The sequence below is a fragment of the Poecilia reticulata genome, chromosome 1 (assembly GCF_904066995.2).
Source record: "Poecilia reticulata chromosome 1, P_reticulata-male-v2, whole genome shotgun sequence".
Classification (NCBI taxonomy): domain Eukaryota; kingdom Metazoa; phylum Chordata; class Actinopteri; order Cyprinodontiformes; family Poeciliidae; genus Poecilia; species Poecilia reticulata.
In genome coordinates, this window is record NC_088830.1 from 29,052,680 (window position 1) to 29,306,354 (window position 253,675).

Consider the following 253,675-nt stretch of genomic DNA (forward strand, 5'->3'; position numbering starts at 1 on the left):
CATTATTTGAGGTCTGAAAGCTCTGCAGCACAACACAGGGGTCGCTCACTCCCGATTAACTTGCCATACAAGCGACCACAAGCTGTTACTAGCGCACACCAGAAAATATGGCAAATTGGCTTGCCATAGCTATGAATCACACGTGCTCCGTACTTTACACGTGCGGAAAGTTCACGTAAACAGCTGTTTACTACTTGAAGGAACCCGTTTGCTACTTTTCAAATAAAACTTGCAGTAACAACAGAACCCAGTGAAATATGTTTTTAAAATAATTTAAAAGTGATAACCGTAACTTAACAGTAAATAAGAAGAATACATTATTACTAAGTATTGCAGTTAAATTTATGTTTGAGTTTTGCAGTTTGTTAAAAATAAATGTAGAGACTATCTTCTAAATGTAATCTTATCAACAGAGTTCTGTTATATTTGTATATATTCCTCACTACTTTACATCACGTCTATCTTTTTAAAAAGAACTGAAATTATCTAAACGTTTTAGCGCTTCTTTAAGTTAAATTCCCCCCACGCCGTGCAACAGACACCCGTGACAAAGACAACCTAATAACAAGCAGTTGTATCTTTTTTTTAGTTTTACCCAGTTCTTTATGTTTTCATTGTATTTTCTTCCAACATGTGTTTATCTTTAGGGTTTTTTTTTTAAATCAATCATTCAGTTTTATTTTGAAAGTGAGTACAGGAAGTTGTATGAGTGATTTTCCAAACCTGTGCGCGTGTTCTCAACGTGGACGTAACTTCTCCTCAGACAGGTATTATACAGAAAGGTTTTATTGTAAACAGAGCCGGTGTTACAGTGTTAGCTCTGTGTTTATCGCGTTAACGAGAGCTTTTTTGAGCTCGTGCTGGTTCAATGAACGCGCGCGAGTTTAAAAACAACACGATTAGCATTAGCCTGTTAGCTCACGGAGCTAAGTTTGGATGCTGGTATATTAACACGCTGACATTTTATTAACGGCAGTTATTTTATTTTCACTCGAAATAGTTTTGCTCTGAACTTATCGTGTAAATGTAAACTAGCATTTGACGTAGTCTATATGTTCAAAAATGTTTGCCTTGTTCATAGTTTATATTTTTATTTTTAATAATAACCGTACAGAAAAAACGGCTATTTTTAATAACGTTTTAGTATTATTATGTTTTTAATCTTATCTTTTAAAGTTGCCCTGTCTGTACAATATTTTACCCTTATTTTCATATTTGGCCAATAAATTATATTTTTGTTTTCTTATACAGTTTCAAATATATATATATATATATATATATATATATATATATATATATATATATATATATGTGATGCCTCAGACCATAAGAAGTTCATATTTCATTCGTATAAAGAGTTTTATGTTACAGCCACTTTATGTCATATTCTGTCATGCAGAGTGACGTAATCTCCTTGGAAACACTTTAATTGGCTTCTCAGATGGACAGAAGCTCTCCAGATGATGATAAACAGAACCTGCCACCGATGGAGGATGCAGAAGAGATGGAGGTCACCATGACAACTCAGCTAGAAAATCTCCTTGTGACCAGAGAGGATGGCATCCCAACACAGGCAGAGGAAACAGATGGGCTCCCTTTGGGGTCTGGGTGTGAGAATGAGGACTCAAACAAGTCTGCCCACACAGACACTTCAACATCACATCTGCCAGAGATGAACGATCACAACCTGCCATCAGAAAACCAGGGGAAGGAGGTGAAGGTCGCCATGGTAACGCACGCAGAGGATGTTTCTGTGACCCGAGACGATACCACACCAGCGAACACGCACACGAAGGCAGACGGAGCTGTCCAGACAGCCGCATCAGCAGCAACGCTCCCTGTGAGCTTTGTATGTGAGGCTGGCTGTGTGGTTGAGGACTCTGAAGATTCAGACAGGTGTTTACACTCAAACACACACAATGCACTGCAAAAACACAAAATATTAAGTATTTCTGGTTTAGAGTCTAGTGAATGTATCTTGCTACAATCTAAATAAGACAGAACTAACTTAAAAGTGACTTTTCAGCAAGCTATAGGAGCTTGTTTTAAGTAAATAATTCCATATTGATGAAAACGTTCCAGTTCCATTGGCAGATTATTTCACTTCTAACATGGGAAAATGTCTTGTTAAATAATCTGCCAATGGAGCTGGTACTTTTTCATTAATATTGACTTAAAACAAACCCCTGTATCTTGCTTAAAGGTTACTTATAAGTTTTTTTTACTTGATAAGAGTTTGTGTTTTTGCAGTGTATTGCTGATCATTTGCACTGACAGTTTTTGGATTCGACACTAGAAACTGCAAAGAAAACCAATTCTAATATTTTGTCTCTTCCCTTTACTAGTGACAGTTCTTCATCTTCTTCCTCATCCTCCTCTTCTTCGTCATCCTCCTCTTCCTCCCCTGCCCCGGTGTTTGAGGATGTTGATGAAGGCTTCAGCCAACCAGCCCCTATCAAAGCTAGAGATGAAGTCTTACTTGAGGTCAGTTTGTGTTTTATAAAGTTGAGAAGTTTTTGTGTTTGATTTTAACGGTCGTTAATAGTTACCACAGTGTGTATATAAGTACCTGATATAACGATGACATGGTTATTTGTAAGTTAGCTTTCATGTTTCAAGTTTGCTAAGACATTTGCACTAAAAACTAAACCTAAAATACTTGGTAGAATTTTATTCTTTTGCTGTGTTAATATTGTGTCACATCAATTTTAAGGGAATATTGTTGGAAAACTTAAGCCGGTGTGTTATTAGCTATATTAGATCATTTGTTAGACGTTCCCGTTTGTGTGCAGGAGCTTCCAGCTGTGGAGGAAGTCAGTGTGAGCTTACCGGAGGAAGCCGAGCTGCAGCCGGTGGGAACAGTCTCCAGTATCGTCCAGCAGCTCGGTGAGTGGACTCCCTGCTGATCAACGCATCCTCAGAACCGCTCCGTTGTTTAACTCTGAGTTTGTCCTCTCAGTTATTATCCAGTCCCTGAAGAACATGCCCGCTCTGAACGAGGACAGCATCCTGTTCAGGTCCGACAGGGTGGCTGTGGGAAAGGTGAGAACATGAAGTCAGACTGAATTTAAATCTGATGCTTCCAGCGTGCTGATAACGGTCTGCTGGTGTGTTTTAGGTGTTTGAGGTGTTCGGCCCTGTGTGCAGTCCTTTGTACGTTCTGCGCTTTAACTCTTCAGATCAGATCAGCAGCAAAGGCCTGACGGAGGGATCGACTGTTTATTTTGCTCCAGCACTTAAAGAGTACACAGAGTACATCCTGATGCAGCAGCTCAAACTGTAAGGACACCCCTCCACCTTCTGTCCAGCAAATGATTACCTATGTAGAAAACTCTGTGTGTTACAAAATAATGTTGCTTTCCACAGTTTAAAAGGATCTGATGCTTCCTGGAAGAATGATGATGAGCCACCAGAAGAGGTAATCACAGCTCATGTTAGGATCAGTTTCTGTGGCTTTCTGGGTTTAGAAAAGCTGCTTTACCTGGCAGTAACCAAACCTTTGAATCTCTGTTTATATTTATAAATATCTAAATTAGATTTTGGTTTTTTTTTGCAAAGATGATATAATGTAACTGTGAATGTAGAAAAATAAACAATGAGGTACACATGTTAGCAGAGCCTTCAGTAGTTTCTCTTCTTTTTCTTCGTCTCCTCCAGGCTTTGGATTACAGCGATGATGAGAAGGAGCAGGAGGCAAAAAGAAAAATAAGGAGCAGCAAAAGGAAGGAAAATGGCTGCGCAGGTACTCCCACAAACTTATGAAAAACTTTTATATATCATATGAACTCTGTCATATGATGTCGGAGAAACTTATCTCCTCATTTTTCACTTTGACAGTTTTGGTGTCGTCGTTCGTTTAACTTTTATATGTTTTCATAAAACCAGGAGTTTTATTTAAAAAAAATGTTTCCAAGCCGTGTTTTTCTATTCTAATGTTTCACATACTGATATTGCAGTGATGATTGCAGATATTAAAAAACAAAACTATTTATAAAATATGCAGCAAAGATGCATATTTCATGCCAGTTCGCATCTAAATCACATTTACTTTGCAAAAGGAGGAACTGTTTTTGTGCTCTTATGCAAAAATTTAAAAAAAAGAAAACATATATGAGTTGGACTGTCACAATTTTGCTAGAAATTATTGCGATAAATTATAGCATTGTCATTTTGAGACTATTTGCTGTAATATGTGATAATGCTTCCTGGAAGAATGATGCAGGTTTGCCCTCTCTAAAACTAATAAACTTCAATTTTAAATATTCAAAATAAAACACAACAACCAAAAGCAATAAATAAAAACCACACACAAACAAAACTATGTATAAAATATGTTATGATTTCTGTAAACGGAATCACCCTTCAAAAAACATGAATCATCAGAATGGAAGTTAATTTGTCATGTGATTAATTGCTTATTGTGCCAGGCTTATAAATGAGGTACTTTATTTTGAAAAGTAAAACTATTCCACTTGATTTTATAAATATTTACATTTAGATAAATACCCAAAAGATGGGAAAAGGTGACAAACCTTACATAAATCTATTTTTAAAAAGGCCTAAAAGTGAAAACTTTTTACATTTCTTCCTCTCGTTCAGATAAATCCAGTCAGCAGCAGAACCACGACCGCCGGGCTCCCCAGCCCCGACATGCCAGAACCCGAGTCCGACATCAGCACCCGAGAAACGCGCTGCCGCCATCCGCCCACTCCTACCCTCCACCTGGACACACGGACATTCCTCCTGCATACTTTGCTTCCCACTCCTCTTATCTTCCTCCTCCTCATCATCATCATCACCACCCTTTCGCTCCACCCAGCTTCCCCCTCTACCCTCCTCCTCATCTTCCTCCTCCAGCGTTTTTCAACCCATCTTTCTCCCCGTCTTTCTGGCATCCAAACTCTGTCCCCTATGTTGACTTCCCTCCTCCTCCGCCTCCACCACCGCCACCTCATCCCCCCTCGCCACCTCACTAACAAACACACACACACACACACACTTACCTAAGTTGTTAGGGTGATTTTTGTTCAATATAAGGAATATATGATTTACTTTCAGCAGCCTGTCTGTGTAGTGGCTGGTAGGCTGTAAATTTTTGATGTGTAAAATGATTTTTTAAAACATCAGTAACTCACTTGTAACGGCTAATGAAGCTGTGAGCAGCTATTTGTTTTGATATTTTACATTTTTGTTCTTTTCTGATATGAACATTTTTTAATTAAGCAAAACATTTTCTGTTAGGGGTGCACCGATTTATCAGCCAGCCAGTTTATCTTTGCTGATTTCTTTCATTTTGAGAGATAAGTGATCGACCGATACTTATATGTGAAGCCGATTTTATCCACTGATCTTATGTAACTTTACAAAGGTCAATAATCAACGACTTCCCTCTTCTGCTCTGCAGTGAGAGAGGTTTGACAGTCACCCCACTGTCAACTTAGCAGCTTTCTTGCTGTTTTTCGCAGCAGTTGAGAAAAAAAAATTGGCATTGGAAAAAATTGGAATTGGCAGGTCAGATGTTTCAAAGATCGGTGATCAGCCAGAGAACTCCTATTGGTGCACCCTAATTATTTCTTTTATCTGCCACTTTCACCTCATCTGCTCATGTAATGTGGGCTTTTGGGAATTGATCACCTGCAGACTGTGATGGCACCTCTCACTGTGACTGAAAGCTTAGAGACGCATCCACCAGCTCTAAAACGACTTTATTTGAGCTCTTTTTGTCTCTTCACACCTAGAAAAAAATCTATTTCAGCTGTACTGTACCTAGAGTTTTGTTTAGTCTTTTAGTTTGGAGATTCATTCATTATGCAGGTAAATACTCACAAAAATGTTCTCGTTTAATTGTACATTTTTTGCTGATGTTTAAACTCTATTTTTATTATACCCATCAAATCAGTTATACAATCACATTTTCTTACTGGAAACTATTGAAAATGATTTAAAATCATTCATAGTGAGCACGAAACAACCAAACTACAGCAATATGAAATAAAGCAGAGGCTTAAAGGGACAGCACCCCTTTAAGCCACATTCACCACCTCCAAAGTCCTGCGAAACAAAACAGAAATACGCTAAAGGGAGCTGTTTAGTCTCATTCAGGTATTGTTTATTAAGGTTGGTAATAGGAGTTGCATCTGAAAACAACTGGAACAGTGGCGACCCTCAGAGGTGGACCGGGGGGGCCATGGCCCCCTCTTGAAAAATACTGGCCTCCTCAAAGAGTCATGTTTATGTCTTAAAAAGACATCTTCTTTAATGAAGACATAATTGTTAAACTTAATAAATAAATAATGTTCTTTTATTTCATTAGGTGGGCCCCTGTAACATTTTCCCTTTGAAAAATTTCTGGAGGAGCCACTAACTGCAGAATTACAATGACAAACAATTAGTAGGCGAATTCTCCGTATTTAGCATTGCTGTTCATTTTAGATGCTTCTTGTTGAGCATTTCAGATTAATGAACAGACCAAAGCGTGGGCACTGTAATATTTTTCAAAAGCAAATCAGACTTTGTGAAACGAGTGAACTCAGTATTTGTTGATCGTCTGGAATCCTGAAAACTTCAGTCACAGATTACAATGAAAGATTACAATCATCCATTGTAATCTTTTACACTCAACTCGTAAACAGGACTTTTTTTTAAGTGTGTAACACTGTGTTTTTGTAAGTAAACTAATCCATTCATGCCATCCTTAAACCTCAGGAGACTTTTTGAGTTAGTTCAACTTTTTGTTCCCCATCAGGGCAGCAGCATGCCTTCATTCACATTTTTTCTACTGATTTCAATCTAGTTATTGTCTTTGTTGTTCTGTGCCTGTGGCTGTGATATAAGAATGTATTAAAATGTTAAACTTCTCTTTTCCACAAGCCCTGCAGTTTGTCTGCTGCAACCGTAATTAATCAAATAAAATGATGGAAAACTGGACTTTCTGTTGGATCTAGTTGTAGTTTAATCTGTTCAGACTTAACATGTTGCATCAGATGTCTAAAATATAATTTCTTGGTTGAGATTTTTGTTTGTTTGTTTGTTTTGTTTTGTTTTTGAAATCTGAAAGTGGGTTTGAAGGAGATAGTTCTGCTTATTTGGTGAAACGAATGACATAAATTATCTGCTTTTATTTCTTTAAACTAACACAGTGCAGCTTTAACTTCTGTCAGTGTTGGTTATGTTGAACATTGTTGGTAAAGATCAAATCTAATTTTGTAGGTTAAGAACTCGTATTGTTGACCAAAACAGTTAAGACAGATAATCTGTGAAAAAAATGCTCCCAGTACTAACTACTGAAATACACCACCCAGTCAGAAACAACCAATCAGAGCCAGGAGGCTGGTCTTAGCGCTGTCAATCACTTGTTTGTTATTCTACAGCTGGTTCACCACAACACAGCCTGCCACCAATGCTAAGGCTAGTTAGCAGAGCCACCAATGACGGCAGATAAACAGTTTTCCTGGAACGATAAGTTGTTTCTCCATCCTTAGCACATTCAGTAGCATTGATTGACAGCACTAAGACCCGCCTCCTGGCTCTGATTGGTTGTTTCTGTCCAGGAGTGGTACATTTCTTCAGGTGGTAATAGTAGCACAGGAAGGAGGTGGAGGAAATAAATTTTTTTTTACAGATTATCTGTCTCATACCGTCACAACATGACAGTTTTAACAAATATGTACAAAACATATTTTTTAAAGTTACATCCTGCAGCTTTAAAGGGTTGATGATGTTCAAGTTGAAGCCATTGAATAACAGTCTTGGGAACCAACCAGCACAGTACACAGGGCCGTCTGCATGCACCATGTTGTCCTAAACCCTGATGTGAAATTCACACCTAGCAAGATGTCTAGTGTCAAACTCAGCAACACCCAAATTATGACGTCGTTTTAAACCACAAGTCTAACCTGAACTATCTAGTGCATCTAGACGGTGCCCTTCCCTCGCTGTGACTGAAGGTTGGCTCTTTCTACAGCTACCTCTGATATTATCACTAGTCGGCACCACTTGTTCCCTCTGGCTATGCTAAGGATGTGCCAGCTCCTCGTAAATCAATCCTGTTGCAGCTCTTCACATGGTTCCTTTCTGTCATCTGTCTTTGTCATTTGATGACATTTTTTCCCCGTGTTTTCAATCACCAACATCAGAACGGTTCCACATGGAAATGCTCCAGTTGTTACCCGGCAAATACACAGCAAAAACACACAATATTACAAAGTTTTTTTCTGTCTAGTTTCTATTGAAAATATGTTGGTACAGTTCAATTACTAATTGAAGTAACTCATCAGCAAGATACAGAAGCTTGTTTTCAGTAAATTACTCCTTGATATTGATGGAAAAGTATTAGTTCCACTTGCGCTGTTACCTAGCAACGCCAACAAAGCCCAGCCCGTAACCTAGCAACCCAGTTCTAGTTCCACTAGCAGATAAATTTTATTTTAACATGGAAAAAACGTCTTTATTTACTTATAAATTTACTTAATTTATAAGTAAATTTATCTGCCAATAAAGACTGAAGTTTTTCATCAATATTAAGGAATTATTTACTGAAAACAAGCTCATATTTCTTGCTGAAAAGATACTTATAAGCTAGTTCTGTCTTATTTGAAGTAGATATTTGCATTAGAAACTAGGCCAAAAATAGTTGGTAAGATTTTGGGTCTTTGCAGTGTGCCACCTGTATATTTTGCCACTGGTATTATTTTATTTACAAATCCATCTTGGGTTTATTCCTCCCAAATCTCCAGTTCATAATTGTTTTTATGAGATAATTTTCTGTAATTTTCAGATCCTCCCTCCAACTGGAATCAACTGCAGAACGACTGAAAATTGAAGGAAGTTTTTTTCTTTTAATGTATTTAAGGCCTCTTTTAATCAGTTTGTAAATTAGGTATGTTTTTGTAAATGCTTTGACTGCTTAATTCACTCAATAATAAATATAAGTACATGTAACAACTAAAATAAATCTTGAATGAAAATGAGCAGAACAAAGTATAAACTTATACCATAAAAATACATTAAAACAAAACTAGTTATTCAGCTCAGATTACATATTTCAACAAAACAACTTCATATCACTTCATCATGAAGAGCAAAAACACATTTATATTGTTTAATCTCACTGCCAAACCGACATCTTTAATTGAATGCATCTTTCTATTGTTCTGAATCTAAATGTTTTTGAAAATATCAGTTCCTTCTGTTTTCTCTTTTTACAAATGTTTTAGATACTTTTCCTTTGTTATCCAAATTGTTGCTGATGTGTGTATCTTTGATTTGTAGTGCTGCTGCCATGCCTGATCAGGTCTCTCTTGAAAAACGGCTTTTTAATCTCATGGAGACATATCTGGTTAAATAAATGTTAAATGCAAACAGCTGCTGAAAAGACTGTAAAAACATGACCTAATAATATATCAACGCGTGCTTTTAAAGCTCAGCAGGAGACGGGAAGTGGAGAAGTTAGACATGGCAGCGTTGAAACTAAACACTGGAGTTCTCAAATTAACACTTTTCTCACACAATATCAAACATGCTTGCAATGAGCTGCTATGATGCTGTGAGACTCGGCGGACGCAGCAGCATGTTCACAGGTTCAGGTCATGATTAACACGTTCTGCAGGTTTTCTGCAGCAGCATTCATCAGCACCAGGGGTTAAAATCAGACTGTTGTCCTCAGAAAACAGCTTCAGAAAAGACTGATGTAATAAAATACATGTCCGGAATCAAACCCAGAACCTTCTTGCTGCAAGGTAACAGCTCTACCAACTGCACCACTGTGCAGCCGTTTATACTATTCATGTTTTAGTAGATAAAGTTTCTTTTTATACCCACAAGAAAAATTTTGAAATTATGAAATTATTCTCAAAAATTGTCTCTAAAGAAACCTAGACATTTCTGAGATTCAAAAGCAAAAATATATGCTAGAAAAAAACTCTGAATGTTTTGGATTTATCTCTTAACTTGGAAATTTCTGAGTTTGAAAAATGAAAAGTTTTCACCTTTTGTAACTTAAAAATGTCTAAGATTTTTCAAGAAATTTTCTGAGATTCATCTCAAAATTTCTGAGTTTTTTAAGCAAATTTTGGAATTTTCAAACTCAGAAATTTATAAGTTTCTTTCTAGAAAATTTTGGGAATGAATCTAAAAAAAAAAAAATCACTTTCTTTTTTTCCAGAAATCTCATTGTTTCTTCTAGAAAAATTCTAAAATTAAGTTAAAAATTTCTGAGTTTTTTGCCAGACATACTTTTCCTTTTTTTTTCTATCTCTAACGGCCCTAATTCAACACCATGCTTTAGTCTGATATCTTCAAAGAATATATGAACTTTTGGAAGTATGAATCTACCTTCAACTGCATCTAGTTTTATAATTAGTAGTAAAAACAAGTTAGAATATATAATCTTTGACTGTTCTGAACTTATCATGTTTATTGTGAGTAATATTTTAAAAATAAACCTGGATTCAACCAGGACAATCTAATTAGGTTAGCAGCGCCTCAACCTGGAGTCTACTCTAAGAAGAACCGATGCCCTTTGACCCCTCCTCTCACGTGTCGCTCCATCTATCGCCTTACATCATTCCAGGCCGTCTTCCCTATCATGTGCCTCCGTTTAGACTCATTTGCCCCCTGAATTAGCGCTTTGCTGCAACCGGAGACCCTGAACCTGTGGCTCGTTTGTAAAAAGAGGGGCTACCCTTGATGTTTCCTGACTCACTGACTAAAACAGATGATCTTAAGAGTAAACTGCAACACAAAAAATGTAAAGTATATGCAACATGTGTTGGCGACTTTTTCTAATAAATCACAACCAAACAAATCTCAGTTTCACGTGGAGTGAAACTGTCTTCGGTGTGCATTTCTCTCACTTTTGGGGGGGTCGTAAAAAGTGCTGTCATAAAATCAGAAAGGGTAAAAGTGAGAATATGTGAAATGCCAGAGAGAGGAGGGAGAGAGGAGGAAGCAGCCAGTGAGGTCAAATCATTTCACACTGGATTCGCTGCCCACAGAGGAGCAACACGCTCAGCTAACATGGTTTTTTCTTTGACCAGGTTTCCAAAAGCTTTGTTTTAATTTTTTTAAATCTTTTTTTGTTTCTGCACTCAGCTTTCTGTGCTGTAAAACAGAACCAGTGCAAATTTAAAGGATTATGACTGAAGTTTCCAGAGTCGTTTGGAGATGCAGAAGATGCAAAAAAAGAAGCCGCCTCTTAAAAAAGCAACTCATCGGTGAGTAATGGAGCAATAATATTTAGAAAGAATGTGTCATTAAAATTATCATCATGTCGTTGACATCAGGGACTTTTTCTTTTAAAAATATACTATATCTTATCAAATACAAAAATGTGTTTTAAAAACTAATGCAGTGCGGACATATGACAAAGACGGTGTAATAATGATGAAGCTAGGTGTAATTATGATGAAGTTATTTGTAATAATGATGAATTTAGGTGTAATAATGATTAAGTTATTTGTAGTAATGATTAAGTTAGGTGTAATAATGAAGTTATTTGTGATAATGATGAAGTTATTTGTAATAATGATGAATTTAGGTGTAATAATGATGAAGTTATTTGTAGTAATGATGAAGTTAGGTGTAATAATGAAGTTATTTGTAATAATGATGAAGTTATTTGTAATAATGATGAAGTTAGGTGTAATAATGAAGTTATTTGTAATAATGATGAAGTTAGGTGTAATAATGATGAAGTTATTTGTAGTAATGATGAAATTAGGTGTAATAATGAAGTTATTTGTAATAATGATGAAGTTAGGTGTAATAATGATGAAGTTAGGTGTAATAATGAAGTTAGTTGTAATAATAATGAAGTTAGGTGTAATAATGATGAAGTTAGGTGTAATAATGATGAAGTTATTTGTAGTAATGATGACGTTAGGTGTAATAATGATGACGTTATTTGTAATAATGATGAAGTTAGGTGTAATAATGATGAAGATATGTGTAATAATGATGAAGTTAGGTGTAATAATGATGAAGTTAGGTGTAATTATGTTGTTTCAAAGTCAGAAAACAGAAATGAAAACAATGAATGAGTAAGGTTTTTACAGAGATACTAAATATTAATTAATAAATCAGATTTTCGTATATCTGGTCTTTTTAAATCAAGCAGTTACGAAGTTACTTTACAAAGGTTGAGAAGTTGTGTGTTGCTTTTTAATCCCACAGCGCAGTTACTTAATTATGATGATTTTGATGACATTTAACGTCAAAATATCCTAAAAAATTAATGGATACCAAAATGTTTTCTGAATATTTAGTACCTGCTTAAAGGTTTTCCTTTTTAAAAGGTAAAGAAAAAGACCTAATCTGATGCTGCTCTATGCAGATAGGTGAAGGTTGACCCACCTCGGCATAATGAATGCTTCCTTACTTTCTGCTAAAATGATTTCACCACTTGGTGGCGCTGAAAGGCTGTGTAGAGGTTTTATGCCAAGGTGATCTGCTATGCAGATCATTTAAAAATGTAAAGAAAAAACAAAAATGACATAATGTTCAATAGTTACTTCATGACCAACAGATGTAAAAAAAAAAAAAAACTTGTTTAACCCCATTTAAAACGTGCTTTATGACTGAGATTGTGGTCAGACATTTCAACAACCAGAAAGGAATAAAACTCTTTCTATACCTGAAATTAAACACCCAATAATGACCAAGTTCAGCATAAAAAGATCATTAGACCCATTAATAAAATGTTATTTTTCTTATCTGTCTTGAATCTACCAAGTTTATGTCAACTGCAGCATAATGGCATCTCTGAAGAATTTGAATCAATATTTGCCTTTGGGATCAATAAAATATTTTCAAATTAGTTTTATTTTATTTTTTCTTAAAGGCTAAATAATGCAATCACACCCGCTGAAAAATCAATACGTTTTAATTCATAGTGAACTTTAGAATAAGTTGGAACTGGAAGACAGCTTAAATATCCAAAATAAATAAACAAAACAACTAAAGCAACAAATAAAATTGAAACTGAAGTCTCTGCCACACTGAAACCTTTTATCATCCAGATTTTAGTAGAAACAGAGAAAGAAAAGAGGAAAAACAATTATTGAAGTCATTTTAACGTATAATGTGGTTAATTGATTAATTGCTTACTGTGACATGGCAGCTAGTTTCTCCTGAACATCATTAAACCGTTTGGCAGCAGTTCAGCATTTTTCAGTAAGTTAATTGCTTTCAGTCCAGTTGTTCATAAGTTTCTGTCAACACAGCGCAAACCAAGTCAACAGTGACTGTCAACAGAGGTTTAAAGCGTTTGTCACCTGAGGAAGCTGTTATCTGTAATGCCGCTCCTTAATCTCAGCATAGTGACAGAAGATTTCTGCCGCTGGTAAACGCAGTGGATCAACTTTGACGACCTTTGAAGGAGCAGCAGGAATCAGATCCTGTTCACAAGGCAGCAATTAAATATTATGGATGGAGACTAAGTGTGCATGCAAAACACACGATGTGATTATTATTGTACCGTCAAACATGAAATCAGATATCTGGAGAGGTTTGGACACTGTAAAACATTTGAGCCGCATTTAGTTGTGCCTACTATCTTCTTCTCTTGAAGTTAAATAAATTTAGTGAGTTTTAGATTTTGAACATAAATGTGTGAGTTTGTGAAAGATAAAGTTACAGTAGTAAGTTGTGTTAACTTTTTATTAATTTTGTCAAACCTCCCAGAGTTGAATAGATGAGTTTTTAGGTTAGCATTTAAAAAACCTGAAAGAACAAAAAGACAGAAGTGGGAACTATTTCCCAGAATGCTTAGCGGCATGTTTTTGTATCCTGAGATGGACGTGCATTACGTTGATCTGATTCTGGTGTTTTATTAAGGAAAATGTTTGTTTTTATGTCCTGTTCACACTAAATGTTTCTGAGCTGAATTTATTGTGACGTTTAATAAAATTCGTTATCAGATCATAATTTTTTTCATTCAATTTGAAAAAAGAATTTAAATTATTCTTGAGTAAAATACGCAGTTATTTTAAGTTGATAATGTGAGTGAAATAACAGAGAAATGGGACCTTTAACCAGGTGAAGGCAGTTTTTTTTCTTGAATATTGTGAAATAATTATTTGGTTTAAATTGCAGCATTAAGTTAAAACTCACAATTCAAGATTAATTAACTTAAAAAACAATGTTTAGACAACTTGTCTCTTGTTGTTAAATCAACTTCATGGACTTTAACTTCTGAGTTAAAACCAAAACACTTTTCTTGTTGACTTAAATTGCATTTTCATAGCAGCAGCTGGACTTTCATTTTCAAATTAAACCACCTTCAAATGTTTTACAGTGTACAGATACTGATTTTATTTAGCTGTGCATGTAGATGTGGCTTTATTTGACACCATGATAACTTGATTAAATGACCATTTTAAAGAATGCGTGTGCATGAAGCACAACTAATTATAGGCAGACATGTGGGAAGCAGTCTGTCTGATCTATCGCCCTTTTCTGGCTCCCGGTCACGACACGATCCGCTCTGCAGACCGGCTTCAACTCTGCCATCATTTCTATTCCTGAAGGAGCAAGGTGTGTGTTTTTGTGTGTGATTTGTGTCTCTCCAGACAAGTTTATGATTAAAGTCATTAATATTACCAACATATGTTGACCTTCAGGAGTGGCCCAGTCAGTAATTTGTTTTCCATAGAAAGCAGTATAGTTGATGTTCTTTTTACATACTTTGCTGTCTTTTGACAGACTCCATTTTTTGTTGAATAAAAGTCATTTTACAGTTTTTTAGGAACTCTGTTGATATCGTTAAATTTCATCACTTGAAGTTAAAAGGTAGCGATCAGCAGAAAAGTAAAATCCCAAATCTGATGTTAGCTTCCATCTGCTGAGATCTGAAGGTAAAACGATGCAGGAAACACTGAATATTTCACCCTGTTCTAACATGCATACGCATTACTTACTATAGTAGTTTACTAAGTATTAAGTATTACTACTTTTTGCTTAAGTTAAAAAAAAATCTGAATTAGTAATAGTTTTCCTTGAGCGTAATTTTTGGATTCTCTACCAGAGCAGACAGATCTATTATAAAGTAATCCTGGTGTGAAAGGTTTTCTACTCCATTTTATCAGATATGTTTGCTGATTTTATAAGAAAATTAATGGCTAAATTCCAGCATGTCATGCTAGTGCACATGACCTAAAATATTTTAAAGGTTTTAATAAACAAACAGGTAACAGTGACGCTCCTGCCATGACAGCCTGATGCTCCAGCATGTGAGTGCTCTGTCATGTTCTTGTAGCATTAATAAACACATGTGCAGCTCTCCACGTTTTCAAGATGGCCTCTTTGGCAGCAGCAAGCCGTGTGGCATTACCACAACCTTCGATGACTGCTGGATAATGTCTCAAGTCAAATATACATCGACTCCAGAGGAATGGCGGTGGTAAATCACGTCCCCTGGAGAGCGCTCACCATGATGCAACCGCCACAAATCAAAGACAGCTTTATGACAAGGGGTGTCCGTCTGGGAAAATCTTAGATGTCATAAGACACAAATCATGATCTTACATGCAGAAAGGATTGGAGTGTTTACCAGAAGGATTTCTGTCAAGGTCACAAAACGCAGCCAAACTCTCAAAACTGCACGTGTGTCGTATTCACTGTGTGTCCACATGAATTTCACAGTAGTAAAAATCAAACTGCTCTTATGGAAGCAGAATAAAATGCCTGTAGAGAAAGACAACAGAAAGTTGGTCATCAGATTTTGCTCTTGGAAAAAGCCACATCAGTGTTTGAATTTATTTATTTTTCACCGTAAAGAGGCAGTAATATGCAAATGTGACTTTTTTGAGTTTTACATAAAGTAATGTTATTCCATCATCAAAAACATACCTGGAGTTTTGCATTAATTCCTTTATGAATGTTTGAAAAATACTTTAATCTCCATGGCAACCATTTAGCTGTGCAAAACGCCTGGGTGGACCTAGCTCCGCCTTCGAGACTCAGCTCCTCCTCTGAGCTTCCTAGCTTCTGCCTCACAGAGCAGAAAGCCCTCACAACTACCCGACTGAGCTCCTTCAGACTAGCCAGAAGCAATTAGCAAACCCCTCTTGGAACTGCACATCAGCTGAACTCATAAATATTAACTACTTCTCAGTGTAACGCTGGTAAAAATCTATGATAAAGGGTAAAAAGAGGAGAAATGTTATGATGTCTTCCTGAAGGTGGAGTTTTTAAAGAGAAAGAAGCCCAATTTCAAGGTGTTGAAACTTGGAGGGAACTTTTTCTTTTAAATCATATTTGATATTTATACTATTTTCATAACAAATTAACTTACCATAATTACTTGATTATTCCATAAAATGGCACTATGTGCCTGGAAAACATAATAATGTCCCTGATTAGAGACAGAAATTGGGTTTGTGTAATTCATGAATATATGCTCCTTGGTGTTACTGACATAATCCTGCCATGTATGATGTGAAGCTCTTTTTAGAAAATTTGTTGTATATTTATTTACAACAAACATATGTTTATGTAATATTTTCTGCTTATGCGTCAGCAGTAAATATGATGTTGTTTTGTCAGGTTTCTTCCTTTTTGATAGAAACTACTTTTAGATTCATTTATACCACAGCTTATGGTGATGATAAAAATACATTTCTTGTCATTTATGTTTTCAGGTTCTAAAATTATTTCATTATAATTTAATCTTTAGTAAATAATGATAAAGTGCAGAACTCCCTGAATTTGTACTTTTAGAACCACCTTAATTTGCAATTTTATTCTTACTTTGATTCATGTGGTAAGGAAAATATCGAAAACACCGACTTTGACTCTTTGGTGAGTCTTCAAAATATATTTACTGCATATTATTGAGCAACAGTCTGTGCTACGTTCAATCTAAAATACAAATTTAGCTCTTTTTGACATAAAATGCTTTGCTAATGTTTTAATAACAAGCATATAAGACTAACTGGGTTGGACTTGCTCAGTCAATATAGTTGTATGTATCTCCTGAGTCAAATGCCAGTAAGATCAAAACTACCCAAGTTTATAAAAAAACATTCTCCTCAGTTCACTTCCTTAAAAATAACCCAGTAACAAAACAAGGAATCACTACAAGTTCAAGCGCAGACAGATGAGAAACCAACCTTGACCCCATTGCCTTGACCCTTCAGAAACATCCCAGCAGTAAAATATTTAATAAATCATGAAGGCATAGCTGGACAACACAGGCTTAGACAATGTGACCTTAACTGTTGGAAGAATCTGGTAGCTATTTTAAGCGGATAATCATAATTTTGGTATCTGGAGCTCGTGAGAATTTGTTTTATTGTTTATGATGTTGAAAGTGGATGTGCCAGAATAGCCCAATGCCATAAGGTACAGTAGATGCACTGTCCTGTAAAACAAGGCAAATTCTTGTTTTAACAAATAAATAAATTGCAACATGATTTCCAATCTCAGATTTTTCAAAACTGCACCACAGAGCCACAGTTAGTTGACATGAATGCTTTATAAAGCTGTTTTGTTAAAGATATAAATGGTCTGCTGTGCTTGAACACTGTGACATTGTATTGTACTCTATATTTAGAGGAAAATATTCTAGGTTTAACCTACAATTTCACTCAGAATATTAAACACCCTTGTCATAAGCATTATTGTCACATTTATTTTTGTTTTTATGTATTTTATTTGCTGGCATTTGAGCAGAAAGGAATTTAGTGTTCAATGAATCTGCATGATTAAGTCACATTTTAAATACATTTAAAACTAAATGTATTTAAGTTTGGTAATAGGGAAGTTAACCCACCACAATTCTTCTTTAAATTCCTGATCATTTTTTATTTTAATGTGCTCACTGACACACACACAATATACATAAAAATAGTGCCAATCATTTAGTGCATAAATGTTTTACGCAGTGAATGATGTGAAACAAAATTACAATGCTTGGATATTTAAAAATGTGTGTGGGGGGAATCTATGGTTTGTAAAGATGAAACCTCGTCTCTGATTTGTGTTAAACTTGATCCCTGCTCCTGTGCTCCTGCACCCAGACAGATAGTTGACCTGATAGTAATCTTACTTTGATTCCAGGGGGATTTTAAAAGATTCTGCGTGGAATACTGGACTCATTAGCAGATTATAGGAAAAGGGGCGATATGGAAGTAAAATCAAAGAAAGACTTGGTTGACTTTTATTCTGAAAAACTCAGACGGAAGCTAATTCAGTGGGCGTTTATGGCGGAACACAGAAGATTCGTTCTCATGGCTAACGACTCAAAAACAGTCAAGAAATTCCCGTATTAACAAAGATTGAGGTCAACACATTGGTGAAGGTATTTATTTCATATCTAGAGCACGTACTGAAGGCAGTATTGTGTAGTAGCGAACTACGTTGTGGCTAGCATTAGCCCGCTAGCCATGGGAGCCCTACAAAATGGCTGGTGGGATGTGTGGGGCTGCGCAGGTTGGCCCGCTACAGTTAACTCTTTCTGTAAATAATATTTTCTTGCTATGTATCATGCCATTTGTTAAAGAATATTGCATAAACTTTAATTGAAAAAGTGGCTGTATTTTAAGTCTGCGGAAAGCACACATAATGACTGACCGCTCCCTGCTGAACTATTCCCTCTTCTCGCGAGATTTGAGTCACTCCGCCATGCAGTGATGTTTCTTTTGGGATGAGAATATATACATGAGTGGTACCCGAAGTCGGTCCTGGAGGGCCGGCATCCTGCATGTTGTAGTTTTCTCCCGGGTCGTAGTAAGAACATTTCCAGCATGTCGATGTTCTTCTTAGGCCTCTAATGAGCCATCATTTGATCAAGGTGAGCTAAACCAGGGAGAGAACTAAAACATGCAGGATGCCAGCCTTCGAGGACAGACTTGGGGACCACTGATATACATCGATGTGGATGAGCTCCTAACTCTACAGACATTTAGAGACAGAAGACTCTGATATTGAGGAAATAGTAAAGACAGAACAATGGCCAAATGCTTTAATAATAAATTAGTTAGGAGTATTACAGGACTTTATTTGTCCAATTCAAGCAAACTCCCTCCCTCTTTCTCAATACCTGTGTGCTCTGAGTGACCGGGTTATTTATGGTGCACATTGCATTTTCTTTTCTTTTAGACAATTAACTTACCAGCGAGCTGATATCGTTACTTCCTTTCTTTTCTGCTGTCTGTGAGGGGGATCCAACGGCCCTGCAGCAATTCTGGGAGATTAATTTGTGTCAAATAATGTGAATTTAGTGTTTTTTGGATAACTAGTAGAGAAATTAAACTATTTACTCATTAATCCTTTTCTTCTAGAAAACTTGATTCCAGTTAACACAGGGTGAATGCTCTGAAAACAGCTGAAGTACCAATCAGTGACTTTTTTTCTGCACGTTTGTGCAGGTTGCTCCTTGTTCATCTATTGCGGTTCCTCTTGAAAATAGGAATACTCCAATCAGGATTTGTATTCTGATACAGAATCAGTCAGTAGTCAGTCTTACATTCTCATTTTTTTTGCTTCACACAGTTGCAAATGGCACACCGTAAGAGCATTAAGATCCTGAACAGTAAAGTTACTGCCTACAGATACTGAGCAGATTGGCATCTCAAAATAATGATGATTGAATTATTTATTTCTATCCTCATCCTCAGTTACTACTTTATTTATTGCAGTGTGGCTCCCTGAAATGTAGGGCATTCCTGTCAGAAAACAAGATTTGAGTATCACTGACTTGTAGCTGAAACAATGTGTATTTTGACACACAGCTTATGACCTGATACTTTAACGACACATAAGCGCCAAACAAATTTAGTCCAGTCCTGTACATTTTGATACAAGAAATTAGAATTTGATCTGACTTAGTGCATTATGACTAAGCATTTCAGCTGAATAATAACATATTTACTGACCTGAAATATCAAGAAAAAAACCTACCTTGCTCATAAGTCTTTCAGTTTTATGATTACTATTTTTAGATTTTTAGATTATGGTATTTTAAATGTTTACAGCACAGTCTTATTGGTGATTATTAACTTAAAAGTGTTTCTAAAGTACTCGCATAGAGCAGTATCAGTTTGGTATACTGAAAATATCAAAAAGCAAAAAATAATGGCACATCAAAATGATGCACGTAAAATGTTACATTGGCTAGTCTCTCATTCACTGCCAAGAGCCGGTGTCCTGAATGCACAATACCTGCTCCAAGCAAGCCCAGTCAAAAGGTTGCATTTTATTCTCAGTGTATTAATAAGTTCTTCAGAGGCCCTGAAATGTCTCAATTATTTGACTGAGTAGATTGGAGCAAGGGAAGTATCTCTCTAAGCATGCAAAACGCTGGTTTATGACACTTGGCTGATGAACTGACCATGGTGCACCATGCAGCATGAGGAACGTTTCTCAGAGTATTGTGATGAAATCTTAACCAAGGAATAAGTAGATATTCCGTCATGCATCAGTGTATTACCAGATAGTGGTTTTGGTGGTGGAAAAGAACCAAGAAGCATCTAAAAACTGGCATTGGTAAGTTTCTAGAGCCAAGGTCTCTAGAACTCTGGTGTCCCTGCTCCAGGACACCAGAGCCAAAATAAATCCTTCAGCACATCAGCAAGTTTCACAAAGGCTCAGTGGTTAAAAGTGTATTTGATTCAGGTGTGTTGGAGCAGAAAATGCATCCAAAAGTTGGCATTTGAGGACTGGAGTTGCAGTAATTTAGGATTTAGAAGTTGATATTGATAAGTTAGAGACAACGGTACATTTAGACAATGTAGGTTTGCAGAAGATGCATATTAAATGAGGTCTGTAAAACAAAAATAAGCTGGCTATCATCATCGTCTGACTACAGTCTTAAATCTGTCAGTGGACTCTGCATGTCTTACAAGCTGTGTTAAGGCCAAGCAAGCTGACATATAAAAGTTTTTTTTTATTGAAACTTACTGTATTATTTTAGGTGATTAGTGTTATTAATGTACAATTTGTTCTTTTAATCCCAAATTATCAGATTTGTTTGTAACAGCCATTTTTGATTTGCTTATCATTATTTTCAGTTTGAATTTTGAATTCACTATTGTTTCTTCATAATTTGATCTAAGTTGTGTTTAGACAGTTTGAACAAGCACTGTTTTATCTATTGCCTGGTCATGTATGCATAAGGAGCGTTTGGAATCATTAATAAAATTAAACATTTGAGGCAAGTTATTGATTGGCTCATTAATGTGCAGACATTAATAGGATAGATATCACTTTAAGAAAGTAGGATGATATTTCTTTTTGTTGGAGACACTGCTTTAATTTTAAATAGGTTTAATGGGGGAAAAAGAAGACTTGGCATGATGGCTGCTCTTGATATGAATAATTATAATAGTATATTTCTGCTTTCCACCTCAGCCTCGCTGTGCACAAAGACGGTAACGGTTTACTCCTTGCTCCAACCCTGTGTTCGGAGCGCAGTGCTACCCTCTCCATCGGCTGCCCCACCAGAGAGCCCCATTTCATTTTTGGACCTGCGATTGCTGCTCTTCGACTTGCTCAGATACAGACTCAAACACAGATTGCTCTCCGGCAGATTGCTGTTCTAGCGTCTATTGTTTTGGGCCACCAGTGTGATCTCACAGCAGTATTACCTCCTCACCTTGCCCTCCTGAGTCTTTTGACTCGGCAGCAAGTGTCGACGTTTGGCCTAGAGGGAACCACAAACAGACGGATTTCTGCAAATCGGTCTGCTGCAATGTATCACCAGCAATCTCAACAACAGGGCTCCCAGCCTTTTCTAAATGCATCGAGGCCGACTCATCATCAGCCATCTGCAAGTCAGCATCCAAATCACCCCAACATGCAAGGAATGGGGTTCCAGTTTCCTCGTCCCAACCAACTCCCCGATGAGCTAGAGTCTGCCCTTTCCATCAGGGGCACCAGGGATATGGATCACCGGCAGATGGATCTAATGAATCAATCGAACCAACATCAGAACCAAGGTACAGGGATTGGTCAACATGGAAGCTATGGTTCCAACCCAATGTTGCTTCCAGCAGATAATCAGTCTGGACACCAGCAAGGAGTCGACTGGTCAAACTACCAACCTCCAGCCAAACTCTTTGCGGGAACACAGCAGCAGCCTCAGGGCAGCCAATCAGGAGCCGGAATACTAAACTGGAATCCCCCCATAAGTGACTCACCAGCTCCGCAAACTCGACAACCTCGTGGTGATGGAGGTAGGATTGAAGGTCAGGGTTTGTACACGCCAGAGAGCGCGGGAAGCATCTTGGCTAGCTTTGGACTTTCAAACGACGACTTGGAGGTGCTGAGTCATTACCCGGACGATCAGTTAACGCCAGATACTTTACCGTTCATACTCCGTGACATCCAACTCAAAAAATCAGGGAAGCAAAAATCTGTGAGCTCTACCTCCTCTTCTTCATATTCTCACAATGTTACTCCTACTGGCTCTTCACATTCAGCGGAAGTACCCAGCCTTCTTACTGTTACGCAGACAGCCGGGAAGGTCATTGACTATGGACATGCCAGTCGTGGGACGGAAGAGAGTGGCACCCGAGAGACTTTTAAAAGGGAGCAACTTTCTAGTGAAAGGACTGTTAAAATGCTTCCAACTGCAACTTCATCGTCAGTGTCGAAGGTGGATAAAACTGAAAGACGTCAAGTTCGTGTAGAGCACAAGGAGCCAATCAAACACGGAGACAGGGACTATCGTAAGACGAGCTGCGAAAAGCGCAAGAACAGCCGATCACCAGTGAGAGAATTTGCACCATTGCCTAAAACTCGTAATTTAGACAGAGACTACCGACAAGTGGAATCTAAACAGCGACCGCCATCTGAAACCAGGAGTGAGGATTCGTCAAGACGTTCTCCCTCTTCTTCATCTGCTTCAAGACATGGCAGTAGCAAGAAGTTGCCTACGCCTACCATGATAAGCGATTTCACAGCGGTGTCTCCAAAGGTGTTTCCCCATACCTGCTCCCTGTGTCACATTCAGTGTGACCAGGAAAAGGTGAGTGCTAACATGTCATCATACTAATGTCCAGAATATTCCTTTAAAATCAGTTTGACTTTTTTTTTTGAGTCGTTTCATGAAGACATTTTGCAATACCTTAGATGTGCTCTTCTTAAGCTTCCTTCTTTAGTTTCCTTAAATAATTTGGAGCTAGATTGAGGATTGATTAATAACAGCCATTCACATTGACCAAAACATCTCGTAAGATACGTTTTTGGCTCGTTAAGTCATAATGAGCCAGACATAAAACTGAATAACGGGAGGTAATTGACTGGCACGGCCTTAACGGACCAGTTTGTGAATTTAACAGCCCATTAAATGACCTCAGCAGCCCTAGAGGTGTGACTGTTCTACGATTTATAAACCCGTTACTCCCAACTATGTTCAGAACTGAAGAAGTAATTTGGACGCGTGGAGGTGAAACGTCTCTAAGAAAATAGTCGTTCTATTACCTTGGCATACCGGAAACTTGGACTTGTGATGCATTTTCTCTTTCTAGGCCTTAAAATAAATGTTGGCAGATAGGATGAGGTATCCTTGAATAATAAAATAGACTTTGATGAGTCTGCTACGACACATCTGCAGAACGATGGGATGGTTTCAGCTACTAAACCTCTTTCTCTCCTTGCAGTTTCTTTTCTTTTTGTAATGCTCACCTTTTTTTTTTAAACACCAATAATTAGATGACCTAAAACGGCAAAACAAGGCAGATAAATGGTCCTTGAATGGTAGAATGTTTTCCGTTTCCCCAGGATTGCTTTTGTTGATTTCTGTTTTTAAATGAAGCAAACCAGGCTTCCCCATGGTCAGTATGATGAATATGACGATGTAGCGGTCTGAAGCTCCCTTGAGGCAAACAGTAATGACTGTTTTAGTGCTAGAAAGGATATCTGTTGACCGCATTTGTACTAAAAAGGTAAGGAAAAATGCAACCTATTCCAGAGTTTGACAGTTCTGGTGTGCTGCAATTTTCCACTGTTACTATTTATAAACTGGGAATTCAGTTCTTGTTGGCATTTTAAGGGTGAAGCATTTTAGACGCATTTTCTTTGGTAAAGACGTTCTTAATACATTATGTAAAAGTGGCCAGGACAGATGGTGATTAAGAAAAGAAAAAAGATGAAGTTTTATGTTCTAAAATTATGTTTTCAGGTGGTGTGTAAACCACATGTGTTTTATGTGGCTTTGTGTGTCTTTAATATGATCATACATGTAGAAAATTACAAAATAGTTAATGTTTGGTTTTCCTTTTTCATAGGGTGGAACAAGGTATTCATGAAAAAACGTCTGTTAAACTGTTGCATGTCATAATTTTGGAGAATCGCTTTGCTGTCTTACAGAAACTAAATGGGAATTTATAGAGGAATTGTCAGTGGCCAACTTAATTATCTGAATTATTCGAAAACATTTTAAAAAATATATATTTTGTATACATAACTGGGTTGTGTTGAATGATTATGAGTAGTCAGTATCTTACCTTCAGTAGACAGCAGTGAGGGCAACGTACGTTTAGAGAATCATGGGAGATTTCTAATGGAGTCATAAGGCTACTAATAAGAGTAGATTTTAAACATCTAAAAGGAGTCCAACCAAGACTTTACAACTTTTAACTACCACGTTTTTTGAGCGTTTTTATCTAATGCAGTCACTTGGTATTGTAATTACACCTGATTACCAGCACTGTGTCTGCAGAATGGCAGTTGTGTTGTTTATTTTTTCCTGAAATAACTTCAGATATTGCAGTGAAAGTGAAAAGCACTTATCTTTTCTTCGGGAATAGGCTAATATTTTCAGCCAGGTAATGGTAATATAAGTTAGATTCTAGTTAATGAAAAGAAACGCTGTTTAGTTTAAAAAATGGCACAATGCAAAATGTTTTGAAAAAAATCAGAAATAGATTCATTCAAACTGCTATTAAAGCTCATCTTTGGTCATTTTAGATTAATTAAAAGGTTGCCCTGGTTACCCAGCAGGAAATCACTGTGACCGCCGTCTACAGCAGATAAAACTGCTGCTCATGGATACCCAACACAAACCCAGCTCCAAAACTTTAGAGTTTTTCAAATGTGATTAATGCATTTTGGTTTGGTTAGTGATTTATACACTCTACATTTTTATATACTGTATCATATAAACATTGACCAAAGAATAGGTAGCTTGCAATGTTGCCTTAATTATTGCCAATATGAGAAGAGAATATTTTTGTAAGATGCGCTACTCACAGAGAGTCGGGCATATTTGACTTTTGGTGGAGGTTTCAAAGAACCATAAACGGTTCATGCCAGAGTGATGTTACATCATGAAAGCAAATGATTCATTTAGACATTTAGTGTAATTGTAGTTTCTTCATCGCAAAAGTTATAAATATCTCTAACTTGTGTTTTTGAGGATAAATCACTTTTTGACAGTGACTCGTCTTGTTGACGAGTCGACTTATTTTATGCTGAAGCTTTCGATTTTTCTTAAAGTTTAATCATCATTAACTATTCCTGTTTGCATCTACTTCAACAAATGACTTCAAAATGTGTAAGAACAGGAATGCTTTAACTACGACCAGAAGGTTCAGTGGGTAATTCAGGGTCAGTCACTTAATGGAACAGCATGTAATATAATAACTAAAGAAAGATCAGACATTCAGTCCAAAGTAAGGCCTACTTGAGTTGAGGTGTAAAGGTTATCAATCTGATGTCTGATCAGGAAGTCAGACATTCCTAACTTTTTGTGAGTAGTGTATATGTTCACCCCAGCCAACCGGACCTTCATCTGTGAGAGCAGAGGAAAAACTAAATGCTCAGAAATCTGACTTATTTGTTCTTCAATCAGATTGATTGATTTATGTGATTCTTGTCGATCGCAGGCCTGAAATGTTGCACACAAATAATTGTTTTTCACCTTGATGACAAATCACACTCATTCTAAGCTGAGGTGGAAAACGGACTGTTAAACATTGCTGATAAGTGGACATGGACATGATCAAAGTTAAGTTTGTCTGTCTGTGGACGGGATCTCCTGTTAGAACCCGGCAGAGATGTGCCGGAAACATGTCGGGTTCGGTAAAGATGATGATGTAACATCGACCTTCGTTCATGTGACTGTTCTGTTTTCTTTTTTCCCCTCTGTTTCTGTGACGGTCATGTTCTTATCTGCCTTGTTTTTTCAACTCCAGGACTGGGTTGACCATATTAACACTGTTGATCACACAGCCGCCTGCAGAGACCTGCGCAACAAGTGAGGACATTTCAGCTGATCGCTTTGTACCTGTAGCACATCTTCAGTATCAGCACACAGTAGCAACAAGCATTAGATCAGGCCTGACAGTATTTGTGATTATTATTCAAGTAACTTTAAAGTGTTTTTTATTCATCCTCAATCTGCACCTTTGTTTGAATTTATTCCACAACCTCCTGAGTAACACATCCTGTGTGTGTTTGTTTGAAGGTACCCTGACTGGAAACCAAATCTACCAAGGTTAGTTGAACTTCTTGGGGTCACTTTGTCACTTATCTAGACCAAAACTGGTAGAATAAAGGTAAAAAGGAAGGCCAGCCTGGTTTTACTTATCAGGATAGGATAAATAATCCACAACAGAACATAAATCATGATGATACAACCTTATATGAACAATTCAATGGCATATTATGCCAGGCTAGTAAACTAAAGATGCAGATTAAAAAGAAAAACAAATGTTATTGCCGATAAGACATGTAAAATAGGTTTGGGAAAATATTGGTGTAAGATTTTATCTTGATGTTTTGAGGAATTTATTATAAGATTAAAAGTGACAAAGTATTTTCAACTCTTCAGTTGTGACGTCAAAGGCCCTCAAACCTAAAATATCGCCCTTATAAACATCAGCACTTTAAAAAGTGTAATTCTTATTAGCAACTGCATTTAATAATTTTTGTTACGTTGTTTTTTACCCTCTTATGGACCCAGCAGTAGAGAAAAGTGTAAAAATAACACTCCTGATGATACAACCGTCTTTGCAATAAATCTAAACTCTTAACACGAAACTACATTTTTCACAATAAAAGTACAGTAAATACCTATTCCTGATCTAAACACATTTTTAAAATGACAACCAAGAAAAATCACCACAATGTCAAGACTTCACTGCTAAGAGACGTTACAAAGAACGCATTAACTTTACCTTAAAGTTTATCTTAGACAGGCCCCAGTTAGGATGTTAAACATGAAAGTTCTTGACAAGATAATTAGAAGAAAACTGACTTAAATTAAGTTTTTACTCGCGCTTGTCCTAATGCCAAACTTTTAAGTTAGCAGATTCTTTGCTGTGATTGAACCTCCTCAGATTTTACTGTGGTGCTCAGATCCATAAACAAACATGCTGGCTGTTCCTCACTCAGTGTTCAAGTAACAGCAACTCCAGTCTGCATAATCAGGTGGAATATCAGAAAACTTAATTGAATTTAGGGAATTTTTCTGAGTTTCCGTCGTCTTGAGTTTCTATGTAAAAATGGTTGTATAACTTCCCAGATGTTGAGTCGGTTTATCTTGTATTGAGTCTGCCTGACTCTAGCCCCAATATGTGAGGCCTTGACGTTTTTAAGCTTTAAGTTTGCTCTTTTATCAGTGAAGTTTCTGGTGTTTTTTTCCAGTCGGAGCTGGCGATATGGCAGCCGTTCCCCGTTCCGTTCTGCACCTCGGTCCCGCTCTCGCTCTCCAACTTCCCCTCATGGCAAATACCGCAGGGAACCCTTCATGCACCGGCCCCACGGGAGGCCTTACTCTCCCCCCCGGCATCCACGGCCCCACTACCACACAGGTAGCCCTCATTTCAGGTTTAGCACGCCAATAAAACCTCCCTGTGTTTTAAATGTGAAGCTGTTTGCTGTTTATTTTCTAAGCTGACCTAGAAAATCCTCATTGACCTGACAAAGATGCAGTGAACTCGTGTGTATTGTTGTTGCTAATCCCAACTTCCTGTTTCTGCCATTTTAAGACCACGGTCATTGGAATAAATATCCCTACTCTGGCTCACACGGCCCGCATTATTCCCACCGAGAGCCCTGGCCTGACAGGAGACACAGAGAGTCATCAGGTTAGTCTCCGTGTTTTACTGGAGCTTCTGCTCTGTTCATTGTAGAACTGCTTACTGTTCTTCAGAATAACGTTTCTCACTTTAAATCACTTTAGAACTGCTTATTAAGCATTTTTGACTTAAGCATATTTTGATTATCCATCTGTGTAAAGATCGAAATTTCAGGTTATGCACTTGAATTTCATTGAAGGAAGTTTTTGCATCCAGTTGAGGTTGAAGGACCAATAGTATATACAACTCTGGGAAAAATTAAAAGACCACTTAAAATGATCAGTTGCTCTTATTTTGCTTTTTTTAGTTACATGTTAGAGTAAAATGAACATTGTTCTTTTATCCTATGGACTACTGACAACATGTCTCCGAAATTCCAAGCAAAGATTTATTTGCAGAAAATGAGAAATGGTTAAAATGAGGAAAAAGATGCAGTGCTTTCAAATCTCTAATAATGCAATAATTTAGAAACAACAATACTGACGTTTTAACTCAGAAGTCAATATTTGGTGGAGTAACCGTGAGGTTTTCAGTGGGGCTCAGTGCATTGGGCTCTTTGTTGTTTCCAGAGGTGATTTTAGACTTTCTGCAAATTAAAATTGTACTAAATTGGAAACATTATATGTTTAAAATGAGCAAATATGTCATGTTCTTTATTTCGATGGGAATCAGTTGATATAAATTGAAATAACTGGATACGTTTTGCATTATGTCAACAATCTATTTTAAAAATATATATATCTTAGAGCCGAATTCTGTCCCATCCATTCAACCCAAGTTTTTGCACAGTTTGATCCAAATGAAAATGTTTTCCATTCAGGAAACTGGCAGGTTGGACTGAATCAGTGATTTAATAGTTTTACTTCTCATCATTGATGTGTGTTTTTGTTATTTTTGCTGTTTTTCTGCAGGAGGTTACCACCACCATGGTGTGAGGCGTCCTCATGATGATGCTTTAACCAAAAGCTCGGCCGACAGAAGCAGAAACCTTTCCTCCTCTGCAGCGGGTCACGGATCCAAACATGCGGCCACAAAACCCTCCACTAAAACCACCAAGCCGGCACTAAAACCTGCAACGAAAACAACCAAGGTGGCAAGTTTGCCTGTTTTATCTGTGCAAAAGAAACACTAAAGCCTAAATGTTCTTTGTTGTGAGGGAAATAAATCATTTGTTTTAAATGAACTGTTTAAAATGACTGTAATCTGGTTAGCTGATGATGTTTAAAGGAAGATTTCTCTGTTTCCAGGCTGCTAAAAATGTACCAGTGAAGAAGAAGAAGAAGGTGGCGGGTCCAGCCTCTCAGGGCGCGCCGCTGGCCGACCGCCTCGTTTATCTGACTGGCATTCCAATCGATGCAACCGAACAGGAAGTGACTGACTTGGTCAGTTCTTTTGGGAAGATCAACAACGTGATTCTGCTGCCTTGCTCTGAGGAGGAAAGCGAGAAGGGCCAAGGGCAAAAGGTCTGCTCACGTGTTGGGAGGGAGGGGAAAAAAAGCAGCAAATGCGTCATACCTCCTGTGGCTAAGGCGTCACGACTGACACTCTGATCTGCTGCAGGCGTCTGTGTGCATGATGAAGACTGAGGACGCTCAGGCTCTGGCGTCTGCATCAGAGCTCTGCATCAGAGAACAGCCGATCATCGCTTTAGTCGCCAAGGTACAAGGAGCAAAGCTCAGCTGCTGAAACAAAAATGTCTGAGAAAACTTTTGTTTTAACTCCTTAGATTCCAGTTATGATTTCCACATCCTCTACAACTGTCCAGGCCTGTCACATTAACAAATCATCCCAGTGATTATTGCGATAAAACGATTATATTGTTGTATTGACACCATTTTCAAGTGATATATTGGTAATGGTATGTTAATGGACGACTAATACATGCTAATACTTAATGTCAATGTTTTACTTCCTCCTGTTAGTGGCGTATTGTTCTCAGTCTAAAGAAGAGGAGCCTGATTTATTTATTTTATATCCCTTCTTGTTTTTCTTCTGACAGAAACCTGAAGATGCTCAGCTCTCTGAAGCCAACAGGTTGGTTATGGTTTTAGTTTTTAACTTTTCAAACTGAACAGTCGACATTCACTGAACTGTTTTTTTTCTCTTCACAGCAAAGCTGAAGCAGAAAAAGACAAAGAGTCAGCTGGGAACACCTCAGGTAGGAAATACCTGTGAATTTTGACACCCATTAAAGACTGAAACTGTCAGGAAAAAGTGTCCACATTTCAACGTCACTACAACAATTTAGTAACTTATTTACCGTCACTAGTGCAGATTGCCATTTTTTCTTCACCTCCTGCTTTTCTGACTCCTTTCAGCAGGTGGTGAAACTGACCAGAAGACGTCCAATCAGGTACTTTTACCAAATATTGTCATCTGTCCTAATGTTTCGTTATAATGTATTGGTATAATTTCTTTATAACCTGCAGAGTAAAGTTATCTTCTGATGGTTCTTATCTACACTGTAATCTAGTCTTTTGCCGCTGTGGCTTGATAACGTATGAGTTGGATTAAATGCAGTCCTGAAATGATTAATCGGATTAATCGTAACAAATCGATTACTGAAATAATTGTCAACTAATTTTATAGTCAATTAATTGTTAATTAGAATATATAGACTGTAATAAAAGCCACTTGGTGAAATAACAACTCAGTCGTTCAAGTGTTCACTAAAGGAATGCTGTCATTTTTTCTTATTTAAAAAACGAATTGAATTTATTAGCATTTTTTAAAATGTATTTATAATATTGTATAAAATGAACTAAAGTGGTTCAATGAAATGTCTGCAGAATGTGCCGGTTTTTAAATCCGATTATTCGTCAGAACAATTGATAGAACAATCGATAACTGAAGTGATCTTTAGCTGCAGCCCGAGAGAAGAGACAAAGCTAAAACACAGCAGACATCTTGTGGTCTTGGCCTCCGTTTTCCCCAGCAGAAGTGGAACGTGTTGGTCACAGGACTTCCTGACAGCGGCTGGTCAGACGCCGACATCGCTGAGCTTGTGCAGTCCGTTGGAGCGCCATCTGACATCATCCTGGCTAAACACGTCGGAAAGGTTAGCATGCTGCGCCCTCATGCATTTTAAAAACAGAAGTTCTGTCCTTAATTGTGACATTTTTATTTTATTTCTTTTACATACTGAAAGACCTCCTGAATTTCCTGATCAAGCAGGGAAGATCTTAAAAATAATTTTTATTTGATTCTAACGTCCTGAGCATCTGATGTAGCTGGATGCTTTCGTCATTTTTTTCTTTTTCAGAATGATCAGTATGAAAACTGCTGTTTGGTTCTTCAATCTGACACAAAAGCAACATTTGTTTCAGGCATAACTGAACAACCAGTTTTGCTAATTGTTCAGTTAGCAAAACCGAACAATAAAACTAAAACGAGTAAAAGAATCACTTCCTGAAGCAAAACCAAACATCTAGGGGTGCAGAAACAAATTTGATCCTGTGGAGGGCGATAAACTGTCTGGGTGTAAACCTGGTTGAATTTGGAGCTTTAGCATTAGCTTCCACTAAAGTTATATTCTGCTAAAGCTATATAGCGTGTTAGCTGAACTAATGTTTATGTTTTAGGGTTAGAGCAGCTAACTTTTTAGTTTGTGGTCCAACACTGGCGCAGCGGTTTCAGGTTTCTTTCTCAGGCCATGGGAAGATGACGTTCACCATCCTGTGTTTTCCTGTCAGGCTCTTGTGTCATTTCCTGACCTTGAAGTTGCTGAGGAGCTCGTGAAGGTCCACAGCTTCAAGCCTGCCATGTTTAAGGACACGGAGGTGAAAATGACACTGGTCAAAAAGCAGATCGGACTCGGCACTCCGGTAGGAAATCCGTTACTTTCTGTTAGATTTTGTTTTCATTTCACACAGATTTTTGAGTTTAGCAGCGAACCAAAACTCATCGAATCCTCTCCTCCACAGGTGGCTCTTTATAATCTCTTCACAGGATCACTGGATCCATTGGTGCGTATTCTACGGCTGTAACTCCTTTTATTTTCCCATTAGAGACTGCCTGGCTTGTTCGTTTATGTTCCACCTGCTCTCTGTTTCACAGGACGGTTCTGCTCCGGTTGGGTGGAACAGTTTAGTGGTGATCAAAAACGTTCCAGACTCGCCCGGTAGCTCCACCGAGGTCCTGAAACTGATGCGCCGCTTTGGGACGGTCATCAAGTTTCTTGTGGTCAACAGCATGGTTAGAAGTCGAGATTACTTATTTCCTAAACTCAAGGGTTCATGAATTTTTTGTTTTTGTTTTGAAAATGTGACTAAATGTTGTGTTTTGTTGTTCTGATTAGATCATTTGTGAGATGGCCACCACAGCCATGGCCTTGTCTGTGTACAAACGCTTCCTGATGTTTCCCTGCATCATCCAAAACAACCCTCTGATCTTCTACCGCAAAGCAGACCCCAAAGCTCAGCCACCGACCAAAATCATCCCTGCATGCTGTGAGACGGCTGAGGTCAGTAGCTAGAAACCTTCCGGGTGAAAAGATGTAGAAATGCCTGTTTGATGGTGTTTCCTTTGTGCGCTGCAGGATACACCTCCAGAAGACACCCAAGCGGCAGCAGAACCTTCTGAACAAGACCCAGAATCGCAACCAGATCATTGTGAAGATTCGCCAGAGAAAGATGAAAACGAAAACACAAAAACAGAAGAGAAAACGGAGGAAGAAAATCTGACGGAAATGGAGGGTAAAGATGATTGTGTGGAGGAGGAAGAGGAGGACCTCGGCGTTTCTGTGTCTTCCCCTCCATCGGACGCTAAACCCGATGAAGATGCTGGTGATGCTGAAAACACAGAAGTTCACGAAGACGCCGGTGAATCAGAAGTGGAGGATGTTGAAGAGACACAAGCTCCCAGCCCCGATGCTGGATCAGTTTCCCCAGAGATGGCCATGCCTGAGCTGCCCAAGGTAAAACAACCTGAAGCTGCAGCTGCTCTACTGACGAACAAGGTTTAACATCAGGATGCTAAAAATGTATCAACTGCCAGTCAATTAATGGTTTATTAGATTAAAATTAGTTCCAATTAACCAACAAGATTTGCTTGGACTTTTTAGTGTTGTAATTTGGCTGCCATCCAGCAGGTGCTGCTGTTCATCAAGTGGAGGTCTAAATGGTCATCCCGACGCAGTCTTTCTCTTCTCAGTGCGTCAGCGCTCGCTATGAAGCCATGTAGCGATAGCTAGCAAAACTACTACTAACCCTGCACACACTACGAACTCTAACTAACACACTTATAATCTAAAAAACCCATCGAAACAGTCGTAGTAAAATCCACAGCATCGCTGCACCCTAGTCTCTTGCCGTATCCAAATTTCCCCCTGCCCCCCTTATCTTTCTGCGTGTCTCCGTTCTACCTAGCAACAGACCGTCAACACATTTTCATTGGTTGTTACGAAATGTGGTACATTTAGACCCCACAAAATAAGGCGGAAATGATCGATCTTATTTCTGGCTTTATTTTGAAGTAAATAACCACAAAACCAATATAAAAACACCACTTTTATAAAGTTTGAAGTCCGTGCTGTCCAACAGAGTTGAAATAAAAACTCGGTATGCGTCCGTTATTACGAAGCCTTATAAATGCGTCACATGCTTGTACGCTGCACGGCGGGCAGCGACTCCTAGTTAATACATAAATAAAGATGGCAGAATGAGTCCGTGGTGGGATGACAAAGAGCGTCAACTTCTCAACAAAAAAATTATTAATGTGCTGCTGAGGCGATGATGGAGTGATGACAGAAAAACAGGGGGGGGGGGAGGTTGATTTTTGAGGGCTGTCTTGAGTTAATGCACTTTGTAGAGCTAAGTTTTAGCGAAAAACAGACGGCACTTCTGTATCTCTATTCTTTTAATTTTTTATGTGTATTCAGCAACATAGGAAGTTTCTGTTTTGTTCTATTTTAGAAATGTCTTAATAATATGAGAAAACCTAATTGTTTTGTTTATTCACTCAGTATTTAATACAACTGGCACAAAATAAGGTTAAAATTTAATGACTTGGTTTTTTAAAATTCAAAATATTATGAAATGGAAAGACGACCTGCTCTGTAGATACAAGAGAATCATTAATCGATAAGTTCGGTGAACTAGAAGTCATTAATAGATAACTTTGCAGCCCCAGTTTAACGTTTTCTTTTTGTTTCAGATGACTCAAGCTATGGTTAACGCTCTGCTGGAGGAGTGCAGAACAAGAACGGCTAACAAGATGGCGGCGCCTCCCAGTGAAGACCAGGGACAAACGAAACGGGAGCAGGAGGATCAGGAGAAAACGGCAGAGGACGCGGTAGACACCGCAGAAGGAAAAGATGAGGAGGCGAAAAAACTGGACAGGGAGAGAAAGGAGAGGGAGATGAAGAAAGAGAAGGAGAGGAAGGAAAGAGAGAGGAGGGAGAGAGATAGGGAGATGGAGAGGAGAGAAAGAAGGGAGTGGGAGAAGAAGGAGTGGGAGAGGAGGAGACTGGAGAGGAGAGAGAGGAGGAGAAGTTACGAGAGGTCATTTGGGTCAAGGTCGTCCTACAGGCCGGAGAGTTACAGGCAGAGGGACGAACGCTACAGAGAAGCTGAAAGACGAAAGGTGAGAGGTCAAAGGTCAGATCCTGGATCATCTGCTGCAGAAAGTTTATCTGGAAAACTCTGCTCTGTTTCCTGTCAGGAGGAGCCGGAGGAGGACGAGTTCCCCTTCAACATGAGCGACTTTGTCACCGTCGACGAGCTTGGAGACGTGACAGAACTTCCTGATGCTGCGGTTTCCATGGAAACGTCAGATGAAGGCGAAGCGGCGCCTCCAACCGAACAGGAGGAGGAACACATGGTAGAGCTGAACGTTTCTGTTTCACACTTTGATTCATTTGCTTGCTAAGAAGTTTTCAGGTAATGATTTTGTTTTTAATAGCTTAAGTAAAAATATTATATTGTTACATAAAATGGTAAAATACCTCAAAATTTAATAAGCTTAGACTTTCACCTACACTTTTTTAGGTTTACACTTTGAGTTATTGTCATTAACAGGAATTTAAATATTTATTTATCTTTTTTATTATTTTATTTGTTTTGGGAGATGTGCAAAACTCTAATTTCCTCTTAACAACTTGGGCTGAAACAATCGAATTTATTGTGAGATTCGATTATTGAAATAATCATCAGCTAATTTACTAATCGATTAATCGTTAATGCGAATACACAGACTCAAAAAAGGCATTTTATTGAAAGAAAAACACACTTAGAGCAGTATTTAAACAAAAAAATGTTCAAGAAATATTTACATTTGGCACATGAGATAAACAAGACCTTAAATATCTTCTACCCAAAACTGAAGAAGTTTCCTTTCCTCCAAATAATTAAGCATACACTGAATGAATGCTGTTATTGTATTTTGGGCAATAAAGTGATTATTTTCATATCTTGAAAATGAATTGTTTATTTGCATATTTTAAATGCATTTCTATTGTATTAAAAAAAATCTAAAATATAAATATGCAACATGTGCCACTGTTCTTATCCAATTAATCATCAAAATTATCTGTAGATTTATTAATAACTAAACTAATCTTTCATTCCAGCCCAAATAATGAAACGATTCTCCTTCCTCCAGGAGATTTCTGCGGAGGCCACAGAGACCCAGCAGAAAGAATCTGACGAGAAACAACCAGAACATGTGGAAAGTCCAACAGCTGAGGCTGTGAGCAGTTTGGAGTCCGGTCAAGACCCGGATGATGGAGACGCCCCTCCAGAAGATTCACACGTCCACACAGATCCCAGTGAGACAGCGGACCGACCATCAGATGACGGCATGAAACCTGACCCAGGTACAACTAAAGAAACCGTCGTTACACTGCTGGTGAACGACTTGGTATCGTTCTGTCTAACTGTCAATTAATCAGTAACTAAAATAATCATTTCCTGACCTCTGGTGTTTCTCCCCAGATGCCGCGCTGCCTTCAAGCCTCGACATTGAGCCTGTTTCCACCTCCTCAGCCCCCTCGGGTCCAGCTCCGTCCACCTGCAGCAGCACAGCAGAGGCTGAAGGAGAGAGCAGCAGGAGGAGCAGCCCAGCTGACAACAACGAGGCGCAGAATGAGCAGAACGAGGAGCATGAGGTGCAGAACGAGAAGAATGAGCAGAACGAGGAGCATGAGGCGCAGAACAAAGCACAGAACGAGAAGAATGAGGACAAGAATGACGAGAACAAGGCACAGAATGAAAAGCATGAGGGGCAGAACGAGGAGTCAAACAAACTGCAGCAGAGCCAGGATGAGGAGAACGTGAATGAAGCTTCAGGTAAGGAAATTAAGCACAAACAAGTTCAGCGTCGTAGACCTGTCGAAATAAACAATTAATCAATTAATCACAGGATAAATTAAAACGAGCACAATAATTTACATTTGCATGATTTATCATTTTTCTCTGGATGACAAAAGTCCGGTGGTTTGGTATCAACTAGACCCTTTTTTGAGGACAATTTTGCTTCTTAATTCATTTTATTGTTTTGTTTACTTTGGGTATTTAAAATGTCTCCCACTGTTAAATTATCATCAGAATTTAAAGTTCATTTTACAAAGTGTTCTTGCATTACTATTATTATTATTATACCATTTACATTATATTGCTTGATTATTGTCTCAAAAACAATATTATCGTTTATCGTAATAACAAGGCCTAGCGTTGTGTAACTTATAAATAAAAATGTTTTTTTTTCCATATTTGTTAAAATTGTCACCATGTCATAACAGTGTAATATGAAACTGATGGTCTGTGAAAAGAAATCAACCAACCCGGACCAAAAGCAACCAGTTAGTGAGGAGGAGGATCTTAGCGCTGACAATCAACTTTGTGTACACGCTGCTCAGTGTGCTAATAGTGGAGGAACAACTTACCGTTCTGGGAAAAACGTTTATCAGGGGCTATGCTCCGCATTTGTGGCAGGCAGGCTATGTTATTATGAACAGCTGCAGCTTAGCAAAGAGCAAGCAATAAAATGAGGGGGTGAGCAGGAGTGATTGACAGCGCTAAGACCCTCCTCCTGGCTCTGATTGGTTGTCTCTGACCAAATGGCGTATGAATGTGGTTTGTACACGCTTATCTGAAACAAAGATGGCGATAATAACAAAGATAATGTTATTATCTTTGAGTCCAGATGGCTTATTTTGTGTCTTAAGACAGATAATTTTATCTGTCTTAAAATTATATGAGACAGATCATTTTAAATAGATTGTCTTGTTTTATACTGTCACAGCAAAGTACAAAAATGTTAAAAAAAACTTTTTTTATAAAAGTCGCATGCATTTAACATGTTTGTACATATTATTTTTCACTTTGTGCTTTACTTGTTTCTCTTTGAGATTTCCTTGACAAATTTAAAGTGTTTTCTAGATAAATTTAGTATTACTTTGCAAACTATTTTATGGTTCTATGATATCTAAAAGAAATTCCTTCATATTTTATAATTGTCTGGATAAAATATGTTAAGAAAAAATTATTTTTTTAATTAAATACCTTCATGTTTCTTGGTTTCCTCCTCAGTTTAAATCAGTAGCTCCCTCCTCGTTTTGCACGGCAGACTTTCTGAACATGGCTGACATCAAAATGGTTGTTTCTTTATTTTTCTCTTCAGCAGAACCAGAAACTCAGGCTGTGACCAGCGGAGCGGCAGAACAGCTGCCAGATGTCCTGCAGAAAGGTGAAAACACTCGGCGTTGGTTTCAGCTGCAGTTTTTTTTCACCACCACTTTTTGTTCCACATGTTAAAATGTTTTATTTCTCACACAGGAAAGACAAAAAAAGCCGAAGACGCCAGAGAGGAGAGCGTGAAGAAGCCGCTGCCTCCGTATGACCCGAGTGCAGCAGTTGGTATGAAACCTTCCATGATAAACCAGTGTTTTTGATCAGACGTGTTCAGAAATGACACTGTGGGTTTTTGGTTCTGAACAGGTATGGAGTATTTGGTCCCAAAGACGGGATTCTTCTGCAAGGTGTGCAGTCGGTTCTTCACTGGAGCCAAGGCAGCCGAAATCAGCCACTGCAAAACTCTGAAGCATTACGAGAACCTTCAGGTGTGTGTGTGTGTGTGTTCAGTTTAATACCGGATCAATGAAGGCGATCAGATAGAAACACTCATCTTTAGAGTCCAGATGGCTTACTTTGTGTCAGTCATCTGTGAATTACAATCCACAACAAACATCTATTTCACTGCAAAAACAAAATCTCACCAAGTATTTTTGGATTAGTTTCTAGTGTAAATACATAAATACACTTGAAATGAGACAAAAGAACTTAAAATTAAAGACCAGAAAAAGCAATACAAGTATTAATAGAAAACCTAATCAACTAAAAGTTCACATATTTTGCTTTGAAGAATCTCAATTTAATCTGGGATGGTTTTTTCCACACCTGGTCTTAAAATGGAGGTGATCTGTAGTCGTCCAGCTGATACATAAACGGTGAAATAACTCCGTACTTTCAAAATAAAAGGCACATTTAGCTTTGAGACCAGACTGCTGTTCAGGTTGTAAAGGTCAATACTTTTCTCTCAAATGCAGAATTTCTTTGTGATTGTGAATTGGAAACAGATTCAGATAGAAACTTGCATCTTCATCTCTTGTTCGACTTCTTTCCTCTTTTTCAGAAATTCCTGCAGAGTCCAGAATCGTCGGTGAAGTCTGTGAAGACGAACTCCAGCTGAGCAGAAAATCTGCCTTTTCATTTCATTTCGTTTGTCTCCTCGTGTGATTTCATTTCACGTCTAGGGTCCAGAGTTACATTCTGTCACGGAGTAGTTCCAGATTATTTCTCCCTGGAAATGTGTTGTTCTTTTATGAAGAGTGGAGAACAGGAAGGAAAATGTGCCGATTCTTCCTTCCAGAGGAAACTGTTTGCAAATAAATGTGTTTTTTTTTTTTACTAAACTGTTTACAGCTTCAGTTATTTCAAGTTGTCAGATAATTAATTATTTGTGATCAGAAACCTAACATGTTTGCAGAGCATTGAGCCTCGGTTCAAACATACAGGTTATATTTACATTATTGAGGACGAGTGCTTAGTCTTTGCAGGATATAGAATCACAGTAAAAAAAGTAAGAACAAGTCAAAACCAGCTCTGACGGGTTAATTAGATGTTTATGTGATACACCATAAAGTGGGAGAATTTAATCATCACTTGTTAGTCCAGAAAATGAATATAAGCCACCCGTAAATGAATAGTATTGCAATTTATTATATATGTAGGGTTTTTTTAACACTTAAATTGACCAAAATAAAACAAATATTAAAATTTTATATTTTATATATATGACTTGTATATGACTTTAATAATTTAAACTTGAATTTAAAAAAAAGTAACCAAGGTTCGGGTGACGTCTCACCAGGAAACCGGAAGTGAGGAGCCCCGCTCCTTGCTCTTCAGACAGTTAGGGGAGGAAGATGGCGGTCGTCCTTTTTTTTTCCTTTCACTGACGCTGTTCATCGCTACAGGTTAGTGATGTGAAGCTGGTGAGGGCTGTCCCCCCTCTAAAAATGTGGAATAACAAGTTAATTTGGATCTGATTTCATAATTTCATACATAGAGGTGCTTAAACATTCAAAAATAAAAAGTGATTCGTTAGGATCGCAGTTAGCTACATTTTGGCTACAACGGTCACATAACGGCCGTTTTGACCGTTATGTCAAAACGGCCGTTGTGTTTGTAGGGTATCAAACATTGATACCCTAACATGCGTTGTGTTGCATTATCTGTTCAAACGGAATTATTATTACTATTATAGACGTCACTATTTCTCCCCTACTGTGAAATCAATTGAACTTTACGGACAGTTATATAGTTATTCAATACCCATTAGAGCTTAAATTATATTTGTTCATTATAACGTGTCCATGTTAAATTATTTAACATAATTAATCCTCTCATAATTATTACAACTCAAAGAAATTGGTGCCCTTGAAATTTAGCTACATTTGAGAAATGTTTTTTTTTATGTACATCTGTGAGCTCTAAATTAATTGGCTTAATTTGGTTAAGCCAATTAATTTAGGTTTAATTTGGTTTAATTTGGCTATTTGATACTGTCACAGTTGGTGGGAGTTGATACTATTTACCGAAGTGTCAAACAACTATGTGGTTGTTTGATAACAGAAGGACAGAAGAATATTATTGAACTAAGAAATTTTTATGATTTCATAATTTCAAGAATTTGTAATAGAGTTTGGGGAAGAAGACGGCGGACAGATCGTCCTTTTTTCTTTCACTGACGATGTTCATCGTTGCAGTTTCTCCACCAAGATCAAAGGGGAAGCAGAGACACATCAGAAGAAGAAAAAAAACAATATTTGTTACAATTGTCCACTATCTGAGACGTGTAACATTTAGCAGTTTTCACTTTGAATTATAAATTGTTTTTAAAGAATATTTTTTGCAGCAAAATTGGAAAATCCTCATTACATTGTTAGTCAGTAATTCCTAAAATCTTTAAAAGTTTTAAATGCTTCAATTTTTTTCATTAAAGTTCTTAAATTAATTGAAATCGCTTATTAAATTTTGGTATATTTTATTGCCTTTTCCTTTCTTTCCTTTTTTTATACTTTATTTTTTTAATTGGCACAAAGGAATTTCTCAAAGAAATAATTCATTTGGCATGTTTATTTATCCACTGGCAAAAAAAAGTCAAATTCCTCCATGCTAGATTTCTGCTCCAGTTGCTGACTTTGTTTAAGGAATTAATAAGAGGTCTTGCTATCCAACATCCCGTACATGTTATTAACTAAGTTATTTACTGTAATTCTTGTAGGTTTTAAAAATTAAAAACTGACGCTGCATGTCTTAAATTCACTCAATAAATCGGACGCACAAGCTACCTCTGCAAACAGCGATGGAGGACAAAGGCTCTTCTCTCGGTACACTGGGGTTAATTTCTGCTCCTAAAAATGATCTGATTGGTCGTTGGAAAAAAACTATCATTGTGTTCAAGTTGTGCTGAAACGAGTTAGCCTATCAGCAAAGCTGTTCAAAACTAAAGTAGCATCTCAATGCTAAAACTGTAGCAGCTAATGCTAATGTCAGCGTCCAAGGTCCACATTTCCAAAAAGGTTCCTGAAACTCTGGAATAAAACTTTATTAACTTTATAACACATTAAAAACTACAAATATTTTTATTTTTGAGTTCTAATGTTTATTCATAATTTAGCAGGAAAAAGTTTTTTGAATGGAAAATGTTGCTTAATTTGTCAATATATGGTTTTCATTTAAAATATGATAAACTAATGACAGACCCTTCAGTAAACATAAACTTTTTTATCTAGTTTTCAAATATATTTAATGGTAAATTTGGTGGGAAAAGTTTTATATTAGTTAAAGATGTTTTCAGATATCAGATTATTTCAGTAAATATTCATCAGTAATCTGCATTATTTGTCCTTCTGCATTGGCTGAATCCACAGTTATAGATTATCATTCTCGGTTCATCTCCAAGTTAATAGTTAATACTTTTCCAACATTTTCTTTTCTCTATCGCTTTTGAAAATAAAACCTCAGGAACATCAATCTGCTCAATTTTTCCCACCAAATTTAAAATATATTTGAAAGCCAGATTAAAATGTTTATGTTTACTGAAGGGTCTGTTATTAGTTTATCATCTTTAAATTGAAAACCATATATTGACAAAATAAGCTACATTTTCCATTCTTGCTGCTAAATCATTTAATGTACTCAAATATAAAAATATTTATAACTTTTAATCTGTTATTTATGTTTTTCAACCATCAGATTGAAGCAAAGTTTTATTCTATCCATCCAGAGTTTCAGGAACTGCATGTGGACTGTGAACGCTGACATTAGCATTAGCTGCTACAGTTTTAGCATCAAGATGCTATTTGGCTCAAAGACGCCCATTTTTTTTTGTCCGGCTCTACTTTTTAGTTAAAAAGAGGTTTAAACTCATAAAAAGAAATCATGAATATGTAATATATCTCCCCCATTAACACTTTCTTTAACCTTTCAAAAGCTGTTCTTTTTTGGCCATTTTTGGGGTCTTTGAAGAGTCAAAATGTCATGCAGTGCGACTGTCCAAACTCAATTACTGTTGCAAAAATGTCTTTAAAATTACATTAAATTTGTTCAAATACATTTTATTTCCTGTTTGGCATGAATTTCAAAGTCTTTTCTTCATCCTGTACAAATTTTCAAAGCATTTTTAGTTATAATTCCATTATAACATTTAAACAAACTTTGTCCGAAAATGTCATTTTACAAAATGTCATGTGGTGCGACCAACAAAAAATTCAGATTTTTGGACTTAAATTTTGAAATCCAGTAAAAAACAGGAGGTTGAATCATCCAACAGTCTGACAAGAATCACTGGATACAGCAAACAGGTTTGTTTATTTTTCTTAAATTTCAGAAAAGGTGTCACTTTTAGCAGTAGGTATGTAGTTGCCATATTTGGGTGTCATTTGGTGCAACCACCAAAAAACTATTAATATTTAAATATACCTACTATTTACTGTTTTGATTATAAATATTATATTTGCCTTGTGTTTGAAGCTAGGTTGTTTTTTTAAGGAAGCAAATTATTTGCATTTTGATAATGACCGAACAAGAAAATATAATTTGGTGCGACCAAATATCATTTGGTGCGACCGTTGTAATGATACATTTATGTGTTTGAAAAGGAGTTTCTGTGCTTTTATTTTTGATTTCAAGACTCAAATGCAAAAGCAATACTTTGTATTATTATTTCCAGAATATGTTTTTGTACAGTTTTATTATTGTTTTGCATTGTATTGTATGATAAAAATATAATGGAACATTTAACATTACGGAAATAATTATAGCATATATTTTGTCATTTATTGTTTTTATCTATTTTACTAGATCCCACTGTCATCAAACTGAGCTATGATGAAGTACCATATGTGACCCAGGTACTTCAAGATGTGAGAGAAGAAGTCCAAGTCAGCACCATGCGACAGTCTGATGACAAGAAGTTGGTCACATGGTCACCAGAACCTGAACCAGCAAAACCTCATAGAGTTCCAAATTGAACAGCCAAGACTGGGCAAAGTTCACAAATGCCTGGTTCTAAAAATTGCTTGAAAATAAGCATTTTCCTTTGTTCACTTGGGCATTTAAGTACCCAGGAGTAGAGGTGTGCTGATCAATCGGCCACCGATGGTCCCACCGGTCAGATTGATCTGGCAAAATGGTTCCATTTTGCCAGATCACATGGTGTCATTTATACCTAAAGCGAAAAATTAACAGTCAATCCACGAGATCAGTTTTGGCGATTGGCAGTGATCGGCCCTCACTGATCAGAATCAGAAGGAAAAAACTTAATCGGAGCGTCTCTACCCAGGAGTAGCATGATGGTTTTTAAGTTAATTACATTTTTCCATTTTGAAACCATTACTTATTATATGGTTCTGTTTAAAATAGTTAAACTGAATTATTATATTTTCATTAATGCACTTACATTTGGGACATTGAAAATTGTCTTTCCAGTTTTTTAAATAAAATTATGAAATTAAAGCAATCTCCCGTACATTCTGATTTTATGAGGGATATGTTTGAAATGTTTACTACAAAGTTGATTACTGCATTAATTTTTAGGCAAATTAAATTGGTGTGTTCTATTTGTGTTGTTATTTTTGTAATGTACTGTAACTAAATGCAATTCTATTTTCATGTATTAAAAGGATTTTAACCTGTTTCCTGGCCTACATTTATTTAATAAATCATTTGGTGCGACCATAAATCATTTGGTGCGACCGATTAAAAATGTACATTTATTGAATTCAAAATAGAATATCTAGTATCTGGAGCATAAATATTAACCATTAATACAGTGTCCTTAAGTGACTGGTATTTATTTATTATTTTAACACATTTTGATAAAATGGTGAAGAAAAATAGCGGTCAAATCAATTATAAATGGAATTTCACAGGTTTTTTGAGGGGAAAACTGTCATAATTGCCAGAAATATAAAAATAAATTTTAAAAATATGTTTCTAAACACCTTAAATGAATGGAAACTTATAAAACAAATGTTTAATACATCATGAAAAATACCATATTTTTAGATAAATCACGGTCGCATCAAATGACATTTTTTAGGACCACAGCCAAATCATATTGATAAAAAACCCTTGAAAAGGTCTAATTTGAATGTGAAAATATGATTTCTGTATGCACAACATTTCAAATATTCTAGTAATTGCAATGGATATAAATATTTTTGACATTTTTAATTTAGCTTGGTGGAAATCCTTATACAACAATGACCAATTTTCATCACACAGTTCTTCATAGTAACCATATGTAATTATACTATTTGTCCAAAAAAACTCAAAAACTTAAGACTTAAAGGTGATCAAAGTAAAAGTGAATTCAATTCAAACAGTCTCTTGATGCTCTGTGGTTTCTGGCTTACGGAGTTCCAACAGATCAAAAGTCAAACATGCAGTTCTTTGTTGCTTTATTCACAGTTACAGGTAAAACACCATGTGACGGCCCACGTGCATAAAGAACTCCATAATGTCGACGCATTTATACGTGAAACACCCATGTTCCAAACTGACATTAATTAACCCCTTCAGTGAATTACTAGCCAAAAACTATATTCTAAATAACTAAAATTAAACAAAAGTTCTAGTTACACATCAACCAGAAAATAAGCAAATAAAAATAAACTAATCTAAATTCTAAGATTTAACTGAAAATAGAGAAACAGCTCCTACAATATGAAATGTCCAGTCGCATGTTGTGTTTAAGACGCTTTTTAGTCGGTTTTTAATATTTCTCTGATTTTCTGAACAAAAGAGTATTTTAGTTATTTTAGCATAACTGTAATTTCAGATTCTTCTTCTCTGGTGTTTATTGGCAGCTGGCAAACAAATTGGAGTGTTAACGATTATTCAGATGTTTCTGAATACGTGGTGGATAAATCTTTATTAGAGCAATCTACACCTTTCTATAGTTGCTGCACATATCTCTGCATGTTTTCTCTTGTTTTAGAATAAATTGTAACAAATTGCAGCTGCAGCTCTGACTTCCTCCTGAAACCTCAAAGTTTTACAGATTCAGATCAGAGGAGTTTGGACCGTCTCTAAGCACGCTGGTTCTACTGATAATGGATCGCTGTCCGAACCCACAAATTGAACGGATTAAAATGAACTTTTAGCTTCATGGGAATTTGGTTGATATGAACAACATATCAACATATCAACATATCAACATAAAACATTCTGGGTAGAAGAAGAAATAAAGTTTCTGTGTTTCCTGACATTTTGTTGATTCCTGCTTTCAGCAGCAGATACAATCTGACAGATAATACAGTAAAAGTTTTTATCATCTCCATCAGACGGATCCCACAGATCGGTCAGAAACACGCAGAACTTCATGTCAGATTCTATCTGCATTGCATGTTAGACGTAGAAAAAAATAGTCAGCAATGTCATAGAATCAGTTGATGTTGGCATTAACTATGAAGCTGTTTTAAGTGTGGACTTAAGGAGGCAAACTACCTTAAGATCTTTCCATCCATGATCTGAACACACTGATCCTTGCAGGGTGGTGAGGGGGCTGGTGGTGCCCATCTCCAGCAGCCATCACATGAGAGGCAGGGTTCACCCTGGACAGGTCACCAGTCCATCACAGGGCCCTGAAAGCCAACAACAAATAAAATTAATGAAGGAGAAATGTTAGATTAACAAGGGGACAAATTCTGTCCAGCTACCTTTAAATCAAATCATGTTTATTAAGCACTTAGTGTTGGTAACACACCAGTTTTTGTTGTTGAAAATGTAGCTAGCTCCTCATTGAAAAAACAAACTTACATCATGAAGACGATGTGAAGGTTCATCCTCAGAGCTTCACTTTGTTGATCTGGTGGAGTCAGAGCTTCTTCTGAGACAGAAAGTCTTTAGGTTTTCTAACACCTGATTTCTCTGGCTTCCTCTTTCATCTTCATTTGCTTAGTTAGACTGCAAACATATGTTGAAGATAAAATAATTGATGAACAACCTCACAATATCAAAGTCTCTCTGTCTTATGGAGCTTAATTAAAACCAGGTTAGTTTATGAATTAAAGTATAAGTCGCAACAAACAGCCTCCATGCAGTTATAACATGAAGCTGAATGATTCCTATAGTAATAATCATACCATCACAATAAAATTGATAAAATAATTATTTAAGAAACCAACGTAAGTCTAAAATGTAAATCTTTACTGCACTGTTTATAATTAAATGAAGATAATTAATAAGCAAACTTACCACCAGTTAGCAACACTTAGCAGCCTTCATCCCCCCGGGCTCCTTTTGTGACACACATTTCATTTCCATCGGTTGTTGTCCCGTTGTGTTGTTGTCTAACTCGGATTAGGACGTCACCAGCTTGAATTTACCAAAATTAGTAACTATTGTCAAGGTCCTCTCTACTTTTAAGGCATTATGCGAGTAAAAATGGCGAATTTGAACAGCGTATGTTCCCTGCGTCCAAGTTTTTTCTTCTCTTTATGGGATTTTAAAAAATAAATAAATAGAAAGTGTGAAATACCGCCACCATCTTGTCTGGAGTGTGAACTGGAGCTAATGCCGGTGACTTATAGGTTTTACATCACACGTCTGAAAATGGATTGGGTACTTTCTTAAAAATTACATCATGATAATAATTTTTTTATTCTTTGCAATTTTAACAAAAATAGTAAAAGATTATTAAGGCACCTAAAAAAAACATACTTTTTAGATGCTTAAAAAGTATGCCTAAAATTACATGAAAAGTTCTTTAAAGATGCCTAAAAGACATACTTCTGCATATGTATTAATTAGTTTTATTTTGTAATCAGGTTGCTGCGTGTTGCAGACTTCTGCCAAGGTCCCTCTTGAAAATGAAATTTGGATCTCAACTGGGTTCACCTGGTTAAATAAAGAAGTAACAAAAGGCATACTCTATTAGCCTAAAATTTACACTGAGATGTAATTTAAAACATACAAAAATTAATAATTTAAAGTAGTGTTAAGTGAATTTTAAAAAATTATATTTTGAGCATATATTTTAAAAATATACACAAAATATATTTTAAATATACTTGAGCAAATATATATTTACACTTGGGCAAATATATATTTAGTTCACTTAAAGTAAATTTTTAAAAAAAATTTATTAAAAGTGTATTTTGGTACAATTATGTTTAAGTGTGTTTAAAGTTCTAATTTTGAAATTGGTACAAGTATACTTTTAGTATACTTCAGATATATTTAAAGGTAGTACACTTAATATTTAGTATACTTTCACAAATGTAAGTATGTTTGGAGTAAACTAAAGTATACTTTTTTTTCAAATGGGCATTATCAGTAGAACCAGCGTGCTTAGAGACGGTCCAAACTCCTCTGATCTGAATCTGTAAAACTTTGAGGTTTCAGGAGGAAGTCAGAGCTGCAGCTGCAATTTGTTACAATTTATTCTAAAACAAGAGAAAACATGCAGAGATATGTGCAGCAACTATAGAAAGGTGTAGATTGCTCTAATAAATATTTATCCACCACGTATTCAGAAACATCTGAATAATCTTTAACGCTCCAATTAGTTTGCCAGCTGCCAATAAACACCAGAGAAGAAGAATCTGAAGCGTGAAGATGGAGAACAAACAGCGTCCATGTTTATGAATGGATGGCAACGTGACTGAGGGGAAAAGTGGCTGTGATGTGATATTTTTCTGACTTGCTAACTTTTAGCAGTTTGTCTGTGAAAGTGTCATTGTGTGAGGATCAGGCTCAGGCGGTGCTCATTTATTACATCTACAGATGTTTTTCTAACATGTTCAGGAAATGCCAAACTCTCTGAGTCTCACATTCAGCTTGTTTCAAAGTGCAGGTTATAAATTACACACCGGTTTTTAAATTACATAAACGAATAAAATTGCAGTTATTGTAAAATAAATAAAATTTTCTTTTGTTCAGAAAATCAGAGCAATATTAAAAACTGACTAAAAAGCGGCTTAAAACACAACATGCGACTGGACATTTCATATTGTAGGAGCTGTTTCTCTATTTTCAGTTAAATCTTAGAATTTAGATTAGTTTATTTTTATTTGCTTATTTTCTGGTTGATGTGTAACTAGAACTTTTGTTTAATTTTAGTTATTTAAAATATAGTTTTTGGCTAGTAATTCACTGAAGGGGTTAATTAATGTCAGTTTGGAACATGGGTGTTTCACGTATAAATGCGTCGACATTATGGAGTTCTTTATGTACGTGGGCCGTCACATGGTGTTTGCACCATGTTTTACCTGTAACTGTGAATAAAGCAACAAAGAACTGCATGTTTGACTTTTGATCTTTTGGAACTCCGTAAGCCAGTTACTATGAAGAACTATGTGCTGCATTTTGTTTCTTCAGAAACTTTGTGTTGTGTTTCTGGTACGCTCCTAAATCTGATGCAGCAGCATCTGATATTCAAGCCTAAAATATCTAATTCTAATGTCAGCGTTATGATAAACTAGTAACAGACCCTTCAGTAAACATAAACATTTTAATCTGGTTTTCAAATATATTTTAAATTTGATGGAAAAAAATGAGCAGATTGATGTTCATGAGGTTTTATTTTCAAAAGTGATAGAGAAAAGAAAATGTTGGAAAAGTATTAACTATTAACTTGGAGATGAACCGAGAATGATAATCTATAACTGTGGATTCAGCCAATGCAGAAGGACAAATAATGCAGATTACTGATTGTTATGGCCAGCGGCCTTTTCTGTGTTTATTTGATTTTTTTGCAGTGGCTAATCAGACTGACTTCACCTGGAAGTGGTTGCTGGCCTGTTGTCCTGTGCCACACCCTGAGGCCTACCGTGATTGGGTCATCAATTGCCGGCTCCACCAATCATTGTTGAGGCCTCCCTTTTAAAAACCAAGGACTTCCTGGGAGAAGGTGTGGCTGATTCTTTGTTCAGACAGCTTGCCACTTTGTTGGGTGTTTGTTTTTGACAGCTGTAAACTTGCTTTGTTTGCTCTGACAGCTTTTGATAGCTTGTGTACCTCACTTTGTCCCTGTGGAGCAGTGGTCCTCAAGCTACGGCCCGCGGGCCAGATCCAGCCCAGCCCCCTGAACAATACCAGAGAGCATTCAGGTGCATTTTTGTTGGACTTAACTGCTTAACTTTTATGTTATTTATTTAATCAGTATGGTTGTTTGCTAGCGGTAGAGCAGAAGCGATCGCTGTAAGTACTTCAAAACGAGCCTTTATGTTAACATATGACATATTATACATATATTATATTACATATAACATATTCATATGTTAAAGTTACTTTCCCTCAATGAAATATATACTAGTCAGTCCTAGTGACCGTTTCACTAACGGTTTTTGCCCATGTGCTTTCTGGGTAAAAGTGAATCGAGTAACGCACAACCCCCCACCCCCAACAATTTCCGGCAGGCAGGTGATAAACGTGTAACACTTTTTCTGTTACAAACTGACTCCGGCCCCCCACCAGAGAAGGGAAAAGTTATGTGGCCCTCACAGGAAGAAGTTTGGGGACCCCTGATGTGGAGGATCTTTGTATCTCGGCTAGAGATTTGTAGTTTGTTTTTGTTTATCCTGGACTTGAAGTCCATTTTTGTTTGGTTAAGATCTTTGGTTTACAACTCTATTTTGTGGATTTTGTTTTATTTAGTACATTTTTGTTGTAAGTCCCTACATTTTGATTATTGTTCATTTTTACCTTTTTATTTTTGTAAAAACAGAACAATAAACCTCTAAATTGTTAAACCTTACCATCTAGGTTTCTTTAATGTTACTTCCCTTTCCCCTGGCTGAGCCGGGTCGTAACACTGATGAATATTTACTGAAATAATCTGACATCTGTAAACTCATCATCTCTAACTGATCTAAAACTATTTCTTCCTCCTCTGGCGGTTTTATCATGAAAGCTGATCAGAACATTTAGCAGAACAAACTTCCTCCTTACAACCAGAAGAAACTCTTAGATAAATGAAGCTACATGTCATCAGAGTTATTCTGGATTAACAACATTTTCTAGGAATAATTTAAATTCCTAATAAAACTGAGGAGCAGGATCTATTTGTAGTTCAGCGTTTTAACAGCTAATAATTTGCTTCTTCAGAGTTTTGCAGTAAATAGGTGATAATTAGGAGTAAAATGATCAGAACCATAAGCTTCTTGTTTTTTGTACTTTTACCTTTTGTGTGGGTTGATGCTGAAGGTGAGTGAAAACATTTATTGCTGCTTTTATTTTATTATTCAGATGTCAACAGTAGATTACTGCTTTCAAAGTGAGGATGAAACAGGAAATTAAGTGAAAATATTAATAAGATTTTGAAACATGATTAAAAGTTACAGTCATGGCCAAAAGTTTTGAGAATGATTCAAATGTTAATTTTTTACAAAGTCTACTGCTTCAGTTTTTATAATGGCAATTTGCATAAACTCCAGAATGTTATAAAGAGTGATCAGCTTAACAGCAATTAATTGCAAAGTCAATATTTGCCTAGAAAATGAACTTTATCCCCCAAAACACATTTCAACTTTATTGCAGCCTTAAAAGGACCAGCTAACATCGTTTCAGTGATTGCTCCATTAACACAGGTGTGGGTGTTGATGAGAACAGGGCTGGAGATCAATCTGTCATGATTAAGTAAGAATGAAAACACTGGACACTCTAAAAAGAGGCTGGTGCTTGGCATCATTGTTTCTCTTCTGTGAACCATGGTTATCTCTAAAGAAACGCGTGCAGTCATCATTGCACTGCACAAAAATGGCCTAACAGGGAAGCTAGAAAGATTGCACCTCAGTCAACAATCTATCGCAGCATCAAGAACTTCAAGGTTCCATTGTTGCCAAAAAGGCTCCAGGGCTCGCAAGAAAGACCAGCAAGCGCCAGGACCGTCTCTTAAAAGTGTTTCAACTGCGGGAAAAGGGCTACCAGCAGTGCAGAGCTTGCTCAGGAATGGCAGCAGGCAGGTGTGAGTGCATCTGCACGCACTGTGAGGCGGAGACTCTTGGAGCAAGGCCTGGTCTCAAGGAGGGCAGCAAAGAAGCCACTTCTCTCCAGGAAAAACATCAGGGACAGACTGATATTCTGCAAAAGGTACAGGGAGTGGACAGCTGAGGACTGGGGTAAAGTCATTTTCTCTGATGAATCCCCTTTCCGATTGTTTGGGACATCTGGAAAACAGCTTGTTGGGAGAAGACGAGGTGAGCGCTACCACCGGTCTTGTCTCATGCCAACTGTAAAGCCTCCTGAAACCATTCATGTGTGGGGTTGCTTCTCAGCCAAGGGAGTCGGCTCTCTCACAGTCTGGCCTAAAAACACAGCCATGAATAAAGAATGGTACCAGAATGTCCTCCAGAGCAACTTCTCCCAACCGTCCAACAGCAGTTTGGTGATGAACAATGCCTTTTCCAGCATGATGGAGCACCTTGCCATAAAGCAAAGGTGATAACCAACTGGCTCAGGGAACAAAACATAGAGATTTTGGGTCCATGGCCTGGAAACTCCCCAGATCTTAATCCCATTGAAAACTTGTGGTCAATCATCAAGAGACGGGGGGACAAACAAAAACCTAGGAATTCTGACAAAATGCAAGCATTGATTGTGCAAGAATGGACTGCTATTAGTCAGGATTTGGTCCAGAAGTTGATTGAGAGCATGCCAGGGAGAATTGCAGACATCCTGAAGAAGAGGGGTCAACACTGCAAATATTGACTTGCTGCATTAACTCATTCTGTCAATAAAAACTTTTGTTACTCATAATATGATTGCAATTGTATTTCTGTATGTGATGAAAACATCTGACATACACACATGAAAACCAGAGGGCAGCAGATCATGTGAAAATATAATATTTGTGTCATTCTCAAAACTTTTGGCCATGACTGTATAATAATAACCCTGTGATCTCTGGTCTCATATTTTTGTGATAATTTACTCACCAAAATGTCTCACTAATAATCATAAAATTCAGATTTTGTTTGTGAGAAGATTTAGAAAACTAAAACACATCTATGTTGGTAAAAACATTATTTTAATATATATTTTTTATTTGCCATCTTCAAGAAATGTGACTTTTTTTATTTGGTGCTTTTACAGATAATCCAAAAATATTTTATTCATACAAACAAGTTTTTTTCCATCTCACAGTAATATTTATATTTTAAAGCAGAGCAGCAATAGTCCAGACTTGAAGGTGGTAAAGATTAGGGTGATGGCAAAGAGTCTCCAAGGTTTGGATTTCAGAAAAATAATCAAAATACCATCAGGAGCAAACAGGAAGCTGATCAGTCATAATAAGAATTTTACTGTGGAATGTCAAGAATTATGTTTTCATTAATCATTATAAATGCCGGGTGGTATTTTTACATTCTACTTTTGAGAAGAAACATAAATAAACTAGATTCTGTTTAATAATTCTCCTTCCACATCAGAGCGATTCCTTCCTGTTTTCCTATCAGAACCAGAACTTTTGGTTCAGTGAACATCATCTGGATCATGGAGACTATTTGCTGAGAACTTGTTTCCAGGCAGGTTTTTCTAAGATCCTTCAGAGGATCTGGGTTTCCTCCTCAACACCATTCAACTGAACTTTCACCTGTTTTTATTTCTTATTGCAGAGTCTGAAACCAGCATGTCCTGTGTTCTCAATGAAAACTGCCTTTTACCATGTCGGTTCAAGGACAGGATGACCAACATTGAATGGAAACTACATAAAACATCAGTTGTGATTGTATCATATGACCATCGTGGCTCCAGATACTCTGAGAGCTTCAGATCCAGAGCATCACTGTTTGAGGATCAGATCTCCAGAGGAAACGGCGATCTGCTGCTGAGAGGAGTGAAGGTTGATGATGAGGGAACATATCGGTGCTCTTCATCGATAAAAGGCTCGAAGTATTTTCATTCCGTTGACCTTACAGTAGAAGGTAGGACACTTTCATTTGAAAACATTTTATTGAAATCACATTTAGAGAGTTTTTACTTTGTGGTTCTAGAATATTTCTAACAGTTCTTCATTTCCTCATTTTGTTTGCAGCTCCTGTCTCTACAGTCAGAATTTATCAGGATGGAAACGGGATCACCTGCAGCTCAGAGGGGATCTACCCTGAGCCTGAACTCACCTGGTCCACTGAGCCTCCATCCAACACGACTCTGCAGAACAGAACCACAGTCCATCAGACTGAGGAGAAGCTTTATGACATCAGCAGCTCTCTGACGGTTCCAGACGGTCCAGATCTGATCTACAGCTGCAGCATCAGAACCAGGATGAACTGGTGGAGAGCAACTTCAACTAGAGCAGGTCAGCAGATGTACAGAAAGTTCTGATTTCATTTAATTAACTGATATTTCTGTTTCTAGCTTTCTTTTAATTTGTCTTTAATGTAAGCATTGTATTACATTAAATGTTTACATTAATGTCCTGCAAGCATTTAACGTAATGCTTACATTACATTAAGTATTACTGTAAACCATAAACATTACAAAAATTAAACATGCAGAGGTTTCTTGATATTTGATCAAATTGAGAGAGTTAGTGATGGGTCCAGCAACACCGACGCGCCGGCGCATGCATCAAGCCCATAGACCAGTGGTCCCCAAACCACGGCCCGCGGGCCGGATCCGGCCCGCCTCCATATTTGGTCCGGCCCCCTGAACAATACCAGAGAGCATTCAGATTTTTTTTTCATATATTGTATTTTCCGGTTTATATGTAGATTTTTCTTCAACCACCAGGGGGCTCTTTAGAAGGACGTGTGTCCTGTAAACTGAGGGTGTTTTGTTTTGCATGACGCATTGCTGCCATCTGTTGGACTTTTAGGGAACTGCTGGACTTTTATGTTATGTAATCAGTACGGTTGGTAGCGGTAGAGCAGATGAACACGTGTCTGTTATGAACGCTGCATTCCGGTCGAGTTCTTCGAAGCAATGCCTGTAAGTAGCAGCTTATACTTCAAAACGAGCCTTTATGTTAACATATGATAAAATAAGTAACTTGTTTATTGAATTAGTTTTGGAAATACCTGCGGGCGATTTGATTATGTGCTACGTCATTGCTAGCAGGCTGCTAAGATTTCTTAGGTCGTTATGTAGCATTGCAGCTCATAGCATTCTGATGTAGCTGTTATATCAGTTGTACTTCTAATGTATGTAACTGAATGTAAAACACTTAATCTGTAAGCTGCTCTGAGCTCATCCTGAGTTGTTTGTGTTTTGACAGTTTCACTCCATTCAACATGGAAATAAAGGAAGAACTAAGTAATCCCGACTCGTGTGAAAGGAGTTTGGCTGATGGTTAGTTTTGGTACAAGACACCATAGCGAGACCATTACAAAGTGAATCATTGGAAATCAAAATTGGAAATAAAAGAAGAAAGCGCCCATTAAAACGGAATTAGGTTTTAATAGGGAATTGAAATTTGAGAATGTTGATCAGTTAAATAGCATTGAGGGGAAATGCTATTTAACAGTTCTTTAAATAATACTGGGATCATTATGAGAATTTGAGGTATAGATATTGGGAGTAGTGCAACAATAATGGATGCAAGCTGCTGTTGAAATCTAACGAAGAAGGGGCCCATTTTCTTTTAGCACATTTAGCTAGTAGCAACACGAAGTCTCAGCACTTTTACTGTTACAGTTACTGTTCGGAAACGACTGTAATCAGTTCAGTTAAATCTAAACTTGGCAACTTTTTCTTTTTCAACGTAATAAATGTGATATTCAATTGACCTGTTATGACCAAAATGTTGCGTGTCCGCCCCCCCCCCCTCCCGCCTGCTGCTGCATCGCTGTGGAAAACCTGGAGCGGCAGAGATATCTGCGGCTTAGATGTGTATGTTTACTGGTTAAAAAAAAAACTTTGGGGTTGTGGTTTATAGTCCGGTGCGGCTCATAGTTAGGAAAATACGGATTATAATCCTTCCTGGATTTATTCTGTGAAGAACCCAGAGAGGGTTATTTGGTTATTATTTATTTCATTAATAGTGTTATTTATTTCCTGATTTTTGTTCTGCGAAGAACCCAGAGACGGTTATTTGATTGTGCTTTCTGGAAAACAATAAATTACAATACAATACGTCTCACCTTTTCTGTTGCAAACTGACTCCGGCCCCCGACCAGAGAAGGAAAACGTTATGTGGCCCTCACAGGAAAAAGTTTGGGGACCACTGCCATAGACCAACACCCGTGTCTGTGCGCGTATTGGTTTCAGCAAGTCACGTGACCGATACAGGAACTGTTTCAAAATGACACTGGATGCCAAACTGTGTTTATAAGGAAGCGAATCTGTCAAAAGCATTTGCCAAACAAATTCTTGATCTTTTACATTGTCATCTATGGAGCAGCTTCAAAGGAAATGTTTCCGCAGTAGTGTGGGAATATTTTGATCTATTGGAAAATAAATTTGTTTTCATTTTTGTCGTTTCATCCGGTTCTTGTTAGTTTCTACTTAATCTATCTGAACCCAAATTCAGCTGAAACTGACTTTTAGCTTACTTTCATATTATGTTCTGCAGGTTAAGTGTCGCATATGTTTAACTAAACTGTCTTATTTAAATAAATCCACCTTTTCAATTGTTTGTTACTACCCAATAGTAAGTCCCGCCTACGCCTCACAACTCTTCGGACTCACTACTGCCCAGTTCTCTGTCTAACAGGTCCGGAAAATCCCCAAAACCTGGGTCTTACCCTAGAGATAGTTTGTGGAGAATTATCTGTTTAAACTGGGGTCGGAAAGGACTCGTCTAGCCCTGACTACCTTCGATCCAGAAGTTACGACCCTTTACAGTTGAGGATCAATCAGCTGAGTAGCCCTCACAGCTGCATAACCCCTACAACCACTCCTGTTAACGGTAGCTCCTCTCCTAATATAACGGCACTTGTTAACGGCTAGATTAAGTTCAGTGACTTAGATTTAAGTCCCAGGGTCATTATTTTAACACTCACCAGAGGAAAACACAAAGCCACCCTATCTCTAGAATCATGTATGTTAACTTTAACATATTTAGGAGAACCAACAATAATTAAGACTGGCACAATTAAACTCATTTCTCACGCTTCTTATTGTAATTTTAGAGTATACGTTTATTAAACAAGCTTTAGCAGGGCAATATGACAAGCAGGTTAATTTCCCAAAGGTTATTAAGTAGGTAAAAATATAATAAAATCAAATTAAAATCAATCACATCCTATCTTCATTCCTATCCCTAACCTGTGTCACTAAGTTCACTGAGCGAGGCTTTGGGGGAGGCAGGTCAACTCATACCCGATGGTTCTTGGTCTCGGCAGCTGTAATCTTTAGATGTCCTTGGTCAGAGTCTTTGTCCAGCCGGAGCAAAGTCCTCTTTCTGAAGAGAAGCGGAGCAAAACCGTAGGTTGTCCTCCTAACGTGCAGAATCTTTGTCTTTAAATGACCTCCGTCTCTTTTCCAAGTCGGCTGCGACAGAGTTGAGAGCGTTGGGTAGAGGCAGAGGAGTTGGTCGGATCTGGAACCAGGGTCGGTGGCTGGTGGAGATCGTCCCTTCTTGGCGGCGTGAAGTCTTGAGCTTCCCTTGGTCCCGGGGTGTAGTCCTCTGCTGGTCTTTAGCCTGCTTCCTCTTGTTGGCTCCTCTTCTGCGCTGCGGACGAAGAACGCCTTTTCTCCCCCGTGCTCCAGTTTTTAAGCCCTCTCAACCCAGGGCGGTCTACGGGGCAGGGCTGCGTTATTTTAGAACCTTCCCACTGCGTCTTACTGTCTGTGGAAAGTCCCAACCTTCCCCAACGCCCTTATGACTCATTTGTACCTCATTACCACATTTTCGGTACTTTCCTTGTTTTCCGTTGACCATCTGTTTCTGATTCTGCCGCGCCCTCGCTCCCGCTCAGCGATGACTCATTTCACCCAGTTTTCTCCTTCTAAGCCTTTCTTTTCTTACAAAACATTATTAATGTGTTACTTTGTCGACCTATTACTTCAGTATGTTCCTTCCTCACTCATTATCTTTAATCTTTAATAATCAATGATTATTATACAACAATCAAGTTGTTCAAACCTCAATTTCCATAATGTATTATAACATTCAACTGATTAAGAGTACAGAACATATATTATTATAACATTCAACTGATTAAAAGTACAGGACATATATTTTTGATCATACGTTACAGACATTTCTTCATTGGCATGTGTATTATTATTTTAAACCTGTTACGAACCATAATCATCATTAAATCATTATACAAGGTTTACTGTTATTTCCCAGGCCTTTATTCCGTTTTCTGCGGGTACCTGGACAGATCTCACATGCTTATACCAGATTTCATGACACAATGCTGAGGCATTATGAGGCCAGGCATGAGAATGAAGTCTCAGATACACCTAGATAAACTCAGATATGCAGCCATTCTACAAATTACTCAGTTGCTTTTTATAAATTATTTAATATACAGTAAATCCTTGCTGTAACGCGGCTCACTTTTCACGGTATCGCTGCTTCGCAGATTTTTTTGTGCAGTTTTTTTTTCCACAGTGTTCTTCGTCCTAATTGACCATATGATTGGTAAAAACAATCTCCGCCTGAGTGCCAATAACGTTGAGGTGTTTAATACAGATTGGCCACTCAGGAGATTACCTGAGTTACCTTTATTTTTTTACAGTTATTACACAACATAAATAAATACTCTACATTGAAACCAAAGAGGGGCTGCACAGTGGCGCAGTTGGTAGAGCTGTTGCCTTGCAGCAAGAAGATCCTGGGTTCAATTCCCAGCCCCAATCTTTCTGCATGGAGTTTGCATGTTCTCCCTGTGGTACTCCAGTTTCCTCCCACAGACCAAAAACATAACTGTTAAGTTAACTGGTTTCTCTCAATTCTTCCTAGGTGTGAGTGTGTGTGCATGTGTAACCCAGGTTAACACAGTATTCACTAAATTTGCATAAAAATAGCTATAAAATTGATAAATAGAGGATAAATAGATCTTAAAACAGTTAAAAATATAAAAAGTAATAATTACAGACATAATAAGTGTTGTATTTCATATTATATTTTATTTGGTTAAAAATCTGCAGCTTTATTTTGTCAGCAGCTAAAACGGTCAAGTGTGAGATAAATCTCTTATTCTGAAGGGTCACGTTGATGTTTAGCCCATGTGACTAACTCCAGCAAACCGGGTTGTTACGTTCTCTGGCGCCAGAAGAAGAAGCAGAGATAGCGAAGAAGCAAAGAACAAAGAAGCTAAGAGAGTTGTGCTGTGAACGAGAAAAAGATAAGAGAAATCGACGATTTAAAACATTTTTTCCATTTTTTGGAGAAGGAACGTTCTGCATTTTTCAACCTGACTGCGTTCGGGATTGTGTTATATGTTACAGAACTGGACTTGGTGAGTTAAAAAGTGTATTTTATTTTCTGAGAAGAACGTATTTGTAAAGTATTTTTATTTCGTTGAAACGGAAAGCTAAAGTAGCACATTTATGTTTTATGTTAAAAAACTGGAAGTAACGGATGAGCTGAGGTGGGTGAAGCATGTTTCCCCAACGCACACACGATGTTCAACCGCCAAATCGGCGAGTATATTACTTTATTCAGTACCAAGCGGAGTTAAATAAACTTTTGTTATGCTTTGTTGGTTATTAAACCAGGCCTTTTTAAGGTTCTGCTGGAAATTGGACCGGAAAATTTCAAGTCGATTGCTGAGTTGGATTCCGCTAGTGAGAAACAAGATGGCGAGCCGTAACCCAGGAGCCCTGTAACCGTCTAGCAGGAGCTGCGCCCTCTGCTGGATACTGCAAATCATCCTCACTGGTATGACCTGCCCATGTTTTCCTGCTGAAATAGCAGTGGAGTCCGAGAAACGGGATTAACCCTTCAGGATCATCAGAGAGAAAAGGCATCGATTTGAAGCACAAATTTTTCGGTCTTTTGCTGGACTGTGTCTTGTGTTGTATTGTTTTTTTTTCTTCCTTTGGACCACATTCAATGTCTGTTGTTACAGTGTGTGGAATGTGAAATTGTTGGGTTTAAAATAGAAATAAGAAATGGTAAACAGGAAATTAAAAAACTAACTTCTTAAAAGAACACTAAACTAAAATAGATTTAAAAACAAACTGTAAATTAAATAGATGAACAGTATCAACTGAACTTAAATAGAAGTATAACCTAGGTTTAAATAAATGGTATCCTTCAATACCTAATGATAGGTTTAAATTTCAAAAAAGGGATTATATAAAATATTTGGAAAGAACAGGGAAACTATTTTGTATTGAATTTGTGTCATTGTATGTAAACTGTATAATTGTTGTTTCTTTTCTTTTCTACAAAAATAGTAAGCCGGCAGTTTAAATGTATATTCTGGTCTGTGGTCATTGATACACTTGCACTTCTCCCTACTCATATAGCCGAACCTAGCACTGGTCCTGTTCTGAGTCTGGTACTGTAATCACATCGTAACACATGGTTGTTTGTCCTATGTGTCTCTGTGTTGCCCTGCGACAGACTGGCGACCTGTTCAGGGTGTACCCCGCCTCTTGCCCGGAACGTTAGCTGGAGAGGAACCAGCAACCCTTCTGACCCCACTAAGGGACAAGGGTGTTAGAGGATGGATGATCTCAGGGCCTCTTGGCCAACTGAGCAGCATCTGTGCTGCAGCTCTGTGGTGGGTTGATGGACGTGTGTGGCGCCTACTCCTTTGTTCCAGGCTTGTAGCTGAGTGGGCCTGGTTAATGAAGATGGGAAGTTCATGGTTTCTCCGAGGTTAGTTTGCTGGAGGATTGTCTCCTATGAAAAACCCTATAATTTGGTATTTACTCTTTTATTCTTTAGGTTTGTCCCTCCACACTCAAGATTCTTCTTGGATTATTTTAAAATGAAACTTTAACTACACCCTCATTGTTTTTACTCTTCATTCCCTGATCTTTTGTCACATTGCCCCCCCCCATTACACCCTGACACTTAGACTTCCTTAGGGACGTAACAATTGGGGGCTTGTCCGGGATTATCTTTTTGTTGAGGTAAACTTTGAAGGATTAATTTTGTTTTGTGGTGGGTTTCATTGTCCCATTTTCCATGACTTTGTGTCTTTTATTGTATAATGTAAACAGGTCACTGGTGTGGTAGGGAAGGAGATTTACTAGAACTGATGGTCCTGTGAGTGGATTGGTCTGCGTGATCTCCCTTCCTTGTTCATTTTGTCCCAACACACCTTTCTATTTTATTTTATTTTTACGCAGATTGTCCTCTTAACATGGCGATCAGTCAAACCAAGTCAAGTCCTTTCACTTGGTTACTTCTGTAGCTAATTCTTCCATTACTCAGTTGTGCAACTGCAGGAAACAAGATCTGTGGGAAATGGATCGTCATTTCAGCTCACCGTCCTCTAGTGCAATGGACCTTTATGCCACCATACTTAAAAGTTTGTACGCTACAATTAATTACTAACGCATCTTAATGTTAAATGAAAATATTAACAACACCTACATATTTGCTGGTGTGGGTGTGATATACAAATTAACACAAAAAGTGTTTGTGTGTCGGGTCACCAGCTGTTGCCATGACAACCTCCAAGGCTTGGATCTCATCACTACAGATAAATAATCAAAAGACCAGCAGGAGCAAACAGAAAGCTGCTCAGTCATAACAGTGTCATTGTTGAAATGTCAAAAGTTTTCCGTCATCGTTGGGAAGATGATAAAGTATTTTTACAATCTACTTTTCAGCAAAATGTAAACAAACTAGTTTGTTTTTCTCAAATGACTCTCCTTTTACATTAGAGCGATTGTGGCCACCTGAGTACTAATAAGTAGACAAAAATTGAAAACGGCAGCAACCAACTAATTAAACTAGCAGTAAAAATGCAGTGGGCAAATGTAAAAGCAGCAAAAGTCTTTGGAAAAGATGAAAACAGTCTTGGCTAAAAAAGGGGGAACCGTCCTCTCGGCCTGCGACAGACTGGCGACCTGTGTAGGATGACCCCACTTCTCGCCCAGTGTTACGGCCCGCCTGTGGGTCACAACATAAAGAAGTCCAGACCAAGGCATATAATACAAAAGGCTTTATTCAAGCTCTGGCTGGACATAAAGGTACTGGAGAATCGTGGCAAAGAAACAAAAGGGTGGGAGCATTCACGAACCAGCCAGCAGTTGGCTGTCGGATTCGGGCCGCTCCCCTCGCCCTGCCTCACCCGATCATTCGCCCTACAACCAAGAACCGGAAAACCTCGGCTTGGCCAACGATCCCCAGACCCAGCAACACAAAGAAAGTTAACAAACAGAAAAACACATTGAAGGAGCGTGAGCGAGGCTTGGAAAACACCCCAGCAGCCAGGAGCTCTTCCCAACTTCCTCGCTCCCCTGGTGGGTGGGGCTTGATCCCTTTAAACTCTCGCCAGCCAATCAACTGCAAGAAAAGAACAGCAATTAAACAGGGATTCATTCACAATGGTGACAGGTGCCCGTCACACCCAGAACGTTGGCTGGAGAGGCACCAGCACCTCCTGACCCCACTAAGGGACAAAGGTGTTGGCTGGATGGATGGACGGTCCTCTCAGCAGCGTTTGATCCTCCCCAGTCGGTGATCCTCATAACCCCGACCTCCAGCTGTGTGCGAGCCACTGGTCAGCTCCACGACCCTCGGATCAGATGCGCGTTGCTCACCCTGCTTTGCGTTCTGCCAGTCCAGCTTCTCTGCTAACCTGCCAACCGGATCGTTCCTGTCCATTTGGTGTTTCCTCAACACCATTCAACTGAACGTTCATCTGTTTTTATTTCTTATTGCAGAGTCTGGTACCAACGTGTCCTGTGTTCTCAATGAAAACTGCATTTTACCATGTCGGTTCAGGAACCGGGTTACCAACATGACATGGGAACGTGAAAAACCAAAATCTCAGATTGTAACGTATAACCAGAGTGGCTCCAGATACTCTGAGAGCTTCAGATCCAGAGCATCACTGTTTGAGGATCAGATCTCCAGAGGAAACGGCGATCTGCTGCTGCGAGGAGTGAAGGTTGATGATGAGGGAAGATATGTGTGTAAAGTTTCTACAACTGGCATCTATTATAGACACTCTGTTGACCTTACAGTAGAAGGTAGGACACATTCATTTGAAAACATTGAATTCAAATGAGCTTCTGATACTATTTGTTGTGGGATGTTTCTTATGAGAAATTTTTTTTTATTTTAATTTATTTCTTTTTTTTTTGTTTGCAGCTCCAGTCTCTACAATCAGAATCCATCAGGATGAAAACAGGATCACCTGCAGCTCAGAGGGGATCTACCCTGAGCCTGAACTCATGTGGCCCCCCTGGCTCTCATCCAACACGACTCTGCAGAACAGAACCACAGTCCATCAGACTGAGGAGAAGCTTTATGACATCAGCAGCTCTCTGACGGTTCCAGATGAAGATCCAGGTCTGTTCTACGCCTGCGGCATCAGAACCAGGAGGAACTGGAGGAGAGTGCTTCTAAATAATCCAGGTCAGCAGATGTACAGAAAGTTCTGATATTAAATAAACTGGTATTTTTGTTTCTTGCTTACATTTGATTTGACTTTTACATGAAACGTTATGAAACATCCAGAAGTTTCATGATGTTTGATTCACATTCAGTGATTTTATTTTAATGCCATTAAATCCCATTTAACTCATCAAGATGAAAAAATGAGAGGAAGCCTAAATTAAAATACATCCACCTGTAAATGGAAAGTATTTGTTCCAACATTATAACTGATGGTATAAAGTGAAACATATTCTGCAGTTAAACACTTTTACATTCTGGAAACTTATCTGTTCAGGATCTGACTTTGTGGAAAAGTTTGTCAACAATAATCAAAAAGATAAACATAAAAGCAAGATAATAAGTTTTATCCCTATGAAGACCCAGGCATTAAAAAATAAAAATAATAAAAACATTTCTGTAAAATGCTACATCCAGCTGTGCTGAAATTAGTTAAATTAAGTTAAATTAATAACACAGCAAAACCAAATAATTTCAAAGTAACACAGCAAAGTTGATGAATCAAAAATGGAAAATATAGAAGTAAAACATTCAAGTAACTTAGGAAGGCCATCTTGCCACACTGCAGACTGATTCAAATGAAGCTCTAGCATGATAGTTATTCTGGATTAAAGATAATTTATGTAGCTATTAGGAATTAATTAAATTCTTAATAAAACTGAAGTTCGTGATTCACATTTAGTTCAGTGTTTTAACAGTTAAGAAATAATTTGTTTCTTCATAGTTTTGCAGAAAATAGGAAAAGAGGCTTCAAGCCTCCAAGGTTTGGAGCTCAAGATAAATGATTAAAATACCAGCTCAGTGAGAGTGTCTGTAACCAGAACTGTGACTATAACAATAATAATAATAATAGAAATTCAAATGATTGGGTTTCTGGAGCAAACAGAAAAAGCTGCTCAGTCATAATAAGAGTTTGATTGCTGGAATGTCGAGAAATATTTTTAAAATAACTGGAAATATTATAGAGTTAATATTCTATTTATAAACAGCAATGTAAAAGAAAACCTTTTTTTTTTTTTTTCAAATGGTTCTCCTTCCACATCAGAACGATCAGAACCAGAACTTTTGGTTCAGTGAACATCATCTGGATCATGGAGACTATTTGCCGAGAACTTGTTTCCAGGCAGGTTTTTCTATGATCCTTCGGAGGATCTGGGTTTCCTCCTCAACACCATTCAACTGAACTTTCACCTGGTTTTATTTCTTATTGCAGAGTCTGAAACCAGCATGTCCTGTGTTCTCAATGAAAACTGCCTTTTACCATGTCGGTTCAAGAACGGGACTACCTACATGGAATGGAAAAATTATAATCCACAGTCTCAGATTGTATCATATGACCATCGTGGCTCCAGATACTCTGAGAGCTTCAGATCCAGAGCATCACTGTTTGAGGATCAGATCTCCAGAGGAAATGGCGATCTGCTGCTGAGAGGAGTGAAGATTGATGACGAAGGAAGATATGTGTGTATTGGGAAGATAAATGGCATCAAGTATAGACAATCTGTTGAACTTATAGTAGAAGGTAGGACGCCTTCATTTGAAAAAACAAAAACACTTTATTGAATTAAGATTATAAAAGTTGCATTTTTACTTTGTGGTTCTAGAATATTTCTAACAGTTCTTCATTTCCTCATTTTGTTTGCAGCTCCAGAATCTACAGTCAGAATCCATCAGGATGAAAACATGATCACCTGCAGCTCAGAGGGGATCTACCCTGAGCCTGAACTCACCTGGTCCACTGAGCCTCCATCCAACACGACTCTGCAGAACAGAACCACAGTCCATCAAACTGAGGAGAAGCTTTATGACATCAGCAGCTCTCTGACGGTTCCAGACGGTCCAGATCTGATCTACAGCTGCAGCATCAGAACCAGGAGGAACCAGAGGAGAGCAACTTTAACTGAACCAGGTCCAGAAAGTTCTGACATTTAAAATCTTTGGTACTTTTGTTTCTTCTTACATTTAATTTGACTTTTACTTTGATAAATGTAGTGAAAAACCATGATAGGCATCAGAAACAGACTTTGTTTAAACAAACAGTTTTTCTGAATATTATTAAAGCTTCAAAAAGTCTCAATAAAGTCTGGAAATAAGTTTGAAGCTGAGCCCAATTCTACTTAATATCTACATGATCCTATTTCATAACTGGTTACTGTTTTTTTTATAATGTGCAGCATTTTGAGCTGCTTGTTGCTGAAATGTTCTGAACTCATAACCTTTGATTTCTCAGGTGCTGAGGTTACAATCTGCTGCACTTCCTTAAACATTTCTAACTCCAGTTTGGTCTGGAGGTTCAACCACCGTCAGATCATCCTGACCAAGACTGACAGAAACATCTACAGCGTCTCAGAGGACTGGAGGAAACATGTGAGGATCGTTTCAGCGTCCGGCAGCCTCACGTTACAGGATCTGACCTCAGATCAGGAGGGAGTTTACAGCTGTGAGCTCAGTGATGACGAGGAGACGATTATAACTCACCTCTATCTGAGGAGGACTGGAGGTAACAGGATTCAGGATTTAAGGCTCATTAGATGGTATAAATCAAATATTCCAAACTACAAATAAGTCTTTATGCTAAACTCCTGAACTTCTTTGGTTTCAGAGAATCTGGTGGTTTCTGAACTCATCAGGCGGACGGTGGTTTGTGTTGTGATTGCAGCAGCAGCAGCTGGATTCCTGATGTTCTACAAGAAGAAAATGGAGGAAAGTGAAGCTCTGCAGCTTTAAACCTTTCATTCACATTCAGAGAAGGTTTTGTTTTAATGCCATTTTCCCATTTTACCCGTCAAAATGATTCATGAGCTTTGATGTAGTTTCACAAAATTATCAGCTCTTCATGTTCTTGAGGTGATTCTCATATTTGGAGATATTTCTGTTATGTGTTTCATCTTCTGCCCAGCAGGGGGCGCAGCTACACATATTCTGTATATTCTACCAGCTAAACTTTCTCAGAACTTTATCAATAAAATGTTTATTTTTGTAGAAAATTGTTTTTTTTTAATTATTTGCTGACTTATGAGCTTTTATGATTTCTAAGCTTTATGTAGTTTTACAATAAGATTAGCTCTTCATATTATTTAATTATTTCTCACATTTGTTTTTATTTCTGTTCATGCTAAATGTGAAGATTTTACTTTGGTTTCATCTTCTGCCCAGCAGGGGGCGCAGTTAAACATTCTTTATATTCTACCAGCTAAACTTTCTCAGAACTTCATTAGTAAAATGTTTATTTCTGTAGAAAATTTATTTTATTACATAAATTGCTGATTTATGAGCTTTGATGTAGTTTTACATAATGTTTGCTCTTCATAATCTTTAGTGGTTTCTAACATTTGTAAATATTTGTTGTTTTTTTCCCTACATGTGATGATTTTAAAGTTTCATCTTCCGCCCAGCAGAGGGCGCAGCTTAACATATTCTGTATAATCTACCAGTTTCTCAGAAATGTATCCATAAAGTGTTTATTTCTGAATATTTTTTATTTCTTTTGTTATATAAATTCTTTGTTCTTCAATAAACCAAATAAAAATGAAAAAGCCTCATTTTTCTAACAGTGTAACTGTTTAGAAACAAAAGTTTCTATACAAACTTTTGTTTCTGTTTAGAATGATGAATGATAGAATGATAGAACGATGAAACTTGACATTGTTCATCATTTTGCAAAAAAAAAAATTATTTGACCTGTTTTTGTTGAAACAAATGTAAAGCTCTCTCCTGTTTTTTAATAAATGAGAGAAACTTTAGATTAAAATCAGCAAAATCAGAGGAGAAACATTTAAAAGTCATGGAACAATAACAGATCACATCTTAAACATGGAAAAGGTAAAGACCATTAACATAAAAAAATAAAATAAAATTTGTATTTTTGTTAGATTGAGAGAATATTTCTCAACCTGCCTCTTCCTTGAAATTAATATTTGATTCTTAAAATAAATAATTTTCCTAACTTTCTTCAGTGCAGCTCAGTTTGGCAAATAATTATCAAACTGAAGAGAGATTATCTTCCAGATTCAGTACAATCTGTTTGATTTAGATCTACAGTATTATTGTATTGTTTTCCAGCCAAACAGAACTATGGAGGCCTGATTGCAAACTCCGAACATGGACTATAAGTGAATATTAAGGTTGAATCATTGATGATTTTCAAATATAAATTTGACTTCAACTGTGGAGGGTGAACTGCGTCATTTTAGTCCACTGGGGATAAAATGGTAAACATTTCTTGGCAGTTTTCTATACCACTGTTAATGGAATCATAATGTTATAATTATTATCAACCTTAAATATTAGACCAGCCTAAACTTCACCTCCAAACATCAACAACAGGTATGAGACCAGATCAGCACAGCTGCCTCCCAAAGTGACCCAGAAACAAAGATTTATGTCAAAAGTTTTAATAGTCAGTGAAATGGATGGAATCCATTGTTTGTTCAGTACAAACAGGATGAAAATACTTTGCTTTGTGAATGACTCAGTTATAAAGGCTCAGGTTTGTTGCTGAGCATTAACATGTCATGTGCTACATTGTGCTGTGAACTTTGTTTTGAGCCTAAGCAGTCTAAGATCGCCACCTAGTGGTGAGTTGTTGTTGTTTTTTTCCACTTTAGAAGTGGCAGAGGAACGTGTCCCTGAGTGGTGCCGATGGTTTAATTTGTTGTTCTTGTGCGTTACTGACTATAAAGTAACTCTTTATTTGTTCATTGTACTAAGCTAGTTTCATCTTGTGTGTTGATATTTGTTATTAGACTGTTGATATTAGCATGCTCCATATAGCTTTCCAAACGTGAGCATTTATTGTGTAATTATATTTGGTTAGTTTACTTCTGTTTTCATGTGCTCTTAGTAGTATCCGTTTTTAGTTTGATATGCCTGGTTAATATGACTATAAGTCGTTTAATCTGAGCAAATGCTTCCAGTTATCATGTTATGGTAGTTAATGGCGGTTGGCTCTGCTGCTCGTCTTCTTCTCTGCCACGCTAACAGTAGCGCGAGCAGCTACCGTAACTGTTGTTGCTGCACGCAACACGCTCACTCACACTTTCTACTCCCTGCCATAAGAAATCTCTGGCTACTATAATAACGATCTATAGGAAACTTTTTTTTCTCATTCATAAAACGCTAAAATCGGGGACGGCTTCAGCCGGCGGGGACAGGTCACCTAAAACGGGAACTGTCCCCGGAAAACGGGGACATCTGGTCACCCTCCTCAACATGGTGACAGTTGAGAGTAACATTTTGTGAATTTGACTCATAGTGACTTTGGTAATGGTGACTCTTTATGACAAATGCGCCGTGTAACCTGTAAATGTTTCATATTGTCCCGTAAGCAGGTGTGGCCCCACCTGAACAGAAAAAGAGTTCAAAACAATGTTTAGGTGGGGACTATGGAACTATGAAAAACAAATCCCAGCTCTAATATTTTGTGATAAAGAAATACCACACAACCTTACATTCATTGAATGGTGAGTCACTTATGTCCTAATAAGTCTTTTGTGATTTTATGCGAATGAGGTCATCTAGAGTTAAATCATTCAAGCCACAAATACAAAGACCTTTAAACAGGAAACCTCTAAATACAAAATAAACGATCTAATTTATAATCTCAGTACTAATTGTGATGCTTATTGTTAGCATTGTGGTTCCATACAGTAGCAGATTGTTCAGTTTGTTCTTCAACATAAAGGTGGGAACCTTTGCGCAAAAATAATTAAACACTGGAACTTGTGTTTGTACAGCAAGTTTCAGCTGAGGTGAAGACATCTTGTATTAATCTGTATCATGTATGTGTCACTGGTTTCTCAGTTCTCTGTATTCTCTCTCTTTTGCAGGAAGCAGACTTCCTGGGTGTTTTCACTTTATCTGTCTTTTTTAACTTTTCCATCTCTGTTTCTTTTTTATTTCTCTTGTCATTTTTTATGAATATATCACACACATTTCAATATATTTTCAATATATTCTACCATATATTGCTCATAAATCTTTACATATATTCTGTGTTTGAGATTATATGTTTACATGTATTACCATTACATTTTCCCTCATAAATCATAATACATGATGGTGAATATTTAAAAATTAAAATTATGGGATATCAAAACATACATACATCTATATTTGTTTTTAATGTATTGCAATATATGGAAAGTGGCAGCCATTTGTATATTTTGCAATACATTACATCAGTGGTTCCCAAACTTTTTCTCCTAGGCCCCCCCAGTGGTTTCCAAACATTTTAAAGGTGGAAAACAGGTTACGACATGTTAAAAATAGATTAAACAGTTTTAACTGCTGATAAAAGAGATAGAGGATATAGATATGGGAAGTGTGGAAGCCCCTACTGTATCAAATTGACATAGGAATAACAGAGTTGGCCATTCTAAGGTCAAACAAAAAAAACAGCTTACAGGTTTTTTTTTTCATCCAGATGGCTTCCCGCGCCCCCCCTGCAAAGGCACGGCGCCCCCCGTAGGGGGCGCGCCCCACAGTTTGGGAACCTCTGCATTACATGAATATATATTGTATAATATCAGTATATAATTCCATATATTTACAGAACATAGCTTTCAAAATACGACAAAATAATACAATATATTTGAAATATCGTGTTCAGACTGAGTTTGCCATGACTGTAAAAGCAACAAACTGTGTCTGTCTGTCCCTTCTTTGCTAGGATGCAGAAGGCAGATGGATAAGAGAGTGTTTGGAAAACCACATACCTGCACCGTGGAGTCGTCGCACCTGTCCAGCAGGTTGGGCTGGATCCGTTCAGCAGGTGAAGGGAGTGGTTAAACACACGCTGAAGGAGAAGAATGACATGAGGGGATAAAGGTAAAGTTGTCATTCAGAACACTTTGGAGCCCAGCTTTATCGTTTACGGCCACTGAACGGCAGGAAAATCTGACGTTTTTAGTCGTCAAGAAAAGGTAAGACAAACTTAACAAGCTGGAGTTGTAGCCACATGATCTGAGCTTTTCTGTTAGTGGGGCAGATAAACAGAGGTTATGTAAAATAAACTGTACTGAATGACAGAGATACAGTTGGAGCGAACAGGTGGGAATGTTTACTCTCTTAATGCTCTGCGTGTTTTATGTTATTGAACAGATCACATTTCTACTAAGTCTCCCATAAAATCAAAGTAAAGGAATTAAATGGCAGATAATTACCTTAATTGTTGACCAGCTGAAACTAATGACCAGGAATCTTTAATTAAAGGAAAGTTATGTGGGAGATTTTAAGCGTAACGTTTTATTGAATTCATTTTCAATATTTCTTTAGACAAAGTTGAGCTGTGTTTTTATTTATTTTCCACAGTAAAATTGTCATTTTCACAACTCAGTGTTGTATCTACATCTAGTAGCTATGAATGCAGCAGGTTGAGTGTTCAGTTAAAAAAACAGTCAAATTATATCTTTAGTTTTTATTTTTACAGTAAAATAATGTTCTGTGAAACCAAAAGCACAAAAAATATAATTTCCACTGCAAAAGCATGAAATCTGACTAAATATTTTTGTATAGTTTCCAGTTTAAACATCTTAGTGCATTTGAAAAGAGATAAACCAATGTAGAAGTAACATGTCAGGAAGATATAGCAGGTTGTTTTAGATCTATAATCCCTTATTGATCTCTTATTAAGATGGAAAAATGTCTTTTTATCAGTGTCTTTTTATAAGTGACAATCTGTCAGTTGAACTAGGACTTTTTTAAGGAATTAGTGAAACAAGTTTTTTTTTATCTTCCTGAAAATTTATCTTAAAGTTAAGTTTTGTATTATTTAAAAACTAACGTGTACTAAGACATCTACAGTAGAAACTAGACCAAAAATACTTAAGATTTTGTGTTTTTACAGTGTGGTGAATCCTTTGGACTGAGCTCTGTGGGTGGATTCTTTTTTTTTTTTTGCCTATTCATGTTTAGATTATTTATCTTTGTGACGTTTCCAAACACAATCAAGGTTAGCAGCTTCAGATAAAATCAGTTTTCCGTTCAGACTGGCTCTCCAGCTGGACTGATTTATGTTTTTGTACAGAGTTAACATGTTTCTTTGCACGTTGTAGTCGCTGAAAGTGTTGAGTCATGTTACAGAAGCATGAACAATCAGTGCAGCTCACATCTGAGTCTGCGCTGCATACCTGAAGCCTGAGCGTCGTCACAGGCCAACAGGTGCTACCTGCACTGCAGCTGGTCTTACTGGTTCAACTGTTAGTTCCTCCTGGGAGAGAACGTTTGAAAAAAAGCCTCTATTTGAATCAATACTGTGCCTAAAAGTACAAATAAACACAGAAAAATGTAATATAATGAGAACATAGAATGTATTCTCTAATACGAGAGTCTAAGATATCAATAAGTGTGCTAACTGTACACTGCAAAAACACAAAATCTTATCATATTGGTCCAGCTCAGGGGTGTCCAAAGTGTGGCCCGGGGGCTATCTGTGGCCCATGAGATGATTTTGTTCGGTCCCAGACAGCAAATCAAGAATGGTAACTATTTGACCAGTGACCCAAAGAAATTTGTGAATTGTCCATTTTTCTTTTAATAAGGCAATAAATAGCCTGATGCTCTTTTATGTTTTGGGTGTTTATATACAACTTTCATAAAAATTTAGTTTATTGTTAAGCAGGTAGAACAAAAAATATATATTAAAAAAGCACAAACAAATTTTTGCATTGTTAATTTAGTGAAAAAGTGTCCTGCCTGTTTAAATTTACCAGTTTTGGCCCCAGGGCAAAACGTTTCGACACCACTGCTCTAGTTTCGAGTGCAGATATCTCAGTACACTAGAAAAATAGAAAGTTAACTTACAAGTAACTTTTCAACTAGAAATATGAGCTTGTTTTAAATAAATAATTCCTTAATATTGATTTAAAGAAGTAACAGTTTCACTAGCAGATTATTTCACTTATAACATTAGAAACATGTCTTGTTATAAGTGAAGTAATCTGTCAATTAAATAAGCACTTTTTCATCAATCAACCAATCAGAGCCAGGAGGAGGGTCTTTGCGCTGTCAATCACTCTCATCCTAACCCGTTCCCAGTTGCTCTTTGCTAAGCTGCAGCTGGTTCCACACAACATGCCACACATTCTGAATTTAATAAATTTAAAGTCTAATGAACATTTAACACTGGAACTGGAAGACATTTTAAATATCCAAAATAAATAAACAACAAATAAAATGAATTATGAAGTCTCTGTAAACAAAACTGTACTTCAAAAAAGGCCCAAGCAGCAGACTGAAGACTTTTGTCATCCAGTTTTTGGTAGAAATAGAGAAAAGAGAAAAAAGATAATCCATGCAAATGGGAATTATTGCACTCATTTTAATGTATCATGCTATTAATTGATTTTTTGCTCATTGCGACAGGCCCAGTATTCGTGTTTGTTTGTTCATTTGAAGTGGAAATCTCTAACTCTATAATTACAGATTTATGTAATTCATAAAGCCACATCTGGGCACCAGGAGTTTGTGCATGTGACTGTGAGGCTTTTTTTAGGATCTCAGGCATCTGATAGCCGACTAACCAGTGACGTTAGTGACAGCAACGACTGCAGATGTTATCAGGCGGAGACCAAAATAGCCTGCATGACGTCACAAAGACACGAGTTTTAAAGATGAAAACAAAGGAGTTAATGAGGCTGCAGATTAGAGCAAGAATGTTTGAAACGTCCTTCATTATTTTTACTCTGTTTTATACCATCCAAAACATCCGGACGCCGGCTTGGCCAAAATGTTTTGCCGACAGTGAGAGCAGGAAATAATGAACTGAAGCAGTTTTGTAATATGATAAAAGTAGACATCCTTATGAAGTTAGGAAAAAGGTTTAAGCAGTCTGACTGAAAAAGTCATTCCAAAGATGTTTCCTGAGTTACAGTGCACTGTAAAAATTTGCCGAATTACAGATTTCTTCAATCTAGCCACTGCCTGTACTGGTCTACACATGCAGAGAGGCCAATAACCTAACGTGCAAAAAACTCGGAGAAAAACATCACACGTGCAGAGACCTAAAGTCAAACTCAGAACCTGAATGCTGTGCAAAAACCTGCCCAACCTTTAACTACAACACATACAAACTGTTTATATCAGACAAAGACAAAAATAAGTTTCAAATGATGATTTATAAAAGAAAAAAAAACTATCCAACCTCGTTATTAACATCTTTTTTGTTTAATTTGACCCCTCACATACAGGTTTGATTACTGAAGAATACACCTAAATAGAACCTGTTAAAATATCTCAAAATGCAACACATAATAGGTGATGAGTTCATTAAAGAAAACCCAAATGCAGAGCAGCAGATTCGTTGAGTGGATGATGATTTATTTAAAAAATAAAAACATAAACCCATGTGAGCACAGGGAGCCAGAGGAGAACAAAAACATCAGGAACAAACAGAGGCACAAGGAGCAAAATGGGGAAAATGGGATAAAAACAGGAGAAACCAACGAGGAGGAATGAGAAAAAAATAATGAGATTAGCTAACGGGTTGCAGGTGTGAGGGGAAAGAGAGAAAGTGGCATATGGGGCGAGGGAGTAACAAGGAATAATTAGACGCAAGGAAGAAATAAACATAATAAACTAAGACAAAACCGAACTAGGTTCATCTAATCCAGTGGTTCTTAACCTGGGTTCGATCGAACCCCAGGGGTTCGATGAGTCGGTCTCAGGGGTTCGGCGGAGCCTCTGCCGCGGAGATAAAGACACACTTGTGTAAAGTCGTGATGACGCCCCGCTTTGCCATCACTTGCTGCAGAGGATCACGTTACATTGCTTAGCCAATCAGAGCTGCGGAGGAGCCCTGATTGAAGGAGCTCCACTCTCAGCATGGATTTGAACTTTTGTCTTTAAATACTTCAGCAAAGCTCACAGTTTTTAATAAATTCTATAGTCTAAATCTGCTCCTTAGTCGCGTGGGGGTGGTTACACAGCTAATATAATTACATTACTGAATCAGAATACCGCAAAGTATTTTGTGTGTCGGGGGTGGAATAAGAAGGGTTCAGTGAATGCGGATATGCAACTGGGGGGTTCGGTACCTCAAAAAAGGTTAAGAACCACTGATCTAATCAAAGAAAGAGACTAAGAAGCATATAATAATAATAATAATAATAAACTATAATCAAAACAACATAAAACAACCCAGATTCTGACATTTATCACCTGCGTAGCTATGGTAGCTAATGTTATTGTCTGAGATAGTGGGAACATGTAGATATTAAAGATAAGGGGTCCTAGGATTGAACCTAGAGGTCCCCCACATGTGAAATACATTTAAATGATTCATCCTGTTTATGTTTGCTTGTTTAGTCTTTTATTCAGGAAAAGCGGCCATGGCTCTTCCCTCTGCTTTTCTCTCTGAAGACCAGTTCACCTGCTCCATATGTCTGGAAATGTTCAACAACCCAGTCTCCACCCCGTGTGGCCACAGCTTCTGCCAGTCCTGCCTCTCTTCCTACTGGGACAGCAGAGCAAGAGGCCAGGCTGCCAAGGTTTACCAGTGTCCGCTGTGCAAGGAGTCCTTCAGCAAGCGGCCAGAGCTCCAGATAAACCGAACCTTGAAGGAAATCACCGAACAGTTCAAGCAGATGTCACAGTCTGCTGGGGGAGCCGGAGGAGGAGGGGACTATCTCAGCTTGCGGGCCCAACATTCAGGCCCGTCTCCGCCAGCGAGACCGGGGGAGATGCCAGAACGTCTCCTGGTAGAAATGATGGCACGTTTCCAGGGGCTGACGCCGCCTTCGCCTCACCAGGGCTTCCAGATGCAGAACAACCACGACCCACCGCCACCCTACTCCCCTTCTCTCAGGTAACTCAGTCACACCTCCAGAGAGATCAATGCTGAGGTGGTACAAAGACATTACCTGTTTGCTCCCATTATCAAATCAAATTTTATTTGTATTGCACATTTCAGTAACAAGACATTTACATCATAAAAACACAAAAATACAAAGTCATAAAGCATACAGTCAGCAATTGAAACATTTAATTTAGTCCAGTGCCATCATTAAATGTTTCATTTATGATGTTTTGTTTTAAAAGCAACTGTAAAAGAGCTGGGTTTTAGTCTAGATTTAAAGGAAGTCAGTGTTTCGGCTGTTTTGCAGTTTTCTGGAAATTTGTTCAAGATTTATGGTGCATAGAAGCTGAATGCTGCTTCTCTGTGTTTGGTTGCAGAGCAGAACCAGAACCAAAACACCTGAGAGGTCTGGAAGGTTGCTATGACAACAGCAGATCTTTTCTATATTGTGGTGCTAAGCTGTACAGTAAAATAACAGAAATATATAAAAGTCTGTTCTCTGAGCTACAGTGTAAGGATTCAGAACTGGTGTTATGTGCTCTATCTTCCTGGTTTTGGTCAGAACGCCAGCAGCAGCATTCTGGATCTGATTGATTTTTTTAGGCAGACCTGTGAAGACACTGTTGCAGTAATCAATGCGACTAAAGATAAGAGCATGTGTGAGTTTCTCTAGATCTCGATCTAATCCTGAAAATGTTCTTCAGGTGATATAAGGCTGACTTTGTGACTGTCTTTATGTGGCTTTGAAGGTTCAGGTCAGAGTCCATCACTTACAGCTTATAACCTGAGCTAATGGGAGCATATATTAAATAAGGGGACCTAGGATTGAACCCTGGGGTACCCCGCATGTGATTTATCCCTTTCTGGAACCTTCCTCTATGTTACTCTCTCTTTGAAACAGCTGAAATTACAAAAATAAAAGAAACAGGTGTTAAAAAGCAGATGTTAACGTTGGTCTGGATGATCTGGTAGAATAATGTACCACAATGTAATTATTTAATCAATATCAATAATTTTTGATTGTTTTCTTTATTAAGTAAAACATTTGCTAGAAAAACTTTATACATTTTGAGGGGAAAACCCCCCCAAATATCTCTTCTGCACAATGGCACATTAGGGCTGTTGTAGTAAAAAAAAACATAAAAGAGGGGTAAAATTATGTTTACAATTCACTGTCAGATGCTGCAGTTCCATAAAAACTGAATTATTTCCATACACTGCAAAAACACAAAATCTTACCAGGTACTGTTGGTCTAGTTTCTAGAGGAAGTATCTTGGTATACATGAAATAAGGCAATGTAGCTTTTCTGCTTTCCGTAAATAATTCCATAATATTGATAAAAAAGTATTAGTTCCACTGGTGCTGTTACCTAGCAACGCCAGCCAAGCCCAGCCCGTCACCTAGCAACCCAGTTCTAGTTCCACCGGGAGATTATTTAATTTGTAACATGGGAAAAATGTAAATAATCTGCCAGTGAAACTAGGACTTTCTCATCAATAGTAAGGAATTATTGACTTAAAAGAAGCTCATATATTTCCATGAAAAGTAACTTGTAAGTTATTTCAACTGTACTAAGATATTTGGACTAGAAACAAGATATAAATGACTTGTTAAGATTTTGTGTTTTTGCAGTGACCTTTCAGTTTTCTCTGATTTCAGAGAATTTATGAGTCATGAAGTGTTTTGTCTCCAAATAAAGGCGCAGCGCTGCTCAGTGTTTCCCTGACGGCCATTCCAACCTGCCGCTGTGTCCCATCCACATGAGAGACCTGGAGTTCTTCTGCCGCACTGACAACGTGTGTGTGTGCAGTGTGTGTGTGGAGACGGCAGACCACCGAGGACACAGCGTCGCCCCGGCTCAAAGAGAGTGGCACATTAAGAAGGTGTGTGTTCGTGTGTGTGTGTGTGCGTGTGTGTGGTGTGGTGTGTGTGTTAGATGCTGATTTCTAACTCGGTATCAAACAATAAGGCTTTACAAATGCACAACTTTAAATCTAAATTGATTACACTGCAAAACAACGAAATGTTACCAAGTATTTTTGATCTGCTTTCTACTACATACATCTTAGTAGACATGAAATAAGACAAAACTAACTTACATGTAACTTTTCAGCAAGATATAGGAGCTTGTTTTAAGTCAATAACTTCTTAAAATTAATTTTAAAAAGTACTAGTCCCACTGGAAGATTATTTAACTTATTTTACGTATCATAAATAAAATAATCTGCCAATGAACCAGTACTTTTTCATCAATATTGAGGAATTATTTATTTAAAACAAGCTCCTATATCTTGCTGAAAAGTTGCTTTGCCTTTATTTCAAGTGTACTCAGATATTCGTACTAGAAACTAGACATAAAATAATTGGTAATATTTTTGTTTTTTCAGTGTAAATTTTTAAAAACCCGAAGCTCTCTTCAAAAATCCAGTGCAACTTCTCTGTAGGATTATTTCTTTTTGTGATTATATAAACATAAAAAAGGTTTTCTTTTTATTTTAAACTTTCTCTCTTGTCTCCAGTCGCAGTTAGGAATCCATGAGATGGAGTTGAAGGAGCTCATCTGCGCGAGAGAGAGGAAAGTGGAAGAAATACGCAACTCCATTCGGGAAATAAAGGTGAACTCGCCGACTTTATTACTTGAGTGTCTCATATTTTAGAACAACTAATCAGATTAGTATTAAGTAGATAAATAAATCCGCTAAAATAAAATTTTGTCTTTACAAAATGTACAAATGGCCTCAGTCTTTGTATGTTTAGCCACCGGTGGTCCATGAGCGCCCCCTGGTGGTCCGCTACTTACTGCATGCAAACGACGATTTCTTTACCGTGACTTTAGCTCAAAGTGCCACAGCTAGCTGATATTTTCACTAGAAACTAGATCAAAATTACTTTGTAAGATTTTGTGTTTTTGCAGTGTACAGACACAAACCTGCAGTTTTTGTTAAAGTTTCATAAGTTTTACATTAAAAGAAACTGATTTGGATATTTTTTGTCTTTTACCTGAGTAATTATGTTATTTAGGTGAATTGTTTTCATTTTGTTTTGCAAAATACCAAAATTTTCACGTAACTTTGTATTTTGGTCCGTCTGATGATGTAATTTTTAAGTATTAAATATGATAATTTTATCAGTTACTCAGTACTTGAGTTGCCTCTTTACCAAATACATTTCTACTTTTATTTGAGTAAATTCTTGGATGGCTACTTTTCACTTTTACTTGAGTAAAAATATGTTTAACTTGCTGCTCCTGAGTCTAATTTCTGGAGACTTCTGATTCACTCAGGCTGCGGCGGAGATGGAGACAGATGGAGTCGTTTGTGCTCTGACAAAGCTAATCTCTACGGCGGAGCACTGCCAATCCAGAATCTTGGAGGTGAATAATCTGACAGATTAATTATAATAAAAAAGACATGTCTGATGGTTACATAACTGCCTGTTTTTATTATTTCGACAGGTGATAGAGACGACTGTCCTAACAGCAGAGAGCAGAGCTCAGAGTTTGCTGATAGAGCTGGAGGAGGAGATCGCTGCACTGAAGATGAGGAGCGCAACTCTGAGCCAGCTGGCTGTTTCTGAAGATTATGTGCAGTTTTTTAAGGTGAGGAAATGTTTTACATATACGAGGAAAAAAAATGAACAGGAAAAATATGGGTTGAGTATCTTGGTGTTTACGACTGATTGGAGATGGATGGTAAATAAAGGCATGCATGAGGAAGAGACGTAATCAATAAGACTAACAGCTGGTAAATGATTCTGGCTTTTTTCCCCTCAAAATTCTAATTCTGACTTTTTTCCAAAGTAAAAAAAAAATAAAAAATCAGACCTCAGAGGAAAAAAAGTCCAAATTTTGAGAAAAATAGTTGGAATTTTGATGGGGGAAAAAGTTAGAATTCTGAGTGAAAGAAATGTTTGAATTTTGAAGGAAAAAGTTTGAATTTTGAGGGAAAATAGTCCAAATTTTGAGAGAAAAAAATCAGAATCCTTTTTTAATTTCAGTGGCCCTAATTTTCTGCTGTACAAACCTGCTGTATGTGGAGGAATTAAAATAATTAGTATCCTTCCTAAAAAGAACTCCATGACTATAGTGAAGCACGGTGGTGGCTCAGTGATGCTCTGGGGTTCTGACGCTGCAAAAATTCTTGCCAGTGAAGAAAAGAAACAACATTAATCAGGAAAATATTATTTGTGATGAAACTTGTGCTGGAAACCACAGCACCTTTCAAAACCAGTATGAACCCCAGCATAACTCAAATTCCACCATGGACGCCCTGCAGTCGTTTTTCTGGATCCTTTTTTCCTCTGTGAAGAAAAACATTTACAGAATGCTTTCTGCTGCAGCCAACTGACCGATGGAAACTATTTTCTTTCCACAGACATTCCCTGCCTTGTCCTCGCCCCCACAGGCGAAGGACTGGTCCAACGTGTCCGTGTCGTCTCAGTCCACCTCTGAAGGGATTCTCAGGACCGTCAGTCAGATGGTGGAACGTCTCCAGCTGGACGTGCAGAACCTGCCAGAAGCCTGTAGGTTCACAACCAGGGAAACATTTACCTGGAAAACTCTCTCTTTGATTTTTGTTTTTCTTTTTACCAAAATATTTTTATTGAGATTTCCCACTTTGAAAATATAATCATGTACCTATCTGAACAAGCTTCTTCCATAATTACTACACGGCAGTAACATAAACCTGTAAGCCCATTTTGGGGGACCAACTATTCCAATTTGGAGAAATGAAAAAAAACAAAAAAACATGGCTTCTTAAAACAACAGGAATTACTCAGCATTATTTTAAGTCTAAATCATCAATAAAGTGAATGAAAGGATCCAACATTTTCTCAAATGTTTGGATTTCCTAATATACAGAGTTGGGTAGTAACTAGTTGCATCTACTTAAAAAAAAGTAGGAGTATTTTCTGATCAGTTCATTTTTTGGACAGCTACTTATTACTTGAATAAAAATATGCAGACGTAGTCCTTACTTTACCCACTTCTGATAATATCTAATATTTTTTCCATGGGCAAATTAAACAGTAACTGCTTTATCCACTGGGTGGCGCTACGTCTGTAAACATGCTTCCAATCCAAAGATATGCACCTTTTTTTGCAGATAACAGGTTTATATCTATTAAATTACATTCTAGGAGGTTATATTTTACTTAAGAAATAAAATGCATGGATTATATGTTTATATATTTAAGGAAATTCAACTCGTCTTTTCTTGTTTTGTTTACAGCCAAACAACAACCGTCACCAGCTCCGCCGCTCCCTCGGCCAATCGCAAGTAAGCCTTTGACCTTTTACTGAATTATTTATTAATACTGTAAATATGAATCTTTTTATTTTTCCTTGCAGGGATAAGAAGGATTCAGGAATATGCAGGTAAGGGTTGGTAAAAGACTTGCAGTCCATTTAGTATTTTATAAAGAGGAATTAATGGTGATGTCCTTCTTGCAGAGGACATCACCCTGGACCCCGGCACAGCTCACCCCCGCCTCATCATCTCAGCGGATGGGAAGCAGGTCCAGTGCGGCGACCGCCATCAGCTGGTTCCAGACAACCCAGAGCGGTTTGACCGCGTGGTGTGTGTGATGGCCCATCAGGGATTCACCTCAGGACGCCATTACTGGGAGGTAGGAAGGCTGGCAAATACATTCACTGAATACAGCAGTAGATTTAAACCACTAATAACCTGCAAATACTTGAAATCCTCTCAATAAACACTCATAACTGTCTATTTTAATAATTCAAACACTGAAAATACTTTAATATGACTAATGGAAAACATCTTGGCATGACAGTAGAAACGTCCCCAGTCCTTCTTATGTCTTCTCTGCTCTTGGGGGTAACAGCCAATTAATGGCACTTAATAGAATAGAATAGAAAAGGATAGAATAGGAAATATTTAGATTTCTACAGGAAGATGCACCCAGAAAGAATCCATGCATGCAGAATCGGACCATCAACCTGCAACAACTTTACTACATCCTAGGAATTTATCTGAGCTCCTAAGTTACATTTATTGAGGTTTTATTCCTTAAATAAATGTTTAGTTACATAGTAAAACTCAGAACCTCCTCTGAACTTTTGAGTTAAAACAGATTTCACCTTCTCATGTGAAAAAAACATGTAGAATCTGTTCAGCCTGCACAAAAACGTCCTCTTCTCTTTTGAGAGGCAGTCTGTCAGGATTTCCTTAACTACCGTCAGTATTTTCTTAGTCTGGAAAAGATTCACATCTTAAAATGCATCACCATAAACGCTACAAAACCTGCAAAAAAAATAAATAAAAATCAAGATATAATTAACCACATTCATGTTGAATGTTTTTAATTAATTTTTCAGTTCTTGGCTTTAGCTTAAGCAGAACTGATCACCTGAAATGTAACAGTCATGTTTCGCTCTCTGTCCTCTTCCAGGTGGATGTCGGCAGTAAAACCGACTGGGACCTGGGCGTAGCGAGCCGGTCCGTCATTAGAAAGGGTAAAATCCCAGTGAGCCCCGCCCACGGCTACTGGTTCCTCAGCCTGCGGGATCGGACCGACTACGCCTTCAGAACGGATCCGGCCACCAGCCTGACAGTCGCCACCAGACCGTCGCGGGTCGGCATCTATATAGACTGCGAGAAAGGACTGGTGTCCTTCTACAACGTGGAGGCCAAACTGGTCATCTTTACTTACACAGACAGTTTTAAAGACACCATCCATCCGTTCTTCAGCCCCTGCACCAATAAATCAGGGCAGAACGTGGCTCCTTTAGTAATCTGTCCTGTTGCAGTGACAGAATAAATGTTTATAATCTTCACTTATGTTGAATGCCAGAGCTGATTGTAAATGTTTCTGTTGTAGAAATCAGAATTTTAGTGATGGTTTTTAGTGAATGCTGAAAGAAATATTCGACTTGAGAAAGTCAAAATGACTTCAGATTGTTTGTATGTAAATATTAAAAAACTACTGGCAACTGCTGTCAGTTTGTTTTTACTGTTTTCTGAAAGGTGCGGTGAGACTTAATGGACTGTAGGTCTCAAACACCCCCTGTTGAAATATTAGCATTTTGTGTTGCAAATAAATCATTTGAAAACATATTTCTCAAAATAATGTGATGTTTTTCTCCTGAACAGCTCAACTGCAAGTCAAACAAATATCGGAATTAAAAGAAGAAAAAAAAACTATAATAAGCTGGTTCACTTTCTGTTTACATGTTTAAAGCAATACTTTAAACATGTCTTGCTTTAATCATAAATCAATTTCACTTACCCAGCCTTGCAAGAACAAGGCGTCAGTGATCCTGTCCACGGCTATATTTATGCTGAGGGTGTGAGAATCTGCTGTTTTCCTCATCGACTGGTAGCATTTAGCTGCGACGCGCACAATCTTGGAGGCATCGCATGGCTCAAACACCTTGATGTCGTCCAAAAAAGATGACATGAACTTGTTGGTTCCCCTGTCTATTGTCGTGGATGATATTTTTTGAAAATCCGGCCGAAATGCTACACTAATCGACTCAGAAATACTCTGCAGAGTCAGTCGAAATGAAATTACACATAGAAACTAAGCACAGCGAGGATTTGTTTGTGAGACATGCAGTCACGTGAGACATGCAGTCACGTGAGACTTTTGAGGGGCGTTTCTGGGCGGAGCTTGGTAAGTTCCATTGTGAATGCCTGCGCTGTGGTCCTCTTCGGAGAGAGCCTTATAGACCCTTTTCACAAGACGTCAAACAACATCTGTTTAACATCCACTATCTATACATAATCTAAACTGGACAAATTCCTCGCTGATTGACACCAGTTTGACTACGAAGGTACGTGTTTTGGTTTTTTCTAGCTGTTAGTTGATATCCTAAGCTAGCAATAGTAATTTGTTAGCTGGCTAACATTACCTTTCTGTTTTGAAAATAGAATGTATTTAGGCTCTAATCTTAATCAGATTTTTATAGTATAGACTGGGGTTGCCACCTGTCATGGAAAATGCGTGATCGTATTAAACCCTCCTCACTTACGCTAGTTTCACCACCCGTTCAGTAGCGACATTACCTGTAGCCACAAACACCCGCTGCTCCATCACGTCTTGAGAAGTTAAACTCTTGCTACGATCAAGACATGAGGAGGAAGACGCTGTGTAGATAGATAGATAGATAGATAGATAGATAGATAGATAGATAGATAGATAGATAGATAGATAGATAGATATTAACGTTTCATTGGAGAAATGTGATGATCTATCTATCTATCTATCTATCTATCTATCTATCTATCTATCTATCTATCTATCTATCTATCTATCTATCTATCTATCTATATATATATATATATCCATCCATCCATCCATCCATTTTCTTTACACCCTTGAGCCTTAGTGGGGTCAGGAGAGGCGCTGGTGCCCATCTCCAGCTAACCTTGGTTGTAGACTTGGCAGTAGAAAATTGATAACATAGGAATAACAACTTTATATCCCTTTTAACAGGTTACACTTGATTCTGCTGTGGTGCCTGTGAAAACAAAGTGCATGAAGTTTGTGCTCAGGTGGGAAAACCCTGTGGATCACATGGTGGGACTTCTGCTTCAAACTGCTCACTACAGTATACCATTGCCTCTGTCATCCACCAGTTCACTGCAGACTGGCACCAGTTCACTGCAGACTGGCACCAGTTCACTGCAGACTGGCACCCGCCAAGGATCCTACATGGATGTCTTCTAAAGTTGTAAACCCTGAGTACATACTGTTGAAATAAAATTGATATGCCTTTCGTAAATAAATTTTCTCTATCAATGACTTAAATTGTTAACTGTGGTCATTATGTTTGTGTAATGTAGTAACCATGTACAGTGTTTAATATAATTATTAAATAGATGTTTTAAAGAAACAGCGACAAACCGTATGTCTTTGGTCCACAATGGCAGCTTTAATTTTAGCATTTCCTCTCCTCCACATACTTTGTTGCCAGATGTGTAAAATTTACAAAAAGAAGCATTTTAAATGTAAAAGTTGCACATATGTAGATTACTCAAGAGAAGCTATTTACAATAGTCTTTTTACAGAACTCTACACATCAATTCATTTATTAATAGATACATATTAACTATATTAACTACAGAATAGATACACAAAGATTTCATTTCTAACAGCTGCTTGCAGTAGTGAGTGTTCATCCAAGAAGTGTGACTTGCAGAAGCAGGGAGGCTCTGTACTGGTTTGTCTCCTTTTAAATCAAGAGGCCCATGATAGTTTGACTAGGCAGCAGATGTCCCACAGCTGATTGACTGAACCTGCCATGGACAGAGGAACAAGACCATCCCAGATATGATGGGTTGTTAGGTCGGCTACTGTTGAGAAAGATGGACAACAAAACAAAAGGAGAAATTATGAATCACATCATAATAGGGAAATTATTTGGGAGATGGCGCTTAAGTCAATATTTAAAATGCTTTTCTAAACAACAGTGTTGGAAGATGTCAGTGATTTTAGTGAAACTTAACACACTAACACACCACTGAAAGGCAGCGGTGTACGTGTATGTTTCCTAACTGTGGCTAAAGCTGCTGCTAGCTGGTTTACTCTCCAATCGAAGGCTGGTTCCTTTGAATACAGTTGGAGAATGGTAAATTGACAATGACTAATAACGGCTAACACTTAAATGCTGTTTTATTAAAGTTGATACAGGGGCGGGGGGGGCTGCGGGTGCTTGAGCACCTGCCCTTTTTGCTCCTTCCCCCAAAGTGCCCTTTTGGTCAATTTTTATTTATTTATTTATTTTTTATAAATGTAAATGTATCTTGAAGGAGAATAACACTTAAATAATAGTCCAACAAGGATATTCATTTAGAATTAAAAATAACTCACCCTGAATTACCATGATAGATATAATGAATGTAATAAAAGTGCCATTAATGAAGGGGAAAAAAACTCAACCCAGACTTTAAGTTTAGGGTCTGGTTCACAGAGTATGAAGTTAAATTTGTTTCCCAATTATTCAATGGGGGAAAAAAACTAACCTCAGTTAAGTAAAATAAAATTGTAATCAAAACATTTGGAATTGTATTGATTCCTTTTAAAAAAAAGTTTTGTTTAAAAGACTTTTTTTTAATTAAATACATTTTTACCAAACATAAACATTTATTTGCTCACATCAGAAATATTTTGTTGTATTGTGAAAACTCAGCAGGCTTTTCTCATGGTGATATGCATTAACAATTCAATTTTTGCTTTTGTTTTTTTCGGTTTTTTTGCAGTTCCGTTAAAGTTTGATGCAGCTCTGCTTTCCTGAATGGACCGTCTTCATCTCCACTGCAAGTGCAGCAAACAGGCAGCTCTGTTATAGATTACAGTCCACTAAAAGGTTACATTGTGCCCTTGTTTATATTTTTAATAGTGTAATTCAGTAAAGACAAAATATGTCTGGTGGTCCAGCTCTGATTTACATATCTTGCTAAATTGCAGGTTTGAATATTGCAATACTTTCCTATAACAAAATAGACCTGAGGAAAGAAATTACTAATAAAATATCTTACATAGGCATAGTGTTATGCTCTATACAGAGATGTCCGTTAGCTTTGATTGTGTATCTCACAATTTTGTAATTTATCATTGTTTATTAAACTCTGAAAGCTGTGTGGCTTTGTTTATATTCTGTCCTAGAATGCAGTAAGATGTGCCCTTTTTTTGTTTTTGAGCACCTGCCCCTTTAGTGGTCTCTGCACGGCCCTGCTCTGGTCTGTATCTTTACGAGACATTTTGCTTCTAAGGACGTTGGAGTATCGAGTCGAGGACGTTTTGAAAAGACGCGGTTGATAGCAGATGGTTAGAGAGAGAAAATATGAGGAAATGATAGGAACAGTGAATATACTAAACACATCTCAAGATCTCGTTACTGGACCTAAATAATCACATTTTTTCTCTCTCTTGCTCTGGGCGAAGGCCGACACTTTTTAATTTTAATGTTCTTAGTTATGTAGTTAGTAAAACTTCTGTTGCCTTGTTTTTGCACTGGACCTATGTTTGATGTGTCGTATGCTGTACCCCTTTCTGCTTTGAGATGATCTCTCTCTTAATTTACATTTTATGTAAACAAGGAAAAAGATGACAGTGATACAGCAATAAATATCTCGAAGTAAGCGTTGTGCTGCTGGTCTTTTTTTCTTTTATACTTTGCACCAGAAGCAGAACAAATGTTCTTCTGATACGGTTAGAATCAAATCACAATTTCAGCTAAAACTCAAAACAAAACACACCAGAGTTCTCTGGCATCGGTTTCTGCTGTCTGATGGCTGCTCCATCAAATATGGAGCAGCAGCACCATTTCTTTGGGATCATTCTTTATTCTATTTTTATGATAACGTGTAAAATTATTAAACCAAAATTAATTCTTTGTAGCTCTTCTCCAAGCAAGCAAAATTTCTTGTCACATTTTATAACAACAGCAGCAGCAAAGTTCAATTTCAGTTTACTTTTAAGATATTTTAAGTCAAGTATGATTCAAAATTTTAAACTTGATAAAATGATAAAAAAAATCCTACTTAAATTAATGGTTTTAATATATATTTGTCATTCTAAACTTAATGTTTAACCCTTAAAATCTCATGGCGCCGCAAAGGGTTAATAGTTTGGCTCATGCAGAACTGATCTGACCGTTTCCATAGCAACGATCAGAAGCAAGACATTCCCCCAGAACTACAGAGACTCATTGTACCTATGACATCATCTATGACATAGATCTATGACATAGATCAAAGAACATGTGAGGTTATAAATGCTTGCATGTCAAAACAGGAGTTTATGTTCAAGCAGCTCTTGAGTGTCGTGTTTGTTGTGTGTTTTTTGAGTATATTTTGAGAATGGCAGAAATCGCTGCCACATTATTTTTTCCCCTGACTTTTGGTGCAGGGTATTTTATAACTACAGGAGTGAGGAAAGTTTTTAATAAACTCCTCCCTTCTGTAGCCTTTGACATCGGCAGTTATAAAGACGAGGTAGAATATGATGAATTTGACTCGTATCTTTTCCGTCCTTCCCCGGCTGGGGAAGTTTGCCGTGTTGACACCAGCGCCGTTAAAAAGGCGTTGGTAGTCTCAAATGACCCCCCCAAAAACGATTCATTTGATGGACTTCATGATACAACGGGCTACTGTGAGAGTCTTCAGACAGATCCGTCTGAAGACTCATTTCTGTCTGAAGACATATTTCTGTCTGAAGGCTTTACCTTAGGAGAGTCCTATTTTGAAGACAGCGATTCTTCTGATGCCTCTGGTGTCAGTGATGTAAAGGTGACCAAGACTTCTGCTCCAATTAAAGTGGAGCAACAAAGTTGCTGTCCACTTTGTTGAAATTCCAGAGGGGAGAGGGAATCCAGACTTCCCTCTCCCCAGCCACTTGTACCACGTCCTCTGGGGGAATCCTAAGGTGTTCACAGGCTTGTGAACACCTTGGCCATATGGGTGGGGGGATGTGTCCTGACTGTTTGTGCAACAGTTCAGATTACTATTGAGACGCTTTACCAAGGTCGAGAAAGAGTTACATGTTGTTAGACAAAGGACCCAATGTAAAGAGTTACATTTTTGATTCTGTTAGACTCTGAGGCTCATTCTTCAGAAAAAAAGAGAAACTTATCAGGCCACAGAGACATGGTGTAATTTTAGGGAGTGTCTTCACTCCATATAATCAGCTAACCTCCTCATTCTCCCCAGATGCTGCACAGACTTTTTTAGAAACTCTTCTCGAATGTAATGGTAAAAGCGTCTCCTTTCAGCTTTTAAGAAAAGTCTGAAAGCTTTTGAGTTTCCATGTTCTCCCTGTTCATGCGTGGGTTTTCTCCGGGTACTCCGGTTTCCTCCCACAGTCCAAAAACATAACTGTCAGGTTAATTGGCCTCTCCAAATTGTCCCTAGGTGTGAGTGAATGTGTGTGCATGGTTGTTTGTCCTGCGTGTCTCTGTGTTGCCCTGCGACAAACTGGTCCAGGGTGACCCCGCCTCTCGCCCGGTACGTTAGCTGGAGATGGGCACCAGCAACCCTCCCGACCCCACTGAGGGACAAGGGAGCAAGAAAATGGATGGATGGATGATTGCTTTTGTTGGCTGATTTTAAGGTCCATGTTTCAATACAAATTATGATTCATTGATCAGGATTTCTATTCTCAACAGTTGGTAGCAGAGGACAGGTTTGTGTTGACACACAAGCAGAGATTGGACTGGCCGTTCAGGTGCAGACTTTCAGAAACAATACTCTTGTGTAGGGCCCACACGGTTCCTCTAAATTTCAGCTATCAGCCGTTGTTCATAGGAGTAGTTTTAGGTGTGAAGGAATAAAGTAGTTTTAGGTGTGAAGGTTAACTGGCTCGGTCTGGGAGTCGCCCTAACCCTATTTTGCTCAGCTGTTCACAGGTTCAAATTTAAACTTAATGAAACTTGAGAAATTATAACATAAAGTTATTATAATTTAATATTGTTATTATTGCTATTGTTTTTAATAACCATCCATCCATCCATCCATTTTCTTTCCCTCAGTGGGGTCGGGAGGGGTGCTGGTGCCCATCTCCAGCCAACGTTTCGGGCGAGAGGCGGGGTTCACGCTGGACAGGTTGCCAGTCTGTCGCAGGGCAACACAGAGACACACAGGACACACAACCATGCACACACACACTCACACCTAGGGGCAATTTGGAGAGACCAATTAACCTGACAGTCATGTTTTTGGACTGTGGGAGGAAACCGGAGTACCCGGAGAAAACCCACGCATGCACAGGGAGAACATGCAAACTCCATGCAGAAAGACCCCAGGCCGGGAATTGAACCCAGAACCTTCTTGCTGCAAGGCAACAGCTCTACCAACTGCGCCACTGTGCAGCCCTGTTTTTAATAACAATAGTACTAATAATATCCTTACAAAAAAATTAATATTCAGTCCATCACAGTTTTATGTTTTTATGGTTTGATGCTTATTTTGCGATTATTAATAAGTGATCAATGTGGTAGATTAGCTACCACTGCTATTAGCTCATTAAACACCTGCTGTACTGATGATCTGTTAGAGTTGGTGTTTAACTCGCCTTTTATTTTCTAACTGAACTGAAACAGAATTCCTCACCACATCTACATGTTTAGGTTGTCAAAGTCAAGCTAGCATAACTGAACTACTTCCCTCTCCTTCCATAATTTTTTCCTAATTAACTTTTTCCTGACCTGTTTATCTAGTGATAATGTAGCAAAGCACTGCATCCCTTTCTCTTTTATTAGGCGTACATTTAAAATTTAGTATGCTATATTGACAATTTTACATATTTTATATGTTTGGTAAAATACCAAGTTATTTTGTCCTCTAACTTTAAATAAGCATTTTGATGAATGAATTTCAGGATTATAATAGTTGCCAGGCTACAAGTACAATTAATTTTATTAGAAATCCAGATACACACTTCACATTAGGGCAAATAGATTCATTATTCTTCTACAGAAATGAATAATTAATCCCAGGACTTCAGTCAAAACATCTAGAGCTGCATATTTTCCTAGGTAATTTAAAACTTTTAAAATCGAATTTAATTTAACTCTGTATTAAGCCTATTTATTATATATAATATCTGGATTCATGGGCGCCGCCAGGCAGTGGCGCAAAAAGTGGATATGCAGCGTATGCAATGAGGTAAATGTAGCGAGTTTAACCCTTCACGTATCGTCTCCTCGGGGGTATAGGGGGGAGCGAGTGAGCGCCGCTCCTTCAACCTGACGTTCCTATTACGTTCCTTTCACTCATACCATACAGTCACAACATAATGATAGTTTTAACAAATATGTGAAAAAACTACATACTGCAGCTTTAATTTCACTCAGGAGAGGATGGGTCAGGAGGGACGTGAGTTAGAGCTGCTGCTGACTGACTCATCTGTTTTTAAGTGTGGTAAAAGGTACAAGGGACAAGTTAAATATATGAGTATGTTGGTAATTTTTTTCCTTAATTAATTAAGTGCTGGTGAAAAGGAGGCAAACAGTAGTCTATTGTTAAGTTAATTATGCTAAATGGTTGATAATCTCACAGTCTACTCACCTCTCTCGGAGAAAAGCTGGGTTATAAATTGACACTTTGCCTTTTTCTCTCTCTCTTTTATTATTATCATCTTTTTTTGACAACCTAACTATTATTTTTCTAGGCAGCATAGTAACTGCCACAGTCGTTCTTGTCTTCCACTGACTGCTGCTGACAAGGGTGTAGGAACGAATTTATCATTGGGGGGGCACATATCAGAAACCTGACAGATCCGTAAATACCTTGAGCAGACATGTCTAACAATGGTGTCATCAATGTGTTAATCTAATCTGAGCCCTTGTAATGCATAATCTAAGGCGTTACTACTACCAATCCAATGGTCCGATTAAAGTTAGGTATCCAAGTTACTGTGTGTTGTCAATTAGTCATTTCTTTAGTAAACACATATTGTTGCTTTCTTCTTTTTCGATGACGTTTCATGTGTAAAACCAGCGACACAAAAGTAAACGATGGAGGGAAAAGTGTTGCACATTTTCTAGCTGATGGATTTTTCATTGAGTAATCAAGTAATTTTTTCAAAGTAATCATGCCATCCCTGATAATAAATTAACTACACTTTATGTCATATGTGTGTAGGCCTGTCACATTAACAAATTTTGATGGACAAAAAGTTGTTCCAGACGTTATTGCGATAAACAATAATATTGCTAGTTTGAGACCATTTTTAAGTAATACAATGGTAATGGAAAAATGATAATGCAAGAACCAGTGGTGGGAAGTAACGAAGTACTACGTTACTGTACTTAAGTACATTTTTATCTGGACTTTCTACTTCACTGCATTTCTACAAAACTGTTGCGTTACTCGTTACATCCAAGTCGCATTGTAAAGAAGATGGATGGATGGATGGATGGACGGATGGATGGCCTTTCTTATGTATTTTCTAAATTTAGACAGGAAGTAATGTGGGTCAGTCCACTTTCTATAAGTGCAGGGCCTGGTCAGTGGTGGAAGTAACGAAGTACAAGCACAAGTACAAGTAACGAACGAAGTACTTGAAAGAACAAGTACTTCGTTACTGTACTTAAGTACAATTTTCGTGTATCTGTACTTTACTTAAGTATATTTAATAATGGGTACTTTCTACATTTACTCCACTACATTTTACAGTAAGTATCTGTACTTTCTACTTCACTACATTTCTACAAAACTGTCGCGTTACTCGTTACATCCAAGTCGCGTTGCTCTTTTTTTCCGTTAAAATGTGAAGTTCGGGGACTTAAGATGGCTTCGTAAAATCCAAGCAGTAACATGACTTACGTGTCTGTTGTCACCCATCGCCTCCCCCTTTCACTCGCATGCGGAGCTCCAGACATGCGCAGTGGTTTCCTCTGAGCGGGAGAAGATGTGTCTAATCGTCAGCAGGCACGTGCAGGGGGGGTGCTTGAGCACCTGCCCTTTTTGCTCCTTAAGCCCTCTTCTGACACATAACATGTACTAAAATAATTTTTATTATTTTTTGTACAACATAATAAGCCCTCCGGTCACCTTGTTACCTTTGACCTTTTGCCCGTGATGCATGACGCAGTTGCCTCTCGCGAAGTGAGATAAGGCAGCTAACTGGAGCTCAACGTAGCGAACGTTCCAGATCACAGTACAGTTTTTGGTGAATTATAAAAAATAAAAAAATTAACGTTTTTGGTGAATAAAGTGGAGTAGACTTGCTACTTGTAAGATGACGGAAAACATTAACTTATCGTTTCTGCTTCAGCTCGGAGTCGCGGTTTAAATGAAATACAACAGACACTGACAGGCCTCTGCCTTTCTCTGAAGAACTACTGACCGGGAAGAGACAGCCAGGTGAGGAGAAACTGATCTTATCTATCCATTCAGTATTTTTATCATACAGACATTAGGCTGTTGTTGATGTGCTATTAGCTAGCTGATAGCTAACGACTCTGCTAGCAAAGCAAGATAACTAAAAGCTTCTTCCCTGTACCGTTAATGATATCAGTCATTCTTTAGTATCGCTTATGCAATAAGGGCTCAACGCCCGTCCAAAACCGATCATCTCCATAATGGATATATGTCCGATCTTCTAATTTCCTTTGCTGCATAACGTACATTGCATTTATTCCAGCGTTAGGTAAATGTATCTTGAAGGAGAAAAACACTTAAATAAAAGTCCAACAAGGATATTCATTTAGAATTAAAAATAACTCACCCTGAATTACCATGATAGATATAATGAATGTAATAAAAGTGACATTAATGAAGGGGAAAAAACTCAATCCAGACTTTAAGTAAGTTTAGGGTCTGGTTCGCAGAGTATGATGTTACATTTGTTTCCCAATTATTCAATGGGGAAAAAAAACTAACCTCAGTTAAGTAAAATAAAATTGTAATCAAAACTTTTGGAATTGTAATGATTTATTTTTTAAAAAACAAATCGTTTTGTTTCAAAAACTTTTTAAATTAAAGAACTCATTTCTGTCTTGTGAACTTAAAGTCATTTGCCAAACATAAACTTTTATTTTCACACATCAGAAATCTTTGGTTGTGATTTTAGGCCCTACACAGGACTCATGTGAGAATCACAAGCAAAACTTTGAGTCACAAACAAAAACTTAGAATAGCATAAAAAGATTTCTGACATGCAAAATAAGTTTGATTTGCAAAAAAATGCACTTAATGAGAATTAAAGACTATAATAAGCTGGTTCACTTTGAGTCTTGCTTTAATCATAATTAAATTTCAGTTTTGACTTATTGAAAATGGTTTTATCCAAAATGGTTTTATCTGTTTGTCTGAAGCTGGTTTCAAAGTGTCCAGCAGGTGGCACTGTGGAGTAAGTGGCTTCTTAATTCTAAGCGTTAAGCCGCATAAACGCCGTTATTTCTGTGGAACAGCCGTTGGTCCCGATCTGAAGCTGTGATTACGATAACAGTAAAAGAAAAAAAACTTTAGCTTGTAAGCTGACCTAGTAATAATCGGTGTTGTTAGTAGACACATAGTAACATATAATATATATAAATGAATCTTGATTAAATCCCACTGAATTCGGCCAGCTGCTGTGGCTGGTTATATCTGAACAGTAACATGACTTCTCAAAACGAGGTAACGTGTTTGCGAATGAGTGTAGACAAAATATAACATTTGAGTCATGTTACAGCTAGCAGCTAGTTATATTATCTTGTGTATTATGCTCCTTGTTTTGTTTTCGCCATGTTTTGCTGGCAGTTACTGTTGGATTTTATTGTATTTTGTTCGATTTTGTGTTAACGTGTTCAGCTAAGCTTGCAGCTTAAAACTGATCTCATGCACAATATCTATTATATCCACAACAACTGAATTGCTATGGTATTTTGTGCAGGTACGTTACTGTGTACAATTTGGGAATGTTCCGAAAATGTTCTGATTACAGCGTTTTGAAATGTTATTGTTCACATGTTTGTTGTACAATGTTTAACATATAAAAGTTATAAACGTGACAGACAAAATTAGTATTTTTGATTCCTAATTTAAAATAATTTTAGGATCTTTTGATTTTTTTTCTTAGCTTTTATTAATCTAAAAAACTGATGTAATATTACTGTTGTATTAATATAACATAATATTTAGGGATGCATTGCACCAATATGAAAATGTGGGTTCGTATTGATGTCCGATACAAAAATTTCCGTTATGGCGCTAACCAATATTTACCTATATTAAATTGGAGTTAAAATTACAAGATTTTAACTCCTTGAAAAAAGACCACCCCACTGACTTCACCACTGTTTTTCTGGGTCAGTTAAACATCCCACAATCCTGCTCTGCATCATCATCACTGTCATATGACCAAACCAATACCACATAACCAACATTGTCCACTTGTTTAAAAAAATGGCAACAAGATAGAAATAAATATCGGTTGTTACCAGTTTTATTTGTCGGATTAATTTCAATGTTAGAAAATACTGATGAATCAGAACAGAGCTCATGCTAATTGTCCACAAGATCTCTGCCCACGACTGAATTGCTGCTGTATTTTGTGCAGATAATAAACTGCTGTCTCAACTTGGGTGGATCATTGAGCAGCAAAAAGATATGATGGTTTAATGTGCATATGAAACAGTCGTGCTTGAATTTTGGGTTGCTTAGTAAGATTTTATAGGCTGAAGGCATCTAACATAACTTTATTTAGTATATTTGCACTTAAATTTGAAATAATATATGTAATGAAAATCAACCAAAAGCCACTACAGTAGTTTCAAAGAAGCTGACAAAGAAAGCTAGCAAACTTGCTAACTGAGCTATTAGACTTACATGTGTTTTTAGTGGATTAAAGTACTAAATTCTTTTTGTTATATTTAGTGTTGTGGGCTTTTTCCTGAAATTTGTGCACTAACTCATCTTAATTACAGGTGAGTTATGTTCCACTGAAAAAGTATCCATATTAATAAGAAAATATATCTTCATCCTCAGCTTTCTAACAGGCATCTTAAGGTTTTAGGTATAAACACTGGCTTGAACCTTTTTATACTTTATCCACTTTACCTAAACCTCTTCTGTCTGAACACACTTCTTGTTATGGCCTTTGGCCTCTTGAGGCTGTGCAGGCTCCTTTTGTTATGCAGATTCTTCCTGATTGGCTGGTCTGAAGGCTGTCGGAGAGCAGTTCCACTATTGGACCAGCAGAGGATTTTCAAATCAATCAGATGTTGATGAGGCCCACCTGCACCCTATAAAGGGCTCTTGAATCCTTCCTCTAGAGGGGCAGTTAGTTTGAAGAGGTTTTGTAAAGCTGTCCCCCTTGTTTGGTGTTAGCAATTGCTTTAGGCAGTTTGTTTTAACTATTTTGTACAACTGCTGTGGCGATTTTTTAACTGTTTTGTTTCTGCTTGTTCTGCTAAGTAGTTTGACTGCTTTAGTTTCACTTCACAAGCTAGAAGCTCGTGTTTGGGAGGCTCTGTGCTCCCCTTAACATTCCCTTTGTGTGTTCCCTGTTTTCCCATTTTTGGGTTCTTTTGAGTTTACTTTGAAGTGACTTGTTTGGACCCTTTTTGTAACTTTAATTTGCACTTAATATTCTTTAGTTTGTTGACCCCTTTTGTTTTGCATTAGTTGGGTTAAATTGTATTGTTTTGGAAAACGTTCTTGTAATAAATCATTTTACACACCATTTGTTCCTCTGGACACATTTTATGTTATCGCCCCTGGACCCCTAGACCCCTAGACCTTGGGGGCGTAACACTTCTGTTTTCACTTTTGGTATGAAGATATTTGGATTATTGTTGGGGAATTAAGTATTTGATACACAGCAGTTGGCAGAAAAGAGAGGAAAAGTGTTTTAAGTCTTGCTTTAATCAGAACACACTTCCAACAATGAACAGGACAGTCTTTACATCTCTTCCTTTCTCGCTTTATGCCATTGACGGTCTTCTCACCTTCACAATAAAAGTCCTTCCTCTGGTCTAAATTGTAAACTCAAGTATCTGCCACAATAGTCATACTGATCACTCAAATCATATTAGACACTGATAGTCACAAATATGTACAAATTAAGACTTCCTCAGTGACATGTGGCAGGTATAGAAGTTTCCATGTTTTTTGGTCAATGATTACAATAATTAACAACTGTAAAGACAGTAACAAAGGTCAAAATCTTGTCAAACTCAAAACATTTGTCATTTGGACATTTTATCTTAATACATAAAGGAAATAACAAAATCATGGAATGGGTCATATTACCATGGCTGTTCATATTTAAATCTTACATCTGACCAGTTTTGTTCAACATAAATACCATATTTTCCGCACTATGAGGCGCACCTAAAAACCTTCAATTTCCTCAAAAGCCGACAGTTCACCTTATAATCCGGTGCGCCTTATATATGGACCAATATTGAGCCACAACAGGTCTAGCAACTACGGGAAGCAGCCGCCGACTTCATTTTCGCCTGTAGAAGAAGCGCGCGGTGCATGCTGGGATAATTGTCATTGTCAGAACGCTGGTTTGTTAATAAAGTTTGATTGACCTATCTACCTACCGACCTGATAATCAGGTCGTCTGCAGGTCATTTAGCACCATGTTCTCCACGAACATGCCGTGCGCGAATGGAGAAGGGTGACCATCGTCCGGCCACGCCCCGGCCCAGTCGCGGAAGGCTCTCCTCGCCGACCCGAGTCGGACTGTTTTTTTTAACATTCTTTATGTCAAGAAAGTGGCTTTAGACATTCATCCGGGATGCTTCGACTAGGGTTACCAAGGGACCAGCCCCTATACATTTAAAGCCGGGAGGGGGTGGGGGGAAGAGAGACACAGACTGCGGCGGCAGCGTGTCGGTTAGTCTGTGTTACCCAGAAAGCAGTTGGGCACAATAACGCAACACCAACACCGTGAGTGAAACAACGACTGGGGCAGACTACTATATAAAGCACTCGGGGACCACTTCTTTATTATTACACATTTGTAGAGTATTACAGGTGGAAACCCTAACTGTAGCGTCTGTTCTATGCGCCTTATAATGCGGTGCGCCTTATATATATGAAAAAAGTTTTAAAATATGCCATTCATTGAAGGTGAGCCTTATAGTGCGGAAAATACGGTACTCATAGAACAAAATTGTTTCTCAATTTTACATAGGAAGCTTCACACTGAGAAATGCATCGTGCAAGGTTAGCTAAAATGTGTTCATTTAATTCATTTACAGTCTTTAACAAACATGTCACATAAACAGATTTTGAATGAGTCATTTGAAGAAAAAAAAATTGTATACTCTACCACCTCTCTCAAAAGTCAGTTTATTATACTAAAACCAACTAAGTATCAATCAACCAGCAGCATATGTCTTTAAACACAAAACAAACAATGTGTATATGTAAAGATAAATATAACAAAGAAAATAAAACATCTTTGTAATGATACTGCACTCTACTGAATCAATGGTACTTTATTATACCTTGACAGAATATATTTTATTGTTTTCTTAAAAGTAAAAATAGATCTACTTTCTCTGGAAACGTTAGATTGTTCCACATGTTTGATCCATAAACAGAAGCACAATAATCCGTTTGTTCAGTTTTGACTTCAGTTTTTTAAACAGGCCTACAGCCCAGAAATATTTCAAAAGGCTAACGATCTAAAATCTCAGAACCTAGAACATCTGACAAAAAAATTATAAAAAAAAAAAAATTAACTTTGGATGAAGTTGGTACAGTTATTACATAGTGTTTGCAAAAGAAATCATGGTCAAATTATTATTTCTAGTAAGTCTTCAATGTTCTTGTCTTTGTACATTCTAGTTGAAGACTATGTGTTTTACCACTTTCTGAAGTTCTTACAGTGTTTTTGTGTAATTACTGTAACGGTACTGATTACTTCCTTACTGAGCAGTGAGATATTTAATGTTGTAGGCTACAGGACCTTCCATTGTGAATCCAATATAGAAGGATATTTGTTCCCGACTGCATCCGCTGCGGATGTCTCCCAGATAAGCTGGACGGACAGGAATTTTTAGGTTCCCTTCATAGTTCACATATACTTCTCCATTTTCAGAAATTCCCTTCACTCTTAACAGCTCTTTTTCCACCTGTGGTTCATTCCAAGCAGCTCCACTCTGCCAAAGTTGGTGTGGTGTACGAGGTTGATTACTCTGATCACTGCAAGACTCTTGCCTTAAGACTTGATCAAGCTTCACTTTAGAGACTATTCTCTTCAGTCCAGTGGATTTGCCAAGAAAGAAATGAGCTAAGGCAGTCCTGGCTGGGAACATGTGAGAAAAACGTCTGTGAAATGATTTCTTGGCAGATCTGAAATATGTGGCGATATCTTTGTATGTTGAAAAGCTTTCCAGTTTTCTATCCTTAGTAGGCCACATGAGTAGCATGGACAGGTAGTACATCTCTGTTGAATTTGAGTGAGTACCCTCTTTTTGTAGTTCCTCATTCAGAAGGTCACCCAACTCCTCATATTTTGTCAGTTCCTTTGAAGATGGCTTGATGCTGTGCATCACTATGTTTGCCAAGATGAAGTTGACTGTGTCTGATACTGATCTTTTAGGTGATTTCTCAAAGATAAACTTCCACTTTTTGATGATGTGTTCCATCTCTGCACCACTTTTATCACTCAAACACTGCAACAGTCCAGCAAATGAGTCTGCTCGCTTTGTTTCCAGGTAAAACCTCTGGTCCTGTATCTCCTGGTGTAGACTCAGATTTGGGTTTCTGGCTTTTTCGGATGCTTTTTCTTGTTCTGAACTACTGAATATCTTTAGGTATTTTCTGAAATGCTCTGACAACTTATTTTTGTGTCTCTCATCAGCTATTACCCTTTCTTGTGACTTAGGTCTCAGGTATGTGAAATAGTTCTCAAAAAAGCTGAAAATTTCCTTCAGTCTTGGCTTCAAAGAAATCAAAAATCTCTCATGGTGTGACAGGACGTCCACAAACTGGGCAGTAGCAGCGTTGCTGTGATCAAAATGAAAATCTCTTATTGTGTGGTGGCCTTTGAGAATCTGTAATAGTTTGTCTGTTTGGTATCTGTCTCTGCTCTGAGAAAGAGGAAGTTCTCTGATGAGGTCAAGGAGGATCATCATAACTTCTGTCTCTCCAACATAGCCTGATGTGTTGTAGGACTTTGGCCTCTTTCTGTTGTGGAGATCAAATGGGTCTATAGTTTCATCTTTCTTGGCCAGCTCCTGTGACTCTTGGAAGGCTTTTACAGCTTTGGAGCCCAGTATCAAGCATTCATTAAGAGCTTCAGCAGTGAGAGGCTCTGAATCTTCAATTTTCTTTTTGAGCTGGCTCTTGTAAACTTGTCCTACTGTGTCTGCAATGTAGGAATTTGAATTTTTACCTCGTGCATCTAAAGCCCATTTTAGGGCAGCCTGGAAGTCTTTTTCTCTCAGACAGAAATATCTTGCCAGTGCCTGTGGCAGAGTAGCACTTCTGTCAAACCTTCCTATGGCTTTCTCAAAAAGCTCTTTGACTTTTTCTGATCCTTCATCTCCATGTATTTTTTCAATCAAAGGAGAAAACTGTGTATCTTTGTCATCCCCTTGTTCTTTCCTGTGTCGGGAAATGAGCATGCTTTGAATGTTCTGAACTAGGAAATCCTTTCCCATGCAAGATTTATAGAGTTTGTCACAGTGTAAAATGTCAATAGTTACTTCTGCTGAGGATAGTTTGTGTTTTTGTTCAAGGATCTGAAGACAGTTGCTGGCGATCATTGGATGTAAGAACCGCACCGCTTGATAGAAGCCATGCTCTTCAACACTGAATGTTATAAGCAGCGTGGAATATGGATTCATTACATTCTCAAGTGTCTCTCTTTTCCAAAAGGCATTTTTCATGCCAAGTAGCTCTTCACACAAAGAGAGAGACATGTAGGATCCATTCACAAAAGTGTTCAACAAAGCCAGAAAGGAGAGGAGCCTCCCTTGTCGACCAGTTGCATCAAGATCTTTAAGAGTGTTGCTCACAATGTTGGTGATGTAAGTCTCACTGAAATTTTTTGTCATGATCATAAAAGCGTAAAAAGTTTCAGGCTTCTCATGATCAGCTTTTAGCTGCTGAAGTTTCTCAGAAAACAATCCCTGCTCTTTGGTTGACAACTTGTTGGTTATGAATATGTTAGGAAGGTTGCTATTTCTGGAACTCTCATCGGGAAACTGTGTTCTCTCACAGTTCAGTATGATAACCATGAGAGCGTTCTGCTGTGTCCTTTCTCCAGCAACATGAAGGATGCACTGCTTAAGGTCCTCAACATCCTCCCAGTTGTCCACTAAGAGGATAACAGGTGTGTGTCCTGGCTGATCCTGTTTTCCATAAGTGAGCAGGTTTATGACTTGAGCTGCAATGTCGTTATTTGTTGCCCTGTTGTTTTTTACGACTGCACATCTGAATTTCTTCCGTAAGTTCCAAAGAACATGCATTGCAAGGGTTGTTCCCCCACATCCTGGGGATGGAAAAGGTTGATCATGACACATGAAAATGTGTAGCCTTCGACAGGTGTGATCAGATCATACAACTCATTGTATTTGTCTCTCTTAATGAACGGCAGCCTGCCTCTCTGTTCAGAGAGATGAAAGTTCCACCATCTTACTTGCCCCCCTCTATAGAATGCCTCTTCTATTTTCTTATTAAACCCATCAAAGGAATCAGACTTTTCAATTTCTGTATTTTCACACTCATTTTTACTTAAAATGTCCAAAACTGTGAAAAGTTCCTCAGCTTTTTTTGTCAACAGCACTGAGCTTGAGCCTGTGGATGGCAGGTATCTCTGGGATGATTGTGTTTGAGGCTCTTTGAGTTGCTTTACTGTACTGGATATTTCATTCAGGCTCAGTTCATAGATGCATTTATTGGAGATGTCTTCCTTACAACGTAACTCTATCAGCTTCTTCCAGTGACTGAATACTCCCGAATCTCTGCAAATGCACACCATGTTGTCAGCCCCCTCCAGGGTGCGATAGATTGCACAGAATGTCTCCAAAATAGGGTGCGACAAATGAGTGACAGCTGAATGAAGCACAAAAATAACCAGAAGTCTGTCTTTTGAAATTACATCTGGACTGCAAAGAAACCAATCATTTTGCTGATGTCAAATGAACGCCTCTTGAGCCATTCACTGGGTTTTAGTGGCATGTGTTCTTCACTCTCCTCATTTAATCGACCATTGCAGAAAATCCAACTTGTTTGCTTAAACAAGTTAAGCTTTCCCAGCAGTGTAGGTAAACTTTCCTGAGTGGTGTACATTTGTGGGTAGTGGAGATTAGCAATATGATCTTTTCTGTAAAAATGGCATGTTCCATTTAAATCAGACTCTGGGTCAAACTCTAGTACAGAAAACAGAGATATTTCTTTTAGAAAGTCCATGTGCTCCAGCTGGCCTGGGTGACATTTGTCAGTAACTACAATAACCTGAAGGGAACTCTCAAGAACATGTCTTCCACGTGTCATCAGCTGCTTTAGCCTTTGTCCTTGGTGGTTTTGAGGGAAACATCTTTCTTTGTTTTCTTCTGCTGCCTTGCGTGCTGACACCAAGTTCTTGACTTTTTCAGTCAGATCTTTCTGTTTTTCTTGACCAACTCGTGGATTAGTATCTGCTAAAATGTTGACTGACCGTGGACCTTCCCTAACAAATAGGCACAGAGTTTTGCACTGATGTTTTTCTTCAGATGATGTAATACCCAGTTCAGTATAGAAAAGATAATCCTGTGTCTGTGAAATTGCTGGAACCACATCAACCTCGATCACCCACTTGTCTGAAGCTGTTCCATTTTCATGGAGGACTGGTATAAAGTTTGGTGGTCTGATACACAATCGGGCAACTTTCACGTACTCTTCTTCAAAAAAGTCCCCCAGAAATGATTCAAATGCCTCATTGTACTTGTTGAGAGAGGAGATCTTCTGCCCAACTACTTGACATTGTTGTTGCTCTTGTTGTTGTCCTTTGACTCCAAAATGTATTGTTCCATTGGTTCGTGAATTCATGCAACTGGCAGCAAAACTAAATACTTCTCTAGTGAATTCATAAAGGATCTCCCTTTCACTTGCTTGGTTTACATTTGGCAGAAGGTGGTACTCATGAACAGGGTCAATGAGATTACTTGGACCTGCCATTGGTGGAAGAATGTCATTTTCCATGTAGAAGATTGAGGAGTTACTTTTATCAAAGGGTCGAATCTGACATACTGGCCTCTGTCGTTGTGGAGCTTTTAAGTTGTCATGAGTTTGAATATCAAATTGTCTCTCAGCTATATTTGGATAAACTCTTAATAAGTCACTTGTCATCTGTAGCATCTGTACTGAAGAACTTAGACTTTGGATTCCTGAATCTGATGACACAGTCTCATTTTCTGCTGATTCATCCAGCTTTCGTGACATCTCTGTATTGTCCCTGAGGTTGAGTTCTCTCTCTGGTACTGGAGTGGCTGGTACAAATGTTTCTGATTGATTCTTAAACTTCTTAACCTGCCTTAAGATTTGTATTGCTGGTGCAGGTGGAACACCAAGTTCAAGCAAGTCTTCTTTTTCATAAGAGGTCAGGCAAGCTCCTGTAAGCTCCTGGTCATAAAGTTTTTGTGCAAGTTCTTTTGATACCCTCAGTTTAATAACCAACCAGTCTTTAACTTGATCCTTAGTCCAGTCTTCAATAATTGGTGGAAGTGTTAAATTATGATCGTCCTAAAGAAGGTAAAACAGAAGATAAATTAGGTTATGGTATTTCCACAGACTTTTCTGAACATCCATTATTGTTATTAAGAGAACACATACTGTTTTTGTCAGCAGTCCACCAATTGCATTGCTGTGAACAAATCACATGAAAAACACATTTAACAAACAAAGTGTATTTCTACAGTGCTACATTAAAAAAAATTAAATGTCAAAAAAAAAGCACAAAAGGTTCACTTGACAAACCATCTCTTGAAACATACCCAACAAATTAAAATTTCCATTCACTCAATTTCAGGTACTTTGTTTGACCAAACTAACAGCAGAGTTAAATGTGTTGCTATGTGCCAGATCATCATCTTGTTCAAAAATTAACATCAAAACCTGTCCATCACATTTTTGGCACAAACTCATCCTCAGATAGATTTTACCTAGTCATTTCTTCCTATTCTGAGCTCTTTTCAGAATGAGTTGTTTTTGGGTCCTCATGTCATTTAAATCCAAATAAGTTTCTGCTGTCCATCAATTCCATGTGTACACTCACACTTTATGCAAGTGAAAATGGCTGCCATAATGCGCAACTATAAAACCATGCATCTTTCACCCTCTCCTCCTTGGGCTGCCACCTTATCGTGGTGGAGGGGCTTGAGTGTCCCAATGATCCTAGGAGCTATGCTGTCTGGGGCTTTGTGCCCCTGGTAGGGTCACCCAAGGCAGACAGGTCCTAGGTGAGGAACCAGACAAAGCGCAGCCCAAAGACCCCTTATGATGGAGACAAACTTTGGATCTGGCGTTCCCTCGCCCGGACGCGGGTCACCGAGGCCCCACTCTGGAGCCAGGCCTGGAGGTGGGGCACGATGGCGAGCGCCTGGTGGCCAGGCTTTTACCCACGGAGCCCGGCCAGGCTCAGCCCGAACGGCTCACCCCCTGTCGGAGGGGCCAAAGGGGTCGGGTGCATTGTGTTATGGGCGGCAGCCGAGGGAGGGGACCCTGGCGGTCTGATCCTCGGCTGCAGAAGCTGGCTCTTGGGACATGGAATGTCACCTCTCTGGTTAGGTGTTCTAGGCACGTCTCACCGGGAGGAGGCCTCGAGGAAGACCCAAGACACGCTGGAGGGACTATGTCTCTCGGCTGGCCTGGGAACGCCTTGGGATTCCCCCGGAGGAGCTGGAAGAAGTGGCTGGGGAGAGGGAAGTCTGTTCCTCCCTTCTGAAGCTGCTGCCCCCGCGACCCGACCTCGGATAAGCAGCAGAAAATGAATGAATGAATGAATGAATGGATGGACGGACGGACGGATCTTTCACCCTTAGCCAAACCTAGAACTGGAAAAAGTGGAGCCCCATGCATAATTCAAGGATGCAGAAAATGGTTTCTGAATGGTGTCATGTTATATCTTCGGATTTTCTACAAAGAGTAGGGATAGAACTTTACCTAGGTCTGTTGGCAAAATCTACAGTGTACTGTCTGTAGTTTTCAAAAGGGTACATGGAAAATTATTCACCCACCCTACAATTTTCTTTGGTAATATGGCTGGGACAATGCCAGTGATGACATTACACCACTCCTTTAGTGTTCGCTAAGGCAGAACTTATTTAGCAAGTGTGTTTCTATCTCCCTTTTGGAGCATTAACTCTCTTTTTTTGTAAAAGACAAAAACCACCTTAAATGAGTGTAATTTTTTTTAATGTGAAGTTTAGAAAATTATTTTGAATTTTGTTTTTGTACATAAACCTTTTGTTATGCAATACTTCACAATGCACTTTAAAAATATTGATGGAGACTTAAAAATAAAACAAAGTCATAGAGCTCCTTTTATCTGGGACTAGAAGAATGTTCAAGCCAGCCAACAACACAACACTTGATCTTTTCAGCAGCCATTGTACAGCACATAAAGCAGTAAGACCATCTGATCAAACACGATCGTCTTCTATTGAAATCAGCAGAGTTCTGCTTGGTTTAGGGGCTAGGCTCAGCTTAGAGTTGCATGAGGGGCAGAGTCCTACGAGTGTGACTTGTTGTATGTTTTTTTAACGCTTAGACTGTTTGTAGAAGCAGTAGAGATCTGAATGGAAATGCAAAAATTATCAAAAAGAAAATCTTGACTAATGGGTCCCTTTTAAGGTTAACAATACCTGCTGTATTTTATTTCACATTAACTCTGCAATGTATATTTTCATTTAACTGTTAAAGACTCAACGGTTCTGTGTCTTTTCATTTGGAAAAATAACATACGGTCCCATTTTAGAGTGTACCTAACAGATTTGACTCAGTTACAGGTAAAAATTGGAATAAATGTACAGGGGGAAACATCAAGAAAATACACTTGCAGCTTTTCAGCATTCTGAGACTTTGAAAAATCTTTCCCATTAAGAATATCCTTAACTGGGTGTGCTGTGGTGGCGCAGGGTTTAAGCACAACCCACATATGGAGGCTTTAGTCCTCGACACGGCCATCGCCAGTTCAATTCCCGGCCTGGCGACCTTTGCCGCATGTCTTCCCCTTCTCTCAATACCCACTTTCCTTTCAATTAACTATCAAATAAAGGCCACTAGAGCCAATAAAACCTAAAAATAAAAAAGTATCCTTAACTGCAACGTGTGCTTTACAAATAAATTTGGCTGTTGTCCAGCCACCCACTTTCTATTCCCAGAAAAAGCTTCTCTTCTCCTTATCCTCCTCCTCCCAAATGAAATACTTTAGGATCGCTGTGCCAATTAGTAATGAGAAAAGCATAACTAATAACTCAATTAAAAAAAATGTAAATAAAACTTGTAATGGATTTTGATCAGTTCAAAAGGAGGGTATTCACCAAAAAAAACTGACTTCCTGTTGAAAGATGGCAGAGCTAATGTGATGTCACCAAATCAGTAAGTAAATGTGTTAAAATACTGGTCTGTGATTACATGAAGAAAGCTAGATACAGCTTTGATCCAGCAAAAGGCTTTTGATAACTTTTGATCTCCAATGCCTTAAGATGCTGAGTCATTCTGAAGTTTTCAAGTCCAAAATTCTAGGAGTTTGTTCCAATGCAATGTGTATTAAACAGACAAAAAGGCAGCTTTGCTACAACATGACTGATTTCCTGAGGGTTATGGGCCATGGGTCCAAGAGACTCGTTTGTAGGTCCTGAAAAGCTATGTGTTCGAAATATTATAATCCTTGGTCAAATTATGACTGATGGGGCTGATTGTTGATTCAAAACAATCAGGAATTAGGCCATGGCCACCAAATATTTGCATAAATATTAGAGATGTGTCGATCAAGTTTTTCCTGCCGATTCCGATCACCCATGATCACGGCTGATCACCGATACCGATCACATAATTATTATTTTTTTAAATCATGAGCACTACTGGTTACATTATGTGGAAAAAGGAACCATGAATTCACCTTAATTTAGACAAAAACTTGTTTTTAATAACTTTTTCCAAGAAGAAAACAAAACAAAATAGGCATTGTCCAAATTGTACTGCTATCGGTAATACTATATTTAACAGACTGAAAACATATGGTGGCTCTGAAGAGGCTAAATAATACAAAGAGCCAAAATAAAACCTCTCAACATTGCCAAAGAAATTCAAGTATAAAACTTAACAATCAAAGGCAAATACAGGTTCCATTACAATAAACAATCCTGAGTTACTGAATGAAAACTTCCTGATAGCATGGCAGCTAGCTGATTACTGCTAGTTCTGAGTGGCTGTTTCTGACTGAGCGGAGTAATTATGCAGAACAGGGAAGAGATCGATTACTTTTTTAGAGATTATCTGTCTCATGTTAGGACAGCGAAAGTTTTAATATGTATAATTTATTTTTTTAGGTTAGATCAGTGTTTCTCAAACTTTTTTGGGCCTAGCCTTTATCCAGGTCCCTCATTATCCCTCACCAAAGAATTTGCAGGCTACTTTGCACTGACCCTTATTTTATCATTAATATTACTATCACTATTGTAGATGTTTTGGTTTTTATGCTTGTTTCTGTATTTATCATCAAAAATAATACATATAATAATATAAAAACAATACAGGCGTCTATGAAAAATGCAATGAACATTCAAGTTAAAATCGGTAGGCCTATCAGCAGCCAATCAGAATGGAAAAAATATTCTTATTTTGTCCAATTTTCTAGTTGTTAAATATTCCACAAAATGATGTTCAACATGCCAGTTTAAACTTTGAACTATTTGCAAAACGACTGAGCTCTGCAACATTAAAACATGGATAGAACTGTAACTACATTAATCATAGCTCTTCTCTTCAGTGTTTCTGTCAGTTTCTGGTGGTGCAGCTCTGTGCTGCCTTCAGTAGAATGGGACATCAGAGTATCATTCATAAAATTTCACCCTCGTGGCATTTATTGGGCAAACCAGAGCTTTCAGTGGAAAGGTCTTGCCATACCAGTTTATTCCTCTGTATTTACTTTAGTTTCTTAGTCTATTCTTGCATTTTGTTCTTCAGTCATTTCTATTTAGTTTCCTTTGATTAGTATTATCCTCTCTTGGTTTATTGCTATGTCCACTTTAGTTTCTTTCCTGTTGCTAGATTTATTTTATCGTTTATTCACCACCAGTAATATTCACTCATTACCTGCTGCGGCACCTAATCGTCATGTGTTTCACATCATGTGTTGATTTTTTCACTGTTCAGCGTCGGATTCTCTGTTTTTATGCCATAATTCACATCTAGTTTGTCGCTCCGTTTTATGTCCCGCTTCTCCTCTATCAGAGTTTTGCGCAATGTGAACGTCTTTTTTTTTAAGCACCTAAGGTGCAGGGCGGTAGGGAAGCGTATCGATGGGGAAAAGGCAGACTGACATAAACCTTTTAAAACAATGGAAACAATTTATGCATTCTAATTATTGAAATTTAAAAGTGCTGTGTTGTTCTATCACCCCCGTTTCATACCGGACCACTTACAGCACCGGTGTTAACGCTATAAAATGAACGCTCTCTATCGTGGTATCACTCATGGAGGGATTTCTTGATTTCTTTATTTAAATGGGTTCATTTTTCAGAGGGATACACAGCGAGGGTATTGTGATTTTAGCTACCAGTAGCAGGAGAACGAAGCTGCGCCAAAAAGCTAACAGAACCTACAAACACTGAAAAGAAGAAGAGCTGCCATCGATACAGTTGCAGCCAAGCATGATTTACTGTTTCACAATACAGTTTTACCAAGTTGCTCAAAGTCTAAACTGGCATTGTTGTGCATTTAAGGTGTAAAGTTTACCTTCGACCAAACCCCCCCAAAGGCATCCCAGCGCCCCCCTTTTGTAAAAATGTCCGCCAGCGCCCCCTGCCATCCCCTGCCCCTCGGGCGTTCACAGGCCCACGTTGAGAACCACTAGGTTAGATGCTGCAGCTTTAAGCAGAGGTTCGGTGTGAGAGTCACTACCAGGTGGAGCAGAAGCGAAGCTCCGTCTGTAGCGCGTAGCAGCAGTTCAACAGCAAGAGCAGAACCAGCGTCTTACATCGCACCTCGAAGACTTAAATAATTTTGCGGGTTATTTGTTTAGCTTTCTGGCCATCATGCTAATCCGGGTGAGTGTTTGTAGCTGTGCGCTGCTTTACCTGGTATCTGATCCTCCATGTTTTTTTTACTGCAGTGAGCCTCGATGTGGCCAATCTCCTTTAAGTATTGTATTGTTTTTATGCCATATTAGATTCGTCGTGTTGATGCATTTCTACGTGCTTAACCCCAAGTGATTCAATTTTCCGTCGCTACACGCAAACTTCCCCATTCACTCAGTGTGTTATGGTTTCACATCACTTAGGATTTGTTGCTGCACGTTTGCGCAGTGTGAAGGAAAGAGGAGATCAGCTGCACAGGCAGGCTGAGAAATGAGATGCAGGTGATCGGTATCAGCAACAAGAGCCAATGATCGCCGATGATTGATCATACACTTTTTCACGGAAATCGACCGATTATGATTGGTGGCCGATCGATCAGCACACCTCTAATAAATATATTTTTGGGGTTTGGTTAATGGTCGTGTTTAATTTGGAGCAGATTAGATGATATATGTGGAAATTTGAGTAAAACTTATGGTCACGGTCTTGCAGCCCTTCTCTCTTTCAAAACCTCTTAGTACTGGACGTCAAGATACACCACTTGTCTTCTGTCATTGGGCGCAGCTTCATGTTGTTTAGGTCAAATTGGCCTTTTACAGTAAAATATTACACTACCTCTAGTTAGGGGGTAGAGATTAGATGATGTCAGCATGAAGGCCATGGACTGGTGGATGTTCTTGTGATCTTGCAATAATGTTATGATCAGTAACTATTGTTTAAAATTGTGTCAATAAATGCAAATACAGTTTTCTGTATTTGCATTTATTAAACTGTCCACTAGTGACAGTTTTTTCAAAACAACTAGTGATAAATCTAGCAACTCTTTTTCTGTGTTGAAGAATTTTATGTTGACAGCTCTCTGCAGCTGACCTGCAGCTTGTCTGCCATGAGCCAGCAGTGAGAGCGGCCATTAGCTTCTCCTGTTTCCTCAGCAGTGCAGTCGGTCACACACAATCATCATAACTTCACCAAAAGTCAGAGCAGAAATTACCCATTTCCCTCCATGTCCACATTGCAAATAAGTCACACATTTGAAAAGATGAGTAATGCTATTAATCAATGCTAGCCAGGCTCAAAGGAGCAGGCTGCATTTGCAGCAAGAAAAAATGAAACAAAGCATATTTCTAGATAGCATCAACATGTGGAAAAACTCTCTCCGTTTCTGCTTGACTTGATATTAATACAGTGTAGGCCTGATTTGTTGATTACTTTCTTGATTAATATATGAATGATTGGATAGCAAAAGGTGCTGAATAGAAGATTTATTTATTTTTTCGCAAAATTTGTTTTCACTCAAAAACAAGTTTTGGGGTAAACATTTGTTTCATCCAAGGAGATTTGGGTAAAACATCTTTATAGACAAAGTTTTTTTTTTCATCTTAAATGTAAAATGTATATTTATATTCCACAGTTTTGGCTTAATTATTCCCCTGTGTTATTCCTTCAAGGGAATAACATATTCAGAGCTAAAAAAAAACAAAAAAAAAAACAAATAGCATTTTTGTCCACACTCCCGTTAAAGATTATTTAGTAACTAAATTAGTGGGTGATTATCTTAATAATCAGTTTTTCCCTATTAATCCGACGAGTCGTTTCAACTCAACTTTATCCTGTTTCAATTCCATAGACCACCATAATTGCACATTTTTTGTTACACCTATTTAAAGTTTTATCCACCTTAAAATCTATCAAATTCTCCTGGTCTTTAATTTGGAGTTCCAAAAAAATAAAACAGGAAAATAAACCTTTTTAATGTCTGGAGGGTCAAACCTGAAATCTGGTGGAGGGGTCTTAGACCTGTAGCTCCTTAGAGATGGATCTGTTGGGTCTGAAGGCCTCACTTTCATTTCATCCACCACAGAGCTCTGATAATTCCTGGCAAAGATATAAATATGTGAATTTAAGGAAGTGTGTAATCATTAACAAAACCTGAGCAGTTAAAATCTTTATGCTTTCATAAGAGTTGGCACACAGGATAAGTAATGACAGTAACACACCTTTCATCCACAGTGAAGTTCACGCGGTCCTCTTTGGAGTGGTCAGTCATCATAGAAAGGGACGGAGAAGAGCTCTGCTTCCTCTCAGGATCCATCGCTACTTTGTGACTTTGTTCTTAGCTAGTTTTTACAGAGGGAAAATATGGAGAATATATTTTTAGACTTTTAGAAATCTAAAAATGTAAGACAGTATAAAAAAGATAGATCATCTGTGGAGAAGGAAATAAAGAGCTTCTCTGCTTTCTGCCAGTGCTCCCAAGATTAATCACAGAAATACACCACTCAGAAACAACCAATTAGAACCAGGTGGAGGGTCTTAACACTGTTAATCATGCTTGTGTACAAGCTGCTTGCATTCTCCCCCTTTTCTCTCTGCTTCACTACAGCTTCTTCCCGATAGCACAACCCGTCATCAATGCTAATGCTAGTTAGCAAAATGGCTTTCCTGTAACAGTAAGTTGTTTTACTGCCATTAGCACATTGAGCAGCATGTACACGAGTTTGATTGACAGCGCTAAGACCTTCCTCCTGGCTCTGATTAATTGTTTCTGACCGGGAGCAGTAATTTTCTTCAGATGGCAATAGGAGCACTCGGAGGATGAGAAGGAGCTCCATTTTTTTTCCAACACAATATCTGTCTCAAATTATACTGTCATAATATGGTGACAGTTTTAACAAATATGTAAGAAATAGATTTTTGTGAAAGTTACATGCTGCAACTTTAACTCATACAGAAATGTTATTTAAAAGTAATGTTTAAAACAAGTCCGAAGGCAAATTCAAATCCAGACAAACCAGGTTGTTTGGTTGGTGCCCTTTGCTAATGCAAATATTTCCAGGCAGCATTTTGAAACGGTGATCCACGCTTTTATTTCGACTCAATTGGATTACTGTTATGCACTTTATCTGGGAGTCAGTCAGTCGCTGCTCTCACGTCTGCAGCTGATTCAGATGCTGCTGCACGACTTTTGACTGGAACTCGAAAGAGGGAACATGTGACCCCTGTCTTGGGCTCACTTCACAGGCTGCCTGTATATTTTAGGATTCATTTTAAAATGCTTATGTTTGTTTTTAAATCACTACATAATCTTGCCCCGGCTTACCTCTCTGAGCTTCTTCACCCCTACGTACCCTATCAGTCTCTCAGGTCAGCAGATCAGCTGCTCTTGGAGGTACTGAGATCAAGAACGAAGCTCAGCGGGGACAGGGCTTTCACTGTCATGGGTCCTAAGTTATGGAACGACTTGCCTTTGCAGGTCAGAGAGGCCCCTTCACCGTCCACTTTTAAAGCTCGTCTTAAAACCCATCTATTTTACTTGGCTTTCAACTCCAGCGGGATCTAGTTTTAAATTGTATGTTTTTGTTTTTAAACTGTTAAAGAGTTTTTATTTGTTTATTGTTATGTTGTGTTTTAATGTACAGCACTTTGTATCAGCTGTGGTTGTTTTTAAAGTGCTTTATAAATAAAGCTGGTATGGTTTGGTAAATGAACACAAGCAGCAGCTCATGAAAAAAATTATTGTCAAAGAAACAGCGAAGTTTTGAAACGTCCTGTGCCTGCCTAGTGCATTATGGCAAATTGGTTTATATAACTGTTGTCTTTACAGCCTTTAGTTGAATTCAGTGCAGTTTTAGCAAACAGCATATTACAATAAAACCATCTTCACAGATAAATCAAAGAAGTCACTTAAGTTCTTGGTAATTTTGTACCAAGAGAAGTTCTTCTGAACACATGAGACATGCATTAGTTTGTCTCTGTTTACTTCAAAACAAACGGAGTCTTTTCTGTCACAAATAAGAATCAAACACTATGAAAATGTATGTGGTCAATCTTTAAGTGAGTGAAATGTAACCGACTTTAAAAAACTGAAAAGAAAAGGTGCATTAGTATATGATGTATAAAAATTAAAAAAATCACACCTGTATTAAAAACGAGGGTGTGTTTACATTAATGACGCAGCTAGGGCTGAAATGATTCCTCGAGTGATTCGAGTACCTCGATTATTAAAATTCCTCGAGGAAAATTGACCTGCCTCGAAGCTTCGTTAATTTATGTTTTATCATTTAGCGCACCATGTTTCAGCCGGAACATTATTTGCAACAACTTCCGCCTCTGAGTTGTTGACGGAAGCTACGTGTTAGCGGCATAACGTCCAATCTTCAAGTTCGGCCCGTGGGAATTTTACTGATTGGTGATAATTCCGGGTTTTCATCGTTTTTGTGGGACCAATAAACATCCTTAAAATGACCGGCGCGATGCCGGGAGTTCGGCAGCCTTTCTGCTCCGGAGCTGCTGGTTGAACGGTGGGAAGAAGCTGAGGAGGATTTATACAGGTGAGCGGAGAGACTGAACACGGCGGGCGGCTGAGGGTTGATGCTTACAGGGTAAGAGCAGCTTTACGGACGAACCGCACAATAAACTTATATCATCCCGGTCTGAACAGACGGGAGGCGGAATATGGCTGGTAGATGAGTTTCTGAACGGAGGAGCCGTAAATATCCCGTATTGCTCCCCCGGTCTACAAAAAAGTAACTGGTAGGGAAGCTCAAATGTGGAAAAAATAGACTGATGTTGATATCCGATAGTAACACTGGTGTTATGGAATATTTACCAATATTTTATTTCATAATTGTTTTTATCCGATTACTTGATTAATCGTAAGAAAAATCTATAGATTACTCAATTACTAAAATAATCGTTTACAACAGCCCTAGACGCAGCCATCACAAAATAATGTGTGTGTATGTGTGTGTGTGTTTTTTTTCATCATTGACAGCCAGTAAACTCCTTCAGATGAACTTCTCAAGGACAGTTTTGTAATATGCGTCCATCCCTGGTGTTATCTTTTGATAAGAGTGGGAGATGCAGAAATAGAAATTTAAGTTTAGACGTATAACATTTTGGCCTTGCATGACTCAGTATTTTGTATAAGCAAGGGTTGTGATGCCAGTCTCAGGTTCCAAAATAATTTGTTTTTAGGTATTGGACCGGGAACTCTTAAATCTGTGCATTTGTTATTACTTTGCCGACAGTTAAGCAAAGAAAGAGTCTTACTTCTTCTCTGGTTGGTCGGTAAAGCGATTCAAAACTTTGACTTTCACAGAGATCGGGTTACAGGGGAGGAGGAGGAGGAAAAAGTGAAGTGTTACCCCATTCCCCCCCTCTACTCAGGAACACTTTTTTTTTCTTTTTCTTGTTGTATTTGTTATTGTCCTCAGGAATTTTATAGATAAACACCTGTGTGGGTGGCTCTGAACCGAAAACACCCGACTCGGATGGGGTGGGGGGCAGGGGGGATTTTGGGAATGAACCAACTTTTCTTTATCAGTTCTGTTCTTACAGAGATAAGCAAAAGTGTATATTTTTGTCAATATGATGTGTTTTATCATCTCCAGATGGTACACTGCCAAAAAAAAGAACATCTTCCATTTCCCCTTGTACTTACGGAGCCCTCCAGGGGACATGGGGATTTTTTTCTTTTGCGTTTCCTCGCAAAAGGTTTTGCGTTCGCTCGCAATAATCTACTGATCAGTTCATGCGGCGTAATTGATACTGTAAGCCTTTATGGTTGCCGCCGTACTTTCTGCTTTAATACAATGTTATGTAACAGAGACACAATCAAAACTGTAAGATGACTTATTACCCCGCGATAATAACTCAGAAATAGTCCAAATAGTTTAGATGTATTTTTATTTCTTTCCTTCTTACAGAAAGTTTCTGTTTATATCATAGGTTTGTTGTGCCTTTCTATACTGAAGAAAAAGATATAAAACGTCAGACATTTCACAGAGATATTAACATTCATGGAAACACCTTACATAACATTGTATTAAAGCAGAAAGTACGGCGGCAACCATAAAGGCTTACAGTATCAATTACGCCGCATGAACTGATCAGTAGATTATTGCGAGCGAACGCAAAAGAAAAAAATTCCCCATGTACCCTGGAGGGCTCCGTATGAACTAAATGGCCTGACAACTAACCAACCTTTTCTGCCTCTTTATAAAGTGGGGAAAAAAGAGATAGAGATATGACTGTTTAAAACTCAGTTCGGTGTACATGGACCGTGATATGCATGGCGGCAGATAGACTCCCACCGTCGTACCAGGTTTAATATACCGTATTTTTGAAACTTTGCTATTTGAAAACGTTAAGGTTTCTCATTCAGCTACAGTGGAAGAAAAACAGATGAACTGAATCAAAACTTTAAGCGAGGCGTGTACGCTGGCATAAAGTTAAACAGCAACGAAGTCCGTAGATCGCTGTACACAGAAATGAGTTACTCACCTGAAACGATTTCTATCCGAATGTAAACATTTCTGGCGCTGCAGAAAAATCAGCTCAATCCCAAATGTCAGTCTGTGGCTCAATCAGCCCGAAACTCTATGCGTCCTTCTGTGCTGCTTAAAGTGCAAGTCATCTTCTTCTTCTTCTTTTGCTTAATGGCGGTTGGCAAACAACGTCTTGATGCGGTAACGCCTCCAGCTTAATCTTTATTCCAGACACAGGAGTTAACAGAAAAAATAAAATCACAAACCATAGCCTTTATGGTTTGTGATTATATGGTGTGCATTGACCATTTTGAAATAAATAAACAAAAAACAACAACAACAAACTACAGGACCTAAAAGACTACTGAACATGGTCAATGAGTCACAGATAAATTCTGACGCCAGTAATTCCACAAATATAAAGTAAATCTGAAGGCATCAGCGCAGGATTCGCTAAAATGTCAGCTGTGCTATTACATAATATGGATAATATAAAGCTGTACTTCCTTTAGCCTTCAAAGAAAAAATATTTTATTATTATTATTATTATTATTATTATTATTATTATTATTATTATTATTTCCATATGACTTTTAAAATCAAGAGAAAAAGAAAATTTGGTCAGACTTTGAAATGGGTCTTCAAAAAATCAAATATCCCCCTTGGCTTTCTGGGTTTCTTGAGCACAACACAAAATCTCACTAAGTAATTTTTGTCTAATTTCTAGAGCAACTGTCTTAGTAAACTTGAAATAAGACAATATTAACTTTTCTGCAAGATATATTCTGAGTAAATAATTCCTTAATATTAATGAAGAAGAAATTGTTCCAGATTATTTCATTCATAAAAGACATTTTCCCCATCTAATCTAAAGATTCTGCATGCGTCTTCTTTTGTATTGCTGCCATAGATGGGCACATTTGAGTGCAGAAGGCTTTAAAAGGGAGCTGTTGCAGAAGATGAGCACATACCAAATTTTCTGATCAGCATATTGACTTTTGCATACATCATATCAACCCAAGTCATGAAGTTTCAAAGGCATTTATGCCATAATAATAGGAAAAAATGAAATAAATAAATACATTCTCTCATATTTTTGGTATTTAACAACTTAGATAGTTTGATAATCACATCCAAGTTAAAACAGAAACTGTCATGGTCAGTTTTATGTAGCTTCCAGAGACATTTTCACAGCAGAGCTTTTTAATAAAAATTAACTAAATGAGACTTACAGCATGAATGCAGGAAGACAGAGGGGGAACAAAGGCAATACAATGGGATGAAGTAGTGAATCATATTTAAGCTTAAATACTGGGAGAGGTAAGGTGAGACGACAAGGAGCTACTAATAAAAGGGAAGAGAATGGCTCTAATCTAAGAAAAATCTATGCAAAACACAAAGGGGAAACCAAATGAATAAACAAATCTTTAATTTTACTGGGTGTTTTTAAGTCCAACCAAGGATTGAGTTTACAAATTAGTAACTATAAACCTGCATACAGAACAATGGTTGTTCTAGTATCATTGTCTAATGTGCTGTCCTGGATCAAATAAAACTTAAATTGAATTGAACTAACCTCTAAAATGGAAATATTTAAGTATATAAAACACAATAAATAAAAACTAAATAAACATTCAAAGTTCCCTTAGCCCAGAAAGCAGGAACAGAACAGACAGAACGGTGTTTGAGCGAGTGCTTTAATTTAAACAGAGCAGCAACAATAAACTCCAGACTGACCATCAAAACTAACAACAGAACAAAAACAGCAGAAATCTTCAGACCCCTGATGATGAAAGTGACTTTAGTTTCAGTTTGGTATCAGAGCTGGACTCCAACTCCTTTAGCCAACATTCGCTGTCACGATGTGGTCTGAGTTTGGCCCGGCGCCGCGTCCAGATTGGATCCGTTAACGGATTTAAATATCAAGCCTGTCTGTCAAAATGCTGAAGTCAAGATGGAAGCAGATGATTCATCTGGTTATTAATCTTTCATCACTCAGAAAACAAAAGGAGGGAAGGAAGTCTCCAACTGTTTCAGCTGAGGACTATTTTATTGAATTCAGTAATATTTAAAGTATCATGCAAACGATGTGTATTCTTAGGCACTGTTAAGGGATGAATGATGGTGATCAGATTGTCCCAAAGTATTTAAAGAAAATTCCCTGTTTTTTGTATTATTTAATTCTGATCATGATTATTCACAGAAAATTCTCAAATCGTTTTAACAGAACAGATACAAGTTAATATTTTTAAAGTCCATAAGTAATTATTTTGTTCTTCGAACTAAAAGACATTATTCTGGATAATAGTAAAATAAAAAGGACTCTGCTCTTTGGGTTAGTGGGAAGTGTGACACCACCATGCACTGACATATCTTGAGATTAATACTTAAAAAATGAACAACTTTACGATAAGACAGTGAAATTTACACAAACAGACTCTAGTTAAAGGAAATGTAAGCCTCTGTGTTGCACGAACCTCTGATTTTCTGGAAAGGTTTGATATCAGAAAGGTGAATATTACTGTAGCAGTCCCAGGCTCCCTCAACTGAAAAGTCAATTTATATGTTTGGCAGTGAGCTAAAAGTAACGTGTAATCATCAGAAATTTGATTTAATCTCTTACAACCTTCCTTTAAATATGAAGTTATACTTCCAAACTAAACTCCATTCAGTTTCGTAAAGGTGACCTATTGTGCTTCCTTGAACAGGTTAGGATAGACCTGTTAGCAATATGAAACATGTTCATTACATTTTCAGCACAAAAAAAATTGATTTTAGTTTGATTAGTTCTGTCTATGAGCTGTTTTAGAGCGTCTGTCACTTTAAATCTAAATAAGCTGCTGCTGGCCACGCCCACCAACTCAACATTTACACTTGCAGGCGAAAATGCTGCAAACAGATGTGCAGTTATACATCCGTACAGCTTTGAAAAGCAGAAATGGAGCCTCCTGCACAACCAACAAGAATGCAGCAAGTAACAGCAACACTTTTCTTTTCCTGCAGCCATTGTACAGCTCATCCAGCTGACCAAATGTGCAGGAGCTCCACTGTGGTTGCTAGGGAACAGGTGGAGCTCTGCTGTGGTTGCTAAGTAACGAGTAATGCCTGTTGATTTGTGACGCTACATTCCGGAGGTTTTTGAAATGGCTCATTTTTCAGACACCAAAAATATTAACATATTGCTAAAAGAAAAACTGCTGAGTACTTTTTGGTCTGTTTTTAGAAGCAGTAGAAACCCAAATGGAAGTGCAAAATATACATTTTGCATAATAGGTCTCCTTTAATTTTGGACCTTCTGTTGGGTCCATAAAGTAATCTTTATGGGATTACTGCTGCTGATGATGATGATCATGATGATCATGATGATGATGATGATGATGATGATGATGATGATGATGATGAGCTGATTTTCGTCTGGCAGTGAGTGCAGGTTTGGGTGATAGATCGTACGCTGGCTACTGTTCATGCTGGTTTTATAGCCTCTCCAGCATGGAGGCTTCGTGGCTTAAAACCAAAAAAAGTGCAAAGTGTAACTAGCTCATCTTTTTCACAGCAGAGGAATCAGTACTTAAACATTTTATATGTATATTAGAGACATAATCCAGCATAATTACAGTGGAAATTCAACATGCTGCGTCATTCCCACCGTTTCAATAAATACTTTAAAAGCATCACAAATCCATGACGGCTTGTAAACAGGGACACACATGAGGCCGTTTCTGCAGCACTGTGAGCCTTGACCCTGTAACATAATAATTACATCTTCATGTATAAAGACAGTGGCTTTGAGTCTGTTCATCATATCCTCTTCCGCTCGCTGCTGCGCCTGGCGTGGGGGTCCCTCTGGGCCCCCAGGCACCGAACTCCCTCCAGCAGCATGGGGGTCCCATGGTGAGGGTCTGCCAGGGGGACACAGGAACAGAAAAGCATCGTTATTACACGTCACTGACATGTTAAACTATAGACTGAAACGATTAATCATGATTAATCAATTATTGAGATAATCGCCAGCTAATTTAGTACTAGTTTAATTAAAATGTTAAGACAAACCACATATTGTGGGGGAAACAAAATGTTAAAAAAGATCTAATTTCAGTTCAAGTCTCCTCCCAAGCAACCAGAACTTCATATTTAATGGTACAGATTAGAGCTGAAACGATTAATCAAATTAATCGTGATTAACTGATTACTGAAGTAATCGTCAACTAATTTAGTCATTTATTAATCATTAACTCGAAGGCACATACTGTAAAAGTGATAATTTGTGGCAGAATAACTCACTCAGAGCTGTAAATAAGCAAAAAAATGAAGGTGTAAATGTATTTATTAATCAATTAATTTGATAAAAAATTGGTACATTATGCAGATTTTTCATGTAACCACATAAGCCTTTTTTATAAAATGTTAGAACTACATAAAAAGAAGCAAATAAACAAGTAATTCAATTCCTTTTTTAATTAAGAAAATATTTTATTGCCTAAAACGCAGTAAGATAGCATTTCTTGAGTAAACTTGAACCAAGTTTTGGCAAAACCTATTTACAGAAAAGTTTTTCTTTTAATCTTAAATGCAAAATGTATACATATTTTTTTAAGGTTTTAGCTTAATTACTGCTCCAATTGTGTCATTTCTTCAGCAAATTGCCTTTTTTGAGTCTGTATCCTCCACTTAATGATTAATTGATTGCTAAATTAGTTGATTATTTCAGTAATCAATTAATCACAATTAATCAATTCAGCCCTACATTGAACAGAGAAGGAAACTGAAATAAGAAGTAAACCTGACGAGATGAATCTGCCACATGAAACTTTTCCAGGAGTGTTTTATAATCCTGAACGTTTCACTGTGAATCATGTTATTTCTGTCTGACTGAGTTGTGTGAAAGGAAGAAAAATGTGTGATTGTTTCACCTTCCAGGATGCCAAACAGGAACAGATATCTTTGTTTCTGATGCTGTTCTTCACAGCAGCTGTTACCACACAGACGTACCAATTATTTTGGCCTGGAGTCTAATCTTCAAGCTGCTGCCTTTTCGTCCTTTAGCCGCCACAGTCATCTCCTCCTGGACAACTCCTTCCTGGTGAGTCCTGTACTCGCAGGTCACCTTCACTCCTCCTGTCGAGGGATTTACAGTTACATATATTTAAAAACAACTAGACACTGTTTATATTATTTGTAATTCTGGGTAACAAGTTTAATGTAGCAAATTCAAATACTTTTATCAGCTTATTTTACTCTGATTTTATATTTCAGAATTTAGTCCCGGTATAAATTCAGCAGTAATGTGAAGGCCACGGAGAATTAATAAAGAAGCAGTATCATAAAAATGAAGGAACACGGTGAGAGAAAGCTGCAGAGATTTAAGAGGAAACGAAGGGAGAAGTTTGATGCCTCGGCCACAAGGGGGCGCCCGAGGGCTGAATCAGCTCCAACTTTCTAATAACTGCCTGTTCATGTTTGTTTGTGTAATATCCTTCGGAAGACATAGGACAAATGAAAACATGAAAACAGAAATAGTGATATTACACCATAAAAATAACTCAAAGGTGTTACATATAGTTTTGAATGTAGCTTTTCTTTCTAAAAATTTTTTCTGTCTTGTTTATGTCTCAGAGTAGGAATGAACTGTTTTGCTTCCAACATTTTGCACATAAGTTTGTGGTTCATTTTAATCCAAAAGAAAAAGATTTAATGCTTCAGATATTTCACAAATGAGATATTAACTTATATGGAAAAACCTTACAAAAACCTGGTATAGCAGCAAAAAGCCTGCACTGAATGAACTGACTAGTAAATACATTGTTTCGAGGTAAAAGAAAACAATGTCCACTAGGGGGCTCCATACTAGGCTCGGCATCTCAATATGGCTTCATCAAGAGAAGAATTTGGAAAACACTGCACATATTAAAATATTTTACAGAAGGTAAAAACAGAAACATGAAGTTTGGATATGTTGCTCTTAGACTGACCTTCCAGCATGGAGTTAATGCGCTGGATCCGGAGGTTCTGGGCCCGCCGAGTCGGAGAGACAGACGGGAGACAGGTGAGCTCCTTGCCCAGACTGGGCACATCTGGGACAGTGAAGACAATCTCATAGCAGTGGTGGCTCTTAAGGAAACCGGCCTTGAGGAAGAAACAGGTTATGGTTATCCAAGGTTTGACTATTAAATGAAAACAAAATTATAACACAATCTTTTTAGTATTCCTTAAATTGACTTGCTTTTTCCCTTACACCCAATTTAGTGAGTTTTTCCCGCCCTATACTAGTGTAGCGCTAAACGTTCATTTGTTTTGGTTGTATTTACCCAGAATGCCCTGTGCTTTAGCTTCCAGCTCTTGGAGCGGTCTCTGGTCCACTTTCCGTTCACATTATGGATTCAAACCGCACCAGAGTTCACTTCAACTGAACCAAAGCTTTTAGGTGGACCAGAGTTACACTATTTGTTTTTACACATTCACACCTCCCCAAACGAACCGGACTTTCTCTGTAAACAAAATGAAGTTCCATTAAAGTGGACCGAACAGTTTCTGACGTATAGCTGGGAGTGAACTGCTAATGTCTGAATTTGATCTACAGCAATGATCAAAGGCAGTGCAGGGTTTTGTCTGGAGCTTTAAATCATGTGCAACAAACTGAATGTATGTTTCTTTATACACAAACTCATAAACACACACCTTAACCAAGTAGTTGCCATCTTTCTCTTGGACAGCAACGAGGGTGGAGAGGTTGGACTGGTCATCCCTGCGGGTTGGAGAACCTGGAGGTTCGTCATCGTCAGGGAAACGAACGCCGCTTGCTTTGGACGTGGAGCCTGGAGACGGAGAAAACGAGTAATCAAATCACAATTAGGATGAAAACAAGAAAAGCTATTAGGACAGGGATGTCCAAAGTGTGGTCCAGGGGCCATTTACAGCCCTCTGGAGGATTTTGTTTGGCTCCTCAGTCTACAATTCAAGAATAGACTGAATTCCAAATTAATTTAAAATCTTTTTATACGCCTGTTTATTTAGGTACAACACAGTATGTTTCCTTTATTTGCAATGTTTCTGTTTTCATTGCTAAAATCAGAAACTGCTGCCAAATTTTTGTTGCCAAAAATAAAAGAAAAAATAAATCAGGACAAAATGTCCCCCCAAAAAGTTTAGGAAAACATCTACTTTTATTTAATGTGAAAATGTACAGATTCCTTTTTCTACAAAAATTATAATAATAAAATATTATCTATGTAGCATATTACTGAAGAGATAAAAACAACAAATATTTCAACAATCACGTTTTTGAAGTGCAGGAAGAACCCTGGAAAGAATCGACACATTCATGGTGAGAACAAACAAACCCCGTGGCGTTTCCTGCTTACCTTTTCTTCCCGTTGCCATGGTGATAGGGTTATGATCTGGGTGTTTTCAGATTGTACTTTGGTGTTGTCATCACTGACCTGAGGACAAACTGAGAAACAGAGACAGTAGTGTCAGAGTTTCAGTCAATCTGGGATTAACATGATCCCAGCAATTCCTTTTAAGTTTATTAAAATTTGTAAAAAAAAATTATTTTCTTGAGATTTTTGATCTGTGCAAACTAAAATAAACTGTGAATTGCATAAATGATTCAATTTTAACACAGATTATAGATTTAGATTTTTTTTATTGAGGATTAGAAGAGTATTGAATCTGATTTGACGGTTTCAGTAAAAAATATATTAATGAGATTAAAATTTACATCCAAGATTTAACATTTAATTTGTAGAACTGCAAAAACTAAGAATTAACAATTATTTTAGAAATCAATTATTCTGTCGATTATTCTGACAATTAATCAATTGCTCTGATAAAAAAATGTTTTAACCACTTCGGTTTCTATACAATATTAGAAATATATAAAAAGATGCAAATCAACAAATAATTACATTCCTTTTTCAGATAATAAGCATGAAATAACAGAGCACTGTAATGGCCTTTTCTGAGTTTGTATGCTCTAGTTAATGATTAATCGATTACTAAATTAGTTGACGATTATTGATTCATCATGATTAATTTGATTAATCGTTTCCTGGTTGTCTACTACTCTCTTGGTGTATCACATAAAATCCCTTTAAAATACTTTAAATATTGTGTTTTAAACATCTTAAAGGAATAGTTTTGCAGAACTCTGTCAGTAGTTTTGCATAGATTAATTAGTTCTGCAGCAGACTTGAATATAATTTAAATTTGCATCTATTTAAAAATTCAGTTTTTCTCTTACCGTTATGATTAATATTTAATCATTACATTAAAGCTCCACGTGTTTGATTACCTTGCACATTAACACATTTATCAATATAAGAGAATCAAACACACCACAATTCAAACTAACAATAAGTGTGCAACAATATTATCAAACATCCACGCCCATCAAGTTAGCAGCTGCAGCAAAGCCCTTTCTATGCGCCATTGAAAACAATCCCGTCTGCAACAAATAAACAAAAACAGCGGAAACACGAACCGCTTCGGTCCGCCGTGTTGCTTAGTCCTGTCCCGCTCTTACATTTCTACTCCCAGCGGCAGCGCTGTAACATTTCCCCTCTGTGAACAGAGGCAGTCCGCTGTCTGTCCTTGGAAAGATGGAGAGATGCTGCACTGAATGTTCCCGTGCGCGGCGCGCCCCCGCGCTGCGTCCGCGCGCCCGCGCAGCCGCACTTCATGTCTGGAAACAGAAAATAGGACATTTGGTGCGGGACGTGCGACCGCAGGACAGCACCGAGCTTTAGGGCCATTGGATATGGAGAAAAAGGAGAAGTAAACTTAAAAAAAAAGATTAATCTTTAAAAAAAAGAAATAATTTCTAATCTCCAAAAGTAAAAAATTCTAGAAAAAAATTCTGAAATTTTATAATCTCAGAAATTTTCTATATAAAACACAGGTATTTTAAATGTCCAAGTCAAGAAATTTCTTTAAAAAAAAAAATAAAAAATGTTGAAATTTTATGATTAATTTCAGAATGTTTCCAGAAAAATAGCAAATTTATTAGCTCCAAAACTGAAAAAAAAAAGTTTAAAAAAAGTCTGAAATTTTCAAATTAATCTCAGTATTTTTCTACAAAAAAGAGAATTACTGAGTTTTAAAAGTTTAACATTTGATTGGAAAAAGATTTCAGGAATTTTCAGGAAAATATTTTGAAATTTCTGAGTTTCAAAAGTAGAAAAAATGTACATTTTTGAAAATTTGAAATGTCCAGGTTTTTTCTTGAACATTTTTTAGATTCATCTCAGTCTTCCTGGGGTTTTTTCCTAGCATATTTTCAACTTTTCAATGTCAGAAACGTCCAATTTTTTTCTAGAAAATGTTTCAGATTAAGTGATTTTTATTCCTCTCAAATGAAAACGTGAGATAGAGTCTTTGTATTATTTTTATTGAAAGAACAGTAGTTAGGCATGTTTCATTATCCTGCAGGTTGTTGCTTGTCCCTGATGAAACTGCAGAGCAGAAACTCCAGCTGCAGTGAAACCTTTAAGCAGTTTGTCTGTTGTTAAGGAAGAATTTTTATATTACAATTAAATTTAGCAAAACTCTGGCTCTGATTCTTCCTTTTGATCCCGGGTTCTCTCGCGTGGCCACGTGTGGGGACAAAAACACAACAATGCGTGTTGACGTCACAGAATAACAGAATTTAATCCAATCAGAAGAAAATATAAGATAGTACAGGAAACTGAAGAAACACCGATACAAACATTGTTACCTGAGACAAGAAGACAAATAAATATCAAGGACGTCCTTGGAGAAAGAGCTGGTGCAGAAGTAAAATAAATCAGCTTTTTCTAAATTGTTTCCGTTGTGCACAAACTTTTATACCTGTAGGTGTGTTTTCCTCTTTAATGTATTCAAATAAGGCGTATCTCTACTTGACCAATTGGAAGGCATCTCTGGCCCTTTTAAATTTAGAAGAAGTCCCGCAATTTGTTCACAAGATCAAACACCTTTTGTTAAATAAGGTAGAAGCAGACTCTCCGAATTCATGGTGGTTTATGGCTTTTCACAGATCAGTGTGAAAAGCTAGAACTTCCTACTGATTGTTTCCCAACAGACAAAGAGCAGATCGGAGATCTTGACAAACCATCTGCTTTAACTACACTAAAATATATCAATAGGTCAGAATATGTTATAAATTTTAAAACTATAATTATGGTATTTCAATCAAGTCATGATCAATTCTAAAACTAACTTATTTTAAATGTATTTTATTAACACTATCCAGTTAATAAAATACTATCATTCACCATAAACCTAAGTATTTTCTAATACTAAACAAAACATTTTCATGTGATTCTAATATAGTCAGAAATACAATTTCAAATACATTCATCATTGACTAAATTAATTCTAAAACAAGATAATAGAATTTTCAGTCAAAACATGTTATTAATAACTAAGAAAAATGTCTTACAAATTAAATGTTAGTGATTTAAAACATTTTATGTTATATTCAGTTTTTGCACCATGTCAGATGTTAGTTCTGGAAGACTTCTCATCCTGGTTACGTGAACCGACCAAAGTTCCCTTTCTCAGAGTAATTCAAGTGATACTGTCCTCCACCTTCCTGCATATGTTAATTTATGACCTCCTGTCTTTAATGATAAGACTCCAGGGGTCTGAGCCGAAATTCTCTTGCAGATCCTCTATTCTCCTTTGTACTTTAAATACTTAACCCAGCAATAGTTCTTCGGGTTTTAAATCACTAACACAAACCTGTTCAAACTTAAGAAATTCGTTCTAAAAGGTTTAAACTGTGTTAAAAACTAAAAATAGTCATTTTTCCTCAACACTGTCTACATTTAAAAATAACGCTGCTGTCAAAATGAAACTGAAACCAAACACACACCAGCGCTATTGAGTGAGTTTATCTTATTTCCTTAGTTGCTCATTGTTCACCTCTCCTAAAGTCTTTTCAGTCTCCTAGAAACTTTAAAGTGTTTTTAAACGGTTGGTTGCTCTTTGTACATTAATCTACAAATATCCTGTTTTTAAAGAGAAAAGCGTTTTCTGCAGAAACATCAGAACTGCCTCCAGTTCCTCCCTGGCTGATTTTGCCCTCGTCGTTTTCTCCCCCACCTCTCAGCATTTACAGGAAATGGCAGCACTAGAAGAGAAACTGGAAACACCTTGAAACCGATTTTCTGCTTAGTTTTACAGCTTTTCGCCTCATTACGTCTTGTATTACTTTGTTTTCAATCTGAGCATGAATAGAAAAAGACTAAAGTGCTATTCTTCCAGTCTTATTTTATTTATCTTCCAGTCAAGAGGATACATCATAATTTCTACAGTTTGAACAGAGTGAAAGAACATGCGTGTTTAAATGAACAGCACAGCCAACGTGTTCAGATTGGTGTTTATGACAGGAAAAAGGATAATTGTTTAACCTTGTAAGTCAAATGTTTACAGAATAACACAGGAAAAGTTGGATTCCTCAGCTTGTCTTCTGGCTGCTTGAGCATGCCTGGCTTGCAGTTTTTGTTCTTGCTGTTGGAGTTGTGACGTATACCAGGCGTCCAGTCTCTCTTTCTGCTCTCTCAGTTCTTTCTCTCTCTCTCTTTTCATCTGATCCTGCATGGCGCACATCTCTCTCCGTCTCTCCTGCCTCTCCCTCTCTCTTTCTTGCGTTCTGAATTTCTCGTCCATCCTTCTCCGCTCGTCCAGCTGCATTCTAGCCATCATCTTCTCCGCTTCTCTTTCCCTATTTCTCTCCATTCTTTCCCTCTCTCTCTCCTGTCTTTCGCTCTGTCTTATCCTCTCTCCCTCCATCCTTTCCTTCGCTCTCTCCTCTCTTTCCTTCACTCTCTCAGCCTCGAAAAGCTGATTGATCTTCTGCATCTCTTTCTGATACTGTAGCTGGATTTCTTTCTCTAGTTCTGCTCTCTCTTTGCGTATTTTCTCTTCGTTCTCCTTCAGGATCTGTTGTTTCTTCAGTGCGATTATCCTCTCAGCCTCCTGGAACATCTCGTTGGTGTAGTGGCTTCCTCCATTTTTATCAACAATGCTTCTGATCTTCTGGAGCAGCTCCGTGACCTGAGGCTTTTTATTCTCCAGTTTGTTGTTGAAAACATGATACTGGCCGTTGCATCTTCTCACAAGATCCTGCAGCTCTGAGCTTTCAGACAAGAAGTTTTCTATGCTGGTGTCTTCGAGGAGATCTCCATGAGTAAAGAGAACCATGCTGTATTTATCTGCAGTATTCCCGAAGATTTCCCGAATCTTTTCCACGGATTTCTTTTCCTCTTTGGTGAATCTGTTCAGTGCGATGACCAGCAGGAAGACGTGGGGGCCAGGAGCGGCAAACGGGACGCACCGGCTAAAATCTTTGATGGTCTTTTCCTCGTCAAACCTGGTGTCCGACAAGCCCGGCGTGTCAATAACGGCGACCTGCTTTCCGTCCAGCTCGCTGTTACATTTGGAGCAGTTGATCGTCAGAGATCTGGGGCTGCACTTTGAATCGAAGCACTTTCGACCCAGAATGGTGTTTCCAGAGGCGCTCTTCCCAGATCCGGTCTTCCCCACCAACACAATCCTCAATTCATTGTTGTTTGTAAAGTTTGTGCCTGGAAAAAAAGATATGAAAGACTTAGTTTTTATATGTTAAGCTGTAGAAAATGAAGCTCGGGAAGATTAAAAACACAGTACAATAATAGACATAGAAGAAACTTGATGCCCATCTTCTCCGAAATTTTGAGATTAATCTCAGAAATTTTCTAGAAAAAAAACAACTTTGAAAGTCAAAAATATTTGATTTCAAACTCAAATTTCCTGTTTTTCTAGCAAATGTTCAACTTTTCAAACTCAGAAACTCTTAATTTTGAGATTAAGCAGAAATTTTTAAGAAAAAAAATTGTGGAAAGTTTCGAGTCAAAAATGTACTTTCGAAACTCTGGAATTTCCTTGTTTTTACCTGAAAATGCCTGAAATAAATCCTAATATTTCTGAAAATTCGCCAGCTTCTTTTTAGTTCAGACATTTCCAAGATTTTTTCTATAAAATTTCTAAGATTTACTAAAATTTTTAGAGTTCTTTTCAAGAAAGTTTTAAACTTTTCAAACTCAGAAATATCCAAGTTTTATTCTTGAAAATGTTTTTAGATTAACGTCAAATCTTGTTAGTTTTTTCTAGCAAATGTTCAACTTTTCAAACTCAGAAATTGTAAAAGTTTTTTCTAGAAAAGTTCTGAGTATCTCCGACTAAAATGTACTCCTTTTTTATTTCCATCTACAATGTCTCTAATACGTCTTTGTATTTTTACAAAGATGCATTAATGATGATTCAAGCTGAAAAAAAGGTAAATCGGAGCGTATCTGAGACAAACAGTTGCTTTGGGCCCCCACACCACCAGGGGGCGCCCCAGAACTTCAAGAAAGCATAATAAAAAGATATTTTTTAAATGTTAGAATAATATTGACTAATAACTAACTGCTATTACACATGGAAACTTTTTAAAATTTGTTTCTATAGTTACATAAATAATGGTGAATCTCTCTCAGCTGCTGCCACTGTTGGGGAAATCAATTCTTTAACTTGTTTAAATTTCATGCTTATCAGTTGAGGTAATTATCAAATAGTCAAAATAAAAATACCACTCTGCATTTCAAAATCCAAATATATTTTTCTTAGTTTGGTACTCCTGTAAGATTAAAATTAATAACCATAATAACACTGGTCCGACGTAAGCTAATTAAAACAGATGCTAAAGATAGCAGCTCAGTTATTCATAAAGGAAAACACGCGGTGTTTAAAATACTATAAGTCGCATTCAGATAATGGATGGATGGATGGATGGATGGATGGATGGATGGACTGCATCCTGACTCACCCCCGCCTGTGTTTGAGCTGAAGCGATGCCTGTCCATGGTCAGGTTGGAGAGCGCAGAGCAGAAACTGCAGCTGAATGAAATGCTCATGCAACATGCCCCTCTTTTATAGCCCTGCTATCAAAACGAAACTGGAACTCAGCCCAGCTTACACACATACTTTCCAAGTGACTTTGTGGAAGGTTAAAGCCTCTTTAGTTGGTTGTTGTGTTAGTTGGTTGTTGTGTTAGTTGGTTGTTGTGTTAGTTGGTTGTTGTGTTAGTTGGTTGTTGTGTAAGTGTGCATTTTAAATGGTTTCTTGTCCTTGCATGATTTTTAAGCTTACATATAAGTGTGGTGGGATGGTGTTCCACCCTCCCCTGCACCGGGCACCGTTGATTGGTGGGCGGGGCGAATGGCTTTATAGTTGGGCGGGCCGCTGCAGGGTGCGCGTGCGTCTTTGTCTCCCACTGTTGTTACGGTCGGCTGCTACATGTCTTGTGGGTTTAGTCGATTCGTCTGCGATCTGTGGCTCTGATGGCGTTGCCGGCTGCAGCTGGGAGTTGCTGTGGCGTGCGGCTTCCGTCTGGTCTTCACTTGCTGACCCGCTTCCTCCCGGGTTAGGCTGTGTTTCCACCCCTGGGCAACTGATTGTGTTTGGAGCTGCAGCGCTTTGGACGCTCTGCTGTCTTGTCTTCCCGTTGTTTGTTTGGGCAACTCTCCACTGAACCCGTTGCGGATTGGGCCGGCTGTGTGGGCGGGGCATTACTCCTCTGGCCCCTTAGTAGGGCACTTGGAATGACGACTTGTTCCATTCTTTGAAGTATTTTCTTTTACCGTTTTGTTGAAGTATTAATTTGTTTGCTTTGCTTATTTCTTCTGCGCTGCATGTTTTCTTTTGTTTGACTCATTTCCTTGCATTGCATGATTTGTTTTATTTATTTTTGGAATAATCAAACTTGTCTCCCCTTTTTTCCTTTTGTTCCAGAGACTGCGTAGTAGGCCTGAAGCCTCGTTTTTAAAGAAGAAATGTTTTAAAGGATTGTTTAATAAAATATTGTGCACTGCTAAATCTGTGTTCGGGTGCATCTTGTTGCGTTTAAAAAGATCACCACCTGCTGGTCACATAAGCAGGTTTTAAATGTGAGATTGTGCACTTCTAAATTTTTGAATGTAGTCTTGAGTTTTCATCTGCACTCTCATTGTAAGCTGCTGGTTTCCCCTCGCTGCCCTCCTCTTTCCAGCATTTCCGAGAAACGGCAGCACTTGATGTGAAACTGAAAACAGTCATGTAAAGCACAATATGGAAAGTGAAAGCAAACCAGCCTAATTAAACTGATCTATATTAATGCTCCGGGCATTTTGTTTTGAAAGTGTAAGCACCTGTTTCAGGCGCGGAGCTTTAGGGTGAGCTCGGGGGGTTTTATTCCCGTTTCCAGAGATACATGTTACTTCACTTTACGCTGAATTAGTTAATGACTCGTTTAGAATTTAAGTTACATGTTATCCATTTAATGTCTTAGTGCCAAGTCGTTTTGAATTGTTGCTTTAATTAAAATGTGACAAACTGTTTTTGGGGAAACAAAATGTCATTTAAAGGTAATGAAGCTCCATATCTAGAGATGCATACTAAGGCTGAAGTGATTTGATTGATAATTGAAATAATAGTCAACTAATTTATTAAGATGGAATACACAGAATCAAGAGGTCATTTTGTTGAAAGAACACAGTTTGAGCAGAAATCGAGCCAAAATTGCACAATATATTTTGCCTGTTAAGATGTAAAAAAAAAAAAAAAACCCTTTGTAAATGTTACTTTCAAAACACCTCAAGTGGAATAGATTTAGCTAAAAAACAAACAAGTTGATCAGGAAGACCTGAACTAAGAAGCATTGTTAGAAGTATTTAAGCAGATGCATGAAATGTTAATGCATTTTCGGCAATTAAATGTTGACTTTCTTATTTAACAAACTAAATTATTTCCTTATTTGAATCTTAAAGTATTGTATTTTTATACAATATTTGGCACACTCTGTAGCCTTTTTAAGTGATAAAACTCCAGGATGTGCCAAATTTGCATTCAATTGTTTAATCGTCAGAATGACCGATTAATCGCAAACTATTAACAGTACAGACACAAAAATAGATCTTTTTCAGCCAATTCAGTTTATTTTCCCTAGTTTACCAGATGACTGCACACATATCTAAAGTTTTCTAACAGAAAATAAAACATGAAAACAAAGCAAGGAAATTAGAAAATAAATGATCTGCATGTATCAGTCACTCCACTCTACATTAGCGCATACACACACAGTGTGTGAGATGATGTTTACAATAAATACCCAGAGCTGCTTTACACGCCACTGTAACAAATTATGACATGAAGCCTGTTGAGCCAGAGATGGTCACAAACTCAAACACAACAAAACAGCTGCTGTTTTATCACAAAGTGCTTCAAACTCAAGTGCAAAAAAACAAAAAAAAGTTTACATTAGGAGCCCAAAATTTCCCTTAAATAAATGTTAATCTCTCTCTCACACATTCACACACACACGGGTTGATTATTAGAAAAATGTAGAAAGAATAAACTTTGTTAGGTCTATAAATATTCCTTCGGCAGCCGCAGTTAATCAGCGAAACGGGATTAAAAACAGTTTGTCTCTGCAGCCACACTGATGTGCGAGTGGGAGCCAGCAGGGGGCGCCGCCGTAGCTGCCATGCAAACTTCCTCTATTAAAAAACGGAGGCAAAATGAGGTAATATAAACTTCTACAGCAAACAGTTCTGTACAGATTCACCTCCGTCACGGCGCCGTCGAGCCAGAAAACGGGTAAACTGCAGTGGCCGGTGAAGTCATCGCTTTTAATTATGTCCTCATTTAAACTCCTGATCTCAGAAACGGTAAGAAGACGAAGGCTCTAGCTAGAAGCGAACAGCAGCTAGTTTACACTGAACTAGAATGCGACCTCGTTAAGACATGCTGTTGAATCTTTGATTCGTGGAGAATTGGGCAGGAGGCGGTCATTTTGACTCTGAGCCTCCTCCGGACTGCCAGTCTCACTTTAGCTGTGAGTTGTTGCGTTGTATCCTCCTGAGACGCCTCTGAAGGGTGAACTTTACGACTGCGCCTCCGGCAGGCTCCGACCAGGCTCATGCGGTACCGACTGGTCCGCCACGAGTCCGTTGGTGCTGCGGCACAGGAGCGTTTTGGCGGCCGTGGCGCTAGCTGCCGTTGAGGACGCGTTGCTAGCTGTTATCGTACCGTTGAGGTTCTGGTACTGCCGCTGGCGGGGCAGCGAAGCCCGGCGGCGGGAGACTGGCATGGCGGCAGAACCACGCAGGCACACTGAGGGGAAACTCAAACCCACCAAACAGCAACTGGGACAGGAAATGACCTCGTCTCGCTCTGAGGAGCCAGTGAGGTCGGAGGACGGCACCTGGCCTTCGACGTAGCCGTTAGAGTGCCGTCCTCCCCCCCACTGCACCTGCTGGCCAATCACCAGCTCCGACAGGTTGTTGTTGTCCAGCTTGGGCAGTGTGGAAAAAGATGGCGGCCCGTTGGTGCAGGGGAGCCGCCAAGCTTTGGTCCGTAAGTTGGAGCAGGAGGTAGAGGTGAGCAGTGGTTTTACAGGAGTGGAGTTCAGGATTCTCTTTGCTGGTTCTGGCGACTTGGTGCAGTCCATTGGTTCGGTGAGACAGACGCTCTCCTCGTTGTTCTCCTCCTCTTCCTCCTCGTCCAGACGCCCCAGAGACACCATCTCCAGCTCAAGAGGAAGACCAGAATCCTCTTCGGTAGTATCCAAACTTTGTCCATCCGTCCGTTCCTCTGACATCAACACCTTCTCGTCACCCTCATTCCCCGCCACCTGGCCGATCCCGTCCTTTTCTTGCTCAGCGTCACAGGGGAACGGTGCGGTCCGGCTGATCTCCGGCGTGCAGGGCAGCGACTGGCACCTCCGCGGTGGAGCTAGCATCCCTGTTGTACCTCGGAGGAGGCGCGGCGAGGCACACGGGTCGCAGAGCGCAGGCAGGGTGAAGGTCAGGGAGATGACAGACTTGCTGGGCGTGTCCAAGAGTTTACACCGGCCGCCGTTTAGGTCCCTTCGGAGAGAGAAGGGGTTGACCCGCGGCGGCGTGCCCAGGACAGGAGGCGTCAGGGCCGCTGGGGGCAACATGTCCGACTGGCTCCTGGCTAGACCCTTTCGCGGTTGACTGTGGTCTCCAAGGTGACAGGGGGAGCTGCGGCGCCGGTATGGGCTGACGTTGACCGTTACTGGCTCTGAGCATCAGGAGGAGAAACAAATGTACAACAGACAGGAGTCAGAATATGCAACAAAGAAAGAAATACAAAAAATAATGATACTACAAAAACGCAAAATATTACCAAGTACTTTGGTCTAGTTTCTAGTGCAAATATTTTAGCACACTTGAAATTAGAGAAAACAGAGTTGCCATTCATTAAGAAATATTACCTTATTTAAAGTCAATAATTCTTTGATATTGGTGAAAAAACACTAGTTCCATTTTCAGATTATTTCACTTATAACAAAACATTTTTTCCATGTTATAAGTGAAATAATCTGTCAATGGAACTAGAATTTTTCAATGAATTTTTGACTTAAAACAAGCTCATATGTTGCTCTGAGTTAGTACACTTCAAATAAGACAAAGCTAATATATTTGCACCAGAAACCAGACCAAAATTACTTGGTAAGCTTTTGTGTTTTTGCAGTGTATGACAAGAGTATTAGGGCCAATTTAATTATTGAGAATAAATTCATGTAAAAGCAAGTCAAAATAATACAAGGATAAAGTCGTACAACAATAAGTCATGATAATATGAGAATAAAGTCGTAATAATATGAGAAAATTCTGTCATCTTGATGGCATCAATCTTTTTTTTTTTTTTTTAAAGAAAAAGCTGTAAATTAAAACCTGAAGTTTTTGCAGTGGTTAAAATTTGACAGAAAATAACTGAAATCAGTCCGTCTTTATTGCTGGTCAGAACAGAAACCTTTATTGAAATCAAAAAGATTCCTGACACAGTTTGGTTTCATGCAGTTTGACTGTAGATTTATCTCCATTTAGAACCTTTAAATCGTTCTTATTGTTATTTATTTTACCAAGAGTGATGGGAATCTGCCTGTCTTCTCCTCCCATGGCCTCCAGCGTGAAGACGATATCAGAGAATGAAGGTCGTCTCTCTGCGCTCATCTGAAAATCAGAAAGACAAGAAAAGGTCAACTGACGTTTATTTAAGTTCTGGTTCTGTTGGTTCTGGTTCACCACTGTTGACCATCACATATTAATGAAGCGACTGAAGAGCTCTAGTACAATACTTAATTAGTTTGAGTCTTGCCTAAAGAACAAGAACTTCATTGAGTTAGACATTAGTTACATATGGGGTACCACAAGGTCCAATCCTGGGACCCCTGATATTTAATGTCTACATGGTCCTGCTAGCTCAGATTATAACACGTAATACAATTAGTTACCATTACTATGGTAGCTAAGGGTGTCAAAACTTTCTCCAGCTGAACAGAAAAAAACCTGAAATAATCAGTTTTGGACTTGAAGAGGAATGATGTAGAGCAAAGTCGGTCCTCGAGGGCCGGCATCCTGCATGTTTTAGTTCTCTCCCTAGTGGTAGTAACAATCTCCTCAGCAAGTCAGTGTTCTGCTTAGGCCTTCTGATGAGAACATCATTTGATGCAGGTGTGTAAAACCAGGAAGAGAACTAAAACATGCAGGATGCCGGCCCTTGAGGACCGACTTTGGACACCCCTGATGTAGAGTCAGCACATGGCTTCGGCTGCTGCAGCTAGAAACCAGAGAGCAGGCCTGAAATCTGGTCGTAATGAGTCTGACCTTCAGAAACGCATAAAGACGGTCACAAAGCCGGCCTTCCATCACCAGAAGAACATTTCTAGGATTAAATGATCCCACTAAAACCAGGAGCGTTTTATGCTTTTGTCATGTAAAGTGGAGGCAAGGTCTGCTTACGTTACAGCAGGTCACGGCCAGGCTGAAGAACGCGGCTGGGCAATCTCCTATCATGTTCTCGAACGCGTGCACGTCCAGACCGAAATCCTACACAAACCCAGAGAGAGAAGGAAAAAAAAAAAAGAGAGACAGCCCTTCAGCAGGGAACCAGTTACAGCCCATTGAAGGTCAATTCACTGTGTAAGTGAAACCAAAATCTGAAACATAAACTTTAACATTTCAGTGACATTTCATACCTGATAGTCCAACAGAACCAGTTAGTTTGAGGATCAAAATTGCATTTTCTGCTGGTGCTTTTGGCTTTCACACCGTAGTGAGTGAAAAGAGCCAAACCCTTTGACAAACCTGTTCCCCTTCTCGTTAGATTGACATTTAACTCAACTTTTAATGCAACTTTGCTTTTAGAGTTATGTCAAACTTTGTTCAATCAAACAATTTTAGCTATAAAGCACCCTTCAAGTTGGAGGCAGCTCGCTGGAAACACATAATAAAGGGTATTTCTGAACTGGGTTTGAACCATCCAGGGTCACAGTCTGCAGGTGCAAATACCTGGTGGGATCCTCCCTTTTCCTTTTCCCATCTTTGTAAGAGGGCTGGTGTACTTTTCTTCACTTCCCTGGACTAGTAAGCTTAATTTCTTAATAAAATAAATAAATTGCATTTTGATTCGTTCTTGATTGACTCAGTGTTTCACCTTAGGTAAGAATTATTTATTTCCTTAACAGTGTCATTATTTACCAAATAATGCAAAGTTGAGACTTGACTCAAATTTTAGAGCAACTTTGCATTAAAAGTGTCTTTATTTACCAAATGACACTTCCTGACAACAGTCGTAAACATTTATAAAGACTCCTTCATGTTCCCAACAGATGCTATGGCATGTTTCTGAAAGTGTCGTATGCACACACATTCAAACAGAATGCTACGAAAGTTGTTCTCAGTGTCTTCCTCAGAAGTTTTTGTGCCGTTTTCTTCAGTAGTTCTTGTTGCAGCGCCCCCACAGGCGAGGAGGGGAAAGTGTTTTTTAAAGGGTTTAGTTTGACACAATTCAGTGTGAAAGCGAACTGCACCAGCTTGAATTGAAACAAATGTATCGTCTGTAAATCTCAGTAGATCATACGTGAGAGCAGATCTAAGGTACCACAACCGGATCAGAACCGACCAGCAGTGACCTACCTCTGTCCTTGGTAAGAAGTCTGGATCCGCTTCGATCCGGGCGATGATCTCGCACAGGATGATGCCAAACGCGAACACATCGACCTGAGCCGAAGAGGAGAGCAGAAAGTCCAAACCGCATCACATCGACATCAAGCACAGGAACACACCCGCTGCGCTGGAGCGCCGGAGCGACGCCGCTGTGCTGCGGTTCTGAGCTTCAGGACACATTTACACGGTCGGCTCCTCACCTTCTCATCGTACAACTCTCCTCGCAGAACCTCCGGCGCCATCCAGTACGGAGAGCCCACAATGGCCAGCGGCTGCTTCTCCACGCCATCACTACAGAGCAAACGGGTCGTTATTAGGGCTGCAATAATAAAACGATTAAGGACCCAACTGCAGCAAGGCAAAACAAAAAATATCAACCCACACTGTCATCTTTAAACGATTGAACTTTAAAGAACTGGTTAACTTGTTTTGAAAAGTCAAAGGGATTTTTAAAAATTAATTTATTTTATATAAACTCTTGAAGCATGTAGTAACTTGAAAATAAAATTGTAAAATCATAACAGAGGGGTTTTTGATTAGTTTTTAAAGGCACAGCAACAGGAAAGAACAGAGAAAAAGACTCTAAACCTGTAATCTGGGATCTTCTCTGCCAGGCCGAAGTCTCCAACCACAGCAGTGAACGTCCCGTTTTCACAGCGAACCAGACAGTTCTGCACAGACACAAAGAGTTACATCCACACTGGCTTCAGCTGAAAACAGATGCTAACGTCTTAGCTGCTGCAGGCCTAACAAACAAAACTATCCTGCAAGATTTATCAGCTCATCTTCTCACAGTTTGGATGAAAAAACACTGCAGCATTAAAGAATTAGATCGAAACAATAAAAAAAAGTCCATCAAAAACTCAAAGATTTTTAGATTCCTTTCACATATTTACAAAAAAAGAGGAAAATTAAGATTTTTTATGACTTTATAAGGTCAGAGATTTGTACGAAAAAAAAAAAACAAAACTTGAAAGCTAGAGCTGCTTGGCTGAACCAAAAGAACAAAGAAAGGTTAAAGGTTGATTCAAGGTCCGATTCTTCCATTAATAACACAAATAATGTGATGATTCAGAGGTAAAAACACTCTGATATCAGGCTGCAGCTACCTTGGAGGTGAGGTCTCTGTGGAAGATGCCCTTGCTGTGCAGATACTCGAGTCCTCGGGCGATGTCCAGAGACAGACCGACCCTCGCGCTCCAGGACAGGTACAGGTCGCTGTCCAGCAGCTGCTCCAGGTTTCCTCCATTTATGTACTGAACACGGCGGACAGAGAAGAGTATTTGGATTAGAAACAGAACAAATCAGAGCTGGAGTTCTCCATTTTTATGCTTTGTTTTTTTCTGTTTCCACAGTTTTTATGCTTTTATCAACCAGGCAAGCTGTGTCTCTTCAGGACGAACACCGCCCTCTGGTGGCGAAGGTGATAATTAGTGATAGATAACTACTATTTAAATAGATTTAATGTTCTGAAACACTGAAGTGTAAGACAGCTTATTAGGACAGTTGTAGGTAAAAAAAAAATTCCACCAAAAAGCTGAAAAATGTAGAGATTAACCTCTGAAATGTTCTAGAAAAAAAACCTTGAAATTACTGAGTTTAAAAAGTCAAAAAAAAAAATTATAGAAAAAAACTCAAATTTCAGATTTTCAAAAGTCGAAAGTCTTCGACTTTTGGAGATTTTCTGAGTTTCAAAAGTGAACAATTTTGACTTCTGAAACAGAAATTTTCATGTTTTATGATAAATAATTTCATAATAAGATTTTTGGCTTACATGTACTACTCTTTTTTCCTCTACCTACAATGGTCGTAATACGCCCCTGTAGAAGTGTGACAATCATTCACAAAATTAAATTAAATGAAGGTCCTTTTAAAAGTGAAATTTTAATCAGTATCTGAATGAACTAAATTTCCTAAATTTTCACGCTCTAATTTATATCCATAGCATTAAAACAAGGCTAATAAAACCAGAAAACAAACAGATATGGTACAAAAGTGAAAGAAAAATGTAATCTTGTGGTAAAACTCTTGGAAGGGTTCAGCCTGTACCTCAGTCAAGGCGTGGAGTTGGCCTTCATGAACACAAACCCCAAGAAACCTGAGGAAACAGGAAAAAACATGATGACAATTTACAGGCAACGATCCACAGATCTGCATAAACAAATCCCTGAAACCTCATAGGGTTGATAAAGTGAGGAAACAACCAACCTGAGGATGTTTGGATGGCAAAGTCTGTTCATCAGCTGCACTTCTCGTAGCATGTTAGCTTTGTTGCTTGCTAGCGTGTTCATCTTCAGGGCCATTACCTGGCCGGTGATGCGGTGCTGCACCTGGAGAGCAAACAGAGGATCATCAGGGGAAAAAACTCAACTGCACAGGGAAAAAATGAGATGTTGGCCCAGCTCTGTTATATTGGGTCCGATTTATTCTTTTTTTGTTCTTTAAGGTTTTTGGTTGAGGCGTTCTGGATAAAACCCATACACAGGCAGGTATTGTTTTTACAACTTGGAGCAGCTGATTGGCATCTTAAAAGCTCAAGTAATTACCAGTAAAACAGATCTAGAAATGTGTCATCAACCATAACATGTTGAATATCATGGCAGAATCTTGTGCATCCTGCGTGTGATGATCGGGTCACCGTTTTGTCATCACAGCCTGCAGAGTTCGGAGTCAGGAGCTGAAACAGGATGCCGGTGCGTCTGGGTTTGTGTGTGTCTGCATGTGTGTGTATTAATAGTGTAGCACTAATAGGCTTTATGGATTTCCCATCACCCCTCCTGATCTGCAGAAATCCAACGCGCCGTTAGCGACGGCCTCGCCCAGCTGCACGCACTCGCCAGCAGATGCAGCGCCAACAAAACACATGACTCCAGTCACAATAACAAGACTGAGAAAATATAAACTTTCATGATTCTAATATAAACTTTATTTAATCTATACTCAAAAAAGAGAGAACAATGCCATGTTGCTACATTGTTTGATTCTTTCTCCGTTGAATTTTCACTTTCTGTTGAGGAACGCAGAGCAGAAACAGCTTGTATAAAAATATACTCAGTTTCTTTTGTAATCCGTGTAAATAGGCGACTAACCATCACCTTTCTAACTCTCTAAAGTATTTTGAGTGACATTTTGATTGTGGAGTCAGGAATCGCACACGGCCAGCCGATCAGTTGATCTTATGACCTTAACCGAGTCAGTTACAAAAATAAAAGACAAACTGATAACTGCTCATCAACAATCAGCCAGAAAACTGCAATCGGTGCAATCTACCTTCTAACATTTTTATTTTTTTTTTAAATACATTAAAAATGCAAGTAAGAAAATAATCCAACTATTATTGTTTTTTGAATAAGAAGATAAATATTTTATGGCCTAAAATGCAAAAACAGCATTCCTTCAGCATATGCTTCATAGCATAGGCTGAATCTGTAATTAAAAAAACAATACTGTTTATTAATCTGTTGAATATTTTTGACTAAATACTTGGATAGCAAAACATGCGTAATAGTTTTTTGGTTGTTTCTTTACAGGATATAAAATCTGGTGAAGCTTCAACTGGGTCACTTGAATTCTGCACAGAAAATTTTAACAGATTTCTTTTATTTTAAATGTAAAATATATATACTTTGCATTTAACCATTTTTTAATGGTTAATTGATTGCTAAATTAGTTGACAATTACTTCAATAATCAATTAATCATGATTAATTTGATTAATCGTCTCAGCCTCGAATTGTGTGCACCAGACGCTGTGCTCAAATTTACTATGGATTTAAAGAAAATGCAAACAGTGATTAAAAGATTAACTCTTTGTCTTTGTTGTTCTCAACATTTTGCATTCATTTTGCAGCGTGAGTAGTAAGTTTGCACAAATTAAAAATAAAAAGCCTCCTCTGCAGATTGGTATCATTCTTGAATTGCAGTCAGGAGCCACAGAAAAATAAAAACTCTGGACGCTCCTGGTCTGTAAACATTCATTTCAGAGACGATTCAGAGCAAAAAAAAAAAAAAAAGTCAAATCAACTTTCACCCTGGAGGAATACTGCAGATTATCATCTCTGATTGCATTTAAAGCAGCAGGCTGTGAACATTTACATATGTACCAACACAAAGGTACACACACACACACACGCATGCAGGTGGTGTGTGAGTAAGCTGCTTAGCCCAGTGAGTCCTGCCCTCCAATCCGCCTCTCCACACAGGCAGACGACACACAGGTGTGTGTAACAAACTCCTGGTATTAATAACATCAAACCAACATGTTTGAGGAAAATCTCCCATTAAACGGTCGACTGAATAATATTAATATTCTAGTCACAGGGTCATCAGGTGTATGAGGAGTTAATTCTGCTACAACTTCAGGATAATTTGGTGGAAATTAAAACAGAGCTGGATGATGTGGTTACAAATAAAATCTTAGGTTTCGTTATAACAGATCTGATTTTAATCTGACTTTTTTCCTCACTTTATTTCAAATAAATGACAAAAAAATTGTTTCAAAAGGTGTTTTTTATTTCAATTATCCCTTCTGTGGGTTGTACGAGGGAGTATTAGGGCCAAGCTACGAGAGGTTTTTCCTAATTAGGAGAAAATAGTCATAATCAGAGTTTTCCCCAGTTTTATAAGCGTAGCGGACTTGTGCTTCCTTCCCTCTGTGACCTTTGACATTTTGAGCTGCAGCGAAGTGAGAGTAAAGTAGTAGGCAAATGTACATGGGTTTCTTTTTATTTTACCTACAATACATTTCCACATTTTTTTAGGCGCATTGTATTGTTTCTTTTTTTGTTTTGTTTAGAGACAAATAATGTGGCTGAGAAACAAAAACACTGAATATGGTTCACTATTTTCATTTTTTTTTTTTAATCCATTATGTTTACTGGACAGGTGTGCCCAGGTGTGTTTTTGAATAAAAGTGAAAGTAAAAAGTGTGGTTAATAAAAGAAAATCTTATTATTTTTGCTGCACAAATTAAACTAGAAAAACATGAGGAGTAATGCTAGATTATTTATAAATCTGTGTTTCATTAAAAACAGCAGGAAAAAACAGCAGGAAAATACAAATATATGAATATATGTTTTCATTTTAAAGTGTCCAACTCTATAGTGGCACCTAGTGTTTGGGAGGAAGCATAGCATATAAAAGGCAGTTCTGGTGAGCTGTCAGAAAAAGTAATTTTGTTTGATTGGGGACCAAATTTGCAACATTTGTTACATTTTCAGCTTCTGCGGTTCCCCTCCTCGCCTGTGGTGGCGCTGCACCAAGAACCCTGGAAGGAAATGATGTGAAAACCTTTGAAGAAGACGCTGAGCACAACTTCCTTCTGCACGAATGGTAAACAAAAATGGAGTAGCATCATATTCTTTGGTAAAAAAAACCACAAATGATTTCTCCCACTAGCCAGACTCACGAGTTTGGTTGTATTTACCCAGAATGCCCTGTGTTCTAGTCAGATTACTGCTTTTGGAGAGATAGCCACATATGTATTCGAACTGCACCAGAGTTCACTTCAACCAAACCAAGATCTAGATTTTAGGTGGACAAAATTTCCCTTGCTTTGGTCCGCATCAGAGTTCGGTCGCGCCTCCTCAAACGAACCGGACTTTGCAGAGTTTGATTAAAACAGATTAAACCAGGCTGGTGAGAATGCACCCTAAGATTTTAAACTGCAAGCTGGCTGTCAAATCAGAAACAGGATTTAGCTGAACTGCTGCTTGAAATGCACAAGAAAAACTGGCAACGTTGAGTACAACAAAACTAGAAAAAAAAAAACTCATCCAACAAGCTCATAAGTGGAGTTTCATTAAATTCTTAAGATCATTCAATGATGTCGTTGTTCTCACCTATTTTATTCCAACTGGAGTGAAAAGCAGAGGACGGTACGTACCTTGAAAACCTCTGAGAAGAAGCCTGAGCCAATCTTTTCACAGAAGAAGTCATCAATGCGAGCCAGGCTGGACACCGCGCTCCTCAGGGCTCTGTATGAGGACGGCCGGATCCGGTTGGGAGCGTGGATGCTGTGAAGCGGCGGCTCATCCAGACCTCCTGGCCCATCCTCAGGGTTGCAGAGGCAGCACTCATTGTGACGGTCCATGGTGCTGGTGGACCACTACAGTCCAGATATTTGGTTCTTACCAAAAGCAGTTACACCTGAGTAGTCCTGAGGCACTCCCACATGGTGCCTCTCACCATCATTGCGTCAGAAGAATCAGGGTGAGGAGCTATAAATGATTTTATTGACAGGTCCACACTAACATGCCATCATTTCCCCCTTTATCGGAGGATGCAGTAGACTCCAGGTAAACTATTAGAGAAAAATCCAATATTCCTGCAAAAGTTACCCATCCTCACAGCTCTCCAAATGCTGCATCCAACATGGAAGGCTTTGGTGTTAGGTATTCCTGCGGTCCTTGAATGCATCCATCAGCATCCAGTTAGTTTTGAGGACTTGCTGGCAGAAGGCCCTGGAGGAGTCCCAACACACTGCACCAGCAATCAGGGTTCCTCCCCCTAGAGATGGAGAGCAGAAACAGCAAAAAGATGTTATCAGAGCGGAAATATGCCAATATTTCCCTTTAACAGGTGCCATAACAGGCCGCTTCTCTGCGTAAGGGAGATAAGCTGGATGACACCGACCTGCTGGGCTCGCCATCATCTACGGCCCCACTCAGCCATTGTGTAGATATTTCTATTTTTTATTTTTACCACAACAAACAACGCTTATAACACAGCTAAACAAACCGCACCATGTGGCGCTTTAAATGTTTAATGCGCGACTTACCAATATAATCCTAGCTTCTGTTAAAACGGCAGCAGTCAATGACAAGCAGGCAGCAGCGGTCAGATTGGCCGCTCGGCTCGGTCCAAATGTCGGCCTGGCCAGGAAAATGTCCGCGGTTCCGCTGCTGGAGGTTTAGTTTAGCCCAGAGATTTCTATCATTCGGTACCTCGACGGCGTCAGCCTGATAATCCCGTCTGGGTTTGTTTCCCCGGCCGCTTCTTGGGATGTCTACAATAAGGATCTATTCTGGAGTAAAGTATGGCGGAGGGATGTCGGTAACTTCCTGTTTGGAGTTTCAAAGTAAAGGTTCAGACGAATGTTTATTAAAAACGCATATATATTGAAGCAAGGGAGCACTACTTCCACACATTTATACTCGAGTAAAAAGTAGCCCTCCAATAAAATTTCTTAAATATATTTTTTAAACATTATACAGGACCATAATATTGAACTCAAACACTGAGCTGTGTATCATCATGTTTCCGACTGTCCATCTTAAACACATCATCATAAATTTGTTTGAGGGCATGTAAAACTATGTTTTGAAATGTTAATAAACACTAGAACATTACTGATGAAAAAATCTCTACAAAGCTCAACTTTTTCCAACCATGAATCCCTAGCCGTGCTTTCGGTTATGAAAGACTTTTATTTTCGTAACAAATATATTGCACTTCCTTCGATAAACTCGCTAAATTTGCGGTTCACGCACAAGCGCCGCAGCCTGCTGAGCGGCTCTGATTGGAGCAACAGCAGAACTGTTGCAGCTGAACCCAGATCAGCTTCTGCATGGATCACTAAAGATTTCCAGCCTGGAACCGGAAGTGATGCGACTATTAATTAAATTAATAATAAACCAAGGAATTGTGGATTCCGTGAATGCGCAAATAAGCAATAGCTTTCGCAGTAATATAACATAAGGCATCAAGGATTAAAGAGAGTCCGTTTACATTTTTTTTATTTGACTTTTTTATTTGTATTTTTTTAAAGGAAAATAAAGTAAGAAAACGGAGCAACGGAGCATCTTCACCGGATCTCATCCTCTGCTTCCTCCCACTGATTCTGAGATGACGGAGGCGGAAGTGATGCTGTCAGTTGCCTGCGTGCCTGGAATGAAACCTTGCTGTGATTTATACACTCACAAATCCACTGAGTGAATATAGTCACTCGGTTTGCTTAATATAGAGCTGTCACTTAAACATAAATTCCTGTTTTATCACTCAAAAATAACCAAGAAGTAGGAATGGTGTCAGTAGTGTAGGATTGGGATAACCTCACAGTAAAATAATTAGGTTATTTTGTGGACATCTTGAGATGTACATTTTGAACTAAAGTCAATAAATGGATTTGGAAAATTTATTTGGTGATAAGGGAACATAAGGAACGTTGAACAAGAAAAAAACAGCAAACAAACAAGGAGTGAATGTGTAGGAAAAAAACAGACCACACTGTGCAAAATGTAAATCATATATCTATTATCAATACCTGAGTTAGTTTCTATCTCCGGCTGTCAATGGGTGAGAGGCAGGGTTTTAGTGTCTTAAATATAAACAATAACTAATTAAATAAATAAAAAGCGTTGATAATCTTTTAAAACACTTGTCCTGTGAAAAACTCCCTGCCCCTTTAACTCCCAGTCCCTTTAAATCTCCACCCCCTTTTACTCGGTTGCTGCCGTCATGGGTTGCTGCTTTGTATGCCGACGGAAAAGGACAAGAGTCAATTTTTGTTCCGTTAACCGACACGACTCATCAAGCTTCAAAATAAACGATGAAGAGGTCAATTTAGAGACTCGAAACGGGATAATATATTTTAATACATTAAATTACATACCCATTTTACCATAATTAAATCCATAAATACGAAGAATACAGATGGAATTATGATTAAGGCATGGTCTATGGATGCTTTTATTTTAAAAGACACCGTATTTAAAGCAACTTCCGGCCGTGTGTACGTTCGCTAGCCACGGCTAATAGTACCATTCATCGCAGGCTAACGGTATTTTGAAAGTTGAACTCTCGGGTTTTGGAGTAATCTGCGGCATCTTTTAACAGTTTGTTAACATGGCTTTACTGACGCCATTGTTTGCTTTCCTCTACCACCTGCCGCAGGTGTATAAGTGGCTGCTCAAGCCGTACTATGTAGCTTCTCTCTTCATGTCTGTCGCCTTCCTGGCGGTCCGTAAAACGCCTGGAATCTGCGACCATCTGGCCTCACAGCGGGAGGACGGGAACTCCTGTGACTTTGACTGGGTCTGTATCCCTACAGCGGACGAACCGGGCCTTTCAGAACCGACCGACCACCCTGCTGATTGGTGGGACATTGGCAGTTCTGACAGGCCAAACACCTACTCAGTTGTGCTTTTTGATGTTTTACAAGGATGCAAGACGTATCAACTCTACGGCATAAGTATAAAGTTGTTCTGAAGGGACAGTAATTGTAGTAGAAATACAGCGTCTGTGTTTCCACAGCTGAGTTTTGATCATTTATCAGCTCCAGATTAATTTAATTTTAATTTGCAGAGTTTAGTAAACAAACTGGAGGTGGTTGTGACAGTAAATTCAGATAGACGAGCAGGACCATCAACAATTAATTGATTTCATATTCAATTCAAAAATACTGTTTTTAACCCGAAGGGAAATTAAATGTTGCCTCAACTCAAATCATCCAAGTATCTTAAGAGTCATTGCGAAAGGTTATGCTGTAGCAGTCAGTCTTGAAACTATTATGAAAAGGCCTCTGACTGAAGACAAGTCACACTGCTATCATGAGATGCTAACAGGAACCAGAGATTATCAGTTGTTGGGAAGCGCTACTAATCCAGCATATTAGAGCAACAAAGGTTGTGTACAAACATGAAGTCTCACTTTGACATAAAATGTAGGTTGTGTCTTTCTGATGCCTTTCTGGTTAAAATATGTTTCTTTGTTCAGTGAAGTTACTCACTGTAGTTTGCCCAAGTAAGAGTATAGATAATTAATAGTAATAGTATTTGAGTAATAGTACAGTATCTTTTTTTATTTGTAAAGTAATTGTAATTAGTTACTACCAACATCTGAGTTGGATTTTATTGTGTTTTTCTTCAACAAGTCAAGAAATAAAACGGTGCTGAGGCTTACTTCCATTTCACTCTTTTCTTTTTTAAATATGGCAGTGTCTTAAATATTTAGAAAATCTGGACGCAACTGAAATATAGAAAAATAAAAGGAGAAAAAAGGACTTTGTTTTGGAGCTAAGCCAAACTCTGCAATCCAGAAGTAAAAGAATCTCCAGGGTATAAAAGATGTGAAACTAGGTTTTTAATGGTGTATCTATCTATTAGCAACTCCAAAACCCAAAATGTTGAATAACCTGAGGGAACATAAATCGCACATAAAAACATGAGCTCTTGAATGTTTAAATAATAGAAGAAGAAATGTTTTTAGAAACGGCGGTTATAGAGTAAAAGTTGTGTGACTTTGGGCGTTGGTTGGATTCAGATGTTCAGTTGGTGACGATCATGTGTGTTTTTCCAGAGAGAAGTGGAAATCCTCATGTTCCTGAGTGCCATCGTGATGATGAAGAACCGCAGAGCAAGTGAGGAGATTTACTTCAGCAACACTCAACTGGCTTTTAAAAAAAAAAAAAATCCAAGTTGTTTAATGTGATAGATTAAGCAAACTTTCAGGACTGATTTTAGGCCTGTTGTTCTCAGTAACTGTGGAGCAACATGTGGGGAACATCTTCCTGTTCAGCAAAGTGGCCAATGTGATCCTGTTCTTCCGGCTGGACATCAGGATGGGCCTGCTCTACCTGACGCTCTGCATAGGTCAGTCCAACTTTACAGATTCCTCTAGAGCACGTGACAAACTCGAGGAATATTTCTTTCTGTTTATCAAATCAATCTGACGCCGAGGGAAAACATCTCGCTCGTCTCCTTAGTAGCGACAGGCAGTGAAGTTCCTGTTTACCGTCAGCGGAGCGGCTGTTTTACTTCAGTGAGTTGTTTGGATTTGAAATGGCGAGACGCAGCACAGACGCTTCACTCACAACTGATCATGTGGGACAGGCTGCTTGGAGTGATGGTGGAATGTAACTCAGGCATTTCCTCTGTGTTCTTACTTCTAGTTGTAGGAAGAATAGAAGAAAAAAAAAAGTTAATTTAACCACTTAAGCCTTTTTAATACAATATTAGAAATGCATTAAAAGATGGAGGGAAAAAAAACATGGCTGCTTCATAGAGACCCTGACGTCTGATTGGCTGCTTCGATGATTAATCTTTTCAGCCCTGATTTGTAGTCGCCTTCTTTCTAAAATTACCTGATTTCTGCTGGTGTTTTCCAGTGTTTCTAATGACCTGTAAGCCGCCTCTCTACATGGGACCAGAGTACATCAAATACTTCAGTGACAAAACCATCGATGTGGGTAAACGCACATCTGTCACCAGAAACGTTTATCTACAAACTCGTTTTAATTCTAACTGTGTGTGTGGGTTGGTTCAGGATGAGCTCAACAAGGACAGCCGTGTGACGTGGATCGTTGAATTCTTTGCCAACTGGTCTCCGGAGTGTCAGTCCTTCGCTTCAGTGTATGCCGATCTCTCGCTCAAGTAAGAATCCGTTCATTATGTTTCACTGTGGAAACAGGAAAATGTGTAATCTATGACTAAAACTGCAAGTTCAGCTCAAAATCTGGGAGTTAATTCAGCAAATCCTGCACTAGCATCAAGATAAAATGGATTTGTAGTTTAATTTCTATCCTTTTACTCACTTTGGCATACAGAAAACCAAAGTATAGAAACTACCCACCACTAATTTCAGCTACTTTTACCTGTTCAGAACAACTTTAATGTCCTGTTATATGCCTAAATGCATTTAAGGTATTTTTGTTTTCTGTATCTAACTTTGCTTGATTCCTGTAAAGTACCTTTGAGTTTTTAGAAAAGGTCTTTACAAATAAAATATCATTATTGTTGTTAATTCTGCTCCGGTTCAGGTATAACTGTTCTGGCCTCAAGTTTGGGAAGGTCGACATTGGACGATACGGAGAAGTTTCCAAAAGGTAAAACTCATCCACACTCGTCTACCTGTAAGCATCAGTCCCTCCAGGAAGTTGCATTGTTGTGATCGCAACTATTAATGCAAATTTACTCAATATTCGCAAATTTTCCGCGAATCTGACCAGTCAGCGTAATCACTGCAGCTCAGCTGAATTTTGACCAATCGCCTTTTAATTTCACTTCCTGTTTCACGATGTCGCTTGAAAGCCAAACCTGCAAGATGAGGCATGTGTGATGCTAAACAGAGTAGTGCTGCTGCATGCAGATAATGTTAGCTAAATTATTAATCTACCGTGTTTCAGTGATAGTAAGACGTATCGGGGGTTTCAGGGGGGTCGGCTAATATAAGCCGTACCCCGAAAGTAAGACACGGGGGTATTGCCGCCTCCCTCTCATCTAGCTGCGCGCCGCCTCCTGCCCACGTCACCGCACCGTCCCCCTCTCCATACGTCACCGCACCGTCCCCCTCTCCATACGTCACCGCACCGTCCCCCTCTCCATACGTCACCGCACCGTCCCCCTCTCCATACGTCACCGCACCGTCCCCCTCTCCATACGTCACCGCACCGTCCCCCTCTCCATACGTCACCGCACCGTCCCCCTCTCCATACGTCACCGCACCGTCCCCCTCTCCATACGTCACCGCACCGTCCCCCTCTCCGTACGTCACCGCACCGTCCCCCTCTCCATACGTCACCGCACCGTCCCCCTCTCCGTACGTCACCGCACCGTCCCCCTCTCCGTACGTCACCGCACCGTCCCCCTCTCCGTACGTCACCGCACCGTCCCCCTCTCCATACGTCACCGCACCGTCCCCCTCTCCATACGTCACCGCACCGTCCCCCTCTCCATACGTCACCGCACCGTCCCCCTCTCCATACGTCACCGCACCGTCCCCCTCTCCATACGTCACCGCACCGTCCCCCTCTCCATACGTCACCGCACCGTCCCCCTCTCCATACGTCACTGCTGCCTCCTGCTTAAAATACGGTAATCCACACAGGAGACTGTGATACGGAACCACAAGCAGGGCTTATACCGTATGCCATATTTTTGCCCCTAGACATGAGCGCTTCCGGTTCCAGTGGTAAAAGGAAGAGTTGCACCGTGGAGTATAAAAAAGCGATTGTCGAAGAATCTTGGGGCATACAATACTGTTCAGGTTGTTAATAAATGTTAATTTTACGGTTAAAACAAAAAATTCGACCATTTTTTTTCCAATATAAGACATACCCCGAAAGTAAGACATAGTGGGGCTTTTGGGGATAAAAAGAAAGTAAGACAATGTCTTACTTTCGGGGAAACACGGTATGCCCGTATATCACATCAAGCTAGAGAACAAAGTTACTCGTGTTGTTGTTGCCCATTTTACGTCCCTTGTTAGTTGGCTAAGGCCAGAAATAAACCCGATCCTCTTTCATTCCTACTCAGAAGTTGTGCTCATTTCCATACATTCAAAATAAATATTTATTGTTGCAATAGAGAGAGCAAAGAATCAGGGAGGTTAAACATCATTCCATCAGCTTCTGCCTCCTGTGCACTAAATAAAATACAATAAATAAACCTGAACAAACTACAGGCTGATGGCTCCCAGTAAACAGTTGACAGTTGTAAAATTAAACGCAGCTGAAATGCACAAGATTAATTATAAAAACATGGCAAAATTACACAGCTGACGGTAACTGGTTGCTATGGTAACCGCCAACCGTCTAACCACAGCACAAAAAAAATGAAGAAATTGCTGTGAGGGCCAAAAATGAAGCCATGTGGATGCCCAAAGTTTTTATTTTTTTTAAATAAATTGATTGTACTTTTAAAAATATTTTATTAGCTAAATTAATTTTTTTTTTAAAAATCAAATGAACTAAATTTTCAGATTTGTTAAAAATGTTATCCATAAAGGATTGCAGATCCAAATCATACATTATTCGATTGGCACACACAGTTTTTTTAAAATAGTTTTTTTGTTGTTTTATTTTTATTGTTTTATTTTCTTGTTCATTAATAAGAACAGGAAGTCTGTCTTGCTGTGTTAATGTAGCGGCGCGCTGCTTTTGAGTAAAAGCTTTAAATGCAGAAACATAGTTGATAAATGAGAAATACTTTTTGTTGTACCACCAATATTGTAACAATATCTTATTTAATTATTTCTGTAAAAAAAACAGATAAACTTTAAGCTTTGCTCAATTGCAAAATTGTGATCGGATCAAGATTTTAAATGACCTCTGGGCCACACTTTAGACACCCCTGTTATAGCAATACAGCAATAAAAGTCAAGCGAAAACAGCTTCACTAAACAAAATGTATTTAAAGAATAAATAAACCAGTTTTGGGTGAACTTCACATCTACGTTATGTTGTTTTATGTTATATTTAATAACTAAATGTTGCTTCACCTTTAGGTACAAAGTGTCGACGTCCCCTCTGTCCAAGCAGCTTCCTTCGTTGGTGTTGTTTCAGGGAGGGAAGGAAGTGATGCGGCGCCCCCAGGTGGACAAGAAAGGCAGAGCTGTATCTTGGAGCTTCACTGAGGTTCTATTTTAATAAAATATATTTTTTTTCCAGAAAGATATTAAACAAAAGTTGTCCAACTTAAACTTATTAGATTTTTGAGTAACAAAGTTGATTAGAATCTGCAGTTTTAGAGGCTAATTGTTGATGCATCTTTTATTTAGGAAAACATAATCCGAGAGTTCAACCTGAACGAACTCTACCAGAAGTCGAAAAAGTTGAGCAGGAACAAAGCGGAGAAGCTGAGCCCGTCGCAGTTCCCACCGGTCCCCGAGGAGGAGGAGGAGCCCGAGCAGCCGGAGGCCGACGCCGAATCCAAGAAAGACAAATAGGACGGTTAGCATCACGGAGCCCGGACTCATAGTGGGAGACTAACTACATCATCTGCATCATCTCCACTCCTCTTATCAAAATCCTCAGATTATTTAGAGGTGTGGCGGAAGCGGAAACTCTTCCTCTTTTGATTTGATTCCATTTCTCTTCCTAACCGTTCGTCTTCATTTATAGAAAACCTTAAAGTACTAATGTGATCTATCTTTAGGCAGAACGGGGGGATTTCTGTTCCCCACCAGTCTACTCGCTACATTTCAGTGAAGCTTTGAGTCCGACTTTCATGTGAAGTTTTATTCCATCAATGAGCCACGGCTGTCCTGCTGTCTTTATGCTACTAATTAAGATTTAAATGTGTTACAAATTCACTCCGAATTGACCCAAACTCTGCTGTTACACACAGGTAAATATTACTGCTACGGTCGATTGTTTTCAGCTGGTCTGGAGGGTTTTAGCAGGGGTGTCCAAAGTGTGGCTTGGGGGCCATTTTGTGGTCCTTGGACTGATTTTTGTGAGGCCCCATCTGCAACTGAAGAACAATACACATTTGCATGCAGATGCAGGTGGAGGCTTTTTATTTTTAATCGGGGTGAAATTATTACTCGCATAATTCTTAACATGGAAAATGTTAAGTACAACATAAAGTATTTCTTTTTATAACCCAGCTGAAACTTTTTTGCTGCATCAAAATCAGTTTAAGTAATTAAACTTGGCTAAATATAGCAAGTATTTTGAAAGAAAGTGACCCAAATCCTGTTTATAACTAAAGTTATAAAAAGAAATTGAAAACTAGATACAAACATACAAAATTAGTTGTTTTGCATGTACAATGATTAATGTTTCCTAGATGAAAACATTACTTTGCTTGATTTTAGTTTTTTTTTTTTGCCCATTAGTAGCTTTGAATCATGTGACCAAAAGTTTGGACACCCCTGCTTTAGGAGCAGCCCAACATTCCCACATGGATCCTGCACTGGAGAAACTGGGTGGATATTTACGGTCTCTACAGAACCAAACATTGTTGTGAGACTGAGAGTCCAGAGGGGGTTGGATACATTTATGCAGTCACTTTTTTGGTTTTAAAGATCCACCTTTTTAATATTAATCAAGTTAACATTGAGTTTCTTTTAACATTCCAGTCATGAACTGTTACGGTTTAGATCAGGGGTGTAAAACTCCAGTCCTCAAGGGCCGCTGTCCTGCAGTTTTTAGATGTGCCACAGGTACAAAACGCTGGAATGAAATGGCTTAATCACCACCTCCTCGTGTAGATCAGTTCTCCAGAGCCTTGCTAATGACCTAATTATTCTATTCAGGTGGTGCAGCAGAGGCACATCTAAAGGTTTCAGGGCCGTGGCCCTCCAGAACTGGAGTTTGACACCTGTGGTTTAGATGTTTTTAATGCACTGATTTTGTTCCTCTTGTATATTTGTTCCTAAGCATGTTATTTTGGAAGGTGGATGTTACATTTGTGTCATTTTTGCATTTCTCTACAGCCTCCTTCAGACCTCTAGTTATTTATACTTGTGTGAAGTATCTGCAGGAGTTACTGGCTTAGAAAAGTTAGGCCTCCTTTGTTACACAAGAAATAAAACCATATGCACACAACTTTCTAAATTCCTCTTTTTTCCCCAAAAAACATGTACAACTACGGTCGTCAAGATCTGGTGTCCTGTGGATGTTTCTCTTGTCTGGACAACTAGCAGGTTTTGCTTGAATTAGTATCTTATTGGATCTAATCATGGATGCCACATTGAATCCTACATCAGTGTCGACACCATCTTGGATGTGGCACAGTGGAGTGAGCAAAATCTGATTGGCTAATTCCAGCAGCAGAAATTGTTCAGCAAATTACAAAAGGAGTTGAATAAGAAAACAAGAAGTTAAGGATACAATATCTTTCAAGATCTGTTTCAGTAAAAAAAATTTAAATTATGTAGTTTTTTAATACCATTTTTATCTGTCAGTTGTACATTTCAGTATTTCACATTTTGTTTAATATCGCTATTAAAAGTGTGATTTATGTTGATGCTCTTATTTTGAAGTGCAACCGGACGTTCTCCGAGAGTTGAGAGGAGAAGTTATGGCAACAGCGCTAAAGTCAGACCGGCTAACACAATCTGCCTGCAGTTATTATATCTAACTGCTTCTTTGTAAGCCTGTTGATACCCTGGGCTACAATTGTAAGCTCATAAACATAAAGGATAAACAACAAAAGATCCGATGCCAGAGAGTTAAGTTAGCGATATATGTGTGTGTGTTGGGAGGGACAAATGTTTTTTTTGTCCCTCCCAACACACACACACACACACACACACACACTCACACACACAGCTCTATACATACATATATATATATATATATATACATACACTGCTAAAAAAAATAAAGGGAACACTTTAACATTGAAGTGTTCCCTTTATTTTTTTGAGCAGTATATATAAATATATATAAAGTGCAGTGGTGGGAAGTAACGAAGTACAAGTACGTCGTTACTGTACTTAAGTACAATTTTCGTGTATCTGTACTTTACTTAAGTAGATTTAATAATGGATACTTTCTACTTTTACTCCACTACATTTTACAGTAAGTATCTGTACTTTCTACTTCACTACCTTTCTACAAAACTGTCGCGTTACTCGTTACATCCAAGTCACATTGTGTTTTTTTTTTCCGTTAAAATGTGAAGTTCAGGGACTTAAGGTGGCGCCGTAAAATCCGAGCAATAATGTGACTTAGTGTCTGTTGTCACCCATCGGCTCCACCTTTACTCACACGCGGAGCTCCAAGACATGCACAGTGGTTTCCTCTGAGCGTCAGTAATGTAATAGTACGGAAGCGCTGCATAAATCATAAGATATGGCGACATGTAAAATCAGCAGCGCTTCGCTTTCACAGTCGGTGGGGACTTCGTCCAATTTTTAACGTCACTTGGAAGGAAAGCTTAAAGAAAGGTAAGATCTGTGGACGTGATGCTAGCAAAGCTAGCTGTATTGACTGAGACACATGTTGCATCTGCGATGGCTGACATGTCGCAGATAGGGGACAACGCTGTGACCAAAGTGCAATATAGTAATATGAAATTCAGGAAAGATCCGATTAAGATCCGAGTCCTATAGTACTGAAGCCTCAGTGAGAGCCGTTCTTTGTTCTTGTAATGCTCTGCGTACACTGCAGTAGCTATTTTATTTCATTAAAATATTTTTATATTTAATTGGTGAATAAATAAAACAAGAACATAAGAACACAGAGCATGCTCATTGCTCTTTGTTTTCGTCACCTGTCATGGTGGCAGACATTGCAGCAGGAGGGAGGATGAGAACAGTCACGGTGCTCCTCCTGCTTGGTTACTTCTTGCTTATTGGGCCTTGGACAGTGTTCATAGTTGAGCGTTGTTAATTGCTATGTTTAATGGTGCAGACAATTATTATTTCTGACATTGGCAATATGGGCAACCGCACAGGGCGTTATTTTTTTAGGGATGGCAGGAGACCTCTGGATTGTGGCACAGAGATGAAAGCAAAACAGAATGAAGAAGAGTTTGAATTGATACTGGTTAAATTTATTTCAGCTCTAAGTATTTAATATCTAGGTGGGAAAGTGAATCTTTCAGATCAATTTGAGAAGCAGTTTTGATAGGTGCACTAAATTTTATTGTCATGTAGTACGGGGTGCTGGTTTTGATTTGGTCTTGGGTTCAGTGGTCTAGACTACAACTCTGCTACGAGGCTCCTTGGTTCCATGTCCTCCTCTGCCAGTTGGATTTCTTTCAAAAAAAAAAAAGTGAAGTGCATGTTATGTTAGGACAGGAGACGAGATGTTTCCATCCCTAAAATTATGATGCATAGAATCATATATCTAAGTCTAAACTATGTTACAGAATAAACGCAATAAAAACATGCTTTATCTGTGGCATATGATCATATGATCGGTTCACTTAATGATATTAGTGATTAGGCAATGCATTAGCAAGTACTTTTACTTTTAATACTTAAGTATTTTTAAAAACCAGTACTTTTTTACTTTTACTTAAGTAAAATGTTAATGTGGTACTTTGACTTTTACTTGAGTACATTTTTGTCTGTGTATTTGTACTTTTACTTAAGTACATTTTTTGAGTACTTCCTCCACCACTGATAAAGTGGAATGGCGAACGTTAATTTCGTCCAACCAGGTGTGGCTCTTCAGAAACGCATTTCTTAAACGCCTACTTGGTCGCTGAATTTTTCCAACCCTTTTACGTTGCAAACTAGATCCATTAGCTTCACCTTTTCTTTAAAAATAAAGCATCAAGACCTAATGTATTTCTGTTTTAGTTGTTTATGGTTGTGTTTTATTTTGGATATTTGAAATGTCATCCAGTTCCAGTGTTTTTTTTAAACCAAATTAAAGTTTATTGGTCTTTGAGATGGAGATGATCTCAAAACATTATCATTTATCGCAATAATTTATCATCCAGTAAATTCTGCTCCCTCACGCATCCTTCTAAATATCGTAAAGCACTAAAAAAAAACTGATAACACAGAGTACTATGTCCTGGTGTTGTCCACATTTAACCATTTATTTTCAGACTCGGGTTGACATTACTTTATCTGAAATGTTTTTGTCCCTCCCAACACACACACACACACACACAAAATATCAACTTTGCTTAGAACCGTTTGATGTAAATATCCAAATTTCCACCGAAATCCTCCGGCGGGGCGTCGTCTTCTAAATGTGGCTGGGATTTTTTCCCCCAAACGGTTCCGTGTTGAATCGTTCACGGGGATCCAGATCATTTTCCAGCTGTGATTCTGGAAAAAGAGCAGCTGAAGCGAATCAGCCAATCAGAAGGGACACCTTCTTCCTTTCATTCCCTTCAATATTTAAAAACTCTTCATTTATCAACAGCTGTTTCCATATAAATTGATATAAAACAGGGGTCAAATTAAATACAAGAAAAAAATTAAAAAAAACAGAATAACTTGAAATGTTCATTTTCAAGGCAATTGCTCAGACTTTTCTATAAAATTTTGCTCCTTCAAGAGCCAAGACATAGTTTCCATATTCACTTTAGTTTGTTCAAAAACAGACGAAATGTTCCTCAGTCTGATAACAGCAGCCTACGGTGGCAAACAGTGCATGCTCCAGTCTGCCAAGAATGTTTTACAAAAAAAAAATCCACAGTTAAAAAAAATAATAAAACACATCATCCTGTACAGACATGGAATTAAATTCACATTGAGTAAATCAGTAAAATAGCAAAACACTGGCAATCAGAACATAGTTTTTTTTTTACTCCTTCAATGCTAACATGTCGCGGTCCCTGGAATCAGAGTTCAGAGAGCTGCGCCTTTTTTTTCCTCCGTGTGATAGGGTCAGGGGTCAGAGGTTACAGGGACTCTCATGCATCAGGCAACGTGGCGACATGAGCGTTTCCCGCTCCGAGTCCACTGCATTTACGGAGGGAGATTCTGCCAATAATCGTCCGACCGATCTTAGGTTTAGTTCCCGCAGAAGCCCTTCGACTCGATCCGATGAGGTTCCTACAATCTGCGCAGGATTACCGTCACTCAAACCAGACGTTTTTATTAAAATATAAAAAAACTAATTTGATCTAAACAAAGTCCAAAGTGCTCATCTGAACCGTAGGAAAAGCTACACTTGTAAACCTGTTAGGAGGTTCTTGGAGGCCCAAACAGAATCCGGATCCAAAAAAACTAAAGCTCCAGAAAGGATGAAAACTCAAGAAATGAGTTAAATGTTTTTTTGTTTTTTTATCAGATTCATGGTTTCAGGTAAGGGGGGGGCGGCAGGACGATCCAGTTAGATTCCTCAGGCGTACAGTCAAGTGGAAATCATACAGAGATCTCGTAAGTGGTTCCCCCGACGCCGGTTACCTTCTTTACGCCGCCGGCCGGAGGCTTGTGGGCCGGACTCTGAGTCACCGGTGAGCTCAGGTGATCTGCGGCAGGTCTGCTGGGCGAGGGGACCAGGTGAGAGGGGGAGGAAGGGGCGGAGCAGGAGGAGGAAGAGGAGGAGAAAGGCTGGCCGCCATTGGTCCGACTCCGAGGTTTCATCTGGATCAGCTCACCTCTGTGTTCATAAGAGAAATACATAAAAACACCAGGATTTAGAGCCCAGGGTGTGATGGAAGTTATTCAGAGGAGGATCAGGATAATCCACTATTTCATTCCTCTTCTGCCAAAATATACACAACTGTGCAAATTGGAATTGTATATGGAAACACGGCAATTTCGGTAAGAAGTTTTTGCGCTAAATCTGCAACAGAAACTCTTCACATCACACAAGTCACATGATCAATAGCCAGATGTTACTACCGGTGGAAACAACAAAGAAGACGACAGGAAGTGGTAGGAGGATGAAGGTTTGTTTGGTTTTTTTTTTCAGACAATGAGCGGCTGGCTCCATCTCACAGTACTGCTCAGTTCATAAAAAGTTGTCATTCGAACGTGTTGAATCCAACGCTCTTCTGTGACTACAACGCTGGATACGTAGCTGCTCCCAGGTGTAAGGAGTTTGTCGCATCATCACCTGAATAAGACGCAATGTCTCTTCTGATTGGCTGATGGGTGATGTTAGTGCCATGGCTGAATAACAAATATGTCTTATGTAACCGCTTACATCCGTTGCTGCCATGATTTTTAATGACTAGCTGCAAACTTATTTACATGTAATATTAATTTAAATTCTTATTCAATAGAAACAACGCGGGCTGCACAGTGGCGCAGTTGGTAGAGCTGTTGCCTTGCAGAAAGAAGGTTCTGGGTTCGATTCCCGGCCCCGGTCTTTCTGCATGGAGTTTGCATGTTCTCCCTGTGCATGCGTGGGTTTTCTCCGGGTACTCTGGCTTCCTCCCACGGTCCAAAAACATGACTGTCAGGTTAATTGGTCTGTCTAAATTGTTCCTAGGTGTGAGTGTGTGTGTGCATGGTTGTATGTCTCTGTGTTGCCCTGCGACAGACTGGCGACCTGTCCTGGTGACCCCGCCTCTCGCCCGGAACGTTAGCTGGAGAGGCACCAGAACCCCTCCCGACCCCACTGAGGGACAAGGGTGCAAGAAAATTGATGGATGGATAGAAACAACGCACTTTGGACAGCGAGACGGTTAAATGGTGGAACAGTCTCACTAACATGCAGTGAGGCTCTACAGTGCTCTGCTAATGAGCTAATATTCAAATATAAATTGTTTGTAGAAATGGTGAAAAGCTGCTTTGAAGCATGCTAACGAGAGACAATAAATACTGCGGTGTGCAGGGTGGAACGGTGAAAAGGAAAAGACTGGAAACGAATGTTAATATGAAGAGAAGGTCATGCAGACTCCAAATAAATCAGAGATGCTGTCGTTTCTGAGATACATCAGCTAAAGTGTTTCCTAATCAAATTCCAGAGGTGGGCAAAATTTTGTAGAATTCTGAAGAATTTCCGTGTATTTCAATGGGGCAGAAAGTTACAATATTTAAAAAAATATAAAAGTTGAAATGACCAAAAATTGCATCATAAGTCTCCAGCAGAAGATGAAGGTTTTGAAATATGAATTGTTGACATTGGTTGAAGTACGTGGAAGTAGTTAAATGCAGTAAAACTTAAGGAACATGAAATAAGAATCGTAAAGAGAAACAATCTTAAGGAATGATATGGCTAAATTGTAATTTAGATTTAGTTTCTGTTTATACTCTGCATTCTCACTGATTCTAAAGAGAAATAAAACTCATTCTCATTAAAAACACATCAGTACAGATCTGCACAAGAACAGCATCAAACACAACAATGAAAACGTACCCGAGTGAAATTGACCCGACACCTTCAAATCTAATGGTTGACCTTTGGACCTTTAAACTTTCATTAATCTCTTCAAAGCAAAAGCAGCACAAACTAAAATTTTTGCTGCACAAACTTAGTCGAGTTGACCGACACCAATATTGTCTGATTTGAAGGAAATGGTGAACTGGTTGACCTTACATGATCTCTGGGAACCTTTATTAACATATTTAAAATGATAGCAACACAAATACATATTTGCTGCACAAACACCAAATTTGCAAATGTGAGGAGGATTAGGGCATTTGACCTCCAGTGACCTTTGGAAACTTTTTTTAACATCTTTGAAATAATAGTAGCACAAATAAAAAATTTTGCTGCACAAACGTTTGACACCAATTTTGTCTGATTTGAAGAAGGTCTGGCCTTTTTGACCTCTGGAAACTTTTTTATTAGTATCTTTTAAATTATAGCAGCAGAAATTTTCATTTGTGCTGCACAAATGTTTGACAGCAATTCTGTTCAATTTGAAGAAAATGGCGGCACCAAATTCACTCAGTTTGAAAAGGTTCACAAATGAGAGGAAGATGAGCAAAGGAAGAGGAGGAGGAACTCACAGGAAATCTGGCAGGAGGAAGAGGAGGAGAGAGGGAGAAAAGGAGGAAGAGCAGGAGGAGCAGTCAGTCCGGTTTCTGGCAGGCATGTAGCTTTCTCAGAGTTAGCAGCAAACCAATCGTCAGGGTCAAAGGTGAAAGTCATACTCACTTTGGTGCTTGTATGGCTCCTCCCATCCCTCCGCCTTCCCCTCCTCCTCCTACGCCGGCGGCGTTCGCGCCGGCCGACGCCGACGCTTTGCGGACCAGGCGGTACTGCATTTCAGCCGCCGCCGCGCTCGAGTACGACAGCGACTTGCCCAGCGGCGGGGGATGGGCGGAGAGCGGCGAGCGAGCGGAAGCGCCGCCGGAACCCAGCGGGACGTCGGTGGAGCGGGTGCGGTACGGATAGGCGTGGTGGGGGGCAGCGTAGCGCGGCGGGCGTGAGGATGAGGAAGAGGAGGAGGAGTGGTGGTGATGATGGTGGGAGTGGTGGTGGTGGTGATGGTGATGATGGTGCGGGGGAGGCGGGGCTGAGGAGTTGGCAGCCGGGGCGGTGTGGGGGTCGCCATGGAGGCGGTCCCGCTCCGGCGGGGGAGGCGGGGAGGAAGACGAGGAGGAGGAGCGATGAAGGAAGGGGTGGTGGTGGTGGGAGGAGCGGTGATGGTGATGGGGAGACTGGGACGGCAGGTCGGCTTCTCTCTGCTGGGACAGGAAGGGCGAGCCATAGCTGCCTGTTGCTGGTGTACAGGGTCTTCCCGCGGGGGGCTCAGGGGCCGCCGCCGCTTTGTCAAAGTCCTCGCCCGCCAGCAGGTTGTCGTACGACAGGCTGCCGTTACGCGACGGGTGGTGAGGCGGTGGCGTCTGATTGGCCAAGCTTTTGAAGCTGGTGGAGGTGGTGGTCGCCTCGGAGACGTGAGCGGCGCCAGCCGAGCTAGAGGACCGGGATGCCACCGCCGACAGCACAGTGGGGTCCGAGAAGGACGGGTAGGAGCGGCCGCCCAGCGAGTAGCCAGGAATGCCGCTGCCACCGGCCTCCCGCCCCGCCTCCCTCAGCTCGCCGCCGCCCACGCCCCGGTCCGACACCGCGTCCCGGCGGTCGAGGCTGGGCTGCGAGCGGAAACCGGGCTGCTGGCTGGCCTGGAGGAGCGAGGAGGTGGAGGAGGAGGAGTCCCTGGCGCTGCCAACGCTCTCCCCTCGACTCAACTGGAGGAGGCAGAAGAGGGAGGAGACAGAAAGGAGACGCTGAGCAGAGGAGGAAACTTAAAGGGCCGGCGTCATGTTTTCAGGAGAGGCAGCTCTACTTCAACATGTTTTTACTGGAGTAAAGGTAAAATGTAGCGGAAAGAAAGAAATTACTCGAGTAAAAATATAAAGTATTTGGTGAAAAGTCTGCTCAAGTACCGAGTAACTGATCAAATGATCAATCATTTAATATTTAAAAAAAATAACAAACGGACAAAGATAGAAAATTAAGTGGAAATTTTTTAGATTTTAAAGGAGCAAAATGACAATAATTCATGTAAGTAAAAAAAGATAAAAGTCAAGCAAAAGAAATTTTTATTTTAATGAAAAATTTATGAAACTAACAAAAAGTGAAGGTTTGTGTCTGAGTCTGGTGAGTTTTTGGTTAAAACATGTTTGTTCTTCATTCAGCAGGTAGAAAATCCAGAAATTTTACACTAGTAAGTAAAAATACCTCATAAAATTATTTATGTAAAAGTAAGAAGTACAGCGTAGTAAAAATACTCCTAAAAGTACATTTTTTCAAAAAAGGTTACTTGAGTAAATTGTAAATGAGTAAATGTAACTAGTTACTACCCAACTCCAGGTACATAGATTATGCTATAAAATTAATCTTTTAACTGTCAAATGAAGCATTTGACTTTCTTAATTATGATGTAGATTTAAGCGACTGGGACTCCAGTCCAGAACTTAATTGGTTTAAATCTTACCTAAAGATCAGGATTTCTTTGCGTCGATGGATAACGTCTCATCAGAAATCACATGTGTGGTTCCACAAGGTTCAGTAATGGGAGCCTTAATATTTAAAACCTGTATGTTCCCACTAGCTCTGGTTATATAGGAAATAATCTGAGCAGATGAGACTCGGCTCTGCATTACGGTGTTAACAGGTGACTCTGAACACATCCAAAAACTGGACAGATAATAATAATAATGTCACTTTCATTTGTTTTTTAGATGATATCTTTATTGAATATGATTTAAAATGTTTTTCCTGATTTAACACCTTGACATTGGGACTCTGTCTCTTTAAAAACTCCTGCTGTTTCTGAAACTCACCATTTATCCTCCATTAACCCTTTAAGAACATTTTTACCAGCATTTCACTGACATGTGGGCCTGTCACGATAAATTCTCCCAAAAGTTATTACGATAAATGATAATATTATTGTTTTGAGACCATTTTTAAATAAAGATCAGGAATTTCTTTGTGTCGATGTTAAAGAGAAACTTTTTAAATACATTTAAGACATTTTAAGGCCTTACTTTAAGATATTTAAGGCTTTTTAATGATGTGAGGACAATCTGGTTTAGTTAAATATTCTCTGCACTGCAGCAGAGGAAGGCGACAGTAGAAGTAGACAGACAAGATGCAGGCTGTTAGGACATTAAAGACACATTAATAATAAACTGATGACGACAGCAACAGGAGACAGACTGGTTCTAATCAGAAAGGAAAACTTTTTATTCTGGAGTAACAGGAGAGGAGTTCTGGATACTGCTGGAGAGTCAGGTGGATCTGGACCAGACATGGGGACAAATACTGAGAATAAATCCAAATTATTGTACAGAGGCAGCTGATAACTTCAACTTTTCATCATAGGTACAACCATTAGAGACAGAATCTAAGAGACTAAAATACTTCAGTTAACTTATAAATCACTGAACGGCTCAGCACCAAGACACAATAAACACCTGTCGTTGTCGTAGCAACCTTCCAGACCTCTCAGGCCTTCTGGTTCTGCTCTGCATTCCTAGAACCAGAACCAAACATGGAGAAGCAGCATTCAGCTTCTATGCTCCTTCAATCTAAAACAAACTTACAGAAAACTGAAACACTGCTGAAACACTGAGCTCCTTTAATTAATTAAAAGAAGGCTGAAAACTCACCTGTGGTTGTAATATCTGGTTGTTGTTTAAAAGTGTTTAAATTGCCGTTTTGTGAAATAGATTTATTTTAACGTAGCTGATCCTTTTTAGCACAGAACATGAGATTTTTCTAAATTGGCGTGTTTCAATTAAGCAAATTTCCGTAATTTCTATTTGAGCAATTATATGGTCAATGGAAACGCAGCTACACTGTAAAAACTCAAAATGGTGCCAAGTAATTTTGATCCAGTTTCTACTCCAAACAGCTTAATACATTTGAAATAAGACAAACTTATAAATAACCTTTATACAGGAAGATGTAGAAGCTAAATGCTGAAACAGGAAAACAGGGGAAAATGTTGTTATAATTGTTTAAAAAAATCATTATAATTGAATTAATCTGCCAATGAAACAAATACTTTTTCATCAATAAAAAAAATATTGACTTAAAAAAATCTCATATTTCTTCCTGAGAAGTTATTTGTAATTTAGTTTTGTATTATTTTAAGTGTACTATGACATTCGCACGAGAAACTAGATCAAAAATACTAAATAAAGATACTGTGTGTTTTTGCAGAGTACTACTAGAGGCAGCCATTTTTGTCTGGGAAAAGGTTCTGAAAGGTTCTGTCCAGTATTTGACCCATGTCCAGATCAAACAGGAAGGGAACAGGAAAACCACGCTCAAAACGAAGACAGAAAAATGATTTTAAAATAATCACTTACTGATACTGATCAAAAGTAAGCCACTGAAATCAAGATGGCCAACGGAAAATCAATCAAAAGGAAAAACATAAAATAAAAAATGTAAATGCATTAGATTGATGTGATAAAAAAAGCAGAAACAAAGAGAAATGGAGCAGAAACAGACGGCAGGTTCTCCCTGGTTTCTCCGCTGGCGGATTGTTACCTGGTTGGCGTAAGCATGAGTGAGAGTCGTGTGGTTCTTCCCCGGGCTGTAAGTGGGCCGGTACTTATACATGGTGGGGGTGGGAGGAGCTTTGCCCAGCAGGCTGCACTCTGCAGAAAGGCATCACCACCGGTCACCGGAAACACAACGCATAGAAAAATCTTTAGTCTTTAAATACCAGATCCGATTTTAATATAAAGAAATTCTCACTGTCTTGTATTCCAAACATGACGGAGTATTGTGACCAAGCGACAAGATTTTTTTGTTTAATTATGAGAATATAATCATATTAGCAGAACAAAGATGCGATTTTACCAGAAGAACGTCTTAGAAATTAGTAGAAAAAGTAATTTCAATTAACTGAAACCTCAGTCTGTGTGATTCAGTCATTTGCATAATCATTTCAAAGCTCTGCTACTGATAACAATTTGATGCTGATGTGTTAAAAGATGAAGAATTTGTTTATCTGTAAAACCAGAACCAAAGTGCAACTTCAAACCAGGCTTGTTTTAATTTTTTTGTTATTTTCCGTGTAACACTTCTCATAAAATTCCAATTTTGTCCTGTGATATTAGTGGCTTTTTTCTAGTATTATTCCTACTTTCTCACATTGCTACAACTGTATTATTGTAACATTATGACTTTTTAGTAAATGGCACTAATATTTTATCAAAGAGTTGATCTTAATTCAAATTCCAAATAAATAAAATCTGTAAAAAAAAAAAAAATCTGAGATGGGAGGCCCAGAGCTTAGTGGCTTCACTAGCTCAGACTGAGAAAAAGATTAATATTTTCCAAAAATATTTTCCAAAAATTAAACCGTTAAAAACCAAAAATTCAATTAAAACCGAGATTAATGTCTTCTTTATTTATGGAAGAGGAGAAGCTGCAGTCGGAGGTGGGTGATGTTTGCTACCTTCCGCGCTCCTTTGGCCGATTCCAGGGTAGCGCAGCTCTGGTTTCGGAGGCGGAGGCGGCTCGGCGTCACATGACTGACTCTCCATCATCTCCAGACTGGACTTGGACTGCAGAACCAGAGCACACATGATAATAAGAAACTTTAATTTAAAAATTTAAATACACACATGAAAACTCACCATGTTCAGCTCAACAGTACAGTAAGTGACTCACATCGTCTCCAGCAGCTATAAATGTTTCCTCCAAACTTTGACTTTAACACAGAAAACAGCGGATTCTTCTACATGGCAGCCAGGATGTGAAGGAGTTGGCAAGTAACTAGATACATTTACTCAATTACATGTACTTCAGTAACTTTTTTGAAATAATGTACTTTTAGTAGTATTTTTACTATGCTGTACCTTTTACTCTAGTAATTTTATTATAAAGTATTTCTACTCTTACTTGAGAAAATTTCTGGATTTTCTACAAGTCAAACATGTTTTAACCAAAGTTTACATTGTTAATTTAATGGATATGTGGCCCAGAAAACTGTGTAATTATTGAGAAAAGGTCCGGTTTATAAAAGATTTTTCTTCTCCCTGCTCCCTTTTAGCTCGTGTTCAGTTCGGCTGCAGGATGTTCATGTGTGTCACGTCAAACGATAACTCATTTAAATCTGCAGAACCAAATGATTAAACCTCCTGCTGCCATCCTGTATGCAAAGCTATCTACTACCCACACATGCAAAGCCTCTGTTCATCAGCAGACTAAACAAAACAATTAGCTAAAGCTGGAGGCATTTCCCCGGCAGCAGGCGTGTCCCTCTCACCCGGTGCAGGTCTCCCTGGATGCCGTTGTCCAGGATCTTGGCTGCCAGTTGAGCCTCGGTGAGCTGCAGCCGCAGGAACGGAGGCTGCACACTCACGTTCTGCACGCACTTCTTCCTGCCCAAGTACCTGCAGAGACAGCATGGGGGTGAAGCTAACCGGCACAGAGGAGGTGCACTCATGTTGCAATGAGCAACCGAGATTCAGTTCAACATCAGATTTTAGATATTTAGAGAAATTAACACGTTTGGACATTTTATAGCTCAGCGCTACAGAAGAGTTTAACTGCCAGAGACTGATGATAAATCCAGGAGCAGTAGCTTGTTCAAACGTGAAAAATTTGGTTGTTTTCACGAGATGCAGAACTCACTGAAAGGAGAAAACAAATTTTTTATTTTATTTTTTTTGGCCAAATTAAAATATAAAATGTTGAAAACAAGGAAAACCTGTTTCAACGAGATGCAAAAATCGCTCAAAGGAAAAAGCTTTCATGTTTAAGACAAATTTGAAAAAATTGTTTAAACAAGAAAATTTTGTGCAAAGTGCCAAAACTCATTGAAACAAGAAAACTTTCACGGTTTAGCAAAATTATAAAAAAAATAGAAGACTTCTTTAAATAAGAAAAAATTATTTTAACAAGATGTAAAACTTGAAACAAGAAAAATTTCACATTTTAGTGAGATTTAAAGAAAAAAAACTTGATAAAATTAGAAAAAAAATCTGTTTTAACAAGATGCAAAACTTGTTAAACCAAAAAATTTTTCACATTTTAGCCAAATAAAAAAATCGTGTTAAAAAGGAGAAAACCGTGTTATAGCAAGACACAAAACTCATTGAAAGGAGAACTCACTTCAATGAGATTTATCTTATTAAAACAAATCTATATTCTCTTTTAAGTAAGAAAGGTTGTAACAGAAAAACAGCAACAACTCTGGGGATTCTTAGACACTGTCTAGAATAATTGATGTGAAAAGGAGCGTCATAAATGAGACTTTATAGCTTTTGAAGAAGTCAACCTGTCAGTGGAGTGTATTTTTATCTCCTTAGAAGAAGAAACTTTATCTTTGTATCTAGATTTAAAAGCCGCTTTGTTATAACGAGGAACTTTGTTTTAATGAATTTTGCATCCTGTTATAAAAAGAAACATCCACATGAAAACCTTGTTTTTTGCAAAACGCATTAAAAAAAGTATTAGTTTTCTCAAATGTCTGGCTACATATGGATTTGGCCTCTCCGCAGATTTCACTCTGTACCAACAGAAGTAGTTTTAAAAAACTCACCTTGGTGCCTGGGAGCTGCAGAGAACATGAGAGACGTTCCTCCAGCAGCCATTAGTGAAAGGATTCACTCCCCCTCGAAACTTTCCTGTCACCTAAAGTCGAAGCGACAGGTCGTCAAAACCGCAGCGTCAGAACTGAAAACCTTGTGAATGTTCTGGTGAGTAATCTCTGAAGCCAACAGCGGGAACAATCCTTCGTGTTTTCTACCTGCTCGTTGGTTGTTCTGCCTCTGGCCACAAGCACGACGTGGAAACCGGTGAGCCCAGCGACGGGGATGAGGAATAAGCCTGCAACACACATTACAGCCAGCCTGGCAGCACAGCGGGTCAAGGAGGCTGAACAACACAGGCCTGCAGTGGAGCACACACTGGATTACACTTTAGTTTTTCATCTAGCTTCAATAAATATGTAAGAACATGAAGCAAAAAAAAGCGTATTTTATATTATCCTAATCAACATGTTTTAGCAATGTCACTGTCTTTGTTGTGACACCATGTGGTTATGTTGGTTCGTCTTTGTCCTAAATGTATTTATTTTAATGTTTACCTCCTTTTTTTGTTTGTTTCTCTTATATAACTGGTCTTTTTTTTTGGTAGATCAATACCTATGTTTGTTAGTGCATATAGAGCTTCAGAGCGTGACGTCACTGCTCTAGTCGGAGGGGTATCAGCGCCATCTTTACTGCCACTGACAAAAACGACTGTCTCACAGATATTTTAGCTATGGCACGAACTTGCTGCGTTAATGGATGTAATGTCCGATTACACGACCGAAAAGGTAAAAAGATGGAAAACGGACTTTCATTTCATTATTTTCCTGCTTGGAAACAACGCGAGGAGGCTAAGCTATTGGAGCTAACAAAAAGAAGACAAATGTCCTGGGTGTCAGCGGTGAGACGTCCTGATATTTACCTTCTCCAACATCCCCATATGCCTACAAGTTTCTTCCAGACATTTCCATTCTGGTGAGTGTCTAAATTTGCTTTGTTGATGTTGTGTCATAATTTTTTGCCATGATTTTGTCCGAGTGTTCATGTTCAGTTTCTGTTGAGTTCATTTAAGTGGGTCAACCTTGCTTAGGTCGGGCTAATATTGTTTAGGTAGCATAGTCCGAGTTTTGTCAGTGGACATCGGGGTTATTACATTATTGTGAAGTAAACTATTTTACTAGTGTTATCAAATTTACAGTATTTATACTGATGTGTGTTCTGATATGTCCTCTGAAAGGCAAACCGACGTATGAAATGGATTAGCTCAATCCATACTGGGGTCCAGCCCTGAATATGGGTCACTGCGAGGTCAACGCCACAACATCAGACCGACATGGGCGTCAATTAAAGAGGCGATACAGCAAAACCATGGTGGATCAACAAGTTACAGAGACTGTTTTTATTATTTACCCCAGAAGAGGTAAATAAAGCCACAAGAGGCTGTAGATGAGGAGCAAGTTGGAGAGGCTGACGAGGAAATGCCAGGAGAGGAGCTCAGCAAGGCTGCAGAAATATGTGTACAGTTGGAAGTGGCTGTTTTCTCTCATTCAATAATTTCATGCGGTAAACATTCATGAAACATTTGATTCAAGCACTTCCAAGTTGCATGTAAACAGGTGAAGAAATTAATCACATTTAAAGTAAAAATTTGATATTTAAAATATTTCAGGTAATAGATTATATTTTTAAATAAACATTTTATGTGATTAAAGTAGACAATTATATAATCAGACATCTGTCAGGACACTGGGTTTTTGGGTATGTTTTGCTGTTCATTTTATTTAGCTTCATGTTTTAGTTCACTTTAGTTTAGCCCAGTGGTGCCCAAAGTGGGTCCTCCAGTACCGGCACCCTGCATGTTTTAGTTCTCTCCCTGGTTTAACGCGCTTGGATCAAATGATGGCTCGTTAGATGGCCTAAGGAACATTGACAAGCTGAAAAGGTTGTTGCTACCACCAGGGAGAGAACTAACACGTGCAGGATGCCGGAGCTGGAGGACCGACTTTGAACACCCCTGGTTTAGCTCTTTATGGTTATTTTGATATAATTTGAGGTATTTAGTGTAGTTAGAATTATATTATTGCTTTCCTTATTTTCAGTCTTTTATAGTGTTTCTAGTTAGGTTAATTCTTTAGTTAAGGTTCTGTCCTTGTTTGTCTGAGTCCATCTCAAGCCTTCTATAATGACTATAGTTTAATTGTATTTTATCCTTTTATCCTGTATTTCAGCCTCGCTGCAGTGTTTCTAGCAATGTTTATTTCTTAATTTGATCACCATAGGTTCAGTTGTTCTTCCATGTTCAAGTCTATATATATATATATATATATATATATATATATATATATATATATATATATATATATATATATATATATATATATATATATAATTCTAGTTAAGTTTTTTCTTTGTTTAGATCTTCACCACATTACCAGTCGTTACCTTTGTTACCCCTCGTGTCTCCTGTTTCATTTTGTTTTGGATTTCCTTGTTTTCCCTGGATTTTGGATTTAGTATTGTTTAGTTTATTAAAAATAACATCTTCATAAAGTACGTTCACTGCCTGCTGCGTTTGTGTCCACCGCCACACCACATCATGACACAAACCAGATGTGTAATTAAACAATAAAGATGGCAAAGTGTGATCTATTTCATAAAAATTAAGTAAATATTTGTTGTAGTTAACATATTTCAGGTAAGTAAACATGTAATGAAATAGATCCTGTCCTAGAATTTTATGCAATTGAACATTACAGGTTACAAATGTGCTTATCATCTGAGGTAATACATTTTAGGAAATTTCTTAAAAATATATTTTTAAAATACAAATTTGGTTAAAAAATAAAAAAGGGGTCAAAATGAAATAAAAATATGCCTCATCTATATGGTCTAGTGAATAATTTCACTCAGATTTTGAGTTAATGGGGCACACGATTTGGAAGCTATTGAAGAAAACATTTAATATTTAAAATATTGAATATGACTTAAACATTTTATAGAGGATAATGTGCCTCGTGTAATAGCATGAATTACCACTTTTTGTATTGGTCACAAGACAAAGCATTTATTTACAGGAATGTTTGGAAATGTGAACCTCCGAGCGCTTCAGGAAGCATCGGTAGAGAACAGCTGGCCGAAATTAGCGTTCATAAATTAGATCAACCTTGAGCTGAACGTCCCTTACTCCGCGGAGGACGAATATCCAGTAACCAATTTGCAAAACAACTTTGTTAATACAATGACAACACAGGTGTTCTGACTAGTTTGTTTTGGTCTGTGGGCTGCAAACATGGCGCCGAGCGACGTAAACGTCATACGCTGTGACGTCAGCTCCAAAGCTCTATAGACCAAACATTACAGACCAATTAGTGAGTAAATGGAACAGTTAAAAACCGTTAAAGGATACGTAACGATGGCGTGCAGGTGGCCGATGTTCTGCTGCTGATAGAGAATAAAGAGCAGGCCAAACCCAAACACGGCAATGATGTGAGCCGTCAGAGAGAGCAGGAACAGGAAGAAGTAGCGGTAGTTCCTCCTGCCGATGCAGTTGTTCACCCACGGACAGTGATGGTCGAACTCCTGAAGAGTCACGAATAAAACAGGATTCCCTCAGTTATTGTTGGTTTGAGCTATTAAAGTGTTGAGTTTAGAGCTGTGCAAATAAACAGCTGGAATAATACATTTAGATCTGCTTGAAGCAGGCTGTTCCACCTTTGTCAACAAAACTGTATTAAATATTTATTTCATTCGATTAATAATAATAATTTGATTTTCTGTGTTTTTCTTTTGGATTTTGTCCCTCACAGTTGAAGTGCAACTATATTGAAAATTACAAACATCCCCCTTCGTTGGGAGAACTTTAAAAATCTGCTGCGTTTTCCCCACTGTAATAAAAATATTTCACATGTACCACAGTTTGTTATTTCACCGTACCGTCTAAACATATTCATGCCACTGATTTGTTAAAATTATTGATGCTTCACACTGGGACCCTATAGGCCGATCCTTGTTCTGAAAACTCTGGAGGGTAAATATCCTCCTCAGGATAAAAATAGTTTTTACACATTTTGCTCTGCAGCATTAAAATCTTCCACTGAGAGATTCACCAAATCTGACACTCCTGTTCCAAACAGGGCCTCAGAGGAAAGGTGAATTTATCCCGGAGGCTCTTCATGTCGCTTTGGTTTTAATCTCTAAGTCAAACTATTCAGGGTGTCCAAAGTGTGGCTCATGGGCCTTTTGTCGCCCCTGGACTGACTTTGTTTGGCCCCACCAGCACAAGTAGATTATATAAATTGAGACTTTTTATTTGTGATTAGGGTAAAATTATTACTGGCATAACTTTCTTGCAATGGAAAATGTTACGTGCAACTTCGCCTTTTAATATTAACAAATTCTGCTGGACGATAAATTATCCTGCAAGTTATTGCGATAAACAATAATATTGTTGTTTTGAGACCATTTTCAAGTAATGGCATAATAATGCAAGAACACATTCTCAAATATCATCAAACTTTAAATACTGATGAACATTTAACACTGAAACATTTTAAAATAATTAAAAGAACAGAAACAACAAATAAAATTCATTCTGAAGTCTCTATATACAAAGCTTTCCGTCAAAATAAAGGCTGGTTGAGACCAAAGCACCAGATTGAAGACTTTTATCATCCAGATTTTGGTAGAAAAAGAGATAAGAGAAAAACGATAAATGTTTTTCATGCAATAAATTGATTTATTGAAACCAAACTAAATTTTTTGATTTATTTTAGATTATTTTTGGTATTTCTGACTGGAATCACTCTGACTTAGAGACTGATGACGACAAACAATAAGAACAGCTTTTATGAGTGTCCTTGAACGCACCTCCACACAATTGTCACAGACGGAGCAGTGGGAGCAGCGTGGCGGTCTGTAGAAACGACAAGTTGAGCACCATTTCATCCGGACCTGAATCCCTCTGATCTCCACCGTTTTGTAGAGCGGAGCGCGGAAATCATCCTCTTTGTCCTCGTCTTCGTCCGCTGCAGGGACAGTGCGCGTTTTTAGATTTAAAAATGAAACCAGTAAGTTAAGTTTGGAGGCTTCTACCTCCTCTATAACGACTTTCATTTTTGCTCACCTCTCGGGAAAATGCCAGGGTCCATGAATGTGGCCATGCAGAAGTTAGCCAACACAAAGAGGAAGATGACTCCATTGTAGATGGGAACAGCGACGGAGAACTGCTCAGAAAGCCACGGGCACCTGAAACCCGGACAGCACCGCGTCAGAAACCAAAATACCACACGTTTTCTCTGACTGATGCAGAACGGTGCGATTCGGTTCGGTAAGGAGAATTTATTTATATAGCACATTTTATGTACAAGACCATTCAAAGGTCTTCACAGAAAAATCAAGAGTAAAAGTTTAAAAACACGAGCAGAAATTAAACAAGATACAACTAATGAAGTAAGTGGAAAAAAAATAAGCAACCAATTAAATTAGGAAAAAAAGTAGATAAAATACTTTCAGCTAAACTACTGCTTTCAGTGCGACATTTGTTTCCAATCACTGCAAAAACATTAAATCTTATCAAGTATTTTTGTTGTAATTTCTACAGCAAATATCTCAGTACACTTGAAATAAGACAAAACTAATAGAAAACCTCTCTACTATATAGAGAGCTTTTGTCTTTAAACTTTTATCATCCAGTAGTTTTTGTTGGAAAGAAATAGAAACTATTGAGTTTATTTTAATTTGTCATGTGATTTATTGCGACAGGCCCAGCTGTAAGCAGATGTTCAATTTTTATTTCCGATGTTCAGTGTTCACCTGAGACTGAGACGAGCTGCAGGAACAGAGACGGAGTGACAGACTGGATGATGGGCTTTTGTCAGGGTGACAGATGTTGGCCTATTTTCCCTTCACTAATCCACAGAGCTGACCGGCCACCACACTGACCACACACAGATTACATCTCACACACACATGCATACATGCAGAGAGGCACGGCTCTGCATACACAATCACACCTTTCCACCAGATTTTCCTCACTTTTTCCCCACTGCTGCTCTTTTGCCTCTTTTCTCCACATTCTCACTCTGTGACAAGCAGCCGAGCTGAACTGCAGAGAGCAGTGGAGAACGAGAGTTTGGGTTTTAGCTTTGTGCCACCAGAAATGGCAGCCGGGAATGGGAAATCATCAAAAAGATTAAACCGATCATGTTTGCAAACCCCATAAAACTGTCTGAGATGGTTACTCCTGATTCCTTCAGAGCAGGAAGTCCAACTCATTTTACTTTGGGCCAAATCAACATTATGAATGCCCTCAAAGGGTCGGTTGTGGTGAAACGGGTTGATAAACCCGTTAACAAACCTCTGCACTTAATGTGAGTACTTCTTAAAGTTAAATAATACCGAACATTATTTCACCTTGATGTAATTCGGCAGAATGCATTTGAAAACTACAGGAGAAGATTGTGGCCACTGAAAAAATAAAACAATTCTGGCTTTAATCTTCTGACGTCAAAAATCAGACATCTGAGAAAAATGCCAGAATTTTTACTTTTGATCTTAAAAGATTAAAGTCAGAATTTTTTTTTTTTTCAAATTGTCAAAATTCTGAGAAAAAAAAAACAGAAAAAACATTTTTTGTGACCCTAATCTTCTTCCGTTGAAAACTGCTTTCAATTGATTGATAAAATATGACTAAAGCGTACTACGGCTATTCTCAATTAAATAGTTCACACTTTGTTTAATGATGTGTAGTTAAAAAAAAAAAAAGAAAAAACAACATTATTGTGATTATATTTTTCCTAAAGCAATAAGGACTTTATACTTGTATTATTTTGACTGTATTCTCTTATATTAATTCACCTATTAAACAAACACTTTTACCCATAAATAGAAGAAGCATTCGGCCTCTCTGCGTCACAAATCTGGAACAAACGTCCAGAAAACTGAAAGCCAGCTGAAACGCGGAGTTCCTTTAAATCTAGACTAAAGTTACTTTTGAACCATAAAAATTAAACATTGACCAATGTTTTGATATGTAATGATGGCAAAATGTAATGTTTACTAGTTTTCTCAATTATTAGCTGTGTGGTGTTTTCTATGACTTTGTATTCTTGTGTCTTTATGATGTAAAGTTTTTTGAACTGCCTTGTTGCCAGAGTTGTGTAATAACTACATACATTTATTTGAGTAACTTTTATGAAAAAATTCTCTTTTAGGAGTATTTTTACTATGTTCTACTTTTTACTTGATTAATTTTGCTATGAAGTATTTCTACTCTTACTTGAGTAAAATTTCTGGATTTTCTACCCACTGAATAAAAAACATACACGTTTTAACCAAAAATTCACCAGAAACAGTAATCACTGCAGTTTTTCTTAAAGTTTCATAAGTTTTATTTATTTTATTTTTTTTGAAAGAAACTGATTTGGAAAAAAATTATTTTGTGTAATATTGTTACTTATAAAAATTATTGTAATTTTCATCCTCAAAATACCAAAATTCCCACTTAACTTTATATTTTGGTCCATCTGATAATGCAATTTTTAAATGTTAAATGATTGATAATTTGATTACTCAGTACTACTTTTTTACTCTTACACGAGTAATTTCTTGGACAGCTACTTTTTACTTTTACTAGAGAACAATTTTTTGGGTACTCTGCGTGTGTCTGCATTAATGTGACTTACGTGAAGCAGAAGAAAAGCGTGGTGGACCCAACGAGGAAGAAGGTGGCGGCTGCAACTGGGACGTAGCGGGAAGGTCTGAGGGGTCTGCTGGGTGAGACCACAGCGTGCGGCAGAGGCGACGAGGATGGACCCCGCCCTCCGCTCTTACTGCTGCTACCTGGCATCACTTCCTGTATGCTGCGATTGGTGCTTTCGCTCGCCAACCACTACGTTAAGGAGTCCGTCATTAACGCTCCGGGATAAGTGAACTCTAGAGCAAAAACAGGGACAGGGTGGATGCAAAGGAGAGGAGGGGTCTGACTTTTATGTAGCACCACATCCGGCATGAAAAGCAAAGTGGACGCTTCTTTTTCCTCTGGGTTTTTTTACTTTGCCGACTGCAAAAGTCACATATTATCCAAAGGAATTTGTGTTTTTGCCCAAAACGATGCAAACAAACATGTCGAAGAGTAGAAACTATTCTTTTAGCAGTAGAAGTGAATTGAAGGGAATGATGTTCAACTCAATGATCACAGGCTTGGCAGAAATCTTTGTAGTGGAATAAAATTTCTGTTAAAAAAAGTGTTTGGACCCTTTGAATGAAAGTCATTCCAGCAGAGCATCACCCTGATGTGGCCAGATGTAGCTTGATTGGGAATATAAATGAGGTATGTAAGCAGAGGTAGACCTGTTCAGGTGGAAACAAACGAGAGAAAAAAATAAACCAAGTGAGGCAGAAACAAAGAAAAGAGAGGAATGATTTGCTGAGGCGCGCTGTTTTCTTCTTCTCTGTGGTCTTCTTCAGATTACATCGACAGCTCCACACATCCGCATCCAAACAAAAAAGAAACAAAATAGAAATGCAGTAAAATGGTTGCAAAAAAAAAAAAATTATGCCAACCCCCCTTTTCTGAGCGTGTTGGAGCTTCAGTCCAGGACGTGTGTCAGACAGAGCAGTCTGTACGCGGGCCAGTGCAGGAGGAGTCTGGTTTTCCTGTGTCGGGGCATCCCTAAACCCCAGCGGTGGCCGGCTGAAACCACCTCACCTGCCGGCTACATTCCCGAGGCGATCACAGGGCAAAAAGCAGGAAGCCACAGAGCACTTCTTCCCAAAACACGCAGGGCTAAATCCAGCAGACCATCCATTAGTATCCATGCACAAGCAGCTGCTGAGTCGTTACACTCAGTGATGATGTAGGGTAATTATCTCATTTCAGGGCAGAAATGTGGCAGGACTGAAGCCGTTGCTGATGACGGTGTGCTTGACCGTGGCTGTTGGTTATGTAACGGCTACAGGCGGTTTTCCTCTTCGCCTCCTTCTCCAGGGACTTCCCTCTACTCACTCGGCCCTTCAGAGAGAACTGAGGCTTGGATAACAGCGCTACAAACTTGACCCTTAGGGGAATACGCCTCTCTGGAGGAAAGTGCTAAAACGAACAGCAACAAAATGAGGAGAAGAGGAGATTCTTCACAGATGGGTTCAGTTTCCTCTTCAAAAACAGGACAGAGGGATTCCCTCCTTCCTCGTTCCCTCCCGAGCTCTGATGGTTGGTCAGGATGCTCCACCTACAGAGATAAAACACAATGAGAAAACATGAGATACTCGGCCTGTCACAATAAGTAATAATCAATTAATCACATGATAAATAAAACAAATTAAATTATTTCCATTTGCATGATTTATTGTTTTTCCCTTTTCTCAATTTCTACCAAAAACTGGATGATAAAAGTCTTTAATTTTTTTGTTTTGGTCTCAAATATCCTGCTTTTTTTTTTTAAAGGACATTTTTGTTTACAGAGACTTCATAACTAATTTTATTTGTTATCTCTGTTGATTCATTTATTTTGGATATTCAAAATGTCTTCCAATTCCAGTGGCAAATGTTCATTTAAGAATTAAAGTTTATTGATCTTTGAGAATGTGTTCTTGCATTATTGATATGCCATTACCATTATATTACTTGAAAATTGCCTCAAAACAACTATATTATTGTTTATCGCAATAACTTCTGAAACAATTCATCATCTGGTAAAATGTCTTATGATAGGACTATGTAAAGCTTTTATATGTTAGTTATGAACTGATCCACTTTTTTCACTTCTGATACCGATATTAAAGGTTTAGTATACAAAAGAAACAGCTGAATTGATTAAAACTTTCTTTTTTTTTAATACAGATGGAAATGTACTGAAATACAAATTTATTTGGCAACTCTGCACCAGTAGAGCACATTTAAATACACCAATAGTGTCAAAAGTTTGGTCAAACATGTAGAAACAACACAAACTTTAATTTGTTTAATTTGTAATTAGGACTAAAACAGCCAAAGCAAAATAAATGATGTAGAAACTGAAACCAACAAAAACAATGTTTTTTCAAATGCCATTATGTTGTAATTTTGCCTTCCTGTATATTATTTAGTATTTTTATATTTTTGATACTTTTACCTTTGCATGAATCTCCATGCCTTTATGTCACTTTGCTTCTGTTACAACTAAATTTGGTACAATAAAGTGTATTTCTATCGTATTCATAATGACATTGCCCATAATGAAGAGTTCTCCAGACAGGAATGGATTTCTATGTTCCTGTTTTATAGTTTCACAGACAAGAAGCAGCATTTTGTACAATGAGCAAGCGGTGAAGTGATGATTGATCTGAGCCGACATAAGGGAATCTTATGATCTGAGGTGATGCTGTATTTCCTGCGGCAACACAAAAAGCACAGCCAACCAATGGAGCTGCGATCATCTTCTACACGGCCATTATTCCGTCTGAACTGTGTTCGTCCATCGCTGTATGGTTTTGCTCACGTACTAAACAGGACAGCTCCAAACTGCAATGGCTAGCCTCCCCTCCATCGAGTAGTTTTATAGGTCAGGAAGAGCATATCTGCAGATCCTACACATTCTGGACACTTAAAACTTAAACCTTCATATCAGGGCTATTTCCACATAGAGTTTCTTCCCCCTCACAGCCTGGGTTGATTATTCTTCTCTCTTGGGGAAAGAAATAAGTAATTTTTTAATTGAACGCTTCAACAATCATTCTGTGGTTTATTTTATTTATATATGTGGAAAAAATGGCTGCAAATACACGTGCATATTGTTCCTATCTTTATTTTATTCCTGTAAAAAGTTTACAAATGTTTACTTTATGTTTGTATTTGAGCACTTGAAAACCAAAATCAAATTTCTTGATTGTGCACAAAATATTAATCAATAAAACAGTCTGAATATGAATTTTAGATTTACAGTTGAGATGCAAACAATTAATTGACTTACTATTAATTCCCAATTAATGCTATTTTAGATTAGAATTAGTTCAATTTGATTAATCTTTTTTCAGTGTGATTGCCAGCCAGAAGGGAGAGTTGCCAGTCATCCTTGAGTGAAGCCAGTTGATACAGAAATAAAGATGGCGGGGTCATTCCAGGACGGCAAAGTGAAACAGTCCAAATGGAAGAAGGTGTGCGATGCAAAATCCACCTTATGTGGTTTCATTTTAAAGTATCAATACTCAGAAAGCTCCTGAAGTTTGATCTGAACAGCGCTCATTCAGCCAAGATGCATGGTGGAGAAATTACTGATTTACTACAGAGGCGAGGATGTGATGACAGAAAAGTGGAAAACATTATACAGAAAAATTGTAACACAAAAACAACAACAATCACAATAGACAAGTGATCTGTACCAACAGAAAATACTATCAATAGAATGTTCAATCATTTCAGTGAAGTCTGATCCAGAACCGCACAGCATTCTGGGCGATGTAGGCAGAAGAAAGGCTTTAGTCATGTCATTAACTAACTAATTTATGCTTTGGTTACCAAGCGACAACCTGTTCAGTAAGTGTCGCCATAGTACCTCCTAACAACTTGAACATAAACAACAACAACGGCATGGAGTGACAGTAGAAAAAAGTAAAACAGCTCAAAAGGAAACTGGATAAAACAGGAAAAGTAGCATCAGCAGTTTGGCAGTATTTCACGTAATTAAAACAAAAACCTAATCAATAATTATCAATATTGGCTGACATAGTGATATATTTTTCAGCCATATTGTCCAGCCCTACTAACTTTCTTTCATTCCTGTAAATTATATATATTTATTCTTTATGTCTGTGTGCAGACCAAGCCAAATTCTGTTTCTGTACATGATACTGGCCAATAAAGCTGATTCTTTATTTTAGATTTATATTCTAAAATTTATATCAATCCATCTATTCTATCTAAACTGTTGGGTAACATTGCATATTAATATTGCATATTAATATTGCGTAAATATTAATATGCGTAATATGTCTTACGCACATTAAGAAACAATCATACCACCATCCATGATTGATTACATAGTTGTTGATTCTCCAATACTGTGGTTACCTTCTTACATGTGAAGAAGTCCACCGCATCCACCAGCTTGGATCCAAATTCACATTAGGTGTGTGTAAGCGTGTCACAATAAATCAATTAATTGCATAATAAATTAAAACATGCTCAATAACTTCCACTTTCATAATTTATTGTTTTTCTCTTTCTACCAAAAACTGGATGATAGTTGATGGTCTCAACTTGCACCTTTTTGTTTTCATAGTTTTCATTTCTGTTTGTTTTGTTTGTTTATTTTGGATCTATATAAGGTCTTCCAGTTTTGGCGTTAAATACTCAATATTATTGATCTTGGAGAATAAAATGTTCTTGCATTATTATGTCATTACCATTATATTACTTGAAAATGGTCTCAAAACAACAATATTATTGTTTATCGCAATAACTTCTGGGACTATTTACTGTGACAGGACCAGGTGTGTGCTGCTGCTCCTGTCCAATGACTCTTGAACTCTGAACAGTTCATTTTAGGAGTAGTGGAGGTTCCTGCTACCATCACCAGTGGTTACTTTTTACTTATCAGCTGAGGAAAAACACTGCAAAGTGCTCTAAAATATTTCACAACTCAGCAAAACTCCTTGTCAGATTTGATCAATTCAGATCTCTCATGAACCAGGTGGCTTCATCTGCTGATGGGGCCTAAATATAGGATCATCCAGATGCTCCAGGGATTTCTATCACGTTTATGAATAGAAAAATAAACAATAAATATATAAAAATAAAAAGATCCGTGTTTGATTGAAGGAATTAGATGGATTTTTTTTTTTAATGTGCGCAAACTACAGCGACGCCCACAGTGGGCCGTGGGGTGTGGATGTTACTCTGGGATGACAGGAAAATTGGCCAACGGAATCAATATTGCTTTTTAATAATGTTTATCCAATCATTAAGGAGTCGATGTGGGTAGTTATGCTGTAAAAATCAGGGTGGAGACAGCCGTGATTACACAGTTCTTTACGACAGAATATAGACACGTTTCGACGTTGCTGGGAGTCACTTTAAAATACCTACAACACACATACACACCGTTAAGCTCATTCGGTTTTAACGCTGCACCCTGAGCTGCCGTTAGCCGTAAGCTACCCAGGTGTTAGCGTTGGCTAGCTGCCGGCTAATCATTCACCTCACCTGAGAGGGCTTCCAGCGGCCAGGAATCCGGACCCGGCTGAGGGTGTGCCTGTCTGGGTCCCGGTTGGATTATCCGATGAGAAATATTCAGCACAGCTATTCCAGGTCCATATAAAGAAACCCCAGCTAAGCTAGTTCACCCTAAGAGGGTTTGGTTGCAAAAACCACCGATATGACAGACGTTTGTTACTGGAGACAGCTAGCTTAAACGGGGTTAGGAGGCGCGAGCAGCTCCCTGCTTTCATAACCTGGTATCTCCGAGATGAACGCAGAGTCTCTGCGACAACTCAGTGAATACAATCCACACAAGATGATATCCTCCTCTCACGTCTCTAGGATGTTGGTGGCCAGCAGACTCCCAGAGGCCGACAGATTTCTCACAGCCACAAAAACTCCAGCGCCAGGGTCCAAGAGCGGAGTTGTCGTAATAGAAATAACACTGATTGGGTAACACGACTGTCAATCAAGTTAACCGCGTATACTATTGGGTCTGAGGCCAAGCCCCGCCCATCAGAACAGGTAACGTCACGATCGTTCCAAATCGTGAATAAATTGATAGAAAACACAGTGCGGCACAGTCCGACGCTCCTTTCAAAGATCTTTAATTTTTAACATATTTTTTTACACGTGACTGACACATAAACTCAATCTGACAAGACTTCTTCCTACTTTTATGAGACACTGGCACACTGACGTGCAGAAATCTGCAGATTTATTTCTATTATGCAGATATTCAAGCTCTATTATACAGAAATATAATTTTGCCCACTAAATAATTGTACTAAAATGAGAGTAGCACTTCTTCAATGTATTCTTATCTATATATTTCCCTTTGGGAGCAATAAAATATTTTTGAATACGTTTTATATATCCACTTCATTTAGTGAAGTTACTCGCAGTAGGTAGAATATCCAGAAATGTTGGTAATAGTAGCAATATTACCATATAACTGAAGTGAAGGTAATATGTATGGGTGGGTCAATATGTTTCCGTGGGAGATTTGGTTGATATATAAAATTGTGATATTGTGTATGTGAAGTTAAAAAGTTGTTTTGAAAAATATTGTCACTTTCTTTTTTTTTCCATCAAAATGACTTTTGACAAAAAATTACTGTTGCTGTTGTTGTTGTGTGTCTACGTGTGTGGGTGTGGGTGTGGGTGTTTTGTATTAACCATTCAGTCTGTACCATCTGGCAGGGGGACAAACAGTGGAAATCACCCTTTGCTGTAATTGGATGTATTTAAATCTAAATTGTTTATGAATGCACAATGTCTTAATCAAATAAATAATTGCAGTAACAATTACAGAAAAGTATTGTGTAATTTCTTCACCCCAAAAAATCATTGAGTAAATGTTAGTTACTACTCACCTCTTATAAATACTGATTTATGAAAGAACTAATTACCAGCATGTTCAATCCCTAAACCACGAGAATAACAGATTAAATCCCAAATTTACTCAATTTCAAACAACAGTTACAACTCACAAACATTAATCTAAGCTGGTGGTGTTTCAGAAAATTGTTTCAGTGGAGTTAGTGAATCCAAAAAGTATACATTGTCTCCCTGAACACATACTGCACCAAGCATGAAAAAACAAAACACACAGACCACTCAATGGACAGATTAAAATGACAGCAGGGGCTGTGAGGATAAACCCACACAGCCAAGCTCATCACACACACAGACACACACCCACCTCTGACACAGACACAAGCTGGGGAGTGAAAACAAACCTTAAATCCTGCCACCAGGAAAACAAACATGCATTGTGTGTTTGTGTGTTGCAGCTTCTGGGCAGTCGCCATGTGATTCCATAAATCCCTAAACTAAAGAGGCAATCTAGGCATTAAAAACAATGGATGTTTATGTGGTGACCCGTTTCTCATGCGCTGTTGCACAAAGAAAACCGTGTTTCCTTATCTGAACTTCCATAAGACTCATCAGTAAATCAGGAAGAATGGTTCTTATTTTTGATTAACCACTTGGTTAATGTTGCATAAACTTGCAAACGTGGTTCTCTTCGAGCATTTTCTTCTTCTACGTCTTTAGTGAGCAGAGGGAGCATCAGGCTTCAGTGAATTTACTCCCACAATGTACTTCTAATCAAACTGGAGTTTGTTATACATTTGTGCTGCTAATTTTTAAAAAGATATTAATAAAAGTAAAGTTTATGGAGATCATAGAAGGTCAATCAGCCCCTCCCCCATTTATGAAGTCTACATTTGTCCTACTAAGATTTTTGTTTGTGCTGCTCTTGTTGTAAAATATATTAATAAAAGCAACAGTCAAAAGTTCAACCTGCAAATCCACATAACCCAAATCAAACATAATTGCTGCACAAATGTAGCACAAACGTTCAACACCAAACACTTTCGTGCTATCATTTTTTAGATATTAATAAAAATAGAGTTTCCAGAGATCATAGAAGGTCACCAGTCCCTCCCGTATTTATAAAATCAAACAAATTTGGTGTCAGTCAACAATGCTACGTTTGTGCTGCTAAAATGTTTGCTGCTTTTGTTTTGAAAATATTAAAGTTCAAACCCTCCATCTTGGATGTAAGTCTGAAGATACAGAGGCAATTATAGATTAAAATCCAAAGTGCCTCAGACTGTGAGATGTGGTGATTTTAAATAAATCTTAAACCTTAATAATAAAACCTGAGAGTCTGATGTTCTTCAAGTCGGACGTTACACAGACTCCGTTCAGTGTAATGAATGCTCTATTATCTTGAGCAAAGTGTTGTGACGACTTTTCAATTTCTTGGGTTAATTAAAAGTCCCGAGGACATTGGGATAATATATTTTTTAATTGTCCCAGTCAGTGATGTTGTAGCATTTGCACATCAATATTTATACATTTGGCCTCAATAATACAAAATACACTACTTTACACACAAAAAACCTTGAAAGCCTAGTTATTAATATAACATGATAAGTGACAACAATGAATGCAGTCAACAACAAAAAAAACAACAAAAAAGGATGAAGTTCTGCCATAATGGTCCCGCTTTATCTTTTTTTCTAAATTTGTAATGAAGAAAAAATACAAGTTGATTCTTCATCTGACTGTTGGTTTTGACTGGGAATGGGCGATATGGCTAAAAAATAACCAGATTTTATTTTATTTTTGAAATAAAATCAAATAGTTGATATTATTTACGTCACTCTTTTCCTTAAAAAAAAGAAGAAAAGAAATGGCAGAAAATATCTTAAAAACCGGCTTTTATTTTAATCATTCTTTTTTTGAGTTAACCTGAATTCAAAGTCAAAATAAATAGAAACTGTAAAACGTGCTTTCCAGTTCTGGGGTGAGCTAACATCCATCTGGTTTATGAATGCATTGGTGAAAAAGAAAAATCCAGATTGTCCAAAAATTAATTATCCAAAACCAGAAAATTTGATTAATCGATGAAAATGTATTTATCTCCCTAGTTTTGCCGTGAATTGAAATCCAAAATGCAATCAATTTTAGCTTTCAGAATTATTGTAGTTCTATTAAGAGACAATAAATCAGTGACAATAAATTTTGCAATAAACAATAGATAAATTGTTTAATAACATGTTCACGGAACTCTGGTCCAGAACCACACGGCATTCTGGGAGATGTAGGCAAAGCTTTGTTTTTCTTTTTTTTTTTTCAGCCATATCGTCCAGCCCTAATGAAGAGCACATTTTCAATCTGGAATCTTGGTTTTGCTTATTTCGTTGGGTATTTATCTTTAGGACTTATGTTTTTCTTTTCTCAGAAACACATAAGTCATAGTCAAAATAATAACATTGCTGACAATAAGTGATCATGTCATTGTAACCAGTTAACCAGTATTCCCATTGGGTATGTTTCCATATTTTGAAGACCCCTCGTCTTCACAGTTTGACTGGATAAGATCTTCTTTCTCCTTCTCAGACTGGCAGGCAGCAATCACATCTAGCTGCGCCTTCTCTCTGATTAGGCCTCTCCGGTGGTAGAAAAGATAACATGGCAGCAGGAAGCCGACCAGGGAGAGGATGAGAAGGCCAACGTTGATCTGCAGGAAAAAAGTAAAGGTGAGTTCTCTCTACAAGCCCGGGGAGGTTTGTGTTGGGGTTCTGGGGTTGTTCTCCCATTCTTTGTCCACCAGAGGGGGCTGAGAGGCGTTTCTCCTGGAGGGTGTGTCCATGATGATGCTGCACGCACCTGCAGCATATTCCTCATCAGTGGACGGGTATATCAACAGGGAGCTGTTGGTACTTCGGTGCCTGATTGTTGATCAGTAATGGTACTTTCGGCCGCAGTGAATTCTCTTGTGTAGAATCCTTGTGAATCCTCTGCGACATCCTTCCTCTTGTTCAAATCCACAGATTTATCCTTGTGCAGAACGAGACGATTTGCCTACCTACCTGTCCGCTCCTCCTCCTCCATCGCCAACTCAGCCCGCCGACCCCGGAGCCTCAAATTTCCCCCCTATACACCTGGACCTCCTCTTACAAGTAAGATCGAACCTCTCCGTTTATACACTTCAAATTCCTGCTGAACGTGAACTCATCATTTCTGTTTGTCCGCACACCAGGATCCCCAGAGACCCAGCCAGGCAGTTCTCTGCTTCAGAACCCCCTTTCCATTACCTGTTTGTTTTCAATAAATATACACCTTTTCTACACCTCAGTGTGGTTTTCTGCATGTGGGTTCGCAAATTGCCAGACACCATGACAGTTTGACAATGTTGACCATGATATATGATTGCTCCTTACCCAGTAAGGGTTTCCGCCGAGGTACCCCACCATCAGTATGAAGAGCGGCTGCTGGAGCAAGGCGAACGCTGCACTGATTGTTGATTGGAAACCGGTCAGAGTCCCAAAGTGGTTCGCTGGATACCTGGATGAGAGGAGAGTGGAAATGAGTCAAATGTGGCATCCTTTCAGATATTTGACTACAATTATGACAAAATAAATGAAATAAAAGAAAAACTGGATAATAATCCCATGTTTGTTTCTTGGTGGTGGTGAAAAAGAATGAAGATTTAAGCAAACAATTCAAGATTTGGGAAAGGGAATTGTAAAAAAAAAATTACTGTAAAACAGGTTCACCCCTGCTGTTGATTCAATTCAAAACTTTAAGCCCAAAGGGAGACTAAATGTTGTAACTCATATAATTAACATGTAATTGTAGATGGTGATGACTGTGATGACTGTTGTGAGTGAGGAAAGAAAACCTTTATTTATACAGCTACAACAAACTAAACTGATCCCTTTGGGATTCCAGAGGCAACACAGATTACACTCAGACTCTGACCTGAACCTTCAGACTGAAAGCTGCATCTTTCATCATTTCACCATCTTTGATTGAATTAGTCACAAGTCTAAAGGATTTTAAAATCTCATCTCATTGTGTCACTCACACTGCTGCATAGAGGCCTCCACAGCAGGAGTGGATAAATCCTCTGACAACGGTGTGAAGAGCAAAGGACAACACCTGGTAAAGAACAAAACAGAGCAGGTCACATGTTACAGAACGTTCAGTATTTGCTTTTTATCTGCATTAAAAATGTCAAGATTTTATCTGTTGTAACAACAAAAGCAAATGAAAACATAACACGTGACACCAGAGCTCTCAAACTCCAGTTATCAAGGCTCAGCTTTGAAATGTGGAACTGCTTCAACAAACAGGACTTTGGGCGTTTGTAAATTACACAGCCAAAGATTAACAGGAATAATTTAGTTTGTTAGTCTGTTATAAGAGAAACAAGAAGATTAATTTATTAAAGGCATATTTTCACCACATTGCTCATTCATGTCACAGTCCCAAATTAAGTAGCTTGCTAACTAAATGTTTACTTTAGTTAGCAATTTGCTAACTAAATATTCTTGGAGCTAAATATTTAGCTTGATATCTAAATATCTAGTTTGAAGCTATTGTTCACTAAATATTTTTGGAGTTAAATATTTAGCTTGGTAACTAAATTTTTAGTTAGAAACTGTAACATTTATAAATGTGTGAAAAGACATGACAAAATGGGCTGTGAAAAATAAAGCCCCAAACTATTAATGTTAATTTTTGACTGTAACTTTACAAACAGCACAATACAGAATATTGCAGGACATGGCAACTTATGAAGAGGTAGTTCAGCTTTTTGATTCGTCTAGAAGTAGCAGGACATCGGCCCTCAAGGACACAACATTCTGTCTTAAAATGTCAAATTGAACTGAAAAACGACTGAAGGAGCTTTCAGTTCATATTCTAGTGCAACACTTTTCCTAACCTGTACGGGCAAGTTGTCAATCAAGGAAATAACTCCAAACATGACCAGTAGGAAGTTGGTGAAGATGAAGGCTCTGATGGCATTGGTCAGTTTCTGGATCTTTCTGTCTCTCTTTGGGGGCGCTGAGTTGCTGAGGAAACAAGTATAACAAGTTTGTGCCGATGTAACACGGTTCCCAGGGCGTTCCCCTGGTTCAGACTATTCACCCACTTGCTGTTGAATATCATCAGCCTCAATAAAGTCCAAACGTTTCCCTACCTTTTGCTTGTTGATATGTTTACATGTTCCTCTTCACACTCCTTCAACCTCCAGTCCATGATGTAGCCGATCATAGGACACGTCACCAGACACAGAAGCTGCATCGTACCAAAGATGGACGAGTAGAAAGCCACTGGAGAAGACAGCCAGAGTGAAATCAGGTGAAAATACAATGTTGACTTTAGGAGGATGTTCCTGATAGGTACCTTGGTCCTCCGCCTCCTTCCGTAGCTCCACCGAGGCTGAAAGACAGAACAGCAGCTGTAAAAGTTAAACTCAACATCTCTGATAAATATATTTTACGCTTACGGTTGGGGTCGCCATGAGTGACCAGGAACTCAATCATCTTATTCATGGCTCCCATGAAGAAGATCAGCCTGAGCTGAGTGATTGCCATGACCACAACGCTCCACAGAAAGATGGGAGAGCACACAGACCGACAGATTGGAACTGCAGATGGAAGAAATTAGACCAGATTTATTTTTGTAATTTCAATGTGCACATTTTCATGGTGAATGTAAATGAAGCTAATACAGCCTGCCATGGTTTGTGTGGAGTTTGAACCTGACAAAGACCTTTGAATTGTACTTTTACCAATCACAATGCCAACAGATCCTTATGAATGATCAGATCTGCATTAAATTGCTCATAACAAGGCTGTATTTACCCGTAGAGGCGTTTTCGGAGTGTCTCTTTTCAGATTCTTGTGGTTTGGGGCTCACTGTGTCCTCCATGATCATCACATTGGTGACGTACCTGTCCCCGGTCACCCTGTCCTCTGTCACAACTCCATTAATTCTCATCTTTTTACTGTCAAGAGAAGATCAAAAACAGGTAGACAGAGTACAGAAAGTGTATTCTTCTTCTTCTTCTTCTTCTTCTTCTTCTTCTTATTATTATTATTATTATTATTGTTACTGACGTGTATCTGCTGTCTTCTGGAGCTGGGAAGGATTCACCCGGCCAGTTCAGGAAGCAGTTGAGGATGACAAAGCAGGCCAAACCCGTCCACACCCACATGATGAGCCGGAACGACACACCAAGGTCATAAATCAACTGATTGGGATTAGGAGGAAAATTATGGAAAAATATAAAGAGACGTAGAAATGGATTAAAAAAATTCACCAAACAGTAAAGCTAATATGACACCTGATATATCTGAGGTTGCCCTCCGACCTCTATTATCATTCTTGACATTAATTACCTGTCCTGTAAGTGTAATTTTTTTCTAACACTTGATGCATTTTCACTTTCTTCCTTTGATGCCTTCACAATCCCAAGCATCTGATCTTTTTCACTTGCGTGTGAGTGCGCACCTTGATTCCCAGGAAGGTGACTGCTGAAGAAGCGTAGGAGCCAATCATGAGGGAAAGGATGGTCGATCGGATGTTTCCAAACATGTTAGGCAGCTGTAAGAAAAATATAAATTAAAGTAAAGTAAAGTAAAGGGGAAAAAAAAGAAAAACTGCTGGTATTTATATAATACCAGCAGTTTTTGTGACACTTTAGTCAGTTAACATTTGACAAATTGAAATTTCTTAATAAATATCTGTAATTTATGGTAAAAAGTGACCTATTATAATTTCTTGAACAGGTTAGGATAAGTCAATAATCTGTACAAAAATGTTATGTTTTGCACAAAATCATGTTTAGATAATCAGATTTTAATCAGTTCTGCTTTCCAGAAAAAATTGTTTTAAGGCTTCTGTCACTTTAAATTTAATTATGGTGCTGGCCACACTGCCCAATTCAATGCGTGTTTCCAAATGCAGCCATTCCAAATGCAGCCATTTTCACATGCAAGTGTAAACACTTGCATGTGAAAATGGCTGCAAACAGATGTGCAATTATACAACTGTATTGAAAAGCAGAAGTAGCGCCTCCTGCACAACCAATAAGAATGCAGCAAATGGTTTCTGAAAGGTAAGTCAACAACAACACAAAATCTTACCAAATATTTCTGGTCTACTTTCTAGCTCAAATACCTCAGTACACTTGACATAAGAACAACTAACAAGTATTTTTTCAGCAAAATATAGGAGCTTGTTTTTTATTTGTTTATTTAACCTTTATTTTATCAGGATACAAAAACACATTAATATTTAAAACATCTTTTTCAAGGGAGTCCTGGCCAAGAAGCCGTGACAAATACATCACAAAAAATACACAGTTTTAAGTCAATAATTCCTTAATAATTATGAAAAAGTACTAGTTCCACCAGCAGATTTTGTCACTCACAACATGGTAAAAATGTCTTGTTATAAGTTAAATAATCAGTTTTTTAACCAACATTAAGGAATTGTTTACTTAAATTAAGCTTCAATATATTTCAGAAAAATTTCTTGTTAGTTTTGTCGTATTTTTAGTACTGAGATATTTCCGTACACTGGACCAAAAGTACTTTATAAGATTTTATGCTTTTTCAGAAAACCCTTTTTTCCCCACCAGTCACTTTACAGCAGTAAACCAAGTGGTTTACTGCTGTAAATCAACTGATTGGGCTAAGCTTGCGTTGCTAGGTAACGGGTCTGGGTTGCTAGGTAACGGCGCAGTGCCCATGGAATGTGACTTAACTGTCGGGAAGTTTTTGAAACGGCTAATTTCCCAGACACCAAAAAACGTCTGGAGTTTTTTGTTTAAGCCCTTGGGAGAATAGAAGCATAAAAATGTGAATTTCCTCTTTCCATTTCTTGGCTGTAATGTAGGGGTGCCGTCAGCAGGAGGCGGTATAGCTTTTAACTCGATCACAATCTACTTCAGTCAACCTTTGAATTAAATGTGTGCCGGTCCATGTGAGCGTTTTCTGACTATGTAGCGAACCGTTTGTGGTGTGTAAGTGGGTGTGTGTGGGGGTGTGCGTCGGTGCTAGTTTTGGGAGCACCAGATCCAGTTCCACTTGGTTTAAATTCCCATGCAGCCTCTCAGCCAATCAGAAACCTGCCTAGTTGAACCACCCTGCTCCTTTTGCCTGTCATCATCTGACCTGGCGAAGTCCCAAAGCATGCTTTGGGACCATGGCCATGGCCTGTCCTTTCTGTCCTGCTGTGTGTGAGAATCTGTGGACTTTCTGAGTGTGTGTGAGCAGCTCATGACCATCTCCAGTTCACCATTTTACTTTTCCACTTTACCATTTGAGTTTTTGTAAAGTATTCTTTTGGACATCCCTGTAATGTTTGTGACCATTTCTGTATTTATAGATTATCAAACCAGTTCAGCGAGAGAGAATTTAGAAGAAGCAAAAACAGAAATCACTATATAAACCTGCTGCTATATTAACTGTAACGGTGGGTGTCGAGATATTTCGGTTCGCACCACTTGTATGGAGCTAAATTGGGGTCATGAAATTTGTACCAAAGGAAAAAAAAAATGAAATTGAAAAAAATTTGAAACAGAAAAAAAAAGATTTGGACCTATAAAAAAGTTTCAAATTGAAAAAAAGAAATTTGAAATAAAAATAAGGATTTGAAACTGATAAAACTGCTTTTTCTTTTCAATAAACTTTATGACCCTAATTTAGTTCCATACACCTGTCGCTGCAATTCCTTTAATATTCATGTTCAAAATGAATGACTGATCATGACAGGAACCGCATGCAGTGTCTTGTGGTACTGGCAACATTACAGCTGTGTCTATAGTTGGAATAAAAATTTACTGAGGTGAAACAAACACACACACACGCACGCGCGCACACGCACACACACGCACACACACACGCATGCACGCACACGCACACAGTTTATTTTGTATGCTTTTTCTGCAGCCCAAGGACTGATAACAACAACACTATTCTTAGTTAAATCTTACTATTTAGCGAAAGGTGTAAATACCCAAAATTATTCAGATCCGTGACAGATTAAGATGTTATGCACTGCAAAACCACAAAATCTTACCAAATATTTTTGGTCTATTTTCTAGTGCAGATATTTTAGTACATCTGAAATAAGACAAAACTAACTGTCAAGAAACTTTTCAGTAAGATATAGGAGCTTATTTTAGGTCAATAAATCCTTAATATTGATGAAAAAGTTCCAGTTGCAAATAATCTGTCAGTGGAACAAAACAATTTTCCCATATTTTAAGTTACATGTCTTGTTATTTCACATATAACATGGGAAAAATGTTTTGTATTAAGCTGCCAGTAGAAGTAGTGCTTAATTAAAATCAATATTATGGAATTATTGACTTAAAACAAGCTCCTATATCTGCCTGAAAAGTCATTTATAAGTAAATTTTGTCTTATATCTAACTGCAACATGGTGTGTTCATGTGTGTGTGTGTGTTCATGTGTGTGTGTGGGTGTGAGTGTGTGTGAATCTCACTATGAGGGATGTGAAGGTCAAGCAGATTCCTCCAAAACCATTGAAGGAAACAGCGAAGAAAATGAGGATTGACAGCACTGATAAAAAAATTAAACACAGTGCAAACACAATTTGTTTTTGTTTTGGACTTTTTTCAACCAAATATAACATAACCACATACCAACAACTAGTTATGTAAAAAAAAAAAAAAGTGGAGTAAGTCAAGCTAGCAGCTAAAGCTTTTTTTTTTAAATTGAGGGTTTGTTGCCTCACCTTCAGGGTCGTACGCAGCGGCAGCCATCATTGCACAAGACGCTGCGAAACAGGAACTGAAACACAAACATTGAATATCACACTAAACAAGCAAAAATCCATTTGAATTATTGGAAAAACACCTATTTGTTTTTATTCTAAATGTTCCTGTAGTGACTGGTTGGAAATATTCTTAAATACTGTGAAAAAAGAACAGCCTAGTCAAAGTAAAATGATCAGATAATCATCAGCATATCATAGAAGAGGAAATGTCAAACATTATTCTGGGAATATTTAAGTGGAAAATATGTTATTAATATTTAAGGAATGTTTCTCAGTTTGATATATCTAAGAAGATAAATAATTTTATTATTTCTTGCTTTTTCTGATTTTTGTAGATGATTGTGGAGTTGTAAAACAGTTGGTTTTTATTTATGCTTTTTACTTCCATTTTCCTTTTCATTGATATTTAGTTAATGGAGCTCACACATAAATAAACTGTGTATTTTTACACCTATTAATATACAACATTGTATTTTATTGTGTTTGTGTTACCATGTTGATTTCTCTGTTAATATTTTGCAATTATTTAAATGTTTATTTTTTTAAACAGATGTTTACTTTGATGTAATCTGAATGTCATTTGGTGATTTTTTGCAAGTGGTTTTTTTTTTGTTTTACTTTAGTACAATATCAAAAAAAAATTTATGCACATTTGCAATGGAAACACAGCTATTTCTAGCATAGCCAAATGATGAAACATCATTCCTGGGGGACCCTGAATGAAAGTCTGCTCAGGGCCCCAAAAAGGCTTCGGCCGGCCCTGCCATCAGGTTTTAATGCGTAAACAAACCAGCTTATTGAAACAGTATTTTGTCCAAATTCATGTCTAATTAAAGAATAATTTTTATAAGGTTTTACTCTGTTACAGCTCTTTCATTTGAAAACGCGATCGTAATCACAATCAGAAACATTTTGATCAGAAACGAGTGCAGTGTCAGACCTGCCGATGAGTCTGATTGGTCGGGGTCCAAATTTATCCATCAGGATTCCCAGAGGCAGCGTGGCGGCGCTCAGGAAGAACGAGCCAATGGTGAAGCCGAGATTCAGCAACTCCTCCTGCTCCACACAGCTGGGCCATTTGCCGCCCGCCACCAAACTCCTGTTTGTGGCAAAAGTCTCATTTTCTGAATAAAAAGACAAAAAAACAAAAACAATTAACGATTATTACTCTAGAAAGAAGAACAGAAGCACCTCAACCTGTTAAGAAAGCTTTAAATGTAGGTTGATTACAAAAAAAACCCATATTTTTGTTGAATTTTGATACAAATGTTGTTACTAATCAGATTTTCCCCGTAAATATCAGAAATATTATTTTTAGGTTATAAAATTTAAGTGATAATGTTTTACTCCAAGTTGCCACACTGATGTTTTCCAATCTGAACATCAGAATAATATACTGGAGCTCAAACTTTCTCTCAAACTTCAGAAGTGTCCAAACCAGTCCATTTTTATTTCTAATAACTCAACTTTTATCCCATCTCTCACTGATTTAGAAACATTTCCTCACTAATTCAAAGGGAAACTGCTCATCTGAATCAAAAAACACCGACTCGAGTGACGAGAAGAGGTCTATCTGTCCTCTGACTTATTTTGGGGCGAGACATATTTTTGGCCATTTTAGAATCCCATAGTTGGACGAGCTAAAGGTCAAAGTTGATCAGGTCTGAACCTGATAATGCCGGTTTGGAAAGAAAACATCCAACTTTCAGTCGATCTCTTCATCAACAACTAAACTGATAATCCATTGATTATTATCTCAGAAACAGGTGATGCATTGTTGTTATTTTTTAAACATGTCATTTTATTATATAAATCCAGTTTGTAGAAATCCAGTTTCTTGTTGCTTAAATAAACATGCAAGCGTTTTGAAAAAACTTAACTCATTACTGCTTAATAGTGACACCAACCTTTAAATTAAAGGGTTCATAGTGAATTTATTGAGGACAGGTTATTGTTCGCTTAGGACTGAGGTGCATGTAGTTTGTTTCTGCACTGCAAAAACACTACATTTTACCAAGTATGTTGGTCTAGTTTCTGGTGCAAATATCTTAGAACAACTCAAATAAGACAAAACTAACTTTTCAAATTGTCAGTGAGATATAGAAGCTTGTTTTAAGTAAATATTTCTTTAATATTGATGAATATGTAGTAGTTCTACTAGCTGGCAGATTATCTAACTTATAGCAAAACATTTTCCCCATGTAATATTAACTATTTACTTAAAACAAGCTCATATTTATTGATAAAAAGTTACTCATAACTTAGTTTTGTCTTATTTGATATCTATTAAAATATTTGTACTAGAAACTAAAAGTAGTTTGTAAGATTTGAAGTTTTTGAAGTGTTTGTTTTCATGTTTTGCTTGGTGTTTTCTTCCACTTCCTGCACTGTTTTGATTTGCTGATTGTGATTAGTTCTTTTCTGTCCACTGAATACTCTGATTGGTTGTGAACAATCGCTTTGTGATTGGCTGGTGGTGTTGTTCAGTCAAATTAAAATTACATTTTAAAAATACTTATTTGATCCCAAAGGGAAATTAAATTTAGTTGTTTCCACCTTAACAATGTTGTTTGCACGTGAAAAATGCAAGAAATGTGTTTTTGCCCATTTTGTTCTTGATTAATTATACATTTTACTGTTTTTAGACAAGTTGTTAATATTTACTAATCTCGGGTATCAGGATTACAAAGATTTTCAAAATGCTAATGAGCAGGGAATTTTTTTGTTAATCTCTTTAAATTCAGAAGAGATTAACAAAAATCTCTTCTGGTGATTAGTTCCTGCATGTTGTTGCAGAGGTCAGAGCATTTACCTATGCAGAGGTGGGAGTAGAAGCCCTCGTTCTTCAGCATGATGAGGAGCGAGGCCCAACCCAGCAGGACGGCAGAGAAGAAGAGGTTCTCTATGATGGATGTGACCGCCATCCACCATCTTCTTCGGTAGGCCTGAGCCAAACTGGGAGCCATGACAGCTGCAGACGACGAGAAACGCATCAAAGCAACAAACAGGATGGCAACAGAAACCGACAAACTAAATTACAGATCTGTTCTGTTACAGAAGGGGTGTTCAAACTTTGGCCCGGGGGCCACTTGAGGCTCTCTGAAGGATTATGGGCGGTCCAAATGGAGCAGATTTGATGCAGATGGACACTTTCTCAACTTTGTTTTTTACAGATAAATAATATATCCTTAACGACTTTGGCCATCATGGGAAAAAGTTTGTACACCACTTATTCACAAAAACACCAGTAAAAGTAAAATAAATAATTTCTTATTAGTCATTAAAAAAAAAAAAAAAAAACTAGGTCCAGTTGCAGAAAATCTCACTTACAAGACATTTTCCTATTTTTGCCAATGGAAGTATAATACTTTTTAAAAATTAATATTAAGGAATTATTGACTTAAACAAGACTATTTCTTGCTGAACAGTTATGAGTTAGTTTTGTCTTATTTCAAGTGAAGTACCAACTGGAAACTAGACCAAAGATACTTAAGATTTTCTGTTTTTGCAGTGCAAAGAATAAAACATAAACTGAGTTTAATGCTCCATCAGGATGAACTATCTGTGGTTCATTTAGATCAACACGTGTGAAAGCAGACCGTATGCAAGAAAAGTGTGTTCACTTTCTTTCTTTATCCTGCAGTGACAGTTATTGATATGTACAGTAAGGCAGCGCTTCGCGAAGCCAGGAGGAAGAAAGACGACTCCAAACATGTGCAGAGCCAGAGACATCCAGTAGCTGCGATTATCAGGTGTCAAGATCACACACACGCACACACACACACACACACGCACACACACACACACACACACACACACCCCTCTCTTCTGCACCTGTAGAGTCATTTCCAGGGGTGAAAGTAGTTTTAAATTCTTGGGGGTACTATGACAAAAGTATATATATATATATATATATATATATATATATATATATATATATATATATATATATATATATATATATATATATATGTTTTCACCTCTCGCCCATTTCCGTAACCTACCAATGGCTGGAGAAAGCTGGACTCAAGGACAGCACAGAGGCTCTCATCCTGGCTGCCCAGGAACAGGCCCTAAACACCAGAGCAATAGAGGCTCAGATCTACCACACCAGACAAGACCCAAGGTGTAGGTTGTGCAAGGAGGCCCCTGAGACAGTCCAGCACATAACAGCAGGGTGCAAGATGCTGGCAGGGAAAGCGTACATGGAACGACATAACCAAGTGGCAGGCATAGTGTACAGGAACATCTGTGCAGAATATGGACTGGAAGCCCCGAGATCACAGTGGGGAACACCCCCAAAAGTGGTGGAGAATGACCGAGCTAAGATCCTGTGGGACTTCCAGATCCAGACAGACAAGATGGTAATGGCGAACCAACCGGACATTGTGGTGGTGGATAAAGAACAGAGGAAAGCCGTTGTGGTGGATGTAGCAATACCAAGTGATTACAACATCAGGAAAAAGGAGCATGAGAAATTGGAGAAGTACCAGGGCCTCAAGGAGGAACTGGAAAAGACCTGGAAGGTGAAGACCACAGTGGTGCCTGTGGTCATTGGGGCCCTCGGGGCAGTCACCCCCAAACTGGAGCAGTGGCTACAACAGATCCCAGGAACAACATCAGACATCTCAGTCCAGAAATGTGCAGTTCTAGGCACAGCCAAGATACTGCGCAGAACCCTCAAGCTCCCAGGCCTCTGGTAGAGGACCCGAGCTCAGAGGATGAAACAGACCACCCGCGGAGGGTGAGAAGGGAATTTTTTATATATATATATATATATATATATATATATATATATATATATATATATATATATATATATATATATATATATATATATATATACAGTTGCTTCTTTGTGTGCTTTGGAGTTTCTGTGCTGATGAAATTGTTTGCGAAAGCTGAGTAGCTCTTGAATTGCTACAAAAAAATAAAGCTGTATTTTGCTCAGCCTACTGGCTGCACCTTGAGATGCCATGAGACCTAAATTCTGAACATCATGGCATGGAGTGCATCCCAGTTTTTCATGTCTGGTATATAACCATTCATTTTAGCTTTTAAACCTGTTATATTGATCCTGTGTCCAGACAGAGGGACAATCAGTAGCCTTCCATCCTGACCTGTTTGTTCTGAAGATCCTGCAGCTTCCACTTCGTCTTCCTAACATGGCGCCTCCTCACCCTGACTCTCATCTCAAGCTCATCTTCTGAAGTTGGGATATTTTTCCTCCAACAGGTTCCAGAGGAATCACCTCAATCCAATTAGTGGCTGCACCCATTGATTCTTTACAGCAGATAGCCGCTCCTCTCTCTTGCAGGTACTGCGTACCCCCGCTAAATCTTTTAGGGGTACGCAGTACCCGACCGTACCTGCCTACTTTCACCCCTGGTCATTTCCTAATGCAGACTTGAGTTTTGGCCTGTGGTCCTCATAAGCTAACTAGCTAGTTAGCTGCAGCCGCTATCTAGCGTCAAACTCGTTTTTATTTTAGGCAATATAAACAATGTGCTGAAAGAACAAACACCCATTAATAAACTGTTACAATATTAAAAAATAGATGCGCTTCAAAAACACAATAATTACCAAATATATTTGTCTAGTTTCTAGTGCAAATATTGTAATACACTGTAAATAGACGAAACTAACTCATAAGTAGCTTTTCAGCAAGTTAAAGAAGCTTTGTAGATCAATAATTCCTTAATATTCATGAAGAGTTGCTAGTTCCACCGGCAGATTATTTCACATATAACCAGATATATTTTCCCATTTTATGAATGAAATAATCTACCAGTGGAACAAATACTTTTTCATCAATATTAAATAATTAAAAACAAGCTCTTATCTTGTTGAAAAGTTACTTATAAGTTAGTTTTCTCTGAATTCAAGTGCACTAAGATAGATGCACTAGAAATGGGGCCAAAATTACTTTGGTAAAATTTTGTTTTTTTACAGTCAATCAGTACTGCAATATTTTTGTTGCAACAATATTAATACTTTTAATATTATTAAAAATTTATAATATTCAACATCCTTTCACATTTGGGATTTTTTTTAAATCTCAAATTTTGTGTTTCTAATTAAGAAATGTTTTTAACTAAGCTACATGGAGTATGGACTATAACTTCACATCAAGTGCAGCAGAAGTAAGAAATACTGCCACCTGCAGGTGGGAGTCAGCATCATTTGTGTAAATTCAATTTGTGTAACAATAATTTGTTCCATCTTTTGCTGCTTATTTGCTTTATAAGTTGTAATTTATGAGAATGCATGAACACAGAGACAGAGACAGCCATATCACATCGCCTTGGATCAGTGGTTTGCAACCTCTGCAACAACTTTGGCCAAAATAATAACAAACTTTTAAATTAATATTTAGGAACTATTCACTGAAAGCAAACTCATATATTTTGCTGAAAAGTTGCATGTAAGTTAGTTTTGTCTTATTTCAAGTGTAATAAGATATTTGAACTAAATGCAAAAAATACAAAAGGAACAATTTGTGATTTAAAACAAAACATTTTACCAAGTATTTTTGGTCTAAGTATAAAATTCAAGAAAATGCACTTTGACTCTGCAAAATGTTTAATTCATTCATTCTAAAATATAACAATATTTATGTATATATTAGTCAATAACAAGTAAGTATTTAGAGCAAATTGTGATTTTTAAAAAAAAACAACGATGTAACTTTAGACAAACTGGGCAAACTTAATTTTGCAGAAATGACTGTTTGGATGGTGAAGGTTGCCGACCTCTACCTCAGACTAACCCAGTGAGCAGAGCAAGCAAATAAATCATGCTGTCATTTACTGACCATTACCTCACCCACCTTTAGAGCTATGACAGCATGAAAAGCATCAACCTTAAAACTACTTACTTCCCCTGAAGGTTTTGCTCCCAAATTGGAAAAACAAAAATCCTGAAATGACCTTGGAAGCTTCTGCGTTGCGGCGTTGAGGCTCAGATATCGTTGGCTGCGAGCGGCCGCTCCATATGCACATTAACACTCACATTGACCCCTGGCAGGTCTAAAAATGGAGCGAACACCAACCTGCCCACCCCCTTATCACATAAACAAACACTTATTGAGAAACGCATGGCAGCTCTTATGCACACAAACTCAGTGCTTTTTTTTAAAAAACTGGGACAATTTCCATAGATTTAGGTCACTTAATAATAATGATAAAAAAAAAACAGCTTGAAGGGTTTCATATGTGAATTCACTGCAAAAGTACAAAATCCTACCAAATAGTTTGGTGTAGTTTCTAGTGCAAATATCTTAATACAATTGAAATAAGACAAAACTAACTTACACATAACTTTTTTATCAAGATATGAGGTTGCTTTAAGTAAATAAATCCTTAAAATGAATAAAAAAAAGCACAAGTTATATATAATCTGTCAGTGAACTAGAACTTTTCATAATTTCTTCCATATTTTAAATTAACATGTCTTGTTCCACTGGAATATTATTCATAACTGATACTTTTTCACCAATAAAAAGGAATTATTGACTTAAATCAAGCTCTTTTATCTCCCTGTAAAGTTATAAGTTAATTTTGTCTTATTTCAAGTGTGCTAAAATATTTTTACTAGAAACTATAAAAATACTTGGTAAGATTTTGTTTTTGAAGTGATCAAAGTAAATTACATGGACATCATGACAGTCCAATGTGAACAATAACATGTTGGCAATTCCTTAATTTTTATATAAAAAAGTACTGATTCCAATAGCAGATTATTTCCCTTAAAACAAGACATTTGGAACTTGTAACTTATCAATATTAAGTTTATTCCAAAGGGAATTTTAAATTGTCATTATTTATGTCATTCAGGTGTGTTGGAGAGGAAGGGTCTGCAGTAGCAGTCTGTCTTGCAATGAATCAGAAGAGGCCTCTGACTGAATACATGCTAATAGTTACATATTGAGGCATTTGAGATATTTTAGAGAAACATGAACTGGATGACACCAGTGCTGATCCACCTCCTTTGTTTTTGTCTGTATGGTTAGAAAACCGGTAAGAGATGTTCAAGTTGGGGATACGATCTTTGCCCATAATGACTGATAAAAGAAACTAATAAAAACATGTTGCTACGCATCATAACTGTCTGAAAGCAACAACATAAGAGGAAAAACTTTTCCAGCTGCAGAAAATCCAAAACCAAACGTAATAATGGTCCAGAAAAAATCTAAAAAAAAGCCAAAACCCCCGATATTTTAGTAACTGGCCTCAATTTGAGTGTTTGGAATAACATTTCACAATAATTCACCCTGAATATTTATCAAAGTGAATTAAAGTTATGGCTACAGTGAAATATAGCTCAACATATTTAGATTTGAGCTGTAAGTTTTAATGTAAAATAATCTAAAACGATGACGACGATGTCATCATTCAACACTTTTGACAACAAAATGTTTTTCTATAGATGCTGGAAATGTCATGATGTGTGGTTGTGAGTGGTGAGGGAGACGCCAGTGAATCCAGGTAGTCATGATGAAAACGAAGCTCAAGAATCAGGAAAACACTCAAAATGACAGCAAGCACTGGGAGCAAACAGACGACGAATGAATGACGTTAGACAAAGACCCGACAAGAGACAACAGGTGGACTTAAATATACGTGGAGGGTAATCAGAAAACTAGACACAGCTGGGATCAATCAACATGGAGGACAGGACATGGACTCACAGGGAAACAGGACTAAACACAAAAAAAAATTATCAAAATGACTACACAGAAAAACGGATCACAACAGGTAAAAGATCTAAATAAGAAAAAGTTTTCAGTTCTTCAGTTTCATCTTTATTCAAAACAAACAAGTCGGTAAAGAAGGATCTGTAACATTTACATTTTCCTCTTTCCAGCCAAAAAAAACTAATAGAACAAGATTTTGTTATCGTACAGTTCAAAAATAAATAAAAGTAACTGTTGAAAAATATTGCATTCCTGCTCAAAACAATTAAATGTAATTTCTGTTTTGCTTCAAATACAACCTAAAGTGTTAAATTAAAATGAAACTACTGAAAACGAATAACATGGGTTATTATTATTATTATTATTATTAACATAAGGGTTTGGCTAAAACCTTGAAAAATTTGCAAAATGTGAAAAAAATTTGGTGAGCCGTTGTCACACACACACACACACACACACACACACACACACACACACACACACACGGTTCATAAACAACAGTTAAGCTCATCTCAGTGTGCAAAATGTGATAAACACACAGAAATAAAAACAAAACCTTCTGAAAACAGCAGAAAATTTAGAAACGAGCCTGAAAAAAATCTAATTTAAACATTAAATTTAAGATTAGTTGACGCATTTTCATTTGACACTCTGGATTTTGTTGCAGAGATTTTTTTATTGTTTTTTTTTTAACCAAAATTCAACTTGATTTGCTTTATCTGAACCTGCGGAAAATACAAAAATGATCTGGATCAATGACTGAAGGATTCTGTGTTTAACCAGCTGGTTCAAAATCATGAACAACTGAGAGCTTCCTCTTCATTAAACAGTCTTCAGTCAGAGGCCTCTTCAGAACCGCTGCAGTACAGACTGCTACAGGAGGCTCTCCTAGCTTCTACAGCTACTCTTTAAAGAATCTTGAATAATATGAGCTACATTTAATTTCCCTTTGGGATTTTGTCAGAATCTGAAGATCCTGACAAAAACATGACAATTGACTGAAAATATCGACAGCTTCTGCTCCAGGCATCGCCTCAAAAGCATCGAAATGATCAAAACAGGAACAAAAGTGCAACTCAAGACAGAAAATTCATGTTAGGAGCCTTAAACACAGAGTTTTATTACATTATCCAGCACAATCCGGCAGGGCTTTGCCTCCTGGATCGGTCTCAGGTCAGCTGCTTCAGAAAATGTCCGGATGTTACATGTTAATATTAGGAACGATCAGCGGATAAATTAGTAAATTTAACAGTTTCTAAAAGGTGTTCTGTGTAGCATTTTAGGAACATCACAGCAATAAAAACAAAGTTTTACCAAGATGTTTTAGTCTAGTTTCTAGTAAAAATATTTTAGTACACTTGAAATAAACTTACAAGCAATTTTTCAGCAAGAAATAGGAGTTTGTTTTAAGTTAGAAATTTCTTACTATTGGTGAAAAAGTTCTAGTTCAATTGGCAGATAATTTTATTTATAACAAAAACATTTTCCCATGTTATAAAGTGAAATAATCTGTCAGTGGAACTGGTAGTTATTCATCAATATCGAGGATTTATTGACTTAAAACAAACTCCTTTATGTTGCTGAACAATTACTTGTAAGTTATTTTTGTCTTATTTCAAATGTACTAAAATATTTGTGGTGGAAACTAAACCAAGAATATTTAGTAAGATTTTGTGTTTTTACAGTGTAGTTCTTTCTACATCAGGTTTAATATTGAATTGATTTATAAAACACTTAAAGCAGCTTAGCTTAGGTTAGCTTAGCTTAGCTCAACCAGAGAGATTTCATGTATAACTCACTGTTTTTATATTTAAAAAAACCAAATTATCAAGAATTCAAGAAATGGATGTTTGATCAATCAAAGAAAATGTTTTAAATCTCCACAAAGCACCTTTATGACGAAGGAAATCATTGTAAAACATTTTCTTCGAGTCTCCGCCATCTATTCCTGACGTTTCAAAGTCATTTTCCCAGAAGTCCATCTTCTTTTTTTTTTTCCTGTTGACTGTTTCCCTTCGGGTTTCACTCCCAGAAGATATTGTTGATGTCGGAGTCCAGGCTGAAGATCCAGATCACCAGCGGCGCCGAAATCAGAACGAACAACCAGGAGATATCCTTCAGCGCGTGGCGAAGCCTCGACGGGATCGAACCGACCAGCCCCATGCCGACCCATGACCTCTGCAGCTCCTCCTCCTCCACTGACTTTAGGAGACAATAAAAACCAGAGGCGGGTAGAGCACTCAGAAATTAGACCCAAGTTAGAATACAACATATTTTTATTCAATTAAAAGTAAAGAGTAGCCGAACAAGAAATTACGCAAGTAGGAGTAAAAAAGTATTGGATAAAAATCTAACTAATAAACTAATCAAATCAAACGTTAAATTATTATTTAACGTTTAAAAATTGCACCCTCAGTGGCCCAAATATAAAGTAAAGTGGAAATTTTGGTATTTTAAGGACAAAAATGACAATAATTTATATAAATAAAAAATAACAGAACAGAAAATTCAGAAATTTTACTCAAGTAAGAGTAGAGATACTTCATAATAAAATGACTCAAGTATAAGTAAAAAGTACAGCATAGTAAAAGATACTCCTAGGAGAACATCTTTTAAAAAATGTTACTCAAGTAAATGTAACGAGTTACTTTCTAATTCTGGTAAAAACAAGAGGAAATAACAAAAATAGTGAAAATCAGATTAAATTAGATTTGTTATATCTGGACCTGGTTTCCCGGCTCGATGTAGTTGCGGGCCAAGAACTTGAGCGCCTCGTCCATCAGGATGACGGGCAGCGACAGCTTCAGAACCACGACCCACTGGGTCCAGGACAGCGGCCGGATCTGGAAAATCACCTGTGGATGGAAGAACGTGAAGGTTTTCCGAACATCCACACTAACAGAACCAAACGATTCTGACGCAGGTTTTCTTACTGGCAGCGGGTCGACGTAGAGGATGAGGAAGTGAAGCGCCATGGAGAGGCAGATGGCGCCCACCAACCACGGGTTGGACCACGGAGGCATTTTCAGCAGGGACTGGTTCTCTGACAGGCTGGAGGAAAAAAAGGTTGAAGAGGACCGGCAAATTTTACTGGACGATTAATCGTCCCAGAAGTTATTGTGATAATATCGTAGTTTTGAGACCATTTTAAAGTCATAGCGGTAAAGGAATCAATTTCCAACTTTAAATTCTGATAAATATTTAACGCTGGAACTGCAAGATATTTTAAATACCCAAAATAAATGAACAAAACTACAGAAACAACAAATAAAATGAATAATGAAGTCTCTGTAAACAAGGCTGTCCTTCAAAAAAGGGAATAATTGAGACAAAAGCACCAGACTGAAGACTTTTGTCATCCAGTTTTCGGTTTGTTTTTGTCTTTTTTTTCAGCTCTTCCAGATACAACAGAGCGTTTGGACAATTGTAGATAGAAAACAAAAAAAGCGGAGTAAATTTCTGCTAATAAAATTCAGATTATTCTAAAAAAGTTTGTAGAAAGACTTGGAAATAAAAAAATATATATATATTCTAGTTTTTAATTTACAAGTTTTTTAGATTAATCAGAGTTTTTTCTAGCAAATTTTTGACGTTTGAAACTCTAAAATTTCAACATTTTTTGTAGGTGTCTGCGGTCGGTTCTTACCTGTTCAAGGCGTTGCACATCTCTATGGTAACCAGCACAGACAGCGCCATCGTCATGGGATACGGCGACTCAAACACCGAACACTGCACACCGCTAAACTTGGCGTGATCTTCACTGCACTGCAGGTAATGGGACTGACACACAGTGGGAAAGTTTAGATTTTACATATGTAGATAGATTAAATCAGAACAATCAAACCTAATACATCACAGAGATTTCCTTTAACTTGTACATGAGGGTTTTTATTCTAAAAGGTTTAATTTGCAAACTTTAACCAGTTAAACAATTGTTTGCCAGTGGAGATGTTTTATTTCCACAAGTTCAAACAATTTAGCAGGAAGAATGAAGAAAAACTGCTAACTACTAGATACTGACTAGAAGTGGGGGAATATTTTATTTTAAGCTACAGATTTTAAATTAAAATGATTATTTAATTTACATAAATCAGTTTTCAATTTGACATTAAAGGGTCGTTTGTACATTTGTTTGTCAAAAACGTCACATTTTGTTGCTCATGATTAATTTCTAAAATCCTGAACCGTAACTCTTCTGCCTTACATCCCACACGTTTATAAGTCAGACATTTAATTATGAACTTTAGGGTGAAAGTGAAGCGGTACCAGCTGGTAGAAGGAAAGTTTCGGGCCGTCGTGAGCCGCCATGAACCACCAGGCTGCAGCTCCGACGGTGGCAGCTCCCACATAACCTGCAGGAAACAAAAATGAAAACCTTAAATCAGATCATCTTTCTAAATATGACACACAGAGTTCGCACAGTTTTACGAAAGTAACATTCAAGGACTTTTCAAGCACTTTCCAGGTAAGATTTCAGACTGTGTGCGTCACCGAGACTCACATCCGATGATGAGGTAGCGGCAGAACAACCAGCTGGAGATGAGCGGCTCTTTGGCAGAGCGCGGAGGACGAGACATGATGTCCAAGTCCGGCGGGTTGAATCCCAGTGCTGTTGCTGGGAAACCGTCGGTGACCAGGTTGACCCACAGCAGCTGGACCGGGATCAGCGCTTCGGGCATGCCCAGTGCAGCGGCCAGGAAAATACTGAGCAGGAAAACAGACAGCTTTTCTTAATAAACACACAGAAAATTAATATTTTAATCACTGAAATGTTTTGTTCTACTAACCCAATGTTTCTCAGCCGCATATAAACAACCTGAAAAGAAAATATTAGCCTCTTAACTGACTTACTGTTGATTCCTTTATTCATCTTAAAGAGAAGGGTGGCGCTGTTTTGCAAATGTGACAAAAACCATGAACAACTCGAGGCGTTTTGAGTTTTTTACAGATTCTGAATTTTATAATGATGTCAAACATTTGGAAATCAAAAAGAAGTTGTGTTGTGTGTGTTATTAACATCCATCCATCCATCCATCCATCCATCCATCCATCCATCCATCCATCCATCCATCCATCCATCCATCCATCCATCCATCCATCCATCCATCCATCCATCCATCCATCCATCCATCCATCCATCCATCCATCCATCCATCCATCCATCCATCCATCCATCCATCCATCCATCCATCCATCCATCCATCTTCTGTACACCCTTGTCCCTTAGTGGGGTCAGGAGGGGCGCTGGTGCTTCTCCAGCTAACGTTCTGGGCGAGAGGCGGGGTCACCTGGACAGGTCGCCAGTCTGTCGCAGGGCTGGGTGATTAACATTTTAGGGATATTTATAATTTATAAGCACGATAAAAGTGAAATAGCCTTGAGTTGCTCTGGCAGAAACAAAAATTTCCTTCTTCACTATTAAATGTAAAAATTATCCTCCAATTTCTATCAACTGTATTTATCTATTGTATTTATTGGTCAATTAAATTATTTTTAATTAAATAAAAATAATAGCTGTTGACGTGCAAGCAGAGCATTATAAGCAAGCACATTTGTGAAAAATAAAGAACAGTTATCACTAACAGACTAAAAGAACCGTTCAAAAGAATCAAACGACACATGAAAACTATCAGCAGGTATGACTTGACTTCCTCTAATCATATAATTAGTCCTGGTGTTGCTTTCTTTACACTTGTATCTCAGATTTAGTTTAGAGTGACCCAGTTTTAAGCCACTTATCCATTATTATTTTTTAAGCCACCTGAATGCGTCCACTTTGAGGCGACGTCACAGCAAATAAAGTCAGCTTCGTGCAGTACCTTGTGGACCACTAGGGGGAGCCCACGGACCACAGTGTGAGAAAGACCGCACTAACCAGACCACTTCTCCGATGTTGGACGATATGAGGTATCGGATGAACTGCTTCATGTTGTTGTAAATGGCTCGGCCTTCCTCCACCGCCGCCACGATGGTGGAGAAGTTATCGTCGGCTAGGATCATCTCTGAGGCCGACTTGGCTACGGCCGTGCCGCTGCCCATCGCGATGCCGATCTCTGCTTTCTTCAGAGCCGGCGCATCGTTGACTCCATCCCCCGTCTGAGCCAATCAGAGAGGAGGGACAGAAAAATGGAGAGACAATCCCAAAATGCTCTGCTGGGTTTGTCTCAGAAATTATTGCGATAAACAATAATATTGTTGTTTTCAGACAATTTTCAAGAAAAATGTTGATCACGGCATACTAGTGCAAGTTGCTCTCTCAAAGATCAATAAACTTCAATTCTGAACCATGAATAAAATGGATTATGATCAAAACAAAATTTCCTTCCAATAAAGTTGTTTATTTAATAAGTTAGCAGCAAAAAAGAGTTTTGAATTGAAAATGTTTCTTCTTTTGTTTTTAGTAGAGATGTGCCGATCAGGTTTTTTCCTGCCGATACCGATTCCGATCACCCATGAGGGCCTATCACCGATATGATCACCAATACCGATCACATAATTATTATTTTTTTAATCAAAAGCACTACCGCTCACATTATGTGGAAAAAGGAACCATAATTTCACCTTAATTTAGACAAAAACTTGTTTTTAATAACTTTTTCCAAGAAAAAAACAGGCATTGTGCAAATTGTACTGATATCGATAATACTATCTTAAACAGAGATAGGAGGAGACCAGCTGCACAGGCAGGATGATAAATGAGAAGCAGGTTATTGGTTTGTGTGATCGGCAACAAGAGACCATGATCACCAATCATACACTTTTTCACGGAAATCGGCCGATTATGATCGGTGGCTGATCGATCGGCACACCTCTAGTTTTTAGCTCCAGTGTGATTATATTCTGATTATTTACAGATCAGGCAATTAACTCGATTAAAAAATGTAATCAAGTCCCACCACCACTTTTACTACATTTTGAAGTAATGCAAACATTTAAATTTAGATGGCAATAACTTAAACGTTTATGTCGAAAATGAAAATAACTTGTTCAGGCATCAAAAAATAGTAATAACTAAGACTGTTGCAATTAATCAATTTATTACATGATAAATTAAAATAAGCTCAATAGTTTCCAGTTTGATGATGAATTTTTTTAAATGACAGTTTTGTTTAGAGAGATATCATAGTAAGTTATATTTATGGGGTTTTGGTTGTTGTGTTTAATTTTGGATATTTAAGATATCTTCCAGTTTCAGGGTTTGAGAGAACTTGCATTAATTTACCATTATCAATGCATTACTTGAGTTACTATCGTTTATCGGAATAATAACTGGGATAATTTATCCTAAATCTGTTATTGTGACAGGCCTAGGGAGATTTTCAGTAACAATCTGTTTATTTGCACCCTAATTAATCAGTAAACAAAGAATTACTGAACATTCACAAATACATTGCTGCCGAGTTTGAATCTACAGAAATGCATTTTTATTGGTTGTTCTGGTCTCTCATTTCGACTGTCCAGGCTTAAAATTGAACTCATGTGATAGAACAACATCATTTTGTCAACACTGAAACATTTGCTCTCACCATGGCAGTGATGTCGCTCAGGCTCTGCAGATATTCCACGATGCGGCTTTTGTGGGCTGGCTCCACCCGGGCGAAGCACCGCGCCGTCCGGCAGACCTGGCGCTGAAGGTCAGGGGGCAACTCATCAAACTCTCGACCCGTCAGGCCGCCGAACCCGCCCACGGCCTCCTGCTGCTCCTCCTCCTGCTCGGTGATGATGCCCACTCTCCTGCAGATGGACAGCGCCGTCCCCTTGTTGTCCCCTGCATGAGGACAAGAAACCGAGGCACGATAGTTAGATGCTCTTGTTGAGTCGGCCAAAAAACACTTGTGCCAAATCTTTTCTCTGAATCCATTTCATTATTGCAAATCTATAAACTTGTGAGAAGACATTTTTCTCTGAGGTTTTTTTCAGATGAGTTTGTAGTTTGTAGTTCTGGACTCATATATTCTCCCAGTGAAACCATTCTGTTGTTAATTTCCAGGTGTATTTAATTTGATTGGGACCAAAATTACAACTTTTTTTACATTTCCACTTGGTGTGGTTCACTTTCACATTGCACTGTGTCAAACAAACCAAACTAACTGGAAAATCTGATCACCTCCTCACCTGTGGGGGCGCTGCACCAAGAACTACTGAAGAAAATAGCAAAAAATCTGAAGAAAACACTGAGAGCAACTTCCTTCTTCATGAAATGTAAACAAAAATGGATTAGCGTCAGATTTTAGCGTTTGGTAAAAGACAACGAGCGATTTCTTCAGCTGGGATGTTTGTTTTGGTTTTATTTACCCAGAATGCTTTGCACTACAGCTTACTTCCTGCTTTTGGAGCGGCGTCCGATCCACTTGGCGTTCACATTTCCATTTAAATCGTACCAGAGTTCACTTCAACCAAACCGAAACGGAAGTCTGTTTGGTCTGGATCAGAGTTTCAGCCAGAATTAACACCTCCCCAAAAGAACCGGACCAAACAGGGCTGGTGTGAATGCACCCTTAAAATACAGCTTTGTATCAGACACCTTAAGGTTTTGAGATCCAGACTGATTAGTGTTTGTACCGTTATACTTTGCTGTTCTGGTTCTTGCCGTTTCACTAAATATTTTTGTTGCAACTGTATAAATCTGCACACTAACCTGTGATCATGATGACCCGGATGCCGGCCTGTCGACACATCTGAACAGCTCCGCGGACCTCCTTCCTCGGGGGGTCCAGCATCCCCACACAGCCCACGAAGGTCAGGTCCGACTGAGGTGGGTCACAAACAGAAGGACTTTTTAATTTCACATAACATGTAGAATCATACAGCAACTATAAGAAAAATGTTAAAAATAGATCCAGAGTGCAATCAAGATCATGGGTGTTCAAAGTGGGGTCTGTGGGCCATTTATGGTCCGTGGACTGATTTTTCTACGGCCCCCTCAGACCACAGTTCAAATTTGCCCTAATTTAATTTTGTCCTAAATAAATTAGGACAAAACTACAAGTTTTAAATTAAATTCTACTTAATTTTTTTTAGTAATCATACACTCTAAACATTTGATTTTCTTCTGTTGTCATGGTAACTAGGACCACATCTACTCATTGACTTAAATGTTTACTTTTAACAGCTGTATTAAAACTTAGCTAAATACAGAAAATGTTTTCAAAGACTGACCTAGATTCTGTTTTGATTGTTGAGAAATAAACAAAAAATATATAATAGTGAAAAAAAATATATAAAAAAATTATTATATATATTATTGCATAAGAATAATTACTGGATCATAAAAATTGGATTATTATTTTTTGTATAATTAAAATAGTTCATATTTAGTTTATCACAACAACATTTTGGTGATTCGAGTTTTTAAAAATTATATTGTTAATATTGTAGCTTTGAGCTGACGTGACAAAACGTTTGGACTCCTCTGGTCTAGTCTAAGTCTATCATCAGAACCTCATAGTCAGTGAAGGTTGCCGTGTTCTCCAGGTTGAGGGAGCGAATTTCAGGCGGCGAGTCCCTGGTTGCCATGGCGAGGCAGCGCAGCGTGTCCCGTCCAGAACCCCAGCCCCGTATGGTGGACTGGAGCTGCTCTCGAACAGCCGGGCTCAGAGGAACACGACCGGAACCACTGACACGGACGTGGTTGCAGCGCTCCAACAGGCTCTCTGGAGCGCCCTGAGGAAATGAGGCCAACATGTCCGCGTCTTTACAGGCAGCAGATGCACTGCAAAAATACTAAATCTTACCAAGTAAAATAGTTTTGCCTTATTTCAGATGTATTAACATATTGGCTCTAGAAGCTGAAATCCTTGAGGTGTCGCTGACCTTTACAAACATCTTGGCTCCGGAGGCAGACTGGCTGTGTTTGTTGGAGAAACAGAAAACGGACATGGACTTCCTGTCTCTGGAAAACTCCAGTGTCAAATCCTTCTTCATCAGCTGTTTAATCACCTGGAAGGAAGTCATATAGAGAGAAAGAGTGGGAAAAAAATGCTCTCACTGAACAAACAACATGGAGAAAAAACTTCATTCATCATGTAAAATGAATGATCTCCCTGTGCATGTGTGAGTTTTCTCCAGGTCTAAAATCATGACTGTTGGATTAACTGGTCTCTCCAAATTGCTCTTAGCTAAGAGTGTATTGGTGGAAGTTTGTCTTGTCTTCATTAGTGCAGAATAGTTACGATTTAAAAAAAATTTAACCAACCAATTGAGACGCACAGGTATTTTTCAGAGCTTAAACAGGACTTTTGATGCAAAAATCACATTTTGTATTTTTTTTCCTTCCATTTTGGTCTCAACTGCTCAGAAAAACAAGCGCTTAAAAATCCACCTGGTAAATCTTTGGCAATAAGTTGATGTTTTTTGATGTCTGACAGATGACGTGTGTCAAAAACCTCCCAGTTGTTGAGTCACATTTGACAGAGCATTTGCCGTTACCTAGCAACCCCAGTGAAGCCCAGCCTGTTACCTAGCAACCACAGCTTAGCTTCAGCTCATTTTGTCTGTTGATTTTACCGCCATACAATGGCTGCTGGAAAAGACAAGTGTTTTGTTGTTTACTTATCATCCAACCACTTTCTGCATTGAAGTTGATTGTGCAGAAGGCTTTATTTCTGCTTTTCAAAGACGTACGGTAGTAGGATAGTTACGCATTTGTTTGCAGCTATTTTCAAGTACGAGTGCAAACATTGAGTTGGGGGGTGTGTGGCCAATAGGAGCTTGATTAGATTTAAAGAGACAAGACAGCCTAAAAAAGCTCACTCTGAAAGACAGAACTAAAATCTGATCATCTGAGAATGAGTTTGTGCAAAAAAGTGTAATGAACATGATTTCTATAGGACATCCGTACCCGTTTAAGGAAGCCCAATAGGTCACCTTTAACTTCAGACATAAGAGCTCAGGTCTGAAATTAACAGATGACACAGGCCTCTCTCTCTCTCTCTCTCTTCTTTTATAATTTTCTGGTCAGGTGTAAATATTGATCTATCAGAGCTTCACACACTTACAGAACAACAGGCTGTAGCTCTCTCAGCACGGCTCAGTCCTTTCAGATCCACATCAAACACGTTCATTTTCTCCACCAGACAGCAGAGGGCAGTCTCTGTCGCCTCACCAACTTTCTCATACACACCCTTCGCCTGGAGCCCAGGAGGAGAAGCAGAAACAGACCTTAACTGAGGGTTTGGTGACAGCAGGAGCTGTTTTCATGTTAGCATGTTTTACCTCATTGTAGTCTAGGGATGAGTCATTGCACAGAGCACAGATGGTGGCCATCTCCACCAGGCCATCATACTGACTGCATTTCACCACTGAGCCGTCCTTGTAACTGCAGAGACGAGGAGAAAAACCGATTAAAGACAGAAGAACAAGGAGGGGGAAAAGTAAGGAAGTGTTATTTCATTAATAACCAACATTCACAAGTTAATGAAAGAGTTAAAGGTTAAAAACACTCACACTTCCCCCTCTGGGGCATAAGTAGATCCAGTCACAGTGAACTCGTTCAGGCTGCAACGCTCCTCTGATGCACTCTCTATTATGAACATCTAATTACATGCACAGAACAGACATTGGAGTAGTTTATTAGGTCAGTCATGTTAGAAGAGCATATCTAAATCAGAGGGCCTTTTACGGAAATGATAAAAAAACTAGTCATTTTTACTTTTTTTTCACACTGAAATCATGACTACTGAGCTAAAAAGAGCAAAAACAGTTGAATTAAACACTTAGTTATCGTCTTTGGTTGGTCATTTGCATTGGCAACACTGCATTTGATGAACTTTAGTTTTTAATGAATCAGTGAGAGAATATAATTTTAATGTTACGGTGTCTGTAGATGAATGTTTTACACTTTAAGTTACTTTTACAAATCAAACACAAGCAACAAAATTTGGCGCTTTGGACACCAGAAACATTTAGTCAAACTGAAAGCAGATTCCTACAAAATAATGACAAAGATAAAGATAAGTATTTTTCTTTATCTAAAATACATATGAGCACATTTAGCTTCCCCTAAATTAAAATGACCAGATAAATTCTAAACGGCTAATTCACTTGGCTATTTTGTAAAGTTTCTGGTAAATAAAGTTTGACGTCTGTGTTAAAGTTTTGGTTATTGAGTAGGTAGTCATTTACAACATGCTCTTATTTTGAAAGGGGTGAAGACTGCTCCTCTCCTCATGTTCTGTCTGTTCTTCCAAATATCTCAATTTCAAACAGGAAACACAGGAACAAAATAAAACATTGACACATGAGGACATATATAGTGTAAGCATAAATACTATATTTATATATGGAAATTATTGTGTTAAAATTAAACTGCAGCTTCAGAGTTGTAGTCTTTCAAGGACAAATATAATTTGAATTGAAGTTAGCGCTTTAGCAATAGCTTTTGCGAAATGCCATGTTGGTGTTTTGTTTCAGAAGTAGAAGAACTAATGCTTAAGATTAGCACTTTAATCAGAAACATTAAATTGCTAATGTTTATGGAACAAAGATATGTGATTTATGCCTTAGTGTTAGCAAAGCTATTATTTCTGATTAGCGCGTTAGTGGAACACGTGTTTATGATTAGCGTGTTAGCATTAGTGGGACCAGGCTTTATGATTAGTGCTTTAGAGTTAGCAGAACCGATGTTTGACTGTCGGACACAAACCACACTTTTTGAAACTCATAAAAACTATTTACTAATTGAACTAGATGTTTAACTATTAATACAAATTATTTCTTTTTCATTAGTGACTAGAAAACGTTTGTTCCAGAAAAGGTAAATCTGGGGTGAATGTCATTTCCTCCCACAGCTTACCCTGCACACAGACATCTGGTTGGTAGTCAGAGTTCCTGTTTTGTCTGAGCATATAACAGAGGTGCATCCCAGCGTCTCCACTGACGGCAGGCTGCGGACGATAGCATTTTTCCTGGCCATCCTTCGAGTACCTAGCGCCAGGCATGTAGTGATGACAGCTGGAAGACCTGGGAATGAAAAAAAGTGACCCGCTTCATGCCCAGTTTGTAGTTCAGGTCTAAATAAAGCAGTTTTATGCGTCATTCTCAAAGAAGGTGGGTCACTGGGTTCTGGCCTAGTTTCTTATCTCATGCCTGCTCTGTGTTCATGCAAAAGCATGAAAATAACTCCAGCAGTGAGGCAGGAACAGTGAAAATATAGCGTTCAAGTGTAAAACCAAGGTTGTTTTTTGTGACTTTACCTTCTGGAATGGCAGCTACAGCCAACGCAACAGCGATCTTGAAATAGTAAATGGCTCCTCTGAGCCAGCTGCCTCCGTGAACCGGGTCGCTGAAGTGTCCGACGTTAATGGCCCACACAGCCACGCAAATAACGCTGATGACCTGCAGATCGCAGGAAGGAGGACGACGTGTCGTTACGCTACAGGTTCCCCAGCGTAGCGTTAAAATCTCAACAGCGAAGGGATTTTACCTTTGACAGCTGCTCCCCAAACTGGTCCAGTTTCTGCTGCAGAGGGGTTCTTTCAGGGTCGGTGGAGGCCATCTCATCCCGGATTTTCCCGATCTCTGTCTGCACCCCCGTTGCCACGGCGACCCCGATGGCCCGACCAGCCGCGATGTTTGTACCCTGGATGGGAAAACCAGAATGTAATGAAGTGAAAGTTACATCTAGGGCTGAAACGATTAATCAGATTTGTCGTGATGAATCGATTATGTCAATAATTGTCAGCTAATTTAGTTATGGATTAATCGTTAAATGAAGTAAACTGACTCAGAAAAAGGTCAATTGCTGAAAGAACAACATTCTCAGAGAGGTAACTCGGCCAAAAGGTAACAAAAAATATATATATTTTGCATTTAATATATAAAAAAAACCTTTGTCTGTAAATATCTTCCACCCAGAACTCTTCTTTTGGAAAAGATCTGGCTTCACCTGGTTCAAATTCTGTAAAAATCTCTTACAAAACACTTTTTGTAGTTATTAATAAAAATTATTAATCAACAGATCAGTCCTACACAGTATTGATATTAAATTTAGCAGAAAATCCTGAGCTTTTCACATGTTGCTTGTTTTTCTGTAGCAGCAGATGGCTCCTTTGCTACAAAAGGAATGTTGTTATTGCAGTTTAGGCAATAAATATTTGCCTTTTTTCATTTAAAGAAGGAATTTAATTATTTGTTTTATCTTTTAAAGGATTTTTAATATTGCACAAAATGAAAAATGTGACCGTTTAATCGTCGGAACAATCAATAGATTAATAGATAACTGAAATAAATGTCAGTTTCAGCCCCAGTTACATCAGCTAACGAGTGCAGAGAGCAAAGAAAGGTCATGAAAGTCGACAAGCAGAACGAAACGAGGCCACACTAAGACTGCCAACCTAACCTCTCATGAGATTTGCCTTTTCTCTTTTTTAATGTATTTTTGATGGTATCACTGCATGTCTGACACCAAATCGATAAATCCTCCACAACACAACCAGAATGTGGCAGCATGGAGGCCTGGCAGAGAAATGCTGCTGAATAAAACATCAGAGCTGCTGCTCTTTGACCTTTTGCATCTATTGAAGATCATAAAGCTCAAACCTGCCCTGCTGATGCCCCCCAACCCCCACCCTGCTAATGCCCCCCCACCCTGCTTTCACAAAGATGGCTGATATTTCAGCACTCCCACGACACGGACGGATGCCAAAACAATTTGGGTTAAAAGACTCGCAGTATCAGCAAATACTGTTAAAAATAGATTTAAAAATGATCCTCTCTTTAAAAATACAGGTTTGTGCGACGGCAAATTAGAGCCAAAATATTCGCCAAAAAACTTTTATTTCGGAAATTTCATAGAAAATTTTTTTTTAATTTCTGAACTTGAAAAGTCTAAAATGTTCTAGAACAACCTCACAAATTTTAAGAATCTTTTACATTTTCCAGATTTTTTTTTTCATTTATGGGTTTCAAAAAAAATAAAAAATAATTGTGGACTTCTGAAAACTCAGAAATTTCCCAGTTTTGTCTAGAAAGATTTCTGAAATTAATCTCAAAATTTCGAAGTGTTTTTCTCATAAACTTTTTTCTAAAATAAAATCTGAGTGTACTCCTATTTTTAATCTACAATGGCCCTAATAAGCTGTTGTGTATTTGTGTCATCAGTCGGTTCTAAAAAAAACAACCTTTAGTTGAAGATAATACGTCGCTGTGATGGTTTCATGTTAACGTCTCCTGGCCTCAAAAAGGTTCAAATTAATCAAACTCATAAACATTTACATCATCTTTCTGTTTACCCATCATCAAATAACACCACATTTACTGTTTCTCAGGAGAGATAAATAAATAAAAAATGGATTTTACGTTACTTAGCTTTATATTCCAATAAGGACGTTGAAAGAATCAAAAAAATTTTCTTTGTTATTGTCAAAAAAAGACATGAGATGTTTGAGACTCACAGAGAACAGCATGTTCTTCTTGTCCTGATTGACTGCTCTGGGGTCTGGTACCGGGTCGGTGTGTTTCAGGACGGAGACGGACTCTCCCGTCAGAATGGACTGGTCCACTCTGAGCGTGGTGGAGCGGATGGACGCTAACCTGATGTCAGCAGGAACTTTATCACCGACTGGAGGTTCAAGGGAGACAGAACAGGAAAAAGATTTACACCAACTAAAGATTAAGCAGCAGGCCTCGTTTAACACAGTGCATCTGAAAGGTGACCTGTTTCGCTTCCTTAAACGGGTTAGGAGAGGCCGGTACCAAACATCATTACATTTTTTGCACAGAATCATTCCTAGATAATGAGATTTTAGTCTGCTCAGTTTTGCCTTTCAAAGTGAGTTCTGAGAGCCACAACACATCCTGGTTATTAAAACAAAATGCAAAGTCAAACTTAAATAGAGAACATATACAGGATGTTTGGTGAGAAATAAAAAAAAAAATACCACAATGAGTCACTCTAAACTCAGACTGTTTTGCGTTACCGAGTTCCCATGCTCTTAAAATAAACAGATAAACTGCAAAGAACGCACACACACACGCACGCACACACACACACACACACACACACACACACACACACACACACACACACACACACACACACACACACACACACACACACACACACACACACACACGCTCGCATGCACATCTATCTCTGCATAAGGGAGAGAGACCCAGAACTGTGGAATCTCAATTCAGAAAAGCTCCCAGTGTTCGGAGCAGAGCTGAGAGTAAAAATGGAAACAAACTGACCGCTCTCTGTTTGCCTAAAAGGAAAATATTTTCACATGGCTCTTGTTACCCGTTAATGTTTAAAAAAGACAGCAGGTCAGCGGGATGATTATCTCTCTAAAATGTAACGGTCGCTCTAAAAACAGAAAGGTTCAGCAACTGATGGGAAAGACCAGCAACCAGGCCCAGAGCAACTTTAAATCCCCTCTGACCAAAGCAGTTCCAGTCCGATCGGATTCATGACGAAACATACGGCCGTCTCACACCGGGAGCTCAAAGAGCGGCCCGGGGGCCTTATGCGGCCCCTGGATTGATTTTATATGGCCCTCCAACTACATGTCATAAATTACACATATTTGCAGTTGATGCAGATGGAGATTTTTATGTTATCAAGTTTTACAGACAAATTAAAACGTTCCTAAAATGGAAAAATGTTTAATGCAATAGAAAGTATTAATCTTTTTTTAAATCACACTTATTTCATTCTGTTTGGTTAGTGACTTAAATTAATTTATTAAACATGACAAAGTACATCAAAATTTCATTAAAACGTGACATAATCCTATTTTTATATCTGAGAAATTGGATGCATTTCTTCTAATAATGCAAATGTTTAAAATCATCTTACACACCCATTCTTTAAAAAATGTCTAACCACTTTTTCTTAATTATTCCTTGCTTGGTTTATTGTTGAGCAGGTAAAATTTGTTTTAAAATCGGTTTTAAAATTATATATGTTTTGGCCCAAAGGTTTAACTGACTCAGGCTGCTGTGTAGAAACATCGACTCGATTCTCCAGAGAACTTGGCTTCACACGTTTTATCCAACCTGGTTATTCCTCTTGCCAAGTTTCCATGGCGATATCAGTCAAAGACGAGCATAGAAACGTGCAGACAGACGTTTTCCAGGAATAACTAAATAAAGACCCTGAGGAAATGAAAAAGCTAAGCCTGTACAGAGAACGTCTGAGTGTCGAAACAGATTTCTTCTTCCACTGTATTTATTGATATTTATTATCTGTATTGGTCCCTATATTGGAAAAAAAATGTTTCATTGAGTATCAGTGACAAGGGCAGATCTATTAGCTCTAATTCTATGCTTTGTGCTCTGAGTGACATCATGCTTTATTATTTATTTTACATTATATTTAGCATTCATAATTGCACTTTTTGAACCGCTTGAAAGAAAGTTTGTTACAATTTGTTTTTTACATGTTTGACCAACGTAGTCAACGTTTTGTTTTTGTCAGTTTCTTAATTATTTACTTTACGTTGGATATTATGCTCCTTATTGCATTAAATGAATAAATTAAAGTTGTGTTGCTTGTTGCTTAACCTCAGGGAGGCGTTTCAAGGAAATTAAGACAAATAAACTAAAAGCCTGTTTCTAATCGAGAGCTGTTGTCCTGAACACCATGAATTCATCCAAACCCTGATCCTCATTTCCTTAACATCCTGGTTGTTTCCACTGTATTTATTGTTTTTATTTTATTTTAATATTTATTTTCAGTGCTTTTAGAGTTGCTTTTTTTTATTTTGTTGTGCTTTCTCGCACAACAAAAATAAAGAAATTCTGATCAAATTTGTTAATTCAGTGCATTTATATCTGTGTTTTAAAAAAAGAAACATTTTAAGTGTTTTTCTGAGTCAGATCAGTATCGGTCGTTGCTAAACCTCAGTGGATCGGCGCATTCCTAACATAAAAACAGGTTAATCTGATGGTAAACAGTACAGGTCGCCATGCTAACTGGTCCTGGTGAACTGCTGCTGCCTCTCTGAAGTGTAACTGACTCCATGCTTGGTGTTTCTGCTTTTCTTACCAGCAACTTCGACGATGTCTCCAGGAACGATGTCTCTGGCTCGGACTCTCTGGACGCTTTTCTTGTCCTGCCTGTAAACTTTTCCCATTTCAGGCTCGTACTCCTTTAAAGCTTCAATGGCGTTCTCTGCGTTTCTTTCCTGAAGGACACAACAAATATCTTAATTTTCTATTGGTGCATGTAGTTTAGGGATCTTAGTTTCCATAAAAAACAAACTGAAACTATGTGACTAAAGCAAAACGTTTCCTCCAGTTCAGTCATTTCGTTAGTTTTTCTCCAGGTAAAACTTTAACTTAAGAAAAAGTAAGATTTGGATGACAAGATTGTAGTATGAAAATAAACCTGACAATATATTCAAACATCCTCCAATAATATTATTAGCATAACATTGATTAATATCGTATTTTCTGCATAGATAAATCTTCCTGCAGAGCAGCATAACCTACAATATAAGAATTGAGGAAGAAAGGTTTTGTGAGGTAAACATAATTATTAAAAGTCAGATTACATCATGTAGGTGTTTTGCTTTAGCCTCTGTAAATCAAATATTAACAAAGTGTTGGAGAAGCTGCTTCACTTCGTTTTTTAGCCTCACGAAAAAGTGAAGCAGTAAACATGCAGGATGGATATCTATTTTTTTAATGAGTTTTAAATAATTTCACACACTAATTGGTTTTATTTTTCTGCTAAAATGTTTTCGGTATCATGATAACTATTGCTTACAGAATAGTTTAGTTAAATTTTATATATTACCTGCCACACCCCAACGATAGCGTTGGCAATCAGGATGAGGAGGATGACGAAGGGTTCAACGAACGCAGTGATGGTCCCCTCCCCTTCTTCAAACCACGCCAGGGTCTGCACAACAGGGCAGAGAGAAAGGTCAGAGTTCATGTGCTGCAGGGAACTCCTCACCTCTAGAATCAATGGGTACAACAAACCTTACGTTTAAAGTTAAACTAGTCAAGTGAGACATACAATGAAAGAAATAATTAATCAGTTTATTTAGGATTATGTATTCTAAGAACTAGAGATTAATCAGTTATTGAAATAACCGTCAAATAATTTAGAAATCGATCAACGTTAAATGTAGTCTATAGACCTATTTGATGAAAGAACAACATATTCGGAACAGTAATTAAGCCAAACTGATCAAATATATTGATTTAAGATCACTAAAATGTATTTTTCTGTAAATTTGTTCTACCTAGACCCCCTCAGTTGTTCACCTGGTTCACATTCTATGAAGAAAAATCCTCTAATAAGCATCTTCTATTATCCAGTTATTGATCAGTTAATCTAAAAAAAATTATCAACAGATAATCCATACGCTGTATTGATAAGAAAAGCAGGAAGGGCTGAACGTTTTTTTTTGCTACAATTGATCGAGCATACACTAAAGGCATGTTGCGTTATTACATTTTAGGACATAAATGTTTCTGTCTCATTCGTAAAACGATTTGAATAATTTGGTTGTTTGCATTTTTGATAGATTTCTAATATTGTAAAAAATAAGCAAAAATTTGCAGAATTTGCCAATTATTTTATCAGATTAATCGTCAGAATAAATCTATAGAGTAATCGATTACTAAAATAATCATTGGTTGTAGCTCTAATAAGAACATTTGTAAGTTTTTAATCCTGTGCTGAAGAAGCGAAGAGGCTGTTCTGCAGAAACTCCTTTTCCCATGTAGAATGCTGTTTTACTTCACTTTAAAGTGACTGGGTTTTGTTTATGCATGGTTTTATCTGGAGAATCCGACTCCATGACTCACCAAATGTTCCTAAATAACTGAAGGCGGCGTCAGGAACCAAAAAAAGCCGGATATGGACATGGATAATTAGGATGTTTGTTCTCTTGCAACTCCAGCCCTGACGCTGAAACCAAACCTTACATTTCATGCATTTTACTATCGCCGTGTTTATCCTGCAGAACTCAACTAATACACATTATATTTTAAACAAAAACACTAAACACACACAGTTGCTCTGTTTAAATATGACTGATTAGTTCTGCTTGAAAAGACAAAGGCGGCTGTGGTCGTAATTCCTTACAAAAGAGATGCATGCAGCCAGCAGCAGGATTCGAACCAGCAGATCTTCAAACTGCTCCAGAACCAGCTCCCAAAGTGACTTTCCTGCAGAGGGAGAATAAAGAAGTAACAACTCAGTAAGCAGAGTTAACATAATAACACACAAAATGTGACTGTAAAAATATACAACGTATGTTAGATTACCTTCTTCTGCAGGCAATTCTGTAAGTTAAAAAAAAAAAGAAAATCATCAACAAAGCACCCTGGCAACGGGCATTAAGAACAGGATTTACAAAGAATAGTTTGCAGGGAAACAGTGTTGCATACACCGTAATCCTGTCATTATAACACATTTGCTGGTTAATAAATTGTCCCAGAAATGATCATGCTAAATGATAATGTTGTTGTTTTGAGATCATTTTGAGGTAACATCATGATAATGGCATAATAATACAACAAAGATTAATAAACTTTAATTTTGTATAGGGCCCTTAACACTGGAACTGGAATATATTATTAAATAACAAAAAAAGCACTACATAAGTAGGATTAATGGATTTATTGCATCAGGCTTGGGTGTATGTTTTAAGAAGTTAACATGACTTTTTTTTTTTTTTTTAAATACAAACATTAGTTTTGTTCAGTTATGTTACAAGGTGGTAAATGTTGTTGCATAAAAGCTATGAGAAATTTTTGTTCTGTTTCTTTGCAAATACATAAATAAAATTTACCGTTGGGTCCCCACTTCTCTCTGTTCTTCTTGAGCTGCTCACAGCTCAGACCTGTGGATTCATTGACACTGAAGAAGCCCAAAACCTCCTCCACCGTTTTAGTGTGAGCGTTGTCCATCGCTGCTGGGAAAGCTGAAAAACAATCAGCCTTTATTCAACGTTTCTACAAAGACGGTATTCTACGTTGTTTAGATACAGATTAGCCTAATATGATATTAATAATCTTTGTCAACATTTAAAAAGTGTGTGGAAAAACTAAGATTCAACTTGTGGTACAAACTTTAGCAGCAACACTCGTCTCATCGCCATAAATCTTTGGAGAAACTTCAATATATTCTTCTTTACAGTGTTGCTTTGGTTCGGGGAAGTTTGTCTGCAGAGATCTTTGTAATTAGGATAAATTCTGGACTTTAATTGGAGCTGGATTCACTTTTTTCAGCCATTTTGTTGAGGATTTGCTGCTGTGACCCAGTTTGACAGTTTGCCTGCTTACAGGCAGATGGCCTCATATTTGACTGGAGAATAATTTGGTAGGCAGAGAAGATTATGATCAAAGACTGAAAAGGACTCAGGTTCTGTGGCAGGAACACAAAATCCACATGATCACTTTTAATGTGGACTTGCTGGAAAATAACTGTTCTTCACAGCTGTAGTTTTGTAGAAGACAGAAACAAACTGTCCCCCAGGATCCTCCTATATTTTGCTGAATTAATTTCCTCCCTTTGTCTTTTATTCTGCAGTGGCATTAACTCACCGGCATTGAAATTAATTTTTATTCTTTCTGATAAGATTGCAAAACTTCCATCCATCCATTTTCTTACACCCTTGTCCCTCAGTGGGTTCAAGACGGGTGCTGGTGCCGATCTCCAGCTAGCGTTCCGGGCGAGAGGCGGGGTCACCCTGGACAAGTCGCCAGTCTGTCGCAGGGCAACACAGAGACACACAGGACACACAACCATGCACACACACACTCACACCTAGGGGCAATTTGGAGAGGCCAATTAACCTGACAGTCATGTTTTTGGACTGTGGGAGGAAACCGGAGTACCTGAAGAAGATTGCAAAACTTCTTTAGTTATATTAATTTGTTTATTAATTTATCCCTTGTTCTGGCATGCTATTTATGTTATTGTTGATTTTTCCTCCAACTCTTTCCACTTCTACTCAAAAGGAAAATAATAACATTAAAAATCAGACAATAACTGCTAAGATTAAAAGAAAAAAAAAGTATCCTAGCCCTCATATGTTGATTAAATTTCTGTTGTGACACCACTTTATGTTCTGTTTCGTCTTATCCATTTAATTGTGTACCTCATTTTTTGTTTGCTTGTTTATTTTATTTATTTTTTATTTGTTCTGTTATTTTTATTTTGTAGATAAATAACTCTGTTAGTCTGTAATGTTTGTTTTGCATGCACTAATTGATGAATCTAAAATATAGGTATACTTACTGGACCTACTGCTGAGAAACATAACCGCATCATGATGCTGCCTCCACCATGCTTCACAGTGGGTAGTGTGTTTCTGATTATGTCAACCTCCTTATAGATTGGGTGCATATTTATGCAATCACTTATTTTATGTTAAATATATTTTTGTCATTATTTTGTAGAAATCAGTTTTCACATTGATAATAAATATTTATTTTGTGAAAAAAGCAATACTTTTTGTGATTAAAGTGTAAAAGCAATAATAAATGGTATTATTAATGGCTTGACAAGATTTTATTATAGTTTTTAGTTATTGAAAGCCAAAGTCAGCTGTTGAGTGGAGGCTGAGCATCCCTAAAAGTCAAAATCCCCGGACTGAGCTCATCATCACTGGTCACAAATACCCAAAATATGGTTACAGTAGTAATAACTGTCTGCTAGTTATTAATTTGATAAAATCCATCAATCCAAATCAAATTCTAGCAGCGCGTCAGCTGCACAAAAGCTAGCGATATATATATATATATATATATATATATATATATATATATATATATATATAATTTTTTTTTTTTTTTTTAAACCTCTCGGTATTTGACACAATGACAGTTTAATATAGCAGCATAATGACCCAGTTACCGTAATGGCAGATTCCAGAGAGTTATGCTAGCTGCTAGCTTCTGAGCATCGATGCTGAATGAGTCAGTAGCTGTGAGGCTACAGAGCTAACATGATGTCTAACGGTTAATCCTCCGTAGATGAACAGGTTGCTTACCGGAGCAGTCTGGGTGTCGTCTCTGCTCTAAGTGTTCAGCCTGAAGGAAGGCAGGAGCCGTCGATGCACCATTAGTTTCACACTAAATTCATCCCAGAGACCAAAGGAATACTATTTTAAAATCATAAATCGCTTCTTCTTCTTCTTTTTATATTAAACAGGGTCGCTTCTTGGTCACAAATCAAATCCTGGTATCATCAAAACAAAACTCTTTGTGAAAAATAAACACATAAGTAAAAATGTGTTTTTTTTTTAAATAATGTGGCTCAAAACAGCTTCTTAGCGTAATATGTTATTTCTCCTCATCATGTCTGTAAATCTGATGTCAGCCTACATACAGCGTTCAGTGAAAACAAGCCGATAAAGGATAATAAAAAATATGTTCCGGTGAAAACCTTTCAAAATAAGAGCTGTGCCCGTTATTCTAAATTTCACATAAAAGCTTGTTGTTCTGTTTATGTATTGTGACATTCACAACACGAAATAACTTAAAAGTCATCAAAGAAAAATTGCGTCTGACTCTGTTCAACTTATAAGAAACACAATTAACTACATCTAAAAAATATACCAATGACACACCGAGAAATCAGACCGTTGTACCTTTTTAACCAATCAGCGCTTACTTAGGTCTACGTGCAGCGAAAACTATGAGAAGGAAAAAGTGTCCGTCCAGCTTTCAACCAATCAGCGAGCGGTGCGACTGCTGACACTTACGTGACATGTATATGAACCAATCAGCGTCACGGAAAGTCTGGCTAAAGTTAGAGCCAACAGATGGCGCCATTTTGAGCTCTTAAATAAATAAATAAAACAGTTTACGCACAATTGTTTTTTACATTCTGAGCAGTAGTATCTGCAGCAAAATGATTCCTCACAATCAAAACTTCCCTTAATAACATGAAATAAGTTATTTAAATGTGACTTTTATTTCCTTTTTAAACCAGTTACATCAATTTCTTTATGCCAATATTCAACAGACTAAAATATCCTTTTTATTAAAAAAACAGTGTAGAAAAATAAAAAAAACATGTTGGCCCTGCTTCTGTTACCTTACAGGAATGTAAAAGAAAACTTAAACTTTGTTTTTAAATCACTTTATAAATGGAAATGTGTGCCAATGTGATGATACCAAAGGAGAATAAAAGGAAATATAACTGATGAACACACTTTTTGGGCATATTTTTTAAACAGTGGAAACTTCCATGAGAGTATCAATCTTGTAATGCAAAAAGCAAGATACATGGTAATCTTTTAATTTGAAAAAATTATAAAAACTTTTAATTGAAGCAGAATAAGAGAAACAGCAAACATGGTCATAAAACAACAAAATAAAAACATCCCTGACTTTCACAAAAGTCTGGATCTTTGTCCTCTTCATGATGTTTTCCTCAGAACGGATATTCTCTCCAGAGGCTGGAGGAAAGAAAGACGGAAATGCAAAAACTTTTAATTTTCTACATGCAGGTATTATTTTCTGAAAAAGAACAGATTTCCAGTTTCTAATGCAGTTTTTCAGAATTAATTTATGGAAGCTTCATTTACAGATAAATCTCACTCTCACTCAGAGGGGTCTGCTTCCACCTACGGGACAAACCTTGAATTGTTTTCATTTCTAGATCATTCTAGCTTTCTTTCTAAAACACTAACACTTTTAGGCATGTAACATTTACTGTTAAGTAGATTTGATAAAAAAGTAAATAAAAGGAACAATTCCAGTGCCATTGTGAGAATAAATGAGCTATTTGGACCCAAACTTACACCACATCCGCTTAAAAGATCTACTAGCTGCTGCACTTTAAATAAATATCAAATAAGAGGTGAGCTGTGACTAGTTTAACACTTGTTTGCATGTTTCATTACAGTTATAACTTAAATGCAGTGATCAGAGGAAGCAAAGGTGTGTGTGTGTGTGTGTGTTTGTGTGTTCATGTGTGTGTGTCACCTCATGGAGTACTCAGGATCATCGAGTGTTTGCAGCAACAGCTCTTTGATTTCCTCAGGTGGGTTCAGACCATGAAGCTTCGCTCTCTCCCACCTCTGCATTCTGCTGATGCCTGACAACAGACCAGAATCGTTTAGTTAGGCGACAAAATATAACATACTGGATGTTTAATTTAGAATAAACATATATATATATATATATATATATATATATATATATATATATATATATATATATATATATATATATATATATATATTTTTATTTTTTTTATTTTTTTATTTTTTATCACAGAGCCTTATTTTAAGGCTTCTGCTATTTACTACCCGTGCAGGGCCCAAATCTCCAGTCCTGGTCAAACTGTTTGAGCTGCTGCATCTCCTCCTCTCTGACAGTTGTAGTTACATCTTCTGTTCAAACGAGAAGATTCAGAAAGAACTGAAGACAGGTTTGCATCAAAACAAGAGCAATAACAAATGCTTGCATAATAATGCAGGAACACATGCTCAAAGATCAATAAACATTTAATTCTAACAAACATTTAACACTGAAACTGGAAGATATTTTAAATATCCAAAATAAATACAAAAACAAACAAACAAACAAACAAAAAACAGAACAAACAAATACATTTAATTATAAAGTCTCTGAAAACAAAATACTTTTATCATCTGGTTATGTTAGGAAGGTCGAGCGAAAACAGAAAAATGATAAATCATGCAAATGTAAATTATTGAGTTTGTTTTAACTTATGCGATTAATTGATTTATTGATGTTGTAAATAACCACAAGTGTATTTTATTACATCAAATTTTAATGAGTTTTATTTTGCCAGTGTATTTGACTTCTAATTAGTGCTGTATACTTTTAATTTTTAATTTTCTGTTTAGTGTTGTTGTATAATAGTTAGTTTGTTTTCTCCAGTGGACTAGTGACCCATCCAGGGTGACCCTGCCTCTCACCCAATGACAGCTGGAGATCGGCACCATCACCCCTCCCAACGCCAATGGGATAAGAGTGTAAGAAAATGGATGGATGGATGGATGGATGGATGGATGGATGGATGGATGGATGGATGGATGGATGGATGGATGGATGGATGGATGGATGGATGGATGGATGGATGGATGGATGGATGGATGGATGGATGGATGGATGGATGGATGGATGGATGGATGGATGGATGTTTTCTCCAAATAGTGCGGCACTTTGTTTTTCACGGAGCGTTGTCTCATGCTGGCAGCCCCTCCAAGAGTCAAAAGGTGTGTTGATTGTAAAAAGTATTTACTTTAGTGCATACTTTATATGTTAATATTACTGCATTAATTAATATATTTGGCCTAGACTTAAAGTAACATATGAATGGAAACATTGTAAAATGATTAGTTACACAGACCTTAAGTCATATGTGTTTTAGCTCTTATGGCAGTGATATGTGGAATTCAATGCTACAATGAATGGAATGTGCTTTTTAAGGAATAACATCTTATAAACCATCAGTAAAGCTTCATCCTTGTTCAGAGTTTCATGCTACAGATGTATCACTTATTGAGCGTATGATAGAATCAATAGGATAACTGGAAGTGACCAAAACAAAGCTCTATTCTTTAAACAAAGCTATCATAAAACATTTTATAAGCACTGTAGAACATATTAACATAAATCTATGGAAACTAATTTGTAAAAATAATAAAAGTTCCCATTAGTTAGAGCAAACAGCAGCTTAAACCCTGAGCGCTGCCTCACCTTGAAGTGCTGGAGGAGGCGTGGGACTCTTCTTTCGCTTTCCCCCTCTCCTTGTTTTCTTCAGCACTTTAAATGAATCGGTTATCAGTCCACGTTTTGTTGTCATGGTGACGATCTAGAAAACACACATATCAATGAAATTTACTACAAACGGATTGGGCTGTCTGCCTTAGTAAACATATTTTCATCGTTTCATATTGACAGTTGGTTATAAAGTTTACCAAAGAGCTCAAATGCCTGTCTCATACTGAGATGCACCAAAATGATAAAAATCAGAGAAAAACGAAGAAGATTTGATTCCTTATTACAGGTTAACAGCTGATTTGAGACAAATACAGAAAATATGAAATATAGAAATCAAATATTATTTCTTTTCCATGCAATGTTTGGTTTTGATTCAAAATTTGCTTTTCACTTCAGATTATACTTGTTTACTATTATGTGATCTGCTCCTGTTTAAAATAATTCTGCTGATCAGATTGATCAGACTGGTGAATCACTACTTTATTGAACATGTTTTTAAGTTAAATCAGTGTTACGACTGGCTCAATGTCATAACAAAAACGGGAGACATGCAGGGGTTAAAGTGTAGAACAATGAATATTTATTAACAAAAACAACAATGGATTGTGGATATCAGCATCAGTGGTGTAATGCAAATGCTTGGATGTGTTGTATGAGTGCATATGGAAGTGTTGAAGTGCCAAAACAAAGACAAACGCAAATGTGCAAAAAGGAGGGGAGCTGAGGTCTGGCAACAAAACACCACAAGCGTCAATCGGCAGAGTGGACGCCGAAGGAGACCCAGAAGATGGAGACAGCCATCTTCTGCACTCCCAGTCAACCTGATCAGCAGCACCTGTAAAGGGGAGGAGCACAAGGACAGACAAAAACATCTGCAGCTCAGCCCTTAAGGCCCAGGGTCGTAACAATCAGGTATTTAGATTTTCTAAATTATGTTTGTAAACTAAATTAACATTTCCAAACATAGACTGATAGTTTATTAGTTATTACTCATTATATTAGTGTGACTAGAAATAGTTTCATTATTGACTAATGTTGGCACAATATAATAATTGAATTTGCATTTGAAGCTTTAATTCTGAGAATAAATTTATTTTATAATATATTTTTCTATTTCATTTAAACGCGTTTAATTTAGGCTCTTTGAAAAATAGAATTGCACTCTCAAAAAATGTAAAACTGTTAAAAAATATTCTTAATTGATATGATTTGTAATACATACAGATGCTACTAATGACTTAGACTTATCTGACTAAGTAATTCTGTGCCAAATAGGAAAAAAAACGTTTAAATAATGGAATAAAATACGGAGTTCTGCTTTGATGCGCCGATATGGATAAAATACTTCAATGAGAGTAAACCAAGGTTTCATTTCCGGACATATAATCAAATAATAAAACAGGGAGACGAAGGAATTCGTAATACTAATAATATATCTTTCTATAAATTGCAGTTATTAAGTTATTAAGAGGGAAGATATTACGCTGCTACGTTTTATTTAGTTTGATTCAGACTTTAGTTCCGCATTCATTTGTTATTACAGCGTTATACTCCCTCTAACAGATCTCAGTAATCTGATTTAAATAATTATTTAAAAAACTATGAACGACGTGCATTTACGGCGAACACAAACAGATCCCGGATGTGCATCAGCACCGCTTTTAAGCTCAGCTTTAAGTTGTTTATTATGAACTTACCTTGTTATGTTCACGATTAAAAATATTTGTTAGTGTTTGCTCTCGGTTGTTAATGTTTATGGACCCACTTTTCTGCAGAGAAATCAAACCAAAACAATGACGCGTTTGAATTCTTCTTCTACGGTCGCCTCGCCAGTCCACGCCTCTGCTGCCACCTGCTGGAATCCCCTGCGACTGCACAGAAGATTGTGCAGAGATGGAAGCTGTTTATATTTAACTGGGGAAGAAAGACTACGAACAAATTGAAATCTCATTAAAGTAGAGCTGGACAATAAAACTGAATAACACATCACAGTATGAGCATTACAATACCAGTCAATACAGATAATTATTGATAGTCAAAAATTTGCTTTAAAAAAACTCAAATTTTGAGAAAGAAACATGTGTACATGACATGACAAAACACTGTTCATGATACATTTCTCTTGAGGACAATGGCGCATTTCATACTGCTCCTTAAAGCCATGATTTACAGAGCTAAATTGGGATCATAAAATTTATTCAAAAGAAAAAAAAAAATTGAAACAGAAAAATTATTTTGAAACTGAAAAAAAAAAGTTTGACAAACGTTTTGAAACTAAAGAACTGTGTTTTTCAGTTTCATACGGGTTTTTAGAATTGTTTTCAAACTATTTTGAAAATAAAAAAGTTTATTTTTTTATTTAAAAAAATACATTTTGTTTATATTTAAAAAAATATATCTTTTGATTTTTAATATATGGCCTCTCAATAGGGGCCATTTTGTTTTGAACAAATTTTATGGTCCCTATTTAGCTCCATAATTATTAAATAGTTATGTAGTTGAGGCACGTTGGTTTGAAGCCTCTCAGCACTATTAAAGTGGTAGAAATTGTTATCTGAGATACATTAAAACACTTACTGAAACAAATTTGATGGTATTTTAAATTTGAGTGCGCAAATCAGAGTGGCAGAAAATCACACAAACCTCAGTCCATCAGTCACTATAGAGGGTTTACAGTGCAGTTTATCTGAAGTCCCATCAGCTCTCCTAAAGTGGTTGAATTATAACGTCCACTGACATGATCTCTGTGGTTGAAGTTTCAGTCCTGGACGGAAGTGCTGACTTTAATGGAGACGCAGGTCATGCTGCCCAAGGCTGGAGTGTCACTAATGGCTGATAAGGGAGCAAAAGATGGACAAAGTCCTTTTCTTCCCTCCTCCCTTTCTTTGCTGTGGCTTTAATTCTCAAAATCAATACAAATCTCTTTAGAATGACTTGTGTAGTGCAAATTTAATCTTTTGTGTCTCACTAATACTTTTGTTATCATGAATTGCATTCAAATGATGCTTTTATAGCTTTGTATGAGTGAGAATATGAGTGTCCACATGTATTTTACTCATTTTAATAACGACTTATGACTGTGTTTTGTCATGAAGACTTAAGATTTAAAGATTATTTTATGTAGAGAGTTTATTTCTAAACCTGTTGCAATAAGCAATTAATCAATTAATAACATGATAAACTAAAATGAGCTCAGTAATTTCCATTTCGATGGTTAATATTATGTTTACAGACACTAATCCATTTTATTTATGGTCACTTTACTTATATTTATCATTTCTCCCAGTTCCAGTTCAAAATGTTATTTACAAAATGGAAGTTTATTGATCTTTGAGAAGGCAAACTTATTATGCCGTTTATATGACAAGAAAATGGTCTCAAAGTAGCAATATCATTGTTTATTATAATAAATACTGGGATAATTTACTGTCCAGAAAAATGTGTTATTCTGACAGGCCAGCCCTTGAAACCTGGGTTTGAAAATCCCTGATCTAAGATAAAAACAACAAAAATTATACCATGGCTACAAGAAACATTGACATTATAGTTTATATTGTCTGAAATATATTGGTTTTGGTCCAGTAGGGACTTCTGTTGAAAATAAAATGGTTCATTTTTTATTTTATTTTCACCAGAGTGGATTCTAAAAATGAAAGAAAAACAAGGAAGAGAAAAATAAAGAAAAATGAAACAAACAGAAAATAAAGGAAAAAAAGATGGAAAATAATAACAACAAAAAGAAACAAGGAAGATAAAGAAAAAAAGGAATAAAGGAAGAGAAGATAAACAAAAAAAGAAAAAGGAAATTATAAACAAAGCAAATAGAAATAACAAAAAATATGGAAAGACACTAAAAACTTAGACAAGAAAGAAAAAAACAGAAAAAAGAAAAATTATTTTTAAAAAAATCTAAAATCATTGTAATAAAAATGTAAAAATTTAATTAAAAAAAATATAAAGCAGTTTAAATTTTTTTTTTACTAAAAAGTATTAATAAATGTCTTAAAAGTCAGAATTGCACATATAGATTACACCACTGTAGAAAATGTACATTTTAAAGAAAAATCACATTGTGACACTTTTGACTGCTGGATAAAGTCGTTGCTTCAAAGAGCAACAATAACCAGAAACCAAAGATGCAGCTAAAACTGTAAAACTGCCTGACTACAGCAATAATGAGGTACATAGTGAAAGAAAGCGAGCGAGAAGGAAAGAAAGAAAAAGAAGGAGGACTCTATCAGCTGACAGGCTTTTATCCAGTCCTAACTTGTGATGTTTAATGGAGGCATTCAGTGGTTCCTGATGGCATTAGACTGAAAGGCGCTGTAAGTGAATAAGTGTGTAATGTTATATTCTCGATATGGTTAGATGTGTGTATTAGGATGTGGAGACTCATCCATGGCGCTAATAGCTGTCTTTTACACAAAACGACTTCTCCTCTCAGTGTGGTCTACCTCTCTCTCTTAATGGATATTCTGTGGTTTCTGTTTCCCTTGGCTACATTACGGCGGCTGTTTAATGGAAACTGTCCTAAGAAGTCCTGGAAAAATCTCAGCAAAAGTGAAAAAATAAGGTTTTAATTTTTACAAATCAAACATTAGCTAAAAGAAAAACAAAAAAGAAAAACAGCAGCATTTTGCTGGATTTAAATCTAAAATTAGCAGAATTTTATTAATAAATCCCATATTAACAGTATGTAAAACTATAGACTTCCTCATATATTTGCTTATTCTTAATGAGTTTGTGTGTTTTGGTTTTGGATTATTTTAATTTTCTTATTATTTTGACGTCAATGTCAAGATTCTTTTGTTGTCTTCTGTTCTTTATGTACTGATTTATGCTATGTTTTGATCTTATTATTATTATTGTTATTATCATTATTATTATTAGTGTTGCTGTTTTTTTGATTTGCCGTTCATATTACTAATTAAATGCAACGCTCAAGATGAAGAAAGCTACAAAAAAAAAAGAAAGAAAGAGAGAATGATAGGACAACTTTTATGAACTTCTGTAGAAAAGTCAGTCTGGATGCTAAGAGTGGTGGGACGGAAGAAAAAGTATTAATTCCACTGGCAGATTATTTAATTTACAACATGGGAAAAATGTCATATTATAAGTGAAATGGAACCAGAAGTTTTTTTAACAATTATTAAGGAGTTATTGACTTAAAACAAGCTCCTACTTCCTGCTGAAAAGTTCCATGTAAGATAGTCTTTTCTTATTTCTAATGTATTAAGATATTTGAACTAGAAACTAAACCAAAGTTACCTGGTAAGATTTCATGTTTTTGCAGTTAAAAATGATTGGACTATAAGAAGAAGGTGATAAATAACAGTTGTTACAACAAATTTAACATTTACAAGTTTTAATCTCTTTCGATTATGGTTCTTAGATCATAAATACCTATGGAATAAATACAATTATTACATTGTGAAAAGCGGATTTGTGGATTGTAAATTAAATGTTAAAAGACTTGGGGAAAAAATGACTTGTGCATGTTTTTTTCATAATTAACACACAGAACTTTCCAAATGAATCATCTCTGTGTCTTAATTATTGTTGCAGTCTATTCTGTCAACTTAATTTTTTGGCTCAAACCAAACCTGCTCAAAACTGAAAGACCAAAGAATGAAAAAGAAAACAGAAAATTAAAGGAAGTGACTCAAATAAGGTTTGTATCTAAAATTTGAGCCTCATGAGAGGAGAGGTTGTGGATTAAAATTTTGCTGAATGGTTTTGACTGAAGGCTGCAGATAGATTTGAGTGTGTGCGACCACACCGCACTCAGCAGAGAGAGGAGGCGTCTTATTATTGGCCTTATAGGAGAACTGTCAAGTTAGCTGCCAGAAGGAGGAAAGCCTGGCTGGATCACGGCTCACATAAAAGACAAACACCGAATCAGAAGGATCCTCATTTATTGTCTTTATCATCGAGATGTTTGACGTCTGCAGAAACAGGAAGAGAACAGAGACAGAAGTCAGTGAGACTCAGGAAATTTAGACCAATTAACAGCTTAATTAAGAGTCTTTTTTCTTTACAAGAGCTTTGTTTTATTTTATGTTTGTCTTTTTTGTGTTCACTTTAATCTTAGAATTACATTTGAGACTGTCCAATACAAATCTTTACACTGTAAAAAATCACTTAGGTTATTTTTGAGGGTTTTTTGTTGTATTTTTGCATTTTCCATCCACAAACTGCCAAGATGTGGTCGTGTATGAAAAACTTCTTCACTTATGAAACGACAAAGTCGGTGGTTGTGAAAAGCTGGACTATTGGCATCATCAACCGGATTGTTCAACTTATCATCATCTCTTACTTTATTGGGTAAGTGTAAATCATTTCATTAATCACTGCAAAACCTGAATAATTAAAGGATTTGTTGCTAAAACAGTTAATTTTAAATAACTGTAAAACTGAACTCACTGAAATATTAACGTTTCACTGTAAAGCCATTGAAATGTCTTCAGATCGTAGCTTGCCTGGTCTAAAGTGACTCTTCAACATAACTCATAGACAGATTCTTCAATATCTTTTTATTAAATGATGGGTAGCTACACTTAAGGTTTTAAAGCTTATTGCAGGGTCAGTTCCTCTAGCAATTTCTGTCAATACAAATGCATTAGCAGTGTTTTAAGTGCTTCGCCTAACCGCTCACTTTAACACAGCTGAGCTTCATTAAAATAAATAGAATATGCTTTTCAGAACTCTGTCTTCATTGTGTTTCAACTTTGTTAAAGGTTTTAAAAAGAAAGCAAATTTCAGGTGTTCACACTGCAAAAACATCAAATCTTACCAAGTATTTTTGGTTAATTACAGTGCAAATATAAACACTTGAAATAAGACAAAAATAATTCAAGAGTAACTTTTAAGACAAATACATGTTTAAGTTAATAATTCCTTAATATTGATTTAAAAAGTATTTGTTCCATTGACCCATTATTTCACTAACAAAGCATTTTCCCATGTTAAAAGAGAAATAATCAAGTAGCACTTTTTTAAACATCAATACTAAGGAATTATTTTACTTAAAACAGCCTTATATATCTTTCTTTAACATAACTTGTAAGTTATTTTGTCCTATTTCAACTGTTTTAAGATATTTGCACTAGAACCTGAACCAGAAATACTTGGTGAGATTTAATGTTTTTGCAGTGCACTGAGACCTGTTCAGGTTTACAGACATCTCCTGAATTTAATTAGTTGGTCATTTAGGAATGAACTGATTCAGTTCTGCATCACTGCGGTGACACCGCAGTTCTCACTAATGATTAATGGACTAAGTGCTAAACGGAGACAGTTTCTGTTGTGTTTTTCGAATCAAACTGCCTTGTCCAGTGGGAAGTCATTATGTATAATCAAATCCACAACGTTCAGATTTCAAGGAAACTACTATATTCACTGAGCTACAGTCACTCAGTGGTTTTATGATCCATATGCCTGCAGCTAAAATCTGTGAATACTTGAGAACTTCTCTTTAAACACTTATAGCCGTCTATTTTAATAATTTAAACACTAAATATATCTTAATATGTATTAATTCTCTATAGTGGAAACCATCTTGGGATGACAGCTAGTTTCTACAGTGTTCTTTATTTCCACTTTTGGGGTTACAGTCAATCAGTGCGAATGAAAATGAACGGGGCAACTGGATTGGCTGCTATTAAAGCTAATACTGTGTCAAACAGCATTGCCTCTAACTATTTCAGCTTTCTCTGTAGCATTTTGTTTTGCGTATTTAGGTGTGTTAGATAATTTAACATTGAAGCTGACAGAAAACACATCTGGGATACTCCAGGGTTCTATCCTAGGGTCCTTCTTATTTAATATGCTCCCACTATCTCAGATACAGCTTCATCTGAAATCCATGTTTTCTTTTGCATTTAACATCAAACACCAGTGTCAGAAAAGTTTATTCATATTTATTTAATTATTTATGCTAGTTTTATGTATTTGACTTTGTTTGACTGGATGTTTTGTTTTTGTTGTTGTGGAGTTTTATCCCCTTTTCTAAAACTACTTTTTCCCACGTGAGACAAATAAATTATCTTATAATAAGTAATAAGATTGGTTACCGTAGCGATGCAGATGATACACAGCGCTACGTTGCTGTAGCTGCGTTTCCATTACATTTGTGCTCAAACCTGCTTTGATATTCCACTCATTTTGAAAAAAAAAAACACAAAAAAAAACACAAAGCACAAAGATCTTTTTACTGAATCATGTGTGCAAATGCAGACCTGAGCATTTAGAAGCACTTAAAGACAATTACAAAGACAGTCTTTTATCGCCTAATGAATATTTCTGGGATTGAAGGAAAAATGATCCAGCAAGATTTAGAGAAATTCATCCATTGACCTTATAGACTGACTTTAATCAGTTTAAGTCCTCATAGGTTCACTAGTTAACTACACAACTATTATCAGTCTGCCGTGGCTGATTAGTCTTACAGGAAGAGCCTCATTTACCCATTAGCTGGATCTTATTCCAAGCGAGTAATTTAATCCTTATCCACAGAATGTGTTTTTCAACTCCTCTTTTTTCTATTATTGTCCTCATAAAAATAATCTCGTCACATTCTTGGAGCCAACAAAATAAGATGATTTTCTTTAATAAAATGTAAAAAAAATAAATAAAAAATAACACATCAGACATTGTTTTTTGTGTACCAGTGCAGAGTAATAGAGTGATCACTCTAATGCAATGCTGCTTAGCAACAATCTTCCATCCTATGAAATAGGAATACAAAAATTTGGACCAAAAGCCAATATTTACCGATGTCATAATGACTATATATGTTTCCTTTAACTTTTAACACTGTCAAAGAGCCACGTCGCTTTTATGCTTCAGTTAAACACAACATAAACAGAAATACATACATGAAATAAAAAACACATTTTCAATGTGCTTGAACTAAAAAAGCAGGTAGGAGGGGGATGTTGAATGTTGTTCGCCCAGGGCACTTAAAAGGCTAGGAGAGTCCCCGCATCTAACACTGTGACTTCAAGAAAATTGAAGTCACAAAAATTGTACTCAAGTACTCAAGTAAAAGTAAAAAGTAGCAATATAAGAAATTACTCCAGTTAGAGTAAAAAAAGTATTCGGTAAAAAGTCTACTGAGTAGCTGATCAAATTATCAACCATTTAATATTTAAAAATGACATCATCAGACCAACCTAAATATAAAGCTAAGTGGAAATTTTAGTATTTTAAGGCCAAAACTATCAATAATTAATATAAGTAACAAAAAAAACAAAAAAAAAAAAACAAATCAGGTTAAAACATGTTTGTTTGTCATTCAGTGGGTAGAAAATCCAGAAATTTTACACAAGAGTAGAAATACTTCATAATAAAATTACTCAAGTAAAAGAAAAAAGTACAGCATAGTAAAACTACTCCTAAAGCGCATTTCTTCAAAAAGTTGCTCAAGTAAATATAATTGAGTAAATGTAACTATAGTTTCTACCCAGCTCTGGTGATTTTAAGGGCGGTCAGTTTCTAACCTGCTAATGGGCTCCAAAAGGCACTTCGCCTGATATTTATTTCAACTAAATATGATGTCAAAATGTTTGTCACAGTTTCCCTGCTTGTGTTTTCAGTTGGGTGTTTCTCTGGGAAAAGGCCTACCAGGTGAGAGACACAGCTATAGAGTCGTCAGTCATGACAAAGGTCAAAGGTTTTGGAAACTACAACAACAGAGTCATGGACGTTGCAGACTACGTCACTCCTACGCAGGTATTTATCGGTACATTTCAGTAATTAATAGAAAGATTCACTATAATGTTGAGCTGCAAAATCCATGTGGTTTTTCTACAGGGAGGTTCGGTCTTTTGCATCATCACCAAAATGATTACAACAGAGAACCAAGTGCAAGGATACTGTCCTGAGGTCAGCTGATGTTAAATTCACTTCAGAATTAACTTTTATGTTAATGACAGAATCCAGTGTCCAAACATGGGAATTCATTATCTGAGCAAAAAACAAGCTATACGTAAGATTTATTAAAACAAGACAACACAATTAGGCACTTGGAAAGAGGGAAACAGCTTATAAACATCTGGCAAATCATCAGTTCCAAGGCCATGAAGAAAATACTAAAAGTTGAAGTTTGCAACATTTTTTAAAAATATGTATGTTTTTTACATATTTGTTGACATTACCACCATGTCGAGACAGATCTGTGAAAAGATCTATCTCCTTCACTTCCTCCCTGAGTTGCTATCTCAAGAAATGTGCCACTCCGGACCAAATATAACCAATCAGAGCCAGGAGGTGGGCCATAGTGCTGTCAATCAATCTCATGAATGTGCTGCTCAATGTCCTAATGGCATTGAGCAGATAAACAACTTACAGTTTATCCGCCGTCATTGGCGGCCATGCTTACTAGATTGAGCATTAGTGAAAGCTTCTGCTAGATGCAAGGTGATTGACAGCGCTAAGACCCGCCTCCTATCTCTGATTGGCTGTTTCAAGTTAGCACTAGAAACAGTGCTACTCTCCCTATTGTCATTGGGAGAGTATGAAATTGTGAAATAGAAAGAAAATTATACATGATTCAAAACAGTTTTTGCAAGTTAAAAACTGAAAAGTGTGGTGTGCAAAAGTATTCAGCCTGCATTTTCTCTGAGTGCAACTAATTGCCTTCAGAAGTTGCCAGCTGGTTATTAAATAGAGTCAATCTGTGTGTAATCTAGTATTAGGTAAGGTAAGGTAATTTTATTTATATAGCACATTTTCAGTAACTAGGCAATTCAAAGTGCTTTACCTGAGTTAAAAGGAAATACAAACAAAATACTGGGTTAGCAGTTCTTTCAGAACATAATCATTTAATCTGATCTATTGATAGTGTAAAATACTTATCGTAACATTATTTAATCACTCAATCAATTTTATTTGTACAGCACATTTAAGCAACAAAACTTTACATCATAAAAAAACACAAATAATTGCGTTTTTAAATCTTTCCATGTTATTCAGACTGAGAAATACAACTGTACCAAAGACAGTGACTGCACAAAATATCGTCACAGACCAGGAGGATATGGTAACATGTTAAATTTATATTATTTTTATGATATGAAATTTAAAATATTATTGCGAATTATGATAGTATTTGTTTTGGAGCTCCTTTAACATTTCTTTGCACTCCTGCTTAGGAATCTTCACAGGGAACTGCGTTCCTTTCAAGACCAACATCTCAATGTGTGAGATTAAAGGGTGGTGTCCTGCAGAGATCGACACCATCAAGACGTGAGACGATACTTTGCATGTTATATATTTACATATACACAGTGATTTATTGATGTGTGTATTCAATTTGAGGAACCACTTTGGTACATTACTATTGCTGGTGAAAAACATCCATGTATCATCAACTATGCAGATGATATGCAGCTCTACATTACAATGTGAGTGACTCACAACCAAAAGAAGTTATTATCTAGAGGAACGATTTAGAGCCAACACAAAACTTCAGCTGTTACAGCTGGAAATTAGAGGTCAGGCCTGAAATCTGGGTGTAGTGATGAACTCTGACCTGAACCTTCAAAGACACATAAAGACAGTTACAAAGTTGGTCTTCCGGAAAAACATTTCTGCGATTTAAACACTAAAGTCCCGGCGAAATTTTAAGAAACTCATCAATGAATTTATCTTTAGTTACATTGATTACTGTAACCCTAAATGTGTCTGAATTAACCATAAATTTAAGCAAATTGAAATGATGAAAATACATTTTCTGGATGGAAACATGGCAAATTTGAAAAAGCTCAAAATTTTTTGATAAAAAGTTTCTGGGCCAGGATGTGGTAGTTTTTCAGCTGCATAGAAACAGATGCATTTAACAAAACTGCAACGAAAACACTTTATTTGCATGACACGAGTCAAATGATCACTGGATGTTACTACTGGAGAAAACAACAAAGAAGAAGACGACAGGAAGTGGTTTTTGTTTTTTTTCCGGCTCCATCAGAGCTCTCACAGCATCGCAGTTCATAAAAAATTACGTGTCATTCCAACATTTTGAATCCATTGCTTTTCTGTAAAACTGGTCTGATTGGCTGACAGAAGATGAGCGCTAACGCTAAATTATGAATATATCTCATCCTAACAGTTCACCTCTGTAGTTGTTATGATTTTTAATTACTCATTCACATGTGATTTTAACTCAATTTCTTATTTAATGGAAAAACAATCATTTCAAAATTGTGTTTTTTCGACATCCGCAGAATATTTACACACATTTGTAATAGAAACGCAGCTACTGTCAATGCTTCCCTGCTTCCCTGGCACATCAAATTTGATCAAACAATTTTTGTTTGCTCAAGCAGAATCAAAGTTTTAGATTCTGCCTTGGGTGAAAAAATTATGATCAGTTTTAACAACTTCAGATGCATTTCACATTTTAAGCTCATCAAAATAAATATAAACTTTTACAAAACAAGCCTGTTCAATTTAACCTCTGGAACTGATGGGAAACCTTTGTAAATAACCAAATAGTGAAGTGCATAAAGAGTTTTATCACAAGTGCAAAATTAGAATAAATGTTTTCTTTTATATATTTCAATATCATTTATACACTTCATTTATTTGCAAGCTTTACATCAGACATTGTGATGTGACTATCTGTTTTTATATATTTTTTTCTGAAACTCCATTTGTGAGGCTTTAGAAAAGTTATGTTTGTCTTCTCTTCTCAGAGAACCCATGAATGATGTGGAGAACTTCACAATCTTCATAAAGAACAGCATCCGTTTCCCAACTTTTAACTACACCAAGTACAACACATTTTATACTACTTTCTGTCTGATTCTGATATTAACTCACATTGTAGGTGATCAGATTATAACTGGAGAAAGCAGACCACTAGTACTTATGAATTAATGTTAGTTATGACCGAATATAACTGATCAGTGTTAGTCCCAGGCTAGTTCAAGTTTTCTCTTTTGGATTTATTTCACCCAGAATATAGATAACATCAGTCAAATGTAGTGATGATGATTTGACATAAATTGTGTCTTTCTGCAGAGGGAACTTCCTTCCATCAATAACCAATGAATACATCAAAAAGTGTAACTTTAACAAAGAAAAGGACATCTACTGCCCTATCTTCAAAGTGGGGGACATTCTTAAAAATGCAGAGCAAAACTTCACTCAGCTGGCAAACACGGTAAAAACAGCAATTCCTTTTTTTTTATAGGGATTCAATTAAATTTGTGATGTTTACTGCACATCTTGTGACATTAAAATATGACCTACTAAGCTTCCTTGAACATGTTAGGTTAGGTTTATGGGTCATACAAAACATGCTCCTTGTATTTTTTGCTTAAAACCATTCTTAGATAATGAGATTTTAGTCTGCGAAGATCTTTCAAATTGAGTTGTTTAAGGGCGTCTTGTCACTTTAGAAGCTGCTGCTGGCCAGCCCTGTAAACGGCTCATTTTCCAGACATTAAAAAACACTAACCTTTTACCAAAACATATCTGGATGATTTTTAAAGCACTTTGATTGTTTTCTGTTTATCCTTATATTCCTCCTCTGTTAGGGTGGAGTGATTGGAATAATGATCAGCTGGATGTGTGATCTGGATAAATCAGACGATGAATGTAAACCATTGTATTCGTTCACCCGACTCGATGCCATGTCGCAGCAGAGCAACGTTTCTCCTGGGTACAATTTCAGGTGATTTAAGTTTCTTTCATATTTACCAACCAGAAAACTTAGTTGTATATTTTGGACCAATAGACTAGCATCATAGTTTGGTGCAAAAAAATAACAATTTTTTTTGCCTATTTGTAGATTTTTTTTTCAAAGCAAAACTAAAATATTCAGCTTTTGACACATTTTATTGTAATTTTTTTGTTATTATCTAGGTTAAATATAAGAGATAAACACATTGAAATAGTTGTATGTTTGTATTTGTTTGTACAGGTTTGCCAAATACTATAAGATGGAAAATGGGACAGACTATCGCACTCTGGTCAAAGCTTTTGCCATTCGATTTGATGTTATTGTCAATGGAAATGTGAGTATATATTAATATTTAAAAGCAATTTATTCCAAATTAACTCAGGAACCTTTCAGTTACATTAGAGATTTGAATTCTCTTGTTTATGTTTGTTCAAAACAAGTGAGTGGAAAACTGTGTATATTGACAAAAATCTTTGTTTTTAGGCAGGAAAGTTTAACATGATCCCAACAATCATAAATATGGTGGCAGCGTTCACATCAGTGGGAGTGGTGAGCTAAACTCTTATAATTTAAACTAATATTATCCAACAAGTTTTATATCTTACATCATTTTCTAGGTTTACCAGAATTTAAAAAATAAATGACTTCTTTTTGTTGCCTCAAAAATCTTGGTTAATTAGGGTTTTACTAGAAATGCATCAATCCAGTATTACAAAAACAGATCTAGTTAGTCTAATTCTATGCTTCATTGCTTATTTTACATTATTTAGAATTCCTATTTGCCCTTTCTGAACCATTTGAAAGAAAATTTGTTGCTGTTTTTTTGTACATTTTACTATTGTTGTAGGCAGTTTCAGTTTATAATTTATTTTTACATTGACTGTTATACTTCACTGGCTGAACAAATTAAAGTTGTTTTTACACGTTTGACCAAGCTTGTGAAGCTATTGGTGTATTGAGAGTTATCAAATACATTTTTAATTCAGTACATTAATGTCTTTGCTTAAAAAGGGAAACATTTTAAGTCTATTCAATGCTCTTTTTCTGTCAGATCGGCCGACACTGATACCAACTCAGATGTCGGTATCAGTGTCAAAAGTGAAAAAATTGTATCAGTGCATCTTTATTCCTTACAGTTTATTCTTCTGTTATTGTTGTTGTTTCCTAGGGCACAGTGCTTTGTGATATAATACTGCTAAACTTCCTGAAGGGTGCAGAGCAGTACAAAGCTAAGAAGTTTGAAGAGGTAAAGTTAAACTCCGTAAAACAGCAGTATGTAACTTTTATAAAAACATGTTCTTTACATATTTGTTAAAACTGTTACCATGTAACAGTTATGAAACGGATAATCTGTGAAAAGATCGATCTCCTTCACCTCCCACTTGAGCTACTATGAACCAAAAACAACCAATCAGAGCCAGGAGGAGGGACTTATGGCGGAGAAACAACTTAAAACCGTTAATCCACCGTTATCGGTGGTCATGCTAACTAGCTTTAGCGTTCACAACAGGCTATGCTAGGTGCGGCGTAGCAGAGAGAAAGAGGGGAAGGCGATTGACAGAGCTAGGCCCCGCCTCCTGGCTCTGATTGGTTGTTTCGAGTTAGTTCTAGAAACAACCAATCAGTCAGTAGATGTTTTTTTTTTCTCCCGTACTAAACTATCACAGTATAGTGACAGTTTCAACAAATATGTTAAATTTTTGTATTTTTTATAATAAACCTTAATATCATGAGTTAATGTAGGCTGAATGCCTTTGGGGGAAAAAAAAGTTTTCTCCTTGTAATTTGTATTTTGACCTGATTAACTTGCGTTGTTTTTAAATGTGATGTAGAAATAAATTTGAGTTAGGCTGAGTTTTTCCTTCTGTCTTTTACTCTAGGTTTCGGACAATCCGTTGGACATCCAGAGCAACGGCTTGTATCACTCCCAGCTGTCGCTCAGACAAACACATTTCAAGTCCAGTGACTCTGGGGCATTTTCTATTGACCATTTCAGCTAAATAAACAGAAAATATCTCCGGGGTTTCAATCATATAGCCTCTTTCAAGGCTGAGAACATCAAAATTACAAAAATATATCAACTTAATGTAGCATAAAAGCATGGCTGTCTTTGCATGAGGATTGTTGAACCAGTTGTCTTAAAGATGATTTTGGTACCCCATAGAAATGATAGCAATAAACAACTGGTTTACTGCTCTGTAATAATTTATTCTTTTATACGTGTATAGTTGCAACCAGACGATTGAATGCACCAGATAAAAAGATACACTTCTTTTCTCCTTACTGTCTGAAACTAAATCCGACTAAACTTCTCTTGTTTAAGGTCAGTTAGAATCACCAAAACTATTCTTGCTTTGACAAGCTGTGTTTCCAGTACAATCTAAATAAGTTTTTGATTTAAAAGTTGTTCCTCTGGATAACTGCAATGTAGAGCTACTGATGTGGTGTCACTGTATGTACACTTCTGGTTTCAACTGTATGTGTCTAAGTACAAGAGCATGAAGATAGACTGCAAATTTATTTTATGATGATGCCCCAAATACTCCCTCATCAATCCCTCTTAATACAATTGTGACAAAATCAAGAAATAAAAACTTTAACAGACAGTTTTCATTCATTCCAGCAAAAAAAATAGTAAAAAGACATAATCTTCTTACAAGTATACAAATAATGGAGTAGTTCTGTCAACGGTTTATTTGTGAAGGTGAATAAAGGTGATTATGAATTTTTCTCTTATTTTTTAACATTTCAAGCATGAGTGGAAACATGTAAAAAATGCTATCTGGATAAGCAGAAATGAGTAACTATTTCCCAAATAGTTTGTCAAACATTGTCAAGTGGTAAATCTATTTAATTTTAGTTTCAAGTATCCTTCCACTTTATTTGTTCTTGTCATTGAGCCACTCTGTAATTAATTTGGTGGAATACTTAGAGCTTTTGTTCATTTAAAAAACTGTAATCTTCTGATTTTTTCCTCTAAATTTAAGAACCGCCGTTATGTCCAAACACCGCTGACTCCAACATTAAAGTGCTTTTGCAGTCTTCAGTGTGTGGTTGTGTATACTTTCTTTCATAATGCTCATTTCTCATCTCCTAAAGCGAATTCTGGTCTATTTTGCTACAGGTCATGTTTTATTGTGATTACTTTTTAAACAACCAGGAGATTATATAGATTTCACCACTTGTTAAACTAATTTATGATTTTTTTATTGACAGATTTTAACAAAAACTGCAGGTGTGTTTCTGTATCTGGTGAATTTTTGGTTATGTTTGTTTTTAAATCAGTGTTTTTTCTTTTGTTTTTTACCACAGACAAAGCTTTGATAAACGATAATGAAAAAAAAAAAGTTTTTATATACCACAAGTGTGAATGTCCTCCTATTATCCCACTTTCTCAACTTGTACTTCTTCTGTTGCCGTGTTGACGATGATGGCACGTCTTTCTGGTGCTCAGACTGAATGAAGGTTATTTTATTTTCTTCCTCAGCAACAGGATCCCTCTGAGAGAAGCCAAGTCTCTCTTTCACATGGTGTCAGATCTCAGCCATTTTGGATGCGAATGGGAACAGCAGAGTTGGTTTTCGCTCCTTCCTTCAAAAGCACAGGCACAAAGGGAGCGACACAGGAAAAACAAAGTGAGCATTTAGGTAGATGAGGATCCGCCTGAAACCAGAACTCTGCCTGGTATTCACTGATCTAAAGTCAAGTCAAGTTGATTTGTGTAGCACATTTCAGCAGCAGCAGCAGAGGTGGGCTGTGATATGTTTACTCAATTACATTTACTTGAATAACCTTCTGAAAAAAATGTACCTTTTAGATTATTTTTACTATGCCGTATATTTTACTTGAGTGATTTTATGATGAAGTAACTTTTACTTGAGTAAAATTGATTCTCTACCCACTGTGAGTAACTGGACTGAATATAGAACAAACATGTTTTAACCAAAAATTCACCTGTTGTCAACTACATATGCTTTACATTGAAAGAAATTGATTTGGATTTTTTTTTTCATTTGCCTGCTTTTGATCATTTGATCATTTGTTATTTATACGAATTTATATGAATTTTTATTTTGGTCCATAAAATACCCCAAATTTCCGCATATTTTTACACTTTGGTCCATTTGATCAGTTAGTCAGAACTTCAGTAGATTTGTTTACCAAATACCTTTTTATTCTTACTTGAGTAATTTTCTGTATGACTACTACGCTGTAAAAAAAAGAAGTCTCTAATTTACAGTAGAACTCAGGTAACAGCTGCCGATATTTTACCGTAAATTAAAGACTTTTTTTTTTCTTAACTCTTACTTTTTAGTTGAGTAAAAATATGTTGAAGTAGTGCTACTCTTACTTTACCCACGTCTGGCTTTACATCATGAAAATATAACAATAACATGAACAATCACCAATTGTAAAATCAGTAGTAGAAATTACATGTTATCATGTGCCGTCAAAATGTTGGTCAATGTTTTATTTATTATGATTTAAAAGCAAATCTAATCTAGCGGGTTTTTAGCCTCGATTTAAAAGAGCTCAGTATCTCCTCTATTTTTGGAACTTTCTGGAAGTTTGTTCCAGATTTGTGATGCCAGTCAATTTCTTGGTGCAGATTTTCTTAATTTTGTGAGATCGATGATCTTCCTCAAGATTGATAGCCAATCTTATCCCCATATCTTATCTACCTCAGCAAAGGTCTAAAAATCAACCGCTGTCCTCTTCTGCTTTCCCGTAAAGGAGGTTTTACTGACAGACCGGCCCACCAGGTCATGTCTGAGGGTTTGCAGTTACCAATAGTCACCTCACTGTTGCCAACTCAGAGACTTTCTTAGTAAATGCCTTTTTATTTAGCATCTGTAGCTAAATAAAAAAAAAAACTTCTTGTTGATCGTTGTTATCAAATAATGCAGTCGAATTTAGTTTATTTAAAAAGTTTTCCACCTAAGGAAACTCAGCTGAAACAATAGGTGCTCAGTGATCTTTTTTTTTTTTTTTAATTAATTTTATTAAGAAGCCTATTTGCTCCTGGACAAACATCACACAGACTATCTCAAACATCTCTGTAATGTGTTTGAACTTTTCTGCTGCACAGAAACACGCAGACTCGTCATCATGGCTGCAGATGTGGCACATCTGGCCAACTGGACTGAGTCATACTTGGCGATCTACACCTTCCTCTCTTTTCCTCTCTCTGCCGCCATGACAGTAGAGTTGTTGGCAAGCATTAAACCAGAGAAGCTGAGTTATGAAGCTCAACTTGGGAGAGGATCTTAGAGGGTGTGTAAACAAAAAGTGAACTTGTAAAAAGTCCCTCTGTCTAGCCTGAGTGGATTTTTCTGGCACAATAAAGTTGTGTGCAACTCCACAGCCACTCCCTCTTGGCAGCTGGCCGACATTTTCCTGCAGGCCTGCAATGAGAACTGGGACAAGGAAGGGAGATTAAAGTAAAGTAAGGTGAGAGGAAACAAAGAGTCTTCTTTTCCTCTTATCTCCTTTCTTTGCCACTATGACATCACCGCCATGCAGAAGTGGGTAAAATAGTACGACTTCAACATGTTTTTACTCAAGGAAAAGTAAAAAAGTACAGCATAGTAAAAATACTAAGAAAAAAAATACATTTAAATATATGTTCATAAAACTTCAGCAGGGTCCAAATTGGAGTCATAAATTTGAACAAAATTTTAATTAAAACTATGTTTTGTCCCCATTTAAATGTTGATGGACCATGCCTTCATTGTTGTTGAGGAAAAGAATTACTCTTGTTTAGTTGGGACATATCCAACATTGTACAGTAAAATATACTTAATATCTGACTTGATAATTAATTTGATATCTAATCAATTTCCCCTTGAGGATCAATGTAGCATATTCTATTCTATTTTATAATAAATAAAATGGAGGGAACACAAACTTCAACAATCAATATGTATTAAAGTTTTATACAAGACATTGAAGACTGAATAGTTAACCTAGTGGTTATTTTAAAGGGCTATGCAATATTTATTTATTTAAATTAAACCCTCTGGACGTTGCCGTTTCGCGTGGGGGAGGGGATGCTGAACGGTCTCCTTAACAATGGGTGTATTCCTTAACAGTTCACCGGTGGATCAATCGGGAGTGAATACTAAAAAGGCGGAGTGAGATGAGCTTTCCTCCGAAATGGACGACAAGTCCCGAGATTATTTGTCAAATTCATCTGATTTCATCAGCTCACTAATCTCCGTCAACAAAATGTGCAACACTGAAATATAAACTATGAGTGTTTACACTCACAGCCTGGAATGCATCATATTATGTCGATTCTTTGACGTTATCCCTTACTTTCTACACCAAAACAACTCATCGGTGTCATGGTCAAAGTGAATGGGTTCGCAGCTCCCACTGATGGATCTGAAAGGGGGCTTCCGTGGCATGCAGCAGTGGCTGGACAGATGGATAAAGTTTCCTCCTTTCTCGATTTGCTCACCGAAGAATAAAATGAGGCGCACCAATAGATAACAACACTGAGCATGCGCCTGAGGTGTCGTCGAAGAAACGAGTAAACAGAAGAAGAAAAGAAGGTGTTAGCGGATGATCGTGCTGACGTCACGTTTCTACTTCGGAGTTGGAGCTGAGTAGTAAGCGTGGAGCCGCGCTTTGGAGGAGCAGCAGACACCGCAACAATGGCCCCGAAGAGAGTATTTCACTGCTGCTCGTTGACGACTCTGAATCTCACAGCTGCTTAGTTGTGTCTCCCAGCGGCGAGAAGCAAACAGACGGACATTTTGGATAGTTCTGCGTTGTCTCCGGGGCTTTTACAACATGTCTTCCGCGGCGGTTGCTGCCTCCAGAAGACAGTCCTGCTATTTGTGCGATTTACCCCGCATGCCTTGGGCAATCATCTGGGATTTTACCGAGGCCGTTTGCCGGGGATGTGTCAATTATGAGGGCGCCGACCGAATCGAGTTTGTTATAGAGGCTACAAGACAGCTGAAACGGGTGCATGGCTTCCCGGAGGGCCGCTCTACCGGCCCGGGGAAGTCCCACCACGCCTCGGACCCGGGCTCCCGTCCGCCGCAAACTCTAGACCGATACCCGCTGTCTGAGAGGCCACCCCGTTTAGGTGTGGAGTACCCGGCGGGCAGGCAGACGAACGGCTTCCCCATCCCAAACGGATATCCAAAATCCGACGATCCACCTGAGCTCTCCAACTCCCGCAGGACGAGCTCAGTTCCTCCTAGTCTGGTGCCTTTGGTTAACGGCGGCATTTCCGCTGTTCACCCGCTTAACGGCCGTCCAGGTCAGATGAGTCTGGTCGTTTCGGGTCCCGTGGATCACGGGAAGCGCCACGAGGAGCTGAAGGACAAACAGAGGCCGGACAGCATGTCGGACATGTCGGAAAGCCACAAGGAGTGGGGAGGCAAAGGCAAAACGGTGAGGGACCTGATGGCGCTTCAGGACGGACGGTTTGCCATGCAGCGGATCATGGCGTATGAGGCTGGCGCCACTTCTTCAAAAACAGGTAGGAGTTGGTTTTATGCTCGAGGAATTTGGAATAAAACGTATTTACAGGCATTTTTAACCTTTTTTTGGTACAGTTTTAGCTCAATTAGTGCACCAAATATGTTGTTCTTAAAGCAAACGTCTTTGTTTTGAGTCTGTTGACGATTAATCGATAACTTAATTAGCTGGCGATTATTTCAACTATCGATTGATCACGAATAATTTTTTTTCTGCCTTTGCCTGCTGGCATGTGTTTGTGAACATGGTGAGCTTAAACAAAATATGTCATAACTTCTTCATGTTGCAACTATGCTAACACAACAAACATTTTTACATAGTATACTTGCAAATTCCTTTTAATCTTGTCTTTTTAAATTTTAAGCAATTTAAATAGCAGGACTATTAAATCTTCTACATTCTATGTAGAGTTTTTGTCTGTTGTTTTCTATCAGACAAAAGTTTGAGTCCATGCAGACATCTTCACTCATGAGGTAACAACCAGCTAATACTTGTTAGCTAGCTAACTAGCCAGCTATCTAGCTGTGTGAGAAGCACAAAGCTGCTGCCAAGAGCCACAAAAAACTTCCACCTTTTATCCTCTGAAAAATAAATTATATCAATTTCTGTTGTGCATTTCTGATATGGGTCTTAAATTTGAATTATAATGGTCATAAAATATCTTACAAAGTCTTAAATTTGAGTTGGCATAACTGCATGGACTCTGTTACCTATGTTGTTATTATTAAAGGTGTCCTATGATTCAAAATTCACATTATGCAGGTTTTTATGCTTCCATTTGGGTCTCAACTGCTTCTAAAAAACAGCCCAAGCTCTTAGAAAAGCGCCCAGCTGTTCTTTGGCAATAAGTTAATGTTTTTTGGTGTCTGGAAAATGATCAATTTCAAAAACCTCTACAATGGTAAGTCACATTTGGGGCACCTAGCATACGCTATTACCTAGCATCCCCAGTCAGAGAAACCCCATTGCCTAGCAACTCAAGCGGCGCTCCAGCAAGTTTGGCCAGCTGGTTTTACTGCTTTATGTTGGAAAAGTCAAGTGTTCTGGATGTTGACTTGCCAGCCAGAAACCGTTTGCTGTGTTCTTGTTGATTGTGCAGGAGACTCAACTTCTGCCATTCACAGCCTTTTTCACTTGTGAGTGTAAAGTTGAGTTGGGGACGTGGCCAGCAGCAGCTTATTTGGATTTAAAGTGACATTAGGCCATAAAACAGCTCATCCTGAAAGGAGCTCAAACCAGGCAGAACTGAGCAGACTAAAATGTCATTCTAATGATTTTATGCAAAAACAAATACAATGAATATGTTTTGTATATTGCATAGAGCTATCCTGACTAGTCCAAAGAAGCATAATATATCACCATTAATCATTTGAATTTTCTTTTTCAGACCGAGGGAAGCAAAGTCGGCCTGCAAAGAGAAAAGCCTCCCCAGAGCCAGAAGGTGAGGGCAGCGCCGCCAAGATGAGCAACAGCGAGGGTCAGCCATGGCCCTCATCTTCTCTGCCAAGCTTTTCAGCTGCTGCATCACCCCACCCTACTGAAGCTGCCACCTCACAGAGTGTCCGGTCACCGATGGCGGCGCTCATCCATGCCACCGACAATGCAGGAAGCGCCGGCTCGCTCAAAGACGCCGCGGCGGCTGCCCGGCTGAACAGCAGCAGCCCCGTGTCACCTTCTTCCTCTTCCCAGAGGAGACCACCTCAAAGGGAGGGGTCTGCTCCCCCTGGATCCAGCGGCATGGATCCCCCGCCGCTACAGAGCCTCTCAGACTCCTCTGCGGCGCCTGGCGGCGCGCCGCTGTGCTGCACTCTGTGCCACGAGCGGCTGGAGGACACGCACTTCGTCCAGTGCCCATCTGTTCCCGCCCATAAGTTCTGCTTCCCCTGTTCGTGCGACAGCATCAGGCAGCAGGGTGCCACTGGGGAGGTGTACTGTCCGAGCGGGGAGCGGTGCCCGCTGGTTGGCTCCAACGTGCCCTGGGCCTTCATGCAGGGCGAGATCACCACCATCTTGGCTGCAGATATAAGGGTGAAAAAAGAGAGAGATCCTTGAACTTACCCGACGTCCAGTGCAAGTCAGTTGACAAGTTGACCCATTTATCAACATCTAATGCGAGGAACCTGTTTTAGTTTGTTCTATCCACCTTATTCCTACGCCCCATTATTCTTTGCGCAAATTATGGGCGCGACTTCCGCCGCTAACTGGAAACGCCATTTGTTTACATGTTAGCAACTCGCTATCCGGCTTTTATGAGAGCTTTTAGGCTATAAAATATGTGGGAACACCAGCTATCAAAGCTTAAATGTGAGAATATTGGTTTACCGCAACCTACATCTATTGCGGGGTGGGATCAACTTGAAGCAATAGCTTATGTAGCTACTTCACTGACTCAGTTGCTTCAGATGCAGATGAAGGTTTTCTTCTGTTGGCTTTTTGTCCACACAATGAAATGAGCACACATAAAGCAGTTTGGGCTCTCTTCAAGTTTAGCCAAATTATTTTTGTCTGCTTATCTGTCTTTTGGCAATGAAAACTACCACTTTTGTTTTGGGAGCACCTTCAAAACACACCTGCTGCAGCCACAAACTAAACCTGGTCTGATTATTAGAGAACAGCCACGAACAGCACAACAGTTTCCCGAGCTCCACTAGGGCATCTTATGGTGTGAAGTTGCTCTCTATATCAGGTTAAGGTGTGATTCAGTTCGGTTCTAGTCCAGTGGGGAGATTCTCCATATTACGGTCTGGAGCGCATCAGCTGCGGTTATTTCTCCAATGATTTTCAGCAACGGAGAACCTCAAGGTTCTGGTTGTGATGGACTAAATAATCCCAGATTTTTGATTTTGTCTTATAAATAAATTTTCCAGGCCCAATCATGATAAATCCTCAGATCATGAATTTTATTATTTTTTAAATTCAAACGAAAAATAAAATTCACATCACACCAAGCTAATGTTGTATACTCCTGGTGTTTTATACTGTCGGCACAAACCTGCAGCTCAGATCTCTGACCAGCTTCTCTGCTTTTCTCTTTATTACTGTCAGTTCTTCAGAGAAACGAGCTGCTAGCAGCTCTAACTCACGGTCATTCCGTTACAAAACGTAACGATCGTGCTCCTGTCGCTCCCCGTAATGAAACTCACAATTATGATCGTCTGTACTGAGCAGCTCTCTGGTAGCAGACTGTGTGTTCCTAAACAAGTTTTACAAAATATTGTATTATAACCAAAAAGGGAGCTGTAACTTCTATCATGAATATAGACTAGCAAAATAAACTAGAAATTTCAATGAAATACTGCTACTTCCACTAGCCGCCGGAAGTAACACCCATAATCGTTTCCTCGGTTAATCCCTCAGGAATAAGGTGGATAGGGTTGGGTGATAAATCAATTTTATGCTGCAATATGTAACTTTTATAAAATATATATATTTTTACTTGTGTATCAAAACTGTTAACATGAGGCAGATAATCTGTGAAAAGATTGATTTACTCCACCTCCTCGTTGAGCTACTACTGCTGTCTGAAGAGATGCACAATTAACAGCCAATCAGAGCCAGGAGCAGGGTCTTAGCGCTGTCAATCATTCTCATGTATGCCACTCAATGTGCTAATAGTGGAGAAACAACTTACCATTACAGGAAAACCGTTTATCGTTTTCTAACTCTTAGTATTCACAACAGGATCTGCTAGTTGCTAGCAGAGCAGAGAGCAATCCTGTACTTGACAGCGCTAAGACCCGCCTCCTGGCTGTGATTGGTTGTTTCTGTCTCATACTAAACTGTCACCACATCTTGGCAATTTTAACAAATGTTTCAACAGTGTAAAAAGAAAATAAGCTTTTTATAAAAGCTACATTCTGCAGCTTTAATTTTTGGAAAATCTGGCTTTTTTATTATTTTTTTTTCCACCTATCTGCTCCTTGGGTTTCTGTAGTTAAACCCAAGGAGCAGGTTTAACTGCGGTGCCTGACGACGCTGACGTCAGGCGCCGCTGATAACGCCTGAGGCCGCCATCTTGTTTGACAAGCATGTTTTACAACTTCTTTTTATTTGGACTTTAAATTCAACTTAACTCTACTACAAAATATTCGGACAATTTTTAAAATTTCTTTTTTTAAATTACCAGAATAAAGTCGTAATATTACAAGAAAAAAAACACTGTTGTTTCCTGAATTAATTTGTAGTATTAGCAAAACTCTTACACAAAAACTGAGAGAAAATTAAAATGAAGAAATTTGACCATCTTGCTACTGGTTTTACAAGTAAGGAAATACTTAATTTTTAAACGCATCAGCATCAAATTATGAGTAGAATATTTGTAATTTTTTTTTTTGTAAACAAAAGTGATTCAAATCGGATTTTATTCTCAAGCCATATCGCCCAGCCCTAATTTTGTCATAGTTTGTGTTTATTTTTATGCTTGAATTAATGAATTGGTATGTACTTTTCATTCACTATCACATCTGTTCGTGTTTTTATCAGACAGCGGCTCTTCGTACTAGAAAATTACTAATTTGAGCACTTGATTAAAAAGTCAATAAAATATGCTCCAAGCTGTAAATGTATGCACTTGTTTAATGGGGAATAAAAGCCAAATACAATTTCAGATCTTTAATACCACATCAAGTGTCTGTGAGTTAATTTGTTTAATGTATTTGAGAAGCCAGGAATTGCCTGAATCAGCAGTGATGAAAGAAAAATTCTAGAGTCATAAGTGATTTGTTAATAATTCAAATATACAGTAATACCAGGATTTAGTTTATATTCTCATTTCAGTTTGCAGGTTTTCTTCCTTTTTTCCCTCAGCATTGCTGACTAATACATTCAGCTTAAGAAACTGTCGGCTTGTCACATATTGAGTTTCGTGCCATTATTCCAATGAAAATGCCACAACAGTTATGTCATAAAGAGCGACGGCGGTCTGCTGGAGCGCTCTTAAGGCGACAGCTGACTCAGCAGCCTGGTTTTTCCATATAACTCTGTTTTTTAAAGCATCCAAAGTGTTCCTATGCTCTTTAATGCTGCTGCCTCATCAGAAATCTGCTTCCATTACCCCCTTTTATCTCGTTTCTGTGTACTTATTTTTTCTTTTTGCCTCCCATTAAAGGAGACCTATTATACAAAATTCACATTTTGCACGTTTTTATACAGCCATTTGGGTCACAACTACTTCTAAAAACAGCCCAAGTTCTTAAAATAAAAACCTACCCAGCCGTTTTTGGCAAGAAGTTCATGTCTTTTATGTCTGGAACATAAGCAGTTGAGTTTTTACACAGTTATTTATTTAAGAGTATTCTTACTATGCTTTACTTTTACATGAGTTACTGTATTACGAAGTATTGGTATAGTCTTAAGTGACATTTCTGGATGCTTAATTCCGGCTTGAGTAATTTCTTGGATGGCTGCTTTCTTCTTTTACTTGAGTAAAATATGCTGAAGTAGTCTTATTTGTGTACAATTATTAGCTACTCTACACACCTCTGTCAAAAACCTTCTTATAAGTAACATTCCACTGCACCGTTACTTAGCAACCCCAGCCAAGCCCTGCTGTTGCCTAGCAACCCAAGCAGAGCTCTGGTATGTTCAGTCAGTTGTTTTTACCTACTGGAAAAGAGCTTGGTTGTTGACTTGCCATTAAGAAACCACTTGCGACATTACTTTTGGTTCTGATTCTCAAAGATGTATGGTTGTAGTACTTTTGAAGCTATGCACAGCTATTTTCACGTGAGAGTGTAAACGTTGCGTTGGGATCGTGAATATAAATTTATTTGGATTCCTACCGGTAAGTGACAAGAGGACCTAACCATGGCCAGAAATAATTTTAAAAAAGGAGTAAATTTTGGTCAAAAAATTTTGAGACTAATCTCAGAAATTTTCTAGAAAAAGTTTTTGAGATCCAAAGTATGAAAAATGTAAAGAAAATACCACCAGAAATTTCTAGATCAACCTTGTAAGGTTTTAGATTATCTCAGAAATTTTCCAGAAAAAACAGTCTGGAAAAGACTCAGAAATGTTGAAATTAATTTCAGATTTTTCAGATCTCTGAGCTCCAAAAGTAAAAAACAAATTGCAAGAAAAATTTTGACATTAAATTCAGATATTTTCTAGGAAAAACTTTAAAATTTCTGAGCTCCAAAAGTTGAGAATTTGCCAGAAACAAACAAAACTTTTGAGACTAATCTCATAACTTTTAGATTAATCTATGAAGTTTTCTAAACACTTGGAAATTTCTGAGCTCCAGCTTGAAAATTTACAAGGAAAAAGCTCACAAATTTTGAGATTAATTTTTCTCCAAAAAATTTTAGATTTCTGAGCTCCAAATGTCTAAAACACTCACAAGAAAAAAACTCATAAATTTTGAGAATAATTTCAGAAATCTTCTAGGAAAAACTTTAATATTTTTGAGCTCCAAAAGTTAAAAATTTGACAGAAAAAATCTCAAATTTTTTCCGAAACCCAACAGTCAAACATTTTGGTCCCTGTTGCTTTCTCTCTGCCCATTTACAATTGCAAATTCAATGCAGTTAAATTTATTCGGTTGTAGAAATGGTAGGCACAGTGGAGCAGTTGGTAGAGCTGTTGCCTTGCAGCAAGAAGGCTCTGGGTTCAATTCCCGGCCCCAGTCTTTCTGCATGGAGTTTGCATGTTCTCTCTGTGCATGCGTGGGTTTTCTCCGGGTACTCCGGTTTCCTCCCACAGTCCAAAAACATGACTGTCAGGTTAATTGGCCTCTCCAAATTGCCCCTAGGTGTGAGTGTGTCTGTAAATGGTTGTTTGTCCTGTATGTCTCTGTGTTGCCCTGCGACAGACTGGCGATCTGTCCAGGGTGTACCCCGCCCCTCGCCCGGAACGTTAGCTGGAGATGGGCACCAGCAACCCTCCCGACCCCACTGAGGGACAAGGGTGTAAAGAAAATGGATGGATGGAAATGGTAGGATGGAAAATTACAGTCATCGGAGATGAAAGGGGGAAAGAAATTGGCCACAGATGAGTAAATGTCTGCCAAAAACTGTAGATTTGTAAGAAACTGTCAATTATTGCTGATTAAAGTCCTGAATTTACTTTTTTAAGCATTTCCCAGGTCCAGGTCAGACTTGTATTTTGGATCCTGTTCAAGGAGTTCATGTCAAGTTTGCACCCAGGAGATGTTCTAATATTAAAAGAGCTTGAATGTGCAGGTGCGCTCCTAGAGGGGGGCAAGTGAGGTCTGTGGCCTGATAAGACCCATGGTCTTATCATCCCCCCCTATGACAGCATAAAATTAAAAACGGTCAGAATAATAAAAATGTCAAATACAACACATATTTATAAGATGCAGCCAATCTCATCCTATTTCAAATCAACATAATGTTTAAATGTTTTCCAAAAAGATCTGCTGGTGGGTTATTATAAAGTGAGGGCGCTCTACACTTAAGTATACTTTGCTTAATTGCTGTTTTGTATAATGGTGAGTAAAAATTGCAAGAGTATCTGAATCGGTTGGATCAAATTGTTTTACATGCCTTGACACTGAGAATCTGTGCTATATAAATAAAGGGAAGGTAATTATTTCATTAGCATTGAAACGTGTGAAACCTCAAAATGATGCTGCGGATTTAAACTGGAGAACTAAATATTGAGTCTCAAGAGGCTATTTTGTTTATCTGGAGTCATTTAAACTGATATTATTTATTTTACAGTAACTTCTCCATGTGGAAATGTTTCATAAATTATGGAGAATGTCCACACCTCCAAAAAATCAATTTATTTGGCATAAGAGGAAAAGAACAGAGTAAACATAGTAAACATTTACATTTCATAGATCTTCACAGTGCCTTTGCATTAACTGCAGATTTCTGATATGCATTTCCAAATTCTTTCATTTATTTTCAGCCTTATTGTGAACAGAAATGTAACAGAACTACATGAATTATTCTATATTTTTTTAGAAGAGAAGCAAAATTGGCCTGCAATTTATTCTGTTGTCACTTTTTATTCAAGTTAGTCATAGTTGCAGCACAAAAGATGACATGGAGAATGAAGGATAGTGAGATCCTCCTGAAGTCACAGCAGTTAAGATTATTTTACTTACCAGTCTGAATAAATGCCTAAAATACCTTTCATTACACAAAGATTTTAATTTAATTTATTTAATATTTCCACTTCCAGATGAAAGTAGCTTCATCATAAGAGAAATAAAAGAGTGTAAGCATATCAATCTGAGCTTAAAACATCATCCCAATCTGTGTGAGCATCTCATTTCTTTATTCAAATCAAAAATGCATGGTCTATCCCAATTAACAAGGCAGAACAAATTACTAACCTCAATTATTGACATGCAGTCTGATAATTGTAAGAGTAACGATTCTTTGTTTTGGTACAAATTGTTAAAACAAAATTTAAATGAATTAAAACTTTATATTTTCTTGTGATATATTTCCTTTGAGGAATAAATAAAAGAGAGAAAAAAACAATTATTTCACAAAAACAACAACCTTAAAGATCAAATATCTTTTGAGTGCATGCAATGCACA

General features: G+C 37.9%; 15 protein-coding genes and 1 long non-coding RNA gene across 29 annotated transcripts; 8 read left to right on the forward strand and 8 right to left on the reverse strand.

The window, feature by feature from the left end:
* The first annotated feature begins 675 nt into the window (after nucleotides 1-675).
* naf1 (nuclear assembly factor 1 homolog (S. cerevisiae)) lies at nucleotides 676-6,927 on the forward strand. 2 transcript variants are annotated; one of them, XM_008419335.3, is made up of 9 exons: nucleotides 676-767; nucleotides 1,400-1,896; nucleotides 2,346-2,484; nucleotides 2,793-2,886; nucleotides 2,960-3,042; nucleotides 3,119-3,279; nucleotides 3,367-3,418; nucleotides 3,658-3,742; nucleotides 4,600-6,927. In XM_008419335.3, exons 2-9 carry the CDS (start codon nucleotides 1,442-1,444, stop codon nucleotides 4,974-4,976), a joined length of 1,446 nt encoding a protein of 481 aa, XP_008417557.1. In that variant the 5' UTR covers nucleotides 676-767; nucleotides 1,400-1,441; the 3' UTR covers nucleotides 4,977-6,927. The 2 variants fall into 2 exon arrangements, with proteins under 2 accessions (XP_008417557.1, XP_008417571.1); XM_008419349.3 differs by having other exon boundaries at nucleotides 694-767; nucleotides 1,442-1,896.
* A 4,069-nt stretch (nucleotides 6,928-10,996) lies between these two features.
* LOC103470961 (uncharacterized) lies at nucleotides 10,997-38,924 on the forward strand. 8 transcript variants are annotated; one of them, XM_017305619.2, is made up of 26 exons: nucleotides 10,997-11,213; nucleotides 21,349-22,966; nucleotides 26,136-26,197; nucleotides 26,408-26,437; nucleotides 27,589-27,755; nucleotides 27,933-28,031; nucleotides 28,934-29,115; nucleotides 29,270-29,485; nucleotides 29,583-29,681; nucleotides 30,022-30,056; nucleotides 30,134-30,180; nucleotides 30,341-30,375; nucleotides 30,925-31,080; nucleotides 31,715-31,846; nucleotides 31,946-31,987; nucleotides 32,079-32,216; nucleotides 32,320-32,484; nucleotides 32,560-32,937; nucleotides 34,176-34,604; nucleotides 34,683-34,841; nucleotides 35,622-35,835; nucleotides 35,954-36,307; nucleotides 37,641-37,706; nucleotides 37,796-37,876; nucleotides 37,958-38,079; nucleotides 38,652-38,924. In XM_017305619.2, exons 1-26 carry the CDS (start codon nucleotides 11,164-11,166, stop codon nucleotides 38,706-38,708), a joined length of 5,133 nt encoding a protein of 1,710 aa, XP_017161108.1. In that variant the 5' UTR covers nucleotides 10,997-11,163; the 3' UTR covers nucleotides 38,709-38,924. The 8 variants fall into 8 exon arrangements, with proteins under 8 accessions (XP_017161108.1, XP_017161113.1, XP_017161111.1 ...); XM_017305624.2 differs by having other exon boundaries at nucleotides 37,644-37,706; XM_017305622.2 differs by having other exon boundaries at nucleotides 30,344-30,375.
* A 490-nt stretch (nucleotides 38,925-39,414) lies between these two features.
* On the forward strand, nucleotides 39,415-66,043 carry LOC103470978 (butyrophilin-like protein 2). The gene is made up of 9 exons (XM_081610793.1): nucleotides 39,415-39,495; nucleotides 52,645-52,953; nucleotides 53,064-53,327; nucleotides 61,775-62,083; nucleotides 62,205-62,471; nucleotides 63,724-64,032; nucleotides 64,156-64,419; nucleotides 64,741-65,010; nucleotides 65,113-66,043. Exons 2-9 carry the CDS (start codon nucleotides 52,659-52,661, stop codon nucleotides 65,235-65,237), a joined length of 2,103 nt encoding a protein of 700 aa, XP_081466919.1. The 5' UTR covers nucleotides 39,415-39,495; nucleotides 52,645-52,658; the 3' UTR covers nucleotides 65,238-66,043.
* Nucleotides 66,044-67,018: 975 nt separating this feature from the next.
* LOC103470724 (E3 ubiquitin-protein ligase TRIM39) lies at nucleotides 67,019-81,384 on the forward strand. Of its 3 annotated transcripts, XM_081610798.1 has the most exons (12): nucleotides 67,019-67,087; nucleotides 69,181-69,282; nucleotides 73,815-74,313; nucleotides 76,005-76,188; nucleotides 76,825-76,920; nucleotides 77,589-77,678; nucleotides 77,760-77,903; nucleotides 78,679-78,826; nucleotides 79,537-79,584; nucleotides 79,656-79,682; nucleotides 79,758-79,933; nucleotides 80,720-81,384. In XM_081610798.1, exons 2-12 carry the CDS (start codon nucleotides 69,195-69,197, stop codon nucleotides 81,086-81,088), a joined length of 1,869 nt encoding a protein of 622 aa, XP_081466924.1. In that variant the 5' UTR covers nucleotides 67,019-67,087; nucleotides 69,181-69,194; the 3' UTR covers nucleotides 81,089-81,384. The 3 variants fall into 3 exon arrangements, with proteins under 3 accessions (XP_081466924.1, XP_008417590.2, XP_008417580.2); XM_008419368.3 differs by lacking the exon at nucleotides 67,019-67,087 and having other exon boundaries at nucleotides 69,187-69,338; XM_008419358.3 differs by lacking the exons at nucleotides 67,019-67,087; nucleotides 69,181-69,282 and adding an exon at nucleotides 69,332-69,433.
* Nucleotides 81,385-99,702: 18,318 nt separating this feature from the next.
* On the reverse strand, nucleotides 99,703-113,775 carry LOC103470735 (sterile alpha motif domain-containing protein 9-like). Its single transcript, XM_008419380.3, has 5 exons — nucleotides 113,292-113,775; nucleotides 109,004-109,123; nucleotides 108,777-108,881; nucleotides 101,539-101,569; nucleotides 99,703-101,448 (listed from the first exon to the last, which is right to left on the reverse strand). The coding sequence occupies exons 2-5, from the start codon at nucleotides 109,096-109,098 to the stop codon at nucleotides 99,823-99,825; spliced, it is 1,857 nt and encodes a 618-aa protein (XP_008417602.2). The 5' UTR covers nucleotides 109,099-109,123; nucleotides 113,292-113,775; the 3' UTR covers nucleotides 99,703-99,822.
* Nucleotides 113,776-114,954: 1,179 nt separating this feature from the next.
* On the reverse strand, nucleotides 114,955-121,930 carry adisspa (adipose secreted signaling protein a). Of its 3 annotated transcripts, none has more exons than XM_008419406.3 (6): nucleotides 121,797-121,928; nucleotides 120,634-120,722; nucleotides 119,951-120,087; nucleotides 119,245-119,398; nucleotides 118,265-118,390; nucleotides 114,955-117,174 (listed from the first exon to the last, which is right to left on the reverse strand). In XM_008419406.3, exons 2-6 carry the CDS (start codon nucleotides 120,650-120,652, stop codon nucleotides 117,074-117,076), a joined length of 537 nt encoding a protein of 178 aa, XP_008417628.1. In that variant the 5' UTR covers nucleotides 120,653-120,722; nucleotides 121,797-121,928; the 3' UTR covers nucleotides 114,955-117,073. The 3 variants fall into 3 exon arrangements, 2 of the variants coding, with proteins under 2 accessions (XP_008417628.1, XP_008417621.1); XM_008419399.3 differs by having other exon boundaries at nucleotides 121,755-121,928; XR_014088955.1 differs by having other exon boundaries at nucleotides 117,095-117,174; nucleotides 118,186-118,390; nucleotides 121,755-121,930.
* A 2,578-nt stretch (nucleotides 121,931-124,508) lies between these two features.
* Nucleotides 124,509-127,352, reverse strand: LOC103470761 (GTPase IMAP family member 7-like). Its single transcript, XM_008419420.3, has 2 exons — nucleotides 127,104-127,352; nucleotides 124,509-125,841 (listed from the first exon to the last, which is right to left on the reverse strand). Exons 1-2 carry the CDS (start codon nucleotides 127,189-127,191, stop codon nucleotides 124,682-124,684), a joined length of 1,248 nt encoding a protein of 415 aa, XP_008417642.1. The 5' UTR covers nucleotides 127,192-127,352; the 3' UTR covers nucleotides 124,509-124,681.
* Nucleotides 127,353-129,227: 1,875 nt separating this feature from the next.
* tesk1a (testis associated actin remodelling kinase 1a) lies at nucleotides 129,228-141,429 on the reverse strand. Its single transcript, XM_008419431.3, has 11 exons — nucleotides 141,067-141,429; nucleotides 140,173-140,795; nucleotides 136,498-136,619; nucleotides 136,339-136,387; nucleotides 135,399-135,545; nucleotides 134,878-134,960; nucleotides 134,490-134,580; nucleotides 134,260-134,343; nucleotides 133,084-133,170; nucleotides 132,204-132,294; nucleotides 129,228-131,359 (listed from the first exon to the last, which is right to left on the reverse strand). Exons 2-11 carry the CDS (start codon nucleotides 140,377-140,379, stop codon nucleotides 130,197-130,199), a joined length of 2,124 nt encoding a protein of 707 aa, XP_008417653.1. The 5' UTR covers nucleotides 140,380-140,795; nucleotides 141,067-141,429; the 3' UTR covers nucleotides 129,228-130,196.
* Nucleotides 141,430-143,003: 1,574 nt separating this feature from the next.
* tmx2b (thioredoxin-related transmembrane protein 2b) lies at nucleotides 143,004-150,555 on the forward strand. Its single transcript, XM_008419443.3, has 8 exons — nucleotides 143,004-143,321; nucleotides 144,585-144,645; nucleotides 144,764-144,877; nucleotides 145,393-145,469; nucleotides 145,551-145,657; nucleotides 146,044-146,109; nucleotides 148,509-148,638; nucleotides 148,782-150,555. The coding sequence occupies exons 1-8, from the start codon at nucleotides 143,133-143,135 to the stop codon at nucleotides 148,947-148,949; spliced, it is 912 nt and encodes a 303-aa protein (XP_008417665.1). The 5' UTR covers nucleotides 143,004-143,132; the 3' UTR covers nucleotides 148,950-150,555.
* Nucleotides 150,556-153,474: 2,919 nt separating this feature from the next.
* zdhhc5a (zDHHC palmitoyltransferase 5a) lies at nucleotides 153,475-177,940 on the reverse strand. Of its 2 annotated transcripts, none has more exons than XM_008419455.3 (12): nucleotides 177,502-177,939; nucleotides 172,007-173,551; nucleotides 169,447-169,568; nucleotides 169,191-169,348; nucleotides 167,731-167,903; nucleotides 164,543-164,645; nucleotides 164,336-164,427; nucleotides 163,058-163,184; nucleotides 162,245-162,353; nucleotides 161,329-161,438; nucleotides 157,477-158,510; nucleotides 153,475-155,025 (listed from the first exon to the last, which is right to left on the reverse strand). In XM_008419455.3, exons 2-12 carry the CDS (start codon nucleotides 172,168-172,170, stop codon nucleotides 154,788-154,790), a joined length of 2,430 nt encoding a protein of 809 aa, XP_008417677.1. In that variant the 5' UTR covers nucleotides 172,171-173,551; nucleotides 177,502-177,939; the 3' UTR covers nucleotides 153,475-154,787. The 2 variants fall into 2 exon arrangements, with proteins under 2 accessions (XP_008417677.1, XP_081466955.1); XM_081610829.1 differs by lacking the exon at nucleotides 153,475-155,025 and adding an exon at nucleotides 156,903-157,335 and having other exon boundaries at nucleotides 177,502-177,940.
* Nucleotides 177,941-180,290: 2,350 nt separating this feature from the next.
* On the reverse strand, nucleotides 180,291-195,632 carry slc43a1b (solute carrier family 43 member 1b). The gene is made up of 15 exons (XM_008419471.2): nucleotides 195,491-195,632; nucleotides 191,426-191,584; nucleotides 189,554-189,737; nucleotides 188,572-188,627; nucleotides 188,320-188,396; nucleotides 185,317-185,409; nucleotides 184,923-185,056; nucleotides 184,668-184,810; nucleotides 184,310-184,450; nucleotides 184,207-184,242; nucleotides 184,001-184,133; nucleotides 183,743-183,872; nucleotides 182,882-182,955; nucleotides 182,235-182,358; nucleotides 180,291-181,531 (listed from the first exon to the last, which is right to left on the reverse strand). The coding sequence occupies exons 1-15, from the start codon at nucleotides 195,612-195,614 to the stop codon at nucleotides 181,319-181,321; spliced, it is 1,821 nt and encodes a 606-aa protein (XP_008417693.1). The 5' UTR covers nucleotides 195,615-195,632; the 3' UTR covers nucleotides 180,291-181,318.
* LOC145552841 (uncharacterized) lies at nucleotides 181,526-182,143 on the forward strand. Its single transcript, XR_014088964.1, has 3 exons — nucleotides 181,526-181,762; nucleotides 181,845-181,973; nucleotides 182,054-182,143. It is a non-coding gene; the product is annotated as an uncharacterized LOC145552841 (long non-coding RNA).
* Nucleotides 195,633-197,393: 1,761 nt separating the features above from the next.
* On the reverse strand, nucleotides 197,394-220,641 carry LOC103470810 (sarcoplasmic/endoplasmic reticulum calcium ATPase 2). The gene is made up of 24 exons (XM_008419482.3): nucleotides 220,267-220,641; nucleotides 218,062-218,193; nucleotides 217,535-217,552; nucleotides 217,353-217,435; nucleotides 216,051-216,155; nucleotides 215,298-215,436; nucleotides 212,701-212,867; nucleotides 210,732-210,887; nucleotides 210,502-210,643; nucleotides 210,102-210,268; nucleotides 208,754-208,842; nucleotides 208,523-208,625; nucleotides 208,306-208,437; nucleotides 207,122-207,247; nucleotides 206,750-206,971; nucleotides 205,947-206,058; nucleotides 204,835-205,076; nucleotides 203,184-203,404; nucleotides 201,810-202,012; nucleotides 201,575-201,660; nucleotides 200,955-201,088; nucleotides 200,242-200,359; nucleotides 200,035-200,163; nucleotides 197,394-199,510 (listed from the first exon to the last, which is right to left on the reverse strand). Exons 2-24 carry the CDS (start codon nucleotides 218,177-218,179, stop codon nucleotides 199,331-199,333), a joined length of 3,192 nt encoding a protein of 1,063 aa, XP_008417704.1. The 5' UTR covers nucleotides 218,180-218,193; nucleotides 220,267-220,641; the 3' UTR covers nucleotides 197,394-199,330.
* Nucleotides 220,642-221,169: 528 nt separating this feature from the next.
* Nucleotides 221,170-225,836, reverse strand: pold4 (DNA polymerase delta 4, accessory subunit). Its single transcript, XM_081610837.1, has 5 exons — nucleotides 225,676-225,836; nucleotides 223,955-224,069; nucleotides 222,535-222,618; nucleotides 222,209-222,320; nucleotides 221,170-221,679 (listed from the first exon to the last, which is right to left on the reverse strand). The coding sequence occupies exons 2-5, from the start codon at nucleotides 224,058-224,060 to the stop codon at nucleotides 221,655-221,657; spliced, it is 327 nt and encodes a 108-aa protein (XP_081466963.1). The 5' UTR covers nucleotides 224,061-224,069; nucleotides 225,676-225,836; the 3' UTR covers nucleotides 221,170-221,654.
* A 3,838-nt stretch (nucleotides 225,837-229,674) lies between these two features.
* On the forward strand, nucleotides 229,675-240,711 carry p2rx3b (purinergic receptor P2X, ligand-gated ion channel, 3b). The gene is made up of 12 exons (XM_008419496.3): nucleotides 229,675-230,302; nucleotides 233,575-233,710; nucleotides 233,792-233,863; nucleotides 234,953-235,019; nucleotides 235,132-235,225; nucleotides 236,674-236,751; nucleotides 237,002-237,143; nucleotides 237,520-237,656; nucleotides 237,906-237,999; nucleotides 238,149-238,214; nucleotides 238,834-238,911; nucleotides 239,546-240,711. The coding sequence occupies exons 1-12, from the start codon at nucleotides 230,181-230,183 to the stop codon at nucleotides 239,663-239,665; spliced, it is 1,206 nt and encodes a 401-aa protein (XP_008417718.1). The 5' UTR covers nucleotides 229,675-230,180; the 3' UTR covers nucleotides 239,666-240,711.
* A 3,499-nt stretch (nucleotides 240,712-244,210) lies between these two features.
* On the forward strand, nucleotides 244,211-249,782 carry LOC103470826 (interferon regulatory factor 2-binding protein 2-B-like). The gene is made up of 2 exons (XM_008419505.3): nucleotides 244,211-245,163; nucleotides 246,550-249,782. The coding sequence occupies exons 1-2, from the start codon at nucleotides 244,464-244,466 to the stop codon at nucleotides 247,212-247,214; spliced, it is 1,365 nt and encodes a 454-aa protein (XP_008417727.1). The 5' UTR covers nucleotides 244,211-244,463; the 3' UTR covers nucleotides 247,215-249,782.
* The last annotated feature ends 3,893 nt before the right edge of the window (nucleotides 249,783-253,675 follow it).

Excerpts from the sequence above, each read along its gene's own strand:
- naf1 (XM_008419335.3), top strand. The coding sequence starts at position 1,442 with ATGGACAGAAGCTCTCCAGATGATGATAAACAGAACCTGCCACCGATG. Across the intron at positions 1,897-2,345 it reads GACTCTGAAGATTCAGACAG|TGACAGTTCTTCATCTTCTT; the intron begins GTGTTTACACTC and ends TCCCTTTACTAG. Across the intron at positions 3,419-3,657 it reads ATGATGAGCCACCAGAAGAG|GCTTTGGATTACAGCGATGA; the intron begins GTAATCACAGCT and ends CGTCTCCTCCAG.
- LOC103470961 (XM_017305619.2), top strand. The coding sequence starts at position 11,164 with ATGCAGAAGATGCAAAAAAAGAAGCCGCCTCTTAAAAAAGCAACTCAT. Across the intron at positions 28,032-28,933 it reads GAGACACAGAGAGTCATCAG|GAGGTTACCACCACCATGGT; the intron begins GTTAGTCTCCGT and ends GTTTTTCTGCAG. Across the intron at positions 34,842-35,621 it reads AACAGGAGGAGGAACACATG|GAGATTTCTGCGGAGGCCAC; the intron begins GTAGAGCTGAAC and ends TCCTTCCTCCAG.
- LOC103470978 (XM_081610793.1), top strand. The coding sequence starts at position 52,659 with ATGTCCTGTGTTCTCAATGAAAACTGCCTTTTACCATGTCGGTTCAAG. Across the intron at positions 62,084-62,204 it reads TGTTGACCTTACAGTAGAAG|CTCCAGTCTCTACAATCAGA; the intron begins GTAGGACACATT and ends TTTTGTTTGCAG. Across the intron at positions 62,472-63,723 it reads AGTGCTTCTAAATAATCCAG|AGTCTGAAACCAGCATGTCC; the intron begins GTCAGCAGATGT and ends TTCTTATTGCAG.
- LOC103470724 (XM_081610798.1), top strand. The coding sequence starts at position 69,195 with ATGGATAAGAGAGTGTTTGGAAAACCACATACCTGCACCGTGGAGTCG. Across the intron at positions 76,189-76,824 it reads GAGAGTGGCACATTAAGAAG|TCGCAGTTAGGAATCCATGA; the intron begins GTGTGTGTTCGT and ends TCTTGTCTCCAG. Across the intron at positions 78,827-79,536 it reads GCAGAACCTGCCAGAAGCCT|CCAAACAACAACCGTCACCA; the intron begins GTAGGTTCACAA and ends TTTTGTTTACAG.
- LOC103470735 (XM_008419380.3), bottom strand. The coding sequence starts at position 109,098 with ATGGATCCTGAGAGGAAGCAGAGCTCTTCTCCGTCCCTTTCTATGATG. Across the intron at positions 108,882-109,003 it reads AACTTCACTGTGGATGAAAG|GAATTATCAGAGCTCTGTGG; the intron begins GTGTGTTACTGT and ends TATCTTTGCCAG. Across the intron at positions 101,570-108,776 it reads ACCCCTCCACCAGATTTCAG|CAATGCAATTGGTGGACTGC; the intron begins GTTTGACCCTCC and ends ATTTGTTCACAG.
- adisspa (XM_008419406.3), bottom strand. Across the intron at positions 118,391-119,244 it reads CATTAACTCCATGCTGGAAG|GAGGAGTGAAGGTGACCTGC; the intron begins GTCAGTCTAAGA and ends ATCCCTCGACAG. Across the intron at positions 117,175-118,264 it reads ACTCCAGGCCAAAATAATTG|ACCCTCACCATGGGACCCCC; the intron begins GTACGTCTGTGT and ends TCCCCCTGGCAG.
- LOC103470761 (XM_008419420.3), bottom strand. The coding sequence starts at position 127,191 with ATGAGCATTTCATTCAGCTGCAGTTTCTGCTCTGCGCTCTCCAACCTG. Across the intron at positions 125,842-127,103 it reads CAGCTCAAACACAGGCGGGG|GCACAAACTTTACAAACAAC; the intron begins GTGAGTCAGGAT and ends CTTTTTTTCCAG.
- tesk1a (XM_008419431.3), bottom strand. The coding sequence starts at position 140,379 with ATGGACCGTCACAATGAGTGCTGCCTCTGCAACCCTGAGGATGGGCCA. Across the intron at positions 133,171-134,259 it reads ACTTCTTACCAAGGACAGAG|GATTTCGGTCTGGACGTGCA; the intron begins GTAGGTCACTGC and ends GGGTTTGTGTAG. Across the intron at positions 132,295-133,083 it reads TGGCCGTGACCTGCTGTAAC|ATGAGCGCAGAGAGACGACC; the intron begins GTAAGCAGACCT and ends TCTGATTTTCAG.
- tmx2b (XM_008419443.3), top strand. The coding sequence starts at position 143,133 with ATGGCTTTACTGACGCCATTGTTTGCTTTCCTCTACCACCTGCCGCAG. Across the intron at positions 145,470-145,550 it reads TCAGTGACAAAACCATCGAT|GATGAGCTCAACAAGGACAG; the intron begins GTGGGTAAACGC and ends GGGTTGGTTCAG. Across the intron at positions 146,110-148,508 it reads TACGGAGAAGTTTCCAAAAG|GTACAAAGTGTCGACGTCCC; the intron begins GTAAAACTCATC and ends CTTCACCTTTAG.
- zdhhc5a (XM_008419455.3), bottom strand. The coding sequence starts at position 172,170 with ATGCCAGGTAGCAGCAGTAAGAGCGGAGGGCGGGGTCCATCCTCGTCG. Across the intron at positions 162,354-163,057 it reads TCCAGGGAGACCTGCACCGG|TCCAAGTCCAGTCTGGAGAT; the intron begins GTGAGAGGGACA and ends CTGGTTCTGCAG. Across the intron at positions 155,026-157,476 it reads GGAGCCATACAAGCACCAAA|AGGTGAGCTGATCCAGATGA; the intron begins GTGAGTATGACT and ends TTATGAACACAG.
- slc43a1b (XM_008419471.2), bottom strand. The coding sequence starts at position 195,614 with ATGTGCATATGGAGCGGCCGCTCGCAGCCAACGATATCTGAGCCTCAA. Across the intron at positions 185,057-185,316 it reads TCACCTTCCTGGGAATCAAG|TTGATTTATGACCTTGGTGT; the intron begins GTGCGCACTCAC and ends AATCCCAATCAG. Across the intron at positions 184,451-184,667 it reads CTCCGAAAACGCCTCTACGG|TTCCAATCTGTCGGTCTGTG; the intron begins GTAAATACAGCC and ends TTCCATCTGCAG.
- LOC103470810 (XM_008419482.3), bottom strand. The coding sequence starts at position 218,179 with ATGGACAACGCTCACACTAAAACGGTGGAGGAGGTTTTGGGCTTCTTC. Across the intron at positions 206,972-207,121 it reads GAGCCAAGATGTTTGTAAAG|GGCGCTCCAGAGAGCCTGTT; the intron begins GTCAGCGACACC and ends TCATTTCCTCAG. Across the intron at positions 199,511-200,034 it reads ACATCGAGCCGGGAAACCAG|TCAGTGGAGGAGGAGGAGCT; the intron begins GTCCAGATATAA and ends TGTCTCCTAAAG.
- pold4 (XM_081610837.1), bottom strand. The coding sequence starts at position 224,060 with ATGACAACAAAACGTGGACTGATAACCGATTCATTTAAAGTGCTGAAG. Across the intron at positions 222,321-222,534 it reads GAGATTTGGGCCCTGCACGG|GCATCAGCAGAATGCAGAGG; the intron begins GTAGTAAATAGC and ends GTCTGTTGTCAG. Across the intron at positions 221,680-222,208 it reads GATCCTGAGTACTCCATGAG|CCTCTGGAGAGAATATCCGT; the intron begins GTGACACACACA and ends TCTTTCCTCCAG.
- p2rx3b (XM_008419496.3), top strand. The coding sequence starts at position 230,181 with ATGTGGTCGTGTATGAAAAACTTCTTCACTTATGAAACGACAAAGTCG. Across the intron at positions 237,144-237,519 it reads TCACTCAGCTGGCAAACACG|GGTGGAGTGATTGGAATAAT; the intron begins GTAAAAACAGCA and ends CTCCTCTGTTAG. Across the intron at positions 238,912-239,545 it reads AAGCTAAGAAGTTTGAAGAG|GTTTCGGACAATCCGTTGGA; the intron begins GTAAAGTTAAAC and ends CTTTTACTCTAG.
- LOC103470826 (XM_008419505.3), top strand. The coding sequence starts at position 244,464 with ATGTCTTCCGCGGCGGTTGCTGCCTCCAGAAGACAGTCCTGCTATTTG. Across the intron at positions 245,164-246,549 it reads CGCCACTTCTTCAAAAACAG|ACCGAGGGAAGCAAAGTCGG; the intron begins GTAGGAGTTGGT and ends TTTCTTTTTCAG.